This window comes from Panthera leo, chromosome B2 (assembly GCF_018350215.1).
Source record: "Panthera leo isolate Ple1 chromosome B2, P.leo_Ple1_pat1.1, whole genome shotgun sequence".
Taxonomy (NCBI): Eukaryota; Metazoa; Chordata; class Mammalia; order Carnivora; family Felidae; genus Panthera; species Panthera leo.
In genome coordinates, this window is record NC_056683.1 from 3,548,176 (window position 1) to 3,785,730 (window position 237,555).

The following is a 237,555-nucleotide window of genomic DNA, read 5'->3' on the forward strand; positions in this document are numbered from 1 at the left end:
CCAGGATGGTAAAAAATTTAGCATCGCCTGGACCCTGGGTAAGCGGAGTATATGGGTTGGGTACTACCAGGTGTATGAGAACAGCTTTATTTATGGCCCTCAAATCCTGTACAAAGCAATATTCTCCACTGGGCTTCCTCACTGGGAGGACTGGGGTATTACATGGGGATTGACAAGGCTTGATCCATCCATACTTGAGAAATTTTGAAAGTATCAGCTGGATTCCTCCTAAAGATTTACTTTTTACGGGAAACTATTTTTTCTAGACACCCTGCACTAGGTTTTACCTTTCCCTGAATGGGGGAGACTTTTTTTTTTGTTTTTTTTTTGCCTCCCCTGGGACATGAGTCTACTTGGTTGTTTGTCCTCGGAGTATCTGCGGCTCAAGCCTGGGACCATCCAGTAGTGCCCATGGATGAAATCCCAGTTTCTGGTCTATCTCCATTTTAATATCACCCTTTTCAAGGTAAAGAGTGGCTCCAGAATGGTTTTGTAGATCTCTTCCCAGCGGCAGGGCAGAGCAGAGCATTCCGGGACCTACAGAAAGGAATGCGTAGAACAGTTGATCTGGCTTCACAGGCGAGGGGGAAAGTAAACGGTCTCATCTTTGGCCACATCTCTCCCAGTTACCACATGTCATGCTTGGGGAAGGGCCCACAGGTTGGGTCAGGACAGAGCAGGCGGCTCCAGTATCTACACGGAATTTAGTTTTCCTACCTGCCACGTCAAGGGTGACCGAGGTTCCGCTAGTACAATGGTAAGGGGTCAGGTGGGTGCTGGGGCGGGCAGCTCCTGGGGCCTCTTTGTGGTTGCACGGCCCCTCTTCCGAGAGACTGGCCGGGGGTGGGAGTCCGTGTGTGCCCTTCGCTCTCTGGGGCGGGCAGGCTCAGGTGCCCCCGCCTTCCTGCCTGCATTATGCACACTTGTTCCGATGGTTCTGGCTACGGCCTTCTGGGCCTCCTGGGGTCACCCTGAGCAGGGCAGCCAGAACCTGTGCCTGTTTTGCTACCCTTGTCTTTACTGGCCTCCTCTGCGCTGTCTCAGTTATTAAAAACCTTGAAGGCCTCCTCCACCAAAGGTGACAGCAGGGACTGAGAACCTGCCTCTGACGTCCGTAGCTTCCCCCTAAGATCAGAGGCAGGCTGGGCGATAAAGCACACAGTCAGTAAAGACCTCCCCGTGGCGACTCTGGGTCTCCATTTGGGCGCCTGCAGAAGGCATCCATCAGTGGTTTAGAAAGACAGCTGGATTCTCCTCCTTTTTGCCGAGTTATTTCCCTCCCTTTGTCATAATTAGCTGGTTTGGCTAGGCACTTCGTCATCCCTTCAGACAGGCAGGTAATAAAGTGCCTCTGCATCCTGGGGGTTGTGCCCTCCTGATCCTACTGTGGGTCCCAAGCAGGGACAGCATTTCATCCGGCCCCAAGCACTCCGTCCCCTGGATTGGCAGACCCTAAGACCCCAGGCTGTCAGCATAATCCCCAGCCTTCCTAAGGATCTGTCTTCCTCATCTAGGGTGCAACAGTAAGGCCTGGGATGACATCTCATCAGGTGTTTGTTTGTTTGTTTGTTTTGGAAAAATGACCCAACTGTTCTTTACACAGAACCAGGTCTGTAAGCAAGACAGGAAACTCTGGTAATCCCTTCCTCGGGTATGTCCTTTCCCTAAGGGGAAACAGATCTAGTTGGGGCCTATGGTGGGTGGGTGGGCACTATGGGTGCTAGTGGGACTTACTTCAGAGGAGGGAGGAGGATGCAGGGGCAGGGAAGCTCCTTATGAATAAGGAGGTGGGGAGACCTTGGAGGAAGGAAGGGAAATTGTTGGGGTCAAAGTCGCAGAGGTAGAGGGGGTTTGGGATGGGACTCCTGCAAAGGAGTACTAGGTCCCACTTGACTAGAACAGGGGATTGTCTAAAATGTCTGGTTTTGGGGTGCCTGAGTGGCTCAGCGGGTTAAGCGTCCGACTCTTGACTTCGACTGAGGACATGATCTCATGGTTCGTGAGTTCGAGGCCCACATTGGGCTCTCTGCTGACTTTGCAGAGCCTGCTTAGGATTCTGTCTTCCTCACACTCTGCCCCTCCCCTGCTCGCTCTCTCTCTCAAATAAATAAATATAAATTTAAATAGATAAGCAAATAAATAAAATGTCTGGTTTCAACCCAGCAGTGAGAGGGGTGCCGGTGGTAACGATCTGAGGCCACAGAGACTCTGCAAGAATTCCTTAATTTGGGGTCTTGGTGTCTCTCCCTACTTCTGAGATCTTTTGCAAAACAAATCCAACTGCAAGATAGTATTAAAATTTAAATTTAAGCATACAAATTTAATGGTCCATTTTGGAGCCACTGTTCCTGGTTCTTGTTCGCCTAAGATATTGGGGCCAAACAGTGCCATGCAAAAAAAAAAAAAAATTTTTTGTTTTCCTTTTCTTCAAACCATCCAATTTAAACTGATCCCAATTATTTATTTATTTATTTTTAATGTTTACTTATTTTTGAGAGAGAGAAAGAGTGCAAGCGGAGGAGGGGCAGAGAGAGAGGGAGACACAGAATCTGAAGCAGGCTCCAGGCTCCAAGCTGTCAGCACAGAGCCGGATGTGGGGCTCGAGCTCACAAACTGTGAGATCATGACCTGAGCCCAAGTCGGATGCCCAACCGACTAAGCCACCCAGGCGCCCCTGATCCCAATTATTTAAAAAAATCCTAGAAGGGAGTCCTTTGTCCCATTTAAGGTGTTGCACATGTTGGGAAGTTGGATGGGCCTGGTGACTTATAAAAAAAGAAAAAAGGTGAAAGCTGACTAGCAGATAGAATCACACTGTGTGATTCTGTGTGATTCTGTGTGAAGCCTGGGTGATTCTGGGTGAAGTCTGTGTGATTCTGTGTGAATGGACCTCTCCTTGTCCCAGCTGGGCCATCGGTAGAAGCAGGCCAGTACGACCAGAGAAGCTTGATTTCTTAAAACAGGCAGCTCCCCGGTACACAAAAAGATTAACCCTGAGGCCCCCCGAATCCGGACCAAAGTCTGGATTTCTTCAACCTGACACTGGAACGAAGTCTGACTCACCAGGAATTCTCCTTCCCTCTTAATAAGATAAGGTACCAGATGATTCACAAGACAAACAAAAAGGAGAAAGACAAGATGGTCAGGGTCAAGCCAAGACTGACTTAAGAAGTTAACACTTACACAAAGACAACACAGAGTGAGTTCTCAGGGCCACAGCCCACATTCCGAGAGACAACAGGTAAAGAACACAGATCTGACCCCAAAGAAAATCACAAGAGAGTCTGGAAGTAATTCCGGCTTTCAAACACACCCAGGAAACTGAGACCGGCCACAAGAAAAGCCAGCGGAGAGGATACCCAGGCCGGGCTCAACCCACCAGAGGCCCTCCAGTGAGCCTGCAGGGGACCACCACTGGGGGTTAGAGTCAGGGGACAGGGGACAGGGGACACTCAGGCTGAACCCACCAGAGAGCTCCCAGTGACCCTGCAGGGGACCAACGCCGGGGAGGTCAGAGTCGGGGGACCGGGGACACCCGGCCCCGGAACGCCGGCCCAGACCAACCTTGCTCCGTCCGAGAAATGCAAACTACAGTGACAGTGACAGAGGGAGACGGGCAAAACCCGCAGCCGCAGGCGCGGCCTGAGACGAGGGGCAGAGTCCCGGCGGCGGGAGGCACGACTTACCGCCGCGGGGACGCGGGACTCCAGCTCCGAGCCGCTGGTGAGTCGCACGGCAGGGGGGGCTCCCTCCGCGGTCCGCAGGTTCCGGGTCCTCGGGCCGTCACGGGGGCTCCCTCTCGGGGTCCCTGCGTGGTCGCCAAAGTACGATCCCGACCCCACGGCTCTTTGGCTCTCGGCGCAAACAGAAATCGACATGAGGCCGAGAGAGGCGTTTCCCGGGGCTTATCCTCCGGCACCAGCGCGGCGCCAGGCGCAGAAGTCCCCGCCGGTCCCCGGCACCGACCCGCGGTTGGCAAAGCGGCTGAGGCGGGAAAGACGGAACACCGAGCTTGCGGGGCGGGGAGAAGCTGGCGCGCAGGCGCACTGGGCAGCACGCGCCGCCACCTGCCCCGCCTGTCTCATTAGCATGTTAGGTCTCCACCCCTGGCGACATTTGCGTATTCTAATGAGGAGGGAGCAGGTGAAGGGTCGGCGCCGGGGTCCACCTGGGCGCGGGCCGGTGTAGTCCGGTTTCCGGTGCTGTGTTCTTTCTGGCAAACATCCTGCTTCCGCATTCCTGTGAGGTCTCCGGCCCTGGAACGTGTAGCTCAGCCCGCTCTTCTAGGGGGATAAGCCCAGAGCAACAGCGAGCTCCGTGGTTAGGGCCGGGTGGGGGGAGGGGACCCAACACAGCCACTGTTCCATCTCGGACTAATTTAGCCGGCGAAGTTAGGAAGGGCCTCCTAGAGGAAGGGAGGGATTTTCAGAGACGGGAGGACGAGGCAAGAACCAGCATGTTTGGGGGCCGCCTGCCCAGGGCCCGCGCATTACTTGATGAGGGAGCCAAAGGCAAGCCGACACCCCGCAACACCTCACTACCCACCCTCCCCACCCCCACCCCCAACCGCCAGGTGGGATCTCTGTGACATTCCTCAGACACTCGGGCTGCCCAAGAACAAAGGAAAGGGGAATGCAAATGGTTAACCGGTAGAGATCACAGTCGTGCCGGACGTGAGTCTACATCAGTTTACAAAATGTCTTGGTAAAGGACAAGAAAAAGGCAATCTTATCAAGAGTCTAATCTTCAGAAACCTATAGTTTCAGTTTCCCGGAGCCCCAACATGACCTTCCCCTCCCTAGCGATGTGGGGAATAAAGGCAAGAAGCAAATGGTAAATAACATTGAATTTCTGTGTAACCTGCGGCCCACTGACAAGTACTTGAGGCAAATACAGAGTATGACGATTCTCCAGGAACCCCCTCCCCTCTTAATGCTAACGCCTTACTAGAGGGACAAACAACCTTAGCTTGACCGTGGCCGGGGCTCTGGTATCTTAAGCGCCCCCTGTAGTATTTGAAAGTCCTTCTGGGGGCCTCCCTGCCTTTTACCTTGACCTCCCCCAAGTCCCTAGTATATGACCAGTCATTCCTCACGACCCCAGTGCCGCTCTTCCTGCCCACGGATCCCGTCCCCGTGCCTTAATAAAATCACCCTTTTGCACCAAAGACGTGTCAAGAATTCTTTCTTGGCCATCAGCTCCAGACCGCCACCACTCCAAGACTCCATTAGTAGTAGTTATAATAATAATAATAATATAATGTTTTTGCTCTCAATCTCTCAAAGTTTTCGAGATGACATGACTTGTGATACTCCAACACGAGTACAGCGGCAGATGAGAAGGTGCAGCCCATCTTTTAGGAGAAGCCAGACATTAGACTTGCAGAAACCTTAAAGAATGCCACATTTCTCAATAACATTTATTTGGCTTTGGAAACAAGTGATTTTTCATAAAACATGTTTTTCCTATTAACTTATCGTTGGTTTATTATTGCTATTTTCATATAAATTATAAATACAGTTTTTAAATGTTTCAGTTTCAACCTTCAATGCCATAAATGTTCACACATATAACCCAAGTGAGCAAGACTCTTTGGGGTCCTCAATAATTTTTGAGGTATCTTACTTAAGTGGCCTGAGGTCAAAACGTTGGAAACTGCTGCTTTGCCCACTGAACCTAAACCTTGCGATCCACTCGGGGCAGTTCTCACCAGCTCAGCTGTGACCTTAACCCTTAAGCCATACTCAGTCATTGAGTGCTGACTCCCAGTTTATTGAGGGGACACCCGAGCCAGGCCAACACGGGTCTTCATCTTTCATCTTTCTTCAGCTCAGTTCTAGGCTAGGAGTGCAATCTGGAAATCTCCGGGGGGTGGGGGGGAGGGATAGAAATGGGACCACCAGCTCTTGAGCCCCCATAGCTGTAACTGAGGCTCGACAGCACCCAGGCCCTTGTCCCCTCCCACCGCCCAGGCTTGGCTTCCCTGTCCTTGACCTCCTGTTATGGTTTCCCTCCCCTTACAGTGGGTCCTGTGTCCCTCACCCCGAGTCCACAGAGCCTGGTGCCCGGGCATCAGGCTGACTGTGTCACGCTGATGTTAAAACCCGTCACTGTCTCCCGCTTTCTTCCAGGATGGGAGCCATGTAGCAGCACGGCTCTGAGACTGGCCGGTGCCCCCATGGTCACCAGCAAATGAATCGGGCAAGCAACAGCCTGATGAGGGCCAGGCAGGGCTGGGCCTGAAGAGGGTGTCCAGGCGGCCTCTGGAGGAGGTTCTTCACATGACCCGTTTCCTGCCAGGGGTGCCGGGGCCCTCTACTTGGCTCTGAGACCAGGGAACTGACCCTGGTGACTGCGCTGGGTCCCCGTCCTGTGAAGGATCAGGCCGCCCTCGGGCACCGCGACCCCCCGGGCCCCTGTGAAGGCTGGGCAGATGAAGAGGGGGCTGTCATCAGACCCCAGCCTGAAGAAGGGTCTCAAGGGCCCAGAGAAGGGTGAGCGGGGACACGTGTAGATGTGTGACCGGTCCCTCATGTTATAGAAGGAGATATCTCCAGCTTCGTAGTCCAGAAAGATGCCCACGCGGCGAAGGCGCTCTTTCAGGGGGAGGATCTTCTCGGGGGAAGACAGGACCCGGTATTGGTTTCCAAACATCTCCAGGGTCCAGAAGCCATTCCGAGGAACCAGTAAGGCCTCTCCTTTCCTCTCGACATTGTCTCTACAAAGCCCCAGAGCCCACACCATCACGTTTTCGACCTCCACCTCCCAGTAGTGCCTCCCTGAGGAGAAGCTCTCCAGGCCCAGGACACAGGGCCGGCAGTCGAACCTCTCGGGGTTGTCAGGCACACTCTGCCTGGAGGGGCCTCGCCTCACACCTCTCCGGTCCTCTGTCAGGAAGAGCTCAGGATGTGCCGTTTCTGGGTCTAGGACCACGTCAGCTGCAGAGGAAGTCTCCCGGTTAGGTCTGGGGTCTCAGGAGACGGTGCTACTCCCAGACCCCAGAGAGGGCCCAGGAAGGTGGTGGGAGATCCCCGTGGGGAAGGCCCCCTGCACCTGCTCCCGGGCAGGAAACCGGCTCACAGACTTGCTGAGGCTGCTGGTCTGTCTCCCGAGTGAGGGGACACTGCCTCAGGCCGGGGACAACCCTAAACAGTGGGGGAACTTTAGCAAATGAACTGAAGTTAGTGGCCCCTGCTTTCTGTCATCATCCTCAGATCTGCCCCCTTGTCTATTCAAGACGGAAGGTGTCTGGGACTCTCTTTACCTAGGAAGTTCCCAAGCGGGGCCTAAACCAGCCAAGAGGCCCCCTCTCCCAATGAAGCAGTTAAGGCCAGTTTTTCCCTGCAGATTCCTGGGCAGCAAGAGGTCCTTTCGCGGGTTGGGTGTGTTCCACCAGCGTAACCGGGCGACAGCTGATTGAAGTGACTCACAAGGGCATCCTTCACAGGGGACAAAGACAGGAGAAGGTCTCCACAGGCCACCCTGCTTCTGCTCTATCAACACGGGTGTGAAGTCTCCGTCGGTGACCTCTCTGGACACGGGGAACGCTTGGGCCCCCTGCCATCCCGCGGACGGCTCCCCACCACCGCTGTCAGTACTCAGCCCAGCTACATTTCTGTCGCGTTAAAGTGACTTTCTCCCTTCCCCGCGTTGTTGATACGCCTGACTCTGACAGTTCGGAAGTTCACCCAAAGAGGAAAGGGCCGAGGACCATGGGATCTGGTATGGCCTGGACTCCTTGGCGCTTTGGAGCACAAGGGGAGAAACCAGCGGAGGCACAGTGCTCGTGGGCATGAGGCATTTGGATCCTGTCCCCGCACCCCCCCCCCCCGGCCACCCCCCCACTTCCCTCCCAGGCCAGACACACAGTAACCTGGGAAGCAGAAAGGCGTTTCTTAAGAGCTGGGACCCAGGGCTGCGGGGGTTACTGCCAGGGAGCTGACCCCAGCGCCCCCCCCCAGCTGGCCTGCACCCCAGTTTGTGTGCGCTAATCGGCCCTGGTGGCTGGCCAGTGGGGAGGAGTTGTGGATGTGAGGGAGTGTCAGAGGCTCACCGGCATGTAGCAGGGTTCTTCTCCATCCTGCAACAGAGGGACAGGCAGAGGTGAGCTCCGGGAGGGGGGACAAACGGAGCAGAGCACCGACGACGGCACGGGACGCGTCGGGAAATGCCACACTTACGCAGTTCTTCTAGAAGATGCTCTGAAACATAAACAAACGCACGTGAGTGTCCTCAGTGGAAGAAATAAGAGAATTTGAGTTTGAATCAAACGAGGAAGGACTGGCCTTTCGTGGACACCACGGGCCCCCTCCCCTCCTGCCTATGGGACTGTCAACGTTCCACAAACAGTCTGTGTGAGCCCAGGGTGGGCCTTCTGAGTATTCATGGGGTTTGCTTCTGTTCAACAAGACAGGCCTGTGGGCAGGGGGGTGGCGGGGACTCTGCAGAGTGGAAGCAAGCTGCGAGGGCGGGGCGGGTCACAAGATGCCACCGTTCCCAGCCCCTTGCTGCCGCCTCTGTTTCTTGCCTCCCTGTGCCCGGGCTTCTAGCTGTCAGAGCTGTGTCCCCCTGTGACCGTGACCTGTCCTCCTACTCTTTTACCTCTGATCTCACGTTCTTTCTCTTTTTCCACATCTTCTTTCCCCAGTTCCTGGCATGCAGTTTCTCTCTCTTCATTCTCAACCTCTTTTTCCCGGTGGACTTTCCTGGCGAGACAGAGGACTCCAGCGACAAGGAGCAGCAGAGAAGGCGGGAGGGCAGCGAGGCCCGCCATCCAGGGGAGTGCGCTGGGGGGCAAGGATTCTGAAAAGGGAGCCCGAAAAGCCCCATTTCGTGAGAAAAAGGAGCCCCAGGATGAGAGAGCCCCATTGGAAGAGCTCCCTGGGGTCCCTGCTCTGCCGCCTTCTCTCTCAGAAACCCCAGAGAGGGCCCCTGGCCCTACCCCGGCTCATCCTGCGGCGATCGCCGGGGCTGGGGGCCCAGGCGACAGAAAGGCAGCACACCTGAGTCACCGTGGGAAGGATCGGGGTGAACCAAGCTAACTGGCCACCACCAGGCACGAGGTACCATCCCTTCCTTCCTGCCTGAGATTTTGCAATCCCCTATTCTGGGCCGCTGCCCATACTGTCTGCAGTCTATCCTCAGCACGGCAGCCAGGGCAAGATCATGTCACTTCTCTGCTTAAAACCTTGCAGTGTGTCCTATCTCACTTGGACCAACTCACTGAGGTCGCCCCGCCTGCCCACAAGCCACACCTGCCCTTTGGGGTTCCCCCAAACTGCTAGACAGGCCCCTGCCTCAGGCCCTTTGCATGTGCTGCTCCTGCTTCCTGGGTTGCTGGGTCCTCAAATATCTGCCCGGTTCATTCCTCACTTGCCCAACCTCCATCTTTTCAGCGACGACTTCCCTGAGCATCCTCTTTGTAATTACAACTCCCCCATACCCCCTGGCACTCCCCTCCCTCCCCCCAATTAATTTCCCTACACTACTTATCGTCATCTGATATAGTCTGCAGTTTAATTAATTATTTCACTTCTTGCTCTCTGCTACTCTAGAATGAGGGTAGGGATCTTTATGTATTTTGTTCACTGATTTATCTTTGCTTTCTAGCACAGGGCCTTGAGCACAGGTGATGCTTGCTAAGTATCCGTTGGACGAATGTGTGTGCGTGTAGATAGAGTCCCGCCCACCCCTCCCTTCCCTTGAGAAATTCCACCGACAGGAAGGGAGACCAGGCAGCACCTCCGGGTGTAGGTAGCCACTTGTCCATACCATTCTCCACTTGTGACTGTTCTGAGTGTTTAAACATGGCCACGGGGGCCCCTGGCTGGCTCAGTCAGAAGAGCAGGTGACTCTTGATCTCGGGGTCATGAGCTCAAGCCCCACGGTGGGTGCAGAGATTACTTAAATACATAAATGCACTTTAACAAAAATAAAACAATAAAAATTGCTGCAGGATCAGGACCAGAGCAGAGAAAAAACCACCAGATCGACCCTCAGAGAAGACTGTTTGGTTTTCCCCTTGGGACGAGGGGAGCGGCCTCCAGCTCTGTGGGGCGCAGGACCCCTCTGCCCCACGTTTCTACCTCCCCAGCCTCCAGTCTGTCCGTCTGAGGATTCTGCCTCCACCTGATGGGCCTCCAGAGGGCAGGGAACCAACCTGGAATGAAAATCACAGTTTCCTTCTCCTGGCCAAGCAGGGTGTTGTTGACGGAGCAGGACGCTTTCCTCACAGAGCAGTCCCTGATGATCAGGGCCACGGTGACCGTGAAGAGGCCGTCTGCGTCCACAGTGTAAGCCTCCTCCAGGGCGGGCATGATCTCACCGTAAGGGTCCCTCCACACCGCGTGGGGCTCTGGGTACCACCCTACGGATGTGCACTCCAGCCGGATGTCCCCGTCCTCATGGCCCTTCATTTCAATGAGGGGCTTGGAGCCCAGGCCTGGGGACAGAGACCAGGGCTCAGCTAAAAAGGCAACAACAGTGTCTTAGCCAAAGTGTCTTAGATCAGCCCCCAGTGAGGAGAGCCCAGGGAAGGAGACAGACGGCCAGTGGCCAGTGGCCAGAGAAACTGGTTATGCCCACAGCACCTTTGCCATGAAGGGGGGAAGGAAGGGAGGGACAGAGGGAAGGAAGCAAGAGAACACCAGGAGACCAAGATGCCAATGGATGGTGAGATCTCTGAGGACAGGATGACACGGCACTTTGCTTTATGCTCTACCTATGACCCCATCACAGTGGCACGCATCCGTCTGTCTCCTAAGTGTTCGTTGACCGATTCGATTCAGTGAGAGAGGTTAGTTTGTTCAGTGCTGGGTGAGAATGTGCACTCTGGCCTGAGACGGGCAGGTTGGGGATTTCACTTCCTGCCCTGGGAGGACTTCTCAGTAGCATTGGCTTCCCGAAGCTCCAGAATCACATGACAAGGACAGAAACCGGCCAGGCCAGCAGAGTCTTAGGAAGCTTTTGACCTCGAGACACTGTCCCTTCTCTCCTGGCTAATTAGGGTTTCACATGACCGCAGGTCATAAGGAGTGGTTGGATTTTAGGAGAATGGACAGAACTAGAATATGAAACCTACCCTTCCCCCAATTCAGGGAAGTTTACCTCCCGGGGGCTCAGTCAGCAAGGTGAGTTCCTTAAGTCCCTCCACAACATCTACCTAGTAGAAAGATCTGAATGCTCGTGGGATCCTCAAGAAAAAATATCATGTCTTCAATGTCAGCAGAACATCACACAAAATCCTGAGCCCAGATTTTTTCAACTTATTCTATCTTTAAAAGAGAATACTAAAAAAAAAAATAAAAAATAAAAAAAAATTAAAAAATAATAAAAGAGAATACCAATGCAAGACCTGAAAACGCACAGTCTTAGGAGACTTCTGCCCCATTAGCCAGGGGTCCAGCGATCATCCAAACTGTTTTACTTTATTTTACTTTATTTTATCTTATTTTATTTTATTTTATTTTTATTTATTTTAGAACAACAGGGCAAAATAAAATTCCAGTTTATTGCTGGACCACATTGTCTCATCCAAACTTCTAAGTAATTCGTTTGTTGGGGCTAGACACCAAATTAAAAGATAAAATTGAGACAAATTAAGAGGCAAAAAGACAAAATTAAAGCAGTCGCTTAAGCCTTAGTGCTACCTCCTCCATCTGATTTTTGCCAAGAAGAAAGAAAGAAAGAAAGAAAGAAAGAAAGAAAGAAAGAAAGACTAGTTGCATATGGAAAGGCTCACACAGAAACTCTGAAGCATGACACGGCTCAAAAGAATTGGGCAGGTTGGAAGGAAATTCTACAAAATTGGGTTCAGTAAGGGCAAGCATTAGACAACAGACTTAAGGACGAAACCAGCCAGCCGATTAACCAAATGAGAAAACAAGAAACGAACAAACAATTCCACAATTCAGCTCGGAGCAGGGCAGGCCAGGCCAGGGTCGCGTTTACAGGGAAAGGACAGAGGGTTCCCACCGCATACAGACCCATCCCGGTCGCCTGCGCTGGGCTGCTGTGAACAGAGTCAGAGCACCAGGGTGAGAAATCTTCCTGCCACAATATTTTCTATTAACTACACACAAGGTTGCCCTTCTCAGTAACAAAGATGGGGGCTCCTACCATTTGTGAATCGAGGCCTACTTAGGGGGACCTCACTGTCCCCTAAGCCTTACTTCCATGGGTCTGATCCACTGAAATGCCATTGATTTATGTGTGTCTTAAAGGCTTTTCCAGTCTTCAAATGTTTCTTTTAAGATATAACACACTGGCCCCGACAGTGAGATCGTACCTTAAAACCATTATTAATAAACTCCTAGAAATCTCGGTTTAAATGCCACTTCTATTCTGAAACCCTGCGAGATTCCTCTCGGTTCCATGCCCACGGCTTTCCCTTGGGGTCAGCAGGCTTGGTGATTAATCACACTGTAATGAACTCATCTGTACACATCAGGCACTCTCACTACGGTCAGTATTTGGGCAAAGGGGGGAAAAAGGCAAAATCAATGTTTATCAAGACAAGGGATGTCCATATGTCATAGTTTGCTGGACAGCTCTGGTGGATTCCAGTTGTCCCCATGCTTCTTACTCTCAAAATCAGAGAGTGTGAGTGACAAAGTACGTGGTCCCCCATCTAGACGCCAGGGGCCAGGTGCGGTGCCAGATGGGGCCTCACATCGGGTCCCTCTGCCCAGAGGGGCACAGCTCACCCCCTCCGTTCTGCTTCTGCTCAATTGCCATCCTTGCAGGGAAGCTGGCTCTGGCCATTCTCCCCACCCCCCCCGCCCCCCAGCACTCCCAACCCTTTCTCTGCTTTCTTTTCTCTACAGTGCTCACCACCACAGGATATAAGATCCAGTGTAATTAATTATCATGTTTATTGGCTGTCTGCACTCTCTAGAATGTGAGCTCCATGAGGGCAGGAAACTTTGCCTATTTTGTTCACTGATTTATCCTCGGTTTCTTGGAACAGTGACTTGAACATAGGAAGGGCTTGTTGAGCATTTGTTGAATGAACTTGCGAATGTCTATGATGAGAGGGAGCCCAAAGGTAAATTTTCCCACTCTGAAATTTTGATATCAGCAATTTCTTTTTTTCCACCCAATCATTTTACAACTATTTTTAAACATATTTTTTAATGTTTATTTATTTTTGAGAGAGAGAAGAGAGAGCAAGCAGGGGAGGGGCAGAGAGAGACACACACAGAATCCGAAGCAGGCTCCAGGCTCTGAGCTGTCAGCACAGAGCCCGACACTGGGCTGGAACTCACCAACCGCGAGATCATGACCTGAGCCGAAGTCGGCCGCTTAACCGACTGAGCCACCCAGGCGCCCCTGGACTATGAAGCTAAAAAAAAAAAAAATCCGGTGACAAAAGCCTGAAAAGGTACTCTGGTGCCGTCCACCAAAAATTTTCAGTTCACCTGGGCACACGGTTGGGATTGTGTTTCCGCTCTCCTGTGCGGTGAGGCACGGGACTGGCTTTGGTCAATGAAATGTGAGTGTAAATAACATGCCGCCCCTCACCGGCAGAGGCTTTGTGAGCCAGGAGGGGATTTGCCAGGCTCTTTCCCTCTGCCCAGGGGAACTGCAAAGCTCCAGATCCCCGAGGAAGGTCCCTGTGAAGTCGAGGCCCACCTGACTCATGAGGACACGTTTCATGGTCAGAAACGGACCTTCGTTATTTTAACGTACTGAGTGCTGGGGGCTGCTTGTTACCAGAGCATCACCCAGCCTGCCCTGACTAACACACACATCAAAGATGATTAAAAATTTGGACTGACCACAGGCTCACAGGAAAAGGTTGAAGAAGCAGATCGGAGGCTCAGAATGAAGACAGTGCAGGCATGAGATGATGAACAGCACCTAGAGCCTTCATTTATCCATTCAATTACTATTCGTTGAGCACCTACTATGCCCCAGACATGGGCATACAACAGGAGCAGAATAGGAAAAAAAAAAATCCCTCTAGTGGAAGAGACATAATAAGCAGGATGAATAAGCAAAGTGCATACTACACCAGAAGGCTATACATGCTGAGGAGAAAATTCAGGAAGGGGAGTGAAAAGGGTCAAGGTTAGTGTTTGACCCTCCCAGTCATAAAAAGCAACTGACTAGAAAGAAGAAATGGGTTGGGGCGCCTGAGTGGCTCAGTCGGTTGAGCAACGCTGACTTCGACTTCACTTCAGCTCAGGTTACGATCTCAAGGTTCGTGAGTTCGAGCCCCGCGTCGGGCTCTGTGCTGACCGCTCGGAGCCCGGAACCTGCTTCGGATTCTTGGTCTCCCTCTGTCTCTGCCCCTCCCCTGCTCATGCTCTGTGTCTCTCTGCCTCAAAAATAAACGAGTATTTAAAAAGATTTTTTAAAAAAAGAGAACGAATCGAATTCAAATGTGAAAAACTTGTCTTCGGACCTGATGGCAAATGTATGGAGCACCATGTACTATTGGTAAGAGTATATATTGGTACAAGCATTTTGGCAACCAAATCTGTCGTATCTCTAAAAGAGGAAGATGAGTATTTCCCATTATACAGCACTTCTGGGAACACGTGTCAGTTGGGGGTTTTGAGAGGGGGCATGTTATGAACTGAACTATGCCCCTCCCCACTCACGTGTTGGAGCCCTCACGTCCAATACCTTGGGCTGTGAAGAGATCAGCACAGAGAAAGGTACCAGGGGTGGGTCCACACAGGGGAAAGGCCACGTGAAGACACAGAGGGAGGACCACGTGAGGACACAGTGAGACGGCAGCCATCTGTAAGCCAAGGAGAGAAGCCTCGGGAGACACCAAACCTGTGGACGGTTCGACCTTCGTCCAGAACTGTGAGAAAATTAATTTGTGTCGCTTAAGCCGGTCTATGGGGTATTTTGTTATGGTGGGCCGAATTCGCCCGGTCAGGAGGAGGCAGGGCTCTATTCGTTGATATGAGTAGCGGTCACATGGGCTACAGTGCATAGTCGTCCGGTAATCTGTACATTCATGTTTCATAAGTTTTTCTGTATGTGTATTGTATTACACACTAAAAATGTCGAATTCTAGAACAAGTTACTAAGGAGGACCCCCAGAGATCTCTGAGTAGGCATAAGAATTATCTCTAGAGGGGCGCCAGGGTGGCTCAGTTGGTTGAACATCTGGCTCTTGGTTTCCGCCCAGGTCATGAGCTCGAGGTTCGTGGGATCGAGCCCCACGTCAGGCTGCACGCTGACTACGCAGAGGCCGCTTGGGATTCTCTCTCCCTTGCTCTCTGCCCCTCCCCCTCCCTCAAAATAAAACAAATAAACTTATTAAAAAAAAAAAAAAAAAGAACTATCTCTAGGGACTAAACATTCTCCCTGGCTCAAGGCTGTAGCTGAGTCCCGTGCCTACGTCTCGAGAACCGATGCCCACGGTGTAGCAGGTGGTCGATGCCCACAGTGGTCCTGGGGCAGGAGGAAGCCACTCTCCCCGCTTAAAGAGGATTCGAGGCACAAATGTGCTGGTCTGCCACGGGCCTGAGGTGAGGAGAGAAACTTTCCCTACGAGCGACACTGAAAAAGCAACCGAGCAAAATGAAAGGACACACCTGCAACCATCAGCCGCATGATGGCCTCATCGTAGGACCTGCCTTCTTGGAAGTAACAGTGGTAGATGCCATTCTCGTGCGCTGTGACATTGTGTATGACGAGTGCCACGCTCCCCTGTTTGATGCCGTCGCTCACAAAGGTCGTCCTTCCTCGGAACTCCTCCAGCTGTTCCTCGGTTCTCTCTCGTCCACCCTTGTACACGAGCACTGCCCGCGAGAAGTGAGTCCGGAACCACCGCACTTCCATGTCCTCAGCGTTCTTCTGGGGGGACAGGTGGCAGTGAAACGTGGTGTCTTCTCCCACCATGGCCAGCACTGGGTCAGCTGGACCCACCACAGTAAACTGGGCTGTTCGACAGAGGAGCGGAATCAGACGGGGCACAGCCATCGGATATGGAAGGCAGGAAAGGAAGCAGATACTCTGGGGGGACGACTTAGGCTTTCCCAGGGCCCAGGGGCTTCCTGAGCTGCGGATTCTGGGGGCCAGCAGCCCCCAGCAGCCGCGGTCTGGGGAGACACCCGGTGGGGTTCTCCGCCCCTGGGGCTGCTCCTCCTTTGCGAACAAAGTACCAACAGCACATCCCGAGGACCTCCCAGACCCCGTGCTTGCAGACACTGTCCATCCCCCAGTCTAGCACAGGGCCTGGAGTGTAGCCTCAACTTGAGCGAGTCCCTACTGAAATGTGTCGTAAATGTAAGGTACACGCACACGCAATGCGGAGATGTTAGAATACGAAATGTTCTCTATCTCACCGGGAGGTGTTTCACATCAGCTCAGAGTTCAAATAGCGCTGGTCGGGTTATTTGGAGTTAAGCCAGATACCCTATGAAAGCGCACTTCGTCTGTTTTCTTTTTACTAGTTTAAACGTCGCCGCTCAAAAAACGCAAACCCTGTCCGTGCAGCCCGCCTCTGGGGCTCTCACCGTGTTTCTCCTACCAGGCGGCGCTGGCGTGAAACCAAGGAGCCGGTGCAGAATGGAAGGTGCTTGACCCCAACTGCAATACCTCTTGACCCTCCCGACTCGGGCGTGCATTTTCCCCTCTGCAAGGCTGCGGGGGCTGGGGCGCCCCCTACCTGAGAGCAGGGCACACCCGCAGAGGAGCGCCAAGAAGAGAAGCGAGCCCCGCGCGCGGCAGCGTGGGGCGGCCGCGGGCTCCATCAGCGCCACCGACCAGGCACCCGGGAGGGTCAGCGCCCGACCGGAGGCCTGGGGGCACCAGACGTGGAGAGACCGGCCGAGGAGACGGGGCCCCAGCTCCGATTCAAGTCCAGCTTTCCTGTAGCCGCGGGGGGATCGTCAGCGCGCCCCACGCTGTCTCCGGGTTCAGGTACCTCCCGACGGATGGGCTCATTAGACGTTCCCTGGATTAAGCCAACGACACAATGATCGGGGAGGCAGTTTTCCGCCCTCCCCGGCTCACTTCTCCGGCCAGAGTTGAGTTTCTTCAGCTGTCACCTGATATTTTTCCATACCCTTCCCCTCCCCCCCCCAAACCCCCCAGGAATCCCGGGGTGCGCTGGGAGGTACCACCGGGAAGCGGCTCCTCTCCCGGGGACCCCGCCGCCCACAGAGTGGGTTCCCACCTACCGCCCCACCCCTGCCCCCAGAGGGGTAGCGGTACCCCTCCTCCCTCCCTTTCCTACCTTCAAGAATTAACTTCTGCGTTCTCTTCTCTCCTCTGACGCTCAACTAACTGATGATTTTCCTGTGGTCCGTTCTGTCTAATCTCATAGTCACAAACAGAGAACAAACCGCCCTGAAATCGGAGAAGAAAAAACAAAAAGCAAAAAAATTTACCTTCGCCTTCCATTACTCGCGGAGTGCCCAGCGGCAGGACCTGAGACTAGGTCCACTCTGACCGCGGAGTCCCAAGATCTCAATGAATGGTCTAGAGCCCAGGATTGGCCGACTGTGGATGGGCCCAGCCAATGGTATCCCTGAGCCTACTCTCTCACCAGTTACTAGGCAGAATACACAGACAGTTTTAAAATCTCACCGCTGCAGACAGCCTTTTGAGATGAGCTGACCTTTTAAAAATTTCCTTTTCTTTTTTCCGGAAGCGAGGTAACCACCAGGAGAGATATCTGAGTGTGTAGCGGCTGGAGTTGGGGGTGATGAGACAAAGACAAGCCGCCCTCTTTCCAAAGCCAGAGGAATCTGTCCCAGTTGCTGGGTTTGTGGGGAGCAGGGAGGAGGGCACCGGAGAGAGAAGGAGGGAACGCAGGGAGGGGTGCAGAGGTAGTAAAGAAGGTGCCGTGGCCATTACGGGCGCCCTGTCATTCCTTCAAAAACTATTGAGTGAGAGATGCTAAGGATGCGAGTGTGAGATGCTGAGTCACCCCAGGGAGGTGACATACCAGCGGGGACAGGAAGGTGGCACTGAACAAAGGCTTTCTCCTTGGGCGTCACGCTCTGTCGGTCTGGTTGAGTCCAACGTCCTCTACACCCACACGGCCCCCCTCCCATGCCCCGCAGACCTCAATCCGACCATCGTATAGCTTTGTTCTAAAGTCACCTTCCCAAAGCACATCTCTTAATGTTTCCCCAAGGGCCCAAATGCTTCCCCGAAGGCCTCCAACTCCCTTCTGCTTCGATTCAAACCTGTGCAGCTAACACACCAGCAACGGCTCCCCTGGCCTCCTACCCCGCTGCTGCCGGCCCAGCTCCCCCTCGCCCAAATCCTTCTCCACTTCCGCCTCTTGAATCCCTGCCCCGCCTTCTTGTCCCCTCCAAGAACGACTCCAGGCGTTCCCGGTCTGGAGCGTCCTCAGACTCTTCTGACCCCCGAGGCTTTCCCTGTTACTATATCCTGTCCCGCGTTATCGTAGGTTAGGGACCTTGCACGTCCCCGCAGATAAGTTGCACCCTGGGATTCCTCTCTCCCCCTCTCCCCTGCAAGTCCCAGCGGGGGGCGCTGCACACAGCGGTTGTTCAGTGCGCGAGTGAAACAGCTAAGTGCCACGCCATGCCCCGGCGGGCAGTCAAATGTGCAAGGCCTGCCCTCTGGCCCGGCCTGGGTGGGACGTCCCCACCAGCTCCTGTCCGCGGTGGGGCGGGGAGGGGGCGGCGGGGCCTTATCACAGGGACGCCTACCGGAAGACAGGAAGTGAGCACGGCTAAACGGCTGGGAGTGGAGGGAGGGCCGACGGATCCGATCAGGCATTCACTGCACTCTCAGGGGCAGAGCCTGGTAAACAGACGCCGTTGATGTCCAATCCCACCCCCCCCCCCCCCCGACCCCTTCAGGCGGAAGGTTCCTGCCAGGTGGCTCCCCAGATGCCTGCTTTCCTTCTTCCCCACCTGAGAGCTTTCTCTAACACAAGGATGCTTGCTGCTTCGCATGTACACAGCCTGACCTGGAAGTTCAGGGGAGTTAACCCGCCCCCCCCCAGGGGCGGATGGGGCTGTGGGTAAATGGCCCAGGCTCCCCACCCCTGCTGCGAGGATTCTGAGAACACTGGGTGGGATTGAGCCCCATTGCCCACATGGCAACCAACTAGTTAATGTACCCTTTATGCCATTTTTTCACTTGGTTGACTTTTTTTTCCTTTTATTTATTTCTGAACTTGGTTTCCCCCGGGGGGTCATTTCCCACATGGACGACCTCGACCTTGACTCAAAAGTCAGCTTTTGGGGCACCTGAACTAAGATGGAAGGAACGAGGTGGAAACGTCACTCGCTTTGTCCAACAGTGAGAATGATCGTTTCTGGAGAAGGGCGCTCTGACGTCTGTGCCTGTTTTCTCTACGGAGTGACATTGCACATCCTGTCATGTGTCATTTCCTTTTCTGCGAGCTAATAATTTTATGTCCTTTGCTCATTTCTCTACTTGGCTGTTTTCTATTTGAAGGAGATTCGATTTTTGTGTAAGGTGTGAGTTGTATATATTCCCCCCCCCCCCCCCCCGTTTTGTCATGTTGTCTTTGCTGAAGGATCTAGTATTCACCACTTCTCGTCGCCTGTCACAGATTCTGGCCCACAGGCAACACGCAGGAAATGTTTGTGGGGGGAGACAGCTTCGTGGGGGAAAGACACATCTCTGGAGGGAGAAGGCTGGGGATTGCCGCTCTGTGTCTCACCGTCCCTGCAAAGACACAAGTCACCGGCAGAGAATCGACATCCTCCTTGGAACAGCCGCTCTACCCGAGGCTGCGTGGGGTCCTGACCTGTGACGCCGGTCCCAGGTCCCCGGCTGTCCCTTCCTGGCTGAAGGGGGAATTCTGATGATACAGGACACACGTGCCCCAGGGCTCTCTGCAGCCGCACAGACCCTCTCCGTCTGCAACCCTAGGCACCGCCGAGGCCCGGCAGACTCTCTCCGTTGGCGGGTCTCCACTGTGCCTGGGGCCGGGGACACAAGCCGGTGGACGTGCGCTCCAGGCGGATCCTGCCATCTTCATAACCCTTCGTTTCAGTATGAACCTCTGTCAGAACCCAGCGCCGGACAAGGAGCTGTGAGCCAGCGTTCTCGGGGCCACCAGCATCAGCAAGACTCAACAGGCTTCGGAGGGGACGCTTACACTGGGAACTTCAGGAAGGGGTCAGTAGGGAGCTGTTCACAAAAATGCGGGATGGAGCTATACCCCAGGGCCAGGAACAGGGGACCCGTTACCACCCACCCCTAACCCAAAGGGGAGGAGGCAGAGAGGCCGTTTTGGAGACCTAAAAGAAGGCGGTCGTGCAGGCAGGGCTCTCTTAAGAGGAGCCGTGAGCTGTGGAGGGGAGTGTGGCCAGCGAGCAGTGGCCCTGCAGGGACAGAGCCCAGGGAGATAGTGCGCCCACAGTGCTCCCTCCTCTCCCCTTCTTCCATCTTCTGCCCTGGCTCCCCATTGACCAAACCCAGCCAGAAGCCACAGGCCAAGAGGGCCCCCTGAGGAGAAATGCAACCCTTGGACATCGGCCCGGACTCAGTGTCCTGATGGCCATAAGCGATTTCAGGGAACATCGACATCATACGTTATCACCGTGACGGATCCAGCCAAAAAACGAGACCGCGCGACAACTGCGTACGAACACGGAGAGAACTGTGAATGCTGTTCCACACCGCAGCCAGGCCCAGCCATCCTCCTGTCCTGGCTTTGAGGGACCGCTGCCCCTCCTCCGGTGACAGCTTTAGCCTCGTGAGATGCAGCCTTCCCCCAGACAGGATTTATGAAGCTGCCCACCTGCAGGACCGCCCCTGCCCCACCTCCCTGACAGCATCCCCTCCCTGAACCCTCCCTCAAATTCCCTAACACGAGCCCAGACTCCAGGCCACGTTTTCTTCGATGCCCTCTTGCTGAGACTGGGTTAGAGGCGTTGGAAACCACTTCTCCAACGCAGAGGTGTCTTGGGGGGCCTTTGATCCGAGCGGGCTCAAAGGCGTTGCAGAAACAAAGTGGGAAGGCAGCGCAGGCTTCCTACTCATGACCAGCTGAGGTGGCGGGGGTGGGGGGGTGGGGGGGGTGGGGGGGGTGTTGGTGGAGCTTTCGGGTGCATCTGGAGCAGGAACTCCGCATTTGTCCCCAGGTCCCACAGAAAAATGAGCAGGAGCCCTGGGGGCCACGTGCCGAGATGGTGTGTCCGAGCGGCCAGACCAGCTCTGGACGGTTGCTTACTTTGTTATAATCTATCCTGTTCATCCTCCTCTTCATTCGTATTTCTTTCTTTCTATTAAAAAAAAAATTGTAAATGTCTATTTATTTATTTTGAGAGAGAGAGAGAGAGAGAGAGAGAGAGAGAAAGCAAAGAGAAATTCGGAGAGAGAGAGAATCCCAAGTAGGCTCCGTGCCGTCAGCGCAGAGCCTGATGTGGGGCTCGAACCTGTGAGATCCTGGTCAAGAGTTGGATGGTTAATGGACTCCACCACCCAGGTGCCCCACTATTTATTTATTTCCGGTCCTGTTTTTTTGTTTGTTTGTTTGTTTGTTTCGTGCCTTTTAAAGTAAGTTGCAGACATCAATGCATTCCACCCCCCATGACTTCAGCACCCCTGTCAAGTAGAACACAGTTCTGAAATGCTCAAGGCACCGACACTGTACTTGAAATACGTGTAGGAGTAACTCGCAGTTTATGCTCTAAAATGATCAGTGGGTTGTGTTTATCTGGACATCCTTGGCTCCTAAATGCCTGGCCATTCCCAGCCTTGTCGCCAGTCTGGCCCTAGGTACCTGGCCTTTCCCAGTAAGAGTCAGGAATGCCTCCAATAGGCTTTTGTGAGCAGGGGGCCTCGGGGACTGCCCCTTGGGATGCCTTCTGTCCAGTCTTTGACACCTGCTGGGAGAAGCGCTCCCTTCTCCACTGACATCACAAGAAGGGACTAGATGCTCTTGAGGACCTGTCCCAACGACTTGGGCCCCACACCCCCCTTGTGAATGAGTGAGGAACGACGAGTTCAGAGATACAATAACAGGGGAGTGAGAAAGTATGAAGTAGCTTGGAATGTGGAAATCTGCCCTTCCAGGCCTCCGGCCAGGCTAACAGACAGGTTTGTTGAAGCCAACTGCCTAGTTAACAGGAAATACTGTTTCCTCCAAAGTCACTCTGCCCCTGCAAAGCCCAAAACAGCCCCCTCCTCTGGGCGCTTCCTGCTTTGTCACTGGGAAACTGTCTTTAACTTTCACATTCTACCAAAAGCTTTGATGTTGGAAATCGTACCAATAAGAATGAAACCTTTTGGAGGATCCCCCACTAGTTTGACCCAGAGAAGCAGCTTGATTTCTGAACTAGATGCTAAACTTCAGGTAAGGGGCCCCAAAGGTGCATTTCTGCCCCCCAGATACTGGGTAACTAACATACCAGAGCCCCTGACTGTTGGTAAGTTCATGTGTGTGTTCTTGGCCCAGGCACGTTGATTATAATATGAATTTGCCAAATCTTTCTGATGTTTTTAGATTTTTTTTTTTTAGCTAAGCGCCATGCCCAACGTCGGGCTTGAACTCACAACCTTGAGATCAAGGGTCACATGCTCTACCCACTGAGTCAGCCAGGAGCCTCTGGGTTGGGGGCTATTTAAAGAGGGATGTACCAAGCCGGGAAAGTGAGGAAACTTTTGGAAATCCTACCTCCCTGAGCAACCGTTGCTATTTCTATGTATTCTAGAACACGGAAGGTATAATATATATATACATATATATGTACATATATATATACACATGTGTATATGTATATATATGTACATATATATGTGTGTATATATATACATGTATATATGTACATATACATATATGTATATATACATGTATGTATATATATATACTGCTTCGAATATCGTTAGTCGCTGTAACAAATATATTCCAAAATATCAGGGGCTTAATTCAACAGTCATTAACGTCTTGCTCACATCATTGTCAGCACGGTTGCCCCTGGTTGGCAGGTAGGTTTTGTTGTGTGACTCCTTTCATCTGTGAGTCCCCATCCCTGACAGCAGAGTCCTTCACATGTGGCCGGAGAGAAGAAGAGAGAAAGTGGCTTTGGCCCAGAGGTAACACACCTCACCTCCACCCATGTTCCCTCGGTGAGAAGCAGTCCGTGGACCCACTTAGAAGCAAGGGGTGCTGGGAAACGTATTCCCAGGCCAGATGGCCAATTACCAGCGACAACTCCATTCTGTGGGAGGAAAACCCATGAATTTTGATGGACAGGTTTCTCAGCTTCCGTGGGGAAAGCTGTTATTCAGAGCACGCCTAAAACAACAAGCCCCACTGTCCAATGATCTGCTGTGGCGAGAGCAAAGAAATCTTGCAGACTGTCTCTTCTGCTTCTATTTTTGTTTGTTTATTTGGGGGGCTATTGTTAACCCAAAGAGGGGTGCTCTCCAGAAATGTTGGTCTCAGCCCCAAGGATGGTAATTTCTAGCTGGCAGAGTCAGAACACTTGAAAAGGCTCATGGGAGGTGGGGGCGCCTTGGTGGCTCAGTCGGTTAAGCATCTGACTTCTGCTCGGGTCATGATCTAAGGTCATGATCTAACGGCCATTGGGTTCTGGCCCCGCGTCCGGCTCTGTGCTGACAGCTCAGAGCCTGGAGCCTACTTGGGATTCTGTGTCTCCCTCTCTCTCTGCCCCTCCCCCGCTCACACTCTGTATCTCTCTCTCTCTCTCTTAAAAATAAACATTAAAACATTTAAAAAAAAGAGAGAGAAAAGAAAAGGCTCATCGATTCATTGAATGGAGCACATACCTTTAGACTCTATTTCTGTTTTAAAAATAGACTGTCCCCGAGGCCAATTTGTGGAATTTGAGAAGTTTGACTTCAGGATATCCAGTCTCCTCTTGGTACTGAGTTTCAGATGCCCAGGGCCTGCTGACTTTTTAACCCTATCCCTTATCAGACAGACTTCTGTGAGGCAAAGTCTCTTCTATTTCACATTTGCATACTTGAGGGAAAATGGAGTCAGTGCCTGAAAGACAGGGTTTGTGCCCAAACCGATGGTTGAATAAAAACAGAGATGAGAGAGAGAGAGAGAGAGGATCATTATCTACCTTAAAAACTCATCTGCTCTTTTATATCGCATTTGAAATTTCTTTTACATTGCATTTGCAACCTGTGATTTCTAATTCTTGGATAAAAGGCTATCTCCCTCATGAAATAGATTTCAGGCAATAGTGAGCAGGTTCGAGATATAGTTTCAGGTGCTAGGGAGTCTTCTCAGCCCTGGGATTATCCTTCATCCAAATCAGGCCCTGGAGTTAAGCCTGTTTTCCAGGCTTTCCCTGGGGCGGGAAGAGCAAGGACCCTCTCTCCTCAGGTCCCCACCCCCCAACTTCACGTTCAGCAAGATGATTCAGCTGCTCAGATTCACAAAATAGGAACCTCAGACATGGACAAACTAGTCCCCCACCTGATCAATGGCAAGGATTTACCATTATATATATAAAAAATAATGGTAATAATATTTACTCTATAGTATGCATATTAGACAGGTTTCTCTTGGTTTTGTTTTTAAGATTTTTAAAGCTAATTTACTTATTTTGAGAGAGAGAGAGAGAGAGAGAGAGAGAGAGAGAGAACGCTCGCAAACAGGGGAAGGGCAGAGAAGGGGAAAGAGAGAATCCCAAGCAGGCTCCGACAGGGCTCGCACTCATGAACCCAGAGATCATGACCTGAGCCAAAATCAAGAGTCCGATGCTTAGACGCTTAACCGGCTGAGCCACCCAGGCGCCCCCAGACAGGTTTCTATTGTTAGGATGCCTCAGATAAACACCGAACATCTCGGGCGATTATGTCAACATTTATTTTCTCTTCCGTGGGTGTGCAGGTGTCTGGGGTACAGCTGGCCTGCGTGTGGCCGACTGGGTTGGACTCCAGGCTGGACGTGGAACTCCGGTCAGCTTAGAGGTCTCTTTATTCTGACAGCAGGACCTACAGGACTCGGGTGTCCCCCGTCCCGGCAGGTGGCAGAGCTAGGGAGCCACGCCACACCCCGAAAGCACATTCGGAGCCCTGGAGCATTTCCCCCACCTTCCGCTGGCCAGGCCCAGAGGTAATGAGCAGGGCACCGCACAGACACCCGCCTGGAGCGGGGACCTGGGGGCAGAGGCCTGTGCAGCACAGCCCTGTCTGCAGAAGCAGCATGCGCTAACCAACGCATGCACGCATGCACACACGCAAGCACATGCATGCACACGTGTGCACGCAGGCACACACATGCAAGCACGCGCACACGCAAGCACGCACGTGCATGGACATGCACACATATGCATGCACGCGGGCACACACAAGCACGTGCGCACACGCATGCACACGTAAGCGCACACATGCGCACACGCATGCTCCCCCCCCCCCCCCCCCCCAATCCCACCACCAAAGGAAACACAGTCGAATCACTATTCTCGTCGCCGGCCACTGGGCCATCCTCTCAAACCAACTCTGGAAAGTCATCCCTGCTCCTCCTGTCCTCATACCACCAGCATCGAGCCCACCAGCAAGTCCTGTCGGGGCTACGTCCAAATAAACCTGATTTACATTCTGTGATTCTGTGGTTACCACGTGGTCCAAGCCTGCATTTCCATCTCCGTTTTTTGAACAGTCTCCCTCCTCCGCACTTGGCCCCAGGTACCCACACATCACAGGAGAGGGAGGTTCGACATGGCAGGCTCCCCCCAGGTCCCCCAGGGGTTCTTGTGTTAGAGTGGGCAGTTAGTTACTGACAGGATGCCCGGAGGCCAGCATGGAGGAGGGCGTGCCCAGCTGCAGGGAGGGTCAGAGGCCCGTCCTGGCCTCACTCCGTGCGAAGCCCCATCACACCAGATGGCCCCAGATGGTGGCACCAGGACAGGAAGCCCCCAAGCAAGTGAGGAGGAAAACCCCCTAAATCCTGCTTCCTGCTCTAAGTTATATTCTACCCCCTAGTTAACGACTGTTAAAAAAAAGGTAGAAACCCCAACCCCCAGGGCGCTAAGCTCCCTCTCTCTCTCTCTCTCTCTCTAGCTCACCCGCTCCCTTATCATGAGAGTGCACTTTTCACTTTAGTAAACTTTCCTGCTTGTGTCACCTGTCCGCTGTGCTATGTGTCTGTCCTTGAATGCCTTCTCATGACAAGACAAGACCAAGAACCTTTGGTGACCCCTTCAGGTCTGGCTGGGTCAAGGCTCCAGGGTCCGGGCTCTCCCCAGTTCATCTAGCAACACTTGCAGCTTAAATAAGATCCAAATCCCTTGCCATTCTCCAGAGCATGCCTCCCACACTGAAATAGGGATCTCAGTGGCCTGGGTGGGGACCTTATTAAAATGCAGAGTGACTCAGTAAATCTGGGGTGGGGCTTGAGACTTAGCATTAAAAAAAAAAATTCTTTTTTTAATGCTTATTTATTTTTGAGAGAAAGCCAGAGACAGAGTGTGAGCAGGGGAGGGGCAGAGAGAGCCAGAGACACAGAATGGAAGCAGTCTCCAGGCTCCGAGCTGTCGGCACAGAGCCCGATGCTGGGCCCGAACTCATGAACCGTGAGATCATGACCTGAGCTGAAGTTGGACGTTCAACCGACTGAGCTCCCAGGGGCCGGGAGACTTGGCATTTTCAGTGAGGTTGGTGCGTGCATTAGGCTCCCGGACCCGGGGGGGGGGGGCGCCCTCTGTGGTCTGCCCCCCACTTTCTCTTCGGCCACACCCCTTCCAAGGCCTTCTCTCTATTCCTTTTCCACTGAAGGCTTTCCTGCTCCAAGGACTCTGCCCCCTCTGCCTGCACACTCTCCTCTCAGCTCTGCACTTGGCTTACTCCTCCTCAGTCAGGTCTCAGCTCAACCGTCACCTCCTCAGATGAGCTACTCCTGACGCCCCATCTTGCTGGAGGGTTTCTCAACCAGCACTGTCGACATTTTGAACCGGCCAGTGGGGAGCTGTCCCGTGCACTGTAGGACGTTTAGCAACATCCCTGGACCCTCCTCTCTAGGTGCCAGTAGCCCCCCTCCCCCATTAATAATCAGTAATGTCTCTGTATGTCGCCAAATGTTCCCTGAGTGCAAATCATCCTCAGTCCCCGGCTGCCGCCACTGTTTTATTTCCTTCATAGGTTTTGTTTACTTGTTCATTGTCATTGTGCAGTGTGAACTCTGTGTTGGTCTTGGGCCACCTCTTTCTCTGGCACTTTGAACAGTGCCTGGTATATTGCAGGTGCTTGGTAACTATTTGTGCAATGGAACGATGAAGGAATGCATTTTTCTTCCCAAATGAGCACTTCATGATTTGTGCCCTGCCATTTTATAATTCAGCAGAGTACTGGGAAGGTTCTCCTGCCATTTTTTTCAGCATCTTAAAAAAATTTTTTCATCAAGGAAATTTTCAAACATACACAGAAGTAGAAAGAATCGTATAAGGGATCCCTCAGCCGTCCGTCCCCGGCTTCAGCAACCTTAACGTTCTGCTAGAATGGAAAGTATTCATCTCTCTGCCCTCATTTTTCTCCCCACACACTATGCGATTTTATCCATAAGGATAAATCTTTAGTAGTTAAGGACCTGTGGGGCGCCTGGGTGGCTCAGTCGGTTAAGTGTCTGACTTTGACTCAGGTCGTGATCTCGAGGCCCGGTCATGATCTTGCAGTCCGTGGGTTCGAGCCCTGCATCGTCGGATTCTGTGCTGACCGCTCTGAGCCAGGAGCGTGCTTCGGATTCTATGTCTCCCTCTCTCTGCTCCCCCCGGCCACCCCTCCTGCTCACACTCTGCCTCTCTCCCTCAAAAATAAATAAACATCAAAAAAAAGTTTAAAAAAAATAGTTAAGGACTTTTTTCTTGCCTAATAAAAATTAAGTCTACTGTAGTTTCTTTGAGTCATCTAAACCCAGTCATATATAAGTTTCCCCAATTGTCTCAAAAATGTATTTTTACAATTGGTTTGTTCAAATCAGGGTCCAAACAAGGTCCGGTCATTGCCATTAAATGTGTGTCACATTCAATGGTGTGTAAGAGTAGGGATGAAAACTAGCTTTATTAACTGCTAATTGCTGCTTACTCTTTCACAGGCACTATGCTACTGTTTTATAGATGCATTATGGCATGTAATCCTTAAAACACCACTTTTATTTTTTAATTTTTAAAGTATAATTTACTGTCAAGTTGGCTAACATAAAGTGTATACAGCGTGCTCTTGGCTTCAGGAGTAGATTCCCATGGATCATTGCTTACATACGACACCCAGTTCTCATCCCAACAGGTGCCCTCAATGCCCATAACCCATTTTCCTTTCTCCCCCCACCCCCCCCAACAACCCTCAGTTTGTTCTCTGTATTTAAGAGTCTCTTATGGTTTGTCTCCCTCCTTCTTTGTTTGTAACTATTTTTTCCCCTTCCCTTCCCCCATGGTCTTCTGTTAAGTTTCTCAAGATCCACATATGAGTGAAAACATAGGATATCTGTCTTTGACTGGCCTATTTCACTTAGCAGAATACCCTCCAGTTCCATCCACGTTGCTGCAAATGGCAGGATTTCATTCTTTCTCATTGCCGGGTAGTATTCCATTGTGTATATAAACCATATCTTCCTTATCCATGCATCAGTTGATGGACATTTGGGCTCTTTCCATAATTTGGCTATTGTTGAAAGCATGGCTATAAACACTGGGGTACAAGTGCCCCTCTGCATCAGCACTCCTGTATCCCTTGGATAAATTCCTAGCAGGGCTATTGCTGGGTCACAGGGTTGATCTAGTTTTCATTTTTTGAGGAACCTCCACACTGTTTTCCAGAGCGGCTGCACCAGTTTGCATTCCCACCAACAGTGTAAAAGGGTTCCCTTTCTCCACATCCTGGCCAGCATCTCTTGTTTCCTGAGTTGTTAATTTCAGCCACTCTGACCAGCAAAACACCACTGTTAAATAGTACATGGTGAGTTCATTCTACGGAAGAGACATCTGAAGCTCAGAGCCACGAAATAAGCTGCTCTCCTCACAGACAGAGGAACAGGGTCTCAGATCTAAAGCCAGATGTCTCATCCCAAAGTTTCTGCTTGAAACTGCTATGCTGTTTTGATTCTGCATGACAATAGAGAAAACAGTGGACAATCATTTAGGTGGTAGATGTTATCACACAAAGGAAAACATTTTCAAGGAATATTTTTGACTTTATGGAAGGAATGCACAATGCATTATGCCACCAGCTGGCTGTGACCATGATGTAACATAGCAGGTGTTTTTCCGCTATACGGTGAAACTCCATGCTTAATCTCCAAAAATGACCAGCCGAAGAATTCAAAAAGGATTTGTTGAGTCACTGGGCATCATTCAATACAGGTCAGATTAATTTCTGGGTAAATTTTAAGTTGAACCATAAAGTTTGATATTTGAAAAGAATTCTAAACCTTGGCCACCTGAGATGCCCACAAAATGCAGAAATCCTCTCAAGTACATCCTTCACCGGCAGGCATCAGATCTCTGCTTAACCCCCCCCCCCAACCCCTCCCCCCCCCAGATTGGCAGCTCATTACCTTACAAAAGGAACAAGGTTAATTGTGAGAAAGCTTTTTCCCCTACAGTGCAAAATCCTCGTACCTTTTTCCCATCTTTTGTTGTAGCTCTGCTCTGTGAAGCTAAAATATTAATCCAATCTCTGAAACAGTATAGCCCCAAATGTCATGATTATAGTAATAAACTCCCTGTCTCTCTCAATTTCTTTTTTTATTGTTCACACTTAATGGAGCGCTCGCTAAGGCCTATGCTAACTCATTTGTTCCTCATCGGAACCTTGAGGTGGCGCTGCTGTTCTCATTTTACAGATGAAGAGACTGCTCGGAATCCTTCCTGATCACTCCCTCCTCCCCTGCCTTTATCTCTCTTCCATGTTTATTTTTTTCCGCATAACATATGGGTCACCGTCCTCGCTACGCGCGTTCCTAGTCTATTTTCTCTCCCTCTCACTAGCGCCGACTCCAGGAGACCAGACGATCCGTAAGGTCTGGAGCCCTGCTCTAGCCTTTTGTCTCCGTGTCTGAGCTCCGACAGGAGGACTGCACCCGTGGTATGTTGTCCAGAATAACCACAGACATGGAATTAATAAAACTGTAAAATACTGGGAAGGTCTAGCACTCTTGACATCCTCACCCCGAAAATGTGCCTCCTCATGGATAGAGCAGGCTTCCTGGTTTTAATCCACAATATTTCAGGCTGAAAATAAAAGCGTTAGGAAAAAATGAGACAGTATCTAGAACACGTTGTTAAATGTGGCAACAAGGAAACTACAGACCCCAAGTGGAGACACTTGGGCGGAGTCACCAAACCAGGGCTTTCTTTATCCCTAGCCTGAAACTGGTTTCAACCTCCCGCAGACAAGCAGTCTTAACTGGTCACTTAGGAATTTTCTGGTCTCCACTAACGAGGTAATCTGCTACAGGGGCCTCTCCCTCCGCCACCCCCTTCGCCTAACAGAAGGTGACTTTGCGCGGAGCAACTTTTCCTTTTCTTTTGCTAATAACCGCCTGGCCCCACCTCCCTCCTGGAAAAGCCTCCCATTTCACACAGCCTCTCAGAGCTCCCCCTCTACCTGCAGGACGGGATGCTGCCCGATTCGTGAATCGCTTACTAGAGCCAATTCGATCTGCAAATGTACTTAGCTGAATTTTTGTTAACAGATGCGAAGTTTCCTAACTGCCATCCAGAAAGTTATGGTTTCCCTGCAATAACCTGCTTTCCCCTTCCCTTGCTCTGTCCACCTCGGTCGTTCCTTTCGGCCGACCTCCTGCGCTCTTTCTCCCCTCCCCCCCCAACTCTGGCCCCCGCAGGGTCCCCCTCCCCCCTCCCCCGCCCGGCCCTCCTCCCCCTCCTCTCCTCCAGCCCCCCCCCCACGCTCATCGGCAGGCTTCTCCGCCCCCTAGTGGCCGCCACGCGTGTCTGCACGCGCCCTGCGCGGGGAACAAACCACCTCTCCGCCAAGATCACCTCTGGTCCGGGAGGTGGCCGGGCGGGAACCCCAGGGCATCCCCAGAACCAAAGAGTTTGGGTTTTGCCCGTAAGAACGTTATAAGGTAGCAGGATTCCCGCACAGAGAGTCGAGACACCGAAGCTTTTTAATTTCCAGGAAGCAGCTTTATTCGCGCTGGCCCCGCTTAGTTGGGTTCGAGCGCCCAAGGTCACGTGGCATAGTTTTTAATACATTTTTTATTTCTTGGTGTCCCATATATGGTAACACACACAAACACCTAGTCTGAGTAAGTGGTCTCAGCTTACAAGGTCACGAGGGATGTTGCACGGAGGCGCATAGCCAGGTTACCTTGAAGTTTTCTGCCCTTTCTTCTCTCTCCTTGGGGAGCGGACCCTACCACAATAATAGAATTAGGAGAGCCGTGAATAGGTTTGAACGCTGTGGGCCACACGCTCAGGACTTAATCTGGGGGCTCCCTGTTTCCTCGGAACTGAATCTCACTTTGGGGATGAAGATTTCTGACCTGTCCAGGGGCGGCGAGGAGTCACCGGTGGGTGAGTGCCCTCCGCCTCCCCAACCTTGTGCCCTGGTTTCTCAGCGAGCAACCACGCAGATCCTCTCTTCCCTCCGCTTCCTGGCGCGGGGGTCGGTGGGTCCCCCGGGCCTCCACAGGACAGGTCCACACCTGGAGGGAACCCTGAGGAGCGTCCCTCCATCCTGTCGTTCTGCCCCCTGGTTCCTATGTCTTCGATCTCACATAATCTCACAGGTTTTTTTTTTTTTTTTTTTGTACTGTGACGCACAGTGAGAAATACCTTTTATATTATAACTTGGGACACACAATCAAATTTATAGATACTGTACACTCTTTTTTTGTCCTTTTATATTTGAATTTGCTTATCTATCTATCATCTATCCTGTCTACTCTTGATGTCACCTGGGGCTGGGGAGCCAACGGTCAAGGAAGAATTCTTGAGATGGTTTCAGTGCAAAACAGCGCCTTTATGAAAGCACGGGGACGGGACCGGTGGACAGAAAGAGCGGCACCTGTGTTGGTGAGAAGCGACTGGAAGGTGTTGGGGGCTGGGGGCTAAAGATAGCGGAAGTCTCTAAGGAATCTGGCAGCAGTTTTAAGCACCTTGAGAGGCCAGCTGCTGCTAAGGTTAAGTTATGTACTCCTGCCAAGTAGAAGGTCAGTCGTGAGCCCCCTAGGATGTGCGTCAGCAGTCCATATGCTCTGGGAGGTAATTGCAAAAGTGACCCAGAGCTAGGCTCTGGTGGTAAAGCAATAAAGGAGGTCCTCGAGGGCTGGAGGGGGTCACAAGCTGCCTGGATGCTTGCCAGCCACAGCAAGTCTGGCCTTTCATTTTCTCTGATCCCTCTTCTAATCCATTCTGTTCAGCTTGCTTAATAAGAATCTGCCATTTTGGGGGCGCCTGGGTGGCTCAGTCAGTTAGGCATCTGACTTCACGGTCTGTGGGTTCAAACCCGGGGTGGGGCTCGTGCTGACAGCTCAGAGCCCGGAGCCTGCGTTAGATTCTGTGTCTCCCTTTCTCTCTGCCCTTCCCCCCCGCCCCCACCATGCTCTGTCTCTCTCTGTCTCTGAAAAATGAATAAACCTTAAAAACAAAACAAAACAAAACAAGAATCTGCCATTTTTAACAGTTTTGAAGTGTAAATTCAGTGGCAATTCAGTGAGACCATCACCAGCCTCTATCTCCAGAACTTTTTCATCATCTTAAACCAAAGCTGTCCCCATTGAGTAAGAACTCTGCCCCCTTCCCTCTTAGCCCTTGCTGACCACCATTCTACTTTCTGTCTCTGAAGTTGACTGTTCTAGGCTATTCCTCGGATAAGGGGAGTCATATAGTATGATACAATGTCACCGGCTGTATCATGTAGCTGCCCGAGTCCCTACTTCCAACCCTTTTGCCGATATACCTAGAAGTGAAATTCCTGGGTCAGAATGTAATTCTAGGTTTCATTTTTCAAGGACCCACAACATTGTTTTCCACGGGGTTGTATCATTTTACACTCCCACCAGCAATGCGTAAGAGTTCCAATTTGTCCATATCTTGCCAACACTTTTTTCTTTTTCGGTAATAACCACCATAATGGGTGTGAATCTTTTCCTTAGGTTTCAAACACACTTTAATGACACTTGACCCCCGTCGTCTACCCCTTAAACACAAATTTATGTTGGCATTGCAGAGGCGGTCTGAATCCTGGCCTACCTAGTAGGGTGAGGAGGGGAGACTCAGAGGGTGGCCCCCTGCAGGAATCAGGAGAGAACCCAGCCTGGGGGAGGGGAGACGACCCCACGGAGGTGAGGTGGTTCCATGAAGATTTCAGCAATGTGTCTTGTTAAGGAGAGTGTCAAGTCCTCAGTAATGAGATGTGTGAGAGGAACAAAGACGTTTGGAGACCCAGATAAGTACTGATTCTGCGGGGGAACTGCCAGCAGGTTGGGGATGGGGGGCAGGGCAGGAGACCGTGTGGAGGAGGGGCCTGGCAAGAACCAAAGGGTTTATTCCTGGAGTCCCTTTCCTTAGATCTTCAGGACCAGATCCAAGTTTCTGGACCAGATACTAGGAAGAAACAGAAAACATGGACACAAAGACAAAGCCAGCTATCAGAACCATGCTTCAGGATCATAACAAACAGTAAGGGAGATTCGATGCTAAGCCTGCAGCTTTGAGGGGCCCTGAAAACTCTCTTGCCTGAGCCTCACGTCGGAAGAAGGTAATTAGCAAAATCAGGACTATAAGGCCTGGGATCGTGGGCCTCCCGCTTTGGGAAAGAAAAGGCTGCCCAGGCAGCAAAACAAGGCAAGAGGGAGAAGCAGCTTGGAGCTCTGGGAACTTGCTAGGGAGAATGGATAACAATTTAATTTTAAAATATGATCCTGAATTCCTCCAATATTAGCAAAAAATGGATTATAAACAACCAGACAGAAATCAGCTGTCTAGTTCGCATTAAATACGAACTAAAATACACGAATGAGGAAACTTCTATGAGCTGAAGTGTGTCACTGAGTTTTAAGTCTCAGCTGCCAAAAATAAATAAGAAACAGACATTCATAAATTTCAGGCGCCGGTCTGAGTTGACCTTAGTTCACAGCTCATCTGCAGCCCCGACTGATTTGTGCCCTAACTTGGGATGATAACAATGTTACTTCCCCCCCCCCCCCGTGATTTTACTTATTTTTTTTTTAAAGGAGTATTTCTAACACCCGAAATAAGCCAATGCATTTAATTCTGTGTGATGACACGGAACTCCAAATCTGTGGAGGAAAGTAGCAGTTGACACGTGTGAATTTTACCTCCAGTCTCCGGCAAAGCAGGCTGTGAGCGTGCAAACTTCATAGGGGTAGTAATCACAGTACCATCTACTTCTTTAAAGTTTATCTACTCTTAAAATATCCCCTGCACCGACCGTGGGGTTCAAACTCAACCCCTAGATCAAGAGTCACGTGCTCTTGTCGCTGAGCCAACCGGCGTCTCCTACACTAACCTTTCCTGAGAGCTCCTGCTGTCCGGTAGGCGTCGTTCTAAACGTATGTGAATATATACGCCCGTTTCGAGCACATTGCATTTATCAACACCAGCCTAGGAGGCAGGCACTACTAACATTATCCCCATTGTATAGGTAGGGGAGGAAAGCATAACTTTTAACTTTCAGTCGACTATGGCCACACTGAATTCTCTGCCAGCAGCGCACCTGTACCCCCATTTCTTTTCCTAAGTGGCCTCAGCTTCTACCGAACCTTTGGAGGTTTGTTTTCTGAAAGCCTGGTTCACCTCACCTCCCAATGAGGCGGGCTCCAGCATATCCCTCACCCAGGTCCCTAATCTCGTCCCCCCACCCCACGGAGTGACTGTACCTGGACATAACCTACCAAGGGTGCACCGCTACCTGCAAGGTCCTTCAGTCCTGTATCCATGGTCCTTTACAACTCCCGAACCCCGGGCGCTGGACCCATTTTTCAAGATTAAGAAAGGGAAACCCTAATTTCCAGAGAAAGGTATGGGGATCACTTTCCCGCATGTCCTTTTCTAGGAGTTCAGAGACACCTCTCGCTCTTTGCGGAGATAGATGGTCTGCGTGATTTCAGGTCTGCAGAAAACGTTCCCTGAGATGCACAAGCGGGGTCTCCAACTTTCAAGACAGGTGCTTTCACCAGCCAACCCCCGGCGCCAGAATGGCCTACTTGCTCAACACCGGAAGAGAGTTCTTGCTCTTTTTCGGGGGCAGTTTGAGACCCAGTGAGAGACCCTGAAGGACCCCTGGCAGCGGGAAAGCAATCGCGTCTCCCCGCCGCGCAGGAGAACGGGGGGCGCGGGGTGGGGGCGGGGACGCCGTGGTCCGCGGGCAGGTGCGGCTCGGGTCCCCGCGGGCCGCCCCGCGTCAGCCTCCGCGCCCCCTCCCCGAAACACCGCGGGAACCTACGAGCAACTCGGGAAACAGATCCCAAGCCCGCCTTGGTTGCCCCTCTGACTTGGGCGGGGAGCGGGGGGTCGGGGGGCGGGCGGGGGTGGGGAACACTATTTTTCTTCGCTGTCTCCCCCCCACTCCTGTCCGGAGCGACCGACCTTCTATAGCCATATTTCTAAAAAAGACAAAAACAACAAAACTCTCGCAAACGTGTTTTTTTGTTTGTTTGTTTGTTTTTATAAAGATGGAGAAAACCAGGAGTGAAATAGAGAAGGAAGGCCCGTCAAGTAGAAGCAACTGGGACGCAGAGTCGGGGAGTGATTGGAGGGCCCGCGTTCCACCCGCGCGGTCCTCACCCACCGGGTGCGGAAAAATCGATTCCACGGATCAGGTTGACAGGTAAAGAAACCCCGCGGCCCCTCGGGGACCTCGTGGCGCAACGGTAGCGCGTCTGACTCCAGATCAGAAGGTTGCGTGTTCAAATCACGTCGGGGTCAGTAGTTTTAGTCTCTGGGGGAGGCTCTGGTCTGAGAAGGGAGACGGATGGGGGTGTAGGAAGGTGCCTTCTCAGCTTTCTCCGGCCTTGGATCCCCTCCTTAAAATACCTCCAAAATGTAAATAAAAGGCGAGCATACGCAGGAACGTACGATGTTGTTACTGCATCCGGGGGCCCATAGAGACCCACTGCAAACGTTCTCGATTTCACTTTTCAGCGGCTCGTCCGTTAATATTCCCAACCCTCCCTGCCTTCTCTCCACACGCTCACTTCCGTGCTGGCGGACCCATCTCTTCGTCTGTAGGTCCCTCCAACCTTCGCAAGCTTAGCAGGTGTTCCCAGAGGACCGGTTCTAGTAGGCGACCTTAGCTCACCCGCTCCACACATGGGCCAGCCTTTCCAGACCGGGGAGGTCGCATCGCCAGGCCATCCGTCCTTGGCTCTCTGCGATTCCCTACCACTGCGAGGCACAGGAGAGGTCAATTCCTTTCCAGAGGCGAGAAAACCTGAACGTTTTTGTTTGTCAGATTGAGTCTGTAGGGAGTGAAGCACCAATTCAGAGAAAGTCTTCGGGGCTGGAAGTTCCGCGAACCCTCTGAAAGTCAATGTAAAGTATATGTGCGGGAATGTGCGTTTTCCTCTCACCTGGGGCTCAAGACTTCCGTCCGCCCCCCACGCCCCCAAGATTATGAACCACCACACCACAGCACAGGGGAAAGTGCAAGCACATTTCCTTCATCAGAGTCTATTATTTTGTATAACTTAGAATGGCTTTAAGACACGCCAGTGGGATACAGGCAGGCATTCTGTTCCAGACCTAACGTACACATTCACACGGTACACAATATCAGATGTCACAGCGGATCACGCCTTTGTGCCCCGGAGAAGCATACCCACAATAAGCTTTTCCATTTCTTCTTCACCCTTCTGTTGGGCGTTAGTTCAGGCCCAGGGCTAGTGAATTACAAAAGACAAATCATTACTACTCTAGAGAGAAAAAAGAGAACCCAGTTTCCAATTGTACAGATTGCAGGGGCAGCGGGAGGAAGGGGCAAACCAGACAGAAACTGAAGGTTAATTATGAAGAGGGACATCCCCGGAGCAGAGTGGCGCAGCGGGAGCGTGCTGGGCCCATAACCCAGAGGTCGATGGATCGAAACCATCCTCTGCTAAGTACAGTCCTTTTCGTCCCAAAGCAATCTTTAGCTCAGCGAGGGGGAAAGAAGAGATTGTTAATTCTTGTTTCAAATCGAGTGCGATGTCTGACTCTTTAAATTATATGCATGTAGAAAGGAGGATAGAAATAAAAACCTAACAAAATTTCCCATCTGCCGTCTGTATGTTCGGTGATGTCTGTTAAGGCCCTTTTTAAAAAACATATGAAAAGGTGCTCTGCATCACACGTCATGAGAGAAATGAAAATTAAAAATCACCTCTTAAAATGTCCAAAGTCCAGAACACTGACATCAAATGCTGGCAGTGATGTGGGACAACAGGAACTCTCCTTCATTGCTGAAGGGAAGGCAAAATGGCACAGCCACTGTGGCAGAGGGTTTGGTAGTTCCTTATAAAACGACACATGCTCTTACCATACCATCCAGCAACTGCCCTCCTTGTCATTTGCCCAAAGGAGTCGACATATATGTCCACACGGAAACATGAACACAGATGTTTGTAGCAGCTTACTTGTAATTGCCAAAATTGGAAGCCACCAAGATGCCCTTCCGGAGGTGAGTGGAATGCATAAATTGTGGGACCTGCAGACAGTGGAAGAATGCGCAGCATGAAAAAGAAATGAGATACCAAGCCACGAGAAGACACGGAGAAAACTTAAATGCCTGTTACTAGGTTAAAGAAGCCAAGCGGAAAGGCTACACATGATATGATCCCAACTGTATGACATTGTGAAAAAAGTCAAAACAACGAAGACGCTGAACGATCAGTGGTGGCCCGGGCGTGGGGGGGGGCGGGGGGGTGATGAATAGGCAGAGAGCGCAGAGGATGGGGGAGGGGCGTGAAAAATACTCTGCGCGGTTCTGTAATGATGGATCCGCGTCATTACACATCTGTCCAAACCCGCAGAATGTATAACACCAAGGGTGAACTGTAACGTCCGCTGTGAACTTTGAGTGATTGTGATGTATCAAAGTAGGTTCCTCAGTTGTAACAAATGACCCCCCGCTGGTGGGGGATGTAAGTAACAGGGGAGGCTGTGCACGTGTGAAGGCATGCGTGGGTACCGTCCTCTCAGTGTTGCTGTGAATCGAAAACTGCTCTTAAAAAATTAAATCTTGAAAAAAGAGAGAGAGAGAGAGAGAGAGAGAGAGAGAGAGGAAAAGAATTGGTATTTAGAAATACTCTTTTTTGTGAAACTTCGATGCCTTTGAAAGGTCTTCCTTCTATTTGGTATTGATCATCTCATGGGAGGACTGGTCGATTTTGAAAACCATTGAACGATGTGATGTGAAGAAAATTGACATCTGCAAAAGCAGAATATGAACTACAGTTGAGGCGTGTCTTATTAGCATTTTTGTTATTTTGTGTCAAATCACATTACAAAAGACAATTTTAAAAGGGCTTAAAAATATTTATATATACAATTACATCGGCCTAAGGAAGATGGAGATTGTGAACCTCCAAAGGGAGGTGGCTAACCAAAATGGCGAGCCAGCCAGGAGTCGAACCTGGAATCTTCTGATCCGTAGTCAGACGCGTTATCCATTGCGCCACTGGCCCCCACACACGCGAGCGGGATTTACACTTAGAGAAAAAGGTGGTGGTAGACTTACTAGGTCGCTCTAAATATGAATGTGTGGAATCTTCTCTTCCAACTTCCTTTGTCCCTATCACCAGGATTTCCAAGCCCGAAACCTCAGAATTCAAACGAAAGCGTTCTATTGGCTCTTTTGTTTTAGTTCACTCATCCAATAGGATTCCTTCGCGGTCAGTGAGAATTCCTCCATTTTGATGTAACTTGCAAACGTCTGAACGGATGTTTAATGGTTTTAAAAGTCGGCTGTAATTGAAGATCAAATACAAGAGCAAATATATAAAACTCGCCCGTCGTAGTCGGCAGGATTCGAACCTGCGCGGGGGGACCCCAATGGGTTTCTAGTCCATCGCCTTAACCACTCGGCCACGACTACAGCTACTGGGACGCTTTTTTCCACTTCCGCCACGTTACGATAGATCATGTATTCTAGGCTACTTCAGGATTTAGTAACACAAGAGGACGAAACAAACGATCCCCTCTAATGACACCAGCGAAGTCTCACCCAACCTGCGTTCCAGCACGTGGCCACCTGAGAATGCTTTTTGGGCGTTTTCTAGAATGCAAATCAGCGATTTGTGGCGATAATCCTCTGTAAAGAATTGCCTTCGAATAATCCTTTAAAAATCCTCGTATTTTTGCCGCAGTAGGACATTAATTCTCAGCGAATCACCGGACAAAGATGTCGTCACAGACACCCCATGTCTTCACGCGCCGAACCCAGTGCCTGGAATACAGCAAGGGCTCAATAAATCGTCAGCTGCTATTGTAACCATCCCGTTCAAATTCAAGAAAGGGGACCCATCAAAATGTTCCATAGGGAAACCTGTCTCTTGTGCCTTGGTAAAGCTCAAAATATTTTATTAAAAAATATTTTTTTTAATGTTTATTTATTTTTCAAAATATTTTAAAGCGGCTGACGGAATGTTGTTGAATGGGATAGGGAAGGAGAAAATATTTCTGGCAGTCAAATCTGCTTCACTGCGTGGGGCCTTCTCTCCCAAGGGGGAGAACAACTGTATCTGATACTCTGTGGATGATAGTTAAAACGTATTTGCAAAGATCACCGTCAGAGCAAGAACAGATCCCCAGGATCGCCGCATTTCTGAAACTACACAACGATTATTATCACAATCTTATCTGTATGTGTAGGAGCGTGGGTGTATTAGTGTGCAAATAGGAGATTCTGTACTTCATCAATAGCTCCATTCTGTGAACACAAGAAGGATAAAACATGACTGATAATCCGTGCTCATGTGCTGAAAATGATCTCCAGCCCAGACCTTTCTTCTGGGCTTCATAATATATGCCGGCTTGGTAATTTCTTTTTGCACGTGCATGGGCATCTCAAAAGCACTATGTCCCAAAATGAATGCTCTACCCTTTCTCTGCAAACTCGAACCTCCTTCAACAACCCAGATTTTATGGGAGCCAAAGCCAAAGACTTAGAACTCCCCCTAACTTTCTTCCTTTCTCTACTCTCTCCCCACAGCCCGTAGATTATCAAGCCTTCAGTTCCACCTCCTAATTTTTTTTTCTCAAATCTGGCTCTTCCTCCCGAGCCACAGGCCCTTTTTCTTAGATCAGCTTCTTACAGTTTTTCATAGGAGTGATTGCAACAACTTCTTAGCAGTATTTTGGCCTCCAGGCTCTTGTCTCTGAATGGGTTCATTTCTTCATTCTTTGAAAAATTTTATTTTGAGCACAATCACGTGTCATGCATTCTGCTAGGTGCTGCTCATTCAATGGAGAGCAGGAAAAATATAGCCCCTCCTTTGAGGGCTTTCTAGAGTAAACAATGGTAGAAGTGAACATTTACAATTGGGTATGGCAAGTGAGAGGTCCAGGGAGCCACGTGGCCTATTGGAGCAGTGCTAGGTCCCAGACGTGGCCACCTTGGGTGGTTGCCTGGAGGGTCACTCATTAGACTCCGAGTTGCATGAAGACAGTTTCCGGTTCTGCCTTTGTTACCTCTGAACGGGTAAATGGGTAATCAATGAATATATGTGGAATGAATCATATTCGAGCTCAGATCTGAAGGATGTGTGGGAGCTGGCCAAATTGGAAAGGTGCGTGGTGTTCTAGACCTAAACCTCGCAGAATAGGAGAGAAACTGAAGAAAGTTCTGTCTGGCTGGAACATTGCATTTTGGAGGGGCCCAGGGAGGGGCAGCGGTGAGAGAGAACACCAGAGACGCAGTTTGGGGCAGATGGCGTAGGTCGGGCTGGGTCACCACCGATCGATGTCTTTACCTGAGCGTGCAAATCTGACTGTGTCCCTTCCCTCCTTTAAAGTCTTAAAAGGTACTTTGTGGCCTATAAAAAGGGCACAAACGGCAGAAGAGGCCCTCGTCATGGGAGCTATCTGACCTTCTCAGCTTCCTTTCCGGCCACGCTGTCCAGGGAGGCCGGGAAGTCCTGAAGCGAGGAAGCGTCTGCTGGTCCTCACAAGGTGCGGGTTCTCGGTGCTGAGCCTCTGCCTTTGATTTGCGACATTTCCTTAGTCCCTTTCTGTTTAGAACAGCATCCCAACTTCCTGTTGCTGTTACTGTTCTGACATTGACTTAAAAAAAAAAAAAAAAATCCAAGCCGGTTATCTTCTAAAACGTCTCACATTCTGACTCTGTCTCCCTGTCTCCCAAGGCAACTTTTAATTTATTCCTCCCTGCTCTCTAAACCAGAAGTTAAATCGCAGTGATGGATTAGATCGTTTTGATTCGAGTACCTAGTTCCCATCCAGAGGCATTTGTCGGGGCATCCAACTGACAGGGAAGCCGGAGCGGTCCCCTCCGAGCTTTCTTCTCCTTTGCAATTAGCAGGGAACCTTGGGGGTGGGCCTTTACCACCACGCGCGTGCTGTTTCCCGCTAACCCTGTTAAGGTTTTAAGATCCTTAATGCTCTTTGCTGAGTCTCTTACTTCTCTGGGGATTGCGGACGGTGGCGGGTCTTCTAATCCTACCCCTTGCCTACATTTGTTAGAGGCTGCCGTCGAGCGTGACCTCTTTCCTGCCTTCCCCAGCCTCCGGTCTTTCCTGGGGTGCCCAGGGCCGCCTCGCTTTCCCGCGTTCCCGGGGGTGCAGGTGGGCGGGCGCTCAGCAGCGCGGGGCGGGGTCTGGGGCGGGGCGCCGAGCGGGCGCGGGGGGCCGGGGAGCGCCCCCTGCAGCCGGGCTGGAACCCGGGCTCCCAGACGGAAGCCCCGCCGAGAGGGTCGGGGACGGGCCGGCAAGGTCCGCGTTTCCGAGAAGCTCCCGGGGGCAGCTGCCGGCCAGAAGAGGGGGTGAGCGACATCGAGGGCCGGTCACTCGCGGGGAGGGCAGCGGGGTCACAAACGGAGGCGGGGGTGTGGAGGAGACCTGGGAGGAGGGGGTGGGGGGTAAAACTATGTTAGCGTCAGAAGGAGAAGAATCTGTTCACGGACTGAACCGAGAAAACAGCAGCAAGTAGCAGGAAGGGCCTGGAGTGTAATAAGTGAGCCCCGCAGCAACCACGAAGGGATTCGAACCCTCAATCTTCTGATCCGAAGTCAGACGCCTTATCCATTAGGCCACGTGGTCCTCCTGCGGCATGAGGGGGTGTGTGGGGAACTTTTGGGGAAGGAAAATAATCTTGGCGCTGTGACTGCAACATCGTGAAATCATTATTGCAAAGCAAGGCGTTTCCGAGGCCTCAGAAGTCTGACAGTCTGGACTCCTGACTGTAGGGAACCATCCAGAGGTTGATGGAGGGAGGTGGGTGGGGGGGTGGGTGAACTAGGTGACGGTCATCAGCAGGGCACTTGTTGGGAGGAGAACTGGGTGGTGTAAGTGATGAATCCCTGAATTCTGCCCCTGAAACCAATATCACTCTGTATGTTAACTAACTGGGATTTAAATAAAATCTCGAGGACAAAAACAGAAATCTTACAGTCTAGTGGGGGAAACAAGTTGGGCCGCGGGGTCAGAAATGTTGTCAAGTTTCCAGCAAGATAACTGCGGAGGAGAGGAGGGTGAAGCGACAATAACCAACAGACAGTGCTTTATATTTGGACGGCACCTGGGAGCAGAGGCCACAGCCCTGAGGGGACCGTGGGCGCGGGGCTGAGCCGGGAGAGGCAAAGACCAAACCCGATTGCTCCCCGTGCCCTGGGACCACCGTGGCAGGGAGAGATGGTGGGATAAACACAAGAATTCATTTCTGCGCACTGCGCGAATCCCTCTCGGAACAACTCCAAAATAGAAGTTCCAATGGGACAAGTTGGGGACAGGAGATAACGGCCACAAGATCTTGCCATCTGGAAGGCCGAGGGAGGTTGTCAGACTCCAGAAAGCGGGGGCCTAAGCAAATAGTGCGGGAGAAGCAAAGAGGCAGTCGCATTTACCCGTGCACCCTCCATCCTGGCACCCCAGGGCGGGGCTCAGGAATTGTCAGCAGGGGCTTCCATCTGGAAACTTCCAAGTCAGGGGCAGAGCTGTGTGTCCCACCGGCCCCCCTTCACAATGTTGAAGGCCTAACCCCCAGCCCCTCAGGATGTTACTGTATCTGGAGGTAGGGCTTCTTAAGACCTAGACAAAGCAGGGGAAGGTCATATGGGTGGGCCCTGATGCAACGGGACTGGTGTCCTTCTAAAAAGAGATTAGGACACAGACACGACAGAGGAAAGAGCCAGTGAAGATACCGGGAGAAGACAGCCATCAGTAGGCCTGCTGACAGGGTCGATCTTGGGTTCATAGTCCCTGGAAATGCCAGAAAATAAATCCGTGGCTTAAAGCACCCAATCTGTGGCACTTAGCTGTGGCGGCCCCTGCTGGCTCAGACATTGTCCATCCTCCATCCTGGAAGGGGACAGGAAGTTTATTTTCTTGAGAGAGGAAAGTAGGTGATCTCCAGGCCGGAGCAGTGATTTTCCGCCTTTCCCCAGAAACACAATCGCCTGGAGAACTTGTTGGCACACAGGCGGCAGGGGCCCATCCCCAGAGTCCCCGCTTCGGTAGTTCTGGGGCATGGACAAAGATGTGCCTTTCTAGCAAGTTCCTAGCTGAAACTGATGCTCTGCTTCAGGGGACCGCGTTTTGAGACTCACCGCAGGAAGGTCAAGCACAGGCTACTAAAAAGTGGGAAGAGCTCGCGAAACAGCCACCGGATTTGAGTTGTTGCTCATGTACAAACTATACAGACCAGAAGGCCGCACATTCTGACGGAGAGGAGCCGGAGCCGGGAGCATTTCCAGAAGTGATGTGGTTTACGCTGGGCTTTTGAGACCCAGCAGCTTTTCAGCAGGTCGGGGGTGGGCCTGGCGGGTGCTGAGAAAGGCAGGGAGGCGGGCCGGTGCGGGGCCAGGAGTCTGTTTCAGAAGAGGGAGAAGTCTCGTGAATGACGGGTAAAGCAGTTTTGCCAAGTTTTTTGCCATCGTGATGCCTGTTTCACTGCGGATCTAAATAGTAAGCACAGGAGAGTTCTCAAACAGGAGAATTCTGAAGAGTTGCAAAGACTGAGCCTGAGAAAGCACTGAGTTTTCCTGAGAAGGGAGCATTTGGGTTTTTGTATTAATATTTAATGTGGTCAATTCCTTTACTTTCTTGGCAAGGCATTAGCCAAGCTGTGGATAGTGGGGAGAAAGCTGACCCAATCCACCCATCAACAGAAGAAAATCTTTAGAATCTGGAGGAGAGGAGACAGGATTATTTAAATCCTAATTTGGCAGATAAAGGGCCCTTTCCCCGTGGCCTCGTGGCGCAACGGTAGCGCGTCTGACTCCAGATCAGAAGGTTGCGTGTTCAAATCACGTCGGGGTCAATTACAAATAGCCTTTTTTAGGGTAAAGAAGCAAGGCGATTTCCCTCCAAGGTATACCCAGTAGGTGACTTTGAGAGGCCTCCCAGGAGTTGTGATTGTTAAAAAACAAAATTTACTGGGCCAATTGTGAAGATCTTACTGACTTTATTCAACCTTTCAAGCCCGGGGCAGCATCCTCTGTAGTAGAGAGAAAGGAGCTCCAGGGAGCCGTGCAGAATGAGACTCTTATAGGCAGAAGGGCCTGGGAACGAGGACGTTATACTGGCATAACACAGGCTGGTTCAGGCAGAGTCCCGTTCCTTTATGGGATGACGGGCGTCTATCAGGCAGGTTACCTACCTCGTGCTGACCCAGGGATTTCTCGCTGACTGGTTTAAGATTCCATTTCTGCGACATGCTAACACTGTAACTGGTAAGTCTAGGTCTCGGTGTGGCGATTGGGCTTAGCACAGGTGACTCCGTCTTGGGCCCGTGGTCCTGTTTTTAACATGACATAAAGGACAGAATATCTGCTCTGCCCAGAGTTTTGTGGCACGCGTTGTGGGGAATCTCGCTGGGGGAAGAGCCCCCGCCCCCCAATGGACAGTGCGTCCTTTGCAACCTTCTTTAAAGAAAGGTTTCACGTAAACACTCTCTTGGACAGTCACCACGTCGGGGGAGGCACAGTCTTCTGCTTCCCTCTTTCTGCTCTGGTTGCTTTCTGGACTGTTCCTTCGCCCGGCTGCCTGCAACAGGGTGTGCCTCCTTCTCTGCTTCATTCCCGCCCCGCCCCCACCCAACCAGGAATCTAGAACCATCCTGGGGACGTCCTTTTCTTCACTCCCAGGTCTGAGCAGGAGTCCCACTGAGTGTGATTTCCTAAAACGTCACAGCCCATCTCCTTCTCTGTTCCACCAGGACCTCTTTTCTTCCATCAACATCTCTTGCCCTGGGTGTTGACAGGGACCTCGTCCCAGATCTCCTCGTGTTCCGTGAAATCCGAGTCCTTATGGCGCATGTCTGTACACACAGATCTTGTCTTGATTATCCTCCTCCTTAAAACAAAACAACCCAGCGTGTGTCGCCCAGGCCATTCGGTTCCTCAAATACGTGTCGCTCCTTCCCAGGACAGGGCCTTTGTCCCCGACCTTTCCTCTGAAAGGAATGTTCTCCCTTGTTTGCTGCATGATTCTGTTGCCAGGTGAGCCTGGGCCTGGCCTCAGCCAGCTCCATGGGCCTCGCCGAAGGTTCTCGGTCTTGGTCACCAGAATGAATTCAAGGGCAGACAAGTAGCACAGGAGTGGAAAAGTTTATTAAAGCGGAAAGTACACTCTGGAGATGTGAGAGCAGGAGAAAAGGGGGTGGGGAGAGGAGGGGGAAGGGGGAAGGGAGAAAGTGAGCACTCGAGCGAGCAGGGAGAGGGAGCAGGGAGGTTTGCGCTGGAACTGCCCATGGGGGGTTGTGTTTCTATCTTTTTTTTTAATTGACAGTAGTTAATCGGGGGCCGAATATTTATTCCTTGGGGGTGGGAAGCAGAGTTTTGCTCTTTCTTCCTCACTTGCTCGGGGGCTCCCTGCCATGGCTCCTCCCTTCGGCCCCGGTGTGATGGGGCTTCTCGGGGCGTTGGGCCCGGACAGGCCTCTGGCCTTCTCCAAATCCCAGCAACAGAAGAAAACAGAACTGGACCGTATGAGCCCGAAAACTCCACTGGATCAAGTTGCATCACGTGCTCGTTTCCCTGGCCGGTAACGGCTTCCTCCATGCTGGCCTCCAGGCCTCCTGTCAGAGCCTAACTGACAGCCTGGGGGGACACAGCCCCACTGACACGAACACCAGTGATGTGTGTTATACTGAATATATCTGCTTCCGATAGAAATACGGTAAAATTTCTGACGTTCGAAGGTTCACTAAAAAGTTACATGGAATAGAAACCAGTAACTAATATTTGACGGGTGGTTTTATGTTGTTTTTCAAACCGCTTTAATGGCCATCCTCTGAATTTACCTTCGACGCCCCTGGAGGAATGTAGGCACCCTTTAGGCACGAGTAAACAAGAACGAAGGCATTACGTGACTTGATCAGGTTGATTTTTATGTCTCATGCTGTCCAGTTCTCTTTTCTTCTGTTGCTAGGGAATCCTATTTCAAACCTATTTCTCCTGTTTGGAGAAACCTATTTCATGGCCCCAGTTCTTACTTGAAGATCAATTTGCTGTTGGAGCTTCCTCCCCTTCAGAGCGGCCTAATCACACCTGCCAAGTAAATACTGTGAGTTCTCTATTCTGAAGAAAAGGTGCAAAGAGATAGAGACCAGAAGGAGATAGAGGCATGTGAAAAACTGGCTCTCACATGCTTCGTATCATCCGGACTATCAGAGCCCATTACCTCCCAGAAAACCAAACTCAAGGCTCACTTTGGGAAAGATAATTTTCATGGATCGTCAATGGTTTTCTCTGTGTTGGCTTTTTCTCCAGACAAGTGAAAAGTCCTCAAAAGCAAGGGATATAACTTCTGTTTATTTCCATGTCCCGCTTGGCTTTTGGTTCCCAAGCCCCACACCGACCTCGGCGGCCAGTGGCCACCCTCCAAAGGGCAAGTCACAGGGATGTGTGTAAGGGATAGGATTCGGGAGAATTCCTACTTTCAGCATTTTCTGTACTATTCTCGCGTCTGATGACCATAACCTTCTTATACAAACTTGGGTCTTCACGGCAGAGTGACGATAGGTCTTTTTTTCCAGAATGTGGTAACTTGTTTCAACCTCGAATTGAGTGCTTTGACCCAGTAATTAACTGAATTGGCTTGCATCCTAAAGGAGAGATTTTTGGAATTTGTTTTCATTAATGATGTAAGGGGGAAGCGGGGGATGGAGAAAAGACATTTTTATATGTTGGGTATTTATACTTGTTTTTCACCTTCAAAAGCCTCCAAGGGCCACATATCAGTAGTTTCACTTCTTCTAGGTCACAGGTTTTCTCAGAATGTTTAGGTATAATTTTTTCTTTGATTGGGTTTAGAAAAATTCTAGGGAAAAAGCGTACAAGCTCATTGCTCTTTCCAGAGACTGTGTAACTGTAGCTATAAGGACAAATACGGGAGCAAAGACACACGAAGCATTGGTGGTTCAGTGGTAGAATTCTCGCCTGCCACGCGGGAGGCCCGGGTTCGATTCCCGGCCAATGCAGCGTTTGCCTTTTACCCAGCGCGCGGGTGAAAACATTTTGACCGAAAACTTACAAGCTAAAAGTACGTTAAAGTAACAGTGTTTCTTGTATCCCCGTTTGGCTGAGAAAGATCAAAGCAAGCCCTCCTTTTGCAATTTCAGCTTATAAATGATGCCAGTTGGCATGCATTCGGTTTTCCCCATGACCTGAGACGTCTTCCTGCTGGAGGGGGCGTGCACTCCGACCTCAACCGGTCGGTCTTTCCGGGGCGAATTGTAAGCCGCTGGCATTTGAGGGGCGGAGGGTGGCCGTGCACGGAGCCGGGGGTATCCTTTCTCAGACTTCGAGGCAATCGCTGAAAAGCACCCAGACATCTATCTCATAAGTAAGAAGGCGCCAAAATTTACTGCCTTGAAATTTAAATTTGAAAAGCCAGCTTGGTGTGGGGAGCAGAGTGGCGCAGCGGGAGCGTGCTGGGCCCATAACCCAGAGGTCGATGGATCGAAACCATCCTCTGCTATCTCCTCGGCACCCTTCTTTAGCTCAACCTCAAATTTTAGAAAAAGGGAGTGGACCGGATCTGGAGGCGTAAGAATCCCCAAGGGAATTTGGGACAAACACCTGCTTCCTGTCTTTGCTTCCCTTTGGTCCCTTGTAACTCAATCTCTGAGTTGGGTACCCCCGCACCTGTTGGATTGAATGCGACGTCCGCAGGGGCTTTGGTATTTCCCACGACAGGCAAACGTTACAATTTGTAATAACTTCTGTTATCACCGTCTCGATATTCAAAATCTTGTTCTTTTTAGTATGATAATAGGCGGTCCAGAGTTGTTAGACCAGCAGGAAAATCAATTTACAAACAGGGAAGATATTATTCCTCATGGGAATATATCCAGACAGCTGGGGAGCAGTCGCGTAGTCGTGGCCGAGTGGTTAAGGCGATGGACTTGAAATCCATTGGGGTCTCCCCGCGCAGGTTCGAATCCTGCCGACTACGGAGTAGTGTTTTCTTTCCAGGTGTTACACCTGCTGGACCAACTTTGGAAGCTGCAAAGCACACAAAACAGCACGAAATACACCAATTTCCTGGGTAATATTATGTTTGCCCTTGAAACTGTAAGCAGGTAGTTGTCTTTTAGTAAAACAGCGGGGGAAGAAAATTTTTGAAAATGATTGGGGAAAACATTAGGGATTTCTTCTGAAACCACTATACAGATGCTGAAAAGTGCCCAGGCTTTAATCTTTTTTTAAAAAAAATTATTTTAATTTTTAAATTTTTTTTAATTTCCAATTCCCTATCCAGCTCGGGTCTGACTTCTGAAACCGAAATCCGAAATCCGAAATTTGGGCACACCCAGTGCATCACTCTTTTACTCGTGAGCACATTTGGTGTTTTGGAATCAGTATCTCAAACAGGAAATTTCCAATCTTCCCTCCTTCTGGAGTCCTCTTATTCCACTTAGGAAGCCAGAACTGCAGAGAGGATGCACAGGATAGACAATTTTCAAAGTTGTTTTCAGTTTTTCAGACACTGGCTTTGTTTTCAGACATCATTTTCAGACGTTAGCAAATCTTACTAAGAAAAAAAAAGAACTGTGGCGCTTGATAAAACTGGCAGATACACAATACTGTATATGCAACGGAAATAAGAGTAAATATGACAAAAATTAATCTTTTATTACACTTGCAATTGATCCACTAGAGAAAGCGGATAAGCAAAAAGAAGGACGGAAAAATACTTAGAAATGTAGAGGTTCTTCTTAATCCTTGACATTAAATTCCCATGCTACCTTTGACTTTTTTTCTTCTTGAGTTTTCTATATTTGTACGTGTCCGAAGAGATATTTTAAGCGTTGACACCTTCCTCTATAAGCCTATAGGCAGACAAACGTTCATCGTCCAGGTTAGGTATTCAGGAAATGCACAGTTTTGGTTTTTCTAGGAACATTGGCACTCAAGTCCTCTGTGGGCCCTGGTGAAAATTCTAAGCAAAGACGAGCTCGGTGGGGCTCCCCCCCCCCCCCCCCCAGCTGAACAAGTCTGTTGCCCCCTTGGATCCAGGGAACGTGGACCTTCTGCACCTGTTCAGGACAGAGATCCAACCACACGCATGCGACGCGCTGCAAAGAGCTTCCAAACATTTGCCAGGGGACACAACTGTCATCGGCCCCATGGTGTAATGGTTAGCACTCTGGACTTTGAATCCAGCGATCCGAGTTCAAATCTCGGTGGGACCTGCCAACCTTTTAGTATCTTCTCTTCTCTTAAATCACCCCCGTACCTGGACTTGGCCAGAGACACCTGTGCACTCGGGCACCTCAGCACTCAGCATCCCAGTTAGCAGGGCGACACTTCCCTGCAGAGCTGCGTGGCTTGTGCGCTTTTCTGGAATTCTGTGTCCTCCTCTGCATCGCCCCCCCCCCCCCCTTCATTGGGAAACCAGGTTATCCTCTGGATGCCCTAAGTACTCCTGTGTCACACCCCGGACCTCAGTTCCGGGTTTGGGTTCCAGCAGGTTCTTGGTCTTAACATGGTTTACACGTGTGAGCCCCAGTTGTCCTGTTTGTTTTGGAGCATCTGCTGTCTGGGATGTAGCAGATTTGCCACTGATATTTAAAAAATATAAATACTGTAGTCCATAACATGCTGAATAGAATGACAAGCCCTGCATTTAATATTCATAGATATTCCCTCAAAATACATGTGTGGTGGCCCCATGGTGTAATGGTTAGCACTCTGGACTTTGAATCCAGCGATCCGAGTTCAAATCTCGGTGGGACCTGCTTTGGTTTTGGTCGCCTGTCCCCACGTTTCAATTTGCCAGTGCATCCCGCTGTGTGTGGGGGCATGAACTTTACACTTGAGCTTTCTTCCCCAGAAGAGCCTCCTGTGATTCCTTACTCTCTTCTCAGACTTACGAGAAGCGAAGTACTTTGTGTCCTCGTGGAAAACATTCTGGTCTCCCTGGGTTCCTGATGTCAACCTGATCCTCCTTAGTCTTAAGGCCCTAATGGCTCACGTATCAGACGACCCCCCCCCCCTTTTCTCCCCCGCGGTTCACACAAATGTTCTGGAGGCTAACGCTGACCTTGAAAACGTCCAAGCCGTGGAGTGAGACCCCAGCCACCCCTTTCCAATTTCTGTAGACAAGAGGCTCTCTCTTAATGTTCCTTAGATTGAATTTACGCCCGGACATCTTGAAGATCAAGTGACCAGACTCAAGAGGATACGCGTCTTCCCTTGAAGGTTTGTTATACAGAGATCCCGTGGTGTGACGGTTAACCCTCTAGGCATTGGATCCTTCCGTTGACTCTCCCGTCCTTAGTTCGAGCACATCTTCCAGTGATCTCAATGACAGCAAGAGAAGAGCCTCTATAAACTCCTCTGGCCTCTAAACTTCTTCACGCCTATTAAGCCGCAGTCATGGTCATGTTTTAGAACCTCTGTATTAGTTTCCCCTTGCTGCCGTAGCAAATTACCGCGTATTTAGTGGCTGAAAACAACACGAATCACCCTTCTCACAGCTCTGGAGATCAGAAGTCTAAAATCAAGGTGTGAGCAGGTTTTCTGGAGACTTCGGGGAAGAGGCTTGTTTCCTAGCCATTTTCAGCTTCTAGAGGTCTCTTCCCCGGATCACCTCTTGCTTCTGTGGTCACGTTTCCTATGATTAAGTCTGACCTTGCTTTGGGTGCTCTTGGAAAATCCAGGATAATCTCTTCATTTCAAAATCCTCGATGTAATCGCATCTAGAAAGTCTCTTTTCCCAGGTAAGGTAATGTATTCGTGGGTTCTGGGGATTGGGATGTGGGTCTATGTTAGAATGCATGACTCAGACTACCACAGCCTCTATTAACGAATGGCAAGTATCTACTAATGCTCTTTAGATTGATTCTATTGATCAGGACTTTTTTCCAAAGGTAAAATATGCATCCAGCTTCCAGACACGTCTTTTCTTCAACAGACACTCTTCTGTAAGGGCTCCATGGTGTAATGATTAGCATTTGAACCCAGATCTGGCAATCTTACGGTCCCTTGTGCTTTTACCTTCTCAATGGCATTCCCTCGCTGCCACGGGATCTCAGGGCCATCAGGCCTTCCTGACTTTGTGGGTTATTTGTTGTATAGATCCCAAAGCAGAGTGAGACCTGTCTGGCTCTGGCCTTCTGCTAGGACTCATACTTTGCAGGTAGCTCGTTTTTTTCCTTTTGCTTAGTCACCAAGTGCTCTATTGAGAGGAATTGCTGGGACCTTCCCACTGGGAACATTCCTTCCAGGTCTTAGTGGTTATAGTTTTCCTTTATCTACCTTTCTTTACATCATGTTTTACAATTCCCGTCCTGACACTCCCAAGCCCAGATAAATTCTTTTTCTTTCCCGCAACATTTTAGACTTCGTCACTCACTTAAACTTAAAAACGGTGACAACTTTGTGCCTTTTACCTGTTGTATTATATGCACTGCCAAGGGATCCCTTTTCTCCACAGAGTTACCAACACTTGTTATCTGTTGACTTGATGATGATAGCCATTCTAACGGATGTGGGGTGCTTGTGGTTTTGACTTGCATTTCCCCGATTATTGGCGATGTTGAACAGGTTGGCCAGTTAGATGGTTTCTTTGGAGAAATGTTCCATAAAGGGAGGTCTACACAAAACGACGTCCAGAAGCCCAGGGAGCAGGAAGACGGAAGGGAAAGGCCGACAAGTCTAGTTGTTGGAGAAATGGTTTCTCAAGGGGATTTAGGGACAGATGCGTGTCTTGGGTGACCCCACCTCCTATGAGACCTGCTTTTATAGCCTTGGGGACTGGGAGCACACCCGGAGGACTTCCTGGAGGAGATGTTGGAGACTCACAGATGTATCTCCAGAGCTGACTGAGGACATTGTGCCCGAAGGTGTACTTATCAGGGTGGGGTTGGACAGAAAGAATGTGTGTGTGTGTGTCGGGGGGGGGGGGGGAGGTGGGAGTGTGTCTGGGGGCCGTGCTCAGGAAGGCTTCAGGTCCCAGGGTGGCCGTCATAGCAGATCTGTCCAAGATGGTGCCAGTTTGGTCCATGCAAATGTCTATATGGTTCTCTGGCCATTTTTAAATAGGACTTGATTGTTGTTATGTCCATTTTTAAATAGGACTTGAGTTGTATGAGTTCTTCCTCTATTTTGGGTATTAAATCCTCCTCCGATATATGGTTTGCAAATATTTCCTCCTATTCCATAGTTTGCTCTCTCATTTTCTCGATGTCTTTTGCCCCGCAGACGCGTTAGTCCCACTTGTTGACTTTTTTCTTTTGTTGTTTGTGCTGTTGGTGTCTTGTCCAAAAAAATCGTTGCTGAAATAAATGTCAAGGAGTTTTTCCCCTTATGTTTCCTTCTGGAGTTTTATGGTTTCTGGTCTTATATCTATGTCTTTAATCCAATTCCTGTTAACTTTTTTGAGTGCTGTGAGATAGAGACGTCCACTTTCAGTTTTCTGCATATGCTTATCCAAGCATGCATCCATCCAGGATTTGGCTTATATCCCATATGAAGCTTGCGTGGCCTCGAAGATGTTGCTCTACATTCTGTCTGTACCAAGGTTGTTGACGTTTTTTTTGTTTTTGTTTTTAATCACGAAAGACTGTTGTGTTTCGTCAACAATCTGGCAGACAGAGGCGAAACGTGAAGGCATGTTTGTTTTAATAAGGTCTTTAAAAACACCCCTTTAACTGAGATTCCCCAAGATCCCTGGAGGCGTGTGCTCTTCCTTGGGGCCGCCGCAACAGACCCCTGATCCACCTGCCGGCGTGTTCCCGGGGATCTGTGGCCGGGGGGCATCGAAATAGGCAAAAAAAAAAAAAAAAAAAAAAAGACAGTACGTTTTTAAAAATCAAACGTACTGTACGAAACAAACAAAACAAATAGAACCAACACAGAACACAGCTCCCTCAGATGGTCCTACGATCCTTCCATACAGTCCAAAAATCTTTGGCGTGACATTCGGGACAGGTTACAGTTTGACTTTCACGCCTTCCTTCCAGCTCTCGCCCAGTCACCCTCCAGGACTTCCTGGAGAGGTGACTGTTTCTAAGAAGCGCTCATGGTGCCCAGGACGGCCATCCTCCTGGGAATCCTGCCGAGGAGTCTCCCGCGCCAATAGATGCAATCCGTGGTTCCGATGTACGGGCCCTAAGAGGGACGACGAAATCCAGTTAGATTTTTAGAACCAAAGCAGTCATTGACTCCGTTCCGCCGTCAGAGGCTCCCGTGTTTCCTTAGGAAGAGTGTTTTGTTTCTCTTCGGGTCCGCATCCTCCTCCCCCGGACGTTAGTCTCTTCTTTATTTTGTTTTTCGCTTTGTCAAGGTAAGAGGGCCCCTTCCAGGGAGCAAAGGGATCCACTTCATGAATAACACAGTGGGAATGACAAAAATAGACCTGTGCGCGTGACAGCAACATAATATTTATCCGAGACGCCACCAGCGGGTGACGAGGTGGCCGAGTGGTTAAGGCGATGGACTGCTAATCCATTGTGCTCTGCACGCGTGGGTTCGAATCCCATCCTCGTCGCGGCTGTTCCCCTGCGGCCAGGGCAGTGAGGTTTTAGCTCTTTGCGAGCGAGAGGGGTGGCCCGATCTTGTTGGCAGCCCTTGTAGGGAAAGAAACAGAAACGGTAACTTTGGCTATTTGCAACTTACCCATTTAACCGTTTTACAGAGGGGTCGGAGGGTGGATTTGCTCCCATCGCCTTGATGGGAACGGCCGCCCGAAACTCCGGTCCCGGAGCCCGCGTCTTCCTTCGCGGGTCAGCCACTCGGCCCCTCCGGCCCGCGGTCCCGACGGAGGTCACAGGCCGGTTCCCTGCGCCCCCGCGCCGCCGTGACCTCACGTCTCCCAGGTGAGGTCCAGCCGCCAGTGCGGGTGCCGGCGCACAGGTGATGCTGGCGCCCCCTTCCGGCAAAAGGTCCTTTTGCAAGCCCCACCTCGCACGTACCTTTCGCGTAAATTCGCAAAGAAAAGCAATTCTCTAATTTTTTTTTTTTTAAAGTAGAATCCTAGTCCATCAGGGGGCTTGAACTCACGACCCCGAGATGGAGAGTCACGTGCTCTACCGTCTGAGCCAGTCAGGCGCCCCGCCGTCATTCTCCATTTTGTGTTTTGGCTGAAAGAGTTTAAATCAAAGATCTTTTCCAAGCGCCCCAGCCTCTATTCGTTTCTCCCTTCTTTGCTCACCTTCTGCCATTTGCATCTCAACTGTGGCACATAATCCCATAAAATCTCCGCCGTCACCTGTTTTCACTTTACTATGAACTAGGCAGCAAGGGTCGGGTATACCGCGTACAACGACACAATTTGTAGGGACTGTAGAGATGATCTCTTTGAAAACTTCCCCCTCTGTCACCTGTCTCCATTTTACAGATGAGGAAACTAAGGTAGAAACCAAGCCAACTGTTTTAAAAAACTCATATAACGGGCCTTTCCTTATTAAGGTTCGTGCGGACCAAGTTCTTCGGGTGATGAGATCTTTCCAATATGTTCCGATCTTGCAACTGACACTGTGACTTTTGATATCTAGAAAATTCTTAAGTACATTTGTCATGAGCCAGCGGATCTTCGAAAAACCTCACGAGGACTGAGGCCCACGGAGCACAAAATCTGAAGCAATATCTGATTTTGAATTTTATCTAAGAATATCTGGCTTATATGGTATATGTAGTTTGAAGATGGTTTACAAACTCCTAAATGAAAGAAAGCATCAGACCATTAAAAATTAGATGAAAAAAATCGCAAAAGAAACCCTGATAAAGTTCCTAAGTAAAAATTAAACACTATCACATGGCCCAAGACACCCGGTATCTAAACAAAACCATAGCATGGTAAAATACAGCAAACCGGAACAGTTTGTCACTCTTATGACATGCAGAGCATATGTTCAACTTTTTAATCCATCTTTCCTTAGCCTGGCTAAGTGATGGATGAAGGGAAGATATCTCATAAAAGTTAATTGGCTTCATCTCAGTGATATTTAATGCTTCAAAATTCAAGATAATTGATCTCCTGCCAAGACCTACGAAGGACACACTGTGGTTGATCAAAGTTGGATTTATTGTCTTGTTACAAGGAGGGGGGCAAAATATGGTGATCTATTAAGTGACTCAGTTACTCGATGGTTGGGTACCTTAATAGTTTTTGTCTCCAAGGTGAGAGGATCAAAGCAAGAGGAGAGGTAAAATGGGTTTGAAAAAATGCAGTAGTCCCTCATGTGAGCCAGGGAAGGAGGGGAGATTTGGTAACTTTCGTTACATGTGCAACGTTGTTGCTTTTCATCTGCATTCATTGCTTTTCATCTGCGTTCAGACATGATTACGGGCAGTGTTTTGTTTTCATCTTGCTTCGTCATGGTCACAAAGTGGCCTTGCCTGTGGTTGATGTCCCTGGAAATTATTTGTGTTCAACAGGAATTTCCTAGGGCTTAGCTGGGAACGCCAGGCCAGCTCCTAGAAACACTAAGGCTGAGCTCTGAGCGTCAGACCAGTTCCTGGCTGTCAGTGGCTACTCTTCTCTTTCTCAAAGTGTGTAGAATTCATACACGTGAGAACTCATTTTTAATATGGAATATTAAGATAAAAGGAAAGGATGAATAATTGCTAAAATTCAAAATCAGCATAGAGCCCAAAGTGGGGCTTGAACTCACAGAGCATGAGATCACCCCCCGAGCCAAAGTCAGAAGCTCAACCGACTGAGCCACCCAGGTGCCCCTCATTCCTGCCTTTATCCGAGTCCTTTGCCTCGTAACTAACTCCTCAGTTCCTCTTCAAGAGATGGAGTGTCGTCCCTTGTCTCTGGGCTGGGGCCTGAGGATGACTTGGGTCAATGAGATATTAGACACAAGTCAAGCAGGGCCTTTAAATACGTTTGCCATCTTCGTGAGAGGACGTCCCCTCCAGGGAGCGGCTGCGATTTCACTCATGGTCCCAAAAGGAACATGCTTCAAACTCACCAGAGCCCCTGCAGCAGGGGGCCGAGGAGCCAAGTGGAGGTGTACCCGCAGCTCAAAAATACAGCCTTCGGTTAAGCTTGGCTTAGGTCATTCACCTTCAGACGCTTGAGTAATAAATGCTTACTGGAGTGTCTTCTACGCGTTTGGGTTTTGTGTGTTTGTTACGGGGCAGTAGCTGACTGCGACATGCAGTCTTTGCTGCTTCCCGGTCATGATACAAATCCTGACACTTTCAAAACTATCTTTTCTAATATATCCTATAATTTACTTATACATTATATAATCCACTTATTCCCCTCTGTGTTTTCTGCGTTGTTCCCTTCCCCTCGCCCTCTCCCCGACACCAGGTCTCTTAAGGACACGGACTTTTGCATACTTTGTTTACTGTGATCCTAGGACCTTAGATCCTATATCCTAGAAGCTTAGTGCGCTCCATAAACACATATTACACTTATGAATGTGTTCTGCCCCTGTCCAGCAGGGCCCAACGCCCTGTGTTTGTAATCCACATCCAGGAATCTTTCTTCTTTATTTCTGTTCTTCCAGCCACTTTTCCCATCCATCTCTAGCGAGTGTTATTTGTTTTCTGAGTCCCCTTCTCAAAGCGGAAAAGCTTACACATCTATTGGGGGGCCCATATATTCTTATTCTCGGGATTTGGGGACAAGCCCCTAAGCTCCAATGACCATTTAAAGTTCGGGATGTCTGCAGATGGCCCTGTCGTTTTTGATTTTCTTCTCTTTGACACTTTCTGCTCTGGAAAGGCTGTCTACTCCTTTTGGTATCCTTTGCTGTGAACGCAGGAGAAATGGAAAGAAAAAGAAGAAAGAGGGAAAGAATTTGTATCAGGGACATTTTTATCTTCTTGGATCAGGATTTCTACTTCCATGAATCTCCTGGAGAAGGTGTGGGTGAAAAAAGTCAGTGCAGAGGGTTAAATGCCAATCCGGTCGGGAGGGGGAAGCTTTTGCGTATTCCCAGGAAACCAGAAACATGCGAGCAACTTAAATGTTTCTTAACCATAACTTTATTTGGTTCTTTTGAGATGATATCCTTTCTCTGGCTTAGAAAGGGATACTTAGTGTCAATGGTACATTTTGTGAGGAAGGAGGCAGTGAGTGGTTTCTTAGGACATTAACGCACTGCAACTTTTTCTCCTCTGAGAAATCTCAACCTCTGGGAACTGGCGCTCAGGCCGCAACTTTGCTTTACAATTTGGACTCGACAGCTGTCTAGAGAAACCCAGAGTCATACCAGAGGCCTAAAAGAGAGGCTGGGGAGAGGAAGAGGTAATTATTCCCTTGTTTTAACAGTGCTCTGACCTAGCAAAGACATTCATGCGCTCATGTGATTTGAACAGACTTTCACCAGGAAGTCAAGAATTGGAAATCACTCTTTGTTCATCCTAAAGTTTCAGATTCAGTTATTTAGGCACAAAAATGTGTTTTTTTTTCTTTGTGTGTGTGTGGGGGGGGGGGGGTACTTTGCACCACTATCTCCTTCTGTCTTCCTGTTTGCCCGCACACTCTGGAAACAGCTGGGTTCTTTTCTCGACCTTAATTTTTCCGTTCTGTAATTCAGGTTTGCGTATGACCTGTTCTCATCCTTTTGATGGCAACACAAGGGGAGGCAAAAAGGCAGTTAAGAGGGGAAAAGGAGGGTAAGAGTGAAAACCAGTAACACAGGCTGCAGCGGCAGCCGGAACCTCCAAGGACGCACAGACTCAGCCCCGAAGAGAAAGAGACCAGAGAAGAGATTCGGGGACAAACGACAGGTTCCCACGGTGCCGGCCCCTGGGCCCCGCGTCAGTCTGAGGCTCAGCGCTTTCGCTTTACAGATCCGACTCCCCTGGAAACACTGGTCCTTCCAAGGCTTTTGAGAATGGCCTGTTGAGGGTAGGAAACGGGTTTGCAAAACAGGTGACAGGTGGTCTCTCCCACCGCGTGAGATATGGCCACTTTGGGGGGGGGGGGGGAAGGGGAGTAAATGCATTAAAAAAAAAAAAAAAAAAAGGCAGCGCTAACCACGAAGGGATTCGAACCCTCAATCTTCTGATCCGAAGTCAGACGCCTTATCCGTTAGGCCACGTGGTCCCCCAGTACACGTGCGTGTCGCAACACTTGGAAAGTATAATGAGCTTTCTGCCGGGTCTTGAGTCTCAAAAGAGCGCGCCCGCCGCCCGCGCTTTCTACACTAGATTACCCGGGTTATTTGAGGCCCCGGAGTCGGGACTCACCGCGGGTAGGATCTGACAATTATGATGGGTACAGCGTGGGGGAGAAAAGTCACTCCCATTCCCACTCCCGAGCTGAAAACCTGTTCGTGGGACCGAAGAGATGCCAAAGCAGCGCCTCTCGTCTGCATCCAGGGATAGAAGCGAACTCAGAGCGTCTTCCCTGTTAATATTCCGCCACAGTCACTCGTCTCAGACCCTCGGTGCCGGGCCGCCCGCCGGCCCGGCGATCGTGTCACCGCCCCCACAAGGCAGTCAGCACCCGCACCGGCGTCCTTGTCGCTATCTTGCAGGCCCCGGGGCCTAACAAGTCTCCCCTGCCCACACTCTGGTACTCTGCGATCGTTGTCACCTGCCACCAGAGCGCTTGTCACAGCGTGTCTCTATCTGGAGAAGAAGAGCGTGCTTTTTGTTGGTGTCGCTTAGGCCCTTGGAGTGGTCCAGCCTCATTGATATTATTTGAGGTTCCCGTACATGAAGAGAGAAACACTGTCGCGTTGTCACAGACATGGTTAACGAGTTTTACATTTGGTAGATGACTCAACACCGGAACGTGTTGCAATAAAACCATTCTATGGCCGAGGTGTTTATAGAATTGATGATGCTCTGTAGAGTGCTCGGCCCAATAAAGTGGAAGAGATTTACACTTATATTTTGGATGGCTTCTTTCGAGTTCATCAGTGAATCTGTGTGACCTTGCTTAAGGATACTGTCGACAATCTACACACGCTGCATTTCCTTAATTTTCTTAAGTCCCAGACCTTGGGAGCACTGGCCCTCTTGGCTCATTTGTGATAGATCTTGGCTTGTGTTGACTAGTAAATCAGCAGCTTCCGGAGCACAGACATGGGATTCTTTACGTAGTCCTTCTTTCCCTGTCCATGGAATAACATCAGGCAAATAGTAGGAGCTCAATAAACATGTGCTCAATCTCTCACATACATATTTTTTGGGAATTTTGCCATCGCCTCTAATGTGGGGATTATGGAGCTCAAAGATTCCTTCATCCAGCAAAAATCTGACTACGGATTTGTCCCGGTGGAGACCTGACCCGGTGGAGACATGATCTACGGGAAGATTCCCCAGCGAGGATATCCAGCCCAAAGAATTGTTTTGTTTATTTATTTTGAGAGAGAGCGAGCGAGCAGGGGAAGGGTGGAGAGAACCCCAAGAGGGCTCCACGTTGCCAGTGCAGAGTGAGACGTGGGGCTGGAACTCAGCCGCCGAGCTGAAAAACCAGGGGGCGGTTGCCAAAGAATTTTTGCGGATGACTGGTGTCTCAGTTTCCATGACATTTCCCCGCAGGCATCAACACGGTTTCTGGTGAGACCCGAGGGACCTATATCCCAGATACCTGTGGTGGGAGATGATGGCGAAAACTTTGGACATTTGATGGTTGTTGACCAGAAACGTGCTGCTGATATGGGCCTGGTTATGGGACAGAGGCCAGTGAAGGCTGAGTTGGGGTTCGGTCCGTCTGTCACGTTCACCTGCCTGTTTGCAGGGGTGTACAGATGTTTTGGCCTCCTGGTCTAGCGTGCTTTACGGGTCATTTTCTCCTCCCTTGGCAACGATCACGTTCGCCAAGTTCCAAGATGTTAGTACGCTTATTCTTGTCTGTGAATGGAGAGGCTGAAGAAATGATTTTTTAAAACCGCATACGTTATGAAAGACATTGTTGCATAGTTTGCAATGAAACCAAAAACCAACACCCCCCCCTCCCCTGCATAAAAAACAAAACAAAAATAGTCAAAGATCAGGCCACCAACTTGAAAATTCCAGAGATTTTCTTTCTTTTTAAACAAATTTTTTTATGTTTATTTATTTCAGAGACAGAGAGAGACAGAGCATGAGGGGGGGAGGGGCAGAGAGAGAGGGAGACACAGAATCTGAAGCCGACTCCAGGCTCAGAGCTGTCAGCACAGAGCCCGACGCGGGGGTCGAACTCATGAACTGTGAGATCATGACCTGAACCGAAGTCGGTCGCTCAACAGACTGAGCCACCCAGGCGCCCCTCCAGAGATTTTTTTTCTACTGAGAAAATGTGATCCTATTACTCCTTTGATCAAAACTGGTGGTGGTTTCTTACTGCCCATAGACAAATTCGAAACCTGCTTGCACTGCACCTTCCCTTCCTTATGCCTGGCCCTTTCCCTATCGCTTCTGCCACAACTCAGAATTCCAGTGTAGGCCCGAAAATTTCCAGGGCTCCTTTGACATCTTTGAGCCCAAACGGCCTGTGCATTTGCCTCTTCTCACAAGATAAGACCTCGGGCCCGTTCCTCTGTCCAGGTACATCCCGTCAGCCCCTCAGCCTCATGGGTTTCCCTCCCTGTCAGTCCTGGAAGCTGTTAAAATAAGCCAGTCGATCTTTTGGAGGGAACCAGGGGTCGCTCTGCCCCCTGGTTACTATGAGGCTTACCTCCCGCAGCCCTTGGTGGCTCACTCGATTGGAGATTGTAGCCGAGCCACCTTGTGCGGCATGCGGTGCCCTCCCCTTCCAGGCTGTGAGTGCTTGTGGCCGGAAACGGCTACTAACTCATCTGTCCAGCGTCGAGCATGGCCTGTCCGGCCGGCTGGTGTACTGTGGGGGGCAGACCGCCTCCAGCTACGGGGTGAATGGGAGGTGATCTGAATACAGCCACTTTGCTGAATGCAGCAATCTCTCTCCCCTCCATGTTCGATCGCACTGAATGCTTTATAGTCCTTTAGAAACCCTCAACCGTTACGCCTCCTTGGGCTTGTTCCCCCCCCCCCCCCCCCCCCCCCAATCTGGAAGCCTCTTCCTGGCTGCCTGCTAAGCTCTTATTCAAGTTGGGACTCAAAATCTGCCACCTTTCCCGACTTGGGCCATTGCCAGGGCAAGGGTGATGCCGCGAATCTATTTCACTCGGATTCCACAGATCTCTGTAGTCGCGGTGACGTCCCTCTGTCAAACTCTGGAATGTTCACACGGTTACTGGGAAATGATGTTATTCTATGCACCTGAGGCGGTGGGGCACTATGAAGCAAGTTGTCGGCTTATTTGAAGTAAACTTGGAAATTGCTGACACGTAGCTGGTGTGGGGTAGGTGTGGCAGGTAGGTGACCGGCTCCCTTCCAGAACTCGGGCTCCAGGACTCAAGTGGACTTTGTTTGGCAACCACAGCTTTCACTGGTGCCTGTAGCTCACAGCGCGAGAGGAGAAGAGTGTGCGCATCATCTCTGAAGACGGAGGCCGAGAGAGACTTCTCTTGTCTTTGCTCGTGCGTATCTTTGTCCCTCTGTGTCTGCACTCTTCCCTTTGCTGTCATAAATCTTAGCTTTGAGCATGTGTTGAGTCACGTGAGTCCTTCTGGAAAATCACTCAACTAGTGGGTGATCGTGGGGCTATCAGAAAGCGTCATTTTCCCTTCTTCCCGCTGCACTTTGTGCATAACCTTTTAAAAGAAATATCTTATTGTACTATACATACTTGTATACTTGTTTAAAAGCATGTCTAGACTGTAGGTTACTTGAACACTTCATGCTTAGCACAGTACCACGTTGAAACAGGATTCTGTCAAAAAAAAAAAACAAAAAACAAAAAAACAAACCCACCAGACACTGAATAGAAGCGAGGCCGGGCCAAACCTGATCTCCTGATCTTAAGGAGAAAAGTGTAGAGAATGGCCCCGAACAAAGGTAGCAGTGAGCTTCTATGGATTTTAGCAAGTCAGAATAGGTCATTATTTAGTTAACCAATTGCAATTTACAGCATATCATGGTAGCCAATTCTATTGTGACACAGAGAACTTAGTTTTGGTGGGAACCTATCAATTTAAAGTTCTTTGTCCTAAGAGGGTTTAAAATGACCAACTGTAGTTAGACACCTAAGATACCGTGGGGCAGTGAGTTGGTGAATTTTTACATGTTGGTCTTCCCTGGCCAGATCTTGGTAGAAGGGGTGGGGGAGCGTTTTGCAGCCTAAGGTATCTATTTAGCAAGCAGGCAAAGTTACAGCGACATAGGGCGGTCAATTTCCGTATTAGGGAACTACAAAAGCTATTATCTCAATTATTCATGAAAGGTGAGTTTAAGCTGAACTTATATACAATAAGCTTTCTGATATCTTGTAAGTTGACCTATTACAACGTAAGTATATGAACAGGGATCTTTTCTGAGAGAAATATAAAACATACACTTTAAACATGAGCATAGAGAGCACCTCCGTTGGAGACTGGTAAAGGGAGGCAGGCGGTAGAAACACATTTACCAGCATCAACCACATAAGTGGTTTTCCCAGGTCAGAGTTCAATCGTGGCCACCAAAACTTTGCACTCTGTCTCAAACTGCTACTTATTTATTCCAAAGTTTCCGACTCTGGTAGTTGCAAAGATTTGGCGCTGGGAGGGCCCAGCAGATTGGTCTATGGCTTTAGCCACGTGGCCACAGCTCACTAACAAGTAGAGCTTTTCTGAATTACATACAGAAGGAAAGAAAACGCCTTCTCTCGGCTTCCGTCCCTGTCCTCACCCTTACACTCAGCTTATTTTAGCGTTTTCCCAGGTTCATAGGGCAATGGGACTGTCACGATCCCTTTGGCAACCACTAGAAATATAGCTTGTGGTGGGGGAACATCTTAATGATAACTGAGTATCCATGACCGACGGTCTTTTTCTCTCTGGAGAAGGTAAACAGTTTCACGTTTATTTTCAGGAAATAATTTTCACTCCAGAACGAAGCAAAACAGGCTCTATTTTCTTCCCCTACTGTGAAACGAGGCTACAGAAACTAAAAAGTTGCAGGAAAAAAGCAGATAGCAGAGGATGGTTTCGATCCATCGACCTCTGGGTTATGGGCCCAGCACGCTTCCGCTGCGCCACTCTGCTCTCCGGCGAAATGCCACTCCTAATAATGCTCTTCACTCTGTTCAGAGGCGATTACTGACACTGGAAAAACCCACATTGAGGTCGCCGGTTCAACACCTCGGTTACCACAAACTGCCAATTCTCTTCGGAACAATATCGCTACCAGAATCAGAGAGAACAAAGCCAGAGGCAGAGACGGAAGCGTTACCACCCCGTTGAAATTCCGGAGGCAGAGGGGAGAGGCGGCCAGATACTCAGCGAGGGTTACAAGCTTTACCAAACAGGGAAGGAAGGGGAAGACCGGGAAAGGCACGCGGGCGAGAATTCCGCCTCGGAGTCACTAACCAGGCCCGCGGTCGCCGTTGGGAGGACACCCTCTCGGGCTCGGTGTGGGGGTGACGCCCGGCCGCGGGAGGCCCGCACGGAGGCTCGGGCGGAAGGGCCGGTCCGCGGGGTCGCCGCAGGCCGACGCAGGCGCCCGGCGACCGGCCAAGGCCCCTCACGCAGCAAAACGTAGAGCAAAACGCTCACTCTTTTAGTCTGACGCACCGAAAAAGTTCCGAGGTCCCACAGGCCCCCGGACCCTCCAGCCGCCTCCGCGGAGGGCACGCTCCGAGGGTCCGGGCCCCGCCTCCAGTGACGTCACTGGAGTGAGCCGCGGAGGGCGGGGCCGGGCAACGGCCCTTCCCGCGTGCGCGCTTCCAGTCCTCAATTAGGTCCGCATCCTGCACATATAAGGAGGTTGCCTCCGCGACTTTCATGCTTTCTCCGGAAGGTGACTAAGCGGTGCTGACATGTCTGGCCGAGGCAAAGGCGGGAAGGGTCTGGGCAAAGGCGGCGCTAAGCGCCACCGCAAGGTGTTGCGCGACAACATCCAGGGCATCACCAAGCCCGCCATCCGGCGGCTGGCCCGGCGCGGCGGCGTGAAGCGCATCTCCGGCCTCATCTACGAGGAGACCCGCGGGGTGCTCAAGGTGTTCCTGGAGAACGTGATCCGGGACGCCGTCACCTACACGGAGCACGCCAAGCGCAAGACGGTCACGGCCATGGACGTGGTGTACGCGCTCAAGCGCCAGGGCCGCACCCTCTACGGCTTCGGCGGCTGAGCGCCTCGGACCTGCTACCTCCACAAGCACAAAAAGGCCCTTTTCAGGGCCGCCCACGTTTTTCACGAAAGATCTGTAGCTTTTGGTTACTTTGTAGGTATCTTGTGCTGTATTGTGTGCCCACCTTCCAAGTGTGTATAAGAATTGTTGTCCATTCTGTCGTGCCCCTTTATCTTAATCCGAGGGCTTTTAACGTTGGGGCTTAGTTGTTAAGTCGTGCTGTGGCTCTGCCGCAGTCGGTTTGTCTAAGCCTTGGGCTGCCCATCATTTCTGGGTGACAGACAAGGCCACATGGTATCGTCGGCATTTCCAAGGAGCTTCCTTCGTCCTCGAGCACTTTCGAGTTCGAAATCAGGTGGGTTTGGTTCTGGAATACTAGCAAGGGGATGCCCACCCGGGAGGGAGTGGGTGCGCCTTCCCTGCAGGGCTCCCGCGTCCAAGATGGCGGGGTCGGCGGCGGGAGGACGGCTGCGGAACAAAGACGCGTTCCCGCCGCCCGCCTGGCCCCGCCTCCGGCCCCGCCTCCGCCCCGCCCCTGGGCTGGGCTGCGCTCTGCCAGGCTCGCTCCGCGGTTCCGAAGGCCCCGGGGTCGTGCGCTGGGAGGCTGGGGGGTCAGATCTGGCAGGTGTTGCGTGGCCTAGCGCGCGACATTTTATGATGTATTATGAAAACCTCACGGAGATAAGGATGTTACTTAATGGTCAATATGTAAATGTCACCTAATTTTAAGGAGATGTGGTGGCATTTTAAAAACGTGTACATATAGGCATCAGGATATTTCCCCCCAAATTGCTAAGCGTGGGGAGGGAAGTGATGAGGGAGCGTGGAGCGAGCTGAGGGCAAAATACAGGCTACCCCTCCCCCGCCCTCGGGTGGGATATATGTGACGTTCCTAGGACACTCCTGGCTACCCTAGAACAAAGGAAGGGGGTGTAAGCGCTTGCCATAGTGATGGCATAGTGATGGAAGCTAAGGCAAGCGAAAAACTAAATTCCCTTATTGCCTACAGCCATTGGCAGGTCCTTGAAACCGGCAGTGACCTCCCTCTAGGAGCTCAGCTGGCTGGATGATGACACTTTGCTAGGGGCAAAAGAGCACCTTGGCTTAACATTATCCTGACCGCCCCCCACTCCCCACCCCTGAACCTGTAAGTCTACTTTAACCTATAAAAATTCCTTTGGAAACTTCCTTTATCTCAACTGCCCCAAGATATATGCTGACAATCATACTCTAAGCATGTGGCCCCCTGATGTATATCTGAAGGGTCTCATGACTGAGGTTTTACTACACAGTGATAAATGGTGTTTCCCTAGCAACAGCTAGTCCCTCAAGGTCCTGGAAACCTTGCTGACAAAATTCCTTAAAGACTTTATCCCTGACCACCTTCCATCCTGAGGGTATGTAAGAAGTTACCCGTCAGGACAGCTCTTCCTGCCCAGGGTCCTGTTCCCTGCTTTAATAAAATCACCTTTTTTTTTTTTTTTTTTTTTTTTTTTTTGCACCAAAGGTGTCTTCAAGAATTCTTTTTTGGCTGTTGGCTCCGAACCACCCCTCCATCACCCGAAAATGTCATCAGAAGTATTCCACTTCCTCCAGGGTCTTCCAGCTGGACTAAACTTTACAGGAGGACATACTAACAGGAGGAAAAAAAAAAATCCAAAGGTTTTATTACCTGCGCCCAGAGTCCTGGTAAGGAATTTGAGGCCCAAACAAATGAATAATGCAGGGCAGTTTTTATACCTTCTAGACAGAGAAAATGCATTCGTGAGGAATGGACAGGATTAAAAACACACATTTGAGAGCTTTAATTAGTAAGGACTTTTAAGAGGAATTTGGCCTACCGTAGTACATGAGTGAAATTAACCAGGATTGTTTCTATAGCTTTCTTGGCTTTAAAGTTCCTATTTCTGGTGATAATGATGTGTTTTTACTTAGTCCAGTGAGGGGTTCCTATTATATGGTAGTTTTATTTCCACATTTTGAGGGGACCGAGGAGAGTCTAAGTGTCCTTGCATGTGCTTTTTCCCACGTAGCTTCAATTCAACATAATACACCATCGTATATTTTGGACAACTTGCCCTTGGCCCTCTTGTTAGCTAGTGAATGTAGGGTATGAGAGAATTAGAACACTCTCGGATAATCCCAATGATTTTAGCCACTGCATCGAAGATGGTAATGCCAGTCGCTAAAATGGATAAGAATATAGAAGGAACAAGTTTTGGGGAGAATCACAGGTTCAGCTTTGGACATGCAGAATTTGGGATACCTATTACATTTCTAAGAGGGAGGTAGGAACTTGGCTAGCTAGATATATGAATCTGCAGTTCAGGGAAGAGATCTGGGCTGGAAACATTATCGGGAATTGTCAGGGTATAACTGCCCTGATGCCACGAGAGTGAAAAAGCCATGCGAGAAGATGAGATCTCTTAGGAAAAAAGGTTGGTAATGAAGAGAAGCAGTTCAAGAACCGAGTCCTAGGTCAGGTAAGTAAGGAGTGTTTGCTCTGTATTCATGATATGTGGATAGATCACTGATGGTTTTACACGTGTTTCTGTAATTCTCCCTTTCTCCTGTGACTCTCAGAACAAGCAGAAGAAAATAGTCTCATTTTACAGATGTGGAAAGCTGCCCTCAGTCATAAGAGTCTGCAATGACAGTGGAGCTCTCACTCAAATAATCTGTTGAAGTTAGAACCACGGGAGATCACTTTGGGGATCCACCAATAGATAATATGCACCCTTCTCAAAATGGACAACTTCCCCATATATTTTCCATGCAATTCCAGTGAGTTCTCAGGCCTCCCGAAGCCTGTTTGTGGAGGCCAACGTTCAGAGCTCTGTGTCTGAAGCTGCTTTTCTCTTCCCTTACCTTCGCCAGCTCCTGATCTGAGAAAGTGGACCCTGAGAACACACGTTTCTGATCTGTTGAGCTGGTGTTCCCCTGTTGTTGTGGAGATGCCGTCTATACAATAATGTAGAAGAAGTTAAGTCATCAGCCCAGAGACTTCCCTTGAACTCCACACTCAGAGACCCAGCTACCCACTTGACTTCTCTATTTGGAAGTCCATGAATATCCATTTCCAAATCCGACACCACCACTGCAAGACCAGCCTCTCTCGTCAACATCTTGAATTTGGAAAATGCCGAGTCCCACCTTCCAGCTGGAGTTGTTTTCGACTCTCCAGTCCATAGTAGGTCCTGTCAGCTGTACCTGGAAAACACAGCAAGAAGGCTAGCATTTCCCTTTCCGGCTCTTTCCCATCACTGCTGCTCTGGCCAAGCGGCCGTCACTCCATCGTTATTCCTGCAGCCTCATCTGCTTCCTCTCTCCTATATTTCATACAGCAGCCAGGGATTATAATAAAGAGTAAATCAGATCAAGTCGCCTCTCTGCTGAAAACCCTCCAACGGCTCTCATTTCACTTAAAGTGAAAGTCAAAGTCCTTACTCTCTGGCCCTTGTTACTTCAATCTGTCTACTCTCCCTCTCCTTCTTAGCCCAGTGACATTGGCCCTGGAACTTTCTCAAATAGGCCAAGTACACAGATCTTTTAAAGACTCTTCTTTCTACATGGGCCTCTCAGCTCCCAGATCCTTGGAGGCATCACTCCTCACCTTCTTCAGTTTTTAAGTCAAATGTCCTTTTAGGGAGGCTGTCTGTGATGGCATGCCAAACCCTGACACCCCCCAGTCTGTTTTCTCTGCTCTTGAGAAGCTTGCAGTCTATTTGGGAAGTCAACACCCCCCCACCCCTGCCCATGAAATGTGAAGCAGAAATGGACACCATAAAGGGTGTCCAAAGAGCATAAGTCAAGTCCGTATTGGGAGTCCTAAGCGGATGCTTGCCCAGGAGGCTCACTGCCAGGCTCAGGAGGCCTGTCAGGCCCGTGACAGGAATCTGGGCTTTACTCTGGACAACAGGGAGCTATGCAAAGTTGTGTCTCCTTTTGTCTTTCCCTACAGTTTTTCTCACTGTGGAACAATTATCTTTTTCAAAATCAGTTGTTGCTCTTAGCATACTGGATTTCAATGGTGCATGTGTATCTCTTTCCCCATTAGAGTGAAACTGTACTGAAACTCTCAAGTGCCTGGATGAATAGATAGGAATGAAGTGAAGGTTAAACGGATTTACAGTTAATGAAATGAAAAAGGCTACACAAGCAACCTTGCTTGTGTATTTCTAGAAGGATCCATTGAAATACACATTTTGTGTGTATCAGCAGTGACTTTGGCAAAGTGCCCTGCTTTGTCCCTTGTGGGCTTCTACAGACTTTTGGGACCTAAGGGGTGATTTTCTTTCTTATAAACAAAACCCAGTATAGGCAACTTTTAATAGCTTAGGAGGCTTCTGTTGTTTTGTGGAATGTGAGGTGATTCCACCAATATAATTACACATTTCCCTTTATTAGCTTTATAATTTATAATTCTCAATATATACAAAGGAATATCTGAACTACGTGTACATATTATAAAGGATAATATGATGATGACCACATTAGAACCCAATTGCTGGGGCACCTGGGTGGCTCAGTTGTAAGCGTCCGACTTTGGCTCAGGTCATGATCTCATGGTTTGTGAGTTCGAGCCCCGCGTCGGGCTCTGTGCTGGCAGCTCGGAGCCTGGAGCCTGCTTCGGAGTCTGTGTCTCCCTCTCTCTCTGCCCCTTCCCTGTTCACGCTCCGCTCTGTCTCTCACTCTGTCTAAAAATAAATAAACATTAAAGAACTCAATTGCCAACCGGGTTATACAAATATTCCCAATCCATTGCTTTGGCCTAATTTTGTCCTCCTTCAACCCCACCAGAGATAGCCACAGTCTTGAATTCTGTCATTTTCTTGCCTTTATTTCTTATCCTTTTAAAATCACACATGCATTGAAATCTAAATAATACGTGGCTTTGGTGCTTAGTCTTTGCTATCAAAAAATGGTATCTGTGGAAGAATGCCCTATCGTTCCAGACATTTGCAACTCCATCCGGTGAAAGGATTTTATTTCCTGCCCTAATGGCATTAGGCTTGCTCATGTGATTTGCTATGGGCAGTGAATATGAGTGAAAATGACGTGTCGTTTCAGCAAGCCATTGTGTGATCTGTCCCTATTCCTCCAGCATGGTTCTTAGGCTGAAGACAGGTGGAATTAGAGCAGTAACTCACCCACAGTCAATAAACATGAGCACAACAAGAACCTTTATTGTAGTAAGTCACTGGGATCTGGGGATTGTTTATCACAGCACAATTAGCCTAAATGGATTGACACAGTATTAGATCACATCTGGTTTCTGGGAATTGCTTTATTCTGAGTTGCCACGTTGTCACGTGTGGCTAAAGCTCGTTTGCTTTCATAGCAATGTTAGAGCGTGTGATCATGCCTGATTATGTCACAATTCATCTGTCTATTGGTTGACAGTTGCTTTGTTGACTGCCCTAAAAAAATTACAGGATGCTTTGCTGGAATATGAAAGATCAAGTAGAATTTTCATTGTGTGGATTACTTCATAATATTCTGCTAATGATATTAATATGTGTGTGGATTACTTATAATAATAGAATATAAGTCTTCAAACATGTGGAAGGGAGAAGTAGATATAATTTTAGGGGAAATAGTCAAGAAATCTGTTTTAACCCAGGCCCCTTCTCTGATTAGCTGAGCTGATTCAGAGACATTTTTTAAAATTCTGAAATGAAGGGACTTGAACAAATCAGTGGTTCCCAGATGCTCATCTAAGAATAGTGTTAGTCCCGGCCACTTTTCTCTGTATTCTGTGTCAAAATGAGAAACGTAAGGTCAGCATAGTAAGTTTTCCTTAATATGAAAAGTTAATTAAATTTATTTGGTAGAAAGGACCACATTTATTTGGTATAAAGATTTCTTATTTTGCGGTTATCTGTATTTCCTTCGAGGATCGTTCTTTTTTGAAAGGAGACTGATTGTCTTTGAAGTTGTTGGCAACAGCACAGCCGTCTGTAGGGCGGCCCTGGCTTTCCCTCGTCTGGGAAGGACCATAGGCAGCAATGTCGTGATTCTCTTCTAACTTTATTATTTTTTTTTTATTATTTTTTATTTTTTTTAATTTTTTTTTTTTAACGTTTATTTATTTTTGAGACAGAGCATGAACGGGGGAGGGGCAGAGAGAGAGGGAGACACAGAACTGGAAGCAGGCTCCAGGCTCTGAGCCATCAGCCCAGAGCCCGACGCGGGGCTCGAACTCACGGTCCATGAGATCGTGACCTGAGCTGAAGTCGGACGCTCAACCGACTGAGCCACCCAGGCGCCCCTCTTCTAACTTTAAGAGTGCCAGCTGGTTTTCTGAAGATGCTTCTTCGTTCTGGCCGGACACCACAGCGAGGTTAGGCAAAGAGAACAGGAGGCATGGGAACAAAAAAGGGAAAAAAAGTTACTAACGGCTCTTGTGTGTTTCCAGCGTCCCTTCCTCCTACTCCAACGCACACCTTACTGTTAAATGAGGTGCCGCTGGCTCAGGCGAGGCAAGAGGAAGTCCCTGGAAAATTAGGCACGTGTTGCTTGAAGTGGCAGGCAGAGGCGGGGAAGTCTCACAGCCACAGGCACTAGGTTGTCCTTAAAAGAGTTCAGGGTGGAGAGATGATTCTAAGGAGGGGTCAGTCTATTAGAAGGGGTTTAGATTGACAAAGAACCCTACCTGGTGTCCCATGCCTTTATACTTTTGTGGCCTTCTGCCTTGTTCAAGGCCTCAGGACTCAGATCCTAACACGGGCACCTTTCCTACCCCTTCAACCGGAGGCTTTAGCCATAGCTGCTATCTTGGATGACTTTCCCCTCTGTAGGGACTGTCCTAGCGCTCTTACTGTGATCTTTTATTGATCATCAGCAATGCCACGCAGTAGGTACTAATTACTATTCCCATTTTAGAGGCAAGGAAATGCTCACAGGTGTAAGAAGTTTGCTCAAATGTAGCCTTGAAACAGGCTGCCAGGACTGTATCTTTGGACACCCTTTATGGTGTCCATTTCTGCTGGTGTATTTCTTTTCATGAATGTTATTTTCTAAATGTACTTAAAATTAGCTTTGGGGAGCTAGAATTGAATGCCTTAATTGCATGTGGGGCCGAGAGAACCTTCACAAGCCCCATTACAAAACGGAGCCGTTTATTTAATGCTCACGGAAATTTACCATGTAGGCATTTGTAGATAAAGACATGTAGCTAGTAAGTGGAAAATGAGATTTTTGAGCTCAGTTTTACACCACCAATGCTCATGCTTTTCCCCTCTGCACCACAGCGCCAGGTGATTCTTACCTTCCATATCCGTGATATATATTCCATGTAGTATTTATTGATGTAAAGGGCTGCTTAATCTCAATTCTCAGGACATTCGCTTGTACAATGGAAGATTCCGTTTCACGGGTGATTGTAGGCTGAAATCAGGCGAAGGACAAGCACAGAAATGTAAATTCCTTTGAACTCCTCTTCCTTGAACTAAAATCCTGGGGAATGAAGAAGTAACTGGGGACAAGGCTATTCAGGACACAGGGAGGCTTCGGAAGAACTCTGGGACTCCCCCCACCTCCTATTACCCAGTTTTAGGTAGCGTCTTTCACCCTCGTATGTTAAGCCAGGTAGAAAACCCCAGTGGATAGAGTTCCTGATCCTTCCCAAGAGGCAATGTTTAGCTACGTTAAAATGTTCGCTGAATTAGTGGAATCGGGAGGATGTGGAGGAGGACTAGCAGATCCGCTAAGAGTCTAGAAAGTCAAGCTGCAGAGGGCACATCGCGCCATTAGGTGCCGCTGTAGCCACTCACAAGCCAGCAACAAATTACAAGAAAGTGGTTTCATTTTCCTCAAGAATGGTTAACACTTGTTTTCATTTAGGGCCACTCGAAACTAGGACTCCAGGTTTTCCTGAAGGGAATTCCCCCAAAGGTAACGGGGAGGACAAAATGAAACCAAAAGCGGAAAAAAAAAAAAAAACCCTCTCGAGGTGGGGGCAACCCTAGGTCCACTATCTCCAGCAGTTGTCGGGAGAAGCAAGCCAAATGCACCATAATCAAGTTACTTACACATTTGCTTCTTGATGGTCCGCACACGCCAGAAGTTAAACTTGGTTCCCAAATTGAGCTTACAAAATTCTCAGCAAATTAAACGTGACGAAAACAAGTTGCAGTTTCCAGAAGTTGGGAAGATTACAGCTCTTTAAATGAGAATATGGGCGGCTCTTAAAAGAGCCTGAAATCGTTGGTGCTGTGACGGTGAACAAATTTACTTGGAGCTGGTGTACTTGGTGACGGCCTTGGTGCCCTCGGACACGGCGTGCTTGGCCAGCTCCCCGGGCAGCAGCAGGCGCACGGCCGTCTGGATCTCCCGGGACGTGATGGTCGAGCGCTTGTTGTAATGCGCCAGGCGCGACGCCTCGCCCGCGATGCGCTCGAAGATGTCGTTCACGAACGAGTTCATGATGCCCATGGCCTTGGACGAGATGCCGGTGTCGGGATGCACCTGCTTCAGCACCTTGTACACGTACACCGAGTAGCTCTCCTTGCGGCTGCGCTTGCGCTTCTTGCCGTCCTTCTTCTGCGCCTTGGTCACCGCCTTCTTCGAGCCCTTCTTCGGGGCGGGAGCGGACTTCGCTGGCTCAGGCATTGCGTCCCAACAACACCTCCAGGCGAACGCGAGGAAACTACGCCTACGAGCAAGCGACCTCTTTTTTATTTGGTGTGTATGCAAATTAGGGATCGCAGAATTACGATTTCTGATTGGACTCCTCAGTATCTTAGCTTCTGATAGGCTGTTCTTTATCCTAAACTCTCATTGGCTCTTCCCCATAGTTCAATCATGAATAATTTGACCTTTCTACCATAAACGTTCTATGTAAATTAGAAACATTGTTGTTTTGGACGTGCTTTTTGATTGGCTAGAATTTGTGTTCGGGCAACGGCATAGGCTGCTTTGTCAAACCTCTGCAGACTATAATAGTCTAGCTTCTTGCGAGGTAGGCTCAGTCTTTTTCTTTTTTCTGGCTTTGTAGACACAGTACCGTCATGTCTGGACGCGGAAAACAGGGTGGCAAGGCTCGCGCCAAGGCCAAGACGCGCTCGTCGCGGGCCGGGCTGCAGTTCCCGGTGGGGCGCGTGCACCGCCTGCTCCGCAAGGGCAACTACGCCGAGCGGGTCGGGGCCGGCGCGCCGGTGTACCTGGCGGCCGTGCTGGAGTACCTGACGGCCGAGATCCTGGAGCTGGCGGGCAACGCGGCCCGCGACAACAAGAAGACGCGCATCATCCCGCGCCACCTGCAGCTGGCCATCCGCAACGACGAGGAGCTCAACAAGCTGCTGGGCCGCGTCACCATCGCGCAGGGCGGCGTCCTGCCCAACATCCAGGCCGTGCTGCTGCCCAAGAAGACCGAGAGCCACCACAAGGCCAAGGGCAAGTGAATATCTAAATCCCAGTGTGCACTAAAGCTAAACTTTTATACCCCAAAGGCTCTTTTCAGAGCCGTCCACATTTTCACATGAAAGAGTTTGTAACTCAAATCGAGGCAACATAATTGCGTAAAATTTAAACGGTTGCAGCTTTTGGTTACAGTTCATTCATTGCAATTTATTTTGTTGACGTTACTTTGGGATCCTGGGAAATGGGACTTCTGAATAAGCTTAACAGTTTTAAGTACAGCATTGGGTTAGTGGTCATCTGGATAGGTTGGACTCCCATGTTTCCCAAGTTGTGCGCAAGTAAAACGCTTAAATAACCACAAGTAAGGAGGATAGTCTAATAAATGAACCCTGTGAAAAATGGCGGGTGGGCACGTTAACCTAGAGCCCCTTAAGACACTTAAAAGCAGCAAAACTACAGAATCGGAAATCAGAGCAAGCTGTTTCAATTCTGAATTGAAAGAAGCAGTATTTGGCCACCTTAAGGAAGTCCAATAAACATTTCTTGGGCACTGGTGATCTCCCGTCGTCTCCGGGATGAGGCGTTTTACCTGTGGTTTCCCAGAGTGGACACAAGTGGCAGTCTAGGCCACTCAAGGGTCAGTTCAGTAAAAATAACCATCTGAAACAAAACATACATAAATCTGTGATGAAAGCGTGGTCCTGGGAACGTTAGGCCCCATTACGTAGGTCTCCTCAATCAGAATTTGCAGTTTTCCCCGACCTCCAAGTGATTTCTTAATTGGTTTTGAGATGAATTGAGCCAGAATATTAGTGTTAAATCCTAGGATCGCTATGACAAAGATTACAGGGGATTGAAATGATGAATTAGTTATCCAATCGGAGTCCGTTTTAATTCACCAATCAGGTCGTTCACTCTTTAGCCAATAGTTTCATTGCGCGGGACTTTTGAAAAACGCGAGACCAATCGGAATGTTTCTGAGTATATATAAGGGCAACGCCTTTGGTCTTGCTTGTCAGTTTGGCTTTCTTCTTCATTTTGTCTGAAATGGCTCGCACGAAGCAGACGGCGCGCAAGTCGACGGGCGGCAAGGCCCCGCGCAAGCAGCTGGCCACCAAGGCGGCCCGCAAGAGCGCGCCGGCCACCGGCGGCGTCAAGAAGCCGCACCGCTACCGGCCCGGCACGGTGGCCCTGCGCGAGATCCGCCGCTACCAGAAGTCCACCGAGCTGCTGATCCGCAAGCTGCCGTTCCAGCGGCTGGTGCGCGAGATCGCGCAGGACTTCAAGACCGACCTGCGCTTCCAGAGCTCGGCCGTGATGGCGCTGCAGGAGGCGTGCGAGGCCTACCTGGTGGGGCTCTTCGAGGACACCAACCTGTGCGCCATCCACGCCAAGCGCGTCACCATCATGCCCAAGGACATCCAGCTGGCGCGCCGCATCCGCGGGGAGCGGGCGTAAAGCTTTCCCACTCTTGATTTCGATCAACTCAAAGGCTCTTCTAAGAGCCACCCACTTTTTCTGTAAAGTTGCTGTAACTTTGTCCAGTTGTAGCCGTCTTGGGGTTTTAATGTTCGAGACTTGATTGTCCTGTTGGCCTTCTGTCTTTAAGTTGATCTGGTGAGTGGCATTCGGCTGTCTTCAGAAACCGCTCGCTGTATTCTGCACCTTGAGGTTCCCTAAACTGCTTAGTGAGTTGATAGGTGGTTGAAAGTTCTAAGGTAGTACCTTCTGGCTCCGGGGAAGGGGCATGTGAGTTCGGGAAGTCAGGGCTGCTCTGGGCTGGCAGTGGGATGATCCACTATTTTATATGTGACTGGTTAATGGGGATCTTTACTCCCAAAAAGTGAGCTTGGGTGCTGGTGCTTGTACGTTTGCTGTTTTACACAAAGTTCCCACCGGTTTGGGTATTTGCAGTTGGAAAACTGGAGCTGTGGACATGTTTAGTTTTTTTCGTGTTTGAAACCTCAATTTGACGAATTCCTATCCTTATGTAAAGTGAGGTTTTTTTTTTTTTTTTGCTTTTTTGTAAAAACTTAGAACAGTACAGTCTGATCGTTGACTGTAAAAGAATTAGACTCAGGATTTCTAATGAGCTTACTGGCCACAGAGCCTATAACAGTCCTGGTGGTTTCTACAGTCTTTGACGCGTAAAGGGTGTGCCCACCAGCAAGGGCATCATTTGTAGGGATGAAGATTCTCATCACCGCGTGCCCCCCACCCCCCATCCCCCCAGGCCTGGTCAGAAGCTGCATTGTACCAAGTTCACCTTATGTGTTTGTCACTGACACCAGTTTAAGAAGCCCATTTTTAAAAATGATATTTTTGGCCTCATCAAGAAAGCTACCTGTCAACTCTCACCAGGAATAATCATTTGCAAACAGCATGCTTATTTATGTCATAGAGTTAAATGTTCTCCAACTCAATTGCAAGTTCCTGGGAAAATAGTTTGATTTAACAGCAGTGATCTCAATATTGCTTACACATTACAGACAATTAGAGGTTTTGTGAAAAATATCTTTGCCTGATGTCCAGTCAGGACCATTTTAGTTGTAGTCTATGGGTTGCTTCTAGGCAATGGTAATTATGAAAGCTCAGATGCTACCAACAGGAGGTTGGGGTCAAGACCAGATGCTACATAAATTCCAATCTTGTGGTTAGCTCCTGTTTAACTCCTGACTCCCAGTTTAGCAAGGAATTATATCTGTAGAATCAGGTTTCTAGCTTGCTTTCAGAGACTATATATATATATATATATATATATATATATATATATATATATATATTCTGGCTTGGTTGACAACTATTAACCTCGCTGCAATGAATCAAATAGTATCTGGCTTTTGTAGGAATTTCTGAGGATAGGGCCAATGTGAGTCTATGATGAGAGACAGGGTTGCTTTGGGCAACTGACAATTCGAGATTAAAAAAAAAATTTTTTTTTAAGTTTATTTATTTTCAGAGAGTGAGAGAGCGAGCACCAGTGGGGTAGGGGGTAAGGGGCAGAGAAAAAGGGAGGAGAATTCCAAGCAGGCTCTGTGCTGACAGTACAGGCCCCAAGGAGGGGCCCTCAGCTCATGAACCGTGAGATCATGACCTGAGCCCAGATCAAGAGTCAGAGGCTCAACCGACTGAACCACCCAGGCGTCCTGGTAATACCAGATTTTAAGGGATGCTACAGAGAGGAACATCCTGGACTTCGGGGCCAACACTGGGCTCGAAGTGCCGTTTGGGTATTCACCTGGTCTTTCTCCGTGGCCTTTGTCAATTTATCTTCTCCCCCACAGCTATTCTTTTCATTTTTCGAACTTTTTTATCACGCGACATTTCAGAATATAGGCAAGAAGAAATAATGGTTTGATAACCTCTGTATACCCTGCACCAGCTTCAACATCATCAACAGTAGCCAAATATGTTTTATCTGTACCTCTTGATCATTGTAAAAAAAAATCGTATCATTTCCGCTCTCAATATTTAAAAACACGTCTACCGGGGCGCCTGGTTGTCTCAGTCGGTTGAGCTTCCGACTTCAGCTCAGGTCATGATCTCAGGGTCCAAGAATTCGAGCCCCGCGTCGGGGTTTTGCTGACAGCTCGGGGCCTGGAGCCTGTTTCGGATTCTGTGTCTCCCTCTCTCTCTGACCCTCCCCCGTTCATGCTCTGTCTCTCTCTGTCTCAAAAATAAAAAAAGTAAAACAAAAAAACAAAAAAACAAAAACACGTCTACCATTTTAAAGCCCAAAATGATCCGTGATGATTCCAACAAACATTTCTCAACACCGAGGAATTTAAAAATTTATCTACTCCACACATATAGTTGTTGAGAGTTTCCAATGTGCTAGGTGCTGTTCTGTGCGTTGGGAATATGCTCGCAGAACAAAACAGAATTCTCAGCTTTCGTGGAGTTTACACGTCCAGGAAGGACAGACAACAAATCAGATGCATATCAGAGGTAGTGTGGTAGATGGTAAGGAGAAAAATGAAGGTCGAATAAGGAATGTTATGGGGAGTTCAAATTTAGATAAGGCACCTATGAAGACAAGGATACAATTTCAGCATAGATTTGAAAGGGGGCGAGGGGAGAGGAGAGGGGAGGGGAGTCGTGAGGTGTCCCCCCCCCCCCCCCCGCATGGAATGGGCGGGGCACAATAGGAGGAGGTGAAGGCGGAGAGGTAAAAAGCCAGATCAAGTAGGGCCTTGGAGATTTTAGCTCTGAGATGCAAGGCCTTGGGAACAGTTGAACATAGGAATTTCTGTCTGTTTCTCAGTTAAGCAGGTTCTGTTTTATACTTAGGTAGTCCCAGTTGTGCTCCAGGACAAAAATTAGGGCGCACTTTTCTTTCTCTCCAGGTCTAGCAAGTAGAAGCTGACCTTTAGCATTTTGTACTTAAGGAGAAAAGAGCAAACCTGTGCAGGTTAGAGGTTAAATGCAATTCATATCCTGATACTTCAGACATGCTAGTTTTATGGCCACAGGCAAAATGTGTATGCTCAGGTAACAAACTCCATTTGTTTGAATTGCAAATTCAAGATTACAGACATGAACGTCTTCGGGGACTAGGTCAGAGGTTCGTGTATCAGGAACAGTGGTGAGCCCCCCCCCAGCTGTATTTCACCGGGTGAGCCAATCAGCAGCAGTGTTTCTGGTTGAATCTGCACCCACTGGTGGCCTGCTCCAAGCTCTGGGTGGCATCTGGGTTTCCCTTAGGTCACTTGCCAGGTAGAGATGTTAACAATCCCTGTCTCGGGGAATTGTCTAGGTGGTAAAAGAGCCATGACGTCATAAGTTCAAAAGTGTAATTTGGTGCCTGCATAGATCATTTTAAACAAAAATAAACAAACACAGTATTCTGGTGGGTAAAGAGATTCAGGGGTGGAAGAAACAGGCCAAGAAGATTAAGGACTGCCAGGGATGGGTGGTGGAGGGTTGTAGTCTTAAAGAGGGTGGGTGGGGAGGACTCCCCCACTAACGTGCCACCGAGGCAGAGGCAGGAAGCCTGGGAGGGAGGTGGTTCTGCACGCATCTGTGAGAAGATCATTCCACAGAGAAGAGGACAGTGATGACTGAACAGGTCCTAAGCTGGGAGCATATTCAGGGTCACGGTCTGATAAGCAGCCAGAGGACAGGGTCCTCTGTGTTCTCAAGCTGGGGTTCCCAGGGAAACTCAGCATGGATTCACGTGTTTTTAATATTTTTTTGAGAAAGTATCACTCCAGGTTCCCGAGCGCACAATGAGGTTCGGGAACCAAGAGGCAAGGGCAGGTATAGAGTGTTAAGCCTGAGGACTTGGAGGACTGCCAGCCTGATTCAGGAAAGGGTCTTAATTGTGTGCTAGTGTACTTAAAATCAAAAGTAAGAGGTTTGAGGTTCCAAATGAGAGAACAGAGCTTTTGAGAACAAAAGGCAAGGACTGCATCTTCTGGAGGTTCGGTGCATAACGAATGTTACCCCGATGGTGGTATCTTCGGAATGAGTTGAGAAAACCCACCAAGGTAAAAGTGCAGAAGTCAGGCCCGAGGCAGGTAAGGCTGGAACTTGTATACCAGATGGGTGGCCCTCAGAATGTACATGGAAGCAGTGGGCTGTCGCTGGACTCCACACTCAGCCTGACCTTGTTCACGGGCTTTGAGTCTGACCTTGTTGGCCTCCCTCTACCTTCCCAGGTGTTTTCCTGATCTCCCAAGCCTGTGCTGATCGCACACCGCTCGCCCCGGCTTCCCAGTGGCGGTGATCACTGTTCATCTCAACGGGGAAATTTGATTCTAACCAGACTGGTACCACTTTATTTTCTTTGCAGCTGAAGCAATTATTGCCAATACTTACAATTCAGTTGTGTTGTACCAGGAAGCTCCAGTGTCCCCCTGAAGAGGTAGGAACTCATCAGTCTCCCTCTGTCTTTAAAAATTTTCTTTTTTAATGTTTTTATTTATTTTTGAAGGAGAGAGAGAGAGATGGAGCGTGAGCGGGGGAGGAGCAGAGAGAGAGGGAGACCTTCTGTCTTTAGGTAAGAGCTGTGGCAGGGACAGCCACACAGTTGTTCCCTGAAATTGGCTTTTCCTCTCTTATGTAGTAATGCCACTCCCCCGGCTTCTTTCGTAGCTAGTGTGGCCATCGAGTATTTTTGGCTAAGGGCATATTAGCGAAGGCCGGGTTACCCCATTCTCAGGATTTCAGTAAATGGTGGGGATGCCCGTTCCTCCTTCCTTCAGGATAGAATGTGAACAAGAGAGTTGTAGCTGGAGCAGACCTCTTGGGCTGCAAGGTGTAAGAATGACAGCGAGAGTAAAAAGGCAGGAAATTACCCTCATGTCTTCTTTAAAAAAAAATTGTTTTTAATGTCCATTCATTTTTGAGAGAGAGAGAGAGAGAGTGCCAGCAGGGGAGAGGAAGAGGGAGACGCAGAACTCAAGGCAGGCTCCAGGCTCTGAGCTGCCAGCACAGAGTCTGATGCGGGGCTCGAACTCATGAACGGTGAGATCATGACCTGAGCTGAAGTTGGACGCCCAACCAACTGAGCCACCCAGGCACCCCCCAACCCCCCATTCATGTCTGCAATTATACTACCAGGCAGGCCATTTGTGGGCACACAGCCTCCCGTATTGGCTGCCCGTGACATCCCAAGCAGCCATGCCCTTGACGAGGGTGTTTGTCTGCAGAAGGCAAATGGGGCTAAAGTGGAAGTCACCAAGGGGTGGTGGTCAATATAAGACTGAATACTGAGTACCTCATAAATATTTGGTGTGGCACAAATTCTGGCATTTCTCGCTCTCTTTCATCTCTTCCCACCTCCGTGTAGCACACGAGCTCTGCTTACTTTCTCTATGTGCACCATGTCTGACAGGCAACAAATTTATGATTTTTAGCAAATACAGCTTTTGAATTTTGTCTCCATCTCATACAATTTCTTGCTTACCCACATAACACTTCTCATAAGTTTCTCACTTAGGAATTACCCACTTAACATTTCTTATGAGTTGCAGCCATCCAGTTTGTTGGTCTTGGGTTGGTCCTCCATAGCAGAATTCAATAGCAGAATATATTTGAGAATATTCTCCAATGACAGAGCCAACGCACATTACACAAAGGGAGATGAGCTCCTTAGGGAGACCCCATGCCAGGCCCGAGCTTACATTTATATACCTGTTCATGAGAGAGAAACCGTCTTTTATCTACTTTAACCATTCACTCCCAAGGGTGTACACAAAAAAAACAGTCATTAAGAAGATTAACGGACAAGATCTATGATAGCGTTCCTTTCTGCATTTCAGTAAGATCCTACATTTTAGTTAGGCACTGAACTTCTACACAATCCCTGTGAACCCAAAATGAGACATGGTCCGATGAGAAGCATAAATAAATATATAGCCCCTGTTGTTAACTCTAGTCCATAAATGCAAACTCTGCGTGGTTTTTTTTTCTGCACATCGAATCTTCTCTCCCTCTAGCCACATCCTCTTCCCTTGTCATTGTCCTACTCAAGATTAAATCCATTCGACTTTTGGCAATGCTAAGGTGACCTTCAGACAGAGGTTTGCCCTTTCTGTTAGTCTGTGAGACTCCTATTTAAATGTCCATTTTAGACTTGGAGCCCTGTGAGGTCAAAGATTATTTCTATCCTGCTCACTGAGCTCTTCCCCAAGTATCTGTCACTCTCTGAAGCTCACTTTCTGAGGCTCTCAACAAATAAACAAATAAACTCAGAGTCCCAGTCCTTCCCCTCAACACGTCATTTAGGGAAGAAAGTTAGGCACACTCAGATCCGTGATCCTAGAACACTGTGCACTAACCACCACCCTCTCTGTTCCACACTCCCTGATCCAACAGAGAAATGCCTAGGAGGGTGGACTTACCAAAAGTGAGGACAGTAACTGAAGGGCTCTTGATGACGTTAGTCTCAAGGTATTTTGTAAATGGATAGGCGACAGTGTATTCTGTTGAGGATTCCTATCAAGCCTCTTAAGGGAAGACTGCCCAGGCCTGGCTCCTGTGCTGGCTGGCAGACATCACTGCAAAACACGAGGCGGTGTTTCCAGGCTGTTCTCTGCCGCTTCTTTACCTTCTCCTTCCTCTTACAAATCCTGTTTACACTTTTTCAAAGAAGCATGGAATGCCTCAATTACTTGCAGAATAACAACTAAAGTTTGGGGTTATTCTTCAATAGACATCTATCCTTTAAGTTCAGTGGCTTCCCTCCCAGCCCCATTTACTAGGAAATTAGTTTCTCAAGCCATCAGGTGTATAGCATCCTATTGTTTCCCACTGAACAATGACTCAGACTCACCAAGCACATTGTGCTTTCTAGACAGGCTTGCCAAAAGGATGCCAATATGTAGAACTCGTCCAGGCTCGTCCGGACAGCCCAAGACTTCTCAGTACAAGCCCTGGCGAAAAATCTGCTAAGTTAGTTTCAATTTCTGAAACTCTCAATAGTTAAGCAGCCAAGCACTGCCTTGTTTTCGAAACAAGTTTTTCTGCTCAGGGCTTGCTTAATACCATCTGTTTCATGAACACAAACTACTGAGAAAACTAGAATGGGAAAGTAAAGACCGAGAAAAGCATTTCAACTGCCACATGGCTCTTGCCTAACACTACCAACACTCCAGGATTAAAGCTCTTTATGTGAAAGGTTGAGCGGCTCTGAAAAGAGCCTTTGGGGTTGGGTAACAGGACGCTTACTTGGCGAGTCTACTTGGAGCTGGTGTACTTGGTGACGGCCTTGGTGCCCTCGGACACGGCGTGCTTGGCCAGCTCCCCGGGCAGCAGCAGGCGCACGGCCGTCTGGATCTCCCGGGACGTGATGGTCGAGCGCTTGTTGTAATGCGCCAGGCGCGACGCCTCGCCCGCGATGCGCTCGAAGATGTCGTTCACGAACGAGTTCATGATGCCCATGGCCTTGGACGAGATGCCGGTGTCGGGGTGCACCTGCTTCAGCACCTTGTACACGTACACCGAGTAGCTCTCCTTGCGGCTGCGCTTGCGCTTCTTGCCGTCCTTCTTCTGCGCCTTGGTCACGGCCTTCTTCGAGCCCTTCTTCGGGGCGGGGGCGGACTTGGCTGGCTCAGGCATGGCGCACAAACGTAGCAAAAAAGTCTAACAGACTGAAAGCTGAGCGTAAGGCTGGCCTACTTTTATATGCCTCGTATGCAAATAGCGGCTTAATCTATCTTAACTCCTGATTGGAGCAAATGTGCCAGTAGAAACACCTTATGCAAATAAGGTGATTTTAAATCTACTTTCTGATTGGTCGTTTGTGTGAAAGCAAGTCTAGGCCCTTTTCTCCACCATCAGAGAGTTTTCCTTTTCAAAACTGCAAAAGTATATCTTGTCAGTAATACCTGTTTATGAAGTCTTGTGTCTTCCTAGATCCCGACCCGAAGAGACAAAAACCTGACAAATTTATGACATCTTCCTGCCGAATTGCAGTTACCCGGTTACTAAATGCAATAAAGAGAACACAACAATTAAGTATTTAAATTTTAAGAAAATTATGCCATGGCATTACTAGTTTGGTTTGCTCAAAGTCGGCAAAATTTAGGCTTTTTCACGAAGCGAAGGAGCGTCACATTTCAACAGCGGTGCGATTTTTATGTTTCCTAGGAGCAGGGTGTCTGGAAGTGATGCCAATGTTTGTTGGTGTGTTGGTAGTTATGGGATACGGCGCTTCCTCGGCTAATATAAAACGTGGCTTCAAGCTCAGAAACTGAGAAATGACAAAGGACGATACTGAACTGGATCAATCACGTTCAGACGGACAGCTTTTGAAACCGCTCAGGAACTGTAGAGGTTTCACTTTCGTCTCTTCCCAAATTCAATTCCAGACAAGAGGATTAAGACAAAACCAGTTAAGGTACCGTGAAACATTAACTACAGCCTGAATAAAGGACGGAGGAGTCTGAGAAGATAAGTACATTTCAGGATTAGGAGATTTTCTAAAGTGAGTCCTGGTAGCCAATCAGAAGGCCCATCAGGTTACTCAATTCACGGCGCGGAATTTGAAGATTCGGACCAATCAGGAGGACGTTGCCTTTATAAATAAGAGCCAGCGCAAATGGACTTTCAGTTGGGCGTCTGGTGTGCATTTTCCCGTTATGGCTCGCACGAAGCAGACGGCGCGCAAGTCGACGGGCGGCAAGGCCCCGCGCAAGCAGCTGGCCACCAAGGCGGCCCGCAAGAGCGCGCCGGCCACCGGCGGCGTCAAGAAGCCGCACCGCTACCGGCCCGGCACGGTGGCCCTGCGCGAGATCCGCCGCTACCAGAAGTCCACCGAGCTGCTGATCCGCAAGCTGCCGTTCCAGCGGCTGGTGCGCGAGATCGCGCAGGACTTCAAGACCGACCTGCGCTTCCAGAGCTCGGCCGTGATGGCGCTGCAGGAGGCGTGCGAGGCCTACCTGGTGGGGCTCTTCGAGGACACCAACCTGTGCGCCATCCACGCCAAGCGCGTCACCATCATGCCCAAGGACATCCAGCTGGCGCGCCGCATCCGCGGGGAGCGGGCCTAAATTCTTAACGAAGGATCGCCGACCTTAAACCCAAAGGCTCTTTTCAGAGCCACCTCTCGTTTCAATTTAAAGAGCTGTATCCTGGGCAGTAGTGTCCGCGCAGTACTTCCTCTCCCATCTCTTCCCCCCCCCCCCCCCCCCAGGCCATGTGGGAGTGCCTCTAGGGGCGGCGGCATTTGCCGAGATTTCAGTAGCATTGGTACCTGTCGCGGGGGCTGACTCCCCAGCTTCCTACTCTGGCCTCCACCTGAACACGAGAAACTTCGGGATCCTTACCTTGATTGGGCCGAGTGCGCCCTTTGAGGCCTCTTGGCACTGCATCCTCCAGCGGAGGGTGTTTGACAGGTCTTGGCTTTTCCTTCCTGCCTTCGACAATGTGGAGTGTAGTGAGGGGTTCATACGGCCGCCCTGGGCTGGTGTATTTACCCGGTCTACGAAGTAGTAGCGGCAATTTACGTCCAATCCCGAAATTGACCGGTCAGGATTTGGGAAATGTACAGAGCAGCTGGCTGGGGGCCACTCTTAAAGGGCAGCAGTTGATGCAGTTAGGCATATCAAGACCGCAACCTACCCGGAACCCAGGCGTGGGTTTTCACATTTCATTCTCAAATGACAGGAAGCGAACTGGGTTCCTGCGTTTGATAGGGCATGCGCACCCTGATGTTCATGAAGGCGTGCTGAGTCGTGGGTGGGAGCAGTGAGGTGGCAATGCGTTTATTTCTTTACTGAGCAATACATCCTCCAGTAAAGACCGTCATCCTTTCTGTGCTGGAAATGGAGGTCGGGTACCGGTACCCCAAACCTGGGTTCCACAGCAGTTCCAGAATTCACCATGCAGCAGCACTAGCCGCGGTGTGGGCAAGCAGCCTGTCTGTAGAGCTGCGCGGGGCGCCAGTGCACCAACCCTGGAGTGAGAGCTAAGTATGTTCAGCGCCACCCCCCCGCGCCCCCCCCCCCCCCCCCCCCCCCCCCCCCCGGAAATCGGCTTGTTGCAGCTCCTCACTGAAAAGTCGAGGTTGTGCAGAATGTGTCTACACCCCGTACGAGAACCATGTAGTCTAAGGCAGGACTCAGAGCTTTCACAGGTGGTGGTGAATAATCTGTTAATCCTCAAAGAACCAAGGAGGCAACAGCTCCCAACTTTGCTCAAATTCTGAGTCCTATGACAATCCCCAGCGCCGTGCAGGATTTGTACGCGCAGTCAGGTCTTAGGGACATTGGTAATGGGGAACTCTTAGCCTCATCCCAGGGTTTATCCAGCTGTGAGGTTTAGGAAAGGCTGGAGGTTTTTCAGGAACCAAGCGAACAGCTCTGCGTGTCAGTGGAAACACACATCCCATGGCCGGAGCCACAGGATGGGGATACCAGCATTTATTCAGCAAACACTGGAGACTCTTGGTGGGGTAAATCCTCGGCTACAGAACCCAGAAGTCAGATTTCAGAAACAACGGGAACTATGGTTCAGTCAGTGCAATACTTTTGAACCTTGAAGCAACCTGGCAAATGATAATAGCAACACCGTGGGATTCCTTTGTGACTACTCAAAAGGTTATTAGGCTCCCAGATAGCACAGCAGCACTTTTGTGTCGTAAAAAATGTCATTTTAAGGTGGGCTGCAGGAAATACAGAATAACACAAAACTGCCAGGGGCGGGGGCAAAACAACCTGGTACATGGAAGTTCATAACAGCTTTATTTGCAATAGCCCTAAATTCGAATACACAGTGATACATTTGTATCTTTCAATGGGTGGATGTGAAATGTTTTCATACACCCACACATGGATTCCTGCTGGGTGATAAAAAGGGAGGTTAGTGATCCAGACAACAGCTTGCATGGATCTCAAGGGCTTAAGGCTTAGTGGAAAAAGCTACTGGGGAGGAACCCATTTTCCTCTACACTTGGAGGTTCTTTGGCTGTAAATTGCTACAGAAACAAATTGACAGGAGAAAAATAAACTTAATTATGTATGTGTGGGAGCCCCATCAGAATATGAGACCCAGGGGTAAGTCTGTCAGTTGAGATAGATTGATTTATTTATTTATTTATTTATTTATTTATTTATTCATGCTTTCATGCATTCATTCATTCAAGTACTTATTCATTTATCTTGAGAGAGAGAATCCCAAGCAGGCTTTGCCCTCAGCACAGAGCCTGATGTGGTACTCGAACTCACGAACTGTGACCCCACCCAAGATCAAGAGTCAGATGCTCAACCGACTGAGGCACCCAGGTGTCCCGTCAGTTGAGATTTATAGGCCACCCTGAGCTAAAGGCACAGGGACCTGTGGCTTCAAAGGGAAATAGGGCAACCCACAGATAGGTATTTCATTCTGGTTGGGCTGCCCTCACAGCAGGGCGACAGAAGAGACCCCTGAGTTGGAAGACGTGCGGTCACGTAGGGATGATCTGTGTGATCTGACCAGCTTGTCAGTTGGCTTTTCTCATTTGTGAAGTTTCTGATCAAGGCCTTTGTCCAATCTCTAGATCGTTTTCCCATTTTTGTTATCGATTTGAATAAATATTGATTAATTAAATTAACTAGATAAATGTGGATTAATGTATTCTGGATCCTAGCACTTGGTCGATTTTAGATTCATATCATTTTCAGTTCTGTGACTCGTAGTTTTGCTTTTTACGTAGTCGCCTTTATAAACCGAACTCCTTGCTTTTAAGATGGGTACAGTTGCACGTACCCATTTGTTACTTTACGTCTTTTCTTTTTTCTGTCTTATTTTAAAAATGTCCTCTCTAATCCCAGGTCATGATGATATTTACTTATGCTGTTTTCTAAGAGTTTATGTTTTGTTTTTCACATTTCCGTTTTTAATCCTTGGGGTGGGGGAGCTTTAATTTCATTTGTTTTCCATGTGGCTACCCAGCTTTCCAAGCATCATTTACAGACAGCATCATATTTTCCCTGCAGGTCTCTTTAAAAATTTTTTTTTAAATGTTTTTATTTATTTTTTTTGAGAGAGAGAGAGAGAGAGAGAGAGAGAGACAGGACATGAGCAGGGGAGGGGCAGAGAGAGAGGGAGATATGGAATCCGAAGCAGGCTCCAGGCTTGGAGTTGTCAGCACAGAGCCTGACGTGGGGCTCGAACTCACGAACTGTGAGATCATGACCTGAGCCGAGGTCGGACGCTTCACCGACGGAGCCCCTCAGGCACCCCTCCTTGCAGGTCTCTTATGCCACCTCTGCCCCATCTAAGTGCTCCTGAGTGTGAGGGTTTCTGGGCTCTCTGTTATGTTCCGGTGGTCATCGTGCCTGGAATTTTACCACTACATTGTTTTAACCATTATGCTTCGATGATCTTGACCATCTGGTAGCTGAGTCCATCTTATCACTTGTCACATAGAAAGAGATTAAGTATTGATTTGATTATGAATCCAAACTGAGCATCTTAGAGATAAAATAATTACTCCTTTTACTCTGGAAACTACGTTCTACTATGGCAAATGTAGTTTAAGTTCCCAGGTAAAATCTCAGTCAAATTTTCACAGTGTGACAAAGGAAGGTTAAGGCTACTTCAGTTAGGTTTTATTAGTCTTGTATTTGTTTCCTGTGGCTGCTCTATCGAATTAACACAATCTCAGTTGCTTAAAAAACACCCCGAAATTTGTTAGCTTACACTTCTGGAAGTCAGAACTCAAAATGGGTCTGAGGAGTTACAATGGAGGTGTTGGTAAGACCGCATTCCTTTGTGAAGGTTTAGAGGGGAATTCTTTGGCTTGCCTGTTTCAGCTTCTAGAGGTCACCCACATTCCTTGGCTGGTAGCCCCTTCCTTTGTCTGCCAAGCACATGGCTCCAGTCTTTGCTTCCAAGGCCACTTCTGTGACTCTCATACCTCCTTTCACAACAATCCTGTGGTTGCACCGGGCTCCCTTGTGTAATCTGGAATCATCTCCTAATCTCCAGACACTCCATTGAAATGTTTATTTATTTTTGAGAAAGAGCAAGTTGGGGAGGGGCAGAGAGAGAGAGAGAGAGAGAGAGAGAGAGGGAGAATCCCAAGCGGGCTCCACATTGTCAGCACAGAACTCAACATGGGACTGGAACTCACGAACCATGCGATCATGACCTGAGCCAAAATCAAGAATTGGACTCTTCTTTAATTTTTTTTAATGTTTATTCATTTTTGAAAGACAGAGAGAGACAGAGCACAAGCAGGGGTGGGGCAGAGAGAGAGGGGAACACGGAATCCGAAGCAGGCTCCAGGCTCCGAGCTGCCAGCACAGATTCCGACGCAGGGCTCGAACTCATGAACCGCGAGATCATGACCTGAGTCGAAGTCAGACGCTCAACCGACTGAGCCACCCAGGCGCCCCAAGAGTTGGACTCTTAACCAGTCGAGCCACCCAGGCGCCCCACCGCAAACCCTCCATTTAATTCCATCTGCAAAGTCCTTTTCAGTCAGGTAACATATTCACAGGCTCTGGGGATCTGGACCCATCCTCATGGGTGGGCTGGGCTGGGTAGTATTCTGTCAGCCATGACCACAAGGACGAAAGCCTTTTTGCCTCTGTGGGGGTTCAGAGCATGCCATCTCGATATATGCTGCTTCGATATTGAAGTGAAATCAAGGGGTGCCTGGGTGACTCGGTCGGTTAAGCGGCTGACTTCAGCTCAGCTCATGACCCCCAGTCTGTGGGTTCGAGCCCCGCGTCGGGCTCTGTGCTGACAGCTCAGAGCCTGGAGCCTGTTTCAGATTCTGTGTCTCCCTCTTTCTCTGACCCTCCCCTGTTCATGCTCTCTCTCTCTCTGTCTCAAAAGTAAATAAATGTTAAAAAAAAAAATAAAAAAGAAAATGAAATCAATTTGACTTGATCAACATATTGATTCTTTTCAGCTGAGGCACTTGAAAAACAGCAGAGGCAAGAAGGGTGCTCTGACCTTCCTTTTTCTTCCCGAAAGCAGGAGATAAAATTCCCTGTCCCAGGAGGAAAGAATATTCTTATCGGAGACGGGACCTGAGATGGAGAGAAATCTGTAAAACCAGACCTTGTTAAAATACCCCTTATCTTTCTTCAGCCTCCCTAAAGCATTTGAGCAACTTTTCCAACCTAGTGTGTAAATACACACGCCTAGCCACGTTTTTGGGTCTTCGTTTTCCTGTGAAGGTTCCCGTGCACAGGTAAAAGAAAATTTGTTTTTCTCCTGTTAAGTTTACCTCTCCTACACATCACTGTTGTGAAACAACTTTAAGTACCTAAAATACACAAACTCTACCAGAAAGTATTTAAAACCATTTAACACTTTTTTTTTTTTTTTTTTAAATTCAAAGTTAGGAACCAGAAAGGCTGACTCTGGTTGATCACACATGAAGGGCGAGGGTAAGGGGATAGACTGCGTTCCAGGGAGGGCTGTGGGACCAGGCCTGAAGACACTTCCGGGTATAAAACATATATTTTTTTTTTATGTTTACTCATTTTTGAAAGTTTTTATAGTTTTCGTATAAAAGTTTATTGGCAGCCTTTGATAGCTTATTCATTTCACTGACTCAGTCATTTCACTGAACAGTCTCTGCTGTCTCGTGCTTCCATTTCGAAGAGAAGTCTTTCGAAGGTGAGACCGACTGGTGGAGCCTGGCCACATATATCTCCATTGTGGCTGCGAGGGAGCCTGAGCATTGCCCTTCGGAAGCCTCGGTAAGTGAGGCCAAGTTCTAAGCTGGGAGCTGAATGCATCTATAAAGGAAATCAATGGACCAGTGGTTTGCAAATATTTTCACTCCAGGTTCCACGGTAAAAACAAAACAAAACAAACCGAAACACATGTACTTGAAACTAAAATTTTATGGGGTGATATTTTCATTTTTTACACAAGATGGTTGATATTTTCTATACATTTCCTTGCTTTTTAAAAAAATTTTTTTTAATTTTTTTTTTTTTAACTTTTGTGAGACAGAATGTGAGCAGGGGAGGGGCAGAGAGAGAGAGAGAGAGAGAGACACAGAATCTGAAGAGGGTCCAGGCTCTGAGCTGTCAGCACAGACGCGGGGCTTGAACTCACAAGCCATGAGATCATGACCTGAGCTGAAGTCGGATGCTTAACCAACTGAGCCACCCGGGCACCCCTGCTTTTTTTTTTTTTTTAAGTCTACATCAATGGATAGAGGTAAATCCAAATTTTAATCTTAGATTCAGAAGTGCAGCCAATAATTCTGAATAAACATACCACTTTCACTCAAAATAATTTGGATTAATTTGGGTGATTAAGTATTTTCATAAAAGATCTGTTGCCATAGCTATTTTTCACACTGTATAAGTGAATCTGCTAAAAATATAATACCATACACTTTTAGGAAATCTACATTGTAGGTAAGTGTAACCCTATGTAACCCTAGCTACAGAACTGAAAAACCGTTTTTTTTTTTTTTTTGTTTTGTTTTTTTTTTGGCATGACACGTAAGAAAGGAAACATGAGCCGGAATGGCTCAGCTGGTTAAGCCTCCACTTTGGTTCAGGTCATGATCTTGTGGTTTGTGGGTTCAAGCCCCATGATAGGCTCTGTGCTGACAGCTCGGAGCCTGGAGCTTGCTTTGGATTCTGTGCCTCCTTCGCTCTCTGCCCCTCCCCCGCTCTCTCTTTTTTCTCTCTCTCTCTGAAAAATAAAGATTACCAAAAAAAAAAAAAAAGAAAAAAAAGAAAAGAAACCAAATGTGGAGCTCCCCCCCCCCCCAAAAGGCTGCTGCTAATACCTCTTTTATTTTCTTTCTCTTATATAAACACATGCTGGCAACATAAAGTTTAGGAATTCTATAGCAAAAATTGCTATCCCAGTAAATAGTGATGAAAAACTGGCTCGCTTTCAATACGCATAAGCTTATGAAAGTAGCATTTCTGTGAGAAAATTTTGGGTTAGGGTTGGGACCCATCAAATTATTTTCATTACAAATTAAGGGCTTGCAATCTGCATCTTAAAAGTCTGCAGTGGTGGGGGGCGCCTGGGGGGCTCAGTTGGCTGAGCATCCGACTTCAGCTTGGGTCATGATCTCACAGTTCGTGGGTTCGAGCCCCGCATCAGGCTCTGCGCTGACAGCTCGGAGCCTGGAACCTGCTTTGTATTCTGTGTCTCCCTCTCTCTGTCCCTCCCCTACTCTCGCTCTGTCTTTCTCTCTCTCAAAAGTAAACATTAAAATAAATAAATAAATAAATAAATAAATAAATAAATAAAAAGGCTGCTGTGGTGATTGGCACTCACAAGCCCGATATTTGTGTAAAGGAAAATGGTAAGAGGAAAAAGTTCTAGGGGGGCAGATAATATTATTTAAAGGGAGCAATTCGTATAAAAGTTTATTTGTGGCCTTTGATAGCTTATTCATTTCACTGAATCATGTAGTCATTGCACAGATATTTACTAAGTGAATAACATGTGCTAATAATTTATCTGGGTCCTGAGAATGTTAAGATGAAGATATTGTCCAAGCCTTCCAGAAATCTCGAGGGGAAAACGTATTAGTCATCACCAACAACTGTTTAAGGGTGTAGTAGCACCCAAGTTGGAGAGGGGACTCTGAAGTTGTGTTGGGTACTTGTGTGGAGGGGTGTGTTTTTGGCTTGGGAGAATCAGGTGAAGTTCTCTTGAAAGGGGTGAAGGGATCCGGATATGTCCCCCGAAAATATGCTGCTTTATAGAAGCGCGTATACAAAGCATAAGGATGAATTTTGTGTTGAAAGCATTTGGGTTCCTGAAATCTCTCTTTGCCTGAAAGCAGATCTGCTGGAAGCCGAGCTATCGAACCAGCCTGATGGCAGGGCCCGGGCGGCGGACGGATGAGGACTGCAGGGTGGCCCACAAGTACAAGTGAAGCTTCTTGTACTCCCGCTTTTATGTAATTTGGCCTTAGCGTTGGTAGGGGCAGCCCCCCTACCAATGAAAGTACCTGGGGAATTGTCGGTTGGGGAATTGCCCACACCAGGCCCCCTGGGAAAAGAACCATTGGGGAAAGAAATAAGATTCCGCAGGGAAATTGTGCGGCCCCACATCCAGCCCTTGCCACACCCTATAAAGACTTCTCTACCTAAAGGAAGGATGGGCCCATATATTTCCCAGCCAAGGAGGGGACAAATGGGTTCGAAATCCCCACTCCGGCAAAAAAGAAACGTTATCTATGGATACAAGTTACTCCAACCCCTAGGCCCGCTTGGCCCCCAGGAGGCATTCCAGATGATAACTGGACCTGGTGGGTTAAGGTACAGAATGGTTCATTAGTTCCTAGGCATACATTGTCCCTCTGGGAGCACATGAGGGGTGGGTTCCCAGGGCCCTCTTGGCTCCCTCCCGGCACCCCAGACCAAAGGGAATACCTTTGTTCCTTGTAGTGCAAATGGTTCAAAGAAACAATTAAAAAGTCTTATCCCTGTAAAAGTTCCACTTGAGGTGTGGAGAGCTAGATGACCTTGAAAGGGCAGGAGGGAACGTTACAAGAAAATAACTATGTTGTTCCTTTATGGGTGATCACACAAAGGAACATTTTTAGAATTAGTTAATGCCTAGAAACATCGATAACGTGGCTACAAGGAATTTGCTAACACATATAATGCCACCCTTGCTGCAATAAAGCAGCCAGTCTAACACGCTGTTGTTGTCTGTGTCCATTTATTTTTTTATTTTTAATTTTTTTCGCCGATGCCGTTCATCCTTCAGGAACCCCTGGGCCTGCTGGGGCTGGACCTTGGCACAGATCCTATCAAAATAACTCGGTTGTCCAAAATCAGTCCGCTCCTCAGAAGCAACTCTAGTGTCTTGTTGGAAAGGAGAAATTGGTACCACACCCAGACAGACTTTGTCAGAGACTATCACACCTGCCATCTATTCTTTTAGGGTCCATGTATCTTTCAAAAAGTCATTTGCTTTTCCATAAGAGCCCTTCTTGCCTCCCTGTCCCCTACTAAATTAGGTACATACACCCCCAAACTCTGACTTCCGCTTTGAGTTACCTCCCGCTGAGTGCTCTTTTGTGCATCTCTGATACACAGGCTCAGCTTCTGTCTGTTTTCCTTGTTAGGCTGTGTGTTTCCTTAGCCTTATGTACAGGGCCCTCGCAACGAACCTACGAGTGAGCGGTTCAGGAAAAAGATCCTGGAAACCTCCAAAAAGAGCCGAAGGTTCTTTATGGATGAAGACGTATATGTAAAGGAGACGGCTGATGAAAAGAAAGTTCCAAGTAGGATGAGTTGTTCCGTATTCTCAGCTAGAGAAGTCCGTGGGGGGTGGGGGAAGGGGTCTGGAGATGGCCTGTGCAGGTGAGCCGGGACCAGGTAAAGCACAAGACTTGGATTTTATTCTGCAGATGTTAGGAGAACCAGTGAAGGCTTTTTATTTTTTGTAGTCTTGTCCAGATGGCATCATGAAATGTGTAGTCACTCAGGTCCCTGCGGCGAGGCAGAGGGATTGTAGCTGGGAAGGACGCAGGCGGACAAGTGTCAGGACCCTGCGGTCATACAAAGGCACTGAGAATAGGATTGGAAGGCTGTGTAGAAGAGGCATAACTTCCCCCTACCCTTCCAAGGTCTTTGGCTGGGCCAGAGGATGAAACTGACATGAAACAGATTAACAGGAGAAAGCATACAAATGTTATTTAGTGTTTTTATGTGTCCACTGGGGTCTTTACAGGAAAATGAAGACCCAAAAAGTGGTTAGGCCTAAGTGCTTACATACTTAGGTTGTAACAAAGATTAGGTTGAATAAAGATGAGTGGTCATGAAATAAAAACAAAAATAGGAGAGGAGGGTTAAGGGGTTATTTTAACAAGGTCTGTTTGTATAGATTTCTCTCAGCCCTGACTCCTTATTTCTGGTGATGAGCGTTCTTCTCTTGCTGATATAGGGGTGACACCTTTCACACGGGATAATTCTCTGCTTTCAGAGAGAAATGGGAAGGTCAGAGCCCCATTCTCGCATCTGCTGTTTTCCAAGTGCCTTTAGCTCAAATAATCCTCATGCCTAAGTGCCATATTTTGGGGTGGCCTATTCTGCTACTTTTCAGCTGATAACTCGGTTCTTTTCTGGGTGCCTGGATGTCTCAGCATCGATGGAACAGTCGGGAAGAGATGGCTCAAGGAGGATCTCTGGACTGATGTGAAGAGAACACCCATTTGTTCATTGGAAAGAATCACAAGCAGAGGAATCGGGCCCAGAAAACAAACCGAAGTATCACGGAGAACACAGGATCTGGGTCAGGAAGAAAACTACCACAGAAACTTGGGAGATTGTGGAGGGAGGAGTGATGCAACAGGATCAGCTGTAGCAGGGATGACATTTTTTGTGTGATTTTGGATCTGGCAATTAGCAGGTCACTGGTAACCATGGCAAGGGTATTTTTTTTCTAAGTTTACTTTATTTTTGGGGAGATAGAATGCGCGCAAGTGCGGGGGGGGGGGGCAGAGAAAGAGAAAACGAGAATCCCAGGCAGGCCCTGCGCTGTCAGCGCAGAACCCCATGTGGGCTCGAACCCGCACGAATCATGAGATCATGACTTGAGTTAGTCTGACGCTTAACCGCTTAACTGCCTGAGCCACCCAGGCGCTCGGCAAGGGTATTTTTAGTGAGTGGTGAAGTCACATAATCATGAAGAGTGACTGAGACGTGGACCTACTCAAGATTACTTGGAGATTTAATAAAATGTTAAGGACGTAGTGAATGAGAGGTATGGGTTAAGTTGATACTGAATTATAGATATAGATAGAGATATATAGATATAGAGATAGACATAGACATAGAGGTATAGAGATGGGAAGGAGCCAGTAGAGGAATATGGAGACTTAATTTGCGCCATCACTGTCAGATTAGGATATGCACCTAGCAAACTTGTCCAATCAAAACTTACTGGTGGTATTTGTGGGCCCTGTTAACAATGAGGACAAATACGAACTCCGTGTCAGAAAACCGGTAGCACGGCAGGTCCGGCGTGGCCTCAAGGCCAGCTGCCTGCCGGACAGGAAAATGTTGAAGAGTGCAGTCGCTGGCGAGAAAGCCCGCGCCATAAAGCCGCCAGAACATACGCACTGGAGGCAGCATTCTCCCAGCTGAGACTTCCCTCCCCTGGCTCCGCGCACATGACCGCGGCCATGTCACGTGGCTGCCCGCCTGCAATCAGAATTAAAGGGAACACGCACAAACCTTCCTCGGTTAACAGCTCTTCCTGTGACCGAGTGGGTGGCCCTGAGAAGGACCTTTTGGGATTACGCGGAGGCTGCAGGTGCGCAGTTTAGCCCCCGAAGCCGTAGAGGGTGCGGCCCTGGCGCTTGAGCGCGTACACCACGTCCATGGCCGTGACCGTCTTGCGCTTGGCGTGTTCCGTGTAGGTGACGGCGTCCCGGATCACGTTCTCCAGGAACACCTTGAGCACCCCGCGGGTCTCCTCGTAGATGAGCCCGGAGATGCGCTTGACGCCGCCGCGCCGGGCCAGCCGCCGGATGGCGGGCTTGGTGATGCCCTGGATGTTGTCGCGCAGCACCTTGCGGTGGCGCTTGGCGCCCCCCTTGCCTAGGCCCTTCCCGCCCTTGCCGCGACCTGACATAACTGCAGTAGCGAATCGTCGCACAGTGTGGTACCTTACCGGCGGCTGCAGCCCTTTATATACCACGGTCGCGGACCTTTTAGGAAACCGGAACGGCGCGGGCGGGAACGAGTCTGTGCCCCGCCTCTTCCCACTTCCGCCTTGCGGGCCGCGGCTGAGGGGGCGGGGCGCGGAGCGCGGGGGCGGGGCGCCGGGAGGGGGGGGTGGGCTGGTCTGGCGTTCGTATCCTCGCGCGGGTCAGAGCTGTCGCTTCGTGTGGCTAGTCCTGTGCCTGCGGGGGGGTGGGGGGGTGGGGGGGTGGGGGAGGGGGGTCTCAGACAATCGGCATTGGAGAAGTCTCGTAACCTTGTACCATTTATAGAAAGGAGGCGGTGACCCTACAGGTGCCTATGAAAGCGAGGCATTGTTATTTGTAATTGTAATTTGTAAATTACAATTTGTAATTTGTAATTGTAATTTGTAGTTGTAAATTACAACTTGTAAACAATTAAAATTAGCTTTTAGATGCGAAGTTTCTTTTAAAAGTAAAATAATGACTTCTTACAATTTTAGCAGCATTTATTTAAATTTGGTGGATCATGGAACAATCATTCCCCTCTGGCAGAACATATACGTTTACCTGATTTTCAGCATTCTTGATAAGGAACTCTAGGAAGGGGAGCAAATGTGAATTGAATTTCTATTCTGATTCCAGATTTATAAAGCACTATTTGCATTGTAAAGATGAAGAATCCCAGGCTTGGAGAGCTAACCCTGTTCTCCTAAGTGGTATTTTACCGGATAGAACTGAGGTCTTCTAATTCTGGTCTTAGGATCTTGCCACCTACCACAGATCTATGTCAGTAAAACATTGCAGATACATCATGCTGAGTAAAAGTTTGCCAATTAACAGGATTAATAAAAATAACGCTAAGAAACTCTGAAACTCGTCCAGTGAGTTAAGGTTAGTGAATTAAGGCGTCACACAGATGACGCACTGATATGCTTAATAGACAAACTCCAACAGTTACGCATCTTCCATACATTCACATTAAGAACCTGACTTCTACGTACTATAAAAGGTAATTAAAAAAAAATTCCTTCTCTGCTGGTACTTACGATATAGGCAGTCAGAAGATTATTCATTTCCCTTAGTCAGACACTATTTGAAATATAGCTCAGTTACTGCTACCTGCAGACTTAACACACAGTGATGTCCCAGGCACCAAAGAAGAATCACTAATTTCTTCGTTCAAGAACTTACATGCCAAGATCGGTGTATAAATACCAGGTCTGCAAAGACCATCCTACACGTTCTTTCAAAGAACTGAAAGCTTAGGAGAGGGAAGAGAAAAGGAAACGGTGAGGAGTCAGACATCAGCTCAGAATACTAGTTTCTGCCTGGCAGCAATGGGTGGACCAGCTGTATCTCAGCAACATGAACATCACCTGGGAGCTTAAGACACACAGACTTTCAGGCCCCACGCCAAGTCTCCTGAATTGCTAGGGCATTTTTAAAAGGATCTTCAAGTGGATGGTACGCTTATTCAGGTTTGAGAAGAGTGGTTTTAAAGCTGGGCTTCCCAATGTTGGCCATTAGCCACAAATGCTCATTTAAATTTCCATTAATTAAGGGGCGCCTGGGTGGCTCAGTCGGTTGAGCGTCCGACTTCGGCTCAGGTTACGATCTCGCGGTCCGTGAGTTCGAGCCCCGCGTCAGGCTCTGGGCTGATGGCTCAGAGCCTGGAGCCTGCTTCCGATTCTGTGTCTCCCTTTCTCTCTGCCCCTCCCCCATTCATGCTCTGTCTCTCTCTGTCTCAAAAAATAAATAAATAAATGTTAAAAAAAAATTTAAATTTCCATTAATTAAAATTCAATCAAATTCAAGATCTCTTTGGTCACTCCAGCCACATTTAACTGCTCAATAGCGTATGTAGGTAGTGGCTGTCTGTGTGACAGTACAGATACAGAACGTTTTCATCATTGCATGTACGTTCCCTTGGGTTGTGCTGTGACAGTGAACTTCTTCTGAGGAACTTCTAGTCCAGACTGGGAAGGGTATTTGAAAATGAGGCTTACTGCAGGAAGTGGGGGTTGGAATATTTTCAAAGTGTGATAGAGCGTAGGCACCCTCTGAGTATACCAGATCTAGATAGAGAAGAACATATAAGAAGGATTGGAACTTTGACATTGTAGTGCGCTTCTGAGGAAATACAATGAGATATGGTTCACCTTGGAGAGGAGTTTCAAGTGGGAGAGTGTCCTCGGATGAGATCATCGTGATAGGAAGTTAAAATAGATGTGATTTCTTGTGGTCCTTCTGAACACATCTGGTTCTAACACAATGCTCTATCTGCTATATAGCCTTTGTTTTTAAATCACTCGTTTGGTATTTATTCAACATAGTCCCTTTTCTCCTTGAACTTTGAAATTCACTGAATTTTGGAACATTTAAGCATAGCTGCTGTGGGCTGACCTGCTGAGCACTATCTAGACCTCTCACAGTGGTTTACTATGAGGAGAGGGAGGTTAACACCAAAATGGGGAGAACAAGAATTCATAAGTGAGCTACCCATCACCCATCTAACTGGAGTTCCTCTCAGTTATTTTTACATGTATAAAATAAACGGTTCAGGTCTCGGTCTAACGGAAAAATCAATTGTTTTAACATATATACAGATTTGGGCTTCAAAAGTAATAAACACAACTTTTTTTGTGTGGGCTACGAAAATAAAAGGGGGGACGTTTCAAGTGTATAATACCTGGGGGTGAGCCAGCTTTCTAGATTCTCGTCCATGCTACAGTTAGAGAGGATAAGTACCTGGGTCTCAGACAGTAGAACTAGAACAGCCAAACCCCATCCTTGTCTAAACATTTGGGGAAGAACTTTTCAGGTGAAATCAAGTCTCAACTATTGCTTCTCTAGGAAGGGCAGATGTTACCTACAATTAAGGAAATAGCCCTGATGTCCTCTCCCTTATGTGGGAACCAGTAAGAGTTGTACAAGAATGCAGTGGTGACATCTACTATAGGAACTTTTCACCTATTTTCTTTTTAAGGTGTATTCATTTTTCAGAGACAGAGAGAGAGCATGAGTGGTGGAGGGGCAGAAAGAGAGAGGGAGACACAGAATCCAAAGCAGGCTCCACGCTCAGAGCTGTCAGCACAGAGCTCGAAGCGGGGCTCAAACACACACCATGAGATCATGACCTGAGCCGAAGCTGGATGCTCAACCGACTGAGCCACCCAGGCCCCCACTTTTCACCTATCTGAAATTGAGTCTTTGCAACCTAGGGGACAATTCCACTGATTATTCAGCAACTGATGTTTTGACTACCATGATGACCCAAATGGTAAACTTTTAAAAATCTCAATTTAAATTCTATCTTTAGGTCTAGATAATATTAGCTAGTAGGCTCCGGTCTGAAAAGGGCCTGTAAAATGTTTGGGGCCACTGCTATTGCCAATGACGCTATAGAGGACGACAAACAGTCCCTTCTAGACACTCCTAAAATGCCTGCCGAGGGAGAACTAAATGCTGCATATCCAATCCTGTAAGTTTACCTCTTTATACACAGTATTTGTATTTGGTATATAACATGGGTTCAAGTCCCATAGACTTGTATTCAGTCAGTGCCAGCCAATACCTGACCAATTAAAAATAAGCCAAGTGACTTTTATGAAATTAGTTAAGTGTGGAGAGATGACATCTTTAAAGCTGATTATCCTATTTTGGATTTATGTGAGAAAATTCTCAAGTCATCATTGGATGGAAGCTGGAATAACTACATTTTTGGAAAGAAGGATATTTGTTAGAAGAAACATAACACCAAAATACTTATTTATTTTCACAAGCATGTAGTTTAATTTCATTATCTGATTATTTGGTTGATAATATTAAATTTGTGTTTCATTATCCAATATTTACCCAATTTAATTAGCTCTGTTGTGTTGCAAACTACAAGAGATGGAATAATAAAGTGGGTCATACCTGCCGTGAAATGTTTGTTCAACTCTTTTGGTGGGCATAGGTAGCCAAGTAAGTTAGGTTGTCACAGCGTAGTTCATAGTCTGTTAGTCAAAAGCCCAGGGAGAATTCTGAAAGTCCAGAAAGTGATTTCAATGACATTTTTTTTTTCTTTCTAATCTTGTGTCCCTACTTGCAATGTTGAAAAAGAGTCAAATAACATTTGCACTTTAAATTTCATTCTGAAATACAGGAAACATGTACAAAATTCTATGCTAAATATTGGAGTTAAAAAATCTTAGGCTGTCTGTCATTAAGTAATTTAGTTTCAAGGAGACAGATGGGATATAAACACGTAGCTTTCTACTCTTCAACTCATATGATGTAGACCCACCATTCCATTGTTTCATGATTCTCTTTTCCTCTTTGCAGTTGATGTATAATGCCGATCCTAGGTCTGAAAAACCTATTATACAGTATTTTAGGAAAGCTGCTATTAAGAACTGTTTATCCGGAAAACCCATGGAGCCACCGCGCCCCCCATCCTTCCTGAAATGTTTAAATCCCCCAAATACGGGGATCAAAATCCAGTTTACACACTGGTCACTCAAAGACTTAAAAAAGATTCTATTAAAAAAAATAGTTATCCATCTTGTACGTAGAATTTTCTATCCCTTTGCCAATTCCCAGGGCTTAGCGCAAACAACTGCGGGAGAGTTGTGCTACTGCTCCCGAGAAAAAAGCGTTTTTCCTTGTATATTCGAATAAAAATGAGCTTACTTATATAAATTTGCAAAGAAAAGAATGTGCAGATCCATGTCCTGGAAGACAGACGTGCAATGGGAACAGAGAGAAATAGTATTTTTAAGGAAAATCTGAAAGTTGTCTCAGTTTGACCGAAGTTTTAAAGAGAGTTGGGGGAATCAGGAAAGTTTCAGGGTACTGGTTTTGAAACTACGGATAGCAAATAAGGCAGGGATGAAGCCTGAACACTCTCGGATCCGTTTCCCCCAAATCTCTAATTATTTCATGCCCAGATTTCTTACGTTTTTCTTCTTTTTTAAGGGGAAAGAAACACAGCCACACTGCAGAGCGGAGGAGCCCTTCTGAGCGGCGCGGCGCACGGCGCAGGCAACCAATCATCACTCAGCCACTCGCTATATAAACCCCCCGCCGCCGGCCTCCGAGACGCGCCGCCCTGACAGTTTGAGTTTACTTTTTGTCTTAGTTGGCAACGCGGAAGGATGTCGGAGACCGCGCCAGTCGCTCCTGTGGCGCCCGCACCCGCAGAGAAGGCACCTGTGAAGAAGAAGGCGAAGAAGAGCGGCGCTGCCGCCGGGAAGCGCAAGGCGTCCGGGCCGCCGGTGTCCGAGCTCATCACCAAGGCCGTGGCCGCCTCCAAGGAGCGCAGCGGCGTGTCGCTGGCCGCGCTCAAGAAGGCGCTGGCGGCCGCCGGCTACGACGTGGAGAAGAACAACAGCCGCATCAAGCTGGGCCTCAAGAGCCTGGTGAGCAAGGGCACCCTGGTGCAGACCAAGGGCACCGGCGCCTCGGGCTCGTTCAAGCTCAACAAGAAGGCGGCGTCCGGGGAGGCCAAGCCCAAAGCCAAGAAGGCGGGCGCGGCCAAGCCCAAGAAGGCTGCCGGGGCGGCCAAGAAAGCCAAGAAGGCCGCGGGGGCCGGCACCCCCAAGAAGAGCGCCAAGAAGACCCCAAAGAAGGCGAAGAAGCCCGCGGCGGCGGCGGCTGCGGCCAAGAAAGTGGCCAAGAGCCCGAAGAAGGTGAAAGCGGCCAAACCCAAGAAGGCGGCCAAGAGCCCCGCCAAGGCCAAGGCCCCGAAGCCCAAGGCGGCCAAGCCCAAAGCTGCCAAACCTAAGGCGACAAAGGCAAAGAAAGCTGCGCCTAAGAAGAAGTGAAGGTTGTAGAGAGGTATGTCCTGCCTCCGAGTTCTCAAAGGCTCTTTTCAGAGCCACCCAACTATTTCAAGCGGAAGAGCTTAACTGGTATCTATCTGTAAGGTACTTTTTTTTGTTTTGTTTTTTTTTGTTTCCTCTTAACACTCATCCGTCGTCAGCCTTTGGTTTCCTTCCTCCCCTCTTGTTTTAAATACTCCCGCCGGAGCATGTGATTGGTCCGCTGCTTTCGAGTTCAGTGGCTCTAGAGGGACCTGCCGCCTCTCCTTGCAATTCTAATCTGTAAGCTCATGTCACTAGGGGCTACAGTTCTCGAGAAGTTTGGTGGCTCTGAGAAGAACCTTTGACTATTTCGTGCAGGGACCGTGAGTGGTTAAACTCCTCACTTGCCCTTGGCCTTGTGGTGGCTCTCGGTCTTCTTGGGCAGCAGCACGGCCTGGATGTTGGGCAGGACGCCGCCCTGCGCGATGGTGACGCGGCCCAGCAGCTTGTTGAGCTCCTCGTCGTTGCGGATGGCCAGCTGCAGGTGGCGCGGGATGATGCGCGTCTTCTTGTTGTCGCGGGCCGCGTTGCCCGCCAGCTCCAGGATCTCGGCCGTCAGGTACTCCAGCACGGCCGCCAGGTACACCGGCGCGCCGGCCCCGACCCGCTCGGCGTAGTTGCCCTTGCGGAGCAGGCGGTGCACGCGCCCCACCGGGAACTGCAGGCCGGCCCGCGACGAGCGCGTCTTGGCCTTGGCGCGAGCCTTGCCGCCCAGTTTCCCGCGCCCACACGTGTTTAGAGAAGGGGCTGTTGTGTAAAAAGCCGGTCTGAAGACGGGGCTATTATAGTCACTGGATGTTTCCTAATGTTTCTTTCCCATTGGTTTGCAGATGTTGTTCTGAGTTAGCCAATCAGAAGGTACTCTTGACTTGCTGGGCCCCCAGTGGTAGAAAAATACTGCGCCAGTTAGAGGTTGACATTAAAACTTGTATATGTTGGGGCGCCTGGGTGGCTCAGTCGGTTGAGCTTCCGACTTCGGCTCAGGTCATGATCTCACCGTCTGTGAGTTTGAGCCCCGCGTCAGGCTCTGTGCTGACAGCTCAGAGCCTGGAGCCTGCTTCCGATTCTGTGTCTCCCTCTCTCTCTAACCCTCCCCCGCTCATGCTCTGTCTCTCTCTGTCTCAAAAGTAAAATAAAACATTAAAAAAAAAATTAAAAAAATAAAACTTGTATATGTTGTGAAGCAGTAGAATATCTTGTTTTTTGTCCCCCCCCCCCCCCCCCCCCCCTTGGTTAGTTTGAGGCCTCTTTGGGGCACTATTCACGCTATTCTCCTATAAAGGTGAATAATTATTTAGCACCCCGAGGCTAAGGAACATTAAAAAGTGTAAAAGTCTTCTCTGGTGGTTTGCTATTCATCCTCTCTGCCAGATTTCCTTCCCCTGGATTCCTGAGAGGTCCCAGGGAGGCATGGTTGGTTTGAATATTTATGCCGAAGAATGAAAGAATAGAAAGGGTGAAACGCAATAAAAGAAAAATCTCTGGGAGTCTGCGTGGCTTGTTAGAAAGTTCCCGGAGTTGGAGTTGCGGTGACCAGAGCAAAATATTTGGATTCTACATGGGTTGATCTTCCACCAGGGCCGAGGTAGGTTTTATTTATTTATTTATCTATCTATCTATCTATCTATCTATCTATTTATTTAATTTCAAGGAAGTCCACTTAATTTTACTGGGAAATCTTGGCAAAAATCTGATCATTATGGGGCTGTAGAGGTGGATGGGGAAACATCTTTATTTTCTCAAGGAGTACATGCACTTTGTCATTTCCCTCAATTATGTGTGTAGGCAACTAATCACAATGCATTTTGCTAGTGCCTGTGGCTTTTCCAGTAATGACAACCACAGGTGTTTTCTTATCAGCTTCAAGTACTGAAGGTATTTTGAAATGAAGTTTGCACTCTGAGCTCTTGACACTGACATTCATCATTACACCTGGTGCCCCTTGTTATTTGATGTGTCCCTGATGAAACACGTCATTGCATACACATCCTTAAAAGAAATACACTTTGATAACTGCATTTGAATGTCGCTTTCCTATCCAGTATGCTTTAAGTATGGAGAAGGTGTCTAGATTTCCTCAGACTGTCCGTAGAGTCCATAGCAGGAAAGAACTCAGATACTGCTGATCACGTCTCCAGCGGGCACAGATCACTCAAGGTTCAAGTCCCTTTTGGCTTTGTTTCTTGATTTGCAGCCTTCCTCCCCTACGCTTACGGCTTAATAGCTTATTAACATTTATTATTTTCAAACTTTGTTAAAACAGGCCTGGGGGATGTATCCGAGAGTATCTTTCTAGCTGTTCTTTTTTTTTTTTTTTTTTTTTTTTAACGTTTATTTACTTTTTGAAAGAGAGAAACAGCGCGAGTGGGGGAGGGGCAGAGAGAGAGGGAGACACAGAATCCGAAGCAGGCTCCAGGCTCTGAGCTGTCAGCACAGAGCCCAGCGCAGGGCTTGGAACTCAAGGACTGCGAGATCATGACCTGAGCCGAAGTTGGATGCTCAACCGACTGAGCCACCCAGGCACCCCTCTTCCTAGCTGTTCTAAGCAGGGGTTCAACTTTTCCGAATCACAGCTGCAGCTCATAATTTCTTCTTTCCCGAAAGAGCCCCCCAGACTCTTTATGACAGTGACTTGTTTGAGGATGGGATCTGGATAAATGGGGGAATGTGACATATTGACTCAAAAGAATCTCTTTGAAGACAAGAGGTTGTATGGATCGGAAAAGAGAAGTGGCAACAGACCCGTGCGCTTTCTCATACGCGGGATGAGAGAGCTCACTTCTGATGCAGAGCCAGGTGGGATCAGAGAATGAGGCCAGCACGGGGCATTCAGTGAGTGGTCAAAATTACTACGGAGTGTCTCTGCAGTGCCTTACAGTTTACAGGACGCTCTGTCACCACCTCCCTATGAGGCTTTTGCATTGAGTATATTTAAAATGCTGGTTTCACAGTTAAAAAAAAATTGGGGCTTGAGGGTGCCTGGGTGGCTCAGTTGGTTAAGTGTTCAGCTGTTGTTTCAGCTCAGGTTAGGTCGAGTCCTGGGCTGGGCTCCGTGCTGACAGTGCGGAGCCTGCTTGTGATTCTCTCTCTCTCTCTCTCTCTCTCTGAAGAATAAATTAAAAAAAAGAAAGAAAAGAAAAAGAAAATTGTGGCTTGGAAGGATGATCTGCCCAGAATTGGCTTGTCACTGAACAGTGGACCTGGGTCTCAAGTACAAGTTTCTTTGTTTCTAGTTCGTAGTGTGCCCCATGTATTATATCAGCTACAAAGGGAGTGGAGTTCTTGGTTTCATTTTCCGCCTTGTCCAGAAGGTAGTAGAGTTATTGTAATTCTGTTTCAGGCCCGTTGTGACTTAACTACTTCACAGGCCCTTTGGAATGCCTCAGACACAGCTAAGTATGATTTAATCAAGGTCCTAGTTTTTCTATGGTTTCCGTATCTTCGGATTCGGATTCCTTTCCCTGGGACAGGACAGGGTTTTCACAGGCATCAGAACTTATTTAAATCTTTTTCCATCTCCCCCAATTTTTGTTACAGCTAACGTCCTGGGTAAGGAAGACCACCGCTGTCTTAGTGTTCTGCACCCAGAGGACGAGGGAACAGGAAGCTCATTCCCAGTCACCGTGTTTCATCACTGACCACGTCCCTGGGACGGTCTCCCTTGAGGGTCTCTTGAAATGCTCATGCTTGGGTTTCTGATGCTCTCTTGGTGAACCAAGATGGTCTGTCCGTTATTGTTGCAAAAGCCCAGGTTTAGAAAAACCTGAGAGATTGACACTTATAGATGGCAACCATCAGACAGGAGCCCCTGTGAGTAGTTCTCTCAGAAGCACACAACCAACCAATCAATCAATCAATCAATATAAATACAATTTTCAGGACCAGTCTGAAGTAACCACTTTCTCCTTCTGCTTAGTAATTGCCTGACTTCTTATAACGGGAGGCAGCACCCTGAATTCCTGTCATTGTATCGAGGCCCCAATTGTTCCTGTCACTCAGTCACTAAATCAGGTTGATGTTTATTTAGAGTCTCGGTGAGTGATCTTTCCGCCTTTCTCACATGCTCTCTGTATCTTCTCTGGCTTGGGATGATTCTATTGTTTCCTACCCAGGGTCCTAATTCTAGTTTATCCAGCCCCGAACTCTGAAATTCTGGTCATTCTGTGATCTGTCTTATGCATAGGGTGACTGGCTTCCCATTGCCTTAGGTTCAGGTGGGAACTTTGCAGTCAAATTTTTTTCCATAATAATACTTTCTGCTTGCATTAACTAGCACTAATAACAACTCAAATTTTCTTTTCAGTGCCTTCTCATTTGCTCTTTTGTTTTTCTTTTTCTTTTTTTAAACAACTTTCTTCCCCTGCCATTCTCTCCTCTCTGCCTAGGAGAGTTTTCCCAATTCCATTTCAAGTTCCATCTCCTTGAATAAATTCCCCTAATTAACATGTCTAGCCTCTGATAACGTGCTTTGATGACATTTAACAATTGGGTGCCATTATTATCAATGGCAAATTTATAACGCTTCTAGTCTTTTCTCTCATTAAACTACACCTTAGGGCCTCAGTCATGGTTTTCCACTACTCTAAGGTTTGTGTTTTTAATTGACTAAGGTTTTTTGTTGTTGTTTTTTTCCCCCCATAAGTGTTCTTTTTAATCCTCATTCTCTATTTAACCCATTACCCCCCGCCTCTGGTAACCACCAGTTGGTTCTCTGTAGTTAAAGAGTCTGCTTCTTGGTTGGTCTTTCTTTCTTTTTTCCCTTTTGTTCATGTTTTGTTCCTTAAATTCCACATGTGAGTGACATCATATGGTATTTGTCTTTCTCTGACTTATTTCGCTTAGCATTATACTCTCTAGCTCCATCCAAGTTGTTGCCAAATGGCAAGATTTCCTTCTGTTTTTATGGCTGAATAATATTCCATTGTCTATATACCACATCTACTTTATTCATTCATCTATCCATGGACACCTGGGCTGCTCTCATAGTTTGGCTATTGTAAATAATGCTGCAATAAACAAAGGAATGCATATACCCCTTTGAATTAGTGTTTTTTAAAAAATCTTTTGGATAAATACCCAGTAATGTGATTATTGGGCCTTAAGGGAGTTCTATTTTTAACCTTTTGAGGAGCCTCCATACTGTTTTCCACAGTGGCTGCACTAATCTGCATTCCCACCAGCAGTGCGTGAGGGCTCCTTTTTCTCTACATTCTAGCCAGCACCTGTTGATTCTGGTGTTTTTAATTTTAGCCATTCTGCCAAGTGTGAGGCGATATCTCATTTTAATTGACTGAGTTTTTAATCCTGTCCAAAAGGTGGGATTATCCCCAGATATCAATCAGAATCAGTAATTTTATTTTCTGTCTTTCTATGGAGGAAGCCAAGAGTAATAAATCTCTCTGCCCCTTTTATGCCCCTCTTCCCCATGGCTTGACTTAGGTATTACCTCCATTACTTTCTGATTCGTGCTATGCTGCCGAAGGTGTTGGGGTTACTACAAAAAGAAAACCAAAAATATTTATAATGCTTTCATGGCAAAAAAATCTCCAGATATAAAAAATCAATATCCCTCTGCTGCCAGTTGCGGTAGGAAGTGTATGCAAAATGAAATAAAATTTCTGAATTGTCTTGATTTTAGCTCTCATTTCCATAAGAGAAAGTTCCTGGTCATTCGGAGATTATACAGTGAAAAAAAGTGATGTAGTTTCAGGCAGCCGGATAAACCCGAAATGCATATACGACTTAATTACCAGTAGGTACATATGAAATGTGACCTGAGTCATAATTTGTGATCTTTCTCCAATAAAATAAAAATTCATTAAAAGCAATTTGATATCAAGTACTACTATTTTTTCTTACATTGTGGAACCTTATACCTGACTTCTGGCCCATTGTAACCACTCAATAAATTTATTTCTACTTAGGAAAATTGTATATGAAAATTACACAAACTCTACCATTTAAAAAAAAAAATGTTTATTTGTTTTTGAGAGAGACAGAGTGCGAGCAGGGGAGGGGCAGAGAGGGAGACACAGAATCCAAAGCAGACTCCAGGATCTGAGCTGTTGGCACGCAGCGTAATGTGGGGCTTTGAACTCATGGACCGAGCGATCACGACTGGAGCCGAAGTTGGACACCGACTTCGGTTAACCGACTGAGCCACCCAGGTGCCCCTAATGTTTTATTTCTATAGTCAGGACTGTAGTAAACAGTAATCTGTTTGTGCAATAATTTTTTTAAATTCCAATTTAACTAAAAAGTTTTCTGAGGGTTTGTTCAGGCGAAGGACCATTCTACATATTCTGGTGGATTTAATGACATAAAAAGATGTTTTCTGTGCCCACTGGGTCCTCATATCCTGATGACCAACATCCGGTGAGACAGAACACAGATTAAAAAACTCACTGTGCTAGAATTTCAAAGGAAGTAGGAAACCACACTCTAATATGAATGCCTTGATCCAACATTACACATATAAAACAGTCCAGTCATTTTAGTTATGGATAGCTAAGCGCTTTTCCATATGGATCCAGAGTTCCCTATTCCCAAATCCCCAAGTCTCAATGTCTGAAAGAGTTGCAAGAACAAAAATTTCTTCTATAAAACCTCTAGGACTTTTTACGATGGCTGACTTGTCTGTGCACTTTATGTATAGCTTTGTCAATGTTAAGTATACCACCCCAGTAGTCCCCTTCCTTAGTGACCCTTGAGGTGAAACAGTCCATTAAAAGTTTTTGGGTTTTTTTGATAGAAGCTTCTCAATTCTACAGTTAAGGATACCTTTTCCTATCTCAAACTCAAAATACATGAGAGATGAAATCCTTCCAAGTAGTGTGTGTATCCCAATTAGTAAACATCCTTCTACATTTCCAAATAACTCCCTGAATGGTTTTAGAACAGAATTCCTGATTTCCCTTCTATTCAGTTACCGGTTTAGAAATTGAGAAACCTATTATTTTCATGGAAAAGGAACATCTGTTTAATAATAGCATCAAACCATTTTCTCATAGGCATTGAACAGAATAATTTAAGAAAACTCTCCAGCTTCCAAAGGATTGTCATGTTTTACTGATAAATATGAGGTAGTCTCATAAGATTTAAATCGAGAGTAAGATAGAGAATTTAGGAAAACCAAAAGTGCCTTTTTGAATGGCAGTTAAAGGTTCAGTCAATAGACCATGCAACTCGATTTTTTCGTTGTAAATTCGAGCCCCAATTTAGGTGTCGAAATTCCTTAAAACCTTAAAAAAAAAAAAAAAAGCGTCAGTTGAAAGGATCCTCATTCCTGCGTTCATTTCTAGAGGTACTTTCTGAGACCCACCCAAACCGCTCTTGGTTGTTTAGTCTGGTAGATATACCGGGAAGGATAGACGGCAAGTTCTCAGGAAACGCTACCGTCTTACTTTTTTGTGCTCCAGCTAATAACCCAAGCCTTGGCTCCCCTTAAGAGGCTTAGGGGGAGATCTTTGATCACCTTTCATAAAGGTCTGGCGGTTGCTAGTGAGTTGGGTCCCCAAATTCTGCTCAGCTAAGTGCCGACCAAGGGTTCTGGGGCCTTGGGATTCTCTTAAGTTCAACACGGTGAACCCTGGGAGAAACAGATAACCAGCAGCCTTGAAGGCTCAGCCCAGGCCCCCAAAGACACAACGGGCCACCCCTTGAATAGCGCCAAGTAACGTTGCAAAAGTCAAAGAGCCTGTAGGATGAAGAGGCAAGGGAACGGTCACGATACCAGAAAGGTGCAAGAGACCATACTCGAAGTTTAGAATAAAACCCATAAATCCTAGAGCCAGAACGAAACCTGTCAGACCTATGCAACATACGGAGAAATAGGGGTTTGAAAGTAAAACCATGTTAACTAAACACACTAGGAAAACTTCAGGAGACCAAAGGCTTGAGAGGTTAATTTAAGACAGCCCTAAATGTCTTTCAGGCCTGCTACAAGTTTGAGCTCGGTCAGCAACGGAACTTACTTGTTTAAGTGTCACGGCATCTGTTATAGATCAAAGTGGTTGGCTCTGAAAAGAGCCTTTGGGTTCAAAGTTGGCACAGAATCCGGAAATCAAGTTTACGCCCGCTCCCCGCGGATGCGGCGCGCCAGCTGGATGTCCTTGGGCATGATGGTGACGCGCTTGGCGTGGATGGCGCACAGGTTGGTGTCCTCGAAGAGCCCCACCAGGTAGGCCTCGCACGCCTCCTGCAGCGCCATCACGGCCGAGCTCTGGAAGCGCAGGTCGGTCTTGAAGTCCTGCGCGATCTCGCGCACCAGCCGCTGGAACGGCAGCTTGCGGATCAGCAGCTCGGTGGACTTCTGGTAGCGGCGGATCTCGCGCAGGGCCACCGTGCCGGGCCGGTAGCGGTGCGGCTTCTTGACGCCGCCGGTGGCCGGCGCGCTCTTGCGGGCCGCCTTGGTGGCCAGCTGCTTGCGCGGGGCCTTGCCGCCCGTCGACTTGCGCGCCGTCTGCTTCGTGCGAGCCATGGCCTAACTGCAAAGTCAGGAAACCAGGGTAACCGCTCGCCCCTGCATTTATACAGGGGCAGAATCACTCTGATTGGATTGTGGGCAATCCCGGTGAGTCAACTGGAGCTCCATTCCGGAAGTGCTCCCTGAGATTTAGCATTGGTTTAATCTGTTCCGTGCTAGTTTCTGATTGGTTAATTTCAATTAACCGACTTGTTCCCGGCCCCCTTGGGGGAAAAAATATCACTAAGCTATTTGTTTCCCTTGTGATGCTTGGCACACAACAAATAGGACCGACAAACGCCACAATTCTCGTAAATAATTCTGTTGAATTTTTCTTCTGTTTGTCTATACAAAGTACGGTGTTCTTGAAGCAAGACAGTACTTGAGAATTTCTCTTTAAAAAATCCGCCATTTTCTGCATAGTTATCTCGTTTTCATCCGGAAGGTATTTCCTGTCCTATTTGAAAATCCCACTGTATAATATCTCATGAGTTCCACTTCATTTTATTTACAGCAAATATCTAGTTCACTCTAGTATGGTCTAGGACATAATGTTAACACATAAGGAATTTTATATTTCAGGATTCGCACGTTAAAATTCCAATGTTTTGGAGCCCCTCGTTCTTTTTAATACCGTATTTGACTCAAACTGGTGAGTGGACTCTGATGTTTGGTTTTAATGAATTTAAAGTGTCAGTCGGGGTCTAATGGGGTGAGCATTGAGGAAAACGTTTGCAATGCTGAAACTTGAAAAAGATGGCGGTGATCGAGAGTCTTTTGCAACATATCTTAATGATAATAATCTAGCATATCATGATTCTTGTCAGAAGAGACCCGAGGTGTCCTGGATAATTTATGACAAACCCAAAGGAGCAGTAGTCAGGACTGTACTGGGCTATATAATAGAATTTCCTTCCCTCGTTTGCGCGTGCCAGTTCGAAATTTCTACTTTCATAATTTAAAATAAGGTTTTATTGAGAGGTTTTCTTTATTCTTTTTTGTTTGATTTTTGGTGAATGCACTTTGAGCAATAAAGCGGCATTGTAAATTAACCTATTGGATTCTCTGGAAGAGTTAGTTTTTTAGGCCAATAAAAAAGCAGGTTTGCAACGCTGCTTTTACATGCTATTAATCTATTGGTCAGTTTTGGTCCAATCAAAATTTAGACTTTTGGACCCTCATTTGCATATACGTGATATAAATACTCGGGATTTTTTCCCCCCCTCACTCTTTTCCGTGTTGGTCACAAGTTTTCTGCTTTTGGTATTGTTTATCATGCCTGAGCCAGCGAAGTCCGCCCCGGCCCCGAAGAAGGGCTCCAAGAAGGCGGTGACCAAGGCGCAGAAGAAGGACGGCAAGAAGCGCAAGCGCAGCCGCAAGGAGAGCTACTCGGTGTACGTGTACAAGGTGCTGAAGCAGGTGCACCCCGACACCGGCATCTCGTCCAAGGCCATGGGCATCATGAACTCGTTCGTGAACGACATCTTCGAGCGCATCGCGGGCGAGGCGTCGCGCCTGGCGCATTACAACAAGCGCTCGACCATCACGTCCCGGGAGATCCAGACGGCCGTGCGCCTGCTGCTGCCCGGGGAGCTGGCCAAGCACGCCGTGTCCGAGGGCACCAAGGCCGTCACCAAGTACACCAGCTCCAAGTAGACTTGCCAAGTAAGCGCCCTCTTACCCAACCCCAAAGGCTCTTTTCAGAGCCACTCACTTTTGCATATAAAGAGTTGTAATAGCAAGGTTCCTCAACTGGCTTTAAAAGCATGTTTTGTCTTTTTACAGACCTGTTTCCATAAGATGTGAAAACTGTTATAGTATGAGATGTTTACTGGAACTTATGTTAATCTCTAAAGCCACATAGATTATGTGAAATGTGTATAGTAGGACTTGGCTAAAGCCCTGAAAGAATAGTTTTTGTGTGGTTTCTTTAAATTTTTACTTGGTTCATTGTTCAATCATTAGACTTTACAATAATTTCACACTGGGTGGCTGTAACTTACAGTTGTCTGTACTTAAGTACATATACTTTGGTTATTTGTTTTCATTACAATTTTCACATTATAACAACATAATTATATGTATTTCACAAAGGCCAACTCGTGCAATGAGAAATTATTTTGCACAGGACACCAAACTCTGAATGTCATTCATCCCATAATAGATCTTAATTAGGCATGGGTATTATTGAACTGCAGAATTTAATCATAGCATCTATTGTAGACCGTTTCGACAATTCTTCAAATGTACATTAAAATGAATTTATCATCCATTTTATTTTGCCTGTATGTTATTGATGTAATCAACTGCACAGCATGTTGAGTCATTTTCCTAAACCCTAATTTTGATCCACTTTTACATGGTTTTTCTTTTCTTGCCTTTGGTGTATCGTTCTGTATTCATTTAGACAGAGAAAAACTAAAATGAAACAAAAATAAGAAAAGATCTAGGTATGCAGGGATCACAGAAGATATGGATGAAAATCAGTGGGTTTCATGTGTTAATTATGGAAAAGTAGACGGTTTGTTTTTGTGCTGCCGAAAGTAAAATGAGTTAGATGTATTGGTGTTGAGCACGTCATTGTTTATAGCCTTGGTATTAGGGAGGCCTGCAAAGCATGACCTATGTATACTTATGTTGGAGATACGTGTGAAGCGTTAGACAGTTGTCAAAGGGAATATTCCCATTATAGGTTTGTTCTCCCCCCCCCCCTTTTTTTCCTTTTTAAAATGTATGTCTTCCATTAGATAATGATGGCAGTTTCAGTTCATGTTATGGTATCTTAGATGGAACACTGATTGAAGACGCTACGTGTGTTAGCTAACTGTGTTAGCTGTTGCTGCACAACAATTCATTTGAATTTACTATCTTAAAACAATACACATGTACAATGTGAGTTTCTGTGGGTCTGGGCAGAGTTTAGGTGAGTCCTAGATCAGGATGCTATTGAGATGTTACCTCGGATAGAGGTCTCTTGGATGCTTGCGTGGGGAAATATCATCTTCCAACTCACTGCTTAACTGAATTTGTTTCTTTGTGCTTGTAGGGCTGAGGAATTCATTTTCTTTCTTGCTGGCTGTTGGCTTGAATGGTTGCAGGCTTTTGGTTTTAGGCCTCCCTCACTTTCTAAAGAGCCCCTGGGTTTCTTGGCGTTTGTGCATGCTGCCATGGATACTTGGTCCGTCAAAGCCAGCATGCTAAAGTCAAGGAGGATAGATATTACACAACATACACGTCAGTTAACAATAATCATATACAGAAAAATTACATCCAGTCAGCTTTGTAGTACTCTGTGGGTTGGAAATAAGTCACAAGTCATGTCCACACCCAAGGGGGCTAGATCACAAGGGTGAGCACTAGGAGGGGGAATCCTGGCGGACACCCTACGAGGCCATCACAGGACCCATCAAGAAAAATCAAGGCTAAGAACCCAAAGAAAGTTCACTAACATAGCGGTTCTCCTCCTTTCCCCTGTCCCTTCATCACTCTAGTTCAATTTGCCTGGAGGCAGGAATTGATGCTAAGAGGTAAAGACAAAGGCTACAAATACCTTGAAGTGCTTTTAATTAGGCTACTGCCAGTGACTTTCTCTTGAAGTGAAGACCGAGAAGACAATTTGCCTGGTTATTATTTTGGAGACCTCTTCCCCCTTTCCTCTGTAAGTGTGGACGCATCAGAAAACACTGCAGGTGGTTGAGCCCTAGCACGGGGCTAGGTGTCTGTGTAGCTCCCTTTCTGGCTTTAAAGGAGGCACCAGCGGGTTTGTGAGAGGACTTAACATTGCTGCTTTTATTATAGAATATCAGGGAATAGACGTGACAAGGTTAAAGCAAACCCCCAAATCATTGTGGCTTAAATACATTTTATTGGTAATCATTTTACATAATCCAAATATGAGGGAGAAAAGGGGCGAAAAAGTCCCCACGTGCCACCTAGGAGGCTTGCTTATAGGTGGCTGCAGTCTACAGCTCAGTCTAAGCTTCTCACATCAAACCCTTCCCCCTAGTTACCAAATAGTAGCTGGGCATTCTCACTTTGCTTTTCCTTGAACAGAGTAGGCTAATGGTTTTTCCTCCAGTTCATATTCAAGCTTTATTTCCAGATAGCAACTGGATTTGAAAAATGTACAATCTCATGTTTGGGACATGTCTATAAATGGATTGCAACTTAAAGTGTGGGCACGTCTCAAAAATAGAAAAACCCATAGACAAGGTCTGTGACCATAAACCTTAAAGGCTGCCTTGATGTTTAATGCCCCCGGACAAGGAGTAAACATGGTTAAATTATATGGAAGTCATGGAACTCAGATCGCAAAATACATGCAGTAACCTCAGTTCCCACGAAAAGGAAATAAACAGCGTCGCTAGCTCCTTCTAGTGCATGGATAGGTGGCCCTGAAAAGGGCCTTTAGGGTTGGCAAAGAATTCACTTCTCGTACGCAAAGTCTTAGCCCCCGAAGCCGTAGAGGGTGCGGCCCTGGCGCTTGAGCGCGTACACCACGTCCATGGCCGTGACCGTCTTGCGCTTGGCGTGCTCCGTGTAGGTGACGGCGTCCCGGATCACGTTCTCCAGGAACACCTTGAGCACCCCGCGGGTCTCCTCGTAGATGAGCCCGGAGATGCGCTTGACGCCGCCGCGCCGGGCCAGCCGCCGGATGGCGGGCTTGGTGATGCCCTGGATGTTGTCGCGCAGCACCTTGCGGTGGCGCTTGGCGCCCCCTTTGCCCAGGCCCTTCCCGCCTTTGCCGCGACCAGACATGTCCTCCAGTCAGTAAAACAGAGCAGCGAAGTTAGGTTACACAGCGACGAAATCCTCATTTATAACCCTGTGGCGGACCTTATTGAGAACAGGGCCGGAGGGGTCGGGGGCGGGGCCTGGAGCGGGGCAGCGAGTTTATCCCCGCCCACAAGTGCGCGAGGCCGCGCGTAGCCGGGGAGACGCAAGAAGGCTCTGTTTAAGGGCCTGCAAGGAAACGTCTCAGGCCAATCAAGGGACCTAAGTAATGGCAGCTGTCAAGCTAACAGCTGCTTCTCCGGGCTGAACTGTGTGGACCCTTACACACCTCGGGCAAGTCGCAGTCGAAATTCGGCATTGGTGTGAATTCTAGTCGCATGTCTGAAATGTATTGGAGTGTTTCCCTTCTGTCCTCCCATTCAAGCAGTTTTGTCCACTTTACATCGAGGTCAAGTAGTGACGTTGGGAGGATGGTCTTAGGGAGCGAGAAAAGAACTGCAGTCCGCAGCCTGACACGAACACGAGTGTGACGGGTGGGGGCTTTTCACGGGGAGGCCTGTCCCCTTGCTTGCGGCCTGCGCTCCCTGCGCTTCACCTTCTGAGGCCCACGTCCTGCTTTGTGGCTTGTGTTCTCTCATTTTCACTGTAGGTTCTTCCTCCGCAGGATGGAAATGTTAATCACAAAGATGGTTTGGCAGCCAAAGGGTAAATGTCAGGTCCAGTGTGAGACACAGGGACGGCCACTTGGCCTGAGAAAATTCTGTCTTCCTGCCCCAGGGCTTGCCTTCCTTCTCGATATTCTTAATTTTTTTTAACTTTTTTTTTTTTTTACTTTTGAAAGACAGAGAGACGCAGATCATGAGCAGGGGTGGGCAGAGCGAGGGGGAGACAGAATCCCAAGCAGGCTCTAAGCTCCGAGCTGTCAGCACAGAGTCCAAGCGGGGCTGGAACTCACGGACCCTGCGATCATGATCTGAGCCGAAGTCAGTCTCTGAACTGACTGAGCCACCCAGTCGCCCCTCCATATTCTTAAATCCCTCAATCTGCTATTTTGTAATCTGGATTTATGTTCAGGTTTTGTTTTTGTTTTTTTTTTTTCTTTCTTCCTAATGACCTCTATATCTATGTATGGGCAAATCTTTGCTTTTCGAGGTCAGTGCTACCCTTACGTGGTTACATTTAAATTTATATACTTTCCCATTTAACCACCAGCTTCCATCACCACCTTCACACCCCAAACACAATTCCTTTTAAGAAAGCATTGTCTGATAAAGTGCTCTGGACCCTCTTTTGAGCATTCGGAATGTGTCTAATGCTGTGAGGGACTGAATTTTTAATATTAAATCATTTAAATTGAAGAGCTATTACTCTGTTCAGTTATTGGAAAATTTGGCGTATGTTTGAACAACGTGGACATGTGAACTCAATTTGCCAACAGTAAAGTTTATGGTGTTGAAATGCAAATCAAGTTATTTCCAATCAAAATTTAGTAGCAGATTGAATGAAATATACACCCAGTTTAGAGGATTTAGGATGAAAAAAGGAATCGAAATATTGTGTTATTCATGTTTTTACATTGATTGAAACAAATATATCTGGAGATTTAGGATTACATAGAATATATTATTAAAATGATTGCATCTTCCACTTTTTATTTTTTTTTATTTAAAAAAATTTTTTTTAACATTTATTTATTTTTGAGACAGAGAGAGACAGAGCATGAACGGGGGAGGGTCAGAGAGAGAGGGAGACACAGAATCTGAAACAGGCTCCAGGCTCTGAGCTGGCAGCACAGAGCCCGACGCGGGGCTCGAACTCACGGACCGCGAGATCGTGACCTGAGCCGAAGTCGGCCGCTTAACCGACTGAGCCACCCAGGCGCCCCTCCACTTTTTAAAATGTGGTTAGTGGAAAATTTAAGATAACGAATGTGGCTTGCATTATTTTCTATAGGCAGCGCTGCTCCAGGATTCTTCCTTGCCCCTCTCTGCTTCTTGATTTTTCACCCAACCTTGCCATCCTGCGCTTTGAAATATGGTGGAAATTCAATGTAAGGTTGACTCTTGAATAACAGGGGTTTGAACTGCATGGATCCACTTATAGGCACACTGTTTTTCAGTAAACACAATAAAGCACTGCGAATGTATTATCTCTTCCTTATGATTTTCTTTTTTTATAGGTATAATTTTATTTATTTATTTATTTATTTATTTTATTTTATTTTATTTTGAAATTTACATCCAAGTTAGCATACAGCGCAACAATGATTTCAGTACATTCCGGTGACTCAGCCCCTCTGTACAACACCCAGTGCTCATTCCAACAAGTGTCTTCCTTGATGCCCTTTACCCATGTAGCCCATCCCCCCTCCACAACCCCTCCAGCAATCCTCTGTTTGTTCTGTATATTTAAGAGTTTCTTATATTTTGTGCTCTTCCCTGTTTTTATATTATTTTTGCTTCCCTTCCCTTATGCTCACCTGTTTTGTATCTTAAACTCCTCAGATGCGCGAAGTCGTGTGAGACCTGTCTTTCTCCGACTAATTTCGTTGAGCATAATGCCCTCCAGTTCCATCCATGTACTTGCAAATACTATTTTCTTAATAGCATTTTTCTTTTCTCTAGCTTACCTTATTATAAGAATACAGTATCTAATACAATATACAAAGTATGCGGTTATCAACTGTTCATGTTGTCCGTAAGGCTACTGGTCAGCTGTAGGCTGTTAGTCGTTAAGTTCTGGGGAATCAAAAGTTTTATCCAGATTTTCAACTATGCAAGGGGTCAGCACCCCTAACCTTGTTCAAGGGCCATCTATGTTTCTAAGAAATACAGTTGCCCAGAGACTGGCCCCAAACTCAAATGAAGCATTGTAAAAAAATAAAAAAAATAAAATCATGTTAGGGAGCGAACACAGGCTTGCCAAAGAAAACATTACCCATCAAAGCAAGAAAAGAGGGGTAACTCGAAAAATTGTCAACCTTAGAATTCTTTAAGGGCGGGCTGAATGGAGACTTCCTGAAGTTCTATGCTAATATTTTTTTTTTCCAAAAGTATACTTTTTTGAGAGAGAGAACATCCAAAAATGTTTGCTAATGCAATTATGGTTCAGAAGAGCTTAAGCTTCTGTAAAAGAGAATGTAGAATCTGGTATCTTTTTTTTTTTTTTTTTAAGATGCAAAGTAATCACTGTGGAAATGTAAAAGCATCTCATGAAAACGAAAGCCCGAGAATGGTTTACTGTTTCTGGAACCCAAGACCAAGAGAGACAGATAAGAAAATCAGGGGAATCAGTTTGGAGTCTAGAAACAATAAAAGGTTACAGTGTCTACTATGTATTTGATTAATGAGTACAATGTCAAGGAGTCACATCATGCAGTTTCATAGAAATTTATCTTGCAGGTCCTATGTTTTTATTTCTTTCCAGGAAGGATTCACAGTATGTGACACTTTATCTGAGGCTTGGAAATAGGGAACAAAAGGATGGGCCATGATGTTTAGTATCATAAAAGGTGAAAGACTACACAAGAATTGCAGGACCATGGACTTTGATCATCTCACTATTTACTATTGATTGAATGTATCAAATTCAGCAGGGGTTTATTTGGTAGAGCTGTAAATATTTTCTGTCTGGTGGAACAGCTCCAACTCCAAAGATTTATGGCTTCTTGGACATTATTAATTTTGTTTTAACCTCATTCAATAATCCTATTCCAATATTTCTGTGTTGAGTTGTTTATAAATACCCTAATTTCTTAAATATTCTTTGAACCTTTCAGAGCATTTTACCCTTTTCAGTCATTGATGATTTAAGTACTCTCTGTGTCACATGTTTATTTTATATTTTTTGAATCACAATTTCACATTTGTGAAACAAGCTAAACACGTGATGTCATGTGGCTCTGACTTGGAGATAAACAGGGTGTCACAGAGCTGCTGGTACTTTCTACTTCTTTAGGCCTGGGAAATTCAACACTAGTCCCTCAGTGTCATGGTAAATCCTTGGTAAGCAGGGAGGTGGAAAGCACAAATGAGAAGGCACATTCATCATCAGGCATGAGGTCACTGAGGACAAGGGAAAGACTCTGGTCACAGACCAGAACAGATCTGAAACCTATTAAGAAATATCCAAATATCTAATTAAGGTAAAGGGATAGACTGCATTTCTTTACATTGTCTCATATGAGCGTAGTTTAAAAGGCCTGCCAGTGTGGTTTTTTTTTTTTTTTTTTTTTTTTTTTTTTTTTTAATTTATTTCAAGGGTATGTTCTTCTGTTAGACTGCTTATTAGGGTCCAGTATCTGTGAAAAATCTATGAATTTAGATAACTTGTAGGATGTTGATAATTTCAGTGATTTTTGTCGGTTGGAGATGAAAATTATGTCATTAGAAAAGATCATCTAAAGGTTGTAATTGTGCTGTAGAATAATAACACTTTTTGGATCTAAATTTGCTCTTTTGGTTTTATTCCAGTCCTCATTCTTTTGTAAAGGAGGTGAGTTTTTCCTCTATCCATCTTGGTTCTTGGCTGGGGCCCGTTTTACAAAACACCGATTAGCAGGATAAAAACAATGAGAAGTTTATTAACGTGTTTATTTCGCATACACATGGGAGAAACCCAGGCAAGAACCCTTGGAAGAGGTACCTTACCACTGAAGCTTACACAGCGTCTTCAACAAAGAATGTGTGGAGAAATGACTGGACAAGGGAAGGCAGTTTTAGGCCTTGAAGGACCGAAAACCATGGCAAGGTAGGTATATGGGAGGAAGCTAACAGTAAGGTTTGTCTGCGGCTTCCTCTGGTCCCTCTCTGGGCTTTTAAGAGTCACCAGTATAGAATTTATATCTTGTCTTAAGGCGGAAAAGGGGAAGGGCCCACATTGGTGCTAATGACACATCGGTGTCATTGCTGCTTAACTGCCTTTAGCCCCCAATTTTATGTCAAAGAGGAAAATTGTGGGGAGACTGTCCTAGTTTCCTTCACTTTCTTGAACTATTGCTGATCTTGATAACGTCCTATATTGCTTTGAACTAGGTTCATCTTCCTGATGTTCCCTTACTGATGGTTATATATCAGAATAATTCACAATGAGACAGCTTATTATTTTGAACTTGACACTTCGATAACATATAATGTAATGGCACGAAGACCAATTTGTCCACCTCACAAGGAATCATGTTTGTATTTACTTTTTAGTCTACTGGGGCCGATCCAGTGGGCTGGAGATCCATTAAAAAGAAATAACGCATTTCACTTGATTCACCTAGACTTTGACTCTGCTGAGGATGGAAATCGTAAACGTTGCTCTTTTCTTTCAACCCCAAAAGGATATAAAAGGCTGCATGTAAAGAGGGAAATCTCAACAATAGAATCCCTTTTGGTCTTTAATACCTACAAGCCATTCTGTGCCCTCATCAAACAACTGCAGTTTGAAAGACTAAGTAACGGAATGTTACACATTACACAGAATTACTATGAATCCAAAGCCGATTCTTTGTTATCAAAACCGGCGGATCCATCTAATACAGTTTCAGAGTATTCTTGAAAAAGAGAAACTTACTTTCACCAAGGGAGCAATCGGAAAGAAAGTGTTACAACAGTTTTTGACAAAGTAGGGGGCTCTGAAAAGAGCCTTTTTCAAAGTCCGGAGGGAACAGCCTTGGGGAATCACGCCCGCTCCCCGCGGATGCGGCGCGCCAGCTGGATGTCCTTGGGCATGATGGTGACGCGCTTGGCGTGGATGGCGCACAGGTTGGTGTCCTCGAAGAGCCCCACCAGGTAGGCCTCGCACGCCTCCTGCAGCGCCATCACGGCCGAGCTCTGGAAGCGCAGGTCGGTCTTGAAGTCCTGCGCGATCTCGCGCACCAGCCGCTGGAACGGCAGCTTGCGGATCAGCAGCTCGGTGGACTTCTGGTAGCGGCGGATCTCGCGCAGGGCCACCGTGCCGGGCCGGTAGCGGTGCGGCTTCTTGACGCCGCCGGTGGCCGGCGCGCTCTTGCGGGCCGCCTTGGTGGCCAGCTGCTTGCGCGGGGCCTTGCCGCCCGTCGACTTGCGCGCCGTCTGCTTCGTGCGAGCCATGACAATTACACAGAAAAGGAGACTGGAGAGTAGCGAGGAGCCGTTTCTGACCCTATTTATAGGAGAGATCAGTGTGGTCCGCAGGTCCCGCGCTGTGATCTAATTGGTTCTCAGGTTGCCTTTCCGAGAAATGATTGGATTTCCAGTAAGATTTGAATATAGAATCAAAATTTATTCCAGTTTATATTTATTCTTAATGCACTTTAAATTGAGTTCATAAAACCGAGGTTTCACTTCGTGTGTTTCAGCGGACTTCATTCATTTCCTTTTTGTGTGAAAAGACGGAAACGCACAACTTTTTGCAGCGGGAATTCAGGCCGCCCCAGAATTCGAAAAGCCCGCCCTGAAATGTGATTGGTCAGGTATGTCTCCTTTGTTCTCTCATTTCTTTCCTGCGTGTTTGACTTTGTGGCCGCAACTTTGACCAGAGTGTGTATATAATTACATACATGTGTATACACTGCGCTTTTAAACAATCTCAACATACAGATAATGCTCTCGACGACTATCGTTGTTATATACGTAACCTACACCCCGAAGTTACGACCTCAGAGAATTGCCACTTGGTTTACTGCGAATGGCTTGTGCGTTTGCAATTGGCGGGAGCATTTTATGTAATGTTTCATAAACCTCCAGGCATTAGACATATAATATCTTAAACTCATCTGACCATTGTGTGGGAGTACCGGGAGGAGTTGTACAGTTTTTACAATAGGAAATTTCGAAATAGGCTACCTTAAGGTTAGCAAGTAAGGAAACAAACGTCTCAGGAGTTCTGTAGTATTTCAGCACTTCCCAGAAAAGATGGGTGGCTCTTAAAAGAGCCTTTGATTTTCGGGATTGGGAGAGCAGGCAGATTCCGTAAACGTTTCACTTGCCCTTGGCCTTGTGGTGGCTCTCGGTCTTCTTGGGCAGCAGCACGGCCTGGATGTTGGGCAGGACGCCGCCCTGCGCGATGGTGACGCGGCCCAGCAGCTTGTTGAGCTCCTCGTCGTTGCGGATGGCCAGCTGCAGGTGGCGCGGGATGATGCGCGTCTTCTTGTTGTCGCGGGCCGCGTTGCCCGCCAGCTCCAGGATCTCGGCCGTCAGGTACTCCAGCACGGCCGCCAGGTACACCGGCGCGCCGGCCCCGACCCTCTCCGAGTAGTTGCCTTTGCGGAGCAGGCGGTGCACGCGCCCCACCGGGAACTGCAGGCCGGCCCGCGACGAGCGCGTCTTGGCCTTGGCGCGAGCCTTGCCGCCCTGCTTTCCGCGTCCAGACATAGCGAGTGGTATCCGCGAAAGAAAGTCCGCAGGAAAAGCAAAAGAGAAATGTCCTGGAAGCAGCAAAAAGATGCCAGTTATACTGGTGGATGGAAGTGTAAAACGCGAGCTGGGATTGGTTAAAAAGATCACCGTTCGCTATCCAACCAATAAGAAGGAAGATATGACACAACCAAGTTTACATATTCACGTCACCAAAGACATTATCAAATCAGATCGGGGTATTTCTGCATACCTTATTTGCATAGATGCCCTATAAAAGAGGAGACTCTGCTTAAAGACAGACATTTTAGGATTTGTTTTTTTTAATCCGTCTACTGAGTTGATAGTAGTTGAGATGCCAGAGCCCGCGAAGTCCGCTCCCGCCCCGAAGAAGGGCTCCAAGAAGGCGGTGACCAAGGCGCAGAAGAAGGACGGCAAGAAGCGCAAGCGCAGCCGCAAGGAGAGCTACTCGGTGTACGTGTACAAGGTGCTGAAGCAGGTGCACCCCGACACCGGCATCTCGTCCAAGGCCATGGGCATCATGAACTCGTTCGTGAATGACATCTTCGAGCGCATCGCGGGCGAGGCGTCGCGCCTGGCGCATTACAACAAGCGCTCGACCATCACGTCCCGGGAGATCCAGACGGCCGTGCGCCTGCTGCTGCCCGGGGAGCTGGCCAAGCACGCCGTGTCCGAGGGCACCAAGGCCGTCACCAAGTACACCAGCTCCAAGTAGACTCGCCAAGTAAGCGCCCTCTTACCCAACCCCAAAGGCTCTTTTCAGAGCCACTTCAATTCTCATCTAAAGAGTTGTCACGTTAAGGATTTCTCTAATAGCACATAGTCCCAGTTTTGTCACTGCGTTTTCTTAGACACTCTTTAAAGTACAAACATGACTTGTTCCTCTGTGCTTGGTAAAGCATGTCCTTTACTCAAGAATTTCTCTACACTTTTCCTACCTTACATGATATGGCACCTGGAAATTTACATATATGTAATTTGCAGTTGGGTCTTAAAGGTTTTGGAGACAGCGAGGGAGATGTGAAAAGAAAGTTCCCTTTTCCTCAAACCCTAGCAGTTTACTTACTCTGGCAACAGCAATGCCACCACCCCGTCCACCCTCTCTGGCTTCTACACTCCCAGAATCATTTCCACACTTGTGTCCCACCCACCCACCCCCTTCTTCCCTCACCCCCCCTCCCCCATTCGTTCTCACGCTGAATTCCACCTTGCCTGTTCTCCAACCTTACAATTTTTGACAACTTGTTTCCTGTGTGCCTTAAGCCCTCTATGTGGCTACTGTTTCCTTCACTTGTCTCTGGGAATACCTTAGTTTCAGCTTTTGAGTATTCCGCGACGTGTGTAACTTTTAAGTTCTGTTTGTAAAAATCCAGAAAATTGAAAACTTTTCCTGAATGATGCATGGCCCTCAGCCTCCATTGATTTAAAGGGCCATTACTCCTTTACATTGGAAAGCATTTGGGTAGTGCACTTCCTCTCTCCATTGGCACTTTGGTAATCATACAAGATACCATTCTTGCTTTCAAGGGATTGCCGGTCTCAGGTTTATCAGCATCATTTCTTCCAGGCAGGGAAAATATTCATTCCAGGATACAGAAGTGAATTGAATTTGAGGTCAGCTGACAGTCGTAGGGATGTGGGATTTCTTTTCCTAGGCCAACCAAGGCTTTCTCTTTTGGCTGACTCGTACACTTAAGGAAAGCTGAACAAAGAAGGCACCAAGGAAGGAGATGAGATATGGAGCCTAGTGCTGGAGAGAGGAGATAATCTATGTTAAGGTCCTTAATAAAAGTGGTGAGAAATGTATTCGATGCGAAGTGTCTGAATTCTCTCTAGACATCTTTGAGTCAGAAGACATTGGTTGGCATGTTCTGCCATGTAAATGAACTTTGGTTCTCACACCCACTGTGTCTTACTTTATAAAATGAGCACGTCACTACATAATAAATGACTAAAACAAACCATTCGACGGACACTTTTGTAAAAATGAATGCAATTACGATAGAAACTCGCCTTGGAGAGGGCTTTACAATTCATAAGGCTTTCATGGACGTTACGAATTAAAATTTTCCATCACTCCTCTACATGCAACATATGCGAACTTTTTGAAGAAGAATTATAATCAGACGTAATAAAACCATAGCGAGTGGAGGAAGTGTTACTCAAAGAAGAAGAGTTACTGCTGATAAATCTAGACCTTTTGAATACGAGCAAAGAAGGAACGGGAAGTTGCCGCCGTTAAAATTAGAGACATTTCAAAACTATGGGAGTCTGCAATATTTAGGGAGAATTTCCGTGCATCTACACATTTAAATTTAAATATTTATCTACTCTAATTTTAGAGAATGTCATTGAATCCAGAATCAATAATTCTTAAGCTGCGTGGATGTGTTAATTTCCTACTGGTGGTCTGACAAATTATCACAAACGTTGTGGCTTCAACCCGTAGAAATTTATAATTTCCTAATTCTGTAAATCAGCATTTGGGCGTGGCTCTCACTCAACGAAAGTCAAGGTGTCAGCAATTCTGCATTCCTTTTTGGGGTCTCTCAGAGCAAATCTGTTTCCTTGCTTTTTATAGCTCCTGCACGTTATCTTCTTTCTTTGGCTTTCCATTCCTTTTCTCTGTGTTCAAAGCCAGAAGTCTCCGGCCACATCAGCCCCCTGCTATCTCTCTGGTTCTGTATTTAGGTTGCCTCTTCCAATTCTAAGCACCCATGGGATTTCATTGGGTCACTTGGATAATCCAGGATAAATTCCCTTTTTAAAATTCAGGTGATTAGCAATCTTGATGCTATCTGCAAATTTAACCGCCCTCTGTGTTGGACCCTAACCTATTCACAGATCCGTAGAGATTAGAAATTAAATACAATTGGGAGGGCATTTTTCTGCCTAGCACAGTAGGTCATAGTGTTTTCAGAATTTGATAGAAGGCTATATATTTGCTGCTCTGTGAGGGGGAACAACGCGTAGGCACACTGTCGTACATATTCTCAGGGCGCTCCTGTACCCCAGGAAAGTCATATATACTTTGTTTAGATATTTCTTTCCTTCTGGGACTACTACCTAAAGCAATCATTGACTATGGTAATATAAACTGCCCAATCTGGCAGTTTTAGTTTTCTTTCTTTTACTTTTCTCTCCTTGTTGCTTTTGTTAATTGTTTGAAGGCTTACATATTCTTTGTGTATGTTGTATTGTGTGTGTGCATCTGTGTTCTGTGGGAAGTAGAAAGTCTGTTACTCATGAGGAAATTAAGCAAGAATACAGAATAGCTTTACTTTTTTCCGACCTGGGTTAAACCCCTAAAAATATTTTGTACGTACATTCTTCGCATTTAAGTCATGTAGGATGCCATTCATGGATCCATGGCAGTTTATAACTTTAAGTAGTTTCCTAATAACAGGCAGAAAAGTGCATATTTTCATTACCATTTTATATATCTGCATGGACCTGGGCAGCGGTGTAACTGCAATGACCTGTGAATTTTTTTTTTTTTTTAATTTAAAAAGAGTTTTTGTTGGTCAAGATAGAAAAAACCTGACATAAAGTCCACCCTGGACGAAAATAACAATTTTAACGGAGAGACACCAAAATATCAGTATAAAGGCTGTTTCTTTCCTGGACGGCCGGCATCATTACTGTGGCATTTTGACGACGATCACCTTTCATTTAACAAGCCTTCGGAGAATTCGCAGTACAATGAAGTGACCCCGTCTTGGAGTCAGTGATGTTCATTTTTCAGTTTTCGTGCATAGGCCCGTTCCCACTATTTACAAGTTATACTGCCTTAAGCAAATGAATCTCCTAGAAGGGTACGATGATGAACGTGGAAAGCAACCAGTTTCTTTTTACCACAACATAGCACTAACAAAGCAGTCCTACCAAATCTAAGCCCTCTTTGCTTTTCACAGAAATTATGTGTAAAGGACACCGCATCACAGCAGCTTAAGTGAAACTTACTTGTCACCACTTTGGCCAGGCTTTTAGTCAAAATGGGCGGTGGAGACAAGACACCGTCGACTACGTTGGACATTTTTCTCTCTCTACCAGTGACAATGTATGTGTGCTTTAAGGTGTTGGTGCCACACAAGGCAAGCCGGATATTTTCAGCAAAATAAAACAAAACCTCTTGAGCAGTCACATAAACTATTAAAACCATTACAACTCTCGCTGAAAAACTGGCTGGCTCTTAAGAGAGACTTTGGGGTTCAATACGAAGACATTTTGTCAGGATTACTTGGCGCTGGTGCACTTGGTGACGGCCTTGGTGCCCTCGGACACGGCGTGCTTGGCCAGCTCCCCGGGCAGCAGCAGGCGCACGGCCGTCTGGATCTCCCGGGACGTGATGGTCGAGCGCTTGTTGTAATGCGCCAGGCGCGACGCCTCGCCCGCGATGCGCTCGAAGATGTCGTTCACGAACGAGTTCATGATGCCCATGGCCTTGGACGAGATGCCGGTGTCGGGGTGCACCTGCTTCAGCACCTTGTACACGTACACCGAGTAGCTCTCCTTGCGGCTGCGCCTGCGCTTCTTGCCGTCCCTCTTCTGCGCCTTGGTCACCGCCTTCTCGGAGCCCCTTCTTCGGGGCCGGGGCGGACTTCGCTGGGTGTGGCATGATGATGAAAAACTCTGCTTCTGAGATAAGAAATATGTGCCCTGGTTCTAGCATTCATAATATTCGTAGGGCGCCTGTGCGAAAGAGGCGTTAAACGAGTTAGACTTTGATTGGATAAATTGTCCTAAAGTGTAAGGCAGTTACGTGAAAATTGCGTGGGGTTAGTCGTCCTTTGTAATTGGTTGCAAACTTCTGGATAGTTTTAGCCAATCAAAACGCGTCATTTACAATTCGGCTTGCAAGTATAATTGCTTCTCATTTGCTGAGAAGACTTGAGCCCCCATTTCACTTTTCCTTACCAAGCTAACTGGTTGGAGAGTGTTAAAATGTCTGGACGCGGAAAGCAGGGCGGCAAGGCTCGCGCCAAGGCCAAGACGCGCTCGTCGCGGGCCGGCCTGCAGTTCCCGGTGGGGCGCGTGCACCGCCTGCTCCGCAAGGGCAACTACGCCGAGCGGGTCGGGGCCGGCGCGCCGGTGTACCTGGCGGCCGTGCTGGAGTACCTGACGGCCGAGATCCTGGAGCTGGCGGGCAACGCGGCCCGCGACAACAAGAAGACGCGCATCATCCCGCGCCACCTGCAGCTGGCCATCCGCAACGACGAGGAGCTCAACAAGCTGCTGGGCCGCGTCACCATCGCGCAGGGCGGCGTCCTGCCCAACATCCAGGCCGTGCTGCTGCCCAAGAAGACCGAGAGCCACCACAAGGCCAAGGGCAAGTAAGCTGGAAAAATAGCACCTTAGGTCATTGAGGGGACAGTTTTAACCAAAGGCTCTTTTCAGAGCCACCCCCGTATTCATGAAAAGGGCTTACATTTTCCTTCTTAATTGTAGCTAATTGGAAATGCCCTTCAGGGTAGTTCGTCAATCCAGGAATAGGGGTACGTGCTCCCAACTCCTCACAAAGGTGAACAAGCCATTCACTGTAGTGTTACCATAAACATAGTTCCCATTAGTAAACTAAGACGGATGTAGAGATGTGTCACAAGGGTTAACCAGATCAGTGCTGCAGTCCCCGGCGTTGTAAACCATCAGGTAATAGGAAGGTTGATGTTTCCTCTTTGTTGGAAATGGAGATCCAAATCTAGTTAGTGACCTACAGGACGATAGATCTGGACCTTTAATATTATATGCTATTGAAAGCAGTTTGCCTTTTAATTGACAGAATCCCCTGCAATTCATATTTTATAAACAAACCAGATCCAGCGTTAATGAGCTTGGGGCCTAATCATTTGCCAATCGGAATACAATACATGCCCTAGAACCCGTTGTCCTTCAATCAGTACTAAGAACACACAGTAATCTTGTACCACTTACAACTCTGGGTGTCTTTCAACACCATTTTACACAAACTTCGGTTTGTGTAAAGGAAGTACGTGTTAATAATATTATAACCTTACAACATTAAATATGAAATCAAATCAGGCTTAATGGCCGGTGCATTCAGGACTTGTATAAATACATACCTAAAAATCTGAGTTTGAATAGAGACATCAAGAAATAGACATGTAATTTGTCTTCCTAAGGTGGAATTAAGGTAAAATACTACCTTGCCACGGCACCTGGTGGCTCGGTGGGTTAAGCGTCTGACTCTGGACTCAGGTCATGATCTCACAGTTCCCGAGCTGGAGCCAGGCGTGGGGTTCTCGGCCACCTGTGCAGAGCCTGCTTGGGATTCTCTCTCTGCCCCCCACCTCTCTCTTAAACAAACAAACTTAAAAGAAAAACCTACTTGGCCAGTAACATCTATAGTGTGTCTTTTCAAAACGATCGAAAGCAAGCCGGTTTCAGAGGTCATATCTGAAATTGTTATTCAGCCAACAATAGATAGCTTTGGAATAATTTGTATTCGATTCTGCTTTCAAAAGCCAAAGAACTTTGTGAAGAAACAGGCGAGGTAGATAAGTGCTATATTATTGTAAATAAGGTAGAGGCCGGAAAGTGTTGAAAACACCAGCAGTGGTAGATCGGAAGACGGTGTTATTTTCATTTTTTTATGGAAGATGTTAATTTTGGGTCTAAATGTACTAGAGGTCATGTGAATCAGGGAGTGAAGGTCAATTCCAATGTCTTCACTTGGAGCCATAGGAAACAAATACCTGTCCAAACAGGGGGAGTCTCGTTGTATATAGTAGCCGAGGATAGTATGGTTGCATTTTCCCGCAGCTAACTGCTGTGGGAAGTTTCAGACGGCTCGCACGAAGCAGACGGCGCGCAAGTCGACGGGCGGCAAGGCCCCGCGCAAGCAGCTGGCCACCAAGGCGGCCCGCAAGAGCGCGCCGGCCACCGGCGGCGTCAAGAAGCCGCACCGCTACCGGCCCGGCACGGTGGCCCTGCGCGAGATCCGCCGCTACCAGAAGTCCACCGAGCTGCTGATCCGCAAGCTGCCGTTCCAGCGGCTGGTGCGCGAGATCGCGCAGGACTTCAAGACCGACCTGCGCTTCCAGAGCTCGGCCGTGATGGCGCTGCAGGAGGCGTGCGAGGCCTACCTGGTGGGGCTCTTCGAGGACACCAACCTGTGCGCCATCCGCGCCAAGCGCGTCACCGTCATGCCCAAGGACATCCACCTGCTGTGCCGCTCCGGGGAGTGGGCCTAAATTCCTTCAGCCAGTGAAAACTTTAATGCCCAAAGGCTCTTTTCAGAGCCAATGACCTTTTCTGAGATAGTGCTTTGTTCTTGTTCTCGTAAATTGTGAAAGATCCTGGAGAAACCAAGTGTTACAAGTCCTTGCATAAGCTTAATTGTGTGGCTGTGAAAAGAGCCTTTAGGTATTCTCAGCCCAACTTGTGTTCCTGCCAGCCCCTTCTTGGGCTTGGCCGCCTTGGGCTTCGGAGCCTTGGCGGGGCTCTTGGCAGCTTTCACCTTCTTTGGGCTCTTGGCCACTTTCTTGGCCGCCGCCGCCGCCGCGGGCTTCTTCGCCTTCTTCGGGGTCTTCTTGGCGCTCTTCTTGGGGGTGCCGGCCCCCGCGGCCTTCTTGGCTTTCTTGGCCGCCCTGGCAGCCTTCTTGGGCTTGGCCGCGCCCGCCTTCTTGGCTTTGGGCTTGGCCTCCCCGGACGCCGCCTTCTTGTTGAGCTTGAACGAGCCCGAGGCGCCGGTGCCCTTGGTCTGCACCAGGGTGCCCTTGCTCACCAGGCTCTTGAGGCCCAGCTTGATGAGGCTGTTGTTCTTCTCCACGTCGTAGCCGGCGGCCGCCAGCGCCTTCTTGAGCGCGGCCAGGGACACGCCGCTGCGCTCCTTGGAGGCGGCCACGGCCTTGGTGATGAGCTCGGTCACCGGCGGCCCGGACGCCTTGCGCTTGGCGGTGCCTGCGGACTTGCGGGCCTTCTTCATGGGCGTCTTCTCGGCGGGGGCCGGCGCGGCGGGCGTGGCGGGCGCGGCCTCGGACATTCTGGGCTCGGCTGGCGGAAGGTACAGAAAACAATAATAATAAAGTCTCGGAGTTGAGCTGCCTGGCCCTGGAGTGTGTGTGTGTATATATACAAGCACGGCGCGGCGCGCTGATTGGTTCCCAGCTCAGCCTTGCCACTTGACCGCAACCTAGTCTCAGCTCTGTCCCGGAATTGTGTTTGTTACCCTTGAGGAAAGCAAAAAAAAGAAAATTTCCTGTGGAGGGATCACAGCGACTCTATTGTATAGCGACGCGGGACAGCTCGTGCTTTGAGATCTGCCTGTTTTCTTCTTCCAGGTTTTACCACGTCAGTCTCAGCCTTTTCCAAAAGCCCCTGACACTCTGAGAGATTCACAGGTCAGGGAGACAACTTCACGATTTTCGTTTAAAATAGAAGTCCTCCCGTCTGTGCTGTCAATAGCTTGCTCTCTCCTAACAGTCTGTACATTCTTGGCTTCTCGAACGTCCAACAACTGCTTAGTTCTCACTGAGATTGACCCGGAAAATCTGGTTCATATGAAGGGAACTAGCACAGGCTGTTTCCCCATTTCTCTGCAAGAGTGATAGTAAAGGATGGTTGTAATAAGAGCTTGTACTGACAAGGACAGTCACTACTTTGTCCAAAAAGCCTTCATCATTGCTTTTAGTGACAATTTGGAGGGTTAGTTACTTTGGGGGTTTCAAGCATTCCAGATTTGTTGAGGTAAATGGGAAATGTAGCAATGTGTGGTCCTGACCTGGTTGTCTGGCCTATGTTTCCCATAGATGTTGACAGAGGATATCTAGGAGGGCTATGAAAGAGGCTCCTTTATGGTTTAAAAAATGTCTTATTTACACTGACTTTATTGGGGGGGATCGGTAATTAAAATATTAATAAGCTTTTCGGTACAGAAATCTGCCATGCTTGGGGAAGATAAACTTGGGCAACCTAATAAAGTAACAGAATCGAAGAATATACACGTGTTCTTTTTCTCGCCATGGTTTGTTGGAGCCTCAGTTTTTCTCGCCTTTTCTGGGCTATCTCGTTCTTTCCAGGCTACTTTGTAGCTAGTTGTGCTCATTACTTTCTGCTGGAATCCAAAGGTCTAGAGGGAGCTTCGGTCTGAGACTTGGCTTTCGATGGATTTGCCAACGAAGCTATACCCATCCTGTGGCCTGGAACCTTCTCAGATGGCCAGTGAAGAAAATTCCCAGGGAGGCTCAGCTATCAAACCATCTTTGAAGTATTAATAAAGAACCTTAGTAAATTGACTCTCGACCCTAGTATCAAACTTCTTCCCCTCTACCAGAATATCCACCCCAACAGCAGGACAGAGAGAAGGAACCACAGGGACTTGTGGCCCGAATACTCAGCATCAGGAGGAGGGGTGGAGTAAAGACTGTGTTAACTGCTCGGAAAGAAACGATGGAAAGGCTGATGTGGTTTATTAAAGACCATCGCTAGTTCAACCAGTGTTCCACGGATGAATCCAGAGTAGAAAGATCTAGGTGTAGATGTCATTATTGACTGTATCCTAGACCTCCTGAGGATACCAGCACAGAGAATAATTATGACATCGAGTCTATGTAAACATAAACCTTATATGGTGTTTTTCTTAGCTGGTAATTTTAGAATCAGTATGCAGCAGCTTGGGAGAGCTGCTCTATCATAGACAAACTGGTATTTTGATAATCTGTGATATTAGCTCTGTGTTGTCTTTTCTACCTTGGTGCCAATATTTTGTGAGGAATCCTGTAGTTTGCATTTGAGTGACTTCAAAATATTTTAGTTCCACTTTTTGATATGACCCAAGGAAGTCCTAGTAGGTTTTGAGTATTGCCTGGGTGTTTGAGAAGCCCGAAGTCATGAAGATCCATGAACCTAACATGGGGCTCCTGGGTGGCTCAGTTGGGTGAAGCGTCCGACTATCGCTCGGTAGAGTAGGGCTCTGTGCTGGCAGCTGGGAGGCTGGAGTCTGCTTCAGATTCTGTGTGTGTGTGCTTCTCTCTACCCTTCCCCCACTCATGCTCTCTCTCAACCATAAAAACATAAAAAAGCAAAACAAACCCGTAACATCGAATTGGAAGCCAAGTAACTTGCACAGGAGGAATATAGAGAGACTATTGGGTGGTTTGGCTAGAGAGAATAATTATAGTCATGGCAGAGTGCATAGGCTAGATTTTCTGGGTTTCAAAAATTAGAGTTGTAATAAAAGTTTTTTGTGGTAGTTCAATTTTCAGTAGCAAATGTGTATGTAGAGGAACTTATTAAAATTGAGGCTTATTTGGAAAAAAAAAGAATATACACATGCAACTCTCACACACACACTCACACACACACACATGCATTCTTACACTTCCACACACAGTTCATTTGAGACAAGGGCAATTTTTATAAAAGCGTGTTTTATATTCACTAGTACATTTCTTAGTTATGAAGGAGATAGGTTTGTATTAATGTTGAATAGCAAATATGTTTATGGTAGAAAGGCATTTAATTTTTATTTTCATCACTGTTCAAATTCTTTCTCTTGAACACGTTTATTTTGAAGCATGTACCCGTCTTGTGTTTTGCTAGGATGTTGAAAGTAAGAAATGCTGGAACACACAGAGCAAAGCTCAAAAGGTGAGGGTTTCACACTCCTTTTCGATCCCTTCAAAATCCAGAAATGACTGATTACTTTCTGTAGCACATTCAACTGAAATGTGAAAAAAGTAAGAAATGTTACTAAAGACTAAATATTAACACAACTCAGATGGGTGAGATGAGATGGGAAATCAGCTCAACATAAATCATTTTTACTTTGTGTATTTACTTATGTATTCCTAATCCTCTTAAGAGGTTTTGATTCTTATGGTTGAATTTGAAACTCACTTGAGGAATATTCATAGATAGCAAGGAGGAGTATGAATTACAGAGAAGCCATGTCGTAAGAAGGCTGTGACGGTGGTCAGTCTAGACAAGAGCCAGAATTACAACCAGGATCCGGGAAATAATGGAGGTGCCTTACCAACAAAGGAAGGTGCCTTACCAACCTGTCTCTTGGCCACCTAAATGTAGGGAGTCTCCAAGGTACTGCCCCATTCACCTTCATGGGTTCATGAATTACCTTTCTATGGGTAACTTCGAAGTTTCTCCCTCAGGTCTGTCCTCTTGCCTAAATGTCAAACTTGTATTTCTGGGTGCCTGCTGGTTATTTGCCTTTGTACCCCCCTATACGAGATACACTCTGTCTATACTCTCTACATAACCTATTTCATCTACGTAGTTTCCAATCAAAAGATAACCTTCCACCTGTCATCTCTGTAAATTCTATTTATAAAACCCCCATTCTTTATTAAGTGAGCCACACCTGATTTGTTTGGGGACTTTCAGTCCGTTGAAGGTCCAAGCAACTTTGAAATAAATAGATGGCTCCAATGTTTACCAGTAGGCTCAGAGTGGGCCAACTACATTTCTCCTCAGAGAGTTTTGATCCTTACATCAATTTATACAAAAGGATGCATGTTTCAGCAACCATATCCTACCGGATATGATAAAGGAATATGAAACTTATGCGTTTTGGGCCCCTTCACATGTTGGAGAAGTCAAAGAATAGTGTCAACAAAATGACCCTTCTGTAGCAATATAGAGGAGGGAGAGGAACACATAATACTGAGTAAGTATTAACAGATTTCCTTTCATATAACTCAGCACAGTGGTGACTACAATTAGGAGAAAAAAATATCACATGTCTCATATAGCAAAGCAAAATGAAACTATGACTCCTCTTTGGATAGTCAGGGGTGACAACGTCCTGTGTTTCTTTTGACAGACCGGGAAGCTAATTCCAGAGGCACATTTTTACACACCTAGAGATGACTTGGATAATAATATATTATATACAGACTATATCTCCCCAACCTAGGAAATATCTCTGCACTGAAAAAACAGGAGACGGGGCTTAATCCATAGAAAAATTTCTCTATGTTCCTAAGGGAAACGTGAAAACACAGACGCACTATTTTCTCCAAGATAAGCTCTGTAAAGAAAAGAGGGTGAGGAAATAACTCCTTTGTTGTGGATGGGTGGAGAAATCATTGCCATGTACCTTTACACAACGTCTGACTACTGTTACTAACCTATGGTTTTCTTTCCAATGCTCACGGCATTTCCCAGTGCTCCTGTCTGCATATTTTCCAAACCCAGAGTCCTTCAAGGCTCTGAAGAGCCCAAAGAAGGCTCAGTGATCATTTCGTGTCGTGGACTTCTTTGGATATCCCATGAAGCTTATATATGTACGATGAATTCTTAAATGAGGTACAGAGAATTTATAAAGGAAAAGAATTATATTAAAATTCCAGAATCAAACTTATCAAAACCCAAAATTGTTGAAGTGTTCACATATGCGTTTCTTTACTAATACATTAAAAGTCCCAAGGTTGCCCTCGTGACCAACAATTACCACAGTGTAGAAGGGGTGATATGCTTAAAAGATATTGGCAATACTGACGGCTGCACCTGCCAGTGAGAATACATGGCGGGTCCTGTCGGTCACACTGTTTGCTGCCTGTGTGCCTCAGTGGGGACAATGCCAGGGTTCAGTTGGTCAACAGCGCAAATAAAGACGGAACTGTCGTTCTCTGCCAGTTCCTAGAAGTCCTGAAGCCTGCCATTGTAGCCGAGGCTGAGGGCCCCGCTCTGGAATTTGTCCCCGTGCACCAGGAAGTCAGAAAACAAGCTTCGATGAAGCAGGTGCTGCTCACAGAGCCTGGGGGAGAGGCCACAGCTACAAAGTCTCTGAGGGATTAACGGCAGGTCAAATGTGTAAGTGTTTGTTATTTGAAGGAGTTGTCAAAAGAACGTTGTAGCAAACCAGGGTGCGCTCTTCGTTTAGGGGCTGCACCCACTTTAGAGGAGTGACTACTGAGGAGAGGAGCGGAGAGCATTCACAACAACATATAATAATGTCGAGTGAGTGCTTGCGTGCAGCCTCCAACACTTTCCATGCAGAATCTCCTCGAAGCTTCACTGCTCTAGAACTTGGACTTTCTTACCTACTCGCAAAGAACAAGCCGAGCAGACACCGCCCAGGTCCTAGGGAGAGCGTGGCAGCAGGCTGCCCCCAGAGCTTGGCTCCGCGTGTGCGACTGGGGGGAGGACTGGGCTGGGATGCAGGGACAGTGCCAGCCAGAAGCTGTCCCTAAGGGACCAGACGGTCCGATCATAAACTGGAGACTCCCGGCAGGCAGCACAGGGTTCTCGACACTTGCCTCCAGCGAGGCTCGGTGAGGGACGCAGACATCCATCGATCGAGAAGACCAGAAGACACTTGGCAATGAAGACACGCTCAGCGTCAAAGCTGACCTCAAGCGTCTCGGGGACGACGGCGAGTATTCGGTGGGCATTTCCGGGTTGGTCTGGGAGACGTGAGGGGCAAGCGTGAGGCTTCGGTGTGGAAGGTGTAGGAGGCGTCGCCCGGAGTGCCGGCTGCCAGGCTGCGCGGAGCCGGGAGGGTTCCCGGAAGCCCCTCCGGGCCAGACTCCGGCTCGGGGGCCCCGCCCGGTCGGCGCCGCTCGCAGCCAAGGAGACACGAGCGATGGGCGGGCCCTGAGTGTGGTTACCGCCCCTGCTCTCGGGGTTTTCAAACAGGTCCGGCACTTTGCTATAAAAGGGCTGCTTGGGGCCGAGGGGAGTGGTGCTTCCGTAGCGTTGCAGTGGTGTTGTGACGATGTCTGGTCGCGGCAAAGGCGGGAAGGGCCTGGGCAAGGGGGGCGCGAAGCGCCACCGCAAGGTGCTGCGCGACAACATCCAGGGCATCACGAAGCCCGCCATCCGGCGGCTGGCCCGGCGCGGCGGCGTGAAGCGCATCTCCGGGCTCATCTACGAGGAGACCCGCGGGGTGCTCAAGGTGTTCCTGGAGAACGTGATCCGGGACGCCGTCACCTACACGGAACACGCCAAGCGCAAGACGGTCACGGCCATGGACGTGGTGTACGCGCTCAAGCGCCAGGGCCGCACCCTCTACGGCTTCGGGGGCTAAGTGTCATCGTTCACGCTGCCGAAAGCATGCGATTTTCACCCAAAGGCCCTTTTCAGGGCCACCTATTTAGTCACAGGAAGAGTTGGCACGGTTTTTGGTTCTGCTGTTTAGTTAAACTTCTCTCAGATTGTGAGGTTCAATCCATGAAAGGTGTGTAGAGATCGCCTGCGTGCTTTCTGTCGGCCGTTTTCCTCCAAGACCCGTTTTTTCTCGGTTTCAAAAGCATCTTCTTGGCAGTTGTCCATGTTCAGGTTTGTTCTACCAAGTCTGGGCTCATCTCAGTCTTCAGACACCATTCCCTGTTCTCCACTTAAGTCTCCGTTACAGATGAGCGTTCCAACGTCCCCGCCTCATAATCCTGTTTTTCAAACCCGGGTCTTCGTTATTGAAACCCCGCCTTCTCAACCTGTCTGCTATTGAGAGGAACGCTGTCCTGCAGTGGGTTATCTGTATCCTGTTTTTAAGCTGCTGGAAACCTTGTACGAACCGCCAGCATTTCACTCCATCTTCTGATGTCCTGGTGTATTTGTTTTTTTGAAGAGTCTTGGGGATCTTTGCAATGTCCTCTGGCCTTTATCCAGTGAAGTCTGTTCAGCATAATAAAGGCATAGCTGGACTACTAGCTTTCTAACCCCAGGCAACAGGTGCTGGCCTTTCTGGATACAGGTAAGCATGTGGAAGAGTCAGGAAGTCAGCGGAACTCCTTCCCAGGTGTGGGCTTTAAAACCTCCCCTCTTGCCTGCAGATAAGGTGTTGATCTTGTTTGTCCTCACAAGACCTCAGGCCTGGGGGACAGCAGAGCAGCTACTCGAGGGAGAGTCCTGGATTGATCGGCAGCAGCTGAGTTAATCACAACAGATCTGTCCTGTGACATGAATAATTGTTCTTAGGCTAATTTATGGAGTCTCGGTTACAGCCCTTCACTTTACAAACCAAACACGGATTTGTTTTCTCAGTTTATGAAGCAGTGTGGACAGTCCCTCTGTCCACCTGAGAGCGCTTTAAGGAAAGCTGATTCCAAACGGGTCTGTTTCCTGTGTTCCTATGTGTTGCGCCGCGTTCCATTCTGGACAGGGCGCAGAGTAAGAGCTCGTGTTAGAAATGCATGGACTGTCCAAATACCTTAGGCAGCTGTAATCTGAATATTTGAAAGTGCTGTCCTCCCTTAGCAGAGTGGATCTTTACAATAAGTGGATGAATAACTCCTTTGAGAATCTGTTAGAAAATATGCATGTGGGCACAGACATTTCATGGGAGTCACGTCCCCTCCGAGGCTCATCCGAGGAAACCCCAGGGCTCCCTGGATTCTTGTCAACAACCTGGAGTCTAGGACTTCAGGATCTGGGATCTAGAGATGCAGAACTGAAGAGAGGAAAGGGCAGACATAATACAGAGAGCGCATATTGAACGATAATATCCCACTTTATTCACTACGGGCCGTAGGCGTATCTATTCTCGAGAAGTGAGTTTGGAAATGCAAGCTAGCCCCATCTGAGAAATTATGATTTTCAGAGGCCTGAAGTCCAAACTGGCTAAATCACACACGATTTGGGAGTAAATAAAAACAATGAGGATGGATTTTCAGCCCGGTTCAGGAAGAAGTCCATGAATCTTCCTAGTTAAGGCCCTTTGAACTTCCATCGCCAGTCTTGAAAAATATATTAACAAGGCGTAAGAATGCAGTCGTCTACGTCCTTGAGCAATTCATATATTAAGTTTACAAGTTTCCATTATCCCTTAAGAAATAAAAAAAAGAAACTGGAGACCTGACTTGTGTTTTTGATATTATTTAAACAATATATATATATATATAAAAAAAAAAAACCTCTCTTGAAAGAGACGTTCTCCTAGCACACCCTGAGCACTCGTGTCTATTTCTGTTCTTTCTGTTCTGTCCCTTTTCCTTGTTTCTAGAAAAGGCAATCTATTAGATGCAGCTAGGGAGATGCCAACGTCAATCACATGATGGCCTAAGAGAGAGGAGCGAAACAAAGTAGGGACATGTGGGTCCCAGAGTCAAGGCAACAATCCTGAGTCCTGAAGCTGTCCCAAATGTCTGGGTTGCCTGTTATTCCCTGTAACTCGAATTCCCAGTGGGTTCCATTTACCGTATGCAAAGGTCTCCCATGTTGTCATTTCAGTAGACATCACACCAGGCTGGTCACGTCCTCCTTCCTGAAACACTATTTTCTTGACTTCTGTGACTCTAATCTCCTGGTTTTTGTCCTCACCATTTAGAATCTTTGGCCATCTTCTTTCCTTTCTTCTTTACCCATGGGAAAATTCCAATTCCGTTGCATGCCAACAATAACATTTCTATTTCCAAACTCTTGTCACAATTTCTATGTTCGGTCCCCACTTTGCTCTGGTTCCCAGATTCACATGTACAACTATTCACTTGCTACCTTTCGTGGAATGCTTTAGGGGATTTAAACATTGCCATGTCCCGGTCTCTGAAACCTCATCCTCTCCTAGAATTCTTGGTCATTATGCAAGAATTTCAGTAGCACTGTAAGCGGTGGATAAGCATACAGGCTGGGGGCACACATTCTGGTTCCAACCCCAGCCCCACACCTTGCTCGTCCCCAGTCGATTAGAAGATCATAGTTGTGTTTAGATAATCCGTGGAAGTTGAGAGCACGAAATGAGTTAACCTTTGTAAAGAAACTGTTACGGTTTCTTAAACACATGGAAAGTGCTCAATAAATGTCAGCAACATGTTTCTTCACCTATGAAACCCAGATCTTTTTTCACTTCTGTCTTCTGCTTCTTTCTACCTTTAATCCCATAAATCCCATTTCCCATACAGCAGCCTGCGTGCTTTAAAATTCTAATAGATTCTCACGACACAATAAAAGTCTGGGTGCCTTCCTGGCAGTTAAGGTCCAACATGTTCAGGCCCCCCTTTAACCCTCAGTGTCTTCCCTGAACACCTCATATTTGTTTCCTTCTCTCCCAGCACACAGAACTTGTATTTGTGAGCAGCGACTTCTCCCTGCCTTAGAGCTTTGTTGTAGCAACAGTCTCTTGGCCTGCGAGTCGAGTCGTACCCCCTGGTTCCTTGGTTCCCTCACCTGGTCAGTATCACGGCACCTGGTTTATTTCCCATAGTTTCATAGCAGTGAGAACTCCTAGTTGGAATGATCGAGTTGAGGAATCAGTGTGTTGATTCTCTCTCCTCTCCCGCTAGGATCTCAGCCCCACAGAGCCGTCCCTCGTCTGTCATGCCTACTGCTGTCGCTTAACGCCCCACACAGAGGAAATCGATCACCATTTGACAAAAGACGGAAAGAAATCCCTTCAACTGCTTTCTGATTTCTCTGTCCTCATCTAGCATAACCTCATCTTTACCACCGGAAACCTCCACGCAGGAAGGGGCTTTGGTCAGCTTGTTCTCTATGTATCAGATGTGCTCAGAGCAGAGCAGCTAGAAGCAGCATTTATATCTGTGGGAACTTGCTCGAAAGCCAAGTTCCCAGATATCCCTCAGAGCTAAGGAGACGACAGAAGCTCTGGGAGTGGGGCCAGCAATCTGTCCTCTAACAAGCCTCCAGGTGACTTTGAAGCACACTCAAGGTTAGCAACGCTGCTGTGTATCTTGGGTGCGTAATTCAGTGCTTGGCACTTGAATGCCAACGCGACAAATGGATGTTCCTTGTTTCTGCCTAGAAGGCGTCTGTATGAGGCAGTCAGTGCCACTTCCCCTCCTTCTAATCCGGCCTCGGGTTTGTTCAGGTCCCCCCTCCCTCCTTGCCTGTGCTCCAGGGAAGGGAACCTTTCTGGCTGGTCTCAGGGAGCAGGCCCTGATTCAACCACACTAGTCCTGAGGGTCCCAGGCAGTCAGTAATGAGGAATATGGGGCTGAGAATAGGGCCAGTTCTTTGCAGCTGTGAGAGCCTTTAACAGGGCAGTTCAGAAGCTTCCTCAACAACTTTTTGAGCAAGCCGAAGGGAGAGTTGTTGATTACAAAACTGTGTGCGTTGGGGAGAAAAGTGGAATCAGGGACATTTCAGGAAGAGAACATTTGCAAAGGCCTGGAGGCTGGAGAGGTCAGGGGGCATTCCAAAAAGTGTGAAAAAGCAAGAAACAAAACAAAACGAAAAGCAAAGCAACAAAAAAATGGGAGGAAAAGCATCCACTGAGGTTTGCTTTGAGCATTCGGTGAGTGGCTGTCTACAGACCTTGATATCTGATAATCGTGCAGCCAGCACGGGGATCATTGAAAGGCACCGAGAGGGATAATACATGGTCACGTATGCTTTCTCACAAAACTACTCCCCTGGAATGAAAAGAAGACTCACTATGGACAGAGGAGTTTTAGTATTACCTCAAACTGAAATCAAGGTGATCACAAAAAGTTGAAAAGCAGTTGTACATTGGCAATGTGAAAACAAATACTTGTTTTTTTTTTGGGGGGGGGTGTTGCATACTTATTTTGCCTTTTTGAGAGAATAAAGGGAGACCAGGTAGACTGGCTAGGAAGGCTGGCTAGGAGTTTCTGGAGGACAGAGCTAGTGATTTTCGAGTGCATTTTCTGGAGGACAGAGTTAGGGATTCTTGGGTGTACTTGGCATTTCCATTTACAGGTAAGGTGCCACGAACCCAAACTTTCTCATCTGACTTTCAGAAGGAAGCCTCTACGTCGCAGGGTCTGTAGAAATGAGGGAAGGAGACAAATTCTGCTTTTAATTTTTCAGGTTTAGGTTCTTTGGCGTCACGTGATCACAACCTCTAGCCTTCCAGACCCTGGTGTCCAGCATCAGGATGGTAAAACGCATGTCCTGAGTCCACGTTTCCTGCTCTCCACCCTCTGACTTCCCTGGGTCCCCGAGTTCTCAGGATCGCCCTTTTGCTCAACTGAGCTGGGGACCAGAGCTGATGACAGGACAGGTGGACAAATTCTGCCGAGTGACGGAAAACGACGGACTCCGGGCAGCTGAGCCAGCTTTCGTATTCTGGGGGCTGCACTTGTGAGGCGACTGTAGCGCTTGAATATCCAGAATTGTTTTTGGAAGTCACTTGGGAGTCAGGGAGGGGAGTGGGAGAGGAATATATTGTCACGTTACACCCTAAAAGCCAAACGTAATGACAAGCACCTTTTTGAGAGCAGCTTAGGAGGTAAAGCAAGATCGAAACCTTTTGCTAAAAACCGTTGTGTCCTCACCGGAGAGCGGCAGCCGGTGAACACGTTTTGAAGACCCAGGACACACGACTAAGCAGGATCCTGGAGTCCTGGGCAAACGGGTGGGGAAGGGCAGTGAGAGGATCAGATGCCCACAAAGAACGCGGGCCGCCGTCTCCGCGGCACCGGGAGAGGAAGTCCCGCCCTTACACGGCGGGCTTTTCAAATGTCATTGTGGCTGCTTACACCCATGGAGTAACACTTCCCATGTGGCGACCGGGGTCAGCTTCGAGAAGGGGCCAGCAGCCACCGCACCTGTGCAAGCCTTAGGAAAGGGGCCAGAACCTGCAAGGATCCGGGAAGTGAGCGCTAGCCGTTCTGCCCACGGGCGGTTATGCTGCTGGCGACGTCTGTACAGCCCTCGGCGATCCGAGCCAAAGGCAGAATCTCCCAAAGAACCGGTAGCGGGTTCTCCCGCGGGTGTCCCCAGTAAGCTAACAATGCCCAGGAAGACGCCAGCGCGTGTCAGCGCACAGCTCTGGTGGTGAAAATCTGTGGCTCTGAAAAGAGCCTTTGGGTTGGATCGTGCCTCCCAGCACTCACTTGGAGCTGGTGTACTTGGTGACGGCCTTGGTGCCCTCGGACACGGCGTGCTTGGCCAGCTCCCCGGGCAGCAGCAGGCGCACGGCCGTCTGGATCTCCCGGGACGTGATGGTCGAGCGCTTGTTGTAATGCGCCAGGCGCGACGCCTCGCCCGCGATGCGCTCGAAGATGTCGTTCACGAACGAGTTCATGATGCCCATGGCCTTGGACGAGATGCCGGTGTCGGGGTGCACCTGCTTCAGCACCTTGTACACGTACACCGAGTAGCTCTCCTTGCGGCTGCGCTTGCGCTTCTTGCCGTCCTTCTTCTGCGCCTTGGTCACCGCCTTCTTGGAGCCCTTCTTCGGGGCCGGGGCTGACTTCGCTGGTTCAGGCATTTCAAATTTGTCGTTTTCCGAAAGGAGAAAAAATGGGGTGGGCGCCAGGATCCTGCTTATTTGTAGGCAGCTTTATGCAAATATAGGATTCATTTTGAGACTTCTGATTGGTGGGTTCGTCGTGTGGCCTGATTGGTTCGAGCTCTATTCTCCTATTGGTCATTTCCGGAGAGAAATTTTCCCCTGTTCTTCCTGGCCGCTTTAGTCCCGTTAAACCATTTTATAACAAATTATGATTAGTGTGTAGCAATGTAGATTAATTTGTTGATTAATTTTGGATATTAGAAGGCATGTTCTTTTGTTTTGGAATGCCAGGGAAGCAATCTTGTGTAAGAAGTGCTGATTATTGTATAGTGTTTCGGGTTAGGCCTGGCCACCCCCCTCTACTGTGTCTGTCTGGCATGTGGGTTATTTTTAGCTGAAGACGCTAGAGACTCTGCAGGCTCAAGAGAAACTTTTCTCCCTCTCTTAACCATGCAGATAAATCTAAATTGGGAGTAGAGTCTTTCCCAAAATAAGTGTGATTAATAGAGATAAGATTTTTCTGAGTGATCCATCTGATGAGGGAGCATGAGGCAAGCCGAGGGTGGAGCACAAGGTAGCACAGACCCCCCCTCCACAGGATAGGAGTGATATTCCGCAGGCTCTCCTGGCTACCTAATAACAAATGAACGGAAAGAAAACAAATGGTTAACTGATAGAGATCACAGTCTTGCAGGACATGAATTTTCATCAGTTTACAAATATCTTGGTAAATTACAAGGGCAATCTTATCAATAGTCTAATCTCCAGAAACCTTTAGATTCAGTTTCCTGGAGCCCCAACATCACCGTCCCCTCCATAGTGATGTGGGAACAAAGGCAAGAAAGAAAGGGCCGGTAGCGTCCCCTGGGTGGTTCAGTGGGTCAAGCCTCTGACTTCAGCTCATGTCATGATCTCGTGGGTTCATGAGTTCGAGCGCCGCGTTGGGCTCTGTGCTGACAGCTCAGAGCCTGGAGCCTGCTTCATGTTCTGTGTCTCTCTCCCTGCCCCTCCCCCAATCACACTCTGTCTGTCTCTCTCCTTCAAAAATAAGTAAACATTTAAAAAAATTTTTTTAAAGGAGAGGGCAGGTAACATTAAATTTCCTTATAACCTGCAGCCCATTGACAAATATTTGAGGCAATTATAGAGTATAACGTTTCTCCAGGAACCCCCTAGTGTCCTAATGTTAAGGTCTTACTAGTGGGAAAACAACCCTAGCTGGGCAATAGCAAGGCCCCTGGCATCTACTAGGAGTCCTGTTTAGCATATGCAAGTCTTTCTGGAGGCCTCCCTTTTGCCTTCACTCCTCCTACTCCATAGTGTATAACCAGTCACTCACAATCCCAGTCCATGGGTCCTGTCTCTGTGCTTTAATAAAGTCACCTTTTTTTGCACCAAAAACATCTCAAGAATCCTTTCTTGGTTGTCAGCTCTGAAGCCCCATCCCATGTGAATGAAAGTGCAAACATCTAATGACCAAACATCTGTTCTTATTGCCTTATGAAGTGCGTTCCCTTCCTCTGTAATCTCAACCCCCTACCCCCTGCCCCCTAGTTGAGAATGATTTATTGACCTCATTTAGCCTATCTGTGGAATTTCCATGTATTCGTGGATTCCCTGTATGTATACTATAAATTTGGTTTTCTCCTGTAAATCTTTTCATGCCAACTTGTGTAGAAGGAGCTTTGAAGGGACAGTCAGAAATTCATGCTCCCCAAAGGCTGGCATAGTCTGCAGGGTACTTTAACTCACTGGGCACTGTTTGTCCTGGATACTGCAGCAGCTTAGAGATCCTTGGGTCGTCTGACATGTAGCTGGAAGGTCACATTTCTTACCACGTCAGCCTCTTGGAGTCTCTGTCTGTGGAGTCTGATGGAGCAAGAGTGGTGAGCGTCCTTTTTCTCGCTTTTGACATTTAGATTAGCAGGAGAAAATATTTGTGGAACTAGTTCTTTGGGCTAAACGGCTCTTTGGTTGATTTGGCCCGGTACCCTTTGGTAACCGATCCATTTCCTCCCAGAGATGGTCTTTTTTTTCGTTTGTCTGTGTCTTTTACGTTGCTTGTCATTCATTGCGAAGGGACTTCTTGGAAGCCCTCACCCCATTGGTGAGGATGGATTGAACACTTAGAAGCTGTTAGAGTGCTGGCTGGCTCAAGAAAACTCCCGCGGTAAGGTGAGTTGCTCTTGGAAACGGTTATATGGATAGTAGGTACACCAGCTCGAGAAAACTTCTGTGCAGGGGCGCCTGTGGGTTTCAGTCGGTTAAGCGTCCACCTCTTGATTTCAGCTCAGGTCATGATCTCACGGCTTGTGGGTTCGAGCCCCGCGTCTGGCTCTGTGCTGACAGGGCACAGCCTGCTTAAGATTCTCTCTCTCTCTCTCTCTCTCTGCCTTCTACCACTTTGAGTTCTCTCTCTCAAAAATAAGTAAATAAACATCAAAAAAAAAAAAAAAGAAAAAAAAGAAAAAAGGAAAAAGAAAACTCCTGTGCACGGAAGTACACTCTAAAACAACCCGCAGTCCCCAACCCCACAGCAAATACTTCCTGGGAATTAGTTTGGCTCCATGAGACCCAAGGCTTAGATCTGTTAATACTTTCCTTTTGTTTTGTTCTGTGTCTTAAGAGCTTGGCCTTTGAGCAACGAGAATATTCTCTTTGGTCTCGACCAATTGGAGGGTACATTTATCAGGTGCACGCCGATGGCCAGTTGAATAGACTGGGGATCCCAGATTCCCTGTCTGGCTGGCTGGCTGTGCCACCTCCCGGGTGTGTTTGTCACGAGAGTTCTGGCCCGTAGGAATCTTTGTCGTCCCAACCTTCCCCACTTGTTAGAGCTGGAAAGTTCCATTCCAGAAGGGCCTACCCGCTTATCACTGATTCGTGGGTCTGTGACTGGAGGTGTATCATGTTTTCATGGGAGACCAGAGACTATATCTGGTCTATATATCGTCCTTACTGCCTGTGTGATGAACACCTTTGCTTTCTTAGACTAATTACGAACTAAACTTTTGGACCAGGAGTCTGCATCCTCTGTGCCCTCTTTGGACACCTGTTGTGTCTTGGAGTAAGCCATTAAAAGGCTTTTTGTTTTAAGTCATTATTAATAGATCCTACTCGTCAATGGCCATACAAGGGATCCTTTAGATTGGCTGTATTTGAAAAATATATTTAAAGAGCTCTCAGTTGTCTTATAACGGCTCACCTTGGTGACTCCTTTGATGAGGTAATAGAAAGGAAATTAGACACAAGACAAAAGGAAATGTCCACAGCCACTGCAAATTCTCCTTCTTAAAATTTGGCCGCATCTGCCTGTTTTTAATTCCCCTTTCCCTACAGGATTTACAGAGATCACTGGCGTAATCTCTTGGTTCCGAGTATAGATGTTGCTCACGTAATTACTGAAAGCCTGGAAATGAGTTTAACAAAAGCAGCGGAGACTGGCCGTAGGGGTGCCCATGCTCTTACTTTCCAAGGCTCTGTAACGGGGCTCTGTCAAGCCTCAGCATTGCTACACCATGTCCTTGGCAGTGGTAGCCTAGATCCACTCTTCCCTACTCGCCCCTGCAGGGGAAAAAAAAAAAAAAAAAAAGTGTCCCCTGGGCAACAGCAGAGCTTTTAAACTATAAAGCCCCTTTATGTCTGCTATCAAAAGATCCTACCAAATTTAGAGAGTAATTAGAAAGATTATTTGACTACGTTCACAACTTTGCCTTCTGAGGAAATAGATGATCACCGTGTCTCCTAGGCCTTCCTGCAAATGATTTGCAAAAGGCCAATACTCAGGGGCTAATAGAAGCCAAATTTAAATTGTGTGCCCAGAAAAACAAGGTTATTAAACGGCTACATATAGACTTTACAAAGGTGTAGATCTTTTGGTTCCCATTTTAGTTAAAATTCTCCCTGATATAAAGAAGCAAATTCAGTTAAGAAGATGGGCCATCCCTTGATATTCGGGCTATAATCCAGTCTTTGGGGGATTAGGGTCATGTGTCCTGATTTTACAAATCTCTACCAAACCACAACCACAACCACAACTCTAGAAACAAGTTAAAGCCCACCTGTCTTTATCAATTTTCAGATCTTGCATATTCTTTTGAAAATGTTTGTGGCTATTATTAAAAAAAAAATCAGGATATTGAAAGAAAATTGTTCTGTATTTTTAAAAGAGGGTAAATTCTAAATAGCAGTTACCCTGACACTCTAGAAAAAAAATTTCTTTGCGCTCTTTCTCTGTCCCTTGAAATTATAAATCTCATCATGTCTTTGAAATGTAAACACATCCCACACTCTCCTGAAACTGAATGGAAAAAAAAAAAAAAAGGAAAAAGGGAAGATGGGGAAGAGGCCTTTTTAAAATGCAAATTTATGACTTTTTTTGCCCAGACTATAGCAACTAATGTAACAGGCAGGTGGGCTCCAAATATACACCTTGAAGAAAACTCTGTCTCTGCCTTCTGATGTAAAATTTCTACCCCCATCTTCTCTGGGACCCAGGAGCCAATCTTTCTGACAGGCAAACTTTAGGGAAAAGTTTTTCAAAAAAATAAACAGATAGGTGGATATATAGATAATTGGGCCTATAATGTCCTCTCCACAAATATTAGGATATGTGTGTATATGTCCATGTATGTTTTAATGTGAGAGATTTTCTCTACTTCTGGATGGTATTTTTACAATGAATACGTACTATATTTATATACAGTTTATATATAACTAAATGTACAATATTTGGTTGGAAGCTGGCACGCGCTTGTAAAGATTGGGCACTCTAACACTCAGAAAGGTAGAAAATAATCCAAATGATTTTCAAATTCACATAATCTGGGAAGATATTTGGTATTGAAGCTAATTGCAGTTTGTTGGCTTCATTAAAATAGACGTGCTTTTTGAGTTATCACCATGAAATATAAAATTTTTATCCTGTTTGTGTTTACTGAATCCAGTAAGTTCATGGTATTTCTGATGAGGGGGCGTGGGGCGAGCTGAGGGCAAAGTACAGGCTAACAGCACCCTTCCGTCCACCCCCACAGCATGCCCCCACACCCCTCCCCGCCAGGTGGGGCATGTGTGACATTCCTCAGACACTCCTGGCCACCCAAGAACAGGGGAAAGGAAAGAAAGCAAATGGTTGACTCGTGGAGATCACAGTCCTGCAGGACAGGAGTCTCCTTCAGTTTATGGAGAGCTCAGTAAACTGCAAGAAAAAGGCAATCTTATCCACAGCCTAATTCCCAGAAACCTATAGACTCCACTTCCTGGAGCCCTAATATCACCCTCATCAAGATGGAAGGGGGTTTAAGTGCTTGCCATGGTGATGGGAAACTAAGGCAAATGAAAAATTAAATTTCCTTAACTGTCTACCCCCCAGTGACAAGTCCTTGAAACCAGCAGAGTGACCTCCTTCTAGGAGCTCAGCTGCCTTGATGGTGACACTTTGCTGGGCGGCAAAAGGGAGTCTTGGCTTAACATTATCTTGACCCCCCCAGGATCCTGTAAGTCTCCTTAAACACATAAAAATTCCTTTGCAAACCTCCTTTATCTTTAACCCCCAAGTATATGTTGGCAATTATACTCCAAGCTTATGGCCCCTGATATACTTCTGAAGGGTCTCACGGTTGAGGTTTTATTTAATGGTAAATAAATGGTGTTTTCCTCACAACACCAGCCCCTCAAGGTCCTGGAAACCTTGCTTCCAAAATACCCTAGAGACTTACTCTATCCCTGACCCCCTCCCAACCTGAGGATATATAATGAGCTACCCGCCACGACCCCATACAGCTCTTCCTGCCCATGCTGTCCCCATGCTTTAATAAAATCACTTTTTTGCACCAAAGACATCTTCAAGAATTCTTTCTTGGCCGTTGGCTCTGGACCACCGCATCATCACCCCAAACCCCCATCATTTCTGTTGCAAAATTTGTTAGGAAGAAAAAAAACTTAGAATACCTACTTCATGAAGTTTTTGCGGGGTAGTCTATGCATAATTGTTAGAACACATAATTTATGTAGATGTAAATAAAGTAAAAAGCCTTATAGGTAAACTAAATAACTTCCAAAATCTTTGGAAAGCTAACCTTTTAAAGTTTTGTAAGTTAAATAATGGGTAAAAGTTAAGTTTGTTGATGATCTAGCTCTGTTCCGAATAAAACAAAAGAATGAGATATTAAGTACTGAGCATGTTTATCTACTTTTGCCTTATCACAGAGAAACTAAAGATAAATTTAGGTTTGCTAGTAAACATTTTATGCTTTACTGAAAGATTATATTAGGAAAAAATCCATGTTTCTAAAAATAATATCACATATTCATAAATTGGCCAATATGAAGAGTTGTGGTGTAACAGTTCACAATTGCTTCCTACTTAGTTTTCAAGAGGAATTGAGGTTTCTAAGCATTAATCATTTTCAAAAGTTTTTTTTGATGTTTATTTTTGAGAGAGAGAGACAGAGTGCGAGCAGAGAAAGAGGGAGACACCGGAACTGAAGCAGGCTCCAGGCTCTGAGCTGTCAGCACAGAGCATGATATGGGGCTCCAACCCATGAGCTGAGCCAAAGTCGGATGCTTAACTGACTGAGCCACCCAGGCGCCTCTAAGCAGTAATCATCGTAATAAGTCATTTTAATAAATGTAATAAAGACTGCTAGAAATGACAGCTCTGTATGCAAGGAAAGTAAGATATGTGCTTTTGGTAAGAAGTATGAGTAATAAAAAGACATATTTGTTGAGACAAAAGAAAGCCTTAAAACAAGACTGGTTGGTTAAAGACAGTTATCGGAATGTTAAATAGAGAAAGTTGTAGGTTTATGGAGAAAGATTCTTTGGAAGGAAACTTTATATGTGGTCAGTACTGGCTAAGATTAGGACAAATTTAAATTAGTAAACAAGTTTCAGTATCAGATGCACTCTGGTGGGTGCAAAGTTTTTGTTTTCTCTTTGCTACAAGTACAAAATTTTCTTCAACTATTGCTCTGCTCTTCATAAGAAATTGTGAACAAATGTTTTCTTTACCTTTTAAGTTAACCGCCTAAAAAAAACAATGATTCTGTTTGCCAGGATAATTTCGCATATTTATCAGGTCTTTGATTACTTAAGAAAACCTAGTGTTAATATTAAAAAAAGCTAAATTTTACTCACAACTATGTAACCATCTGAATTTGTCTCTGGTATCTTTTACTGCTGTTACAATTCAATGGATAGTTACATATTAGTTGCAAATGGATCGTTTCATAACGATTGTGATCCTTATGATTCAATCCATGATTGAATATTCACATCTTTTGTTATTATTATTTTTTGGACATATTTCCCAGAATCATATTCTAAAATGAAGTCTTTTGACCATAATCTGAGTGAAATTTTCTAGCGGGCCCCTGTAACATTTCAAGAAACATTTTTGATGAGAAATTAAACTAATTAGGCTTATTTACTATGTGAAATTACATGGGAGGCATTATGAAAGAAGTGATAAACCTTGTTAGTGGGTATTCATATAGATACATCATCTAAACTGATACGAAACTTCTAGAAATCTGAGGTCTTGAAGTGTTCTATGTCACAAAAAATAACAAAGTTTCCTTGTCAATTGCTTTGCGATGAAACTCAAATCAGATCCTTAACCACGACCATTTTAAGTCTTTTATAAGATACAGCTATACTTGTACTCAGATGTCACTATAAAGTTTCCCTCAAATATACTTCATCTTTAGTCACACTCATGGAAAAAACTCTGTGGGTTTCTGGTAACCTTCAGACCATAAAATGGAACTATGTAAAAATTTCCAGGACTAGTGGAAAAACTGGATTCAAGCAAACAAGAATAACATGGGACCGAACGAATTGAGGAAGATAATTTTGCTGTATATGACTTTGTCTTTCAAATATTGACTTTTAACAAATGTTTTGCTTTGTTTTCCAGATTAAGAAAACCTCTTCTCTTAGCTCACTGACTTCAGCAATTTGACAAAATATGCCTCTGTGAACAAATTGAAAGCTTTAGCTCTTGTCCCTATCTGAACCATCCAGAAAGTCTCAGTGAGAATTCTTATATTTTGATGGCAATATGTTTATTTATATAAGTTCAATAAGTACCTCTTCTCCTTATGACAAGACGTCATTGGGAACAATGGTCATACTACCGAGTCTTTGACTAGATTGTCGTATTTGAGAGAGATGTGCAGAGACTCAGTTATGACCCATCAACTTTGAGGAACTAAGGCTGACTTTTTGGAGCCAATAAAGCCAGGAAATATCACCCTGATACCTTGCTTACAGAATTCCAAGCTACCTTACTAGGTGAGTAGAGCAGGTTACTTTCTGGCAGGCACAGGAACCTCAGGATATCTGGGGGACCTCAAGAGGAGAGGAATTCACCCAGATGTACAGGTATCGCAGGCAAAGTCTGAGGGCAAGCATTTGGCTTGGCTTCTGGTCTTGAGAGGCTATTACCAATGTGATCTTGAGATTCCTTATGAAAAGTTCCAGCAAAGCAGGTTTTCAAGAGTCTATACCATCAACCACACTTCTTGCTGCGCTTATGGAAATAATCAGGCCAAGATATCTTAAAACTAGACTTATTTTGCAAACAAAATACTGTTAATATGGCTATCTTTGGTAAAAATGAGGGTGAGTATACAGAGAAAATACGTTTCTTTCACACATCTTTGTAGATACTAGATTTTAATACTATATGTTATAAACTGCACTGGATCGTGATTTCTTCTGGCGTCCTCCAGCGCCTGGCCACAAGTCTCTAAGCTAACATTTTGATTTTTCTTTCGTCTTTCTGACTTTGAATTCTTTGAGAGCTGAAACTTCCCCTTTTCCCCAAAGCCCTGCAAACTAAGTATAAATGACTTGATGTGAAAAAATTGCCCTAATAGCTCATGCGTAGATAGTCTGTGTGCAGTTGCTCTATGGGCCCCTCAAAGGATCACCAGAGATCCCTGAACTACAATCTAGGAAGATCTATCGGATTGCCAGTCCTTGCCCTCGCTCTGTCTGAAGATGGTTTCAACTCTGCCATATAGAAGTCTTCTCAGCTGGTTATCCCATGACTCAAAAACTGGGTTTACATTAGATCCAATCATCAACCATTGCTTTTCTTTTGTTTCCATAGAAATGCCTCTTGTTTAATACCTATTTGAACCATGGGCCTACCTTGGAGAATACACCTTGATCACTGCCTCCTGAAATGAGTTTGGCTATGGTCACGACTAAGAGACCAGATCAAGGAGATTAAACTACCGACCTTGAATAAATGAAACTCCCAAGAAGTTTCAGCTGGGGAAAGTGAAGGGGTTCAGGACGTGTACCTCCCACCCCACCCTCCCAGCTTATGCCATTTTGACACATTTTGAGTTCAAGACACTTGAGACCCAGCAGCTCAAGAAAACTTTTGTCCCTCCCTTAACCAAACAAAAGAATCTAAGTTGGGGGGGTCTTTCCTTGAATAAGGTTGATTCACAAAGGTAAATTTTATCCGAGCGATCCATTTGTAAAGCAGGGCAAACATGTAAGTACTAAACACGTGCTCTTCTGATTCCTCTGTGAATTGCCTTCCCTCCTCCTGAAGTCCCACACCTCTACCCCTTTCTCCTTAGTTCAGGACGACATACATACTTTATTTTGCCAGTCTTTGAAATTCCCATGTCTGTGTGAATTCTGTGTGTGTACTCCATTAATTTTGACTTTCAACTGTTAACCCGTCCCATACCAATTTGATTCTTAGTCCAGCTACAAGGACTTTGAAGTACAGAGGAATTCTTCCTCCCCAACATTAGAGTTCTGGAATATGTACAATATTTTATCTTTTTATGATGTTAATGATTTTTTTCCTAAACCAAGAAGCTGTGTGTAATTCAAAATGTGCATTAGAAAGTGCTCCTGAGTCTGAAAATAAATCATGTATGGATTTAAGAAGTCATAATAAAGGAAAATAAGAATGAAGGGAAATATGCCTGGAAACTGCTTATCAAGAGAAAACAAGTGTAGCAGTATTAATATTAACCAAATTTTAAAGCTCAAAGTATTAGTGGGGATAGAGAGGTACACACTACAAGCGATTTTAGTTCCAGTGTGGAAAACAAAATATTCTGGAAAGCCGTCCTGAAGCAAAAAAGCTAAGGAGTAGAGAAACAGCCAAAACACTCTAGCATATCATGGCCTAGATCACGAGAAGCCAAGGAAAACTCCCTAAATCCAAGGAAAACTCCCCAAATCTCCCAGAACAATAAACAGCTAGTAGACGAAGCCCTACTGATTCTGCACTGTGTCGATGTCAGCCTCTTGGGGATAAAAAGGACTCTAGACCCTTAAACTGAACTGGAGACACCTAGTAAGCGAGAGCCAGAGCGTTTGAGAAAGCTCAGGCTTGAGGGGGAAAAAAATCTAGCAAAGATTTCTAAGAGGAAACCTGTTTTGTCTCAGAGGTGGAGCTGTGGAGAAGGGTAGAGGAAATTTACAAGCAGGATTTCACCAAAAGCCTAGTCTATTTCAGTGAAAGGGTCCAGATTAAAGAACGGTGGGTTCGTTGCGCCCTCTAGTGCCTTGTGGAGGCAAACAAACCACCTCAGGAAGGAAACATCTGTAACCCCAATTCTGTAGGTCCACACAGATTACTTATTATCTATCTGTGTATCACCAACTAACTATTCACCCACTATTTATTGAACACATATTACGTTCCAGGAACTCTCCCAGAAATTTGGGGTGTCTAAATAGAAACTCATAATAAATGTGACCTAATTGAGAAGGAAAACACAGTATGAGGAGTCACGCTTCCAAACAAAAGAGATCCCCTCCTCTCCCTCAGACAGAGAATTTCCGATATGGGAATTCAGAGACTGAAATATTTGCTGAAAGTCTGAAGAAATAAAAATGGACTAATACAGGCAAGAAGCAAGGGATATTCAAAACCAGGCCCATTTTTAAAAGTAATGAAATAGAACTTCGGGAGATGAGAAAGAGCTATAATTCATAAAGATAAAATAAAAATCCGCTGATAAAATGTAACCTTCAGGGCCTTGATGTACCCGACGAAACAGCCACTATGTATGGCAGCAACGGCCAGATTCAAGGTTACTTCATGTCCACAGGTGTAGGGCAAGCTTTCGATATACTACTCTTTGAAATTCATATAAAAGGCAAGGAAAATGCTTATGCTTATAGAAGATTTGAACAACACGATAAACATAACTTCATCTGTGATTCCTGCGTTTAACGTATAGAGAATATCTGACTTATTTCAAGGTATTCATTTCAAAATTTCAAAATTTCAATCCTGGTTCCAGAAAAGTAACAATAGGTACCGAAAAAATAGGTACCAGTTTTATATATACTGCACTTAAAAAAATTTTTTCTTTAATGTTTATTTTTGAGGAGGGGGAGGGGCAGAGAGCGAGGGAGACAGAATCCTAAGCAGGTTCCAGGCTGCACGCTGTCAACGCAGAGCTGGACACTGGGCCAAAGTCCGACATTTAACCAACTGAGCCCCCAGGAGCCCCTATATTGCACTCTTTTATCCTCATCGACCTTTAGAGCAGTTAAAGAGTATTTTTTTTAAGATAGTAAAAAAAAAAGCCTCTCACACGCTTGGAAACAAAGTAGTTCTAAATACATGGGTTAGTGTGCATATCGTAAAAGAAACTATGTAACATTCAAATACTCAAAGGAAGTGTCCTACAAATATGAGGACGGAAAATCCGGGTTGTGCAAGCCGGGCGTCCTGCGCGGCCACTGCGAGGGTGTCCTCGGCCACTGGGCAGCAGGGCCGGGCCAGCTCGGAAACCGTCGGAGAGGAGGCCGACCAGGGAAGCTGCTGCCCCGCGGCTCGGTCCGCGCACCGCTCGGTGCCGCGCTCTCATCTGCGGACGGCCCGCTGGATTGTTGCGAACGTCCAGCGGCCGCGCGGCGAGGCCGGGTCGCCACGGTTTGCGGCCCAGCAGGGGCGACACGGGAAGCAGCCTGGCGCCGGTGGCCGGAAGGGCCAAGAAGACGCGCGACCCCGCCCCCCACCCCCAGGAGCCGGAAGCACGTAACGTGGCGCAGGCGCAACGTGAGGTTCGTTGGGCCCACCGGCTGCCGCGGAAACGGCCCAATAGGAGGACGGTGTGGACGGGCGTTGCAGGAAGTCCCACGGAAGGAGCCGGCGTGAGGGGGCGTGGCAAGAAGGGCCAATGAGAAACCAGCGTGTGGGGGCGTGACAGGACGGGCCAATGAGGAAGCCGGCGCGGGGGCCGTGGCTGCGACACTGGCCGGGGGGGAGGGGGGTGCGGGAGGCGGGGCCTGCCGGGCCACGGGGTCGCGAAGGTTGGAGGAGGGCGGCTGCCAATTTTTAGGACTTTTCGATTTCAGTTAAGACCTGAATGTGATCGGGTTTGTGTTGCTGTTTGCTATTCGTATTTCAAGGAAATCCCCTCTCCTAGTTGAAAGCACGGTTCTCCAGGTGTGATTCCCTGGACCAGCAGCATCAGCATCACCTGGGTAATATAGAGACGCAAATAACGGGATCCTGCTACAGATCTGGTGAATCAGAATCTGTGAGGTGGGGCCCCGCAATCTACGTTTTAAAAAATACTTCAGGTGATTTTGGTGCACGCGGACGCTTGAGACTGCTTCGAAGTATTGTGTTTCCCTTAATTCGGATGCCGGAGGTGATGGGCGCCTGGCTGGCTCAGTCGGTTGACCATGGGACTGAGGCTCAGGTCATGATCTCATGGTTTGTGGGTTCGAGCCCCCTCAGGCTCTGTGCTGATAGCACAGAGCCTGGAGCCAGCCTGGGATTTTGTCTCCTGCTCTCTGCCCCTGCTCTGCTAGTGCTCCCTCTTGCTTGCTCTCTCTCGCTCTCTCAAAAATAACTAAACATTAAAAAAAATTTTTTTAAATGTCAGCTGAGCTAAATCAAGCTACTTACCTCCAAGATCGTTACTAGAGCCAAAACAGTGCTGAGGCCTTACCCACTCAGACTTCGAAGCAGAAGATAAAGTGAAAAAATAAATGTGTGTCTAGAAAGGAGAGATCTCGGGGAATGATGTGGGTCAACAAGGAATGCGGAATTCCATTTCTCCACGAATTTTATTGATCTTAACATCTCATTTACAGACTTTTTGCCCTCCTCATTTAGACTTCTCCAGCAAACATAGTCCATTATAAATAATGATTCCCTGTAGGCCTGTAACAGCAGTAAATTCTGTTTTCGTAATTAAAACAACAAGTGAAATGAAAATACTAAAGCACTTTATTTAGGCTCTTACACTGAGATAATGCTTTCGGAATCCATGTACACTAAACCAGGATGGGTTAGATCGGAGCAGGGTAGGCACACTAATCAATCATTCTCAGGCAAAACAGACGTTCATACTTGATAAATTCTATGAGCTCATCCACATTTTCAGTTCGTGTTTACATTCATTTCTTCTTTGCATTCATATTTCTCCTATAATTGAAGAAATAAAAAAGGGTTTGTTTGTTAGGTGCCATTTTGCCATCAGCACTGATATTTGATATCAGTGTGTATCTGATATCTGTATAAGGAATCTGTATAAGGAAGAGAGTTCTTTTCACATGTGTTTGTATAATGCGCTATGAGGTATCTCTACTCCAATATTACCTTTAGTCATTTTCACATGAGCAGATAATGACTCAAACCATCCTTAATCAAGAGATATTCCTAAGCAACATGATCTTCGTTACAAATCCCCAAATATACGTCTTGTGGCGGGATTCAAGTCACTCAAAGATCATATTTTGTCTCTTAGTTTTTGACCTGCGAAAAGTTGGCTACTCTGATTGTCCTTTTAATTCAGCAACTGAGGAAAATATAGTTCTTGCTGACAATTGTTAAGTGTTAATAAATGTCCATAGTACTTTAAGACTTTTACAAGATTTACCTCACTGAATCCTTAGTAATACACTACTTATTAGAACATTTTATTATTGTTATATAGTTGTGGAAAGTAAGACCCAAAAAGACTGAGTCGCTAAGTCTACTAAACATTTGCAACAATTCAGTTCATCCTCTATCCCTGCTGTTATATGTGTATTTTAAGTGGTTATGATTGCTGTAAATCCTAATTGAGAGCCTAATGTGTGTCTGGAAACAGCCTTAGGCATTGGGGAGTCAGCAGCAAAAAGGACTAACTCTGCCCAGTGGAGCTTAGAGCCTGGAGAATGGGAAGAGGAAACCAACAATATGCAAATTCATGTCAGTTATGCTAAGGGTAATGAAGAAGAATGAACAGAGCAAGTTAAGAGCTGGATTGAAGGGCGCCACGTGCATTTGCTGGTTAGAGTGTCTCTCAAATGTTGTAACATTGTAATCATCCACTCACCCCCAAACCCAAGAAATGTGGGGCGTATTTGAGGTATGTAAAATGTGCTATTCCCAGCTGAAGTGTCAAACACATAACAAGGTGTAACTCTTCATCTCCCTCTTTTCCCTCTCTGCTTTCTCCTACTATCTTCCTCTGTGCCTTCCCCTTGGTCTTCAGGCTCTGGCGCTCCCTTTCGCAGTAGCCATTTGCTTCTTCCATTCTTTTTCTCAGTCCCTCTCACCTTCCTTCTTCTCCCTATTCCTAAAAAATAGCCACCATTTGGCTGTGATACTTTTATTGTTTTGTATTTATGAAATGCAGCTTAACATTCGCGGTTAAACTTTTAGACAAAATTCGAAAACGTTAGTCCTTCACTTTTCTACAATTCCTGTTCCCTTTCCACGGTAGCGAATTTCATGGTTGTTGAAAGGAAAGGTCAGTCAAGTGCCGCTGTCCATGTAAAGCAAAGGGAGCGTTTTCTTCTATGTAACGCTGTGTGCCCACGCCACCAAAATGAAGGTGAAGAACTCTGAACTTTCCCCAGCGTGATCTCCACCTCTCCTAAGTCTTCTTTGCTGCCGCCAGGGTGTGGAGGGCAGTGGGAGTATAAGTCAGGGAGGAGACTGCTGAAGTTGTTCATCTGAATAAAGTACAAAAACATTATCTTCAATTAGAAATCTCCTTATAACTTTTGGGTCCACAGTTGATCTAAATACCCCAAACCACTGACAGAACCATCAAAAAAGAAAATAGTTGGAGAATTCAAGTTATGGTCAATCATAGCCATCTAATCAAAACTGTAAACCTATAGTTTTTCTTACGACGATGTGTATGGTGAAGAACCAATTTTATCCAAAGAGAGATGTGGCCTTTGCCCTTTGCTGGGAGGGGATCTCTAGGCTCATGGAATGTCCTGCATGATAAGATGATCTTTGTTTACCTAGAAGCCCTGGGCTGCACAGGATAGGGTAATGATGTCACTTTTGTTGGGGGCTTTGGGTCATGTGGCATGTGGGCTACCTCCAGAGGGCCTGCTGACTAAAGTTCAGCCACGTGGACAGTCAACCATGTTCATATGACAAATCCCCTAGGTTGGCGATGTCTGTGTGTTGTGCCAATATTGTTGTGCGGCAGGGAGACATAAACCCTCCCCCGGCCTCCACTGGGAAAGGACCTACCAGAAGCTCTGAGTTGGGAAGCCTGTGCTCCATGTGCCTTTCACCTTGGCTTATGTGTAATCTGTATCCTTTTGATGTAATAAATAACCCCCAACCTTGGGTGTAACAACTTTTAGTGGATTCTGTGGTATAATTCTAGTGAATGATCAAATCCGAGGATGGTTTTGGAGACCCTTCAACTTTGCAGTTGGTGCCAGACGTGAGGGGAGTCTATTGGGAGTGTACCTGAACTTTGCACTATGTCTGTTAGTATTTCTAGATTCTGTTTCGTACTCAAATATTGAGATGAATATTTTACCTTAATTTAATGAGCTTTGTAGTTCCCGTATAAGTCTATTCCCCTGCCAGCAGAGTTCCAAAGAGTGATAAACACTTTTTTAGATTGTAATGAATTAAAAAAAAAAAAAAAAAAAAAGGAAGCAATTAGCTGTAAGTTTTCTTGATATTCTACAAATCTGAGGGCTCCAGATGGTCTGGGACAACGTCGTCTCTTTTTGTATTTCTAGTGCCCGTGCCAGTGTCTGTCCCAAAGACGTTCAATAACTATCTCTTGAATGAACTAATTTATTAGAAATACTGTGAACTATCGCCACGTAACAATTTAGTGGGGAATTTTGACATATGTCAAGGATCTTACTAGCATCTTAGTCCTTTGACATATTTCAAATTCTTTTTTTTTTCTTTTTAAAGAAATTAAAGTGAGCCACTTGAAATCTGTATCTGTTAATTTCCTTTTACTCCATTTATTTCCCTGCTCTTATTCTGGGTCACAGTGTCTTGTTGAATAATGTGCTAATGTCCTGTATGAAGCCTCTCGTTCCTTTTCTTCCAGGTGTCCTATGTGGGGATTTGTTGAGGCCCACAATGAAGCTCATTCCCCCAGAGAGGATTTGCATTTGCATTACCCAGGTGCTCAGGGGCACAAAGCCAGCTTGGGCTTAATCCCTAAATTAATTCTCATCCTGGGTGTTTGAATCCCTGTGATATTGATGCCAGAAACCAATGGATAGTAGTCCAGATTGGCGGTGGCAGAATCTACCTTGCTCAGCACCAAGGCTCAGGGCACCCTCTTCCTTGCCATCCTCCGTGGCGAGTGTGGGTCTGTGTGCATGTGTGTGTGTCTGTGTGTGTGCTCGTTTCTAGCTCACCTTCTACCCTGAGGATGTGACCCGGCAGGTGCGTCAGCGTCACCAGGAAAGTTTTCTCATCAGGTTTCTTGGCGAATAATAAAGTCTACATTTTCCTCACTCCCCAGCAGCTGAAACCCTTCAGGCCAGCGAAGCTTGTGCAAAAGAAACCGCTGCCTGCCCGAAAGGCTTTCCTTCCCTTCCAACCTCCACTCCGGCCTCACCTCAAGGGTACGCCAGGGAAGCGGCCAGGGTGCTGAGAAGGGGGCCTCGGTCCCGGGGGGACCCATCGCCTCATCACAGTCACACACCTGATGGGACTGAGTAGTGGGCCTCTGTCTCGTGGCCCAGAGGACTTTACAGCTGAATGCTTCCCAAAGACTGTAAGCGAAATAGGACTTCCTAGGACAGAGGCGACAGTAACTGACAGGACTGGAAGGCCTCTCAGAGCCCGGACACGTTTCCTTCCGGTCCCGCTGCGACTTTTGGATACAGTATAGACTCTGCCACCCTCCTCCCCCAGAGAGGCCCCCTCCCTGGCCGCCTCTCAGAGCAAGCAGATATGGGAGCAGCTGCAAAGCAGGCCGACCAGAAAAGCCCACGTACATTTTCGGGGACGCTCCCACGGCCTTCGGCTCTTTTCAGTATCACCTCTATACATTAAAAAGGAAAAAGAAAAAAAAAAAAAGGTGAGAACAAAGTTTTCAGAGCAGGCTCCTTTGTGCTCTGGGTAAGCTCCTTCCTTATCAAGTGCCTCATGATCAATCTGCAGCCCAGCCCAGGGAGTGGAGAGCTGTGTCCTCAAATGGGATTTTCACTTGACTACCTACTTTTGTGAAATTGAAGGGATAGTAGTTGTTTAGAACCATTTTCGTTCAACGTGAGCACGTAATTTACGGTAGGTATGGCTCTTGACACGGTTACTTGCAAACACTTTCCACGCACCTGTAACTGAAAATTGGTGGGAGTCGTAGCTAGACTTAAACGTATCAGAAACCCGGAAACAGCTTTCCAAAAGAGATTACAGCTCATTTATCGAAAGCATGCGTGGCTCTGAAAAGAGCCTTTGGGGTTGGGGAAGAGGGCGCTTACTTGGCGAGTCTACTTGGAGCTGGTGTACTTGGTGACGGCCTTGGTGCCCTCGGACACGGCGTGCTTGGCCAGCTCCCCGGGCAGCAGCAGGCGCACGGCCGTCTGGATCTCCCGGGACGTGATGGTCGAGCGCTTGTTGTAATGCGCCAGGCGCGACGCCTCGCCCGCGATGCGCTCGAAGATGTCGTTCACGAACGAGTTCATGATGCCCATGGCCTTGGACGAGATGCCGGTGTCGGGGTGCACCTGCTTCAGCACCTTGTACACGTACACCGAGTAGCTCTCCTTGCGGCTGCGCTTGCGCTTCTTGCCGTCCTTCTTCTGCGCCTTGGTGACCGCCTTCTTCGAGCCCTTCTTCGGGGCTGGGGCGGACTTGGTGGGTTCAGGCATCGCGGCGATAAAACCTAAGACAATGTGGCTAAGACCTAAGGGAATAATCAGCCGCGGCAAGGTCACGTTTATTTATAGATGCGGTATTCTAATGAGGTTAGTAAGATCATTTGCGATTGGATTAATTTTCGCGTGTTGTCAGAAATACGAATGTAAAAGATACTTGCAGGTCTAGCTTTTCATTGGCTGTTTCGTTACTTTTCTTTTACCCAATCAGAAGGTCTAGACTAGGCTCCCGGAAGCTAGTATAAGTGCGCCTTCAAGGACGTTAGCTGTTGGTTTTTTTTTTTAATCTAAAGTGAAACCTTCCCGGAGACATCCTAATTATGGGTGGGTGTGTGGGCACGGCTTCTCGCTGGCTAGTACAGCTTGCGTTGGGGTGGGTTTCGCATAATGGACACCTAGTGGCGTGTTGACGTCCTAGATGCTGGAGCTGGAAGGAACCTGGGTTTCTGCAGTATGCTTGGCTAGGGAACCCTTGGACTTTGCCTTAGTGTCTTGGTTTTCTACCAGGAGACGGTGCAGAAAAGCCGCGGTGGCTAAAGTATTTTCCTAACCTAAGAATGGCACTGGCTCGTCAAGTGCAAATTTCAAAGTGGGCAAATCGTACACAACACAACCAGGGTTCCCCAAACAGGGCTGGGTTAGCGTGCAGTTGAGCCATCCCCTCCCCCCCGCAATTACTCCTGCCTTCGCGTGGAGTGTGGGCCATTTCGAACCATCAGACGTTGGGGAGGGGGAATTAGTGCCAAAAATAGTCCCCAGACTTTCCACCCCCTACTAGTAATTCTCACCGCCCGCAGTGCACTTAGGCGTCGCTCTTGGGACCCGCGTCCCTTGCGTAGGGGCCGCCCCCCAGCTGCAGTGCTCTCTGCCCGCCACGCCCCCTGCGTCCGCACGGTGCCACAGCTCCTTTCCCGAGGCCGGTGGGTGGCTCTGAAAAGAGCCTTTACGACGTTCTCGACGAACCCATACGCTTACTTCTTCTTGGAGGCCTTCTTGGGCTTGGCAGCTTTGGTCTTGGCCGCCTTGGGCTTCGGAGCCTTGGCCTTGGCGGGGCTCTTAGCCGCCTTCTTGGGTTTGGCCGCTTTCACCTTCTTCGGGCTCTTGGCCACTTTCTTGGCCGCCGCCGCCGCGGGCTTCTTCGCCTTCTTCGGGGTCTTCTTGGCGCTCTTCTTGGGGGTGCCGGCCCCCGCGGCCTTCTTGGCTTTCTTGGCCGCCCCGGCAGCCTTCTTGGGCTTGGCCGCGCCCGCCTTCTTGGCTTTGGGCTTGGCCTCCCCGGACGCCGCCTTCTTGTTGAGCTTGAACGAGCCCGAGGCGCCGGTGCCCTTGGTCTGCACCAGGGTGCCCTTGCTCACCAGGCTCTTGAGGCCCAGCTTGATGCGGCTGTTGTTCTTCTCCACGTCGTAGCCGGCGGCCGCCAGCGCCTTCTTGAGCGCGGCCAGGGACACGCCGCTGCGCTCCTTGGAGGCGGCCACGGCCTTGGTGATGAGCTCGGACACCGGCGGCCCGGACGCCTTGCGCTTGGCGGCGCCTGCGGACTTGCGGGCCTTCTTCTTCACGGGCGTCTTCTCGGCGGGGGCCGGAGCGGCGGGCGCGGCGGGCGCGGCCTCGGACATTCTGGGCTCGGCTGGCGGAAGGTACAGAAAACAATAATAATAATAAAGTCTGGGAGTTGAGCTGCCTGGCCCTGGAGTGTGTGTGTGTGTATATATACAAGCACGGCGCGGCGCGCTGATTGGTTCCCAGCTCAGCCTTGCCACTTGACCGCAACCTAGTCTCAGCTCTGTCCCGGAATTGTGTTTGTTACCCTTGAGGAAAGCAAAAAAAAGAAAATTTCCTGTGGAGGGATCACAGCGACTCTATTGTATAGCGACGCGGGACAGCTCGTGCTTTGAGATCTGCCTGTTTTCTTCTTCCAGGTTTTACCACGTCAGTCTCAGCCTTTTCCAAAAGCCCCTGACACTCTGAGAGATTCACAGGTCAGGGAGACAACTTCACGATTTTCGTTTAAAATAGAAGTCCTCCCGTCTGTGCTGTCAATAGCTTGCTCTCTCCTAACAGTCTGTACATTCTTGGCTTCTCGAACGTCCAACAACTGCTTAGTTCTCACTGAGATTGACCCGGAAAATCTGGTTCATATGAAGGGAACTAGCACAGGCTGTTTCCCCATTTCTCTGCAAGAGTGATAGTAAAGGATGGTTGTAATAAGAGCTTGTACTGACAAGGACAGTCACTACTTTGTCCAAAAAGCCTTCATCATTGCTTTTAGTGACAATTTGGAGGGTTAGTTACTTTGGGGGTTTCAAGCATTCCCGATTTGTTGAGGAAAATGGGAAATGTAGCAATGTATCGTCCTGTCATGGGTGTTGGGTCCGTGTTTCCCATAGATGATGACAGGAGATTCAGAAGAGGCATAATGGAGGGTTGAGCCCCTTTACTGGTGGAAAAAAAATTTTGTTTACATTGATTTTATTTGGGGGGATCAGCTACTAAAATGTTTACAACTTTTGGGTCAGAAATCTGCCATGTTTGAGGATGAGAAGTTTGGAAAGTAAGAGAATCAAAGAGCATACACACATACACGCAGACATTCACACACAGATTTCCCTTGAGAAAGGAACAGTGTTTAAAAGTATGTTTTATATTCACGACTACATTTTTTATAGAAGGAAACACATTACAACATGTGCTTGATGTTGAATAGGAAATCGATTTGTGGTGGAGAGTGATTTAATGGCTTTTTTCACTATGCAAATTCTCTCTTTGTCTTTAAGAAGTTATTATGTTTATTTTGAAATGTGTATCAGTCTCTGGTTCACCAAGATGGTGAAAGAAAGAAATGTTGAGAATACCCAGGGCAAACCCCAAGAGACGAGGGTTTCACCCTCCTTTTGGATCCCTTCAAAATCCAGAAATGACTGATTACTTCTTGCAGCACCAAAGGTTAAATATTAAGTTAAATAGTAAGTACTAACACGAATCAGATAGGTGCGATGCGATGAGGGATCAGCTCAGCATAAATCACTGTTGTGTGTATTTTGTGTATTTCATTTTATAGCGTTTATGTATTCCTAATCCTCTTAAAGTGGCTTGATTCATTATGCTCGATTTTGAAACTCACTTGAAGAATATTCATTGACAGCAGTGAGGATTATGAAGTGCGGAGAAGCTGAGCCATAAGAAGGCTATGACAATGTGATAGTAGTCAGTGCAGACAAGAAAGAGAAAGTCAGAATTGCAACCATGATCTGGGAAATAACAGAGGTGCATTACCAACAAAGGAAGGGCTGTCTCTTGGCCACCTAAATGTAGGGAGTCTCCAAGGTACTGCTCCATTCACCTTATGGGTTCATGACTTACCTTTGTATGGATAACTTTGAAGTCTCTCCCTCAGGTCTGTCCTCTTGCCTAAATGTCAAACTTGTATTCTGGGTGCTTGCTGGCTATTTGCATTTGTACCTCCATATACCAGATACACTCTCTCTATAACCTCTTTGCTATTGATAAGTGGAGATTGTTGCCTGTTACCCTTATACAACCTCATCAGATTATTGTTAGTAACCTATGGTTTTCATTCCAACACTCACAGCATTTCCCAGTGCTCCTGTCTGCACATTTTCCAAACCCAGAGCCTTTCAAGGCTCTGAAGAGCCCAAAGAAGGCTCAGTTATCATTTCGTGTCATGGATTTCTTTGGATATGTGATTAAGTTTATGGGCCCCTTCCCAGCACAATGCTTTTAAGTGTTTAAGATAACATACCCAGGATGGACAAAGGAAAAGAGTTACATTAAAATACAACGTCAAATTGTCAGCAACCAAAATTGTTGGAGTGTTCACATATGTGTTTTTTAATTAATACATTAAAGTCCCAACGTTGCCCTCGTGACCAACAATTACCACAGTGTAGAAGGGGTGATATGCTTAAAAGATATTGGCAATGCTGACGGCTGCACCTGCCAGTGAGAATACATGGCGGGTCCTGTCGGTCACACTGTTTGCTGCCTGTGTGCCTCAGTGGGGACAATGCCAGGGTTCAGTTGGTCAACAGCGCAAATAAAGACGGAACTGTTGTTCTCTGCCAGTTCCTAGAAGTCCTGAAGCCTGCCATTGTAGCCGAGGCTGAGGGCCCCGCTCTGGAATTTGTCCCCGTGCACCAGGAAGTCAGAAAACAAGCTTCGATGAAGCAGGTGCTGCTCACAGAGCCTGGGGGAGAGGCCACAGCTACAAAGTCTCTGAGGGATTAACGGCAGGTCAAATGTGTAAGTGTTTGTTATTTGAAGGAGTTGTCAAAAGAACGTTGTAGCAAACCAGGGTGCGCTCTTCGTTTAGGGGCTGCACCCACTTTAGAGGGGTGACTACTGAGGAGAGGAGCGGAGAGCATTCACAACATATAATAATGTCGAGTGAGTGCTTGCGTGCAGCCTCCAACACTTTCCATGCAGAATCTCCTCGAAGCTTCACTGCTCTAGAACTTGGACTTTCTTACCTACTCGCAAAGAACAAGCCGAGCAGACACCGCCCAGGTCCTAGGGAGAGCGTGGCAGCAGGCTGCCCCCAGAGCTTGGCTCCGCGTGTGCGACTGGGGGGAGGACTGGGCTGGGATGCAGGGACAGTGCCAGCCAGAAGCTGTCCCTAAGGGACCAGACGGTCCGATCATAAACTGGAGACTCCCGGCAGGCAGCACAGGGTTCTCGACACTTGCCTCCAGCGAGGCTCGGTGAGGGACGCAGACATCCATCGATCGAGAAGACCAGAAGACACTTGGCAATGAAGACACGCTCAGCGTCAAAGCTGACCTCAAGCGTCTCGGGGACGACGGCGAGTATTCGGTGGGCATTTCCGGGTTGGTCTGGGAGACGTGAGGGGCAAGCGTGAGGCTTCGGTGTGGAAGGTGTAGGAGGCGTCGCCCGGAGTGCCGGCTGCCAGGCTGCGCGGAGCCGGGAGGGTTCCCGGAAGCCCCTCCGGGCCAGACTCCGGCTCGGGGGCCCCGCCCGGTCGGCGCCGCTCGCAGCCAAGGAGACACGAGCGATGGGCGGGCCCTGAGTGTGGTTACCGCCCCTGCTCTCGGGGTTTTCAAACAGGTCCGGCACTTTGCTATAAAAGGGCTGCTTGGGGCCGAGGGGAGTGGTGCTTCCGTAGCGTTGCAGTGGTGTTGTGACGATGTCTGGTCGCGGCAAAGGCGGGAAGGGCCTGGGCAAGGGGGGCGCGAAGCGCCACCGCAAGGTGCTGCGCGACAACATCCAGGGCATCACGAAGCCCGCCATCCGGCGGCTGGCCCGGCGCGGCGGCGTCAAGCGCATCTCCGGGCTCATCTACGAGGAGACCCGCGGGGTGCTCAAGGTGTTCCTGGAGAACGTGATCCGGGACGCCGTCACCTACACGGAACACGCCAAGCGCAAGACGGTCACGGCCATGGACGTGGTGTACGCGCTCAAGCGCCAGGGCCGCACCCTCTACGGCTTCGGGGGCTAAGTTTCATCGTTCACACTACCGAAAGTATGCGATTTTCACCCAAAGGCCCTTTTCAGGGCCACCTACCGCGCCCACCAAAAGCGCTGTCCACTTCGTGTTCCCCGTCTCCCGGTTGGGCCAGGTTAAGCAGTCGCTGCGTTTTGCGGTTTTGAAGTGAAGTTGATTTGACAACTAAAACACTCTGGATTTCTGGTGCTCTCCGATAATGAACGCAGATCCAGAACAGCAGCCTGTGCTAAGTTGTGGGCTTGAATATACGTCCCTGTCGTGTTTCAGAGGGATTCCCCGTCCAGCGTGGCTGGTTTCTTTCTGAGCCCACCAGAACTCCTGGTTATTGTACTCCTGGTTAGTGTTCTACAGATTTGTTTCTGAACGTGCTTTGTTATCCCGAATAGTCTTAGGCTTGCTTACTAGTCCACTTAAGTTTGTGTTAACAGATGGTTGAATTCCTGCTAGTGAGGTCATGTGCTTTTCTACCCCAAACCGTGGTTCAGATCCCACCTTTGCGTCGGGAAATGCGTGCTCAACTAGCAGCTCGCAGATGGGTTACACATTGTTCTCAGGGTCTGTAAACCTTGAGTCTCAGACTGTCAACACTGCCACCGTGTGTTAACAATGGGTCTGATTTTGTGAAGATTCTTGCGGGACCGTTGTGCTGTGTCAACTGGTCTATTTCCAATAAAATTTGTTTCCTGGAATACAAAGGCATACTGAATAGGTGGGTCTGTCACTTTAGGCGACATGTCCTGGCTTTTCTGGCACCAGACATGCCCTGGCTTTTCTGGCAGCTGAAGTTAGGTTGTGGCACAGGGGCCCAAGGTGAGTCAGAAGTCACTCCCAGGTTTGGGCTTTAAAACTTTCTTCCCTCTTATCTGGTAAGAAGGAGTTGACCTTGTTTGATCTAGGAGAAACATCAGGTCCTTAGGGAATGGTAAAACAATGACTTGAAGGAAAAAGAGTCCTGGATTGATCAGGAAGAGGTGGATTAATCACAAGGATCTGTCCCGTGTGACGTGAAGAGCTGTCTTTAAGCTAATTTATTGTGGAGACTGTTACAGCCACTTAACATTTCAAACCAAATACGGTTTGGGTTTCTCAATTTCTGTAGCAGTGTGGACAGTCCTCCGTGGACCTGAACATGGTTTTAAGGGAAGCTGATTCCAAGTGGGGCCGTTTCGTTGGTATGTGTGCCACTGTGTTCCATTCTGGACAAAACACGAAATAAGGGCTTATTATGTGTTAGAAACGCGTGGACTGCGCAAACATCTTAGCCATTGTAATGTGGGATTTGAAAGTACTATCTTCCTTTGGTAGAGTTGATCTTCACAATAAGTGGACCTCAGACTCCTTTGAGAATCTGTTAGGGGGCTCAAGTCCCCTCCGAGGCTCATTCAGGGAAACCCCAGGGCTCCCTGGATTCTTGTCAACAACCTGGAGTCTAGGACTTCAGGATCTGGGATCTAGAGATGCAGAACTGAAGAGAGGAAAAGGCAGACATAATACAGAGAGCGCATATTGAACGATAATATCCCACTTTATTCACTACGGGCCGTAGGCGTATCTATTCTCGAGAAGTGAGTTTGGAAATGCAAGCTAGCCCCATCTGAGAAATTATGATTTTCAGAGGCCTGAAGCCCAAACTGGCTAAATCACACACGATTTGGGAGTAAATAAAAACAATGAGGATGGATTTTCAGCCCGGTTCAGGAAGAAGTCCATGAATCTTCCTAGTTAAGGCCCTTTGAACTTCCATCGCCAGTCTTGAAAAATATATTAACAAGGCGTAAGAATGCAGTCGTCTACGTCCTTGAGCAATTCATATATTAAGTTTACAAATTTCCATTATCCCTTAAGAAATAAAAAAAGAAACTGGACACCTGACTCTGTGTTTGTGTCGTCTTTGGTGAGCTCACTTACCCTCTCTGTGTCTGTTTCCTCGTTTATGATAGGGAGATAGCAGCAGTGTCTACCTTATAGGTTTGGGGTGAATAAAATTAAGCCTTTGGGGAGTATTTTGTCCAGTGCCTCGTACATGGTATCTGCTCCGTTTTGTCTTTTATTATGATTGCTATTACTATTATTGTTATTTCTCATGAAATGAGAGATGCCCAGAGAAAAAGAAGGTGACATTTAAACTGTGACACATACTCTTCAAGTTTTCAATTTGCACTTGGTATCTTTATGTTCTGTGGCAAATCTCGAACCACGTCTGTCATCTATAATGCAGGGGAAGCTTCGTATTTTTTTTTTCAGGCTTGAGTGGGAAAACCCCGGATAAATAATATGGTCACAGTGTGTGTGTGGGTTCCACAAACACGAGTTTACGTACATTCTTAAGAAGTTGCAAGTGTATTAACGAATGTTTTGTGGATACAACCATAAAAACTCAATTCCAGATAATTTTAAAAACAACCCCCCACCCCAATATACACACTAATATTAAGCAAAAAAACCAAGAGACTCTTGAAAGGGAATTTCCCTGATCAATGAAGAAATGGCTGGGTCCTCAGGCCTTTCACTTCTGTCGCTGTCTGCAGCTTCTAGGAAAGTAGATTTGACGGATCTAGCTGGGCAGGTGCCGGCTCCAATCAGACATCATGGCCCTAGAGAAAGGGTGACAACACAGTGTAGACTCTTATGTCCCAAGGGTGAGGCCACATTCCTGAGTCCCAATGCTGTCAATGTCTGGGTTGCCTGTTATTCCCTGTAACTCGAATTCCCAGTGGGTTCCATTTACCGTATGCAAAGGTCTCCCATGTTGCCATTTCAGTAGACATCACACCAGGCTGGTCACACACGTCCTCCTTCCTGAAACACTATTTTCCTGACTTCTGTGACTCTAATCTCCTGGTTTTTGTCCTCACCATTTAGAATCTTTGGCCATCTTCTTTTCTTTCCTTTCTTCTTTACCCATGGGAAAATTCCAATTCCGTTGCATGCCAACAACAATAACGTTTCTATTTCCAAACTCTTGTCACAAGTTCTATGTTCGGTCCCCACTTTGCTCTGGTTCCCAGATTCACATGTACAACTACTCACTTGCTACCTTCCGTGGAATGCTTTAGGGGATTTAAACATTGCCATGTCCCGGTCTCTGAAACCTCATCCTCTCCTAGAATTCTTGGTCATTATGCAAGAATTTCAGCAGCATTGCAAGCGGTGGATAAGCATACAGGCTGGGGGCACACATTCTGGTTCCAACCCCAGCCCCACACCTTGCTCGTCCCCAGTCGATTAGAAGGAGAGAATTGTTATGTCTAGATAATGTGGATGTTGAGATGTTAAAAAACTAAGTTTAGTACAGGTTTTTTTTGTTTTGTTTTTTTTCTAATTTTTATTTATTTAGAGAGAGGGAGGAGTGCAGAGAGAGGGAGGGAGAGAGAGAATCCCAAGCAGGCTCCATGCTGTCAGCTCAGAGCCCAATGCAGGACTCAAACTCATGAACCCCTGGATCATGAATTGAGCTGAAATCGAAAGTCTGATCATTAACTGACAGCCACCCAGATGCCTCTGGTAGAATTTCTTAAACACATGGAAAGTACTCAGTAAATGTCAGCAACGTTTCCTCACCCATGAAACTCAGTTCATAAATGAACTCTTTTGAGTTTCTCCTCCCATGCCTACCTCTTGCTTTCTTTCTTCAATTCTGTCTTCTGCTTCTTTCTGCCTTTAATCCCATAAATGCCATTTCCCACACAGCAGCCTGCGTGCTTTAAAATTCTAATAGATTCTCACGACACAATAAAAGTCTGGGTGCCTTCCTGGCAGTTAAGGTCCAACATGTTCAGGCCCCTCTTTAACCCTCAGTGTCTTCCCCGAACACCTCATATTTGTTTCCTTCTCTCCCAGCACACAGAACTTGTATTTGTGAGCAGCGACTTCTCCCTGCCTTAGAGCTTTGTTGTAGCAACAGTCTCTTGGCCTGCGAGTCGAGTCGTACCCCCTGGTTCCTTGGTTCCCTCACCTGGTCAGTATCACGGCACCTGGTTTATTTCCCATAGTTTCATAGCAGTGAGAACTCCTAGTTGGAATGATCGAGTTGAGGAATCAGTGTGTTGATTCTCTCTCCTCTCCCCCTAGGATCTCAGCCCCACAGAGCCGTCCCTCGTCTGTCATGCCTACTGCTGTCGCTTAACGCCCCACACAGAGGAAATCGATCAGCATTTGACAAAAGACGGAAAGAAATCCCGTCAACTGCTTTCTGATTTCTCTGTCCTCATCTAGCATAACCTCATCTTTACCACCGGAAACCTCCACCCAGGAAGGGGCTTTGGTCAGCTTGTTCTCCATGTATCAGATGTGCTCAGAGCAGAGCAGCTAGAAGCAGCATTTATATCTGTGGGAACTTGCTCGAAAGCCAAGTTCCCAGATATCCCTCAGAGCTAAGGAGACGACAGAAGCTCTGGGAGTGGGGCCAGCAATCTGTCCTCTAACAAGCCTCCAGGTGACTTTGAAGCACACTCAAGGTTAGCAACGCTGCTGTGTATCTTGGGTGCGTAATTCAGTGCTTGGCACTTGAATGCCAACGCGACAAATGGATGTTCCTTGTTTCTGCCTAGAAGGCGTCTGTATGAGGCAGTCAGTGCCACTTCCCCTCCTTCTAATCCGGCCTCGGGTTTGTTCAGGTCCCCCCTCCCTCCTTGCCTGTGCTCCAGGGAAGGGAACCTTTCTGGCTGGTCTCAGGGAGCAGGCCCTGATTCAACCACACTAGTCCTGAGGGTCCCAGCCAGTCAGTAATGAGGAATTTGGGGCTGAGAATAGGGCCAGTTCTTTGCAGCTGTGAGAGCCTTTAACAGGGCAGTTCAGAAGCTTCCTCAACAACTTTTTGAGCAAGCCGAAGGGAGAGTTGTTGATTACAAAACTGTGTGTGTTGGGGAGAAAAGTGGAATCAGGGACATTTCAGGAAGAGAACATTTGCAAAGGCCTGGAGGCTGGAGAGGTCAGGGGGCATTCCAAAAAGTGTGAAAAAGAAAAGGGGTGGGGAGAAGCAGAGAACTAAAAAACAGGAGGAAAAGCATCCACTGAGGTTTGCTTTGAGCGTTCGGTGAGTGGCCGGTTACAGGCCTTGATGTCTGATATCGTGCAGCCAGCATGGGGATCATTGAAAGGCACGGAAAGGAATAATATATGGTCACGTATGCTTTCTCACAAAACCACTCCCCTGGAATGAAAAGGAGACTCACTATGGACAGAGGAGTTTTAGTATTACCTCAAACTGAAATCAAGGTGACCACAAAAAGTTGAAATGCAGTTGTAACTTGGCAATGTGAAAACAATTACTTGTTTTGTTTTCTTTTCTTTTTTCTTTTTCTTTTTTTCCTTTTCTTTTTTGGTGTGTTTATTTTGCCTCTGCAAGAGAATAGAGATCAGATAGACTGGCTGGGAAGGCTGGCTAGAAATTTCTGGAGGATAGAGGTAGCGATTCTTGAGTACAGTTTTATTTCCATTTATAGGTAAGGTGCCGCCAGCCCAACCTTTCTCAGCTAACTCCCCAGAAAGAAGCCTCAGGTCACAATGTCTGCTGATTGAGGGGAGAAAGACTCTGCTTTTAATTTTCTGGGTTTAGGCTCTTTGGCATCACGTGATCACAAACCGTAGCCCTCCGGGTCCTGGTGTCAAGCATCAGGTCGGTAAAACGCATATCCTGAGTCCACGTTTCCTGCTCTCCACCCTCTGACCTCCCCTGGGTCCCCGTGTTCTCCCGGATCGCCCATTTGCTCAGCTGAGCTGGGGACCAGAGCTGGAGACAGGACAGGTGGACGGTTTAGGCGTAAACTCGCAAGTGACAGAAAAGGAGGGACGGGGGGCTGCTGTGCCAACTTCATACTCTGGGGCTGCACTAGTGAGGAGACTCTGGCGCTTGAATATCCAGAATTGTTTTTGGCGGTCACCTGGGAGTCACGGATGGGAGTGGGAGAGGAAAGTATTGCCACCTTACAGTGCAAACATCAAATGTAATCACCAGAGCCTTTAAGGGCAACTTAAGAAAGAGGTAAAGCAAGATCAAAACCTGGTAAGAACCATCGTGTCCTCACTGGAGAGCGGCAGCCGGTGAAGGCACACATTTTAAAGGCCCGTGGTACACGCCTAAGCAGGACCCTGGGAGCCTTGAGCAAACGGGTGGGGGAAGGGCAGTGCGTGGGGGAAGGGCAGTGCGAGGGAGGGCCCGACCCACACCAAGAAACCGGGCTGTGGTCCCCGCGGCACTGGGAGAGGAAGTCCCGCCTCTAGATGGCGGGCTTTTCAAATGTCACTGTGGCTGCTTACACCCGTAGGGTGATACTTGCCGTAAAGTGGACACCAGGGTCTGCTTCGAGACGCGGCGCCAGTAGCCACCGCGCCTGTGCGTCTTTTAAGGAAGGCGATCAGGAGCTGCGATGGTCTAGGGAGGGAGCGCTAGCTGTTCTGCCCGCGGGGTTTCGCCGGTGAGGACGTCTTCACAGGCCACGACGCAATCTCCCACCCAAAGCCGACATGTCACGGTGTACCGTGTGTTCCCAGTAACAACGCCCAGGAAGACCCCAGCGCGTGTCAGCGCACAGCTCTGGTGGTGAAAATCTGTGGCTCTGAAAAGAGCCTTTGGGTTGGATCGTGCCTCCCAGCACTCACTTGGAACTAGTGTACTTGGTGACGGCCTTGGTGCCCTCGGACACGGCGTGCTTGGCCAGCTCCCCGGGCAGCAGCAGGCGCACGGCCGTCTGGATCTCCCGGGACGTGATGGTCGAGCGCTTGTTGTAATGCGCCAGGCGCGACGCCTCGCCCGCGATGCGCTCGAAGATGTCGTTCACGAACGAGTTCATGATGCCCATGGCCTTGGACGAGATGCCGGTGTCGGGGTGCACCTGCTTCAGCACCTTGTACACGTACACCGAGTAGCTCTCCTTGCGGCTGCGCTTGCGCTTCTTGCCGTCCTTCTTCTGCGCCTTGGTCACCGCTTTCTTGGAACCCTTCTTCGGGGCGGGAGCGGACTTCGCGGGCTCAGGCATCTCAACTCCGCTTTCTTCCGAGTGAAGAGAAAATGGAGCCCGCGCCAGGATCCCGCCTATTTGTAGTCAGCGGTATGCAAATGAGGAATGCGTTTCGCGGCCTGTGATTCGCTGACTCGTCGTGTGACCTGCCTGCACATGATTGGCTCCAGCTCTACGGTCCCATTGGACGTATTCCTGAGAGTAGTTTCCCCCATTCAGGCAGGCTTCTTAACCTATTTGGTAACAAGTTCAGACTACTTTATGAACATCCAGATTACTTTGGTGATTAATTTTAGAAAGTAGAAGCTCTCCCTTGTGTTTTGAATTGCCAAAAAGACAGTAGTCAGGTCGAGGTCACGTCTCCGATTTGCAACCCCCCTGTATGGTTCCTGGAAAAGGCGTACCTTTGCATTTAAATCCGGGTTCTAGACCAGTGAGAGAGACGTGAAGTCGCTGCCAGCCCAATGGGGAACTCTGGGCACACTGTCTATCACAGAAATTCCTAAGTGGGTCAAATGACCAGGCCCTTGACAGCTGCCTTGCTCAGTGCCTGAGCACCTGCCCTAAGATCAGCGTGACCTAAGATGGATCGCTGAACTGGTCCCTGATGAAGCTCATCACCGGAGGCTATTAGATACCCACACTCCGCACATGGGCAGGGAGTCCCTGAAGAGACTCTCAGCTGTCTGCCATAGGATTATTTAGGACAGTTAAACAATAGAGGGACTGTTTCCAAAGTTGTGAGCAGGGTTAAGGGATATCACCAAAGAATGGTGAAGGACGCCGGGCTGTTATTCCTAGTTCGGAAGAGGCAGGAGAAGAGCAGGGTTTGAAGAGAGCAGTGAGCATAGGAGACGGCTGTCGGACAGGAGCTGTGGCTGTCGATAGACAAAGGCAGTTTCTGCCCAGTTTTGTAGGAAGGGAGCCAAGAAGAATAAGAATATACTCTCATCCCCCCCCCCCCCCCCCCCAGATGTCTTGCTTATCCCTCCCAGAAGCCAGAGGGTAAAGAAACATAGTTGCTGTCGTGCACAAATCAGCCATCTAGGTCACAAAGTATCCTAAGCCTTTTAAGATGAATATCTAAAGTAGCAGAGATTCAGATTTTGTACAGGTAAAAAACAAGTTTACCTCATTTTTCTAATCGGGTAGATATCTATGGCTATTTCGTTTTCAGCTCCTGAAGTTAGTTCATGAACACTGGATTATCCTCAGAGCTGCAAAATTTTAAACATGCTTTGTTGTTATCATTACCATTGCGCAGATGGATTCAAGGTTACCTTTTTTACACAACACTTCCTCTGAGAGATTCTCGAATTTTCTTTCTTTTCTTTTAAAGCACAAATCTACAAGGGGAGAGAGAGAGAGAGAGAGAGAGAGAGAATCCCAAGTAGGCTCCAAACTCATCTTGGGGCCTGACCGCAGGGCTGGACTAGGGGCTCAATTCCAGGATCTTGAAATCATAACCTGAGCCCAAATCAAGAGCGAGATGCTCAACTGACTGAGCCACCCAGGTGCCCCTTGAAACTTCTTCATCATAGACAAATATATCACCACTTTCTTTTGCTGGCCTGCATCCTGGAGGAATGGTCTCGTTTCCCATTGACCCTTGGTCCCCAATTTAATCACCTCCCCACACCCCCACCAAGGGCTGACCACTCACATTATAGCCACTGCACCACCAGCAGGATGTCATAAAGGAGCTGGTTACAAATAGGATTGTAAGCCCCACCCCAGAGCTACACATCAGACTGAATCTTGACAAGATCCCCAGGTAATCTGGGTGAACGCTATAGTTTGGGAAGCACAATCTAGAGTGCTGTCCGTATGGTTGCGGGTATGTGTCTTCACGCATGTGGTGGGGTGAGTGGCTCAAGAAAACAAAGAGCATAAAGGGGCAGATTTTATTGGAATGTCTTTTCTTCTCCATGTTAAACAAGTTGCCCTTTTCAATTCTTTGTCTATGATCACTTAGTTATTAGTGTATATTCGCGTTGCCTTTGGTTTTATTTGTTCGTTTCTATTAGCTTTGCCACTGCGACCTCTTTATTAATTTACTAGTTGAGAATTTTGTATATCTTCATTATGGGTAAATTGGAAAGCTACAGATTGAGAGCCAACAGTAAAGTCTACATGCAATCGCTTGAGGCATGATGATTTCTCTAACTTTCCTCAAATTTCTTCCTCCCCATGAGATTTCCCTCTGAAAAGGGCCTCTCTTTTTGCAAATATTTTGTGACCACTTTTTGACACGTTGCCTGGAAACACAAGACCTTGTAGGATTGGGAAAGATAGGGTAAAATATGCAGAGAGGGACCTGAGGTCCCTGGGTGGCGGGGGGAAACACATATTTTGGAATGTATGCAAACAGCAAACAGCCTAGGCCATAAGGTGCTTCTTAAGAATGTAACAGTGACCACCTACTCCCCTTCAGGTCTCCCTCAGGAATTTGACAAAAGGCCTGACTAAAAATAAGCAGTAGACCATGAAACATTTGATCCACAAGGGATGGTTTGGCCATAGACCACCCAGTATCATACAATGGAGTCAAGCCAATCAGCAGTGGACAACCCGGCAGGTAGAGTTATGGTTAAGTGTCCGATTTCAGCTCAGGTCATGATCTCACAGTTCTTGAGTTTGAGTCCCATGCTGGGCGCTGTGCCGACAGCTAGGAGCCTGGAGCCTACTTGGATTCTGTGTCTCCCTCTCTCCCTGCGCCTCCCTATCTCTCTCTCAAAAAGAAGTAAACATTAAAAAAAAGAAGCAAAATTGACAAGTGTGCTTTCAAATCAGTGAATTCCTCTGGTGGACTTATTCCCCATCAAAATTCTCTCCAGATCTAAGAATAGAGATTTTTTTTTTTTAATTTACATAAATGTAACTCCAAAATAATGGTAGATACTAACTTACGTGTAATATTTTTTAGTTGTTTTGCTATATGATTGTGGTCTCATGGAAGTTTTTTTTAAGCTTTCATTTGCCTCTCTCAGAAAAGCATTATGTTAGAGTTCTGGAACATGTTCAATATTTTATCTTGTTATGATATTTACCATGTTTTTTACAAACCAAAAAAAAAAAATGTGTGTAATACAAAATGTGGATTAGAAAGTGCTCCTCTTATTTGAGTCTGAAAAGAAACCATTACTGGATTTATATAATAATAAAGAAAAAATAAGAATGACGGGTAAACGTTACCAAGAGGCAGCAAGTATGGTAATATTAATATTAAACAAATTTCAAAGGTCAAAGTATTAGTGGGGGTAGAGAGGTATGCACTATAAGGAGTTTTAGATCCAATGTGGAAAACAAGATATTCTGGAAAGCTGTCCTGAAGCAAAATAGCTAAGGACTAGATAAACTACAAAAACACTCTAGCACATTATGGCCAAATCACAAGAAACCAAGGAAAACTCCCTAAATCTCCCAGAACAATAAACCCCTCGGAGCTGAAGCCAGCCTGCTAAACCCACCAGATTTGGTTCCTAGGGGCAAATACCATTATCAGGATTCTACGCTTTGTCAGTCAATGTTAGCCTGTTGGGGAAAAGAGAATTCTCAGCCTTTAAACTGAACTAGAGACTTGTAGCAAAAAGCCAGGGCTCTTTGAGAAAACAAAGGCTTGTAGGGGAAAAAAAATCTAGCAAAGATCCCTAACAAGAAACCTGTTGGTCTCTGCAGGGCTCTGTGGAGGAGGGTAGAGGAAATTTGCTACAAGTATTTCCCCACAGACCTACTTAGAGTAGAGAGTTTCTGTGAAAGCTTCCTGACATTAATGTGTGGCGTGGGCTTGTGCGTCACCTCGTGCCTCATGCAGACAAACTCACACCCCTTTAGGAGGGAAGCATCTTGGATCCCAGTTCTCTAGATACGCATAAATTACTTACTTATTTCCTAGTATTTATTGAGAACATATTATGTGCCAGGCGTTCCTAGGAATTTGGGATGTTCAAATATAAACTCATCATAAATGTGACCTAACCTAGGAGGAGAACAGACACTTTGAAGAGTCAGGCTTTCAGCCTTCGATCCCCACCTCTTCCTCACACAAAGAATCTCAGATATTAAAGTTATCAGATACAGACTATAAAATATTTACTGAACGTTTAAAGAAATAAAAATGAAATAATACACTCTAGGAGCAAGGGACAATCAAAACCAGACCTATGAAAAAATTAATGAAATTGAACTTTTAAAAATGAAAAGGATCTATAGTTCATAATGATAAAATAAAAATCCACTGATAAGATGTAACATTTAGGGCCTTGATATACCTGACCGCATAGCCACTAACTGTGTATGGCAGTAACTTCCAGAAATTTTAGGAGAATTTCAGGTTTACAAGTGTAGGGCAAGCCTTCAATACTGTACTCTTAGAAATTCATATAACAACGAAGGAAAATGCTTATGGTTATAGAAGATTGAACAACACAATGAACAAACTTCATTTATCTGTGATTCCTTCACTTAACACGTAGAAGATTTCGGAATTTTTCAAAGGACCCATTTAATAATTTCAAATTTTCAACACTGGCTTCAGAATACATATACATACATACATATAAAGAAAACAGTTTTGTATATATTGCACTATTTTATCATAATCTAATTATGGAGCGATAGAAATAATTTGTTTTTTTTTTTTAGGAATAGTAAGACTGAAACAATCTTCTCATATTCTTAGAAACTAAAAGCACACTTCTAAACACGTGGATTAGAATGGATATCATTAAAGAAAGTATGTAATAGAAATTACTATGAATACACTTAACCAAGGAGGTGGAGAATTTGTACTCTGAAAACTACAAACATGCCTGAAGAAATTGAAGATAACACATACAGTGGAAATACATTTCATAAATTACGTGCTCATGAATTGGAGGAATTAATATTGTTAAGATGTCCATACTACTCAAAGCAATCTACAGTCACTGCAATTCTTGACAAAGTACTAACAGTATTTTCCACAGAACTGGGATAATCTTAAAATCTGTATGAAACCACCAAAGACCTCAAGTAGCCAAAGCAATCTTCAGAAAGAGGAACAAAGTTGAAAGTATCATAATCCCAGATTTCAAGATACACTACAAAGCTATAATAATCAAAACAATATGGTAATGGCACAAAAATGGGCAGATAGCTCAATGGACTGGATAGAGAGCTCAGAAATAAGCCAACTGTTATGGTCAATTAATCTATGCCAAAGAAGGCAGGCATACACAATGGGGAAAAGACTCTTCAATAAAGGGTGTTGGGAAAACTGGACAGCTATGTGCAAAATAATGAAACTGGACTGCTTTCCTACATCATATACAAAAATAAACTCAAACTGGATTATAGACCTAAATGTGAGACCTGAAACTATAAAAATCTTAGAAGAAAACACAGGCAATAATCTCTTTAACAATCTCTGTTTGCCTTAGCAACATTTTTCTAGCGTTTCTCTGCAGGCCAGGGAAACAAAAGCAAAAATAAACTATTGGGACTACACCTATTATCAAAGGCTTTTCACAGAGAAGGTAACCAACAACAAAATGAAAAGGCAACCTGCTGAATGGGAGAAGATAGTTGCAAATGATATTTCCAATAACGTGTTAATATCCAAATCATATACGAAGAACTTACACAACTCAACATCAAGAATAATAAGATTTTACAATGGGTAGGTGATGTGTATAGACATTTTCCAATGAAGACATACACATGGCCAACAGATACATGAAAAGATGCTCAAATCACTTATCATCAGGGAAATGCAAATCAAAACCAGAATGAGATATTGCCTTACACCTGTTAGAATGGCAAAAAAAAAAAAAAAAAAAGGAAATAACTAGGGCTGAAGATGTGGAGAAAAATGAACCCTCATGTTTTGTCGGTGGGAATGTAAATTGGTACAGGCACTATGAAAAACAGTGTGGAGTTTCCTCAAAAACTTAAAAATGGAAATACCAGAGAGTATAGTAATTTCACTACTGGGTATTTATCCCAGAAAACAAAAACACTAATTAGAAAAGATATATATCCCCCCCTATGTTCTTTTTAGCATTATTTACAATATCCAAGATATGGAAGCATCATAAGTGTCCATCAGTGATGAATGGATAAAGATGTGGAGTGTGTATATCCGTGTGGAGTATGTCCGGTCCATCATGGAATATCACTCAGCCATAAAAAAGAATGAGATCTTGCCATTTGTGGCAACACGATGGATGGATGGACCTCGAGAGTATTATGCTAAGTGAAATAAATCAGAGAAAGACAAATGCAGTACGATTTCACTTATATGTGAATCTAAACAACAAAACAGACAAAAAAGCAGAAATAGGCCCATAAATACAGAGAACAAACTGATGGTTGCCAGGGGGAGAAGGGTGAGGGGATGGGCAAAATGGGTGAAGGAGAGTAGGAGGAACAAGCTTCCAGTTGTGCAATAAATACGTCAGGGGCATGACAGGTACGCCATAGGGAATGTAGTCAATGGAAGTATAATGTAATAGCGTTGTGTGGTGACAGACGGTAGCGACACTTGTGGTCAACACAGTATAATGCACAGACTTGGCAAATCACTATGTTAAAAAATAGATGGTAAAAATGAAGCAATCTTCTCAAATGCTTGGTAACTAAAAGCATACTTTTAAGCACATGGATTAGGCTGGATATTAGAAAGGAAGCTATGGAACGTTTTGAGCTAAATATGAATAATACATATGAAAAATGCAGGGTGTATTTGTAATGGTACTAAAAGGAAAATACATACTGTTAAATGCACATGTTAAGGAACAAGAAACACTGAAAATACATAACCTAGGTATTCAACCAAAAAAGCTAGAATAAAAATGACAGTAAATTGACAATTGGGTTTAGAATCCTTAGGATCTGTTGTACTGGTAGGAATGATGTCTTTGTTTTCTATTTTATTTCCAGATAGGTCATTGCTCATGTGGAGAAAGGCCATGAATTTTTACGTGGTGCTCTTATACCCTGTTGAACTCTTATTAGATCTAATTGTTTGTTTATTTATAAACTCCATGGAGTTTTACATTGAGATATTATTGTTAATATGTCAATTTCAAAATTTAAAAAGAAGAAAAATTAATAGAAAAAATGGAGATGATCCGTAAACCAAAAGCTTATTCTTTGAAAAACCTAATAATAGACAAGCCTCTAGCAAAACTAATTAGGAAAAAAAAGTGTGTGTGCATGTGAGGGTGGGGGGTGGCGGTTGAGAGATAGTTATGGGATTAAGAAGGGAACGTCGCTACCAAAAGGGAGTTATTAAGAACCATGAGAATGCTTTGAATAAGTTGAAAGACAGAAAGAAAGAAGGAAAGAAGGAAAGAAGGAAAGAAAGAAAGAAAGAAAGAAAAAAAAGAAAGAAAGAAAGAAAGAAAGAAAGAAAGAAAAAAAGGAGAGAGAGAGGAAGGAGGGAGGGGGGAATGAAGGAAGGGAGATAAAGGAAATGTAACAGAAAAGAATGTCTTTCAAGAAAAAACATTAAGCAATAAACAAGATGAATAAGCAAATATGATTATAAGGGAACAGGAAGGGCAGTTAAAAAAAATCTCTTCTATGAAAATAGATTAGAATAGATAGAATATGAAAATAGAATAGAAGATTCTATGAAGAATAGAATAGAAGATTTCAATGAAATCCCTTCATCCCAAATGGTACTAAGGATAGCTGGGTTATACAGGTTTAAGTGAAATTACAGGAATTGATAATCCCTATTTTACAAAAGCTGTTTCAGTAGAAAAATAATTCTCTCTTATGTCTATAATCTTTTCTTTTGAAAAGTCTTTTCTTTTGAAAGTCTATAATCTATTATGAAAACTGAGCAGGAACAATTCAAAAAAAGAGAAAATTATGGTTTTGTCTTACTTGTGAACACTTACTATAAGAAAAGCTCTATTTAAAAAGCAAGAAAATGGAAACGAAGAAGCCATGTTATTTAACAAATAGCATTTTGTGCAGGATTTATTCCAAGAACGGAAGAAAAGTTGAACATCCTAAATCTGCCAGTATAAGATATTACTAGTGTTAAAACTGTATGGTCATCTCCACAGACACTGAGAAAATATTTGCTAGAATATAACACTTTTTTTTTTTTTTTTTGAGTTTGAGAGAGACAGAGACAGCACGAAGTGGGGGAGGGTCAGAAAGCGGAGGGGGGAGGGGGGAGAATCCAAGCAGGTGCACCGAGCCCGATGTGGGGCTCAAGCTCATGAAGCTGTGGGCTCATGACCTGAGCCGAACCCAAGTCGGATGCTTAACCGACTGAGCCACCCAGGCGCCCCAACATTCTTTCATCATAAACATTTTCAGCAAACTAGAACAAGAGGGAGTAGCTACTGATTTTATAAAGAGTAGCTACAGTGAGCATGACATATAATGGTACACTTTTAGAAGAATTTCTAGGAAGTAAAAAGAAAAAAAAACCAAAACAGACAAGAACTCTGTGGCATGATTCCCATTCAACATGGTGCTAAAGGCCTGGCCAGCACTGTGAGACCAGGGGAGGATGATTAAGTATAGATAAAAATTCAGTAAGAAAAAGCTGTTATCTTTATTGTTCGAAAATGATGTCATTTAAGAAATCGGCGAGACTCTACAAACAGATCTGAGAGAGCTCAACAGGGTTAGTGGACACATGATCAGCACACAAAATTCATGACCTTTGTATACATTAGCAATGCCTCGGCTGGAACTGAAATTAATAACCAGACGTTATTCACAACAGTACTTTAGATTCTAAGGATTCTAAGTCCAAGAAAAAAAAAATTCGAATCTATATGAATAAACTATAAAATGTCATCGAAGGATGTAAAACAAGATTGACTTTAAAGAGTTAGACCTACACTTCACCGTGTTTATGTTTTGTGATGACACCATGCTAAAATGTTCATAAATTCCAGAATAAACTAAAAATTTAATGTTATGCCACAAAACGTCGCTGGATTTTTGGTAACATTGTAAAATGCACGTTCATGAGCTAAAACATTGAAGATGATTCTAAGAAAGAAAGGAAGAGAAAAGGAAAAATAAAGAATGGTGGGTCTTGATTTAGGGCATGCACTTTAAGAAGGGCTAGGGTCATCTTAGGGATATAGCTTTGATCTGTTAAAAGGATCTTAATGCTTGTCCAAGCTTTTATAAGTCAAGTTGAGAAGAAGGCTCAGAGGAGCCTGGCTAGAGTTTGGTGTAAATTTTACCTGCTGTTACTTGAATTAATTGCATATGGTTGCCAAGAGATGATGTCTTTACTCTAGTGGGTAAGAGCAGGGACCCTGGACCTAAACTGCCTGGGTTAGAATAAGAATCCCCTCTGCCATTTATTAATGGTAGGACATTGGGTAAAAATAATTTTAAGCTTAAGGTGACTCAATATATATGGGGGTAATTAGAATAACAATAGTTCACGTGTGTATTATGAGGAACACCTGAGTTAACATCTGGAAAGTACTCAGAAATGTATCTGGGTGTTTGCAAAAAAAAAAAAATAATAATAATAAAAAATAAACAAAGATAGATGAAAAGGATTGTGTGCTATCTGCTCGCAGTTTCACTGATTTTTGTGGGCCCTAGGGACTTTTGCCTTCCTGGGCCTCTCCCTCCATTAAAATAATAAAATTAATAACGTTATTAAAATTACACAAACGTAAATATATTATTACATACTAGAGCCTTTTGGTCAACTTCACAGTTAATATTTATCTTCTGATTTCAGAGAAAATGACAAAATTTTCATGAGCCATTGAAAGTACTGTGGGGCCTGGGCTCTGTGCCGACCGTGCCTAAAGGATTTAGACCTGCGTGCACACGAATATGAAATTAAAAAGCATGGTTATCCGAGTAGGAAATAAAATCACCCACATACACAGACATAGGCACACGCAGTGCTCACACGAAATCCCCTACAATTACGAGGACGGTAAACAGGGGCTGTGCAAGCCGGGCGTCCTGCGCGGCCACTGCGAGGGTGTCCTCGGCCACTGGGCAGCGAGGCCGGGCCAGCTCAGAAACCGCCGGAGAGGAGGCCGACCAGGGAAGCTGCTGCCCCGCGGCTCGGTCCGCGCACCGCTCGGTGCCGCGCTCTCATCTGCGGACAACCCGCTGGATTGTTGCGAACGTCCAGCGGCCGCGCGGCGAGGCCGGGTCGCCACGGTTTGCGCACCAGAAAGGGACGAAACGGGAAACAGCCTGCCGGCGGCGACGCCACCAACCAAGAAAACGAACGACCCCACCGCGGAGCCCGAAAAACGAAACGTGGCGCAGGCGCAACGTGAGGCTCGTTGGGGGCGGGACGCGTGCCGCGGAAACGGCCCAATCAGGGGGTGTCATGGACGGGCGTTGCGGGAAGGCCCACTGAGGGAACCAGCGTGGGGGGGGCGCGGCAGGACAGACCAATGAGAAAGCCGGCGTGTGGGGGCGTCGCAGGACGGGCCAATGAGAGAGCCGACTTGGGGGGCGTGGCTATGAGACTAGCGGTGCGGAGCCGGGGCCTGCCCGGCCAAAGGGTCATTTCCATGCCTGCGTGGACGCGGAGGATTCAGGACAGTCGCTGCGAATTTTTAGGACTTTCCAGTTCCAGTTTAGACCTGAATGTGACGGGTTTGTGTTGCTGTTTGGCGTTCGTAATTCAAGGAAATCCCCTCTTCTGGTTGAAAGCACGGTGTGATTCCCTGGCCCTCCTGCATCAGCATCACCTGGATAATACAACCGGCAAATAACCGGATCCTGCTACAGATCTGGTGAATCAGAAGCTGGGGGGGGGGGGGGGGAAGGGCAGTAATCTATGTTTTAAAAATGTTCCAGGTAGTTTTGGTACACGCTGAATTTTGAGACTGCTTCGAAGTATTGTGTTTCCCTTAATTCAGGTGCTGGAAGTGACACCTCAAATGTCAGCTGAGCTAACCCAAGCTGCTTACCTTCAGGATCGTTACCAGAGCCAAAACGGTGCTTAGGCTTTCCCCACTCAGACTTCGATGCCAGAAGATAAAGTGAAAAATAAATGTGTGTCTAAAAAGGAGAGATCTCGGGGAACGATTTGGGTCAACAAGGAATGTGGAATTCCATTTCTCCACAAATTTTATTGATCCTAACATCTCATTTACAGACTTTTTGCCCTCCTCATTTAGACTTCTCCAGCAAACATAGTCCATGGTAAATAATGATTCTCTGTAGGCCTGTAACAGCAGTAAATTCTATTTTCATAATTAAAACAACAAATAAAACGAGAATGCTAGAACACTGTTTAGTTTCTTCTTCTTCGCTAAGGCTCTCCTTCTAATGAATCCGTGAACACCAAACCAGGATGGGTTAAATTCGGGCAGAATATGCATACTAATCAATCCTTCTCAGGCAGATCACTTTTCATACTTCATAATTCTATGGCTGATTCACTTTTCAGTTACTGTTTACATTCATTTCTTCTCTGCATTCATATCTCTCCCCAACTGAAGAAATAAAAAGGGTTTGTTAGGTGCCATTTTGCCATCAGCCTTACTATTTGATGTACAAGAAAGATTGTTTTGTTTTGTTTTTTACATGTGCTTGTATAATGAGTCTCTGCTCCAATATTCCTACACTTTAGTCATTTTTAGCATGAACACATAATGACTCAAACCAGTAAAGAGAAACCTGGACAATAAGATCTTTGTTTCAAATCCTCCAGTTATCCTTCCACAGGTGGAATCAAGCAGTTCAAAGGCTTGCATTTTCTTCTTTTAGTTTCTAACCTGAAGAGAATTGGCCCTTCTGATTTCATTTTAATTCAATGACTAAAGAAATCTAATACTTGTTAACATTGGCTAAGCACTTACAAAATTATTTCAAGACTGATTTAAGAGCTTTGCATGAATTATATTACTTAATCCTAAAATAGCTCTAAGAAGTAGTATACTATTATTTTTGTTGTGTAGATGTGGAAAGTGAGACTCAGGAATGCTGTCTCTCATTCTTTTGAGCCATTGCAACAACTCACCTCTGGCCCCTGTCCCTGTTGTTATATGTGTACTTTAACTCGTTATGATTGCTGTAAATCCTGAGAGCCTACTGTGTGTCTGGAACAGCCTTAGGCATTGGGGAGTTAGCAGCAAAAAGGACTAACTCTGCCCAATGGAGCTTAGAGCCTGGAGAATGGGAAGAGGAAACCAGCAATATGCAAATTCGTGTCAGTTGTGCTAAGGGTAATGAAGAATGAACAGAACAAGTTAAGAGCTGGATTGAAGGACGCCATGTGCATTTGCTGGTCAGAGAGTGTCTCCCAGATGTGGTAACATTGTAATCATCCACTCACCCCCAAACCCAAGAAATGTGGGGCGTATTTGAGGTCTGTAAAATGTGCTATTCCCAGCTGAAGGGTCAAACCCATAACAAGGTCTAGCTCTTCATCTCCCTCTTTTCCCTCTGCTTTCTCCAACTATCTTCTTATGTGCCTTCCCCTTGGTCTTCAGGCTCTGGCGCTCCCTTTTGCAGTAGCCATTTGTTTCTTTCATTCTTTTTCTCAGCTCTCACCTTCTTTCTTCTCCCTATTCCTAAAAAATAGCCACCATTTGGCTGTGATACTTTTATTGTTTTGTCTTTATGAAATGCAGCTTAACATTCACGGTTAAACTTTTAGACAAAATTCGAAAACGTTAGTCCTTCACTTTTCTACAATTCCTGTTCCCTTTCCACGGTAGCGAATTTCATGGTTTTTGAAAGGAAAGGTCAGTCAAGTGCCGCTGTCCATGTAAAGCAAAGGGAGCGTTTTCTTCTATGTAGCGCTGTGTGCCCACGCCACCAAAATGAAGGTGAAGAACTCTGAACTTTCCCCAGCGTGATCTCCACCTCTCCTAAGTCTTCTTTGCTGCCGCCAGGGTGTGGAGGGCAGTGGGAGTATAAATCAGGGAGGAGACTGCTGAAGTTGTTCATCTGAATAAAGTACAAAAAAATTGCCTTCAATTAGAAATCTCCTTATAACTTTTGGGTCCACAGTTGATCTAAATAAACCCAAACCATTGATAGAACCATCAAAAAAGAAAATAGTTGGAGAATTCAAGTTATGGTCAATCATAGCCATCTAATCAAAACTGTAAACCTATAGGTTTTCTTACGACGATGTGTATGGTGAAGAACCAATTTTATCCAAAGAGAGATGTGGCCTTTGCCCTTTGCTGGGAGGGGATCTCTAGGCTCATGGAATGTCCTGCATGATAAGATGATCTTTGTTTACCTAGAAGCCCTGGGCTGCACAGGACAGGGTAATGATGTCACTTTTGTTGGGGGCTTTGGGTCATGTGGCATGTGGGCTACCTCCAGAGGGCCTGCTGACTAAAGTTCAGCCACGTGGACAGTCAACCATGTTCATATGACAAATCCCCTAGGTTGGCGATGTCTGTGTGTTGTGCCAATATTGTTGTGCGGCAGGGAGACATAAACCCTCCCCCGGCCTCCACTGGGAAAGGACCTACCAGAAGCTCTGAGTTGGGAAGCCTGTGCTCCATGTGCCTTTCACCTTGGCTTATGTGTAATCTGTATCCTTTTGATGTAATAAATAACCCCCAACCTTGGGTGTAACAACTTTTAGTGGATTCTGTGGTATAATTCTAGTGAATGATCAAATCCGAGGATGGTTTTGGAGACCCTTCATCTTTGCACTTGGTGTCAGATGTGAGGGGACGCTTATGGGAGTGTACCTGAACTTTGCACTGTGTCACAATGATATTAGTATTACTAGATTCTGTTTAGTACTCAAATATTGGGATGAACATCTTGTCTTAAGGAGCTTTGTAGTTTCCATGGGAGCCCAAGTCTATTCCCCTGCCAGTGGATTTCCAAAGAGTGGTAAACACTTTTTTAGGTCTTAGTGAGTGATAATAAAAAAAAAAAAAAAAAAAAAAGAAAAAAAAATTGAAGAAGTAGCTATAAGTTTCATTGATGGTCTACTAACCTGAGGGCTCCAGAAGGTCAAGGACACCCTCACCTCTTTTTGTATTTCCAGTGCCCATGCCTGTGTCTGACTCAAAGATGTTCAATTGACTATCTTGAATGAGCTGATTTATAATAATACTCTGAACTGTCGCCATGCTACAATCTAGTAAGAATTTTGACACATGTCATGGATCTCCTTATAAGCCTTCATGACTAAATTAATCTCTTTAGTTTCTTCTTGTATGTCTTTCTCCTACCTCTTAATCTGTTACCTTACACTTGAAACATTGTAGTTTACTTTTAAGTCTGACTCAATCATCAGTTCAAATTCCACCTCTTAAATCAACTAATTGAGTTTTACTTCTTGTCCCACTTTAAATTTTATTAATTTTTATTTTTTATATCATTGATTTTTATATCATTAATTTGTTATATTTGCATAGGCCAAAGTATTTTTCAGATTTTGCCTTTTTTTTCCCCCCCTAAGGAGTTAGAAGTTTATTGAATACACTGACAGGGAGTGATAGGACAGCAGAGAAGAGGCTAGCTCTCTGCTTGGGGTTTTATCTTTTTATTGTATTTGTTTTCCCTTTTAGTTTATCTTTTCCAAACCTACTAGTTTTGTTGGATATTCCTACAACCATCATGAAGCAGAGATTTGTTGTACAGATGGCTGTTTACGATTTCTCTGTTGAATTCATTCAATTCATTCAACATTTTCTCTATATACTGGCAACGTGCTGGTTTATTTGACTACAGAGACAACTGTTCGGTCCTTACAATCTCAGGGAGAAGTCCATCAGGACATCATGAGGAGTTTCATTGGCTTTTGTCTTTGTGGATTGTGGTCAATTTTAGTCTAACTCCTGGAATTCTTAACGACCTAAAGGAATTAGGTCTAGATGATTTCTGACTACTCCTTAAATAACAAATACTTTTTATAATCGAGTAATTAAAGCATTAAAAAATGATGTGAAAATTTCACAATATGTTCACATCCTTACCTGGAAAGGTGAGCTGGAACCCAGTTCCCCTTCTGATTACATGCCACATTTAAAGTGACTTGCTTCTAATTAGTAGAAAGTGGCAGAAGTGACAGCATGTGACATTCAAAACTAGGTCACAGAGACTTCAAGGGTACGTTCTCTGCCTGACTTCTCTTTCTGCAAGAGAAATGCTACCACATTTTGAAGAGATTTACCTTCCTGAGGGTTCCTGGCAGGGAACTGAGCTGTTACTGTGGTTCTCCTGCCAACAGCCAACAGGAACTCGTGCAGGAGGGCAGCCAGCCAACTCTGGTAAGGAATAAGGAATCTTCCAGCTGTGGTCAAGCCCTCAGGGGACTGCAGCCTGTGTGTACATCTCAACTTCAGCCCCACGAGGGACCCTGGGCAGAACCACCCAGCTAAGTCACTTGTGGATTCCTGATCCCCAGAAACAAATTGAGGGAAGAAATGTTCATGGGTTGAGCTGTTGAGTTTTGGGTATCTTGTTACACAGCAGTAGATAATAGAGGAGAGTTACCATAATCTTAATGACAAAATCTGATATGGCTAAACCCAAAAGAGAGTGTGACTCTAGTAGGGAAAAAAAAAAAACACTCTAAAATATTAAAATGTATGCAGCTGATATTTAAGATAATAATATAACATGACCACGTAAGATTTGGGCTGGGGATGCAAGTATAGATTAACATTAGGAAATCTACATATATTCATTGTGGCAGGATAAAGGACAAAAAGCACATGAGCTCATCAAATGGCAAAAATTCATATATCATTCCTAATAAAAAGACTTAAAATAAATTTAGAAGTAAACTAAGCAACACATACAGATTACACACACACACAGACATACACACACATACACTCACGTGCACACGTGAACAACGAGCAGGGAAACAAATTTTTGTAAGTCATGAACTACCAAAGCCACTGATGAAAAAGAGGAAAAAGACCATGATGACTGAGAGCATACCTATATGGCATCCAGTTTGTGATTTTACCTGATACAATAACATGATAATGTAATTAACATAAATAATTATTGGAAAGAATATTAATTTTTTTAATTTCCTAATTATAGTATTATATGCACTGAAAAGCAAGACAGTCCATTAAATATCGACTAGAATTACAAAGTTAAGTAATCAGATAGATATAAAGTGCATGTAAATAATTTCTCAATTATCCTCCCCTCCCCCCCAAGTATTTATAACAGTATTTCAGTCTGATGGCACCTGTCAGAACAGGTCAAAGACACAACCTTGTTGTAATCAGCCTTCTATCTCTTGTGAGAGTTTATGGGGCTTAGGTCACAGTGTGATGCAGTGACCCCCCCCCCTTTTTATATCAGTTTTCACTCTGTTTTATTTATTTTTAATTACATGAGTAATCCATTAACTCTAAAACATCCTCAGCCATGATCTTTGAAAGCTCACATCAGCATCATTCTCTCTGGTTGTCCTTCTGGTACCAAGATTAGAGGTATTTCAGACAATTTTGCTACTAATTCCAGATCTCTTGAATTCACTTTTACTTTTCTCTCTCTGGATTTTGGATAATTAAGACCTGCTTACAGAGTTCATGAAAATTCTTCAGCTGGGTCCAATTGGCTATTTAGCCTATCCAGCAAGCTTTTTAAATGTTAATTTTCTTATAATTAATTGTGTATATGTGTGTGTGTGTGTGTGTGTGTGTGTGTGTGTGTGTGTGTATATATATATATATATATATATATGTATCTGGAATTTGTATTTGGTTCTTTTTTTCAAATCTTTGTGGTCATCCTTTGCATTCTCTTAGGCTCTCAGCATATTTCAAATAGTTCTTTTTTCCCCCTTTGTAAATAATAAATTATTTACTTATTTTGAGAGAGAGAGAGAGAGAGAGAGGGAGAAAGAAAACCTCAAGCTAGCTCCACATTCAGCCAGATGGGACTTGATTTCACCAACCCTGGGATCCTGACCTGAGCCCAAATCAAGAGTTGTGCGCTCAACCAACTGAGCCACCCAGGTGTCTCCCCCTTTTTCTTTTAAAAGTTATTAAAGTGAGCCACTTGAAATCTGTATCTGTTAATTTCCTTTTACTCCGTTTATTTCCCTGCTCTTATTCTGGGCCACAGTGTCTTGTTGAATAATGTGCTAATGTCCTGTATGAAGCCTCTCGTTCCTTTTCTTCCAGGTGTCCTATGTGGGGATTTGTTGAGGCCCACAATGAAGCTCATTCCCCCAGAGAGGATTTGCATTTGCATTACGCAGGTGCTCAGGGGCACAAAGCCAGCTTGGGCTTAATCCCTAAATTAATTCTCATCCTGGGTGTTTGAATCCCTGTGATATTGATGCCAGAAACCAATGGATAGTAGTCCAGATTGGCGGTGGCAGAATCTACCTTGCTCAGCACCAAGGCTCAGGGCACCCTCTTCCTTGCCATCCTCCGTGGCGAGTGTGGGTCTGTGTGCATGTGTGTGTGTCTGTGTGTGTGCTCGTTTCTAGCTCACCTTCTACCCTGAGGATGTGACCCGGCAGGTGCGTCAGCGTCACCAGGAAAGTTTTCTCATCAGGTTTCTTGGCGAATAATAAAGTCTACATTTTCCTCACTCCCCAGCAGCTGAAACCCTTCAGGCCAGCGAAGCTTGTGCAACAGAAACCGCTGCCTGCCCGAAAGGCTTTCCTTCCCTTCCAACCTCCACTCCGGCCTCACCTCAAGGGTACGCCAGGGAAGCGGCCAGAATGCTGAGAAGGGGGCCTCGGTCCCGGGGGGACCCATCGCCTCATCACAGTCACACACCTGATGGGACTGAGTAGTGGGCCTCTGTCTCGTGGCCCAGAGGACTTTACAGCTGAATGCTTCCCAAAGACTGTAAGCGAAATAGGACTTCCTAGGACAGAGGCGACAGTAACTGACAGGACTGGAAGGCCTCTCAGAGCCCGGACACGTTTCCTTCCGGTCCCGCTGCGACTTTTGGATACAGTATAGACTCTGCCACCCTCCTCCCCCAGAGAGGCCCCCTCCCTGGCCGGCTGCTCAGAGCAAGCAGATATGGGAGCAGCTGCAAAGCAGGCCCACCAGAAAAGCCCACGTACATTTTCGGGGACGCTCCCACGGCCTTCGGCTGTTTTCAGTATCACCTCCATACATTAAAAAGGAAAAGAAAAAAAAGGTGAGGAGAACAAAGTTTTCAGAGCAGGCTCCTTTGTGCTCTGGGTAAGCTCCTTCCTTATCACAACTGCCTGGACAACGTGACGATCAATTTGGAGCCCGGCCCACGGAACCAGGAGCTGTACACTTGCAATGGGGTTTCATTTAAAACTAAGGTCTAGTTTGGTGAAACCGAAGGAATAATGGATATAGAGACTCGTTTATGGTGAGCACGCAATTTATACTGTAGGTGTTACTGACAGAGTAACTTGAAAATATTTTCTACGCAGCCCTAACCAAAACTTGAGTCGTGCTAGATTACCAGATCCTCGAAAACAGCTTCCGTAATGAAAGGGTTACACCTCATTTGTTGAAAACATGCATGGCTCTGAAAAGAGCCTTTGGGGTTGGGGAAGAGGGCGCTTACTTGGCGAGTCTACTTGGAGCTGGTGTACTTGGTGACGGCCTTGGTGCCCTCGGACACGGCGTGCTTGGCCAGCTCCCCGGGCAGCAGCAGGCGCACGGCCGTCTGGATCTCCCGGGACGTGATGGTCGAGCGCTTGTTGTAATGCGCCAGGCGCGACGCCTCGCCCGCGATGCGCTCGAAGATGTCGTTCACGAACGAGTTCATGATGCCCATGGCCTTGGACGAGATGCCGGTGTCGGGGTGCACCTGCTTCAGCACCTTGTACACGTACACCGAGTAGCTCTCCTTGCGGCTGCGCTTGCGCTTCTTGCCGTCCTTCTTCTGCGCCTTGGTCACCGCCTTCTTGGAGCCCTTCTTCGGGGCCGGGGCGGATTTGGTGGGTTCAGGCATTGCGGCGTGAAGTTAACACGCTATAAACTAAGAGCTGGGAAAATAACTCGCGGCACCAAAGCCACGTTTATTTATAGATGCGGTATTCAAATGAGGTTAGTAAGATTTCGTCCGCGATTGGATTAATTTTAGTGTGTCGTCACAAGTGCGGATGTCAAAGATACTTGCAGGTCTAGCTTTTCATTGGCTGCTTCCTTACTTTGCTTCGAGCCAATCAGAAAGAAGGCTTAGAGTAGGCTGCCTAAAGCTACTATAAATAAGCCTGTTAAAGAACTTGCGCCGTAGATTTCAGTCACTGAAACTTTTCCGGAGAACATCCTTGCTTTCGGTTTAGAGGTGTAGACCACTCCCTGCTGGCTAGTATGGCTTTGGGCTTGGGAGTCTGGGGCCTGCACCAGTCGGTATCTGGAGGTTAGGATGCCCTAGATGCTGGAGCTGTCAGGCTTTAGGCGGGGTAGTACGTGGTCGTTGGCCCGAAGCCCATAGTCCTTCCCAGCTCGCCTCATTGATTAGCAACCTGCTCTATTGCGCCGGGCTGGTCAGGAGGTGAAACACCGTACGTACCTGTACTAGCAAATGCCTGGGAAATACCGCTTCCCAGACTTCTGTTCTCACTTACCCCCTGCCCGTCAGTGTGGGAGAAGTTTACTACTGACCAGCCTACTCGAGACATAAGCTCGAGTTTGGGGCGTGGATAGGCTTGCGGGACCTTTACTGAAACCCCTGCACTTTCAAGTTTTTTCGGGGGTGCACGCAACTAAACCTTGCCAGGAGACGCCTCTCCGTGCTCGAGGGACCGCCCCACCGAGGTGGTGTCCTCCCTCCAGCCACGCCCCCAAGGAACACAGTGCAACAGCTCTTTCCTTGAGGTCTGTGGGTGGCTCTGAAAAGAGCCTTTGGGTTGTGTTGAGCTTCTAAGCAGTAGGCCAAAGAAACTTATTTCTTCTTAGCTGCCTTCTTTGGCTTGGCTGCCTTGGGCTTGGCGGTCTTTGGCTTGGCCGCCTTGGGTTTCACGGCTTTGGCCTTCGCTGGGCTCTTCGGCGCCTTCTTGGCCTTGGCTGCTTTCGCTTTTTTCGGGCTCTTTGCCTTTTTGGCTCCTGCAGCCGCCGCGGGCTTCTTCGCCTTCTTTGGGGTCTTCTTGGCGCTCTTCTTGGGGGTGCTGGCCCCCGTCGCCTTCTTGGGTTTCTTGGCCGCCCCGGCAGCCTTCTTGGGCTTGGCCGCGCCCGCCTTCTTGGCTTTGGGCTTGGCCTCCCCGGACGCCGCCTTCTTGTTGAGCTTGAACGAGCCCGAGGCGCCGGTGCCCTTGGTCTGCACCAGGGTGCCCTTGCTCACCAGGCTCTTGAGGCCCAGCTTGATACGGCTGTTGTTCTTCTCCACGTCGTAGCCGGCAGCCGCCAGCGCCTTCTTGAGCGCGGCCAGCGACACGCCGCTGCGCTCCTTGGAGGCGGCCACAGCCTTGGTGATGAGCTCGGACACCGGCGGCCCGGACGCCTTGCGCTTGGCGGCGCCTGCGGACTTGCGGGCCTTCTTTTTCACGGGCGTCTTCTCGGCGGGGGCCGGAGCGGCGGGCGCGGCGGGCGCGGTCTCGGACATGTCGAAGGCGGGCGCGGGGAGAGCGACTCGAGCCGGAAGCGGAGGCACTGGCCGGGACTCGGGCCGCGCCGCTGCGCCCTCCCGTTTATATAGGGCGGAGCTGCGCCGTGATTGGTGCGCTGTCCAGCCCGCCTCGCTGGCAGCCGCAGAGTGTCCTCTCGGATCCCGAGTTGTGTTTGTTACACCTCAAAAAATGCCAAAAATATCAAAATTCTCTACATCGAATCGCCCGGTTTTTCTCACAAAATGATCCCTGAAGCCTCAGGCTTCACGCCGGTCTCAAATTATGAAGGAAGCACAAAGCTTTATGCCAGAAACTTACAATATTTCCCGCCGTGCTCTTCAAATTTCAACTCAGAGAAACAAAACTTTCTATTTTCTTCGTAAATTATAAACCGATCTTTAACTGTGGAGTTTTCTGACCTCTCAAATAGGATTCTCCAAGTGGTTAGCTTCTTATATGTCCAAAAACCGTGCCACTGGCACTGAGATTTTTATTACAAATCTGCGCTTAAGTGAGGGAAGTAACACAGGCTCCTCGGAGAGTCCTGCCTATTGAGCCGAGGGCATTTGAGTTCATCAAACTGGTTTAGTTTAATGGCAAACAAATTATTGCCTATTTGGGGTTAGATTTTGGACCCCTGGGACATCAGTCTATGCAGTCATGGTTTTATTTCTGTCGGCTGCATCTGGGTTTTTAAATAATTCTTTAGGATAATTCTTTTCCTTTCTGCTCCCAAGGGTTGGGGGCGGGGCTGTTGCTTCTCTTTTCCCTGGACAACTGCTCCATGAGTTTAGATACCTTGAATTCAGGATTATTTGGGACGGTAAGGGGACCCCAAAACATAGTCAGGGTGGACAGATGCAAAAGGATTAATTTTCAAATAACAAAGAGATGAGGTCCATAAAATCATTGGAAGTGGAGGGACACGTTGAGAAATTACAGTGTTGCGAGGTCCTTTGGCACGTTCTTCAGGATTAAACTTTAAGAAACGAGTTAGAGATGAAATTCAAGCGTTGATCGTATGGGGAAATACGTTCGAAGTGTAAATGATAACATATCTACTCCCATTATTAGAGCAACCCAGACCCTGTCATTACTCAATAGCTGATGAATGGCTAGTCCACCTACGAAATATGGCTTCCGTCATGAAGATTATGGCCCTATGCTTCCCAGACGTCCATAAAAAAGAAAACAAGTTACGTGTTGGATTGAATTGCAAGTTCAGATTTGCATCTCAGAGGTGGATCTTTGTGGGGCTATGCAAGTTAAGTCATGGTCCTCTGAAGACATCGTTTGCAAGATCTGTGAAAGATGGGTTTGTTTGGGTAATTGCCCAATCAACAGAGAGTCTGTGTTAGCAATGACCATCCAACTAAAGAAATCATTCCTGGAAAATGGTCTGGCTGGAATTGTCTTTAAAAACTTGCAAGCCATGTACTTGAGAGACAACGTACCATTTTGGCCAGTGCTATAAAGTGATACGACACCATTCTTTGAGTGTAGCTGGTTGTAACACAGCATTGGGCATCACAGTAATTTTTAGTTTTGCTGCCACAAATCTCCCTGCACAACAGACCTTACTACTGAAATCAAAAGAGAATATATATCTTTGATACAACATTAATTACAAGTTTCAGATTAGTGCTACTTAAGTTAATGCTGGTATAAAATCAACGTAAATAATCTGTATTTTTAAAGCCTTAATGTATAAACATTTCAATGTAATTAGTGCATGCTAGTGAAAAATAAATATGCCCTTTGGTATATATTAATATAAAAAGGGAGAGGATAAGGTTCCAAAACAGACCAGTTGATACTTACTAGGGAAACTGATTTATGGGCATTCAATCCCAGAACAGCATGTTATACTCATTTTCAATGACAAACAATAACTTTTGCAAATGGCTGAAATTTGCACAACCCATTGAAGTTTTCTCTTAAATGTCTGGTTTGAGCCTATGTAATCCTTACACTTCTGACATTGAGGGACTTAATGTCTCCAAATTCTGTGATCTTTCAACTCACCTATGCTTGTCTCCTCTGGTACAGTGTGCTTTCCCTTCAATAAAATGAACTGATGGGTTCAAAGAATACATTGAGCATCTCCCACTATGAAAACAAATGTTTATTTGACACTCTTCTATGATGGCGTAAGAGTAACACCAAAGGCTCTACTTTACTATTGATCTATCAGCTTGGCTGGCCCTATTCCAACTACCGTGTGTGTGTGTGTGTGTGTGTGTACTTGTATTTTAAGTTTAGATTCCAAAGTCTTTCTTCAGATGATTCTGAACCAGTAACTCCAGGGACTCTCAGAATATCTAACAAGTCCTAGGTTCCCTCTGATGCCCAGCTAAGTCTGGGAACTACTGTTGTCCCTGGAGGTGACCAACAGGTCAAACCTGTTTTCTGTCATGCGAGGGTTCCTGCAGATTTCTGGACTTGCCTGTGACACGCCAGACGTGACCCCAGGTTGAGAGGGTGTGTTGCAGCAATCCGACCCTGACTCCCTTGGATTCCCACCTGACTGGGCACTCAAGTGGGCTCTGGAAGGTGAGAAAGTGATGGCAAAGCCTCCCATGCTTCATGATTTTCCATCCACATGGGGTGGATAAGCCTTGGTTTCCTGTGGACTCCCAGAAGCCCCTACTATGGCATCTCTGCTCCTCATCCCGTTTTATCATTCTTTTTTTTTTTAAATTTTTAAAAATGCTTACTTATTTTGAGAGAGAGAGCGAGCGTGCGCATGCAGGTGGGGGAGGGGCAGAGAGCGAGAGGGAGACAGAGAATCTCAAGCAGGCTCCGGGCTCTGAGCTGTCAGTGCAGACCCTGCCGTGGGGCTCGAACCCACAGACCTTGAGACCATAGCCTGAGCCGAAGTCGGAAGCCTAAGGGACTGAGCCACCAGGTGCCCCTCTCACTTTATCATTCTCAATAAAAGCTACCCTTTCCACTTACTGGTCATTGTACTCTGTGCTACCTACATTCTTACTTGGTCAATGTAACCATCCCCAGCCTGGGCTGTTGTCCCTATTTTACAAAGGAGCATATGGACTTGCACCGGCTAAGGACTTCTGAGCAGACTGTTGCTGACAGGTACGTCTAGGTTTCCAGCTCACATCTGTCTGAATTCAAAGTATGTGCTCTTAATGTGTTTTCCAGACTGTAGGTCTGAATAATCACTAGAGGTTGTGAAATCAATTTAGTAGCACAGGCCACGTGTTTCTTTTTCTTTCTTTCTTTCTTTCTTTCTTTCTTTCTTTCTCTCTCCCTCCCTTCCTCCACCTTTCTTTCTTTCTTTCTTTCTTTCTTTCTTTCTTTCTTTCTTCTTTCTTTCATTCTTTCTCTCTCTCCCTCCCTTCCTCCTTCTTTCTTTCTTTCTTTCTTTCTTTCTTTCTTTCTTTCTTTCTTTCTTCCTGAACTAGACTAGAATATCCAATACCAGTGCCCAATGCCTGTGGCTTCAGTTATGCACTCAGTTCTTTGACCGTGTGCTGATACTTCCCATGTGAAACGTATTTTTTGCTGTGTGGGATCATAGGCTAGAGTGGGAGGAGTCTTCCTCATGGAATTTCTTGAACTCATGAAGTATTCTCAAGTTTTTAATCTCTAATGAGCTAAAAGAAAAAAAGGGGGGATTTCCTGATACAGACTTTTTTTTAAGCCTCTAAAAAAAACCCAAGTGATGGACAATGGGGAGCATGCTGTGAATGGTGGACACGATAGCAATTGTGGGAAGAGGCACAACAATATGATTTGCAGACAAGTTAAAGGCATAGGAAGCTTGTACTTGGTTCCTTTTACTCCATCGTTCTGGGTTCCAAGCACTTGACTCTGCACTTGGCTATTTTAATGTTGTCATGAGTGCTTTAATGAAGACAGAGTTTGGGGATGAGTTGCTTTTTGCAGGACAAATGAGTCCTTCCCGAGTTTCCGCACAGGAGGTGTATTACATACGCAAAGGACGTGGCACCGTGGACTGTGGTCACTGTGTGGATCACCTTTGGAACTCTGTCTGTTGGGACAGACTTCCCCTCTGTGGACTTTTAATAGGTACTCTATCTTAGCTTTCGGTGTAGAACATTTCTGGCGAATTTTTCATAAAAGGACCTATATGTTACCTTACAAATTCTTATTCTTTCTATCTCATTCAACCATGTGTGGATTGCACACCATTCAATCCAAGTGTGGATTGCACACCCTAGATTATTGACTTGCAACATTGTTTGGAACTGTAAAACGTCGGGGAGAACTTTATTATCAACCCATAAGAGAACGTTGAAATGAACTAGGGTACACTTGCAATACGTAAGAATACGAAGCTACAGAAATGGGTAAGAACGATCTCTTGAAAGTAATAAGGAGCAAGTTCTAGGACGTATGGCTAAGTGAAAAAGCCAAGTGCAAAAGAGTATCCATAGTATGAAACCCTCCATAGGAGAAAGAAGAGGACATAAAAAAACACACCTTCTGCTTATTTGTGCGGAAGATATACAGGAAGGATAAACCAAAAATGAAGGAGATGGGTTATCTATGGCAGTGGGGGAGAGTTAGAAAGGAGTATAAAGAAGGGAGAAAGAGGAACAGAGCGTCAGGGTGAGGAGGGAGTAACGGTTTATTGAATATGTCTGTTGGTGTAACTGATTCTTCCAGCTATAGTAATGTTACATGTACCAGTAAAATAAACTGTTAAAAGCGATAGGGTTGGGGAAGGAACCCAGCACATCTGGCCTTTAAGCATCATTCTCCAATAAAAAGAACCAGGGCTCCTTGGATAAGTGGTTGATTCCACGGAGGGAGCAGGCAAAAGACAGGATGGGCCTGGAACATCTTGTGGTACCAGAAGACAGGGAAATGTTTTCTAAAAGATGGAAACTTTGAAAAAAACATGGCAGCCAGTCTCAAGGAGCTACTAATGACCAAAGCTGCTGCCATTTGAGCAACAAAATAAAAATCGGTAACGTTGGACTTTTTTAGCTCCCTAGAATAAAATATGTATCCATAAGTACATACATACATCACGAGAAGGACAACTCTCCCTCGTCGCGGATACAATCCACACGTGGATGCTAAAATCGCCAGGTGGAAGTTTAAGGAGCATCAAGGTTTTCAGTCTGAGTGTCTTCCCTAAGACACCTATCAACTACGAAGACAAAGGTAATAAGTTTACAGTGGTTAACCCCAGAAGACATCCCTTAACCAAGTGAGCAAGGTACATGTGACAAGTAATAGGACATATGGACATCACGAACTCCTTGCAGTGAGAAAACACCCATTTTGGGGATATTTCCTGGCAGAAATGCATAAGCTCACTCCAATGATAAGGAAACATCACACAAATTCAAATCGAGTGGCATTCTTTAAAATAACTCATCAGTAGTCCTCAAAAGTGTGAAGGTCAGGAGAGATGAGGACAGACTAAGGAACTATTATAGACCTGAAAATCCTGAGGAAAAACAACAAGTAAACTCAACGCGGGATCCTGAATAAGACCTTGGAACAGAAAAAGGATACCGGTGGAAAAGTTGGTCAAATTTGAAAAAAAGTCTAAATTTGGTAAATAACATTGTGCCAATGTCCGTTTCCTGTTCTTTTGTTTGCTTGTTTGTTTTGTTTTGTCGCGTTTCCTGTATTGTCGGTGTTCCCGTATTGTCGTTGTACAACGGTTATGTAAGACATTAACATTAGGGGAAGCCAGTTGAGCGCTACAAGGGAATTTTTGCACCAGTTTTGTAACTTCTGTATAATCTAAAATTAGTTCAAAATAAAAAGTTTTCTAAAAAAAGTTTCTCTTCACATCTCACCATGTTGTAACACTTTTCATAGAAAGGGAAAACATCCATGTGACATAGGTTCTCCATAGTGGTGGAAATGTAGATGACTTTTATTCTTGTGTCCAAGCTTTTATGTTTTTTCCAAGTTTTCACCATAGCCATGGATCCATGAATTACTTTATTATTAGCAAACAACATGCTTCCCTTAAAAATATGATAAAGATTTTTTTTTGTTTTGTTGTGTTTTTTTGTACGCTAAGTTTCCCAGACACCAGGTAGTACAGGCTGAGACACCATTCTGCTCTTTCTCTGGACTTTCACTGAAATTATTTCTCTGGTTTTTATCTAAGATTTATTATATACATCCATGAACGTTCTGGTTTAGTTTGTCCTGATTTTGAAATGCATATGTGCCAAACCATAGTGTACTTATTCCTCTGTGTCTTGATTATTCCCTCAATAAGAACCACCCTTCTGTATTATTGGTAAGAGAGAGCCCTAGTTGTCGAGTTGCACTGTGTTATATTTCATTTATAAACGTGGCCCAATGTATTTACTATCTAGCTTCCTGTGCCTGGACATCCTCCTGGTTAGATGATTAAGCAACTTTAATTTTCCAAAAATGTTTGCCGCAATTTTTCCCGACCCACACTCCCTTCTCCACCGTGTCTTGACTCTTGCGCCCTCATCAAATCTAATTCCTGTCCCCTCGAGGCTGAGTGAACTTGTGACAGCTCACACCAAGAGGGTGGGGGGATTGAGGCTGTGTGACTTCCGAGCCCAGGTCGTACGGAGCAACCAGCTTTTGCCTTATTTGCTGGAGCCCTCAGGCTTGCTCTCTGAGCTATCTCAGAAGAATTTTGGTGATTCTGAGGCCACCAGGCTGTGAGGAAACCAACCTCTGTTGGAGACCAAGTTTGGGCACTCTGGTTGGCTGTCTTAATATTTGAACCATCCTACTTCCAGGACCAGAAATATGAGAGGAGGCTCCAGGTTATTCCAACTGACAGTGGTCAAGTCTTTTCATCTGAAGTCCCAAACATAATGGCAGAGACCCAAGCCAGCTCCGTTCTGCTCTATCTAAATTCCTGGTCCAAAGTCTGTGGGCATAACAAAATGGCGGTTGTTTTTAGCAATTAAGTTTTGAGATATTTTGTAACTTGAACAGTAATGATTTCAGTTTATTTTCATGTAACTTATTAGCTGATCAGTGGCCTTAAAAACATTTTGGTCACAGCCTGCATCAAGAAACACGTCTTACAACATTATATTCACCCTGGCCTACCCCTCGTCCTGCGTGTCCTAACTGAAGACAAAACAAAAGTAATAGGTATGTTTTTTTCTGTGCAATTTGCTCTGCTACTGTCTCTTCTTCACTCCCTTCCCCTCCCTCCCCTCCCTTCCCTTTCAGTCCCTTCCCTTCTTTCTCCTCTCTTCTCTATTTAATTTCAACGAAGTTGACTACTTCGTTAATTTCAACGAAGGCAACTAAACTGCTTTTATAAATAATAGGTCTCAATCAGCAGACTGAAGGAAATCTGTGCTAGAGGCTGCAGTTTAAGAGGTGATCTCAAACTCATTTTTATACCTTACAGAGTGTGCGTGTATTTCTATATCTATCTTACATATTTACATCGGTATATATATGTACCTACATGTATTTTAAGTTCTGAACTCAGTCAAGTTGTTCTACGTTGGCCCGAGGCTAAATAAATCAGTGAAATAAAGATAAAAAATATGGCAAGAGAAAATCTAAGAAATCTAAACTTAATTTGGATGTTGAAGCACATTGAGTCTCCACGAATGCATCTTGTTTCAAGATGAAAGCCTGAGAGAGGTCAGGGACTTGTCCTCTGGGTTACCAGCAAGGAGATCCTCTGGAATCTGGATGCAGGAAGGATCCTTGAAAAAGGTGGAGGTGGAGAGCGTTTCGGATCTGGGGGTGAGGTGAAGGATTGGGGTGTCTTTTCTTGGACTGGAAGTGCATAAAAGTATAAAGCATAAGTGTCTATATATATACTCTGAAGAGTCAAAACACAGATCCCTTAATCCTGGCAAAAATCCCAACAAATACCGTCTTCTGTCTGGAAAGAGAGTGCCTAGAGAAACAATGACTTCAGAGATATTAACTACCTCTTCATTAACCTTAACATTGAACTCATAATCATTGTCTAACTCAGTATCTTCGGCATCCATTTCTTCAAAGATGTCGCCGGTGTCTTTAGAAGAGATGGTTCAATGAATAAGAATAGGTTGCATCTGGCCTTCTTGCATATCTCTACTCTGTTCTTCACTTTCCCTCTTTATCCATCATAATTCCGATTATTATTTCCTCATTTTCCCTTTACTTTTCCTCTTCACTCCCCCTGCATTATATGCATTTGCTGGTTTGTAAATGTAAGATCTATATATTTACACAGGTTGTTCATTCATACATGGTGGCAGTTTGGCATAATGGCAGACCCTTTTGTAGTTATCTACTGCTGCATAACAAATTTTCCCAACCTTTAATGGCTTAAAATAATAACAAGGATTTACTATCTCACACAGTTTCCATGGGTCAGAAATTTGGGGATGACTTTACTGGGTAGTTTTTTTTAAGTTTATTTATTGTGACAGAGAGAGAGAAGGGGAGCAGCAGAGAGAGAGGGGGAGAGAAAGAATCCCAAGAAGGCTCCGTACTGTCAGGGCAGAGCCCAACGCAAGGCTTGAATTCACGAACCGTGACATGATGACCTGAGCCGAAGTTGAGAGTTGGACGCTCAACTGACTGAGCCACCCAGGCACCGCTTAACTGGGTAGTTTTGACTTGAGATATCTGATGAGACTGGAGTCAAGATATTAACTGGAAGTGGAGTCATCTGAAGACTTGACTGGGGCTGGAAGACCCAATTCCCAGATGGCTCTCATGGCTGCCAAGTCAGTGCTGGCTATTGGGCAGAAGGCCTCAGTTCTTTGGCCTCGCCATAGGTCTGCTCCAGGACTCCCTACGTGGCACCTAACTTCCTCAAAAGTGAGTGATCCAAGAGAGCAAAACTGAAGTCACAGTACCTTTTATGACCTAATTCCAGAAGCCACGGTATTATATTACTTACATAGGTCAGTGTATCCAGTTTGGGGAGGGAATGATCCAAGCGTGTGTGTGCATACTGGAAGGTGAGATTACCAGGGCCATCTTGGAATCTGGCTGTCACAGTTCTGAAGGCAGATGACTCCATTTCAAATTCAAATCCTGTCACTTACTAGATTTATGAGTTTAAGAAATTTTCTAACCTCTATTTCTCAGTTGTCTCATGTTCAAAATTTGGATGACAATAGTATATGGTAGATCGTATTACTACTCCCAAATTTTTGCTGCATATTTGGGAGGATTACACATCCCTGCCCATCAATATGGATTTACAATATGCCTCCCCATATGAAGAGTACATTTCTCCTCCACATCAACATAAGTCATTGCCACAGGAGTGGCTTTGGTTGGTAAAATATTATAAGAGACGTGTGCCCACTTCCCAGAAAAATCATTAACAGCAATAAGATCCCCTTACGTCGCATTCAGCCTGGGTCCCTCCATGAAGAAAACATGGAACAGAGCCATGGCAGATCCACTAAGAAATACAGTGTGAGTCGGAAATAACCTTTGCTATTGCTATGAACTAAGATTTGGGGGTTGTTTGTTGTCTAATCTGGCAAAAATCTCATAGATACAACTATTATCTACTTTGTAGGAGTGTTGCTAAGATCAGATGAGGTCATTTTTTTGAAGCGATTTAACAGTCTAAGGCCATATGCACCCTGAATGCACCTGATCTCATCTGAAGTGATTTCACAATGTTTGACACATAGTAAGTGACCATATATGTTACTTTTTAAAAAAATTCTTTTATGTTTTATTTTTTATTTTTGAGAGAGAAAGAGGGACAGTGTGATCGGGGGAGGGGCAGAGAGAGAGAGGGAGGGACAGAATCTGAAGCCGGCTCCCGGCTCCGAGCTGTCAGCACAGAGCCTGACGTGGGGTTCGAACTCATGAACGGTGAGATCATGACCTGAGCCGACTGAGCTCAACTGACTGAGCCACCCAGGCGCCCTGATATATGTTACTTTTTAATCCTAAATTCACATGAACTGAGTTTATAAGCCATACCGTTAATTAATGTATAATGAGATACACTTGATATTAAATAAAGTATCAGATGTGTGCTTAATTTCTGGTCAGGAGATCAAGGTACAGATTAGAGGATATATTTTGAGCTGGACTTCCAGCAGCATGAGGACCCGGGCAGATATTTAGGACTAGAAAACGCTGTAAACACTGCTCTGCACGTTAGTTGTTCAAGGAAGATCAGTGTTCCTCAGCTGTGTTTGGTCCCACTGTTTCCCAGTGGATGAGTATAGTCCGGTTAAAAAAGAGAAGGCACTCTAGGGATTTCATACAGATGGAATTTAATTGAGATAATTATATAAACGGGTGATGAAAGAGTTGAGAAACCAAAAGAGGGGTGGGGAGTAACCAAAAGATATGCGGCAGCAGGAAGTTGTGTGTCTCCCAGGGTTACTGGGACAAAGGGAGGAAGAGGTGTTAACTCCTATTAACTAGGAGCTGGGGCTGGAATCCCCCAGTGTCTCAGCCCCTGGAACAGCACAGGCTGGTAAGGCAGGAGCTCAGACCACAAAGTGAAGGCCCTCTGATGAGACAGAGCCATAGAGTACCAACTGGGGAGACCCTAGGAAGTGAAGAGGGAAGGGAGAAGTGCCGGGTCTCACCAACATGGCCTACCAGCGTCTCCATTGGTCAAAACTACTGGAAACCAGAGAGCAAGGGAGCCTGGGAAATGTAGTTTCCAGGGACATTCAGAAATGTAACTGCTTGGGCAATTTTTGATGCCTGAGCACATGACCCAACCTGCACCCAACCAGGCCTGTGTGTGTGAGAACTCAGAGATACTCTTCCATTTCTAAAGATACTGGATCAAGAAGACAGTTTCACCTTGTTTTAAACGGGTCGTGATATATTCCGTGTGGTGGGCATCCTCTAAGGTGACCCTGTGCCTCTGAGGGTTCACACCCTCGGGTTATCCGTTTTCTGTGACTGTGCGCTGCGCTTGGGGACTTGCTAGGAACAAGCAGAATGCATCAGAAGCAATGGCGGGTCCCTTTTCACATTAGGTTCCCAAAGGTTGTGGCCCCTGTCTGGGGCCCTCACTTGCGCCCTCTCTCATGCTCACTCCCTCAGAAGAAAGTCAAGCTGTAAGCTGTCCGGTTGGAAGGCCCACAAGACAAGAAACAACCAACGAGGACTTGAGCCCCTGAGTCTAACAGTCCTCGAGGGTCTGAATCCTGCCAACAGCCATGTACACAGGTTTGTGAGTGGATTGATCCCACACTGGGCCTTCGCTGCACACTGGGCCCCACTACAGCCATTGCTGTAGACCCACCACATCTTCAAAGCAGCCTGTGAGACAGCCAGAGGGCCCGGCATGGCCAAGTTCCGGTCCTGAAGTGGCCAAGTTTGGGGATAATTGGTGACGTGGTCATAGAGAATGGATACACCAAGAGATGAACCAAGCTCATAGATAAGGGGAAAAGAAAGGAGGAGGGGGCATTGTTTTCAGTGTCTACTATGCGCCCAGTACATTATCTCCACTTAACCTTGACATCCATCCCCCGAGGCAGGTGATAGGACTGGTTCCATTTTCCAGACAAGGAAAAACTGAGGATAAAAAGGGGAAATGGTTTGCTCTCGGTCACATAGTGTTGCAAAGGAGGGGCTGACGTATGGCCAAACCTGTGTCTTTACTTCCATTATCCCACAGGGTCCCAGAAATCACAGTGTCCAGCCTTCACGGCTGCTGTCCGTCTCCTTTGGGTTGGGCACAAAGAAAAAGAACAAATTGTTCAATATCAGGTATCTTCTTGCTTCCTTAAAGTTGAACGTCTCTCTCAGAAGTTCTCTCTCTCAGAATGACAAGAATCACCAAAAAGTAACAAATGAGTAGGGCCTCATTTCTGGTGTTCCTTGGTTAAAGACTAAGCTACAAGAGGCCATTACAAGATGGGAGTGGCAACCAAGTCAACTCAAACGGACCTCCAAAGCGACAGGCGGTTCACAACTCCTTGGGCCAGTAGACCCCGGGTGTCAGCGCGTAACGAAAAATGACGACACGGGCAAGTTCCCTATGTCTCTGTGTCCCTAGGTCTCTGGGATCATAAGAGCACCTACCTCATAAACTCCTTATGAAGATAAAAGAAGGTAGTGCTCGGCACGCAGTGAATATTATAATCTACTTCCTGAAATGAGGCAGGGACTACATCCGTCACAATCTAACGCTAATTTGGAGAGCGGTGAATTTGGGTAGAAGGGCAATTTGTCCGATTCTGAGGCCCAGCTTCTGAGCTACAGGTGAGATCCCGGCAGCGAGGTTCCTGATGATGGAGCCAGAGTACTGCTGTGCACCTGCTGTTCCGCCACAGGGACGCGGGCGCCCGAAGCCGAGCTGAGCCTGGGTCCCCCTGGAGCATCCATGGATCACGGTGGTGGCGGGTCTCCATGTATTTCAACACCGACCACCTAGTGTGAAAACAAGAAGTTACTTTCATGGGTTTTTGTGAATTTTTTTAGTTTCATTAAAAAATCTTTTAAGTGTATTTACTTATTTTGAGAGAGACAGAGCTGTGTGAGCAGGGGAAGGGCAGAGAGAGAGAGAAAGAGAGAGAAAGAGAGAGAGAGAGAAAGAGGTCCCAGGCAGGCTCAGAGCCCGACGTGGGGCTTGAACTCGCAAAACCATGAAATCATGACCTGAGCCGAAACCGAGAGTCAGACGCTTAACTGACTGAGCCATCCAGCTTCCCCCACAAGGATGCTTTCAAAAAGTGTTCCTTGAAAGATAGTTGATGGTACGTGGAGAGGAAAGAGATTGCGGGCAGAGGAGGGACGGTAGAAAGGGGACCTACAGGAGATAAATGGGAAATTATAGAAACAGCAATTTGTTTCTAGCTTTCATGAAGGACATTGGAGAAGACAGACACAAGGCGATTTCCATCATGATCAAAAAGTTAGATCTAGGCCCTTAATGGAAGCTCCTTTCCACTCCTTTCCACTGACTTCAACCTCTAGAGGTCATGCGACTCCGACCAGGCCTTCCTATTTGGGGCCTCCGGTGGTCTTGGCTGTGGCCCCTGGAACTAGGTGGGGGGGCAGAAGTCTGCCAGGGCACTGGCTGTTCTCATGCAACACTCAGGGCTCATCTCCGGGGAAGGAGGGGAGCATCCCTGGTGCCCAGAGGGGCGTTGCTCCCCAAGGGCACCCACTGCCTGTGCTGTTCCCTCAGTAGAAAAAACACGAAAGCAGACTTGAATAGGGAGAAGAAACATTTTCTGTGTGGGCGTCAGCTGCGAACGCCAGGCTCCCAGCACTTGGGAACATTGGCTGATCTTCCCACGGGGAAAGAAGCAGCCATTGTTCTCAGTTTATCACCAGGCAACCCCGAGGAAGTCCCTGGGGTCACTGCTTAAACAGCCCTGCTGTGCCCTAGTGGTGCCTTGCTCGGGCATTCGGAGCCCGCTGTGCTCACAGCCCTCACTCCCAGCGTCACCACCTGCCAGGCCATGGCCACTCTCCCCCTCTGGAAGTAGGAGAATGATCAGGGAGTAAAAGCCATGAAGGAAGTTAGGGTTAGGGAAGGTGAGTATCTGTCTGTCTGAAGAGTGTGCTAGGTTTCCTCCTACAATTTGGAAAGTAGGCATGAAAACAATACGAAATCTACATGGGAGGTACAGATGGGAAACAATACGAAAATATACATGGGAGGTACAGATTATAGGGATTTATTTATCTTTGAAAACCAATTTTTTAATGTTTGTTTTTGAGAGAGAAAGAGAGAGTGTGAGCAGGGGAGGGGCAGAGAGAGGGAGGGAGACAGAAGCCGAAGCAGCTCCGAGCTGCCATCACAGAGCCCAACAGGGAGCTCAAACTCCTGAACCGCGAGATCATGACCTGAGCCGAAGTCAGACGCTTAGCCAACTGAACCACTCGGTGGGGGGGGGGTTAGGGTTAGGGTTAGGGTTAGGGTTAGGAGTGTGGGATTTACATTAGCCCAGAAGCATGGGAAGTGAGACGGGACCTTTCCGGGTAGGAAAATAGTGTGAGCAAACGTGTGTGTCCTCACTGGGGAAGAGCGACGGTTGTTCAAGGCGGCCGTGTGCTGCTCACTGTTTAACAACTGGCTCTCCAGGAGAAAACCAAACACCCTGATGTGTAGCATTTACTAATCCCCATTAGTAACTACTGGTACCGTAAGTAGCAGCGGTTTTAAGGCTGCCAGCCCTACACTGAACACAGCGTAGCAAGAGAGGAAGGAAAGATCCAAAATGGCACGTAAGTTGTCCACTGGAGGCGTGAGACAGTCAAGACGTCAAGGGCAGAAATATACCTCAGGGTGTGGACGTGTACAAACCACTGATCTCTTTAGCAACCGTGCACAAGGCCAACTGATTCAGGGCCCTGGTCTCTTCACTCACCACCTGCAGGGACTGAGCCAAAGGAAACAGAAGCTTCCTTCTGTGCTCACTTATTCTGTCCTCCCCCAGGGGCAATCTACCCAGGACCCTTCTTTTTAATAGCCGTCTGCATTTTTCTTTCCTGTGTCAAGGCTGCTCAGATCCCCGGTCGGGGTGAATTCTCCACATCCAGGGAGCGAACCGAGCCCAAAGTGGAGGGGGCAGCGTATGGGGCATCCGTGCCTTGACATCCTCTGCTCTTGGAAAGACAGCTCAGCTGGGTTCGAAAGGCCCACCCGTTCCCCTGGGGCTGCTGCTCCCGTACCTGGAAGAGACTTGGGGGGGAGGTGAGTGGCGGCATCCGCTGCCATTTCAGCGGTGAATGTCTGCTGGGCCCTCTCTTCTAGAAGCTTCTCCTGCCATGGGCCTAGTTGCCACCAGCAGCAGTTTGTATTCCAGCTTAGCATAAGCCCAGTTACTTCTGTCTCTACAGGCGAAGCCAGCAGATCCCTGAGGGGGATCCCAATATCCTCTCCTGCTTTTGCTTTTCCATATTTGGAAATAGACAGATGGATCGATAGATGTTAGATAGATAGACTGTGATGGATCTCTAGCCGCATCGTTTCGCGCATGTTTATATTAAGCTTCACGAGCAACACTGTGCTTCCTCGGGTACCATCCCATTGGATTGGTTCTCAAAACTCTGGGAGGCGCTGTCCCATTTTGCAGATGGCAAGTCTGATCTTCAGGGACGGCAGGTGACTTACCCCCAGTCAGACACGTGGTAAGGGGCGGAGCAGAGCTAGGACACAAACCCAAGCAGTTAACTCCAGGTTCCCATGCCTTCCCGGAAGGTCTCACTGCGTGTCTGCTGTGCAACTACATGTATTTGTGTGTGTGTGCCCGTGCACAAGCCACTTTGTATAGACTTGGTACATTGATGCCCCCTTCCCACACCTGCCTGCCTGATGGATTCGCCAGCTGCTTCTGGACTGACCAGTGTATGCCAGGCAACGTCAGTCCCCAGGCCCACAGTGGCCAGCACAGCAATGGCCCAGAGGGCCCCCCAGCCACCAACACACACAGACTTTACAGCCTAGCAGAGACATTCTTAAAACGTGACCTTAAAAACAAAAAAACAAACAAATAGACAAAAGCTGACCTTGGTTGAAGGAAAAAAAGCAATGGGGAGAAGGGTCGGAGGAAATTGGGAGAGGGTATTTTCTGACTCCGGTGGGCAGGACTGGGCCATGTCACCCGGGAGATGTCTCAAGCAGGTAATTGAGAGCCGGCCTTCCTGCCTCCTTGCACCACCTCATGCCCCGGCAGCAGGCTGGACTTTGGAGACTGTTCCTATTACAACGTATCATCTCTAACTCTCGCAAGAGAAATGGTGTTGAAAGTTACACGATCTTATCCGTGTTGTTCTTTTGAGCTTCAAACAATTCACACGGTCCTCTTTCATTCTTATAGTCACCGTAAGGGAGGCATTGCCTCCATTGTACAGATGAAGAAAGTGAGGTTCAAAATTGCTACCTCGGCTAGGGCCATAGAGTTTCTAAGGCAAAGAACCTTGAGTCTCTCACCCAAGAGTGACGCGTTTCTGTTCACTTTCCACAACCCCAGCAGAACGGGAGGACTGTCAATAGGACGTGCTGTGAATCCGGGTTTATCATCTCGTTTTATACTCCCCCCCGATAGCGGACGGGTTACATACACTAAGATGTAGCGACACAGTGCCATCCCACAGGATGGTGTACAGAAAGCTCCCTGTTTTCACATCTGGAAAGTTCTCCAAAATACACTGTTGTAGGAAAAGAGTAAGGGCAGAACAGCGTATACAGTTGGCTCTCTTTCAGCAGTGAAGGCGGGAGGGGGTGGCTTGACTCACATCTGCGTGAGTTAACAGTGCGTAGGTATACAAGGGAATTAATGGTTACCTCGTAGAGTAATCCAGTGGAGGGGTGGATTCTCAACACATACCTTGTTAGTTTGCTTTGTTTGAACCCTCTGAATCTATGACTTATTCAAACCATTAGACATATTTCCTACGAGAGAGAGCTTCTCTTCGATAATATTTTCCCGCCTTTACTCTCCTCCCCAAGGTGTACATGCACACACAAAGAAATAAACCCGGAATAAGTTTTCGGGAGGAAAAAAATTGCAGGTGCAGAATCAGTCAGTCATGAGTGAACATGGCCCCCCATCTATCCATTTATTTCTGAGAACTGATGACTTTCACAGACACTTTCTGGACCCAGACATCTCTGTAGTAAGAAGCTTTGGAAACCGAAGGAAAGATCTGAAACCAAAGTAAATGTCGTTAGGAACTTCTTCCTCGGCCTTTCTCAACACAGGCAGAAAGACCCACAGGCTCATTTCTGGTGTCAGACCTTCTCAGTTGCTCGTATAGAAACTCCCCACGGTCAAGAGGACCCAGGCTCCCAGGGAAGATGCTCTCATTTGTTTTTTAATGTTTATTTATTTTGAGAGAGAGAGAAAGAGAGAGAGAGAGAGAGAGAGAGAACAGGGGAAGGTCAGAGAGAGAGGGAGACACGGAATCCGAAGCAGGCTCCAGGCTCTGAGCTGTCAGCACAGAGCCCGACGCGTGGCTCGAACCCTCAGACTGTGTGACCATGACCTGAGCCGAAGTCGGACGCTCAACCGACTGAGCCACGCAGGCACCCCGGAAGATGCTCTCATTTTGCTCTTCAGGCAGCGTTGCCAGATTTGGCGCATAAGAATGCAAGATGCCCGGTGAAATCTGAATTTCAGATAAATAACAATTTTTGTCTTCGCGTAGTACATTTTGTGCAACAGTTTAAAGCATATTTAGTCTTCAACAATCATTTGCTGCTTATCTGACATTCGCATGTAACTGAGCATCCTGTATTTTGTTTGGTGACCATACATACTCAGATGCCACCTGGAGGGCATCGAGTAAGTGCCCGTGAACAATTAGAAGGACAAGGAGTGCCTACCAATAGAACTTTCTGGGATGACCCAGGTGCTCTGTTTCTTTCTATCCAAGACCGTAGCCACCAGCAACTTGAACTGTAGTTAGTACAACTGAAGCCTGAGTTTTCAATTTAATTTCATTTAATTACTTAATTTAATTATGCTATATTTAAACTGAAAACGTCACATGTGGCCAGTGGCTACTGTGTTGGACACGGCAGCTGTAGAACCGTCTTGGACCTCCCTCCAAAGTGAGTAGCTGGGATTTAAGCCTGGGTGGAGGCTAAAATGGTACATACCCCAGGGATAAACCCTCAAGGCCCTGCGGCTTGGTGACTATTCCATTTCTGGGCACATCTAAGGTCTGTGGTCAGCACGTTCATTCGGGGTATTTACTGAAACTCCACCATGTGGGGAGAATGTACAGTGCCAGGGCATAGACACGGGTGGGATAGAATCTTCCACAAACCGCCTGGAGAGGAGCGTGTTAACTGGATAATCCGCGCGTTGGAATGTAGGAGCCAGGAGCTGCCCTTCTGTGCAGAGCAGACGCTGTGAGTGGATGAAAAAGTATCGACTTTGTCACACGCACCAGCTGTGTGACTCTTTTCTTTCCAGGATTCCAAGCGAACCCTTAGTAACCACAGACCCAGTAGCACATTAAAGAGGAGAGCACATTCTCAGCCGGCAGAGAAGAGGCCCTTAAAAGAATGAAGGGCTTCCTGAGGGTTATCATGAAGACATTAAGTCTGGGGAGGTTAGCGCACAAAGCCGAAAAGGGGGAGCGTGGCGGGCACGCGGGGCGCACTTCCCGATCTCGCTGCACACCTGCTAACGGGGCGCGCTGTGGGTGACGGTTAGTGGACAGACCCCTCTCCGCAGACGTGCAGACAACCACGTGCGGGGCTCAGAGAGGGCTCTCTGGGCTACGCCGTCCCCTCCCTGCGCGTTCGGCGGAGTTGAGTGGCCGCCACTTCCCAGACCCTCTGCTGGATGCAGGGAAGGCACGGTGAGAACGCAGAGGGGTCCCGATTTCACGGAGCGGAGGCCGGAAGGGGGAGACGCCAGAGCTGTGAGACCCAATAGGTAAACTCTGGGACTGTCGTTCAAAGAATCTACACAGGGTCACGGCCAGAGAGTGACCTGCCCGAGCAGTGAGCAGAGGGAGGCTCCTTTTTAACTTTACTCTTGATACTTGAAGTTACCAACTTAATACACGCCCATTTTAACACTTCACACTCAGATGCTTGTAAAGGTGAAAAACCTCTCTTCCTATAACCTTACATCATGGGGGCTTGTTTCTAGAAGGTAGATGTCCTCTTTTTTCAAGGGCCAACTTTTTTTTTTTTCCTGTTTGGTTTCCGTCTTTATTTATCTAGAACTGATTTGTTGTGCACAAGGCCAAGGGTCTAATACTACATTTAAATAGATATTTCCAGGAGAATTTTTCAAAAGAGTATAGGCCGTGGCAATCCTTCCCCGCCCTCAGTAGTCCTGTTTACTATTTGTTTCTGTGGGTGTCTCTCCATGGATAGGAAAAGGCATCCCGTTATTACTGGTATATACAAAGCTTAACTACAAGAAAGGTTAACTTTTTTACCCCTGATATGCATTGGCCACTTGAATTTATTAAAAAATTTTTTTATGTCTATTTATTTTGTTTTTGAGAGAGAGAAAGAGAGACAGACCGAGCGGGGGAGGGGCAGAGAGAGAGGGAGACACAGAATGGGAAGCAGGCTCCAGGCTCCGAGCTGTCAGCACAGAGCCCGATGCGGGGCTCGAACTCAAGAACCGTGAGATGGTGACCTGAGCCGACGTTGGACGCTTAACCGACTAAGCCACCCAGGCGCCCCTGGCCACTTGAATTTAATAAAAGATACAAAATATCCTGGTTAGTCATTTTCTTCTATTATATTGTCTTAAATCTCCTGGCCTATGTAGTTTATGTCCTGTCTTCTACGGCTTTGTTTCCTGCCTTGCTTAACAATAACACCTGACCCTCAGTGGTCGCGCGCACGTGCACACACACACACACACACAGGCACACACACCCCTGAGGTTAAGATGTTTCCTAAAATGTCATCCAGTATTTGTATTTTGTATCCAGATCTTTGATCTGTCTGGGTAGGTCTGTCAGAACAGGACTGTCTGAAGAAAAGCAGAGTCCTGAAGGGTGAGAGAGAGCTTTCCAGAAGACAAGTCAGGGAACAGGTATTTCGGAGAAAAAGAGCAACAGTGAAAATGTCTTGAAGCAGGAAAGAGCTTGGCAGGTGGAAAGAGACCAGTGAGGCTGGAACAGAAAGATGGAGATAAGTCCGAGAGAAGGCCAGAGGCCAGAGGCCAGAGGTGGTCACGGGTGGCCCCTCAGGTCATGGCAAGGAGTGTAGAGAATACCGGAAGACACATGTTGGGGTATAGGTGACATGACTTACGGATAGTTTGGATTTGTGGAGAGGAAGGGAAGCGAGGAAGGCTCACCCCCTAAAGTTTTGGCTTGAGCAAATGGATTTAGGGTAGCGTCCCTTCCTGAGTGGGAAGGAATAGAGGGAGTAACAGGCTTACCACGTCAACGCCTGTGTCTTAGGTGGATTCAGGCTGAAAAGAGAGTTGCACGTGAAGGAGTTGAGGAGAAACGTGCATACACGCACTTGTACTTCACAGTGGAGGTCGGGGCTGGAGACGTAAAATTGGAAGTTTACTGCACGTAAGACAAGCCTCGGAAACTGCAGAATTGATGGGACATCGGGGACATCGGGGAAAGACCGGGAACAAGTACCAAGCGTCAAGGTTCTGAACTTTAGGGCACGTGGTAGTCTGACCGTGTTGGGCTCAATCTTTAACGCAAAGACAATTTGTTGTGGTGCAAAGTCAAGTCCTGTGCTTTCGGTTCTGGGTATCACCACCGCCTGGTGTCCCCGAGAGTGAGGAATGTGGGAAAGGGTTAAGCTCCACCTGGCAGACAAACCACAGGTGACAAAGAGTCTGAGGCTTAGCACACTCACTTCTTTGGGAAACAGCCTCAACTGTAATGACGCGCGTTAGTCCTAAGCCCTGAGATGGTTCCATCCCCTTGCCCCGGCTGCCACACAGGGAAACCACTGCAGGGTAATCAAGTCCCATGAAGTTCAGCTATTTTTTAAGATGCCTACCCTCACTCCATGCCTGTGACTTCACTTTATTTTCAAGTCTGCACTTCTTATTCTCCATTTCAGTACGCGTGGGGAGTCCTCAGTTAAATTCCTAGCATCTTCTAATAATATACACGCATATTTAACAGGAATATTTACATTGGTAATTATAACTTAGGATCGACAGATGACAAACCCGTAGGTGGTGATGTAATTGACCTTAATATACGATCTTTCATAATTATAAAATGTATCATGCTTATAAAAAAAAACTAGTAAGTGACTGTATAATGGACGGAATAAAGGAAAGGTGCATAGGTGGTTTCAAAATGTAAAAAGGGTTTTTCTAGTTGGTGATGCTGTATCATCCTGGTCTGCATTGTTGGGGATGCCCTAAATAACCAAATAATGATTCAGCTTAGCCTCACATCTCAGTAAATCCCTGAGATCAACTTTTTGTCCCTGGTGTCCAGGTGCCTCCAGTAATTGGAAGGCCTGGGTTTATCATTCTCATCAACTTGCCCCAACTGAAATGGTCCTCCCCAGGACCCTTGAGGCATGGCGGATGGAGACCTGCTCCATGGCTGGAAACCAACCGAAGCTACTGAGAATTTATTGCTCACTGGAGAATTTTCCAAAGGAGTAGCTAGGGCTTTTGGATATAAACAGTGACGTTTCAAAGAGGAGGGAAAAGAAGTATGCTGGAGAGGGGGAGCTAAGACACATCTCTAAGCAGTGTCCTCTGCTTGGGGAACGGCCTCTTGGCTGTCCTCTTAGGTAAGAGCTGGTCAGTTGGCACCTTCTGTGCTTCTCTGAAGCTCCCCAAATAAGATGCCAATGCAAACTAGTTTTTCAGAAGGGATTTTCTACTGCGAAGAGAAGATGCTATTAGCAACCTGTTAGTCTCCTCTGGTGATAAGCAGACCCTCTAGAACAAAGTGCTTCCTGATGGCCCAGCCACTGACTCAGCTCCACATTTACGCACTGCCCAATTCTCAAGTGTTTCTCTTATGCAAGGGTCTATGCTGACTGTTAATTTAACAAGATGGGGTCTTTGACTTTAAGGAGGTCTTGCTGAAGAGGAAACAAATAAAATGAACACAATGTATCGTTAACCAAACAATACAGAGTTTTGTTACTGAAGCCCAGAGGGGAGAATTCAAAATCATATCTTCACTAACTCCTTCTTCATTCACAAGAAATTAGTGTATCAAGTCCTGTAACTCTTTACCTAACGACCTCCTGATTTTTCCCCTTGTTTCAAGTCTAGGGGCTTTTCCTCTGGGTTCACAGTGCTAACAATACCATGGGTGACCTTCCTCCATTTGTGTAGATTCCAGGGAGAACACCTCTCCTCTTTCCCTTGAATTCTTCACAGTTGAGGATACAACTGGTGACAGTCGGGTACGTGGACAAAGTTAAGCCATTATGTATTGAGTTTTTACCGGTTTCATTATTCCGACAATCATCTATTAAGGGAGCCGTGCTTACAGCAGAACAGCCAGCAGTTAAAGTATTGGCTTCCTGACCTTGGGACTTAGACAAGGTCTAAGTCTATGTTCTGTTCCTGTTACCTAGGCTTTCAAGTCTGGAGAGTGATAGCACTTACCTGTAGATTGTTGGCTTAAATGAATTTTCTGGAAGCAGGTAGGACTATGCCTGACACGGTAAAGTGCTTAGTGTCAGCTGTTGCCCTTGAGTGCCTGTGTTCTAATTTCAGAACCCACACTGCTGAGCCTACTTGTTTCACCACTAGGTGAGCGAAGGTGAACAGGAAGAAATGGAGGCAGGGGGGAATTGACCACGAAGCCCAAGGTCACCCACCTGGTCAGTGCTGGAGCTGGACTCAAAATCAACCTGGAAAGTTCATGAAGAGCATTGCTAGGCTCATATAAAGCAACTCGGACCTAAGCATACAAGTTCTCCGGCATACAAGAAATTCTGGGTGGAAAGAACCTGGTCCTCTGGGCGGACCCCAGTCTGGATCGCTGCCAGGCCGGAACCTCCCCGTGTGCAGTCTCAGCCCTCCTACCCCTTAGAATCCTTACAAACTCAGAAAACTCTAACGTGTTAGAATCAAGGCGCTCACTTGTTCTGCCGCTTTGTCTTCACCAAACTCCCAGACACCCTAGCCCCTTTTTTCCAGGGTGACTATCAGGCTGGGGGAGCGGGAAGCGGGACTCGGGGAAGGAGGGAGGTGGGTGGGAGTGGAGGAGGAGGAAGCCTGGGAGGGTGGAGGCTGCTTCCAGACCACTCCAGAAGCGTCACCATTTAGAAAGTGGGAGGCATGCCCACGGGGAACCAGCTTCTGTTTAGATGATCTCCCCTCCCCTCCCCGTGCATATTCCGATATGAATGCTCCCAAAACTGCCACCTGAAATGCTTCACTGGGAGCTCCAAGAGCGTGTGCAAGAGGCTGTTTCTCCTTGGGCCGCCCGAGTCTCCGAGTGCAGGCGCGTGGGCAACCCGTGGCCCACTCACCCTTCCTGCCTACGAACTTTCCAGAGCACTAACCCAGTCACCCCAAAGAATCACTTGGAGACTCAATCCTAGAAAACAAGATTGCAGGAAGTTTTGCACGGTCCCAGATTGCAGCTTTTGGTGTTGGGAGCAGCTAAATGACTAGATCCTTAGTAGCAACTGCTTTGGAGAGGCCTGTGGCCCGATTCTACCTTTTTTCCAGGCTGCCTTAGGAATCTAGGCATTTGAGCCTCTTGAAATAAAGTGTTCATTGCAGTTGGTTGAAAGTCCAGCACTGCTCTAGGTTAGGGGCTCTAAATGCATTGATTGGCAGAAAGGTCTAACGAAAACACCAATTTTCCACCAGTTTATGGATGACAAGACCGAGTACCAGGAGTTAAAAACTGGTTCCAAAGCCAAGTGACTTGTAAACAGGAGAAGCCTCAATTCGAATGTGGATTCAGTCAGTATTGTGAACTATCCTGTTCGGGGAAAGCCACTTTTCAGAGACCCTTTCCCCATACTTGAAGTTTCAGATAATACTTTTGAAAACTTACAGGAGCAGAGGCTAACTCCTTTATAGATTGGTTAAGACGGGTTGCTCGCAGCCCAAGACGAGGCACCTACGAGACTGGCCAGGGAGTTACTCGGTTAAATTTACCTTCAAGGACATCTGAGCAACTTCGCAAGACAACCTAAGAGATCACTGCGGAGCTGCGCAGTTAGCGGAGTTTTAAGTTCGGCATTACTATCCGAGGTGCCTAGATTCGCGAAGTCAGGAAGTACAAGCCGTTGTCGGACACTCGATTCGCCATTACCTAAAAGGACCCGGCGATTTTAATACCTGGACACTTTTTTTCAAAAGCCGAGGAACCGCACTATCCTGGCTTGGGCTAAAGTCAACTTACCTTTATCGACTTCCCCGCCTTAACCTAAAAAGTGGTATTATAGCTCTTCCTTTGAAGTGGTGGGGGGCTCTGAAAAGAGCCTTTGGGTATGAAAGCGCTTCCGGAAACTCAGAGGACTGCCAGATCACTTGCCCTTGGCCTTGTGGTGGCTCTCGGTCTTCTTGGGCAGCAGCACGGCCTGGATGTTGGGCAGGACGCCGCCCTGCGCGATGGTGACGCGGCCCAGCAGCTTGTTGAGCTCCTCGTCGTTGCGGATGGCCAGCTGCAGGTGGCGCGGGATGATGCGCGTCTTCTTGTTGTCGCGGGCCGCGTTGCCCGCCAGCTCCAGGATCTCGGCCGTCAGGTACTCCAGCACGGCCGCCAGGTACACCGGCGCGCCGGCCCCGACCCGCTCGGCGTAGTTGCCCTTGCGGAGCAGGCGGTGCACGCGGCCCACCGGGAACTGCAGCCCGGCGCGAGAAGAGCGAGACTTGGCCTTGGCGCGAGCCTTACCTCCCTGCTTGCCACGTCCAGACATCGTAAGCAACGAAAAGAAACCGCAAGACAAGAGAACTAATCACTTGCCAAAAGACAGCAAGCCGGGAAGTAGGTAAAACACCGCTGCTTTTATAGCCATTTCCTGGGGATCAAACCCGGTTGCCTGATTGGCTAGTAACGAGTCTCAGTCAAGTAGCCAATAGAAAAGCTTTATTTCCATACCTCATTTGCATAGTTCTGCCCATGGATGACAGCCTCACGGCTGGTCTTCCAATGAACTAAGACGCGGTCTGCATCCTTCATTAGCATAAAAGCCCTATAAGTAGCAGACATTCGCTTCCTGCTTTCACTCCACTTCTGGCTTTCTGAGGTTTTAAGATGCCTGAGCCAGCGAAGTCCGCTCCCGCCCCGAAGAAGGGCTCCAAGAAGGCGGTGACCAAGGCGCAGAAGAAGGACGGCAAGAAGCGCAAGCGCAGCCGCAAGGAGAGCTACTCGGTGTACGTGTACAAGGTGCTGAAGCAGGTGCACCCCGACACCGGCATCTCGTCCAAGGCCATGGGCATTATGAACTCGTTCGTGAACGACATCTTCGAGCGCATCGCGGGCGAGGCGTCGCGCCTGGCGCATTACAACAAGCGCTCGACCATCACGTCCCGGGAGATCCAGACGGCCGTGCGCCTGCTGCTGCCCGGGGAGCTGGCCAAGCACGCCGTGTCCGAGGGCACCAAGGCCGTCACCAAGTACACCAGCTCCAAGTAAACTTGACAAGTAAGCGCCCTCTTACCCAACCCCAAAGGCTCTTTTCAGGGCCACCCACATGTCCACTAAGAGAGCTGTAATCAAACACTTGAGTTTGCATGGGGGAGTTAGCAAGATATTTACCTTAAGGTATCCTACTTTAGAAAAAGCCATTGCACATGTAGGAATACGTAGATTTTTTGTTTTTAACGGTACTAAGAGACGGAAATGAAGGTGATATTACGCACTGCCGAATTTTATGTGCCAAATGTTACATTCCATTACTCTATACTCCGGGGAGTTTTCAGTGAAAACGCATGCTGTTTCGGGTCCGTGCTGTCTACCTTATGCGACTCCCAACCTTCATAGGTGGCTGGTGGCTTGTAGTTAGGATCCACATACTGCTGTAGAAGACGCCTGGTCAAAACTGCTGGGTAACTTGCCTCCAAGGAGTCTGAACTGAAGGCAAGCAAGTACTAGGGGCGGAGAAAGGAGGTGGGTCGACGGGAAGGACGCCATTGAACTTGGCATGCTCAGTCTCCCAATAGGGAACCTTCCGGTACCAGATACCGCAGGCAGTCTGTGTGTTGGGAAATTCCACTTTAAGCACTTCACTCGTGGACTTTGCTCCAGGCAAAAGTTTTAAGGTGTAAAAAGCGCTTTCTACGTTTGTTTTACTCAAGTCACATGTTTCAGTACCGAGTGGTCAGGCTTGCTTTTTCCATTAAAAACATGGGAGGGTACAGGGAATAAACTTTGTTACAAAGGACACAAAGACCTGTAACAATTTCGGATACAATGCAGGACAGTGGCAGACGCTGGTCACACTAGCTCCTCAGCCAAACGCGAAGGTTTCCTGAGTCCTTCAGCAACTGAAATTGGATTTTTTAAATTCTCCTATGTGCCTATTGAGCCTGCTTAAGGACTGATGGTCCAGTCCAGACTGACCACCTGTCAACGAATCAGGTTACCCCCAAAACGTGCAAGTTCACTATTACCAGGTTGACTACAAGGGGTTGTTTGTTGTTTGTTTGTGTTCTTGTTTTTCTCCGTCGCTTCTCCCCTTTTTCTCTTATATAAATTCTGGTCTGCCTTTGTTGGATGAAATAATTCTATAGTTTGTTCTCCCTTCTATACAAGTGAAGGGCGGGCTACTCATGAACTACCTGACCATTTATTTCTGAAGGTTCCACCAAGATGTTGTTTACCTAAGTCCTACCATAGGAATCAATAGAAATGTGTGACCTGGAAAGGAACCTTGTCCAGCCCTGGGCTGTTGGGAGTTTTATGCTTATCTTCCTTTGGTTCTTGCAGCCTGCAACGTATTCTTGCCCAAAGTTGTTTCTTATTTTGGCTTTTCCTGATTGCCCTTTGCAGATCGGGTACACCCTGCTGGCTTTATGTCAGATCGTGAAGAGATTAGTTGGTGGCAAAGGACAGGGACTCTGAAGTCTAGATCATTTGTTAATTTTTCTGGGGTTGAGTGTGTTTATGTACTATTTGTTCTTATAATTCTCTGGCATTTGAGAACACATGAACAGGAAGTTGGTCTTTTCTTTCTGGCCTTTAATGTGATCCCCTGGGTTTGGTGTTTTATGTTTGCATGCTGTGGATTCCTGAAACTAAAGATAAGAGTCTCTTTCCTCCTTTCCAAACGTTCTTTTCTTGTGTTTTCTCCTTACATATCCAAATAGTTGTCAGTATCTGCAAAAACAGCATTCCTGCTTCCAAGATAATGCAAACACACACTGGCAATCCGTAGTAACTTTTGACTTTAAGAAAGAGGTTAGGCCTTACAGGAGACTAATGACAAGAAAGAAAACAAGTTAACCAAATCTCCAGCATGCAAAGGCCTGTCTCTTGTGAGGCAGAAGCCTCTGAAGTTTATGATTCAGCAACACAAAATTATTGTCGCTTCAGGCTTTTCAAGGTTAGAGAGAAGAGAGAAGAAACATGGTATCATAAATCACACTACTGAGTCGGACCAAAAGTAAAGGGTTCCGATACCTTTTTTTGAGAATATTTTCTGTTTTGTGAAGACAAATGATTTCGAGCAAGTTGTCTACTCTACCTCAGCAGGGGATCGGTAAATTACAATGGAAACTTATTTACATTTTCAAGGGCTTATATGAAGAATGAAAAACACAATTGAACTTAAGAGAAACTAGGAGCTACAGAGTATAACGCTAAAGGAAATAAGTCCGTCAGAGAAAGACAAATGCCCTGTGATTTCACACGTATATGGAATTTGAGAAACAAAAGGAGCAAAGGGAAAAAAGAGAGAGAGAGGCAAACCAAGAAATGGATTCTTAACTCTAGAGAGCATACCGAGGGTTGTCAGAGGGGAGGTTGGGGGGTGGGGGGGTGTGTGCTAAATGGATGGTGGGGATTAAGGAGGGCACTTGTGAACAGCGCCTGGTGATGCATGAAAATGTTGAATCCCTATTGTCCTCCTGAAACGAATATTACACTGTATGTTAACTAACTGCGACTTAAATAAAAGCTTAAAAAAGAGAAACTCAAATCAAAATAAACGTTCTCTCAATGTTTTAAGTGTGCTACCCCTTTAAACTATAATTCAGAGAAAACAGAAAAGTTTAACTGTTAATTTAGTGGTTTTATTTATTTATTAAAAAAAAATTTTTTTAATGCTTATTTATTTTTGAGAGAGACAGAGACAGAATGCGAGTGGGTTGGGTCAGAGAGAGAGGGAGGCACAGAATCCAAAGCAGGCTCTAGGCTCTGAGCTGTCAGCACAGAGCCTGACGTGGGGCTTGAACTCACGAACTGGGGCTTCATGACCTGAGCCAAAGTTGGATGCTTAACCCACTGAGCCACCAGGTGCCCCAAATTAGTGGTTTTAGTTAAGAGGTTATAGGATAAGAAACAAAACAGAACTCTTATCATTTTTGAACAACTTAACATTTTTAGTTCATGATATGTAATTTTATAGGAAAATAGCACATATTTTTAATCAAGTAACTTTTTGGATACATTCATTGGCTTCACACTTTTGCTTTAGAAATGGTTTTATGTCTTTTTCTTTGTTATTGTCATGATGTAAAAATAACATTAGCATGATATTCTAGTTCACACAAGTCTAGGGTTTATTTTCTTTTTTTTTTTTCATTTTATTTTATTTTTAATAGGAAATGTATTGTCAAATTGGTTTCCATACAACACCCAGTGCTCATCCCAACAGGTGCCCTCCTCAATGCCCATCACCCACCCTCCCTTCCCTCCCACCCCCCATCAACCCTCAGTTATTCTCAGTTTTTAAGAGTCTCTTATGGTTTGCCTCCCTCCCTGTCTCTTTTTTTTTTTTTTCCCTTCCCCTCCCCCATGGTCTTCTGTTAAGTTTCTCAGGATCCACATAAGAGTGAAAACATATGATATTTTCTCCGTATGACTTATTTCACTTAGCATATCACTCTCCAGTTCCATCCACGTTGCTACAAAAGGCCATATTTCATTCTTTCTCATTGCCACGTAGTATTCCATTCTGTATATAAACCACAACTTCTTTATCCATTCATCAGTTGATGGACATTTAGGCTCTTTCCATAATTTGGCTATTGTTGAAAGTGCTGCTATAAACATTGGGGTACAAGTGCCCCTGTGCATCAGCACTCCTGTATCCCTTGGGCAAATTCCTAGCAGGGCTGTTGCTGGGTCATAGGTAGAGTTTATTTTCTAAAAGAAAAAAAAAAAAAGAAAGAAAGAAAGAAAGCAACCCTAATTAATTTGAACTTATTAAATTTCTTCCAGTAGGTTTACTGGTTAGAAGAGTTAAGATCACTTTATTTAAAATTACACATCTGTAAATTACACACTGAACTAAATTAAATCATAATAGATAATATTTTTAAAACAGTTAATGTTCATAATGTTGCATACAAATCACAAAAGCTCAGTGTGTCAGCTTAAATGCTGAATTCACAACCTATACATAACTGTAAGAATTTTAAGGCATATTAAATTGAGTATTTAAATGCCTAATCTTTGGATACCTGGACAATTAGAGGGTACAAAATATGCATCCCTGAAAACAATTTGGTCTATGCAAGGCCCTTATTTTTACACAGTTGAAAATGACCCTAGATTAACAAGTTAGAGAATGTGGAGATGCCTTAGGAGAATGGAAGTAGATGTATTCGCTTATTTTTGCCAGGAGAGAACACAATCACCTGGTTCTTTTTTTTTTTTTTTTTTTTTAAGGTTTATTTATTTTTGAGAGAAAGAGAAAGCAATCAGGGGAGGGGCAGAGAGAGAGAGAGGGAGGCACAGAATCCAAAGCAGACTCCTGGCTCTGAGCTGTCAGCACAGAGCCTGATGTGGAGCTTGAATCCACGAACCCTAAGATCATGACCAGAGCTGAAGTCAGATGCTTAACTGACTGAGTCACACCTGCTTCTTTTAAGGGCTGTTATTAACACACAGAGTTCTGATCCTATTAAGTATTACAGCTGTAGAAAGACACAAATATGCACACAAGATCATGGCTGTATTTAGTGTGTTTATTTATTACGGTAACAAATGGAAGTTGTTACAGTTTGTTAACGTAGTAAATTCAGCTTAATATGTGTTTTATGCATGCTGATTAGTTAAATATACTTCAGAAGTGAAGTTAAAGGCTTTGAATTGATCATTATAGACTTTATCATTATATTTATCTATGGTATGGGTATATCTAAAAACACATGCACAGGAAGGTTTACTAGGATTTGTTAAAAACATAAGCAAAAAACACTACAAGAAAGAGAAAAATTCAGGATTCAAATGGAACTTTCAATATATTGTCTCTGCCAAGTGTGAGATAATTTTCAACAAAAGTGCTTCGTGTCAAAGAACCTGCTCCCATCACTTTATGCTGTGTTTTACAGGGCACTCTAAAATATGACTGCAACCATTTCTCCATTTTTATATACTTATGATTTATGGTTACGTCTTAATGTAATAACCAGTTTGCTCTGACAAGTTTATTTTTCACCTTCCCAGATTCAAGCTCTGACTACAGATCAAAACACCACAAAGATTTCTTTTACACTGGGCCTTGCTTGGCAGCCATTGGGTAACCAACGATTTATTCCCTCCACTTAATGAGAGGAGGGATGATAAAAAAATTAGGTGTGTTTGGTATTTTTCAAATATCGACTGCCAAATCACTGCTTGGTCTGCTTTTTATATAATTCCTAAATTTTCTTGTCTTAACATTTTTTTTAATGTTTATTTATTTTTGAGAGAGAGAGAGAGAGAGAGAGAGAGAGAGAGAGACAGAGTACGGGTGGGGGAGGGGCAGAGGGAGAGGGAGACAGAATCCAAAGCAGGCTCCAGGCTCTGAGCTGTCCGCACAGAACGCGATGTAGGGCTTGAACTCACAGCCATGAGATCATGACTCGAGCTGAGGTCAGGGGCTTAACCGACTGAGCCACCTAGGAACCTTGAATTCCTAAATTTTCCAGTCTAAACCCAGCTTCCCAACCTCCTGATGAGAGTAAATCATAGCACTTTGTAACAACTGTTCTCACACTAAGCGCGTTTTATGCCGCTTTGTCTGATGTCCCACCCTGATTACAATTTTGACACATTATTTGGTAGTTAATTGTTTCTGAAGAGTAATCCGGGTAGATTTTTACTGTTATGTTTTAACTTAACTGTTCCCTATAATCAATAATTCTGTGGGGGGAGGATAATTACTCATGAGAGGAAAAGGAAGAACGAGTAGTTACAATTAAAGGTAATGCTAAAGAAAATACCCCAACTGCAGTGTGAAAAACAGCCCTTAACGTTTTCATCACCATCAACACTATAACAACAATTTTCTAGTTTGATTTCTGAAAATAAAATCAAATATAACCGGCCCCTCAATAAAAATTGACTATCGCAGGGGCGCTTGGGTGGCTCAGCCAGTTAAGTGTCTGACTTCGGCTCAGGTCATGATCTCACGGTTCATGGGTTCGAGCCCCGCATCGGACTCTGTGCTGACAGCTCGGAGCCCGGAGCCTGCTTCAGATTCTGTGTCTCCCTCTCTCTCTGCCCTCCCCTGCTTGGACTCTGTGTCTCTCTAGAATAAATTAACACTAAAAAAAAAAAATTGAAAATTGACTATCACAAATCTCTCACACTGCTTGTATAGCCCAACCATCTCCAGACTTTATAGTCATATAACAAAAAAATAACTCCCATGACAAGCACAAACCAGTTCAAATTTTACAAATATGTTGATTAGGCCAAAGACGCGACAAGTGATTGAATCTCACCTTATTTATAATTAATAAACTGCAAAACTATAAAGGTGGGGCAAGGCTGCAACAGCTGCCTTAAGAACCACATTAACGAATCAATTTCATGTTATTGTTAAAATTTATGGATTTTTCCCCCCATGGTAATGCCTTTACTATTTGTGAATGATGAAAAGATCATAGATAAAATACCTTCAAAAATCTGTATAAAAGTATTCATATTGGACATCTGTCCATATCATCCCCCATCTACTGAGAAGATTATATGAGAGAATTTAAAGTAAAATTTGCCTCAAGCAACTTAAACTTACGGTGCCAAAATTTTACTCTTTCCCCTAATAATAACGATAACGTGTCCACCCCTGAAGATTCTCATAAATTCTCATCATTTGAGATTGTACCAAAAGATCCGTGTGGCTTGGTTTCTCTTCTCTTTTGACATGTTTTGCTTTGGGGTGTTCTGATGTTGTTGTATATTATGAATAACTAGTGTTATTCATACACTATCATAATTGAGCAAATGGAAGTTACCTTTGAAAAGATGTCACCACACTCACTTCTATAAAATGTACATTTACAGACTACTTTCAAAGAGACTTCAAGAAATGTCTCGTTGTGACATCTGTCACCCCACTGCTGGCCAGGGTCGATTTGGCTGGTCTGGCTGGCTAGGCTGGTGTCCCCCTTCCTCCCTCACCACTCCATGTGAGTCCCTTCTGGGGCTGTGCTAGGTCGGAGAGGATGACCTTCCCCGATACAGGAGGACCATTCTGTGGTCAAAGGTACAGGAGTAGCTGTGCTTTCTTGCCAGAATCTCCCAACACGCTCTCAAGGTCCATTTGTAGGAGGAAGTAGGGGACTCAAGCTTCCAAGATTCCAGACACGTCCATATGAGGCCCTGCACGTGGCAGTCTGCCTTTCTAAAAAATAAAATAAAATAAAATAAAATAAAATAAAATAGTAATGTAAAATCAAATCAAATAGAAATGTCAGCTTTATAGCAATGGTAGAAAGGGCCATCTGCAGGACTTTTAACTAAAAACATTGTTTTTACGCTCCAGGACAGAGGGATATTTGATTCTCAGTGCAGACATATGTAGAATCTCACCACTTTGGTATAAATTCCTATTGGAAACACAGTCCGAGACTCATTAAAAACTTCCAGAATTCTGGAAATAGGAAGCTTGCTCTTGTGATTCTACAGATCAAGATGAGATCTAGAGTCGACTGTTTCTTCCTTTTTCTTCCTCTCTGTTTTGCCTTTTTCTCCAGTATCAGTCTTTCCAACAATTGGACTTTGGATTTGGTCTTCCTCAGTATTGAATAGAATAGAATAGAATAGAATAGAATAGAATAGAATAGGATTCCTCAGAGCCTAGACCTCCATACCTTGGCTAAAATTTCCTAAACAAGAATGAATGCTTCGTAGTGTACTTCTGACTGTGGCTCAAATTACAATTGAAATAGTCAAGAAAAATGATACGTGTTTAACTAAAATCCATCAGAATGATCTTTGAGAACTATTCTAAATGAGACAGGCCAGTTAAACACTTGGAGACTACCTTGACTTCGAATACTTATATGTGTGTGATTGCTCTCATACTTTTTTTTGACCAAAGTCAACAGTGGGGGAGTTGAGAAATTCCTGTGCCAGAAATGGTGGAGACATGGCCCACCCAAGATGGAGGTGCTGACTGAGGGTTGGAAGAATATACTGTGCAGAGACAGCCTGTCCCATGCTCCACAGACGATCTTGAGAGTTTCTGAAGAATCGCTAATTATTTTCTTTGAAAGTCCTCCTTGGTCTGTGTAAGAACAGATTGTCCAGACTAAAAATAATGCACAAACGTAACATCCTGTTCTTACTCTGCAGGCTTTTTCTCCCCCCGTCTCTGTTATAGAATCATCTTTTTTGACTTTGTTGGATGAAATCAACGTATTGCTTTGTACGCAGGAAAACAGCCGGCTAGTCATTACCCAAATGTCTTTGAGTTTCTGTTTGACAAACCTACCACTCTGAGCCGCTGGGTGGTAATAATTACTTACTCATGAAGCTGGGGTGAGGATTAAATGAAACAGCAAATATAAAGCACTCGTCCCAGGGATGGTATCACGGCAGTAAAATAGCTCCATGGTGAAAAAAGCATAGCGTCTGGAGACAGAACCTCCAGGTTTGACCCCCCCAGCTCCCTACTTATTAGGTGTGAGACTGAGGCAAATCCTCATCTCATCTGTGTGCCTCAGTGTCCTCATTTGTGTCTTTTTTGTTAATTATTATTTTTTTTAATTTTAAGTAGGCTCCATGCCCAACACGGGGCTTGAACTCATGACCCCGAGATCAAGAGTCACATGATCTACTAACTGAGCCAGCCAGGCACCCCTGGCCTCGCTGGTGTCTTGAGGATGATGGTAATAGCGTCTACCTTCTAGATGTTTGTGGAGATTAAAGATCTTTAATGCATAGAAAGCACTTCTGAAGAGTGCCCGGCACATGGTAGGTGCTCAGTGTCTCCTGATATTTGACAAACTTCATTTATAGCCTTTTTTATGCCCCTAAAGGGACCTAAGGCAGATTATGATGATCTTGGTAAAAGCTGGTTTTTCATAAATCGGGAATTTCACAAATGATCTGATATAAGAAGAATGCCAACCGATTTCACCATGTTTTACCCTGGTCCAATAGGTTGAAAGAAAATGCAGTCCCCCCCCCCCCACCACACCCCATATTTAATGACCTCTCTAGGCCTCTTCCTAAGGGCATAAAGAATGATCCCCGCATTTCTCTTGAGTCTTCCAGATTTGGAAGGGTGTGTAGATTGAGCACTTTGCTAAGTAGTCCCAGATGTCCTAAATTAAAAGGCATTAAACGTTAGTTTTTCCAAACTTTCACCCCGGGCCATCCTGGATGACCAAGCGGAAAAAGAAATGGGGCCGAATATACATCTGCCGGTGACCTTTCCTGCAAGATATTCTAGGCTCGGATGAAAATGTCCAGACTCTGTCAATCAGCTTGACATCTTCAAGCACTGTGGGTTCATTATAATTTAAGGAGAAGAGAGTAAATCTGGAAAATGAGCTACTTTTTGAGTGAGGAAGAGGAAGGCTTTGGTTGGCTCAGTTGAAGACTTAGGTAGCTTTATTATCCGGTAAGCAATTTGCATTGTAGTTGATAGAAAGGCCTGTTTCTTTCTGCTATGGTTTTTCGTGGTGTTAGATGTCCCAGCTGTTGGATCTGACAGGACAAAGGAACGGCAGTGACGGGGGCTGGTCTCATCGAGGAGCAGACAGACGTACCTAGAGGAGGCAATACTGGCGAGAAACCTTGACCTCATCCCTTAGGCCTAAACTTGTCTTCTGACCCTCTCAAGTGCTCCAAGTAAAAGACTGGCTTCAAAAGCCACGAGGATAAACCTTTGTTCTCATTCTTTTCTCCCTCCTCTCTTCACTTTCTCCTTTATTTTCTTTTCCTTTATTTTTCTTTTCCCTTTTCTCCTCGGTTATTTCTCATTGGCCCAAACTCCCCTGTGGGACAGCATATAAAACCACAAAAATACTGAAGACGGAAATGTGCCCCTTTTACTGCTGGACTTGCTTAAATAGCTGTGGTGAGAGATATTGGGTGCTAGGTTTGAAAACACAACACATTTGGGCTTTAAGGCACTGAAATAAATATAGTTTTTACAGCTGAGAAAAGTCAATGAAATCGTGTGTTTAAGAATCGAACTGAGATGGTGCAGGTTCTCAGACCGCAAAGGGAAGGGAAGCTGCTAGGCGGGAGGGTGGGTCAGTGATACCTGGCGGGCGTCAGGGTGAGGGCTTTGGGGAAGGTCTGGGAGAGTGCTCAGGGGTCTTGATTGTAAGGGTTAGAGCTGGAACTTGGCCCAGTCAGTTCTATACATAAATAAGACTGAATGGATTGCAAACTTTTCCTATATTCTTTTATATGTGTGTGTGTGTGTGTGTGTGTGTGTGTATTTAGGGCATACATATGCTTTTATATTTTTATATATTTAGAGCTTATATATGCATACACATACACACATACACAGACACATACATATGTTTCGAACATTTTTAGGTGTACAACAAAATTGAGAGGGGGGTACAGATTTCCATATACCCCCAGTCCCCACACATGCGTAGCCTCCCACCTTAGCAATGTCATTCACCAAAATGGCACTCTTTTGGATGACCCTACACCGGCATATCACAATCGCGCGGGGACCATAGTTGGCCATTGCGGTTCCCTCTTTGCCGTGTACATTCTATGGGTTCGGACAAATGTGTCATGACATCCATCCATCATTATAATATCACACAGAGGCTTTTCACTGCCCTAAAATGACCAGAGATTTTAATCAGCAGGAACTGGGGGGAAGGGCGGCGGGGCCTCTGTCTGGTGGGCGTGTGAACTGGGGCATCGTGGGTGGTCCCCATGTGCCTGAAGGGGATACTTACCTTGCCTTTAGGATTCTCCAGCGCACTTTGACACGCCCTTCCCCTCCACCCTGTGCCTGGGCCCTCCTTCTCCCCTCCCTTTTGTGTTCCAACACCCTGCTTTCCTGGCTCTCTGCCACCCACATACACTGGACCTCCATTTTAAAAAAATTTTTTTTTCCTTCCTTCTTGCCTAGAAACCCCTACTCATCACCATCCCACAGGCATCTTCCACCCCATCGCCTCCCAGTTGTCCGATGTGAGCATTGCACAGTTTGTATTTAGTTGTGACCCCTGGTCTACTAGTCTTGTCCAACAGGCTCTGGGCTCTGATTTGGTCACCACAGTATCCCTAGGGGCTGTCGCCGGGCCTGGTGCACAGCCACACACATAAATGACGGAATGAATCAGTTCATTCACTAATTTTTGTGGAATGCCTCCTGTGTCCCAAATTCCCGTGTGCATATAGCAGTGAACAAAATCACAAAATCCCTTCCCTCGAAGAGCTAGGACCCTAGGAAGGTAAGATTGAAAAACAGAATAAATAGCTAAAATGTCTGATCTTTCAGAAGGCAAGTGTCATCCAAAAAACCAAAAGCCAAACCAAAACAAAACAACAAAGGCAGGCTTAAGGCATGAGGACGATGAGGTGGGGGCTGCCGTGATGAACAAGGAATGAAGTTCTGAGCAGGGGTCCCCAGGGTGCTCGGGGCTTGACTGGGAGACCAGATCCAGGATCAAGGTGCTACTACGAATAACAATGTTGAGTCCGCTTCAGTAGACAAGCCTCAGGTCAAAACAAGGTGCGTGACCCTGTTCTATGAAACAGATCTCCCAAACCTAGGGGCTAACCACAATAGATATGTGTCACTCTGTTACACAATGTTGTATAGTGTCCAGTCACAATGGGGGGATGGGGCTCGACTTCATGGTCCTTCAGGGACAGTTTCCTTCTGCCTGGTGCCTCAAATGTCCCTGGGTCTTAGAGATCTCTGCTGGAGCCCGGACATCCGGCCTGCAGACAGAAGAAGGAGGCTTTCACGGGCCAGGCCCTGAAGCAGCACACGTTATTCCGTCCACATGATTTTGATCGGAACTCAGTCCCAGCACCCCTAACCTGCCTGGGAAGCGGGAAAATGGGGACCGGCTGCGTGGGTCGGCGCAAAAAAAGCCGATGGATTCGGAGCAAGCAAGTGCTCGGGAGTCACGAGGTCCAGCTTTCTTCCCAATCCCTCTCCCTCTCACCCTCCGGGCCCTCTTAAAGGTCAAAATGCTTTTTCGTCAGGCAGTGACAACATCCAGCGCAGAAAGAATAAGGAGAGAGCCGTGGGGTGACTGAGTTCTTTCTTTTCTCCCCCAGCCCTGAAGGACCACCCTCTCACCATCAGTGACCGTCTCCTTGGAAGGGGACAAAGTCACTGCCGTCCCGGGGTCACATCGTGGCTGGAGAAGACAGACAATAAACAATAGTTATTATACACAATTATGTAGAATGTGAGAAAGGAAAGGTGGGTCACATGTGGCAGTGCCTGTCATTGTAATATGTTCACTAATGAAAATGCTTAATGTAACCATAGCTGCTAACACTGGGGTCGCACTTAGCCAAGCACCGTTCTGAAGGTTTGCTCTATTAACTCAGTTAATTCCCAAACAATAAAACGGTCGCCGGAAAGCACACGGGGAAGAAGAACCAGTGATGAAGAAAAGAAGAGAAATCAAAGTCCACCATTGTCCCTCTTGCGTGTTTCGAGGACCTGGCCCTCCTTCTCTGGTTCCACAGTCTGTGTGTTCGTTCGGGTGTGAGCGGGCGAGATTACGTGTGAGCTCACAGAGGGAGAGCCGGGGGATGCCTCCAGCGCGGGCCTTAAATTTGGGGCCTCTTCAAGGGGTTTAAAGCCACACGTGGCTTGTCGTTGTTCAGACCATGACATTTGAAGGGGCAGTGAGTCCGTGAAATGCATTCTCGGAATATCAGAGGTCACATCTTGAGTCAGCAGAGGTGGGCGGTGGTGTTAGGGGCAGACTGTCCCTCACCAGCTAGAGAGAACTGCCTTCTGTCACCCGCCCCGCAGACCACCAGGCTCTGCTTCAGGCAAATCTCTCCTAAAACTTACCTGAATGTGATGTGATGGCCCTTTTGTAAGTCCATACAAAACGTGCGGCAAAGTCTCTGTGTCTGTAAAGTGAAATGATGGCCCGGGCGTTAGACGTGTCCAGCACGGGTTATAGTTATGAGTCCTCAGACCCGCCAGGTGTGCGAACACTTGTCACGGAACCCGGATGTCCCCGCCAAAGGGTCGTGTCAGTCCGCATGCATTGAAGGAGGGGGGGGGGGGTTCCCTAACAAGGAAACCCTGCCAACGTCTTCCTGCATGGGGTTCCATCGCCTCCGGGGATAAAATCAGGTTTGCCTCTGCTTGTTTGTCAAGACGAGGGGGAAAAATGCATTTTGTAACATCTCAAGAAACAGACTAGGCATTTATTTGGGCGCATTTCCATTAGATATGTTTCATTTGACTTATTTCAAAGGCGGTGGGGGTGACTTCATCTGTCAGCAGCGCGATGAACACCCGAGAGAAGGGTGGCTTCCGGGATGGTTTCAACCGCTCCCTGTGGGAATACCGAGCTGGAACTCTAACCCATGGCCGTGCCAAGGGCCTTCCTCATCCCTCACGGGCAGTCCAACTCACCCCCAAACACCCCACCTTAGACAACCCCCACCACCTGGCCTTTGTCACTGTGGTACCTTTGTGAAAAACCCTGACACGACAAATTCTTACTCGTCCTTCAAGACTTAGCTCAAATGTAACTTAGGAGACACTGACTGGACCATATTCATCCTTTATTTAAGAGTCTACAGAGACTCCAGAGGGTGTGAATCGCCACCCAACAGCCGTGTCACCTGGGAAGCTCAACCTTCGCCTTCTCATCTATCCAGCGAACAGAACGATAGCAGGTGCCTCATAAGGTTGCTCCAAGATTAAATGCATTGGCATCAATAAAGCGCTTAAAACACACACTGCCTGGCACAGAACGAGCTCCCAGTGAAATTAGCCATTGCCATTACCGCTGTTGTCTCAGAGTCAAGTACAGTATCAGGTATCTGATGAATTATAGAAATGAATTGATCAATCAATCTCTCTCTTTTCATAGGAGCCGACGGGCTTCAGACATCTTTTCCCACCACTGCTCACTGCTAACCACCGCGGCATCTCTCGTGTAAAACAACGGGTGACGCTACGAGAAGATAAATGGAAATATTTTTAATGATCATGGAAGGCTCAGTAAGAACCTGGCTAAAATATTTTTTTTCTGAGTATAAAAATATTAAATGTTTATTGTAGAAATGTGTAAAAAGAAAAATATATAAAGAAGAAATTAAAATACTCCTGGTATCTCTTTTATTTTTCAAAAAAAATTGTTTAATGTTTATTTTTGAGAGAGAGAGAGAGAGAGCATGAGCGGAGGAGGGTCAGAGAGAGAGGGAGACCCAGAATCTGAAGCAGGTTCCAGGCTCCGAGCTGTCAGCACAGAGCCTGATGTGGGGCTCGAACTCATGAACCGCGTGATCATGACCTGAGCCGAAGTCAGACACTTAACTGACTGAGCCACCCAGGTGCCCTGGTACTTCCTTTTAATATGTATGTGACAAATATGTATAGATGAATATGAATACATAAGGTACACCCATAACATATATCATATATAAAGCAAATTTAGGTACCATGCCATAGATACATATATATAATTTTCTAGGTAATATGCTTAGAAGCACAGTTTTTAAAAATGTTTGTCTATTTTTGAGAGAGGGAGAGGGAGGATCCAATGGAGGGACAGAGAGAGAAGGAGACACAGGATCCAAAGCAGGCTCCATGCTGACAGCGGAGAACCTGATGTGGGGCTTAAATTTACGAACTGTTGGGGCACCTGGGTGGCTCGGTCGAGTGTCCAACTTTGGCTCAGGTCATGATCTCACGTCTTGTGAGGTCTAGCCCCATGTCAGGCTCTGCGCTGACAGCTCAGAGCCTGGAGCCTGCTTCGGATTCTGTGTCCCTCTCTCACTCTGCCCCTCCCTCACTCACTCATGCTCTGTCTCTCTCAAGAATAAATAAAAAACATTAAAAAAAAAATTATGAACTGTTACCTGAGCTAAAGTCAGATGCTTAACTGACTGAGCCACCCAGGCAGCCCTAGAAACACAATTTTTTATGAATGTATCATTACTTGGGTAATTAGTCCTCTGTTATTGGCTACCTAGATTGAGTTCTATTTTTATGCACTATAGATCGTACAGATCACACATCTTTGTTTAAATATGTGATTATCTCCTTAAGATAGATTTCTAGAACTAGAAATACTAAATCACCAGGTCACAGCATTTTTTAAGGCTCTTAATACAAAACATTGCCAAAGCGCCATCTAGAAGGACCATGCCAATTTATAATCCCAACATACTGTTTACACTGAGAATTTTTTAAAGCATTGTTAACCTGACAGGCCAATAATAATAATAATAATAATAATAGAAATGCCAGCTCCTTCATTATTAGCGAGTGTACTTTCCCCCCACATTTTCATTAGCTGTGATCCCGTAAGAAACGAAGGGCGACCTAATGATGCCCGTGACCACGATTGTCCCCTGGGGGGCCACCATATGGAGAACAAGCAGTCTGTTCGGTTAAGACCAAAAACTAGTATTTGTCAGTCAGGTGCCTCCTCTGTCCAGGACTGTGCTGGAATAATGAACTGCATTTGGCTGTGTGTATCTGAAATTACTTTTGCCTACATTGTCTCTTAAAAGCCTCTAACTGCTCCATGAGAAAAGCGTGTACTGTGGATTGAATTATGTCCCCCCAGAATTCATATGTCGAAGCCCTACCTCCCAGTGTGACTGTGTCTGGAGGCGGGGCTTCAGCAAGTATTTAAGGTGAAAGAGGTTGTAAAATGAGGTCCTAGTCCAAAAAGATTGGTGGCCTTATCCGAACAGGAGGAGGAAAATCTAGCTCTCCCAGCGTGCATGCGCCACAGAAAGGCCGTTTGAGGACAGAGCAAGAAGACAGCCAACGACAGGCTGGGAAAGAGCTGTCACCAGAATTCGGCCACGCTGACAGTCTGATCTCAGATTCCTAGTCTCCAGAGCCATGAGGAAATAAATTGCTATTGTTGAAACTTCCCAATCTATGGCATTTTGTTCTGGTAGCCCGAGCAGACTAAGACGGTGTAATTGCTGTGACACACAGACCAGGAAAGTGAGTAAGCCCAGGAGAAATACAGTTATATTTGGCCAAGATCATTAAGAATCAGAAAGAGGCAAGGTGGGAGAACCCACTTGTCCTCATTCCAAGGCCAGGGCTCCCCCGTACCACAGGCAGACAGTAGCCTCAGAAGGCCCAGAGTCACGTGTCCCCAGAGCCAGCACTAGACTAAGACTTGTCACCGGAAGAGGAATGCGTAAGCTCGAATAAATATGCTCTGACCACTCGCTTAGGAAAAACATCACGCTTCATGCGAAACTACAGTGCAAACTGTGTGCAAAACCACTTTTACCTCTGCGGTGGAGAGAGATATAAAGCCTAACGCTATCCTTACAGCATTGGGGTTTATATGTGCGGCAAGGCAGGCTTTCGCAGGGGTCCTAGAGTAGTGCCTCAGACAGGTAAATAAACTGGAAAGATATCTATTGTAAAATGTTTATTATTATTTTGTTTAATAAATAAGCCCAGGTACACAGGCTTCTCTAGCACCCTGTGCTGTCAGCTGTTCAGTTTCCACCCCCTTGTAGTTTTCAACCTCACAGACATCTTTAGCGCCTCTGGAGGGCGAATCTATGCTCCAGCCTGGAAGAAGGGGTGAGATCAAGGGGAACTAGGCAAGGGCCATCTGAGGTCTACTGCATTACTATCGGGAAGTTAAAAGAAAAGGCTTCCCGCTTTTTTGTCTGATGCTTCTGTATTCGGTATTAAAGTGCAACAGAAAATTCACAAGTTCCAATGCTTGTGTCTCCGGACTTTCAAAGACTGGCTCATTGGCATCTGTGTGGCTTAGGAGGATCGTTTCGGTCACGTTAGCACAAAGGTTTTGGATGGAAGTCTATATATGTGTTATTCACAAATGAAACAGCACGATATGAGCACCTGTCTTTGCTTACATATAAATAGCTACTAAGAGAGGTAGGAAAGTCTGGAAGAACAGAAATAAGGTCACCTGAATGGGGGGGGCGGGGGAGGTCCCAGTTATGCAAATAGCTTTTCTTCTTGGTCAGGCATTTCTAGTGCTTCCTAATTGGATGGTGGCAGGTTTAGCTCCTCTGTCCTCTGAGAAGTTTCTAGAACTCCTTCTGAAGGTGTTCAGTTTCGTAAGGAGCAGCAGAAACAGGCTGAACAAGTGATTCAGGTCCATCTGACTCAACAGAGGAAGATTTTCCCGCCACCCTCTCAAAGTCCTCCATTTTGAACCACCTGGGCAGGTTATTGGTTTCGACGTTGATCTCCACACCCAAGAATTGTCAGTGCATATACTAAAAATTTTTTAATGGTTATTTATTTTTGAGAGAGAGAGAGAGAGAGAGAGCACAAGCAGGGAAGGGGCAGAGAGGGAGGGAGACACAGAATCTGAAGCAGGCTCCAGGCTCTGAGCTGTCAGCACAGGGTCCGATGCCATGCGAGCCTTGCCCCACGAACTGGGAGATCACGACCGGAGCTGAAGTCGGATGCCTGATCGACTGAGCCACCCAGGTGCCCCGAACACTTGATGACTTTTAGAGACAACCTTCACAAAGCATGAAATTATACACATGCCCTTCCTACAAAACAAACAAAATAGTTACTCAATAGCTGAACAAGCAGTCAATCGAAATAGAATAATTCAAAACGGAAGAAGTCAGTTGAAGAAGAGTTAAGGTTAATTGTGAAATAGTGTTTGTTAAAGATAGTGGAAAGCCAAATATGAAGTACAAAAATAGCTACTGAAAAAAAGAAGAAACATATGACAAAGGGATAACAGTTTTACAAGGTAGTTCTAAATCTTAGACACCAGGAAAATCCAAGAAATATATAGGGTGGACACGTTAGTAATTGAAACCCCGTGAATCTCACTGAACACAGTGAAAATCTAGAGAAGCCTTTATTTTACACACACACACACACACACACACACACACACACACACAGAAATATAGGGTAAACATTGTTTTTAAACAACAGACTAGAATGTTAATATTAAGAATGGGCTGCTGGGGCACCTGGGTGGCTCAGTCAGTTAAGCGTCCGACTTTGGGTCAGGTCATGATCTCACGGTTTGTGAGTTCGAGCCCCACATCAGGCTCTGTGCTGACAGCTCGGAGTCTGGAGCCTGCTTCAGATTCGGTGTCTCCCTCTCTCCCTGCTCCTTTCCCCACTTGTGCTCTGTCTCTCAAAAATAAATAAATGTAAAAAAAAAAGAAAAAAAAAAGAATGGGCTGTATAGTTCCCATATCATGAGAGAACAATTTTATTATATTTTTAAAAGAAAACAGTTCTCTTATTTTCTTTGTGATCGCTTCCATTGTTTGACTTCAGAAGAACTGCCAGAAGAAGTTGATCTAAGGAAATGTTTACAGCAGGAGTATTGTTTCAATGAGACTTTGGAAGGGTGACTTTCCCACAATAGAAAGTTTTTCAAGATAAATTTATATTATTGGTCCACAAACACAAGTGCTCCAGGGGTGCCTGGGTGACTCAGTCAGTTAAGCGTCCGACTCTGGCTCAGGTCATGATCTCATGGTTCATGAGTTCAAGCCCCTCGTTGGGCTCTGTGCTGACAGCTCAGAGCCTGGAGCCTGTTTCAGATTCTGTGTCTCCCTCTCTCTCTCTGCCCTTCCGCCACTCACATTCTATCTCTCTCTCTCTCAAAAATAAATAAACATTAAAAAAAATTTTAATAAAAAAATAAAAGCTCTAAAAATGGAATTACACGAACAACAGTCCTGACATATTAAGAGGAAGAAAAAAAAATAAATGCTCCAACACAGCTGATGTGCATAACTAGCCAGAGCCTTCTGAAGCCAGCCTCCTGCTTCCTAGCTCTAAGACCTTGGGTGAGTTTCATGACTTATCTGTGACTCAGTTTCTTAACTATAAACTTAGCTTCTACAGTTTTTCCTTTTTTGAAGGGGAAATAATTGGGATGATGACGACACGGTGTAAGCGCTGTGCGTGTGGGTGTTCATGGTAGCGTTTAGATTTCCAGTGCAAGACATGAATCATGGTCCTCTCTCTGGGTTTCAAATTGCGGAATGTGGGAATTTTTAAAATTCTCCAATTCTTTGTTACTTTTAATGTTTATTTATTTTTGAGAGACAGAGAGCGAG

General features: G+C 46.8%; 28 protein-coding genes, 1 long non-coding RNA gene, 14 other non-coding genes and 1 pseudogene across 49 annotated transcripts; 22 read left to right on the top strand and 22 right to left on the bottom strand.

Moving 5' to 3' along the window:
• Positions 1-5,702: 5,702 nt before the first annotated feature.
• Positions 5,703-15,895, bottom strand: LOC122219353 (butyrophilin subfamily 2 member A2-like). Its single transcript, XM_042937557.1, has 6 exons — positions 15,558-15,895; positions 10,160-10,441; positions 8,602-8,802; positions 8,181-8,201; positions 8,054-8,080; positions 5,703-6,938 (listed from the first exon to the last, which is right to left on the bottom strand). The coding sequence occupies exons 1-6, from the start codon at positions 15,862-15,864 to the stop codon at positions 6,316-6,318; spliced, it is 1,461 nt and encodes a 486-aa protein (XP_042793491.1). The 5' UTR covers positions 15,865-15,895; the 3' UTR covers positions 5,703-6,315.
• Positions 15,896-35,741: 19,846 nt separating this feature from the next.
• On the top strand, positions 35,742-35,813 carry TRNAW-CCA. Its single transcript has one exon. It is a non-coding gene; the product is annotated as a tRNA-Trp (tRNA).
• Positions 35,814-36,912: 1,099 nt separating this feature from the next.
• On the top strand, positions 36,913-36,984 carry TRNAM-CAU. The gene has a single exon. It is a non-coding gene; the product is annotated as a tRNA-Met (tRNA).
• Positions 36,985-38,475: 1,491 nt separating this feature from the next.
• TRNAR-ACG lies at positions 38,476-38,548 on the bottom strand. The gene has a single exon. It is a non-coding gene; the product is annotated as a tRNA-Arg (tRNA).
• A 328-nt stretch (positions 38,549-38,876) lies between these two features.
• On the bottom strand, positions 38,877-38,958 carry TRNAS-AGA. Its single transcript has one exon. It is a non-coding gene; the product is annotated as a tRNA-Ser (tRNA).
• A 3,105-nt stretch (positions 38,959-42,063) lies between these two features.
• Positions 42,064-42,136, bottom strand: TRNAR-UCG. Its single transcript has one exon. It is a non-coding gene; the product is annotated as a tRNA-Arg (tRNA).
• Positions 42,137-44,282: 2,146 nt separating this feature from the next.
• TRNAW-CCA lies at positions 44,283-44,354 on the top strand. The gene has a single exon. It is a non-coding gene; the product is annotated as a tRNA-Trp (tRNA).
• Positions 44,355-47,445: 3,091 nt separating this feature from the next.
• On the top strand, positions 47,446-47,516 carry TRNAG-GCC. The gene has a single exon. It is a non-coding gene; the product is annotated as a tRNA-Gly (tRNA).
• A 428-nt stretch (positions 47,517-47,944) lies between these two features.
• TRNAM-CAU lies at positions 47,945-48,016 on the top strand. Its single transcript has one exon. It is a non-coding gene; the product is annotated as a tRNA-Met (tRNA).
• A 395-nt stretch (positions 48,017-48,411) lies between these two features.
• On the top strand, positions 48,412-48,493 carry TRNAS-UGA. Its single transcript has one exon. It is a non-coding gene; the product is annotated as a tRNA-Ser (tRNA).
• A 1,168-nt stretch (positions 48,494-49,661) lies between these two features.
• On the top strand, positions 49,662-49,733 carry TRNAQ-UUG. The gene has a single exon. It is a non-coding gene; the product is annotated as a tRNA-Gln (tRNA).
• A 473-nt stretch (positions 49,734-50,206) lies between these two features.
• TRNAQ-UUG lies at positions 50,207-50,278 on the top strand. Its single transcript has one exon. It is a non-coding gene; the product is annotated as a tRNA-Gln (tRNA).
• Positions 50,279-53,952: 3,674 nt separating this feature from the next.
• On the top strand, positions 53,953-54,034 carry TRNAS-GCU. Its single transcript has one exon. It is a non-coding gene; the product is annotated as a tRNA-Ser (tRNA).
• A 4,451-nt stretch (positions 54,035-58,485) lies between these two features.
• Positions 58,486-58,558, bottom strand: TRNAR-UCG. Its single transcript has one exon. It is a non-coding gene; the product is annotated as a tRNA-Arg (tRNA).
• A 4,918-nt stretch (positions 58,559-63,476) lies between these two features.
• TRNAM-CAU lies at positions 63,477-63,548 on the bottom strand. Its single transcript has one exon. It is a non-coding gene; the product is annotated as a tRNA-Met (tRNA).
• Positions 63,549-64,288: 740 nt separating this feature from the next.
• Positions 64,289-64,657, top strand: LOC122219446 (histone H4). Its single transcript, XM_042937698.1, has one exon. It carries the CDS (start codon positions 64,322-64,324, stop codon positions 64,631-64,633), a length of 312 nt encoding a protein of 103 aa, XP_042793632.1. The 5' UTR covers positions 64,289-64,321; the 3' UTR covers positions 64,634-64,657.
• Positions 64,658-64,693: 36 nt separating this feature from the next.
• Positions 64,694-69,188, top strand: LOC122219468. Its single transcript, XR_006202388.1, has 3 exons — positions 64,694-64,988; positions 66,141-66,322; positions 67,511-69,188. It is a non-coding gene; the product is annotated as an uncharacterized LOC122219468 (long non-coding RNA).
• Positions 69,189-70,898: 1,710 nt separating this feature from the next.
• Positions 70,899-73,290, bottom strand: LOC122219429 (histone H2B type 1-C/E/F/G/I). 2 transcript variants are annotated; one of them, XR_006202362.1, is made up of 4 exons: positions 72,667-72,808; positions 71,904-72,022; positions 71,080-71,206; positions 70,899-70,955 (listed from the first exon to the last, which is right to left on the bottom strand). XR_006202362.1 is itself a non-coding variant. In XM_042937678.1 (4 exons), exon 1 carries the CDS (start codon positions 73,244-73,246, stop codon positions 72,866-72,868), a length of 381 nt encoding a protein of 126 aa, XP_042793612.1. In that variant the 5' UTR covers positions 73,247-73,290; the 3' UTR covers positions 70,899-70,955; positions 71,080-71,236; positions 71,904-72,022; positions 72,667-72,865. The 2 variants fall into 2 exon arrangements, 1 of the variants encoding a protein (XP_042793612.1); XM_042937678.1 differs by having other exon boundaries at positions 71,080-71,236; positions 72,667-73,290.
• A 341-nt stretch (positions 73,291-73,631) lies between these two features.
• On the top strand, positions 73,632-74,171 carry LOC122219416 (histone H2A type 1-E). The gene has a single exon (XM_042937663.1). The coding sequence runs from the start codon at positions 73,645-73,647 to the stop codon at positions 74,035-74,037; it is 393 nt and encodes a 130-aa protein (XP_042793597.1). The 5' UTR covers positions 73,632-73,644; the 3' UTR covers positions 74,038-74,171.
• Positions 74,172-74,273: 102 nt separating this feature from the next.
• On the top strand, positions 74,274-75,515 carry LOC122219410 (histone H3.1). The gene has a single exon (XM_042937656.1). It carries the CDS (start codon positions 75,044-75,046, stop codon positions 75,452-75,454), a length of 411 nt encoding a protein of 136 aa, XP_042793590.1. The 5' UTR covers positions 74,274-75,043; the 3' UTR covers positions 75,455-75,515.
• A 7,114-nt stretch (positions 75,516-82,629) lies between these two features.
• Positions 82,630-83,076, bottom strand: LOC122219453 (histone H2B type 1-C/E/F/G/I). Its single transcript, XM_042937707.1, has one exon. It carries the CDS (start codon positions 83,057-83,059, stop codon positions 82,679-82,681), a length of 381 nt encoding a protein of 126 aa, XP_042793641.1. The 5' UTR covers positions 83,060-83,076; the 3' UTR covers positions 82,630-82,678.
• A 991-nt stretch (positions 83,077-84,067) lies between these two features.
• Positions 84,068-84,523, top strand: LOC122219413 (histone H3.1). The gene has a single exon (XM_042937658.1). It carries the CDS (start codon positions 84,082-84,084, stop codon positions 84,490-84,492), a length of 411 nt encoding a protein of 136 aa, XP_042793592.1. The 5' UTR covers positions 84,068-84,081; the 3' UTR covers positions 84,493-84,523.
• An 11,150-nt stretch (positions 84,524-95,673) lies between these two features.
• Positions 95,674-96,060, bottom strand: LOC122219451 (histone H4). Its single transcript, XM_042937704.1, has one exon. It carries the CDS (start codon positions 96,014-96,016, stop codon positions 95,705-95,707), a length of 312 nt encoding a protein of 103 aa, XP_042793638.1. The 5' UTR covers positions 96,017-96,060; the 3' UTR covers positions 95,674-95,704.
• A 5,104-nt stretch (positions 96,061-101,164) lies between these two features.
• Positions 101,165-102,289, top strand: LOC122219390 (histone H1.3). Its single transcript, XM_042937631.1, has one exon. The coding sequence runs from the start codon at positions 101,207-101,209 to the stop codon at positions 101,873-101,875; it is 669 nt and encodes a 222-aa protein (XP_042793565.1). The 5' UTR covers positions 101,165-101,206; the 3' UTR covers positions 101,876-102,289.
• LOC122219296 (histone H2A type 1-E-like) lies at positions 102,190-104,672 on the bottom strand. Its single transcript, XM_042937473.1, has 2 exons — positions 104,657-104,672; positions 102,190-102,661 (listed from the first exon to the last, which is right to left on the bottom strand). The coding sequence occupies exons 1-2, from the start codon at positions 104,670-104,672 to the stop codon at positions 102,255-102,257; spliced, it is 423 nt and encodes a 140-aa protein (XP_042793407.1). The 3' UTR covers positions 102,190-102,254.
• A 5,134-nt stretch (positions 104,673-109,806) lies between these two features.
• LOC122219408 (histone H3.1) lies at positions 109,807-110,420 on the bottom strand. Its single transcript, XM_042937654.1, has one exon. It carries the CDS (start codon positions 110,391-110,393, stop codon positions 109,983-109,985), a length of 411 nt encoding a protein of 136 aa, XP_042793588.1. The 5' UTR covers positions 110,394-110,420; the 3' UTR covers positions 109,807-109,982.
• A 1,181-nt stretch (positions 110,421-111,601) lies between these two features.
• Positions 111,602-112,650, top strand: LOC122219398 (histone H2B type 1-C/E/F/G/I). Its single transcript, XM_042937642.1, has one exon. It carries the CDS (start codon positions 111,654-111,656, stop codon positions 112,032-112,034), a length of 381 nt encoding a protein of 126 aa, XP_042793576.1. The 5' UTR covers positions 111,602-111,653; the 3' UTR covers positions 112,035-112,650.
• Positions 112,651-114,765: 2,115 nt separating this feature from the next.
• On the bottom strand, positions 114,766-115,173 carry LOC122219450 (histone H4). The gene has a single exon (XM_042937703.1). The coding sequence runs from the start codon at positions 115,134-115,136 to the stop codon at positions 114,825-114,827; it is 312 nt and encodes a 103-aa protein (XP_042793637.1). The 5' UTR covers positions 115,137-115,173; the 3' UTR covers positions 114,766-114,824.
• A 5,605-nt stretch (positions 115,174-120,778) lies between these two features.
• Positions 120,779-121,934, bottom strand: LOC122219409 (histone H3.1). Its single transcript, XM_042937655.1, has one exon. The coding sequence runs from the start codon at positions 121,187-121,189 to the stop codon at positions 120,779-120,781; it is 411 nt and encodes a 136-aa protein (XP_042793589.1). The 5' UTR covers positions 121,190-121,934.
• A 50-nt stretch (positions 121,935-121,984) lies between these two features.
• Positions 121,985-122,502, bottom strand: LOC122219423 (histone H2A type 1-B). Its single transcript, XM_042937671.1, has one exon. It carries the CDS (start codon positions 122,450-122,452, stop codon positions 122,060-122,062), a length of 393 nt encoding a protein of 130 aa, XP_042793605.1. The 5' UTR covers positions 122,453-122,502; the 3' UTR covers positions 121,985-122,059.
• A 253-nt stretch (positions 122,503-122,755) lies between these two features.
• LOC122219426 (histone H2B type 1-C/E/F/G/I) lies at positions 122,756-232,431 on the top strand. Its single transcript, XM_042937674.1, has 2 exons — positions 122,756-123,179; positions 232,362-232,431. The coding sequence occupies exon 1, from the start codon at positions 122,790-122,792 to the stop codon at positions 123,168-123,170; it is 381 nt and encodes a 126-aa protein (XP_042793608.1). The 5' UTR covers positions 122,756-122,789; the 3' UTR covers positions 123,171-123,179; positions 232,362-232,431.
• LOC122219406 lies at positions 126,677-127,088 on the bottom strand (annotated as a pseudogene).
• Positions 127,385-127,839, top strand: LOC122219419 (histone H2A type 1-E). Its single transcript, XM_042937666.1, has one exon. It carries the CDS (start codon positions 127,400-127,402, stop codon positions 127,790-127,792), a length of 393 nt encoding a protein of 130 aa, XP_042793600.1. The 5' UTR covers positions 127,385-127,399; the 3' UTR covers positions 127,793-127,839.
• Positions 129,073-129,666, top strand: LOC122219297 (histone H3.1-like). Its single transcript, XM_042937474.1, has 2 exons — positions 129,073-129,093; positions 129,205-129,666. Exons 1-2 carry the CDS (start codon positions 129,073-129,075, stop codon positions 129,664-129,666), a joined length of 483 nt encoding a protein of 160 aa, XP_042793408.1.
• LOC122219298 (histone H1.4-like) lies at positions 129,808-130,501 on the bottom strand. The gene is made up of 2 exons (XM_042937475.1): positions 129,867-130,501; positions 129,808-129,819 (listed from the first exon to the last, which is right to left on the bottom strand). The coding sequence occupies exons 1-2, from the start codon at positions 130,455-130,457 to the stop codon at positions 129,808-129,810; spliced, it is 603 nt and encodes a 200-aa protein (XP_042793409.1). The 5' UTR covers positions 130,458-130,501.
• Positions 136,084-136,543, top strand: LOC122219449 (histone H4). The gene has a single exon (XM_042937702.1). The coding sequence runs from the start codon at positions 136,149-136,151 to the stop codon at positions 136,458-136,460; it is 312 nt and encodes a 103-aa protein (XP_042793636.1). The 5' UTR covers positions 136,084-136,148; the 3' UTR covers positions 136,461-136,543.
• LOC122219436 (histone H2B type 1-C/E/F/G/I) lies at positions 142,141-142,577 on the bottom strand. Its single transcript, XM_042937685.1, has one exon. It carries the CDS (start codon positions 142,560-142,562, stop codon positions 142,182-142,184), a length of 381 nt encoding a protein of 126 aa, XP_042793619.1. The 5' UTR covers positions 142,563-142,577; the 3' UTR covers positions 142,141-142,181.
• On the bottom strand, positions 155,651-160,738 carry LOC122219427 (histone H2B type 1-M). The gene is made up of 2 exons (XM_042937676.1): positions 160,296-160,738; positions 155,651-157,538 (listed from the first exon to the last, which is right to left on the bottom strand). Exon 1 carries the CDS (start codon positions 160,683-160,685, stop codon positions 160,305-160,307), a length of 381 nt encoding a protein of 126 aa, XP_042793610.1. The 5' UTR covers positions 160,686-160,738; the 3' UTR covers positions 155,651-157,538; positions 160,296-160,304.
• Positions 160,699-162,349, bottom strand: LOC122219392 (histone H1.4-like). Its single transcript, XM_042937634.1, has 2 exons — positions 161,667-162,349; positions 160,699-160,720 (listed from the first exon to the last, which is right to left on the bottom strand). The coding sequence occupies exons 1-2, from the start codon at positions 162,302-162,304 to the stop codon at positions 160,714-160,716; spliced, it is 645 nt and encodes a 214-aa protein (XP_042793568.1). The 5' UTR covers positions 162,305-162,349; the 3' UTR covers positions 160,699-160,713.
• Positions 165,798-166,239, top strand: LOC122219448 (histone H4). The gene has a single exon (XM_042937700.1). The coding sequence runs from the start codon at positions 165,850-165,852 to the stop codon at positions 166,159-166,161; it is 312 nt and encodes a 103-aa protein (XP_042793634.1). The 5' UTR covers positions 165,798-165,849; the 3' UTR covers positions 166,162-166,239.
• LOC122219403 (histone H2B type 1-M) lies at positions 167,840-192,086 on the bottom strand. Of its 6 annotated transcripts, XR_006202359.1 has the most exons (3): positions 191,604-192,086; positions 191,122-191,166; positions 184,175-186,038 (listed from the first exon to the last, which is right to left on the bottom strand). XR_006202359.1 is itself a non-coding variant. In XM_042937648.1 (2 exons), the coding sequence occupies exons 1-2, from the start codon at positions 191,991-191,993 to the stop codon at positions 167,855-167,857; spliced, it is 444 nt and encodes a 147-aa protein (XP_042793582.1). In that variant the 5' UTR covers positions 191,994-192,086; the 3' UTR covers positions 167,840-167,854. The 6 variants fall into 6 exon arrangements, 4 of the variants coding, with proteins under 4 accessions (XP_042793582.1, XP_042793583.1, XP_042793585.1 ...); XM_042937648.1 differs by lacking the exons at positions 184,175-186,038; positions 191,122-191,166 and adding an exon at positions 167,840-167,921 and having other exon boundaries at positions 191,617-192,086; XM_042937649.1 differs by lacking the exons at positions 184,175-186,038; positions 191,122-191,166 and adding an exon at positions 168,710-168,764 and having other exon boundaries at positions 191,617-192,086.
• On the bottom strand, positions 192,738-193,634 carry LOC122219391 (histone H1.4). The gene has a single exon (XM_042937633.1). It carries the CDS (start codon positions 193,584-193,586, stop codon positions 192,930-192,932), a length of 657 nt encoding a protein of 218 aa, XP_042793567.1. The 5' UTR covers positions 193,587-193,634; the 3' UTR covers positions 192,738-192,929.
• On the bottom strand, positions 217,354-217,880 carry LOC122219418 (histone H2A type 1-C). Its single transcript, XM_042937665.1, has one exon. The coding sequence runs from the start codon at positions 217,829-217,831 to the stop codon at positions 217,439-217,441; it is 393 nt and encodes a 130-aa protein (XP_042793599.1). The 5' UTR covers positions 217,832-217,880; the 3' UTR covers positions 217,354-217,438.
• On the top strand, positions 218,127-232,450 carry LOC122219428 (histone H2B type 1-C/E/F/G/I). Its single transcript, XM_042937677.1, has 2 exons — positions 218,127-218,559; positions 232,362-232,450. The coding sequence occupies exon 1, from the start codon at positions 218,170-218,172 to the stop codon at positions 218,548-218,550; it is 381 nt and encodes a 126-aa protein (XP_042793611.1). The 5' UTR covers positions 218,127-218,169; the 3' UTR covers positions 218,551-218,559; positions 232,362-232,450.
• Positions 232,451-237,555: the final 5,105 nt, after the last annotated feature.

Bases quoted from the DNA above. Each gene is read 5' to 3' on its own strand.
- LOC122219353 (XM_042937557.1), bottom strand. From the start codon at position 15,864: ATGGTGGGAGAAGACACCACGTTTCACTGCCACCTGTCCCCCCAGAAG. The intron at 8,803-10,159 runs GTTGGTTCCCTG...CTCCCTTTTCAG, and splicing joins AACTGTGATTTTCATTCCAG to AATCCTTGCCCCCCAGCGCA. The intron at 6,939-8,053 runs GTGAGCCTCTGA...CTTCCTCTGCAG, and splicing joins AAGAACCCTGCTACATGCCG to CTGACGTGGTCCTAGACCCA.
- LOC122219446 (XM_042937698.1), top strand. From the start codon at position 64,322: ATGTCTGGCCGAGGCAAAGGCGGGAAGGGTCTGGGCAAAGGCGGCGCT.
- LOC122219429 (XM_042937678.1), bottom strand. From the start codon at position 73,246: ATGCCTGAGCCAGCGAAGTCCGCTCCCGCCCCGAAGAAGGGCTCGAAG.
- LOC122219416 (XM_042937663.1), top strand. From the start codon at position 73,645: ATGTCTGGACGCGGAAAACAGGGTGGCAAGGCTCGCGCCAAGGCCAAG.
- LOC122219410 (XM_042937656.1), top strand. From the start codon at position 75,044: ATGGCTCGCACGAAGCAGACGGCGCGCAAGTCGACGGGCGGCAAGGCC.
- LOC122219453 (XM_042937707.1), bottom strand. From the start codon at position 83,059: ATGCCTGAGCCAGCCAAGTCCGCCCCCGCCCCGAAGAAGGGCTCGAAG.
- LOC122219413 (XM_042937658.1), top strand. From the start codon at position 84,082: ATGGCTCGCACGAAGCAGACGGCGCGCAAGTCGACGGGCGGCAAGGCC.
- LOC122219451 (XM_042937704.1), bottom strand. From the start codon at position 96,016: ATGTCAGGTCGCGGCAAGGGCGGGAAGGGCCTAGGCAAGGGGGGCGCC.
- LOC122219390 (XM_042937631.1), top strand. From the start codon at position 101,207: ATGTCGGAGACCGCGCCAGTCGCTCCTGTGGCGCCCGCACCCGCAGAG.
- LOC122219408 (XM_042937654.1), bottom strand. From the start codon at position 110,393: ATGGCTCGCACGAAGCAGACGGCGCGCAAGTCGACGGGCGGCAAGGCC.
- LOC122219398 (XM_042937642.1), top strand. From the start codon at position 111,654: ATGCCTGAGCCAGCGAAGTCCGCCCCGGCCCCGAAGAAGGGCTCCAAG.
- LOC122219450 (XM_042937703.1), bottom strand. From the start codon at position 115,136: ATGTCTGGTCGCGGCAAAGGCGGGAAGGGCCTGGGCAAAGGGGGCGCC.
- LOC122219409 (XM_042937655.1), bottom strand. From the start codon at position 121,189: ATGGCTCGCACGAAGCAGACGGCGCGCAAGTCGACGGGCGGCAAGGCC.
- LOC122219423 (XM_042937671.1), bottom strand. From the start codon at position 122,452: ATGTCTGGACGCGGAAAGCAGGGCGGCAAGGCTCGCGCCAAGGCCAAG.
- LOC122219426 (XM_042937674.1), top strand. From the start codon at position 122,790: ATGCCAGAGCCCGCGAAGTCCGCTCCCGCCCCGAAGAAGGGCTCCAAG.
- LOC122219419 (XM_042937666.1), top strand. From the start codon at position 127,400: ATGTCTGGACGCGGAAAGCAGGGCGGCAAGGCTCGCGCCAAGGCCAAG.
- LOC122219297 (XM_042937474.1), top strand. From the start codon at position 129,073: ATGTTAATTTTGGGTCTAAAT. The intron at 129,094-129,204 runs GTACTAGAGGTC...TGTATATAGTAG, and splicing joins TGTTAATTTTGGGTCTAAAT to CCGAGGATAGTATGGTTGCA.
- LOC122219298 (XM_042937475.1), bottom strand. From the start codon at position 130,457: ATGTCCGAGGCCGCGCCCGCCACGCCCGCCGCGCCGGCCCCCGCCGAG.
- LOC122219449 (XM_042937702.1), top strand. From the start codon at position 136,149: ATGTCTGGTCGCGGCAAAGGCGGGAAGGGCCTGGGCAAGGGGGGCGCG.
- LOC122219436 (XM_042937685.1), bottom strand. From the start codon at position 142,562: ATGCCTGAACCAGCGAAGTCAGCCCCGGCCCCGAAGAAGGGCTCCAAG.
- LOC122219427 (XM_042937676.1), bottom strand. From the start codon at position 160,685: ATGCCTGAACCCACCAAGTCCGCCCCAGCCCCGAAGAAGGGCTCGAAG.
- LOC122219392 (XM_042937634.1), bottom strand. From the start codon at position 162,304: ATGTCCGAGGCCGCGCCCGCCGCGCCCGCCGCTCCGGCCCCCGCCGAG.
- LOC122219448 (XM_042937700.1), top strand. From the start codon at position 165,850: ATGTCTGGTCGCGGCAAAGGCGGGAAGGGCCTGGGCAAGGGGGGCGCG.
- LOC122219403 (XM_042937648.1), bottom strand. From the start codon at position 191,993: ATGCCTGAACCCACCAAATCCGCCCCGGCCCCGAAGAAGGGCTCCAAG. The intron at 167,922-191,616 runs GTAGACTCGCCA...ATATTTTTCAAG, and splicing joins ACCAAGTACACCAGCTCCAA to ACTGGCGATGGAAGTTCAAA.
- LOC122219391 (XM_042937633.1), bottom strand. From the start codon at position 193,586: ATGTCCGAGACCGCGCCCGCCGCGCCCGCCGCTCCGGCCCCCGCCGAG.
- LOC122219418 (XM_042937665.1), bottom strand. From the start codon at position 217,831: ATGTCTGGACGTGGCAAGCAGGGAGGTAAGGCTCGCGCCAAGGCCAAG.
- LOC122219428 (XM_042937677.1), top strand. From the start codon at position 218,170: ATGCCTGAGCCAGCGAAGTCCGCTCCCGCCCCGAAGAAGGGCTCCAAG.